The sequence below is a fragment of the Dipteris shenzhenensis genome, chromosome 11 (genome assembly GCF_047967505.1).
Source record: "Dipteris shenzhenensis isolate YYH24624 ecotype China chromosome 11, Dip_SZ_1.0, whole genome shotgun sequence".
NCBI classification, from domain to species: Eukaryota; Viridiplantae; Streptophyta; class Polypodiopsida; order Gleicheniales; family Dipteridaceae; genus Dipteris; species Dipteris shenzhenensis.
In genome coordinates this window covers 35383586-35671943 of record NC_141606.1, presented here as the reverse complement: position 1 = coordinate 35671943, position 288358 = coordinate 35383586, and the positions used below count along the sequence as shown (strand labels likewise).

General features: G+C 42.6%; 4 protein-coding genes and 1 pseudogene across 5 annotated transcripts; 2 read left to right on the top strand and 3 right to left on the bottom strand.

The window, feature by feature from the left end:
* Positions 1-28617: 28617 nt before the first annotated feature.
* On the bottom strand, positions 28618-32476 carry LOC147896961 (uncharacterized). The gene is made up of 2 exons (XM_087381057.1): positions 31106-32476; positions 28618-29938 (listed from the first exon to the last, which is right to left on the bottom strand). The coding sequence occupies exons 1-2, from the start codon at positions 32144-32146 to the stop codon at positions 28724-28726; spliced, it is 2256 nt and encodes a 751-aa protein (XP_087237183.1). The 5' UTR covers positions 32147-32476; the 3' UTR covers positions 28618-28723.
* Positions 32477-53937: 21461 nt separating this feature from the next.
* On the top strand, positions 53938-266213 carry LOC147896958 (ABC transporter C family member 8-like). Of its 2 annotated transcripts, XM_087381667.1 has the most exons (14): positions 53938-54226; positions 55550-55636; positions 55813-57836; positions 57983-58303; positions 58423-58509; positions 78610-79203; positions 79315-79479; positions 79601-79895; positions 80009-80223; positions 99501-99806; positions 99939-100002; positions 100092-100331; positions 100472-100609; positions 266124-266213. In XM_087381667.1, exons 2-14 carry the CDS (start codon positions 55612-55614, stop codon positions 266150-266152), a joined length of 4503 nt encoding a protein of 1500 aa, XP_087237793.1. In that variant the 5' UTR covers positions 53938-54226; positions 55550-55611; the 3' UTR covers positions 266153-266213. The 2 variants fall into 2 exon arrangements, with proteins under 2 accessions (XP_087237793.1, XP_087237794.1); XM_087381668.1 differs by lacking the exon at positions 266124-266213 and having other exon boundaries at positions 53939-54226; positions 100472-100833.
* LOC147896960 (uncharacterized) lies at positions 163336-164022 on the bottom strand. The gene has a single exon (XM_087382029.1). It carries the CDS (start codon positions 163932-163934, stop codon positions 163512-163514), a length of 423 nt encoding a protein of 140 aa, XP_087238155.1. The 5' UTR covers positions 163935-164022; the 3' UTR covers positions 163336-163511.
* On the bottom strand, positions 217783-265553 carry LOC147896959 (ABC transporter C family member 8-like; annotated as a pseudogene).
* A 14656-nt stretch (positions 266214-280869) lies between the features above and the next one.
* Positions 280870-282101, top strand: LOC147896957 (endochitinase B-like). The gene has a single exon (XM_087381536.1). It carries the CDS (start codon positions 280908-280910, stop codon positions 282066-282068), a length of 1161 nt encoding a protein of 386 aa, XP_087237662.1. The 5' UTR covers positions 280870-280907; the 3' UTR covers positions 282069-282101.
* The last annotated feature ends 6257 nt before the right edge of the window (positions 282102-288358 follow it).

The window sequence follows — 288358 nt, the reverse complement described above, 5'->3', positions numbered from 1 at the left end:
AGGATGCCCATCGGATACGATTGTGCATCGCACTAGTTGAGAAACATGGTTTGATGGGTGATCAACCGAGCAAACCATGTCTGATGGGAACGATACTTTGCACATGCCTCAAACAAGTTATTGATGCATGTGCAAAGCCATATGCCCATCGGATACGTGCCAGTTCTAATAACACACCTTGAGGTGGGATTTTTTACGATTATGCCCATCAGATATGTGCAGGTTTGAATAACACACCTGGAAGCATGATTTTTGATGATTGTGCCCGACACTAAGTGAAAAACATGGTTTAATGCATGATCCATCATGCAAACCACATCTGATGTGCACGATACTTTTCATGTGCCTCAACATAGGTGGGATTTCTATGTGAGCAAAGTAGGATACCCATTGGATATGTGTGCCTTTGAATAACACACCTTGGAGCATGTTTTTTTACAATTGTGCATGACACTTGGTGTGAAAAACATGGTTTGATGGGTGATCACCCATGTAAATGGACACGATACTATGCAGGTTCCTCAAAATATGTGGGATTGACATGTGTGCAAAGATGCATGCTCATCGGATATGTGCATGTGTGAATAACATGCCTGGAAGCAGGTTTTGTGATGATTGTGCAAGATACTAGGTCAAAAACATGGTTTAATGTATGATCAACCATGCAAACCACATCCTATGGGCATGATCATTTGAACCTATCTCAAAATAGGTGGGATTGACACATGTACAAAGGGGAATTCCCATTGGATATGTGCAAGTTCGAATAACACACCTCGAGGCATACTTTTTGATGATTGTGCATGACACTAGGTGAAAAGCTTGGTTTAAAGCATGATCGACCATGCGAACCACATCCAATCAATATAATACTTTGTATGTTCCTTAACATAGGTTATATTGACATGCATTCAAAGGGGTATGTCCATCAGATACATGCAAGTTCGAATAACACAACTGCAACAAGTGTGTTTTTAAACGATTATGCATGACACTAAGTGAAAAACATGGTTTAATGCATGATCGACCATACAAACCACATTCGATGGGCATGCTACTTTTCACTTTCCTCAAAATAGGTGGCATTGACACGTGTGCAAAGGGGGATGGCCATGGGATATGTGCCGATTTGAATAACACACCTCGAGGTGTGTTTTTTGATGATTGTGCCCGACACTAGGAGAAAAACATGCTTTAACGTGTGATCGACCATGCGAACCACATCCTATGGTCAAGATACTTTGAAAGTTCCTCTCAATAGAGCCTTTGAATAAAACGTCTCAGAGCATGTTTTTTTATGATTGTGCATGACACCCTACGGTGAAAAACATGGTTTGATGTGTGTGCAAAGCGGGGTCCTCATCAAATTCTCACATGTGCGAATAACACACCTGGAAGCAGGTTTTTTGACAATTGTATAGGACACTACGTGAAAAACATGGTTTCACACATGATCGACCATGAGAACCACATCCGCCGATGGGACCATACTTTTCATGTGCCTTAAAATATATGGGATTGATGCAAGTACAAAGTAGGATGCCCATAGGATACATTCGCCTTTGAATAACACACCTCGGAGCATGTTTTTTGACGATTGTGCATGACACCCTAAGGTCAAAAACATGGTTTGATTGGTGATCAATCATGCAAACCATATACAATGGGCACAACACTTTGCATGTTTCTTTACATAGGTGCAATTGATGTGCATGCAAAGCAGAGTGCTCATTGAATACATGTATGTGGTGCAAATTACATACCTGGAAGCAAGTTTTTGGATGATTGTGCATGACACTAGGTGAAAAACATGGTTTAATGCGTGATCGACCATGCTAACCACATCCGATGGTCATGATACTTTGTACATAACTCAACCTAGGTGGGAGTTCCCTATGTGCAAAGGGTGATCCCCATCGAATAGGTGCAGGTTTGAATAACATGCCTCGAGGCATGGTTTTTTGCAGATTGTGCATGATACTAGGTGAAAAACATGGTTTAATGTGTGATCGACCATATAAACCACATTTGATGTGCACAATGATTTGCACCTAACTCAACATAGGTGGTATTGTCATGTGTACAAAGGGAAATGCCCATCGGATACATGCAGGTTCGAATAACACGTTCGAATAACACACCTTAAAGCATGTTTTTTGACGATTGTGCCTGACACTAGATGGTTTAACGTGTGATCGACCATATCAACCACATCCAATGGGCACAATACTTTGCACGTGCCTCATAATTGGTGGGATTTATGTCCCTAAAAATAGATATGCCTGTCAAATACATGAGCCTTTGACTAACACACCTCAAAGCGTGTTTTTTGATGATTGTGCATCACACTCTAAGTTCAAAAACATGGTTGGATCGATGATCGACCATGTGAACCATATCCAATGGGCATGATAATTTTTACCTACCTCAACATAGGTGGTATTGATGGGCATGAAAAGGGGTATGCCCATCGGATACATGCAGAGTCAAATAACACCTCTCAAGGCGTGTTTTTTGATGCGATTATACATGACACTAGGTGAAAAACATGGTTTAATGCATGATCGATCGTACAAACCACATCCGATGGGCAACATAATTTTCACGTGCCATGACATAGTAGGGATTGACATGTGTGCAAATGGGATGCCCATCAAATAGATGTAGGTTTGAATAACACACCTTAGGCGTGTTTTTTCACGATAGTGCATAACACTAGGTGAAAAACATGGTTTAATGCATGATTGACCACCATGTGAAGCACATCCTCTGGACAAGAACCTTTCCACATGCCTCAACATATGTGGGATTGATACGAGTGCAAAGGGGCTTGTCCGCTGGATATGTGCAGGTTTGAATAACACACCTGCAAGCATGTTTTTTTATGATTATGCATGACACAGTGAAAAACATGGTTTAATGCATGATCCACCATACAAAACACATCCGATTGGCACAATACTTTGCACTTTCCTCAAAATAGGTTGTATTGATGTGTGTGCAAAGGGAGATGCCCATTAGATATGTACAGGATTGAATAACACACTCAAGGCATGTTTTTTAATGATTGTGCCCAACATTAGATGAAAAACATGGTTTAACTCGTGATCAACCATGCGAACCATATCCGATGGGCATAGTACTTTGCATGTGCCTCAACATAGTGTAGAATCCTGTAGGATAGAATAGATACATCTTGCAAGAGGTGTGAGAGCACAATGAAAGAAAGATGGAAGTTCTATATTATGGATTGTGAGAGAGATGACTCTCTCTTATAGAAAGGGGGAGAAGGTAATGCCTTCCCTACATAAGTGGCAATTAGCCCCTACATCAATGGGAATCAATCCCTACATCAGTGGGATTGCCTTTGCCTTACATCATCACTTAGGTCACACACTAGACACATCATAGCACTTGATGTGCCTTTACAACACACACACACACACATGTGACTCCCCTAGATGCACACATGCACCATAGAGCAAGCCCTTGATCATACTTATCCCAACATACCCCCCCTCAAGGGGTTGCCTCTTGCAGTGTCAAGGATACATCTAGTCTCATAGTTTCTCATGCCATCACATGGTGGTCAAGGATAAATCTATGACTAGGATCTCATGCTAGCAAGGGTTCCCAAGGGTGTGAGGTTCACAGAAATGGGATAGTTAAAACACATATCACATGGTCTACATCATATGGTGACCAAAGGTGATTTACATAACATATTCTTTTTGGGAGTACTACTCTAGGCAGAGAACCTCAAAATTTGACCAAGTGATGATAAACAAAAGAGTGCTTAAAAAGCATAGTCTTCATACGAGGCCTCATCTTGTGGAGGCACATCAAGTGAAAGTAGATTGGCAGTTTCTGACTTTGTAGTTGCTTCCTTTTTGGCTTTACAATACTTTTCATGGTGATTGTTTTTGCCACAATGTTTGCATGGATTGATCTTGAAGCAATCTTTTGAGAGGTGATTAGTCTTCCCAAAATGTTTGCAAGGTGAAAACTTGCCCTTTTGAATTTTTATGGCATAGGCTGTGTCATTGCCTCTCCGGAGTTCCATGTGCCTTTCTTCTTCTTGAAGAGCAGTAATAAGACCTTCAACAGTAGGATTAGGAAGATTTTTCAAAGTGGTAACAACATGATCATAATATTCAGGCATACTTTTGAGTAACACTGCCATTGCATCATCTGTAGTGATTGGAGAGTTGATAGAAGCAAGCTGAGTCATGAGACTTTGCATATGATTGACATGGGCAACCAAAGGAGTGCCACTAGCCATCTTCAATTCAACGAAAGCAATCTTAAGAGACAATTTTGAGATGTGAGAGCTAGCACCAAAAATAATGTCAAGCTTCTGCCAAGCTTCAGAAGGAGACTCTAAATCAGAAATGTGATGAATATAGTCATCTCCTAAGCCAAGAGTAATGATGCCATAGGCTTTCTCCTCTCTAGTAGGATCTCTTGACGGGCATGTCAGAGTTGAGGATTCTCTAGCATTAGAGGCTATTGAAGAAGAAGTTGAAGCAGGTTTGGCAAGCCCCCAGAGGATTTCCCTCATCAATGCAAACTTAACATGTGTGAAAGCCTTTACCATTGAACTTATCCATATTCAAGAAGGTGGCCATGAGAGGGTCTAACCCAAAATGGGTAGTGTCTACTCTCTTACAAGGCTAGAAAGAGTTGAAGAGCTTCAAAGTCTAAGCATTTAGAGTAGCAAAGACTTGTAACCAAATTCCATACTATAAATCATAATGAAAATGATGCTTCCACTTGCATGCTTCATAGAGGTGACTAAATGAAAGTTTTCCAGGCAAATCCAGGTATAGTAGCTTAAAGCAAAGTTGTAGCCACAGTTGTAATGATGCTATTCAACACTTTAAAACATCAAAAATGCTAAAGTAGCATCTAATGTAGCATCAAACTCACAACATTGTCAAAACTATCCAAAACAGAGACCAGAACTTGGAGGGTGCAATTCTCACAGCTCATAGCTCTATTCAAGGGGATTTTTATGCAGGAAGAAAGGCCTTATACCAAGAAGGTCCACCACCAAGGAAGGGTGCAATGTTGTGCCAGGTCGCCATAGCCAAGCTTGAGAAAACCGACTAGTTTTTTGTCTGTTTCGCCTCCATTTCTTGTCCAAACGAGCTCAGATTTCAACAGCAGGTTGCGCTTAGTGTAGTCCAGCTTGAGCTTAGAGGAATTTGTAGGTAGGTAAGTACAGAGGCGGCATTGTGCAAAAGTTCATCGAGGAGTCTTCATGTTGGCATTTTGCGTACAATCAAAATTTCCCTAAATGCTTGCAGCTGGAAGTTTGCCCATACATGAGGAGTCTGCAACTCAAAGGGTTTGAGTAATGGTCAGTTGTAGGCAGAGAATAGAGCTCTCAAAGATTTGGGGAAGAAGGAGGAAAATGGAGAAGATGAAGATGTTTTGAGAAACTAGTAGTTTATGCTAGAGAAAGCATCTAATGCTAGGCTAGGCTAGATCTAGAACCTAAAGCTCTAATACCAAGTGTAGAATCTCGTATGGTAGAATAGATGCATCTTGGAAGAGGTGTGAGAGCACAATGAAAGAAAGATGGTAGTTCTATATTATGGATTGTGAGAGAGATGACTCTCTCTTATAGAAAGGGGGAGAAGGTAATACCTTCCCTACATAAGTGGCAATTAGCCCCTACATTAGTGGGAATCAATCCCTACAGGATTTCCTTTGCCTTACATCATCACTTAGGTCACACACTAGACAATCATAGCACTTGATGTGCCTTTACAACACACACAAACACACATGTGACTCCCCTAGATGCACACATGCACCATAGAGCAAGCCCTTGATCATACTTATCCCAACACATAGGTGTGATTGATGCATGTGCAAATCTTGAATATGTGCACCTTTGAATAGCACACCTCGGCGCGTGTTTTTTTACCATTGTACATGACACTCAAAGGTGAAAAACATGGTTGGATGGGTGATCAACCATGCGAACCATATCTGATGGGCACGATACTTTGCATCTGCCTCAACATAGGTGGTATTGATGTGCATGCAAAGGGGATGCCCATTGCATACATGCAGGCTTTAATGACACACCTCGAAGCGGGTTTTTTGACGATGTGTCTGATACTAGGTGAAAAGCATTGTTTATCGTGTGATCGTTCATGCCAAGCACATCTGATGGGCATGATACTTTTCACATGCCTCAACATAGGTGGGATTGATGCACGTGCAAAGAACAATGCCCATCAAATATGTGCGCTTTCAAATAACACACCTTAGAGGGTATTTTTTTAAGACTGTGCATGACACCCTAATGTAAAAAACATGGTTTGATGGGTGATAGACCATGTGAACCATATCCAATGGGCATGACACTTTGCATGTGCCTCGACATAGGTGGGATTGACATGCGTGCAAAGCGAGGTGCTCATTCAGCAGATATGTGCATGTGTGCATAACACACCTGGAAGAGGGTTTTTTAATGATTGTGTGGAATTATAGGTGAAAAATATGTGCCTTCAAATAACACACCTCGGACTATGTTTTTTGACAATTGTGCTTGACACTAGGTGAAAACATGGTTTAATGCGTGATCGATTATACAAACCACATCCAATGGGCACAATACTTTGCACCAGCCTCAACATAGGTGGGATTGATGCACTTACAAAGGGGGATGCCCATAAGGATACGTGCGGGTTTGAATAACACACCCCAAGGTGTCGGAGCATGTTTTTAGACGATTGTGCATGATAGTAGGTGAAAAACATAGTTTGATGGTTGATCGACCATACAAACCATATCCGATGGGCAGGATACTTTGCACGTATCTTGACATCTATGGGATTGAGACACGTTCAAAGTGGACTACTCATCGGATACGCGCATGTGCGAATAGCACACCTGGAAGCAAGTTTTTTAATGATTGTGTAGGACAATAGGTGAAAACATTGTTTCACGCATGATCGACCATGCAAAACACATCCTATGGTCATGATACTTTACACATGACTTGGCATAGGTGGAATTTACTTGTGTGCAAAGATGGATGTCCATGGGTGCAAGTTCGAATAACACACCTCGAGGTGTGTCTTTTGAACATTGTGCATGACATTAGGTGAAGAACATGGTTTAATGCGTGATTGACCATACAAACCACATCTGATCGACACGATAATTTCCACCTACCTCCATATAGGTGGTATTGACGTGTGTGCAAAGGGGGATTCCCATCGCATATGTGCGCCTTTGAATAACATACCTCGGAGCATGTTTTTTCTCAATTGTGCTCGACACTAGGTGACAAACATGGTTTAACTCGTGATTGACCTTGCGAAACACATCCGATGAGCACAATACTTTGCACATGTCTCAACATAGTTGAGATCTATGCACGTTCATATCAGGGTGCCCATTGTATATGTGCGCCTTCCAATAACACACCTCAAAGCATGTTTTTGGACAATTGTGCATGATACTCTAAGGCGAAAAACATGGTTGGATGGGTGACCGATCATGCGAACCATATCTGATGGGCACGATACTTTGTATCTATCTCAACATAGGTAGTATTGATGCACGTGAAAGGGGGGATGCCCATCGAATAAATGCAGGTTCCAATAACACACCTCGAGGTGTGTTTTTTGATGATTATGCATGACACTAGGTGAAAAACATGGTTTAATGCATGATCAACCATACAAACCACATCTAATGGACATGATACTATGCACCTACCTCAACATAGGTGGTATTGACGTGTGCACAAAGGGGGATGCCCATTAGATACGTGTAGGTTCGAACAACACACCTCGAGGCATGGTTTTTGACAATTGTGCATGACACTAGGTGAAAAGCATGGTTTAATGCATGATCGACCATGCAAACCACATATGATGGGAAAATTGCTTTGCACATGCCTTAAAACAGGTGGTATTAACATGCATGAAATGGGGGATGTCCATCGGATATGTGCAAGTTTGAATAACACACGTGCAAGCGTGTTTTTTTACAATTATGCATGACACTATGTGAAAAACATGATTTAATGCGTGATTGAACCTAAAAGCCACATCCAATGGGAATGATACTTTGCACCTACCTTAATATAGGTGGTATTGACATGCGTGCAAAGTGGGAGGCCCATCAGATATGTGCAGGTTTGAATAGGTGGTATTGATATGTGTGCAAAGGGGGATACCCATCAAATAATAAAGCTCGAATAATACACATCGAGGTAGGTTTTTTGACAATTATGCCTGACACTAGGTGACAAACATGGTTTAACACGTGATCAACCATGCAAACCACATCTTATAGGCATGATAATTTGAACATGACTCTACATAGGGGGAATTGATGTGAGTGCAAATCAAGATGCCGATCGGATACTTGCACCTTTGAATAACACATCTCAAAGCGTTTTTTTTAATGATTATGCATGACACCCTAAGGTGAAAAACATGGTTTGATAGGTGATTGACCATGAAAACCATATTTGATGGACATGAAACTTTCACCTAGCTCAACATAGGTTGTATTAACACACATACAAAGTGGGGTGCTCATTGGATATGTGCATGTGCGAATAATACAACTAGAAGCAGATTTTTTGACGATTGTGTAGGACACTAAGTGAAAAACATGGTTTCATGCATGATCGACCATATGAACTACATCTGATGGACACAACACTTTTAACATGTCTCAACATAGGTGGAATTGAGGGATGATCATTGGATATGTGAACCTTTGAATAACACACCTCAGAGCGTGTTTTTGACGATTATGCATGACACTAGGTGAAAAACATGGTTTGATGGGGGTGATTGATAATGTGAACCATATCCAATGGGCATGACACTTTGCACATGACTTGAAATAGTTGCAATTGGCATGCTTGCAAAGAGGAGTACTCATTGAATACATGCATGTGTGACTAACACACTTGGAAGTGGGTTTTTCGACAATTGTGCATGACACTAGGTAAAAAACATGGTTTAATGCATAATTGACCATGTGAACCACATCCAATGGGCACGATACTTTGTACATTCCTCAAACTAGGTGGTTTTTTCCCTCATGAAAAGGGGTATGCCCATGGGATACATGTAGGTTCGAATAACACACCACGAGGCATGTTTTTCGTAGATTGTGCATGACGCTAGGTGAAAAACATGGTTTAATGTGTGATCGGCCATACAAACCACATCTGATGTGCACGATGCTTTGAACATGACTCTAAATAGGTGTTATTTACACGTGTGCAAAGGGGTATTCCCTTCAAATACATGCAGGTTCACATAACACACCTTGGAGCATGTTTTTTGATGATTGTGCCTGACACTACGTGAAAAACATGGTTTATCGCGTGATCGACCATGAAAACCACATCTGATGGACATTAATTTTCATATGCCTCAGAATATGTGGTGTTGATTTCCATACAAATTTGTATGCCCATCGGACATATGTGTCTTTGAATAACACACCTCAAAGCGTGTTTTTTCACGATAGTCCATCACACTCTAAGTTCAAAAACATGGTTGGATGGGTGATCGACCATGTGCAAACCATATCCGATGGGGATGATACATTGTACCTCCCTCAACATAGGTGGTATTGATGTGCATGAAAAGCGTTATGCCCATCGGATATGTGCAGATTCAAATAACACACCTTGAGGTGTGTTTTTTGATGATTGTGCATGACACTAGGTGAAAAAACATTGTTTAATGTGTGATCGACCATACATACCACATTCGATGGGTATGATACTTTTCATCTACCATGAAATAGGTGGGTTTCATGTGTGTACAAAGGGGGATGACAATTGGATATGTTCAGGTTCGAATAACATAACTCGAGGCGTGTTTTTTAATGATAGTGTATGACACTAGGTGAAAAACATGGTTTAATCAGTGATCGACCATGCGAACCACATCCTCTAGACACGATACTTTCCATGTACCTTAGCATAGGTGGGATTGACATGTGTGTAAAGTGGGCTGTCGATCAGATACATCCAAGTTTGAATAACACACTTGCAAGCTTGTTTTTTGACAATTATGTAGGACAGTAGGTAAAAAACATGGTTTAATGCATGATCAACCATTCAAACCACATCCGATTGGCACGATACTTTTCACTTGTAGATTTGAATAACACACCTTGAGGCATGATTTTTGACAATTGTTCCCGACACTAGGTGAATAACCCTGTTTAATGCGTGATTGACCATGCAAACCACATCTGATGGGCATGATACTTTGCACATCCCTGGACATAGGTGGGATTGACATGTGTGCTAAGCAGGATGCCCATCAAATACATGTGCATTCGAATAACACACCTCGGAGCCATGGATGATTTTTTCAAGTTAGTTTCATTAAGAAGCTAAACTTTTATATTGGTGTTAGAAGTTTTATGCCCTAATAAAAATAAATGTTTGAAACATTCTCCTTGATTTGAAACTTTTATGCAAAAAATTTTAAATTTTTGCGAGGATTTACATTTTTCCTTCAAAATTCAAAAGAAAAAATACTAAAAAGTACTGCATTATACTAATGTTGTGAATCTTTAAAAATGATCTTATAAATTTTCGCTAAGCATAGCTTCAATAAAAACATCCTTGCTCAGAGTGTGTTTTTTGACAATTGTGAATGACACCCTAAGGTGAAAAGCATGGTTTGATGGGTGATCGATCATGCGAACCATATCTGATGGGCATGACACATTGCACATGCCTCGACATAGGTGGTATTGACATGCGTGCAATGCGGGGTGCTCATCAGATACATGCATGTGTGAATATTATACCTACAAGAGGGTCTTTCACGATACTTTGCACCTGACTCAACATAGTTGGGATTTATGAATGTGTAATTCGGGATGCCCATCGAATACATGTTCCTTTGAATAACACACGTCAAAGTGTGTTTTTTGACGATTGTACATGACACTCTAAGGCAAAAAGCATGGTTGGATGGGTGATCGACAATGCGAGCTATATCAAATGGGCGTGACACTTTGTATCTATCTCAAAATAGGTGGTATTGATGCATGTGAAAAGGGTAATGCACATCGTATATGTGTAGGCTCGAATAACATACCTCAAGGCATGTTTTTTTATGATTATGCATGACACTTAGGTGAAAAACATGGTTTTATGCGTGATCGACCATACAAACCACATCTGATGGGCACGATAATTTGTACCTAGCTCAACATAGATGAAATTAGTGTGTGTGCATAGGGGGATGCCCATCGGGTACATGTAAGTTTGAACAACACATGTCTAGGTGTGTTTTCTAACGACTAGGCATGAAGCTAGGTGAAAAACATGGTTTAATGCGTGATCGACCATGCAAACTATGTGGGATTGATGCGTTTACAAAGGGGGATGCCCATCGAATAACACAGCTCAAATAACACACCTCGATGCGTGTTTTTTGATAATTATCCCCGACACTATGTGACAAACATGGTTTAACGCGTGATCGACCATGCGAACTATATATTATGGACACGATATCTTTTACACATGCCTGTATAAGTGAAATTGACTTGAGTGCAAAGCATATGCCCATCGGATATGTGTGCCTTTGAATAACACACCTCGGAGCATGTTTTTTGACGATTGTGCATGACAATCTACAATGAAAAACATGGTTTTATGGCTAGTGTACCATGCAAACCATATTTAATGGGCACGAAACTTTGCATATAACCCAACATAGTAGGTATTGATGCATGTGCAGAGTGAGGTGCTCATCGAATTCATGCATATGCAAATAACACAACTGGAAGCAAGTTTTTTGACGATTGTGTAGGACACTAGGTGAAAAACATGGTTTCATGCATGATCAACCATATGAACTACATCTGATGGACACAATACTTTTCATATGCCTTAACATAAGTGGTATTGATCCATGTGTAAGCAGTATTCCCATCGTATATATGAATCTTTGAATAACATACCTCGGAGCATGTTTTTTTATGATTGTGCATGACACTAGGTGAAAAAATATGGTTTGATGGGTGATCGACCATGCGAAACCCTATCTGATGGACATGATACTTTGCACATGCCTCAACATAGATAGTATTGACATGGGTGCAAAGGGAGATGCTTATCGGATATGTGCAGGTGCACATAACACACCTCGAGGCATGTTTTTTGAAGATTGTGCATGACACTTGGTGAAAAACATGGTGTAATGCATGATTGACCATACACACCACATCTAATGGATATGATACTTTGTACCTAGTTATAAATAGGTGGTATTGATGTGTGTGCAAAGGGGGATGCCAATCCAATATGTGCAGGTTCGAATAGCATACCTCGAGGCATGTTTCTTGATGATTATGCCTGACACTAGGTGAAAAACATGGTTTAATGTGTGATCGACCATGCAAACCACATCCGATGGGAATGATAATTTGCACATGCCTCAACATAGGTGGGATTGATGCACATGCAAATCGATATGCCCATTGAAATGTGCACCTTTGACTAGCACACCTTGGAGTGTGTGTTTTGATGATTGTGCATGACACTCTAAGGTGAGAAACATGGTTTGATGGGTGATCGACCATGCAAACCATATCTAATGGGCACAATACTTTGCACTTGTGTCAACATAGGTGGTATTGATGCTTTTGAAAAGGGGGATTCCCATCGGATATGTGCAAGTTTCAATAACACACCTCGACACATATGTTTTAACGATTATGCATGACACTAGTTGGAAAACAATTATGTTTTAATGATTATGCATGATGCTAGGTGAAAAACATGGTTTAATGTGTGATCGACCATAAAGACCACATCTGATGGCCATGATACTTTTGACCTCTCTCAACATAGGTGGGATTTATTCAAGTGCTAACGAGGATGCCCATCAAATACATGCAGATGTGAATAACACACCTCCAGGCGTGTTTTTTGATGATTGTGCATGACACTATGTGAAAAACATGGTTTAACGTGTGATCGACCATACGAACCACATTTGATGGGCATGATGCTTTGCATGTCCCTCAAATAGGTAGGATTGACATGCATGCAAAGGGAGATGTCCATCGGACACGTACAATTTTGAATAACACACTTGCAAGCGTGTTTTTTGATGATTATGCATGATATTAGGTGAAAAACATGGTTTAATGCGTGATTGACCATACAAAACACATCTAATGGGCATGATACTTTTCACTGGCTTCAACATAGGTGGGATTGATGTGCATGCAAATCAAGAGGACCATCGGATACGTGCACCTTTCAATGACACACCTCGGAGCATGTTTTGTGACAATTGTGCATGACACCCTAAGGTGAAAAACATGGTTTAATGCGTGCTCGAGCATACCAACCATATACTATGGGCGCAATACTTTGTAACATAGGCATGCTGAGCGGGATGCCTATCGCATTTTGTTTTATGATTGTGCATGACACTAGGTGGAAAACATGGTATGGTGTGTGATCGACCATGCGAGCCGTATCCGATGGGCACGATACTTTGCATGCACCTCAAGGTAGGTGAGTTTGATGTGCGTGCAAAGGGGGATGCCCGTTGCATACATGAAGATTCAAATAAGACACCTCGAGGCGTGTTTTTTTACTATTATGCAGAACACTAAGTGGAAAACATGGTTTAATGCATGATCGACCATGGGAACCATATCTGATGGGCATGATACTTTGCACATGCCTCAAGATAGATGGGATTGATGCATGTGCAAAGGAGGATTCTTGTCGTATACATGGAGGTTTGAATAACACACCTCAAGGCTTGTTTATTGATGATTGTACAGGACACTAGGTAGAAAACATAGTTTAATGTGTGATTGACCATGCGAACCATATAAGATGCCTCAACATCAGCAAGGGAGGCAAGAAGGGAAAAGCATAGATCAAGGAGGTTGTGACTCCTCCTAAAAGTACAAAAGTTTATGGTAGAGTGGATCCATGTAAATTGTCAATTAGTTTCCTCATCTATTGAATAAGGTTTTATTTGTTCATTGACTGTGTCTAAAAACACACCTCAAAGCATGTTTTTTGATGATTGTGCAAGACACTAGGGAAAATTTTGGTTTATTAAATTATAATTCTAATAATGGTGGTTTTTTAAATGATAAGTACTCTGAATTTTATTAAATAGTCTCGCATAGTGGTGAATTTTTAAATGCCCTTGCACGGGCATTGGAGGATGAGAATATTTGAATATTTTAAGTTCTTGAAATGGGAAGATAAGGATGTTTTAATATTGTAAGTTGTTTAAATGATGTGTACTATGATTTTTATTAATAGTTTTGCTTAATTTTATTAAATAGGATGAGGAGAGAGAATTTTTTGAATTTGAATAGTTTTTACATTGTATATATAATGGAGAATGGTGAATTTTAATAAACCTTGAAATAAAAAATGTGCTAAAATTTCTTTTAAGATGGAAACATAAGCTTCGAAAATTCAAATTTTGTGTGAAACATGAAATTTAAAAAGTGTGGGGAAGAGTGTCATGGTTAATGGTGAATGTAAAGGCCCTTAAATTCATCATCATCATCATCAGGGAAAATTTTTCCTGTAAGATAACTTTGAAAATTCAAATTTTGTGGGAAATTGAAATTAAAAAAGTACGAGAAATTTAGAAGATGTCGGAATTTAAAATTTTCATTCTACTTGTTATTTGAAAGACATTCAAAATTTAGAAGGCGTCAGAATTTTAAATTTTCATTCTTCAAATTCCAAAGACATTTGAAATTCTCTTCTTGTCATATCAAGGACGTTCTCCAACACATTCTCTACATTCTCAAGACTTTCCATGCTTATTAGGTACAACATGTAGTGAACATTCTCTTCTATTGAGTTTGTTCCTTCCTCTCTTCTCTATGCTTCCATCCTCAAAATTAGTGTGCCTCTTTCCTTCCCTCTCTTCTTCTTTTTTCTCTTCTTTCATTTATTCTTTTCTATCTTCTTCCATCGCTTCCCTTTACTTCCTTTGTATTATCTCAGTTACTATGCACTTCCTACCTTCTCTTCTTCCCTTCTCTCCTTTCATCCTTACATTCATAATGACAACTTTTTCGTCTCATCCTCCTCTCTTACTTTTCTTCTCTCTGTCCCTTCCCTTTCTTATCTTACTCCCATCCTTCTCCCTTCTTTCTCTCTCTCTTTTCTCCTTCTATTCTCACTATCCCTCTCTCTCTCTCTCTCTCTCTCTCTCTCTCTATATATATATATATATATATATATATATATTCTCACTTTCTTCTCTTTTTCTCTCTTTAACACTATTGTAGATGAAGTGAGAACTATTTCATAGAAATGAGAACTAGATGGAATATTGTTGGCACAAAGACAACATAATGTGTGTGTAGAGTATTGGGGGGCAAAGCTCCGCTTGTACTTGCATAAGGCTAGGAATAATCCCTCTTATGAATCTAACTTGCATGTTCTACATGCAAGTTCTACATACGATTCCTACATGCAACATGCCAGTTCTACATACAATTCCTACATGCAACATGCAAGTTCCACATGCCACTCCTACATGCAACATGCGAGTTCTACATGCAACACGCAACTCCCACATGCAACATGTGAGTTCTACATGCAACTTCTATATGCAAGTTCTACATCTAGAGAGAGAATGTCTTACAATTCCTACATGCAGAGAGATAAGCCCTCCAACTTGCATAAATACCCCATAATGGAATGAAGCCCACACTCTTTGGGGCATTGTGTGGAGTTCTACTTTGGTATTCCAAGCAATTGTCTCCAAGTGTCCATGCTTCCTTGCACTCCACGTCCAAAAGCATGTCCTAACCTTACAACTCCTCCCCTCTCCTCCAACCTTGCAACCCATCCTCTCCCTCTCCTCCTCTACCATCCTCCTCCTCCTCCTCCCTCCTCCTCCTGCTGCCAAATGTGACCTATGCCCCCCCCCCTCCATCCCCCCCCCACCCCCTCCATACCCAATGCTCCCTTCCCTTTTCCACCCCCCCTTTCACCCCCCCGCATGCCCCCCTATCCCTAACTAACTATAAGCCCTTGCTCCTACAAGGTAGCCACCCACTGCACTGCAATGCCCACCACAGCTGCGATGTGCCATTGATGGTCAGCCCTAGGCAAAACTAGCACCACAGTGCGACGATGCCTGCCACATAGGTGATACCTCCACTCCGCCAGTGCCCGCCTGTGCCCGCCTCTTGCACCCCCCTCTCCCCCTCCATTCCCCTAACTCCCCTCCGCTCCTTCCACCTCCCCCCATCCACACCCGCCTCCCCACTCCCTCAACTCCCACTTCCATCCCCCCTCTCAATCGCTCCACTGGCGACGGCCGCCACCCCCCCTCTTTTTCAACAAAAAAAGAAAAAAAAAGAAAATACAAAAAGAGGCGACCAAGGACCCTAATATTCCAATTCAATCAAGATGACTTCTTCAAAAGAAAACACACGTGCCTCTACCTTTGCGAAGCAATGAGCATCCAAGCTCATTCACATCAGCTCCTGAGCCTCAAATAAAAGAAGCTCCATACCCAAGTGCAGAAGTGGAGAAGGCTCGATTTCAGGCACTTCAACAATGGGTATAAAAAGTTGAGGCTAAGAAGCAAACACAAGATCCAATTCTTGACTTGGCCCCATTGAGTATTGATATTGTACTCGAGCCTTTGTTCCAACAACATAATGTACCGCCACGCCAACTTGAAGGAGCCACACTCTCTAGCATCCTAAGTTGCCATGTGTCAATTCCCATTGGAATCCTATTACACATCAAAGCCATCCCCCCACTAGAAGACCCTCTGATTCCACCCTTGCGTCCGGTATATTAATCAACCCATAAGATATCCTGCAACCAACATTTTTCAAGAATTAATAAAACATTATTTTTCAGGAATTAATAAGAATAAGGGTTTTTCACATATGAAAAATAATATGTTTAAAAAATCATATTTGAGAGGCCATTGAGACATCAACAACCATGTGCATCATTTTTATGCAAAAAAACCCCCCGCATGCCCTAAATCTGACATCGTACGACCAAAGCCCAGTTTCTACAGAGGGAGGCCACTGAGACGCTAGTAAGCATGTGCATCGTTTTTATGCAAAAAAAACCACCTGCAAACTATAAATTCGACGTTGTGCGACTAGAGCCCAGATTTAAAAACGATGCACATGCTTGCTAGTCTCAGTGGCCTCCCAAATATGATTTTTTTTAAAGATTATTTTTCTATATTACAAAACCGCAACCCTAATTGTTTCCACAAATGGAGTGGCAGGGGCAAGTGGCATTGGTAGGATGTCGTGGGTTTAAAATATAAAATTTTGTTGGGTTTTGTACTCTAAACCTTAAACCCTGTTTTTTATTCCCTAAAACTAATTGTCTTCCATGTGGCCTAAATAAACAACATAAACCTGTTATTTTCCCTATATTTCAAAACCATAACCCTAATGTTTTCCACAAATGGAGTGGCAGGGGCAAGTCAGTGGTAGGATGTCCTGGTTTTAAAATCATAAAATTTGGTTGGGCTTTGTACCCTTCACCCTATTTTTTTATTCCCTAAATCATATTTGGGAGGCCACTAAAACACCAGCAATCATGTGCATCATTTGTATGTAAAAAAACCCCTTGCAAATCCTAAATCCAACATCATGAGTGTTTTTTTGCATACAAATGATGCACATGGTTGCAAAAACTGGGCTTTGGTCACACGATGTTGGATTTACGGTTTGTAGGGGGTTTTTTTGCATAAAAATGATGCACATGGTTGCTAGGGTCTCAGTGGCCTCCCAAATATGTTTTTTTTCAAATATTACTTTTCTATATTACAAAACCATAACCCTAATTATTTCCACAAATGGAGTGGTAGGGGCAAGTGGCAGTGGTGGCAAGATGTCTTGGGTTTAAAATCATAAAATTTGATTGGGTTTTGTACTCTAAACCCTAAACCCTATTCTTCTATTCCCTACCAGTTGAAGAAAAAACAATGATTTTTGTTGCTAAAATGAAACCTAGAATTATACTGATGATTTTGAATCACATGAGAAAGCTAGCAAAGCTACATAACTTTTTTGCCTCATCGCAGAGTGTGTCAGCTCTACAGTGTCCAATTGGACTCCCTTTTGTGGTTGTTCTTGAACTTCATGTTGGCTTGAGGTGCCAGATTCTTCATCTCTCTCCCCGAACCATTCCCTCTGCAAATTCATGAAGTGCTCATCGCGGACATGTCATACTCTAGTGCGGCATCCTCGATTGCCTTTTGTGTTAGTTGGATTACCTTCTATGTTAGTTGGATTGCCTCGGTGAGGCTTGAGTCATCAAAGCGTGCAATCTTATCGATTGCTAGATTGGTTGGAGCATCAAAGTCAATGACATCATCAAAGGTGTGATTCGAGAGCCAACATAGCACCTCATCCTCTCGGAGATCGGTTTCTTCCATCACTTCCAATGAGCTTCCAATAGGGTAAGGTATTCCTCATCCTCAATCCTGATTGGATCAACCGAAGCAAGGTGTGGCTTGGTTGCTGCCTCATCTGGATTATAGGTAGAGGATGGATATGCACGAGTCGGATATGAATATAAGATGACCTCGCTTTCAACTTGCTCCTTATCTAGGTTAATAGTATACTCCTAAGGCTCCAGGTCTAGGTTTAGGTCATCTCCTCCACCACTTCTTGATGGACTTGCTCCACCACTTGTGGATACAGAACCCTCGGGCTGCTCGCCAACATCCTCATCAAACTTACTAGTCGAAAGAGAATGGTAAGGGCTGCATCTCTCTCGATCAAATGAATTGGGGAAGATGAATCATCCCCAATGGGAATAACATACTCATGGAGAGAGATAGGGACATTATCCATGGCCCTACCTAGTGTCTTCTTCAAGTTAGCACTCTGGTCAAAAGAGCTCAAAATATCCAATGAAACCCATTGGTGAGGGGAGTTAGCAATCGCGACATATTGTCCATGGATAAGTCTATCAAAAAACTGAAAAGAGGGATTATCATTATGAAGGAGAGCTCTCAAGTGTGATTCAAGATGGAATGTCTTGCAGAAGATAGGATAAACCTAATCTGTAGAGGCATGGGAATCAAGGGATGAAATCCATTGGTAAAATCCTCTCTAGGGGAAGCCATGAGTGTAGGAGGATGCTCAAGAAGACAAAAGAGGAGGCTGTGGAATACAAGGTTACTCAAGAGTCAAAAACTGAAAATGTGAAAATGACCTTATAAGTGTACTTTATAAAATGGGCACTTTATAAAATGGGCATTGCCCTTTAAAATTTTCTTAATTACAATATTTTCATATTTATTGTTTTTACTTTGGAAAGTCTCTCTCTCTCTCTCTCTCTCTCTCTCTCTCTCTCTCTCTCTCTCTCTCTCTCTCTCTCTCTCTCTAGACTCTCTTTCTCTCTCTCTCTCTCTCTCTCTCTCTCTCTCTCTCTCTCTCTCTCTTGTTTTTCTTAATTACAATATTTTCATATTTATTGTTTTTACTTTGGAAAGTCTCTCTCTCTCTCTCTCTCTCTCTCTCTCTCTCTCTCTCCCCTTAGCTATCTCCCTCTCCTCTCTCTCCCTCTCTCCCTCTCTCCCCCCCCCTCTCTCTCTCTCTCTTTCTCTCTCTCTCTCACATAGACCTGCAAGGTCTTCCAAAGATGTTAATATACCTTTCTTTCTTTCCCTCCCTTTGTGTCCCTCATTGCACTCTCTCTCTCTCTCTCTCTCTCTCTCTCTCTCTCTCTCTTTCTTTCTCTATCTATCTATCTCTATCTCTTTCCCTCCCTTTCTCTCTCTCTCTCTCTCTCTCTCTCTCTCTCTCTCTCTCTCCCCCCCCACCGATCATCGTGTTGCCTTGTTGGCCTTAGCTATCTACATCATGGACATTGATTTTACATATACTCTTTTTGTATTTTATTAGCGGCTTCACCCTTTGGATCAATTGTATCTAGGTTTTTTATCAATCTCATAGTCTCTCAAAGACCTTAATTAACTTTCTTATTTTTCTCTTTCTGAACTTAGAGGTGCAAATGAATAAATGCAATCTTATCTCTCTCTCTCTCTTCCCATTCTCTACCTCTCTCTCTCTCTATCCCACTCTCCATCTCCCTCTTTCTGTCCCTGTCTCCATCTCCATCTTTCCCTCCCCCTCCCTTTGTCTCTTTCCCTCCCTTTGTGTTCTTGACTGCTCTCTCTCTCTCTCTCTCTCTCTCTCTCTCTCTCTCTAAAATTTTCTTAATTACAATATTTTCATATTTATTGTTTTTACTTTGGAAAGTCTCTCTCTCTCTCTCTCTCTCTCTCCCCTTAGCTATCTCCCTCTCCTCTCTCTCCCTCTCTCCCTCTCTCCCCCCCCTCCTCTCTCTCTCTCTCTCTTTCTCTCTCTCTCTCACATAGACCTGCAAGGTCTTCCAAAGATGTTAATATACCTTTCTTTCTTTCCCTCCCTTTGTGTCCCTCATTGCATTCTCTCTCTCTCTCTCTCTCTCTCTCTCTCTCTCTCTCTCTCTCTCTCTCTTTCTTTCTCTATCTATCTATCTCTATCTCTTTCCCTCCCTTTCTCTCTCTCTCTCTCTCTCTCTCTCTCTCTCTCTCTCTCTCTCTCTCTCTCCCCCCCCATCGATCATCGTGTTGCCTTGTTGGCCTTAGCTATCTACATCATGGACATTGATTTTACATATACTCTTTTTGTATTTTATTAGCGGCTTCACCCTTTGGATCAATTGTATCTAGGTTTTTTATCAATCTCATAGTCTCTCAAAGACCTTAATTAACTTTCTTATTTTTCTCTTTCTGAACTTAGAGGTGCAAATGAATAAATGCAATCTTATCTCTCTCTCTCTCTTCCCATTCTCTACCTCTCTCTCTCTCTATCCCACTCTCCATCTCCCTCTTTCTGTCCCTGTCTCCATCTCCATCTTTCCCTCCCCCTCCCTTTGTCTCTTTCCCTCCCTTTGTGTTCTTGACTACTCTCTCTCTCTCTCTCTCTCTCTCTCTCTCTCTCTCTCTCTCTCTCTCTCTCTCTCTCTCGTAGTATATATCTCTCTCTATTCATACATCTAACAATGTCTCATGGCTAGGTGCATTATTTGTGTCCCCGACTACTCTCTCTCTCTCTCTCTGTTTCTCTGTCTCTCTCTCTCTCTCTCTCTTTCTCTCTCTCTCTCTCTCTCCGTTTCTCTGTCTCTGTCTCTCTCTCTCTCTTTCTCTCTCTCTCTCTATTCATACATCTAACTCTCTCTCATGACTAGGTGCATTATTTGTGTCGCTTATTGCACTCTCTCTCTCTCTCTCTCTCTCTCTCTCTCTCTCTTGCACACTATAATTGCTATCTATCTCTCTCACACTCTCTCTCTTGCACAATACAGATATACAAATATCCACATAGATTTAAAATTACAAATATTTATCACTTTATCATTCATATACCATAGAGAGACATCAATCTAGAGGTGCAAACTTAATAAACAAAATCTTAATAATAAATGAAACAACACTTTGTATTATTTATGATTTCTATTCATACATGTAACAATGCCTCATTGCCAAGTGCATTGTTGAAGCACTAAGGATCCAAGAAACTGGATATTATGAAACACCTGCCAGCATGTCTCTACTATCTCTAGAGTATTGAGAAGGCAACAATTCTTACAAAGGACACTTCTCTCATCCCTATATCTAACTTTGCAATTATCAAGTCTAAAATAATAGTCTTGGGGAGGGCTTGTTGTTGCCAACTGCAATTCTTCCCTAGTAAATCACATTGTCCACTCCTCTTCCAATTCCAACATTAGATCAAGATGTCCTTGCAGATAAATTGATACCTCAACAACAAGACTGTGAGTCCCATCATGCAGATCATCATCCATTGCTTCCCATTATAGGTTCTTCCATCTAAACCTTCTACATGTGAAAGTCATGCAGATATTTTGCCTTCTAATGAAATACCTGCAAAATTTAGGATCTGTTAATACATACTATCCTGATCATTTTTTATACAAACAAGAATAAGAAGATGTGCTCACCGAAATGTCACACCTAAAGTGTTCAATTGACATTGTACTAAATCTTCAGCATGACATGTTCTTGTTGTCCATCCATTGTCAAATAGCTCAGACGGCCAGTCCAATTCTAATCTCTTGCAAGTGTTAAGTAATCTTTGTTTTCCTTAATTGCCTACAACTTGCAGAGAAATCAACAAAGCATGGAAATGGAAGAAACTAGCTCAACCTAGCATTTCTTCCACGAGTAGTTGGCTTCATAGCATTTCTCACATCATTAAACATTCTATTTCTATATAATTCACTTATCTCCATGCTTGGAAATGGCCATTTGCACTATCAAAAGAGGGCAAGGGAAGAGATTCTAATCTACCATACTGTCCTTCTTCATTTGGCACAATGAACATTGAGTCATAGAAGAAGATCCCATCCTTTTTTTATTCTGATGGTGTGCGACCTTCATACTACTGAAGACTCCCAATCTCAACATGGAGGACATGCAACACCCTAGTTACACATGTTGCAAGCTCCCACTCTTTGTACATAGATGAATATAAATCTATAAAACAAATACAACTTACAAGGCATAAGATAGTTGTGTCAAAGTCCCCAAATAAATGCAAATACTCTAAAATGCAAATGAAGTACTAGTACACTTTGAAAAAGTTACACTTGGGCCTACGATATGGAAGTCTTGCATTTGGATGCACGTATATGTTTGCATGGGTAAAGACATGCTAAAAATATACATGTGTCAGTGTGTTACTGCTGCCAGGAGAAATTTCAAAATCTAAGATCCTTCCCTTCCAATGATTAGAGCTTGTTTAGAGATGTCCACTGCATCCTACTTTGTAGCACCCATGATTAGTGGGTTGCATTGTGATCCAAGAATATTTCTTGTAGAGCTGAGGAATCCATTCCCCATGCTCATCCTTAACATTCTTCAATACAACAGACTATAAACTACTTCTATATCTATCATTTTCTACTTCCATAGTTTCTGCCCCTATACCATATGATTAAAATTAGCTCTTTCTACCTCTTTCTACTTCCATAGACCCTTAAAATTTATGTCTTCTCTTCTCTCTTTCTCTATCCCTCTCTCTCTTTCTTTGCAAGTCTCTCTCTCTCTCTCTCTCTCTCTCTCTCTCTCTCTCTCTCTCTCTCTCTCTCTCTCTCCCCTTTAACTAAACCTCTCATAGAAATAAAAATATATATTATTTCAAAGTCCACATGGCATAATCTCCTTCGTGGATACCATATTCCCTTATCCAAGCCTCTAATATTTTAGTAATTCTCCAAAGGGCCCCTTTTTGAGTCCAAAATTTTTGTAATGACACTTCCTTATTGCGTGACAAGTAAGAATACAATATATAGTTTACTAAACTATTTTTAAAGCCCATTGTTATAATTTTTAGTTTATGTATGAATTTTGTATGTTTTGTGGTGTGGTTTAGCCATGCGTGCAGTATGAAATTATAGCTTGAATTGGTTCCACTGTGCCCAATCCATGTAGTGGCATATGTATTGCATCTCCTATGGCATGCTCAAGATCAACATGAAAATGAGGAGTTGGAGGAGGGGATGCAACAATACCTACAAAAGTGGATGGGTGGTGATGTGCAAATGCAACGAAGATTGGAGGATGATCTTTTGTTGTTCTAAAATCACAACCGCTCATTTGGTTGACCTATGACTAGGCTCAGAGAGATGCATTTGCATCCTATTTCGTAGTGCGAGAAATATGGCAGCTGTGCTCCTACTTTGGTAAGAGACAATTGAAACTTCACTGCTTGTAACTTACTTTTAAGCAATTTGAATTTGTATACATAACAAGTTATTGATACCTCTGTTTACTTGAATGGATTATTGAGTTCTCTCCCAAGACTGTAGTTTGGGTCCTTGTGAGAGGAACTGGAGCAGTTAGGCCCTCTTCCACACAAAGAAGAGAAATAGATTGAGCATATCTCGATTGGAACGATTGGGGTTCTGCCATTGCAACCTCTATCTCCTTGAGTTTGCCGCAACTCCCCCCGAACATCGCCAAGTGGACGTGGAGAAGACGAAGGCCACACTTGATATTCCATGAGAGGAGTTGAACATATATGCCATGTTGTACGAGGAGATGTGGGCACCAACACACCGCACACGATTGTAGCCAGCTAGAGATGGCACTAGCACTTCAGCTACACCCAATGATGCTACTTCTTCTTTAGACAATGACACCCATGACTCATTTGAGGATGAGGAGCTAGAGGATGACGAGTCGATGGATGACGCAGATGATAGAGATGAGACTAGTATTGTGCCTTTAGTTGCATAGTGCTAGCCTAGTACTAGTAGATTAGGTCCTAGGGACAATTCATATGCATCCTAGAGTCTCGTTTTATGATCATTGACATAGTACTGAGTTTACTTTGGTAGTTGTCTGCCTTTTTTTCTACATGATTCATGATCATGGATGCTAATATGGGTGCAGAGACCTTAGGCTACAAAACCTGGTCTCCTTGCAACACATGATGAGGATCTAGGTGACCTATAGACTATGCATTCATCAGGCAAACATGGGCATCGATTGCCATGGAGCAATGCTCCAACATGACTAGATCTCACATCATTCATAGCTTGCCAAGTCTATGTGTGTTTAGTATTTATGGAATCTTAGAAGATACTTGGATTTTTCACTTATGTAGTTGCAAATTGTAATCCATTTCAAATTGTTGTAGCTTGTTAATTCTTTAATCAGCATTCATGAATGATGTATCATAGAATTGTAGATGTTGATGCATCACGCACGCTGCATAAGTCATGACTTAATAATAGATGCTAAGTAGCATAATTTTTCACTTTAAGCACTATATTGATGTATAAAAATTTTATTTTTACACAAAAATTGTACCTATTGCTGTTCCTTGTTCTATCATTTCGGCCTGGGTTAGAAACTCTTTTTCTGGTGTTTTTACCATTTTTCGTTTCCCCCATTTTTGTTTTGGTGCTACAAATTTCTCTTTGCTCTTCTCTTAAGCTTCCTTTGTGCCTACAAAGTGTTCTAACTTGCAAACACAGGCACGATAACAAAAATGAAATTCCTAAAACTAAAAAATGAATTTATCAAACAACTCAAATTCTCTCCTACGATGAGGGTGAAGAAGTGAATGGAGGACGGTGGTGGGGATGGCAGTGGTGACCTGTGTCCCTTCTAATCTAGGCTTCCTCTCCCTCCTCTCAGACCCGAGTACAGAGCACTCCCTTCTAGCTTTTTGTCTCACTCAATTTCCACATTGCCGCATGCGACACTAAGAGAGAATCCATCATTTCTTTCGCATCATTTGATAGCATCCTCACCTCTTATTGCTCTACGCTCTACTTTCAATAAGGAACATAGGGCCCCTGACCTTGTAGATCTTGCATCCTTTCACTCGCTAGTGGACAACCCTCAAGCTCCACCTCAGCAACACGCTGGACACTCGCAAAGCAGAGAAAGCTGGACAGCTCCTACAGATTCCCAAGGAAGAACCTTCGAACGAGGAAGTTCCTTTGGCATCTCAGGTCGTGGAGGTTGCAGGTTGGGTAAGCCCACAACATGAAGTTCATGTTGCTTTTCACTCCGAAACAACAACTACTAGCCACACTCGACAAACTTCAGTATTCGGTGCCTTGTACGCAGGGGCTCTTCAACAGGGTAGAGGGGGCTTCATCTCAACTCCCTTCAGGCAAAGACAACTTTTTGGAAGCTCCCAGACAAGCAGGAATACAAGAGGAACACAGATCCCAGGCCCACCCTGGGAAGTCAGCCCAATAGAATGGCGCAGTGCCACCCAAGACTACCCACAAAGGAAACCCAGACTCCTCGAACCTTGATAGCCCAGCAGCTAGAGAATGAGAACCTGAACCTCCATAAGAGTCTCAAAATCCGATCCCAGAGCTTGCAGGAAAGAGGTCATCTTCTTGAACACGTAAATCAATTATCTCCCAAGTAGACGAGGGCCTTCTTGAAGAATTTGTTGAATGGTTAGAGTCTCATGCACTAGTCGGATTCCTACATGGCCCTCGTCCACTTGCTTCTTTCCTTGAGAACTAGTTTCGCACCAACTAGAATCACAGAGGGCTAATAGTTACCAATGTTCGTTTCCTTAGAGACGATGGTATTTTATCTTTCTATTCGAAAGAGCTAATTTTGCTTCGAGAGATCTGGAGAAGTCTTACAAAGGCTGTACACTTGGCTATGAATGATTATCTCTTTGGGATGGGGGCATCCAGTGGAAGGGGGGGTCAGTTCTAAATTACTCCTTAGAGTTTAGTTGGTTTCTCACACCTCATCTGCTTCTTGTGCCTACTACTTTTGAGGACATAGGTGGCATGATTCCTATCCTGAATGCTAGATGGAATACCTCCCTCGTCCACTTGCTTCTTTCCTTGAGAACTGGTTTCGCACCAACTAGAATCACAGAGGGCTAATAGTTACCAATGTTCGTTTCCTTAGAGACGATGGTATTTTATCTTTCTATTCGAAAGAGCTAATTTTGCTTCGAGAGATCTGGAGAAGTCTTACAAAGGCTATACACTTGGCTATGAATGATTATCTCTTTGGGATGGGGGCATCCAGTGGAAGGGGGGGTCAGTTCTAAATTACTCCTTAGAGTTTAGTTGGATTCTCACACCTCATCTGCTTCTTGTGCCTACTACTTTTGAGGACATAGGTGACATGATTCCTATCCTGAATGCTAGATGGAATACCTCCGACTCCTCTTAATGCTGGAAGATGAGATTTTTTTACACTTGGACAAAATCAATTCATGAGAATATGTCTACTCTACTCTAGCTTATCTTGCACACAGCGTTGTCATGGGATTCAAGCAGATATCTTCCATCTCTTCGTGTTGTGTCCATTTACGAAGAGTCTAGAAAATTGTTCAAATGCAGCTAGGAGAGCCAGTGAATTGGAAAGCCATACTATTTGGGGATGCAGCAAAAGTTAAACACTCTCACTAGGCACTTGTTCAAGCACACGCCTTGTGGTTTATTTGGATTTCCATAAACAATTTTCAATTCAATCAGAATGTTACTAATGCAGATCATCTTTTTGCTGACTGGTTAGCAGGCCTCTCGGATTTATGACTGTGTTCTACACCGATTCTTCTCGGAGATACATGATCATGAGCAAGAACATCCCAAAGTGTTAAATGCAGAATGCCAAATCAAAGGAAGCATCTACATCTACTACAAATCTGAGTCAGACTGAGAATGAAGTCTTCTATGTTTGCTACATAGCTTTTGTCAAGATCTGGAGAAGTCTTACAAAGGCTGTGCACTTGGCTATGAATGTATCTCTTTTGATCAATATATAATACCAAGCAAATAAAACATTCAAAGCTCTAGAATCAAGGAGTTGTCTCTAATACCAAATGAAACCAACCCTAAGCTAGGGATCCAAGATCTCCTCTATCTCTGTGCTAACCTGCAAGCATAGACCAATACAAGAATACAAACACAACACTTGTGGTATTGGCTAGTGCATCACCATCCAACCATATATCCCTGGGGATCACCCTTGCGCTAGATCATATAATCTTTGACCATGATGCATTCCAAGGGATACAGGTCCATACAACGCAGCCCCATCTACATGTCATTATGAAGACACAAGCTTGGATGTGCTCTCTATGTAGCTAGGTATTCTCAGGCCCATGTGAGCAATGGCTCTCACTTAAATAGATGTATGGTGTCTTAGGTGTGTCAAGCCTGAGACTCCCCTTTGTGTAACAATTTCCAAAGGTACCATGTGTCAAAACTGTCCCAAGGTTAGGACACAAGACCATAGGTTAACCTGACCTCCATAACACTAGCCTAGTTATGACCATGTGTGGACATAACAGCTTATCTCTTTCCCTCCCAAAGAAAATGATATATCAAAAAACTCCTCTCCTCTTTGCTCACTGTCCCAAAAGACTATACTAAACAGAAACACACCACTGAATACACCCTAAACAAAATTAAATAGATGCACAGAGTAGGAAGACAGCGCAGTGCACACACACATACAGTGTTGCAGAGCGGCACAAAAGCATAGCACTAAGTGGCTCGGAAGAGAGCAGCGAGGGAAGCAGTAGGGGGGAGGAGAAGAGGGTCACGTTGAGAGGCTCAGTCTAGTGGAGAAGGAAAGGAGAAGGGGAGGAGGAGAGGGTCGAGTTAGAGGCTAAGTTGAGGGAGAAGGAGAGGGAGGCAGTGCCCTGGCACCTTCACTTCACAAACAGAGTTTCTGTGAATACTTTCCGAGTCAACAATGCCTCAACACGACCAAAAAGATAAATATTCACAATACAAACTTTGTGAACAAACTCAATCTAATTCATAAACAAAGCACATGCAGCAGAGATTGTAAAACCTGAACGGACATGCACACAGCTCAGGCATAGATGCTCTTGGCCTTCATCTCTCCCCTCTTCTAAGAGAATAAGAGAGATCAAAGGTCAACATATGGAACACTGTTTGAATACTGGGCTATACAAATGAGAGTATTTGCATGTTGATGCTGGTCCACAAGCATGTGCTCATTACCAAGTTGAATGGATCAGTATCAAGCAGGCAGTCAGACTCATTGCTCATGAGGCAAACTACTTCAAAGAAGCTTCCTTCCTATTAAGACAAGAAATTTGTTCCTTTCTATTTACCATAGGTACTCTGAGCGCCACCAAATATTAGATGGCAAGGTTACACATTTACCTCATAGGCCAAACCAGCACTCTGTATTTCAGCTATGAGCTGTCCCTTATCCAAATGTGGAGAGCTCTCATAAACTCGTCTAAGGATAGTATAAGTCATTGCATCAGGCGTGAAGCCTTGTGATTTCATTTGCTCAAAAAGAGAGAGAACTGACTCTGCCAGACCAGCTTTGGCTAAGGCATGAAGGACATTGTTATATGTAAGGAAGGAAGGAGAACAACCTTTTTCTTTCATTTCATTGAAAACCTTTAGAGCTATATCTGGCTTCCCTGCTCTGCCAAGACATTCAATAAAACAATTGTAAGTGACTACATCAGGGGCTATTCCCTTATCCTGCATCAACTGCAAAAGCCTCCGTGCAGAATCTACATCACCCATTCGTGCAAAGCTATGAATTAATGAGTTGTATGATATCACATTTGGTATGCATCCAGACCCCTCCATTTCCGCAAGGATACTTTCTGCGAGCTCCAATTTCCCCGCCTTAGCCAAGCCAGCAATGAGACAATTATACGTAACTGTATCTGGAGGAGGACCCTTTGTCTTCATTTCTTTGAACAAGTCATAGGCAGACTCAAACTTGTTATTCTTGCGTAAGGCCGCAATTATCGAATTACACATGGTTGTAGGAGGCTGGCAGCCATTCTGCCTCATCTCTGTCATGTGCGTCAAAGCTGCATCCAGCTCAGCAGCCCTGCAGAAGGCATCTATCATACTGTGATACACACTTGCATTTGGCTTTACACCTTCATCCTTCATTCCCTGAAATAGCATGTGCAATTCCCGAATGTATCCCATTTTGCCCAGTATCTTGATGAAGCTCTCATATGCTTCTTTCCTTATAGCCTTTTCTTTGAGAAGCTTGAGCACCTCAAAAGCTCCACCCAACTGACGCCCCTTGCAAAGCAGCTTTAATATGGCCTGGTAAGTGACAAAATCAGGATCAACACCATCATTCAACATTTTCTTAAAAAGATTCATGCCTTCCTCCACCTTGTTTTGATTCACAAGTTCAGTAAGCACAGAATTGAACGTGTATCTATTTGGCTTAACCCCATTGGCTGCCATGTCCTCAAATAGCTCAAGAGCTTTGCCAAGTAACCCTGCATGCCCAAGTGTGCGAGCCATAATAGTGTACGTATAAACATCAGCTGCATTGCTATTCCGTTTCATGTCTTTGAAAATAGTCCATACTGATTCAACCTGTCCACTAGCATATCCAGCAGGTTAGAGAGATTTGCAGAACTTGCAGATGGGATCACTCCAAACCACCCGTCTTTCTGTGATATAAATCTATATATACATACATCTTACACACACACACATGCCCAAAGGTGGTTGCGAACCAGGCAATAATACATTTATAACAGAATGATGGGAATCATTCATAAGGCCTGCCCAAGATCGAAAAAGAAATGAATTGAATGCATAGCATGGAAAAGAGGGCTGAAAGCGGAGAGAGAGAGAGAGAGAGAGAGAGAGAGAGAGAGGAGGGGGGGGGGGAGGAGGGAGGAGATGAACTGGAGAGAGAGGGGGGGGAGGGGGAGAGAGAGAGAGAGAGAGAGAGAGAGAGAGACAGGGGGGAGAGATTCTAGGGGGGGTGAGAGAGAGAGAGAGAGAGAGAGAGAGAGAGAGAGAGAGAGGGTGATGGGGGAGAAGATGAATTGGGGGGAGAGAGAGAGAGAGAGAGAGAGAGGGTGAGGGGGGAGGGAGAGAGAGAGAGAGAGAGAGAGAGAGAGAGAGAGAGAGAGAGGGGGGGGGAGGAGGGAGGAGATGAACTGGAGAGAGAGGGGGGGGAGGGGGAGAGACTTTGGGGGGGGGAGAGAGAGAGAGAAAGAGAGAGAGAGAGAGAGAGAGGGGAGGAGAGATTCTAGGGGGGGTGAGAGAGAGAGAGAGAGAGAGAGAGAGAGAGAGAGAGAGAGGGTGAGGGGGGAGAGAGAGAGAGGGGGGGTGGGGGGCGGGGGAGAGATAGAGAGACAGAGATATTCTAGGGTAGAAAATAGAAAATGAAAGTTGGTGAATGTCATTCACTGGGCTTGCCCGAAATAGAAAGAAGAGAAAAACAGGGAGAAAATGGTGGAGATCACATGGTCCCAACCAATCACAAAAAAAGCAATGAAAATTTACGAAAAAATGAATTTTCCCTTTCTCAAGGGAGGGTGCCTTTACTAAGGCCTTCCCTAGAGGGCAGGCCAAAAAGGTCGTCTTGCTGAGTTTCTGTCAAGGCTCTGGAGTTCAAGAGCATATATAGAGAAATCAAATCCAACCGTTGTCTACATGTTACATACCCATGGTAGATAAGCGGTGCTCTTCGTGTATGTGGTTAGTGCAAAAGAATAGCTTCTTTTCTGGAAAACATATATGGTTTACCTGGCCATTTTTGGAAAGTACATCAAGTAACATGTTGTAGGAGATTATATCAAGCTGTTGACGCTTACCCTGCACTGTCATGTATATCTGCAAAGCTTTTGAGGGCTGGCCTGCTTTTGCAAACGCTTGCAACATGCATTTGTAAGTATATGCATTAGGCTGCAAGCCAAGCTGCCCTAACTTCATGTACGCCTGCTCCGCTTTGTCAACTTTTTCAGCTGCTCCGTAAATTCCGATTAACGAATTGATTGTTGGGATATCATACGGAACTCGTTGCCTCTCCATCTCAGCCAGTAATTCTTCCAGTATGTTATATTCAGAAGCCTTTCCTAGCAACTCTATCATGACAGCATAGCACGTAGAGTCGTGCTTGTAACCAGACCTGTTGGCAGCCCATTTGAAGAATTCCCACGCTTTCCTAAAATTTTTTTGTTGTATACGTAACACCCATGCGACTTCAGAAGGCTTCAGCTCTATCCCACGATTTCTCATATCCTTATCCAGCTCTAGCCAGCTCCTGCTATTAAGACGTTCCATCAAGAGACGGATAACCTCCGTACTTGTCATCCTTCTAATGCTTCCCCGTTCTGGTGCAGCTTGATTTCTCACCGCCTGAGTATCATCAGACAGCATTTGTGCCACGTACGTGGTGTTTTCAGAAGCATTTTTATCCTCTGCTTCCCCTTCACGGATTATCTCTTTGACAGCCTTCATACTCTCTTCCATAAAATCTTGCCTTCGTTTAGAGAGTCTTTTAAGAAGCTCCTTTCGCCGTGTTTCGAAAGCTGCCTTTGCGTGCTCGTCCGAAGACCCAAATGCTCTCTGTAGGATTTCTGCAATCGACCCTTCGTCTCTGGCTGCAACAGAACTTGAGCTGCAGAAGAAATGCAATCCAGCATTGGGAAGGATGTCCAAAGTACGCTGAGTTTTCAGTCTGATATCTTCCTGACCTGGTCCCAAATTGCAGGCTTGAAGGAGTTTTGGGTAGTGAAATGCAAGCCGTAAGCATACCTCACGTTGACTGTTGGCAGGGCCAGCCATAATTACGGTCTTGAGGCCTCCAGAAGCTCCTGTGCGGCTTGAGGTGCCCCTTGGAGGCACGCATCAAAACAATGAATTCAAGTGCAAAACGAGGAGCAACTCATCCTGGTCGTCCTCTTGTGCAGCAAGCCATGTGCGAACACTAGGTCAAGGGCGCATTCTAATGACCTTCACAATTATACTAAGCATTCCGACCACTGCAATTCCCTGAGTACGACACTTCTCTCTCTCTCTCTCTCTCTCGACTGCCACCAGTTCAAGGAGCTGCTCTATGCCAACATGCTCCTACCTTGTTAAGGTTGGACAAATGAACATTGATAAACTCCTTCGCATTAATGCAGATATTGCTCCTCCTCACCTTCACCAATGTATCCCGGGTGTATGAACTCCAAACAAAGGTTGTTTATCATACCCCTTGATGGTGCATTGAATGCATCCATCTCAATCTTACCCTTTTCTCATGCCCACTATAGACCAATTGTGTACACACCCTAAGGGTTCAAATCATCTCCAATTGTGTATACACCCTAAGGGTTCAAATCATCTCGATGCCACCCATCTCACAAGGGCACCCATTGGCATGGCGGGTCACTATTTGAGATGGAAGATGTTCGGAGGAAGTAGAGCCCCCCTCCCCACTCCCCTTCGCCCCAACACAAGTCACATGTGCTTGAACCAATTACAGGTTTCGTGTCTAAGAACCAACCAATACCAATCAAAAGGGACCCAACCTAGAGACATTTCTGTTGTCACTGTGTGCCTCGTCTTAACATCACACCCGAACAAACATCCTCCCTCTGAAATGAGTTCTTGTGAGGCAGGTGGCGCCCGATCTGAACCCAACCTAAGATAGCCTTCTACAAAACCAAATTCAACCCCACTTTCACTTATGGGAGGGAGGTATCTCAATGAGAACATCTCTAAGGGCCAACTCTCATGAGCTTAAGATGGATACTCTCACTTGGAGGCTATCAATAGCATGCACTTCAAGTTTGTCGAACTTACGAAAACATCTAAGCCAAAACATCTACGAGATATATATATGTATAAGTCCTCCCACCCATAGTCTCTTTGGACAAACAACATTTAAATTAGGGCATTCTTGGAATGTCTTAATTGTGTCTCGGACAAGCGCGCACCTTAGTAAGCTAAGTCATGACATCAAAAATAGAGCATTGACACTTATCTCTGAAGCTACAACTTGTAATCTTTCATATAGGGTCATCAATTTTATTGGGTATCCAATACATGATAAGACTCTCTCTCTCTCTCTCTCTCTCTCTCTCTCTCTCTCTCTCTCTCTCTCTCAATGATTCTTATGCTAATGAATAGGCTTAATTGGATCCGACACTATTATTACCTTTCAAATGACTTCCTTGTGATGCTCTGTCATCTTATTTAGCATATATCCCAAATCAAAAGTGAGATGCTCATGCATAAGAAAGTGCATGCCCGCAGTCACTCTTCGTCTCCATCTTCATCCTCCTTAAAGTCCTGGACCATCATGACTTATTATTATTATTATCCTCCATCATAATCGGTGGAGGATATTTTTCTTTTTTGCACTTGATTACACCTTAAAGTCCTAGACCATCATGACTTATTTACGTTTAGCATACATAGTTATCACATTCGTGAAAGCACGGTGTTCCTATTTGTAGCAATGATCATGCTCCCATCACCATCAATGGAATAGTAATCAGGGGCATCATCACATGTGGGGCATCATCATCACGTAGATGCTAGCTAGCAGTAGAGATAGAGAGGTGCTAGTATAGTGAGAATTGTCAAACCTCTCAAGCTCTTTTTTTTTATAAATAATAAAACTAGCCGATTTTTTAAAAATAAAACTAGTCGACTTTTATTAAAGAAAGAAAAATAAGGGGTCAAACCCCTAGCAAAAATTGGCCAAGAAAGGGAAATTGCCCATGGCCTACACAATATACCAGCTATAAGTCCTAAGGAGATAGCTTCTAACACCTTTTAGATAAGTCCCCACTAATTCATCATTCCTCATTAGCAAGCACCCCAAATCCTGTAGATTTACACACACCCTAGCTAAGATCTCACGCTCCATAGCCCCAACCCCACCTAACTAAGCAAACACTTTCTGATTGCGAACACTCCAGACTGCCATCCCTAGTACGGCCCACAAATATGACCAACAAGGGACCAACGTTGACAGGAGGCCCAAGGACTCCCCCATCAAGGTCATCTTCCACCTAGATTTGATATAGAACCAAAATATCACCTGAGGGCCTCACCATAGCCTCTATATTTAAGTAGACTCCAGAAAGATCAACACAAATGCTTGAGTACCTCAATCACTTGACCACACAATGGGCCGCTTAGGTTCAAAGCCACTCACTTCGACAGTTTCCCATGCACAAGTAGCCATAAATGGAAGATTTCCACGATAGAAAGCTGGCACAATTTCTTATGCATTAGGAGCCATAAATGCAAAGATTTCATACTAGAAAGCTGGCTAGGCCAATTTTATAACCCTTCCATATATCCCATAGTCTCACCGTCCACCACTTGGGGCCTCTCCATAACGTCCACTTCTGATTCAATTCATTAAATAGGGCAAGTAATCCAAACAATATTCTGTGCAACACCTTACAGGAAATTTTACTCATGTAGGTCTGCCCCAACAACCACTATTTAGTTAGCCAATAGCAAGAGCTTACCACATTAGCAGACCATACACCCTAGCCAATAGAGTCAATTCATGGAGATTTATGCAGGACTTCCAATGGCAAGCAACTTGGACTTCTGAGCATCCCATAAATGTAACATTGGATTCCCTTCCTGTGTAGCTCCCTACCATGAGGCAAGTCTAATAGCAGCAAAGCGAGAGATGGGTTCTCTAATTTAATAGCAAGCCCACCAAATGTTGACCTAGCCTCCATCACCCTTAAGCCCATTATGCCCTTTCCACAAAAGATGCCCACAGCAACTCTTCCAAGCATCAACTAAACTAGGAACTCCAAACCATGAACATTAAGGAGAAACCCAAAACGTTGATAGGTAGATTTTGAGGACCCCAATTTTGAACTAGTAGCGATAGGAACTAGGTGGAACTGATACTATTCTATATCTTAGGTCATGTTTTACATGCTATGACTAGCTATTTATTTGCATGAAGATAGGAACTGATTGTTTATTGTGGAACTAGTGGTAGATAGTGTTATAGATTAATGTACCCACCTATGAGCCCCCAATTTGTGAACACAAAGGGGAATCGAACCATAGGAACATATGAGGCTAAAGGACAGTAGCAGAGAAGGATGGAGAAGACCACAAAGGGTAGGAGCAGCAAGCTCTACTGGCCACAAAGTCCAAGATGGTGGAGGCACTTCCACCTATCGAAAGCATGGATAAAGTATACCAGGCTTGCTTGGAGGGTAAGCAACACTGAGAGCGATTCCTACAAGAGGCTACATCGAGGGCTAATGAACCACTGGATTCAGTCCTTTCTGACAATTCTAGACCAATGTCAACCAACTCATTTGCAAGGTCCAGGTAAATTATATTCTATTTGTGGATGACTTTAGTCAGATAACTTGGATATATTGCCAGGCCAAGAAGTCCTAGGCATTTTATAAATTCAAAGAATGGAAGGCCAAGGTAGAGAAGGAAATAGGGAAGGATGTCAAAGCATTCCACACTGATCCAAGGAGGGAGTTCACCTCCATAGAGTTTAACACTTTCTGCAAGAAGCATCGGCGGATGAAGCATCAGCTTACTTGAGGTCGCACATCTCATAAGAATGGGGTAGCTGAGCGAAAGCATTGAATGGTTATAGAGATGGGATTGACCATTATGACAGGGAGGGATCTCTTGAAAGCTTATTGCAAGATGAAGCAAGGCCCTTGAAGATATGATGCCGTATGAAGCATATCACGGTAAGAAGCATCTACTCTCATCTGAGGATTTTTTGTTCTGATGCATACGTACATGTGCATAAATATGGAAGGTCAAAGCTAGATTCCAAGAGTAAGAAGTGTGTCTTTGTTGGGTACTGTGAAGATCTAAGGCATACCACGTCTTTGACCCAATGAAGAAGCTGATATTGATCAGTAGGGACATGGTCTTTGAGGAAGTAACATCCCAAGTAGAAGAAGAGGTATCAAAGTTTCCAAAGTTCTGACAGCCAAGTTGACCATTACAAAGCTACTGATGGACAGAAGATCTCGCAAAACCAAAGGGAGATCCATATACACCAAAGCCACCCCTGAGGTTGACATCTGGTGATAAAAAATTATCGATGTGCTATCTAAAGACCTTGAATGACTCGTGGGTCACAAACATCCCCGAGTCGAGTTCTAGAGTTTGACAATTACGATGCAATGTGTCTACACCCTCAGCCAACTTTGCCTTGGTGGCTTAGCTCCATGAGGCACAAACCTTTGAGGAGGAAAAAGATATAATGAATTGGCAGGCTGAGATGGATGCCATTCTAAAAAATGACACGTGGGACTTGGAATAGGTACCAAGTGAGTGTACAGGCCAAGGTTCAAGTCTGATGGGAGCTTGGACAAATATAAAGCAATATTGGTGGAAAGTCTATGCTTAGTCCGAGGGATTGGACTTTGATGAGAACTTTCCCCCCATAGGGTAGATGGTCACTATACAGATGGTGATTGCTTTGGCTACCCATCCCAGATGGTCCATGTTCCAGATGGATGTGAAGTTAGAATTCTTGAAGAGACCCCTAGAGGAGGAGCTATATGTTGATCAACCACCTAGTTTTTAGGTTCCAAGGTTCACTTCAAAGGTACACAAACTAAAGAAGGCATTGTATGGGCTGAAACAAGCCCCAAGAGCATGGTACTAGTGCATCAATGTATTATTATCAAAGATAAGGTTGAATCGAATCCCATAGGATGCAAACAGAGGGGGGGTCAAAGGCTGGTTTTAATCCTATATGTGGAGACAATCTGATCCTTACTAGTGACCATACCAGGAAGATCTCTCAGGTCAAAAAGCTGCTCATGAAGGAGTTTGAAACTTGGAATCTCTCCACTATTTCCTTGGGATCAAGGTCAAGTAGAACAAGGATAGCTCGCAGGAGAAAAACTGTTGGGAGATATGGAAGTAGTTCAACATGGAAGACTGCAAAGATGTTGTGACATGGTATATGATTGCAGAAATTGAGCATTTATGACTCTTTAGACATGGTATATGTCAGTAGGTATCGGACAGTTGGTGGCCGATCTACCATCACCATGCCGAACACCTCCTTTGCCATTTGACCGTTGTGTCAATTTGCTACAAAACCCAAGGAGAATCAGGTAGGTCTATGGGTGCTAAGGTATCTAAAGGTTACTTGCACTTACGGGATTACATACATCATAGGAACTGAGCTAGGTAGATTTGTGATTCAGATTGGGCTCTCGAGGGTGTTTTGTGCTTGCATCAGGGGAAATTTCATGGTTGGCTAAGCAAGAAACAACCCTCAATTGCCCTTTCCTTTATAGAAGAGGAGTACCGAGCCACGTGCACTACAGCATGCAAGACATGGCTTAGATGGCATGAGGATATGGACATTATTCAAGAGGAGGGGAATGTGCTCAATGCGACAACTAGAGTTGCATGGTCATCGTGAAGAAATGCATGTTGCCCTTTGTCTTGCTACCTCACCACCATCTCTTCTTTTCATCACCCCTCTATTGCCCCTCCATGTCTCCCTTCTTCCTCCCTCTGTCTCCACTTCTATCTCCACTCTTCCTCCCTCTTCCCACCACCACTCTCTGCACTCCTCTCCGCACCTCTTCTTCCGCTCTTCCTCCGGCATCTCTCTCTATTCTTCCTGCCACCGCTCTCTAGTCTTCCTCATGTTGCTCTCCACTCTCTCTCTCTCTCTCTCTCTCTCTCTCTCTCTCTCTCTCTCTCTCTCTCTCTCTCTCTCTTCTTGCTATACTTCTTTGCTCTCCCATATCCCCTGCCTCCCCTCTATATAATTGCATGGGGGCTCACTCCAGGCAACCTGGAACGTTCCAGATCAAAAGTTCTGGAACATGAATTTCATAATTCTTCCTACATTACCTGAATCGCGCATCTCTTAATTTTTTTTGCCTACCTTAGCTTAATTATTTTGATCTCCTGGCTACGAATTAATGAATACTTTCTTTATCGACTAGGGGGGCTATTCACATGGATGAGGGAGAGTCGGTACATGGCCACTTGATGAAAGTCAAAGTGGTAAGAGATCAATTGGCATTGGTTGGTTAGAAGCTGGACTCTAGTTAGTTGGCACTGCTGACACATGATGTTACCATGCAGCTTCAAGGAATCATGATGCAATGTGTCTGCACCCTCAGCCAACCTCACCTTTGTGGCTCAGCTCCATGAGCCGTGGACCTTTGAGGAGGTGAAAGATATATGGGAGTGGCAGGCTACCATGAAGGTAGAGATGGGCGCCATTCTGCTCTCTGTTAAAGCATCCTCTATATCTAAGTGAATGTCACAATTTGATTTGCTTTTGATAGTTTCTGCTTTTGACTGCGGTCCAACAGTGCACTGCTCTGCAATAGTTGGCAATGGGTTCGATAGCTTTTCCTATTGACCTGAGTATGTATATTGATCCATAATTTTGATCACATCAATTTCAAAGATGGGGAACACACTAGGATTTATTTGAAGGAAGACCTCGTCTTCATCTTCATCAAGCTCTGTAATCATATTTATGCCTTCTGCTTGTAGTGGTTGTGTTTGTTTGGAAAATTTCTCTTTGAAGAGACTTTGATCTTGAACTTCTTCTTTCCTTTCCTAATTGTGATTTTTTCTACTCCCCAATCTTGTTCTACTTTGGTAGCTCTCAACCATGGTCTTCCCAAGAGCATGGAATATGCACGATCTTTTTCTTCCATTCTCAGTACCAGAAATGTCACTGCTGTGAATGTTAGTCCCAAAATGCTTATCTCTTGACCCCTATGAATTCCAAGTGGTTGAATTCTCCTTTAGTCAACCATTCTGACCTAAAATAGAGCTGGTGCAAGTTCATTGGAGCAAAACTTCTTAAATAAATCCTCAGATAGGATGTTCACTCTTCCTGAGCCTCCATCTATAAGCACTTTCTAGGATCCTTGGTATTTTATAATCCACATCTATTAGTAGGACTTGGTAATCCACATCCTCTATGGTGGAAGTATATATATCTGGTGTTTCCTCTTCATCTTCATCTTGTGGATGATTCTGTATGTGAGTATTCTTCTCAGAGTGTAAAATTAGGGGAGAAATGGGGTCTCAAAAGGGCCTCCAATTAGTGTTTCCTAATTTCAAGGGATTAGAGAGGAATTTGAGGTGTACCAATGAGAGCGCTCCTTTGTGTGGAGCAATGGTATGTTGAGGTGGAGGGATGGCAAGCTTACAGAGATCCCCTATTGGCTATTCCTCTTACATTGGGGACCACCCAAACCATCCTCCCCCCCTTAACCCATGCTTGACCACCCTCCCATGTGCACCCACTCCAGATCATCCCCAAATCTCATTTATGTCTTTGTGGGCCCTTGTGGGTGAATTTCTCTTCTCCTTAGGTGTGTTGCAGGTCTGCCCCCTCTTTCTCTGCTCGTCTGCTCTTGTCCAACTGCCCTCTCCATTGTGGGAACTTTTAGACGAATTTCGTTTTTCCTCTAGCCTACTACATGTCTGCCCCCTTTCTCTGCTCCTCTGCTCTGGTCCAATTGCCCTCTCCCTCCATTGTGGGACTTTTTGGACGAATTTCTTTTGTCCTCTAGCCTACTGTAGGTCTGTCTCCTTTCTCTACTCCTTTGCTCTGGTCCAACTTCCCTCTCCCTCCATTGTAGGACCTTTTGGACGAATTTTTTATGTCCTCTAGCCTACTACAGGCCTACCCCCTCTCTCTCTTATCCTTTGCTCTGGTCCAGCTACTCTCTCCCTCCATTTTTCAAAATTTGGGTTGCAGCACCTCCTACAGCTGGTCTTCTCTCTCCTGCTCTTCTCACTGTTTATGTGCCTCCTCTTGCTCTATCCCCTCATGCTCTACCTCTGCCTTCTCTTTCCTCTCTTGATCTGCCCTCTCTTGCTCTATGGCCTCTTGCTTAGCTGCCATATCCTACAGGTTCTCTTTCCCTTATGTAGGCACTTCTCCTTCTGGTATAGGTGCTCTTTTCCCTCCTACAAGCACTTTTCATTCTGCTACAGCAACTCTTTGCCCTCCTACAGGAGCTTTTTCCCTCTTTCTTTTCCTTCTCATATAGGATACAACTACTCTTTCCTCTCCTATAGCTACTGTTTTCCCAACATGCATGGTCTGGAACAGAGTGACACAAGGTGGTAATGTTGTGAGCTCTAGTGTGTTTTGGAGGCATGGTTAGGAAGAAAGTGACAAAAGCTGGCAATATTGTGAGCTCTAGGAACAAAGTGACCAAAGTGGCCAAAGATGGTAGTATTGTGAGCTCTAGTGTGTTCTAGAGGCATGGTCAGGAAGAAAGTGATAGAAGTTGACAATATTGTGAGCTCTAGTGTGTTCTAGAACATGAAAAATGCATTGGATCACTTGAACTTATAGTTTGACTGACTAGATAGTCATGGAAGGTTTTGCCAAGGGTCCACATAAGCTTCCCAAGAGGAAGGATGCATTTCTTAAACTATGTACCTTCCTTGTCTATCTTCTTTACAAGATCCTATTTTAACATAGGAGCGAGAAGTAGTGGAATCTTTGATATAACTGACAATGGACTATCTGTAAGTTATGTGCATGAATACCTCTTAGTCATGGAAAACAAAAATGTATAGTCCTTCAACTTTACTTGAAATGGTGAAATAGTAGGCAAGAATCTAGAGAAATGCATGAAAATGTCCATTTTATCCCTCGTGCAACATCAAACAATGTGTTTGACTAGTACAAGCTGTCCATAAATTGTAGGTTAGGCATTTTGGAATTTGCATAGGTTTTCTTCATGACTTGGAGGACATTAAAAGCATTGATGAAATTTATTTTGATGGTTTTATTGTGTGGTTTCGTGTCTAAAGTTTTCAGGTAATATGTATAAAGTTTTCATGGCTAAAGTTTTCATGTCTAAAGTTTACACTTTTCCTATTTGCCTTGCTTTCATCATTAAAGGAGACAATGCCATGCTAATGTAATGGTTGTTGAATTGATGCAGGAGGCATTTGAGATCACTCATTGGTGCACTATATCAGTTGAGTGAAGGATACGTTGTGGTCTTCCACATCCAATTTTTAGAATGGCCTACTTGACTACTGAAGTGCATCAAAGTATTGACAGCTTGATCATTGTGATCCACATCACATGGCTTCCCCTATTGCATTGTATCCCATTGGCAATGATGTAAAAAACTTTGTGCCTGGCTACCCTCAGAGGAGAGCCTTAATGGTATTAGTATTAGGATCTTACTTGGGGATTTCAAAAGACTCTTTTTTCTATGTATTAGAGGTAGCAAAGAGGAGGTACAGGCTATGAAGAGTCTTTGTATTTGAATGGAGAGATTATAATACAAAAATGTACATTTTATCACATTCTCTTCCTTGCAAGATACCATGTCATAAGCAATAATTTTGATTCAGTCATGGTTGAAATTTTGAATGTGTTGTTAATTCAATATAAGGTAATGTCGCTTTGAATTGTAGAGTATTGAATACACCACCTCCAAGTTTGTTGTGTAGAGAGGTGAACCTTTTAGATGCAAACTTGTCCTTTTTCCTTCATTTGTATCCAAAGTAATTACAAATTTATGACCCTCTTCTACATTGAATTTGAAGTATCATAGAGCTACTCATGCTCTCGATTTTGAACTAAAAAAATTTGCAATCGGAGTTATAGCACAAAAGTTATAGCTATATTGCTATTCTCTTCATATTCCATGCAATTAAGTTCTAATACTTGTATATATATTTTTGTAAAATTAATTTAGGAAAATATTATGAATATTCAAAGTCAAAATAATACTCTCGCGCACGAATTTGGCCATCTGGAGGGTGGTCAGGACATCATGGGGTGTCCAAAAATGCACAAACCCCATGATTTCGTGCCATGGTGGGTTTGTGCATTTTTCGACATCCCATGATGTCCTAACCAACTTTGCCTTCTACGCCGTGGTCGAATTCCTCCTTTATTTGCCAAAAATGGACATCAAAATGGCTGAAGTTGTCAAGCTCCTTCATCTACCCATTCAAAATCAATATTTCTTCATAGGAAATCATGAAGTGAATCAATCCTTTACAAGGTAATATAGTAGCCAACCTAAAAATTAAAATAAAAAATTCATGGACATAGCCAACCTCCATGACTAAGAAAACATAGAAAATGAAAATTTAAGATTCCTCTTCAAAATATATATTTTCTCATCATGTAATGCATCAATTATTTCAAGGTGATTTAGTGATATGAAATCAAATATTCATTGATGTAGCCAACCTAAAAGGTGGCTCCAAAGGAAAGATAAACAAAGAAAATGAAAATGTACAAGGTGATGTAGTGGAAGATCAAAGTCTTCTAGATTAAATAAAAAATTACATTGACATAGCCAACCTACAAGGTTCCCACCACGGTGCGAATTTGGCCATTTGGAGGGTGTCCAAATGGCAGAATTTGCGCCATGGTGGGTTTTGGAATTTTTGGACACCCCATGATGTATCAACCAACTTTGCCTTCTCCGCCGCGGTCAAATTCCTCCTACATTTTCCAAAATTTGACATTGAAATGGCCAAAGTTGTCAAATTTATTCATCTACCCCTTCAAAATCTATATTTCTTCATAGAAAATCATGAAACGCATCAATCCTTTACAAGGTGATGTACAAAAATCTCAAATTCACTCCATCTAATCAATGTGGTGCCATGGTCAAATCCCTTCTACATATGTATTGGAATGGCCAAACTTGGCAAACAACATTTTATTGACTTGTGAGTTACATCAAAATGTGATATAACTTTTATGTGCAAGCTGATATAAAAAAAGATGCAATATTAAAAACAACGGATAATTAAAATAGACATAACAAAAGATTCACCATTTGGCCATAGATACATGATTTTTTTTTGCTTTAGATAGAAGAATATTATTAGAAATAGGTGTTTGTATTTCAAATTGTATTACAAAGAGGCTTAATAGCCTGTTTCTCTTCTTCTTCAACTCTAATATACCAATAATAGGGTCTTTGAATCCTCGACTAAGTCCTTAGAAAGACTGCTATGCTATTTGGAATCTCACATTCAACTCGTAAGTTCCTATAATCTCATGTACAACACATTGGATTGGATCACATAGGTTGCCTTGGGTCAATACTATGAATTCTCCATGCCTTCTTATTCCAAATGGATCGATTCTCCATTCCTGCTTTGCAACTGCACACATGAAGAAACATCATTTTAGAAATTTAAATTTAAATAGATGTAATGCATCATGTGAATTCTTCTTCTTCAATAAACTTTTGAGCTTTAAGACTTACATTAGTAGCATCACAAGCTCTAAGCATCTCCTTTGCATCACCATTCCCTTCAAGTCCTGCATTACCTCCAAAATAACTTGCTCATGCATGACTTTGTGTCTTTCGATATGAAGAGTCCATATCATCCATGCCCACCATTCTCCTATCATCCTCCATGAAGTTCTAGAAAGAACAACTAAGGGAACCTTAGCAAAAGTAATGCACCACTGTGGATAATCCAAAGCAAGAAATTACATTGAAACACTACGAAATTAAAATCTTATCTCATATTCTCCTCTTCAGAGCACCTACTGAGGTTCAAGATGCTTCTTTTCTTGAAAAAAACAATCATGGATCACATATTGATCCTGCAACTGTACAGTCACATGGTAACATGGGAGATCTTCTCAAATTGTGCCACCATAAATAGTCGCCGAGTTTATAGAGACTGTGATAGGCCATGATAGAAGGTAGGTGATGTTTGAGGAGGGATGAGAAGGACCATGAATGATTACGAGAGAGGAGAAGCAAGCGGAGGACTAGGTGTGAGGATGAGGGCAGGTAAATACGCATGAGTAGGAGGAGTTGTCTATCAGTGTGTTTTGATTCCACTTTCTTCATTTGTTGTTTCTGTAATTAACAAGAATGAATTAAGTGTGTTTGAACACCGTGAATTGAGAATTTTGTTAGATAGTTTTAAGGACATATTCCCAGCTCAACTGCCGGAAGGTTTACCTCCAGAACGGGCAGTAGATCATCGCATAGACTTAGTCCCAGGGGCTCAACCTATCAGTGTACCACCTTATAGGATGAGCCAGGTAGAGGAGGATGAGTTAGCTAGCCAGCTGCAGGATTACCTGAATATGGGCTATATTCGCCCGAGTAGAAGCAACAGGAGCAAGCATGAGCATGAGAGGCAAGAAGAGCTTGCATGAGTAGGAGGAAGGAGGAGTAGGCATGAGCATGAGGGAAGATGAGAATGGATGAGCATGAGGGAGGAGGAGGAGCAGGAAAAAGCAACAGGGGGGGAGGAGAAGGACGCATGTGGGAGGAGGAAGGAGGAGGAAAAAGCAGTAGGGGGGGAGGAGGAGGATGCATGTGGTAGGAGAGAGGAGGAGGCATGTGGACAAAGGGACGAGAGGGGGGGAGGGAGAAGGGAGGCAGGGGGAAGGAGGAGGAGGAGGAGGAGGAATGGGACGTGTGGAAGAGGAGGAGGGAGGAGGGAGACAAGGAGGAGGATGGGGGGAGGAGGAGGGAATTCAAATTCAAAATTCAAAAGTTTGACTTTGGAGGATGGGGGGAGGAAAGAGAGAGAGGGAATTCAAAATTTTGACTTTGGGAAAAGTGCCCTCTCCTTGGTGTAAGAGGTGTAAGAGGTGGCCCCCTCCTAGGTATAAGAGGTGTAAGGGGTGGGATCAACTGGGCTTAACCCACCTAGGTAGGGGGGATAGGACTCCCTTGGACCCCACAAGAGGACTTGCATTAGGCCTAATCCATTTCTTAACCCATTCCTTATGAGACCCTTTTGAGACCCAAATTCTCCCCTAATGCTCTGACATATCTGCTTCTTAAAAGCTGGAACCAAATTCAAAAGATGATCCAATGTAATTTGGACCTTAGAGTCCAGGAGCTTTTTGAAGAGTGGTGTGGACTGCTGTTGTTGATCACTTGCATTCTATTGCATCTGACTTTTGTCATTCAATGTGTCATTTTGCATAGTAACCATTTGTTCCTCTTTAATCTTAGCTAACTGTGCTTTGCTACTACTGTCCTACTATTTAGTTGTTTTCGAGCTTGTTCTACCAGTGAGCTCAATTTCCTTTTTTGGAAGATATTTCTAGCTGGAGGAAGATTGCCCTGGTGCCTGTGCATCCATTGTACTTCTACTTGTTTGAGTAATATTGTTTTGTTGCACATTATTTCTTGCATGTTGTTTCGGACTGTTTCTAGTAGAGAACTATCAGACTGGGGGCTCCGACTTTGCCTCGGATCACCTTTACCCTTGCCTTTGTTATTATGGTGGGCTGTCTTTGCATGTTGTCTTACATTGTTGTCAAGTACTTGTTGTAGGGATTTGTTTCTGATTTGTGCCTAGTTGGGCCAATTCATGGGCTTTGTTGTATCTTTTGGGGCATCTCTGAGCTCGGGCAGTGACTTTGTACCTTTAGACCATGTCACAGCCAATGCCTCAATGTTTATCTGATTCCTGTGTCCTTGTATATTATAATCATCAGTAATTGGTGCCAAGTAAACCATGTTTACATGTGGTGGCGGCTGCTGCTCTTGGTTTTGATTAGCTCTTTCATTGTATTGAATGATAGGTATTCCTCTTTTTTCTCTATGCTTACACCACAATTTACATTGTGGTCCTTGTCTATGGCCATCCAAGCCACAGTTTGTGCATTCTTAATCTTGGTTTTGTCTTTGTTGGTTTTCCCAATTTTGTTGATTGGGTCTTCTTGGTGTTGCATTGTGGAATCTTTGTTGTCCTTGCCTACCTACTGCAACCTGATTAGCTACCATGTGGGTGGGGCCTTGCTTTTGGATCTATTGAATGTGTGGTGGGACTCGTCCTCTATAACTTGTATTGTACCAGCATCTCTCTTTTTCATAGTTGTCCTTCCCACAAAAGTCACAATGAACTTTGGGTGGGGCTAGGGGTGGCTTCAAACTCTGCAACTACGGTCCTTGATCATTTGCTCCAACTTGGAGTGTTGTCTTGATAGCTTGTCTGATTTCTTCTTAGTCTTTGACTTTTCTTTGCTTTTGTGACAAAACATGTGTGCCTCAGGATCTATGGAGCACTCTAAGGTGGATGGAACCTATGTGGAAACATGATGAAGAGAGTGCTCATGACATGTACCTCAAGTCAATTAGGTTCCAAGATAGATTAGCTTGGACTCATAAAGAGAATCTTGAGATAGTGCAAAGTGCTTGATTGATATTACTTCAAATGAACCTCCCTTTTATAGGTGAGGGTACTTACATCCATATTCTTGCTCACATGTGGGATATCTCCTCCATGCCATGTGGCAGCTTGCCCTTTACTTATACCTTTGCTCTACATGTGCTCATGGCACCACAACTCTCAACACCTCCCCTTGGTGCCATGATCCTTTGGCTACTGCAAGGTGGTCAGATGTGAGTTACAAGTTCAAATCCTCCCTTGGGTGCCGACATGGCTAGGTCAGGTTTAATTTACAAAATATAGGCAAGGTTTTTTGTTTCTCAATACATTCCAATGATGTTACCTTTTGGCTCATGGCTTGATGAGGATGCGTTTGCTTCTTTGCTTGGTGTAGCTTCATGCATGATGCTTTGTTCTTCCATGTGCCTTGATGCTTTATGTGTGGATGCCATGCTCTGTGCTATGGTCATCTCATGCACTTGTGCTTTTGGCATGCTTATGACAATGATGTGTGCATTCATGCTTTGATTTGTCATTTATTGCAAAGGTCTTACCAGTTGATTTCTTTCAATATTGGCAATGTCTAATTGCGTACAATGATTTTGACTTGATAGACACGTAGAGCTCGAAAAGACGATCACTTTTCCTTTTTGGAGCACGTGCAAATTCTTTCTGGATTGGAAGTTACGCTTTGTCGAAGCTTTTGTGAAGAAGAGAGGGCCTGATGATGTGTCACAGGGAATCATATGCTGAATTCCAAACTATGCTTACAAAGTGACTGTGCTTGGGTAGCACTATGGTGACCTTTTAACCCAACTTGGTTAACCCAAGGTTTACACAAATCTTACCATGGTTCAACTAACCCAGGTAGCTGAACCTAACTACAGTTAGCTTTGACCACCTTATCTGCCACTGACTACACCTTGGCTAACCAAGGTTGACTTCACTTAACCAAGGTAATGACTTATCCTGCCATGTGGCATTTTCCTAAGGTTTAACCTTAAGGAGAAAACAAAGAAAAGATTTGAAGCTTCTCTCAATGCCGATGACACGGACAGCGATGGAGGATCGAGGAGCCGTCACCTCATTTGGAGAACTGGAGTTGTCAATGAAGCAGAGGCATCACCTTGTGATGCGCATTGTTCATAGGGATCCGGTCTTGAAGCCTAGAGCTATAGAAGGGCTGTGTGTTGAGAAAGCCCGTCTTGGATATGAAGCCCGTGGTGGTTGCTCGAGAAGGTACTGTTGACTAGCAACTAGCAAATGGAAGAGCTGCGGAGTCGTGGGCTGTGTGAGGTCATGTATGCTGCATCTTTGTTGGTTGTGAGCCTGTAGAAGCTCGGCTCTGCTAGGGTGCGGTGAAGAGGCTGTGGCGTCACTGCTTCTGCCGATGGAGAGCTTATCTGCACCAGCTAATCATTGGTTGTGTAGGTCATCTGTAGGAAGGCTGAGGATGCAGTTTGTTGCCATTGTAGAGGAGCTTATTTGTAGAGCTTGGCTGAGGAGCTCGTTGCTTGCATTTTGGCCGAGGTTGCATGTAGGAAAAGCTTAGATGTGTGGGGTTTGGTAGAGCTTCGGGCTCTCTCTCCCTCTCTAAAGATTTTCTCTCAAATCTCTCTCAAACACAAGGATCTCTTAGCAAATCTCTAACATGAACAATCACTCAAGAGGCATGAACCTCGGGGGGGTCACTCAACATATGTAACCCTATCACGTGAGTTCAAAAGAAGGATATTTTTTATTCCTAAAATTTACAGAAATAAATATACATAAGGAACTATTTAAAATAGTTTTGGAAAAAATTTACAGATTTGTATTAAAAAGGGATACATTTTATTAATGAAAAATTTTACAAATAAGGGATTTTAAATATAGGCCTTGAACGCACGTGATATAGAGGGTTTATACATAGTGACCCCCCCGAGGCATGAACATGAATCTATCTCTCTCTCTCACACACAAGAACGAAAATATCTCAAATTTTCATGGAGGGAATTCTTTCAATCTAAAAAACTAAAAACTAAAACTAACCTAGGAGAAAACATGTTCTTCTAAGGCAAGCCTAGAAGTAATCTAGGAATGGGAGCAATCCTAGTGAACTACTAATGAGCTAAACTAGGAGAGCTAAACCTATGCTCTGATACCAGGACAAAACATGTATGTCTCAAGATCTATGGAGCACTCTAAGGTGGATGGAACCTATGTGGAAACATGATGAAGAGAGTGCTCATGACATGTACTCAAGTCAATTAGGTTCCAAGATAGATTAGCTTGGACTCATAAAGAGAATCTTGAGATAGTGCAAAGTGCTTGATTGATAATACTTCAAATGAACCTCCCTTTTATAGGTGAGGGTACTTACATCCATATGCTTGCTCACATGTGGGATATCTCCTCCATGCCATGTGGCAGCTTACCCTTTACTCATACCTTTGCTCTACTTGTGCTCACGGCACCACAACTCTCAACATTTTGGACTGCTTGTCCTTTTTCTTTTTCTTGGTGTGTTCTTCCTCTTCATTGAATAGCTCGGTTTAACAATTTTCTTTATGTATTTTGTTGGATTGACTATCTCTGGAGATTAGAGATCAATTTGAGTACCTCTTGTAATCAATCAGGCTTGAGTGACTTGTCATCTGGAGTTGTGCTAAGATGATTGATCAAGCTTGCTATTCGAGAAAAACATATTTGAATAGACTCATGTCCACTTGCTTAAAACCTAGATCGTAGACCCTAAACCCTAAACCCTAGACCCTAGACCTTAAACCCTAGATCGTAAATCCTAAACCCTAGACTCAACCTTAAACCCTACACCCTACACCCTAGACTTTAAACCCTAGACCCTGAACACTATACCCTTAACCCTTGCCCCTAGACCCTAAAACCTAGACCTTAAACCCTAGACCTTAAATCCTAAATCTTAGATCCTAAATCTTAAACCCTAGCAAAACTCGAAAATGCAAGCAATAATCTATAAAATGTCTTGATTTAAGCAACAAGTTGTGAGATAACCCTAAATTGTAAGCAATAATCTGTAAACTATCTTGATTTAAGTAATAGGTTGAGAAAATTTTCAATTTTCTCAACCAAGAGGTTGAGGTGCACACAACCTGTTGCTTGAGCAATAGACTGGGGGTGCACCTCACCTGTTGCTCAAATCAATATTTTATAGTGATTTGTGCAACAAGTTGGATGCACCCAACCCAAAATCACTAGAGAAGATGATTTGAGCGATAGGTTGGATCCACCCAAAAGGAAGTTTGATATTATTATTATTATTAAAAACAATCTTTCTATTTATATTTTTATTTAAAAATGTATATGAATAAATTATTATTATATATGTTTATATAATATTATTTATCATAGTAAAATATTATTATACTATATTATAATCTCAAACATTTTAATATTATAAATGATGTTATGCATTTTAAAATGATATAATATTATTTAGAATATTATTATTTCTTAGTATTAATATTTATTATATTATATAATAGTATTTCAATTATATTAATATCATTTTAATAATTTAATTTGAAAGTATTTTTTAATTTAATATAATTTGATTTTAGTTTGTTGTTGTACCAATAGGTTAGAAGAGAGTTGAGAAATTAAAATAAAAGCAAAAAGGGCAACATGTTGTAATAGATTAGAAGAGAGTTCAAATTTTAAAATAAAAGGAAGAAGGTAACATGTACGCAATAGGTTGGGAAGACATTCACCTGTTACGACATTTGGAAAATTTTGTGAATTTGAGCAACAGGTTGAAATGAAGAGAGAACAATGAAAAGTTGAGGAATGAGGAAAACTAATGAAGATTATCATACTTATACTTATCCTCAAAAAATACCTAAACGTGCCCTAACCCTAATTATCTCATATCTTGTTCTATATAATACTCCTCCTTCCTCGTTCTCTTCACTTTTTCAAATCTCCACACACAACCTCCTCCTCCTCCTTGGTAATCCCTCCCTCCCTCCTCTTCCCTCTCTCCCTCCCTTGCTCCTCTTCTCCTTCCTCCCCTCCTCCTCCCTTCTCTTTCCTTCTCTCCTCCCCCTCCTCCTTCAAGCCGTCGCCTACTCCACCCCTCTCTCCTCCTCTCCTCCCGTCTCCCCTCCTCCTCCCTCCTCCTCCTCCCTTTTGTCTGCCGCCCCTACTTCTGGCGGCACCCTCCTCCTTCTTCACTGCCCCTCCTTTACCGTCACTGTGAGCTGCCGCCGACTCCTCTCCTTTCTCCTCCTCCTCCTCCTCCTCTCCCTCCTCCTCATGTCCCTCCTTCTCCTCCTCCTCCTTTCCCTCTCCTCCTCCCTCCTTTCAGTGGTGGTAGGTGGAGCGGTACGACACAAGGAGCGATGTGACGGTGATAGGTGGAGTGGAGTGGCATGGGATGGGCGTCGTACGGTTGGTAAGGGGTACCCCCATTCCAACCTGCGACGTGCGCCACATGTTGGGAGGGGGGGTAAGATTAATTAACTTTAAAGCCCCCCCCCCTCGATTAACCTGCGGCATGTGCTGCAGGTTGGGGAGAGGGGGGGTAAGATGAATTAAGTTCAAGTTTAAAGCCCCCCCCTCCCAACTTGCGACGTGTGCCACAGGTTGGGACAGGGGGGATGAGATTAATTAAGTTTAAGTTTAAAGCCCCCCCCTTCCCAACCTACAGCGCGCGTAGCAGGTCGCGAGGGAGGGAAGATTCAGTTAATTAAAGACCCCTCCTAACATGCTAGCGTTAAAAATTTCCCCTTCCTCTATTTTATTTAAATAATAATAAACACATTAAAATTAAAAAATCTCTTAAAAAACATTATAATTTAACTTTAGTTAGTTTAAGCTTAGTTAAGTTAATTTTTTTATTAAAAAAAACTTCCTCTATTTTATTAAAAAAACAATAAATACATTTTAAAAAAAATTCTCTCTTTATTTCTTTTAAAGAAATTAACTTCACTTAAGTTACTTTTTTTTAATTTTTTTTTTAAATGAAAATAAAATCCAAAAAGAAAATTTAGAATAAAGTTTTTCAACTTTCATGTTAAAGCAAATATTAAAATAAAGAAAAAGGAAGAATGCTATGGATGACTGATGCTATCGACATAGAATTATTGCTAGGATAGTTGTTACACTTTGGTTAGTAGTACTAAGGAGGGATTTCTGACTTCAAAAGACTTAGGTAGTTAGACACACGTTTTTTAGATAGTTACACACTCGCTTTTTTACATCTCGATGCTCTTTTTTACATCTCCATGAAATAAGTTCTAATGTAAATAATATAAATTTGCAATGAATTCAGTTCTAATGTAAACAATATAAATTTGTAGGAAATCATGGCAAAGTCTCTAGCTCCAAAGGTCATTAACAAAGGAAATCATGCCACAATCTATGGCTCCCAAGGTTAGGGTCATTAATAGATTTATTGATCATGGCTGGTACTTCACGGCAAGGAGAAATGCACAGTGTTTTTTGTTGGTCATTGAGCAACATGTTTCAAGCCTAAAATAGAGTGCACCCTCCAAAAAGAAGACTGAAGCAAGTGATGACAATGATGCCTCAATCACCAAGCTTGATAAATTGAAACAAATGAGCTTCAGAGAGAAGCTGAGTCAGGAAGAGAGATGATTCAACAAGTGCTCCAAGAAAGGACACACAGAAGATGACTACAGTCCACAAAGTACAATGGGATTTGTTCTAAGCATGGGCATGATGAGTCCACCTTATGGTATGCTAAAAAGAAGATGCTAGAAGTGAATCAAGTTCATGAGTAAGGAAGCACAACCAATAAAACTTGAGCAAGGTAGCAGTAAAGGCAAAAATGAGAAAGACAAGAACCAAGGACCTTCACAAAGTCATTGTTAATTTTGCAATGGTAACTACACCAAGGCTAAGTGCCCATTGTGGTGGCAAGAACATTTAAAAATACTTCAAAGAAATAGGGAAGATGAGAAGTCAACATTGGGTGCCGAGCAATATTAGCAAAAATTAAAGGGGGGAAAGAAAGAGAAGAGGGGAAAGGAGGAGGTGGCAAAGGAAGAGAAGGGGTTGAGAATGCATGAAGGAGGCTGAAAGGAGAGCGAGAGAGGCTGAGAAAGAAGGAACAAGGCAAGGAAGGGGGGGGGGGGGGGGGGGGGGGCATGAGAGGAAGGGGCACGGGAGGAAGAAAAAGGGAGGCAGAGGGGTTGAGAAGGGGTGGAGAGAAGGGAGCAGGGTCGAGACTCGAGAGGATGGTTGTTGGGGGGGGGGGGTGAAGGGTGGGGAGGGAGCTGTAGGCATAAAATGGCGAGAGGGCGCCATTTTATGGGGGAAGAGGCGGACTTCCCCGTGGAGAGGGGGGGTCACATGTCATGAATTAATCTCCGGACTGCCCCCTGGAGAGGGGGGGCCACATGTCATGTTGGACGTTCCGGGGGGAGGAGGTCGAGCGTACCTTCCGAAATTTTGAAACCCTCGAATTGCAATGTGGGTGCCCGTGCCAAAAGAGATTCGCTGCGTTTGCGCTTTTTACATAATTTTCAAATGATAAAGACAGAATATTCTTGAATCGGATCTTGCGAGGATATTCAATCCACAAGCTCTCGAGATGCTCTTGAGTTCGTTTCTTTTAGGCTGGCAGCTTGTCATCCCCACATCTGTATGGTTTGCGATTCGCGATTCTGTAGCGGTAGCGACCAGCTCCATAGCGACACTAGTTTCTTTTGTTTTTGTGTCTTCTCTAAATTCTAATCGGTTTGGTTTGTCCGTTGCCCATCGTTCTTTGCAAACGTGCGCACCAGTAGATCATCGCGCACTGTCATGATTTGGACTTCTCATCGATCGCCGGCAGACCTGCAGCACCGCATGCAGTAGCAGAGGTGACTTTCAACTTCTGGATGCAGTAGATGATTTGACGGGGTGTCCAAATTCTACTCGAAACCCAAATTTGTTTTCCCATACAAGTTGATGGAAACGTTGGCATAGTACATCGCGGCTGCTTGCTACTTGATTGTGATTCACAACCAGAAGCAGCAGCACCGATATCTTCTATTCACTAGATCACTAGTATCTGCACAAACGAGAATCAATAGGTTTTTCAAGGATCAAATTCAATCATGTTCAGTTAATGGGTTGTACGCAGACAAGTTGCAGCGGACCACATAGCAGTGATCAGCATTGCATCCTCCGTATTTAGCAACGTATACAATGAAGCTTGCTGAGTAAAACAACTCCTCTCGAAGAATTTACAATTCGCTCCCTACAATTAACTTGTCATGATTCAGTATTCAGGCTATGCGATTAGCACCACTGAGAGACGTTGGAGAAATCGCTGTTCCTGGATTCCTCTAGTCGGATCACATTGAATTCAGTGTCTCTGAAAATGACCCACGTGCCTTCGTGAATGATATTTGTAAAGCGAGCTTCTGCGAAAAAGAAATTCTGATTGTGAAAGGTACCGAAACTTGCAGCACCCGCCATGTTCTCCAGCTTTCAGCCCTGCGATCAGCTGCTTCCCGCTCATTATCACCATCGAGAATCAGGAAGACCTGCCAGTCGCGTCGTTTATAGCCATATTGAGCTTAACTATGACTATAGAGCACAGTGAAAGCAAGAGCAAAGACTCTCTACTAAGATGAATTTGAAGCGTTTGATCCAGCTTAGAAAGTCACATTGGCAGAGGTTATACTCTGTCGACTACGTGCAATCCTCTTTGAGAAGCTCACATTGAATGGACAGAAAACTTTGCTGGAATCTGGAGCCTGGACTGTTTGAGCTGCCCATCCGGAGGTATGGATTCCCATTAATCCCGCGATTGCGAGGTTGATTTTGAGGATCGAGCTAGACACAACTTGATTGAGAACGAGGCCTCTTCAAAGCACGGCTAAGTCTTTTTCATTTCACGATTCTAGAGTCTCCGTTTAGTATGATAGTCCTCCATTTAGAAGCCTGTTAATCGTCGGCTTTGTCATTGCACCTCGCCTAGCGGAATGCGGCCTGTTCCTACCGGGACACCTGCAGCTAAGATGAAGTTTTGCGTTGCAAGCTCCTCGCCTTTCCACCATTTCACGGTTGATGGAGCCACTTGCCACGATCAGTTGATTCTGTTCAATGAAGTCCTATCGTCGGTTTAATGTTACTTCCATTTTGATGCTCCTTTTCAATCGATACAAATAACGACGGCCGCTCGTTATCTCAATAATCACTGCAATCTCAATTGACACGTGTGTCTAAACATCTAGTCCCCTCCATGCTGTAGACAACCTTCAAAGTAGGAGCGGTTGTCCTTTTCATTTTCACATGCTCGTAGGAATGACGATAGCCCAGTGTAAATAATGTTCTTTCTGATGAGGTGCACCAAGGTACAAAATATTACGTGTAGCTTGGTGTGAAGTGCATAAAACCTTCTGTGCAGATTCCCCTGCGCTCAATTTAAACCCTGCACCTTCGTGCACAATGGCTGAGGTTCAATCATCTACCACTACACTATGGAGCAACCGTCAAAAGTGCGTGCACATCTGTGCACGTTTATGCAAATCTGTATACAGTTATGTGCGTACGCCTGCACTCCGGCGACCAGGAAAGGTGCTGTGGTGGTAAGTGACATTCCATGTAAGAAACAGCCACAGATGATTGGCGACAGCTTTGCGTGCACTACAGCTAATCACAATTTTGGCTATTTCAGTACCACAATCAATAGAAGGTGGACAGCTGGTGCAGTGATAGAAGGTGGACAGTTGGTGTAGTGACTTGCAAGCAGAACATGGGACGCACAATGCATGTGTGTTAGGTGTGGGCCATGTGCATCACGCACATGAACTTGTATGTGACGGGGTGTGGCGAGAACTTGTATGTGCAGGAATACACAGGGTGTGTGCAAGTTTCTCTTTGTTTGTGCATGCGAGTGAGTGTGGTGTGCATTCACGCGCATGATAAGAGATGAAATTGGCATCTGATGCAAGCTAGTGAGCTTAGAGAGAGAGAGAGAGAGAGATCGACAAGTTTTGCGTTAGGTACTACTATAAAACATGAATATTCCATCAATGTTCAGAGATGATGGTTATTTTATGTGGCTTTCTGAAACAAAAGGACATGCATTATTGGTTATTGCAGTTTCTGCAGATGCTCCTGGTTCTGCAATTAGCTGATTGGATGCTTTTATCAATTAAAAAGCAATGGCAGCAGCCAACCTTTTGACAGGTGATTAACATTGAACATCATTAAACTTAATAGATCAACATTTTAACACTGTTCCTTGGTCCTGCCTTTTGGCCTTTTTGTAAGTTTATCTTATCGTCTTTCCTGCAAGTTAAATTTGTGGACTCCTTTGAAAGTACTAAGAAAACTCAGTATACAAAAGTTGGTCATTGATGCAGGGCCATTGATGCTGCTTTGTGGTCGGTATCCTTCGATACAAAATAAAACGTTTCCCAAGCAATGCAGTGAAATTGACAGCGATTCAATACTTAAAACATGTTTGCAACAAGGTGTTGCATGTATTCTATATATTGCTTTAATCCTTCTCCTTTCCCTTCTTGCACTATACCAGAAATTGAGATGGAAAAGGGCACAATTCCAGGAGAGTTCCTTCTTTTCTCGGTCAAAATTGAATACTCTCTCTTTTCTGCTTTCCACTCTTGCTTTATTTGGAAACTGGGGGATCGTCATGTGGTTACTCTATTCCAAGCTTATCAATCAAAACCAAGTCGCAAATCATGATGTACTATTCTATACGTTCCATGGATTGACATGGTTTGTTGCTGCAATCCTATTGAAAGAAAGAAAGAAAAGTGTGGCTGTTAAATTTTGCTGGATTGCCATTTTCTTAATCGGGACTCTGATGGCTTCTCTATCTTTCTGGGATCTTTTTCAAGGAAAATGTCTCACCCTTTATGGAGGAGTCATTCTGGCAAGTTGGCCAATATGTTTTCTCTTACTTGCATGTGCACTAGAACAATCACATTCATCGGATTTGGCAACAAGAGAATTTTTGGAGCCATTGTTATTAAAGTCTCCAGTTGAAGACAACTCGTATACGAGCATTACATTAGAGAAGAAAGCAGGCTTCATAAATCGTGTAACCTTCTCTTGGATGAATTCCCTCCTGGAACTTGGCTACTCAAGGCCTCTAGAATTTACAGATGTGCCTCTTATTGCCCCAGAAGACCAGTGTGAAACTAACTATCGTGCCTTTTCAGAATTATGGGAGTCACAGAAAAATAATTCAGCATCAAGCAGGCGATCAATTTTATGTCTCTTAGCCCAGTGCTACTCAAAAGAGCTGCTCTTTACAGGATTTTGTGCATTCAGCAGAACACTTTCTGTGACTGCTGCACCTCTTCTCGTCCGTTTCTTTGTAGATTATGCAGGTGGAAACAAGCTGTATAAGAATGAAGGATATGTGCTGGTAGGGGGACTTTTTATAGTCAAGTCAATTGAGTCATTGTCTCAGAGGCACTGGTATTTTGGAGCTCGGCGTTTGGGAATGAAAATTCGGTCCACATTGATCACCGCAGTTCATCAGAAAGAATTGTGCCTTTCTAGCCTTGGAAAGCGCAAGCACGGTACAGGCGAGATTGCCAATTACATAGGGACTGATGCATATCGTGTAGGCGATTTTTGCTGGTGGGTGCATTGGGCGTGGATTGTCCCTTTGCAGATGTCTATGGCTACAATAATTTTCTTTACCGCAGTCGGACTAGCCACTGTTCCAGGGTTATTAGCAATTTTCCTACTAATTCTCATTAGCTCTCCTCGAGCTAAGCTGCTGCAGACTTGTCAAAATCGATTGATGCAGGCACAGGATGAGAGAATGAGAGCAACAACAGAGGTCCTGAGTGGTATGAAAGTTATCAAGTTACAAGCATGGGAAGACAAATTCAAAGATCGTATCGATAAGCTCAGAGAAAAAGAGTTTCACTGGCTAGAAAAAGGTCAAAAAACAAGAGCTTATGGTGCAGTCATTTATTGGATGACGCCCATAATCGCAGGTTCAGTTATACTTTTTTCTTGTATCTTTCTAAAAAAGAACCTCACTGCCACCACTATATTTACTGTTCTTGCAACATTACGCATTATTCAAGAACCAGTGCGAATGGTTCCAGAAGTATTTGCAGCATTCATTCAAGCCAGAGTTTCCTTAAAGCGTATTGACAACTTTTTGCAAGCTGACGAATTGCAAACAGATGCTGTTGAAAGGATTGCAGAATCTGAATATGCCATAAAAATGGAAGACTGTATGCTGAGCTGGAACCCTGAGCTTGAAAACAAACCTACTTTGAAGGGAATTAACATACAAGTCGTATATAAGGAGAAAATTGCTGTGTGTGGGACCATAGGTTCCGGGAAGTCAACTCTTCTTCACTCCATTCTAGGAGAGGTCCCTAGATTATCTGGAACTGTGAGTCACTGGTGACTCTCAGAAGTACAGCGCTTTTGAATCATGGATATTAATTACACTGCAAAATGAATTACCAATTGCCACTTCTTTGTTAGAGTGTCAAAAGTGAGTTACTTATCACTTTTTTAAATGTCCGTTTATTGCAGGTTCGTGTATCTGGACGGATTGCTTATGTTGCCCAATCAGCTTGGATTCAATCCGGCACAGTCAGAGACAACATCTTATTTGGAAAGTCAATGGATGACGTACATTATAAGAAAACGATCCAATCCTGTGCCTTGGAAGAGGATATTGCAAACTTTCATCATGGTGATCTGACTGAAATTGGGGAAAGAGGCATGAATCTGAGTGGTGGTCAAAAACAGAGAATTCAGCTTGCCAGGGCAGTCTACAATGATGCAGACATCTATGTATTGGATGATCCATTCAGTGCAGTGGATGCACACACAGCTTCTATTCTGTTCCATGTAAGGCTTGCTTCAGTAGGTGCTTTTGAGAACTTGATAACAACGATCCATTCAACATCATGTTTATCTTTCAATATCTATTTTATACTGAACTTGAAAGTAATACATGTGGTATACAGGATTGCGTCTTGGGAGCACTGAGAGACAAGACTGTTGTTCTTGTAACTCACCAAGTAGAGTTTCTACCAGCTCTCGATCATATCCTGGTCAGCAACTGAGGAGATATTTTGTTTCCATTGTATTTCGTACAACTACATATGACCCATTTCCATTGTATTTTGTACAACTAGATATGACACATTCCCCCAAATTACAAATTTGTTTTTTGTTTGCATTGGCAGAGATAAATGTTGAAAGTTGCACAGTTTAACCTACAGTTTGAAACGCTAGAGCAGGCCTGCCTCATGTCTGAGGGCAATGGGATTCGGAAAGAAATATCCATATGAAGCACAAATAGACCTACTTCATTTTGGACCATCTGTAACAGGCAAGGGTGGGGGCTGATGGTGCCCTGATGGTGTTGAACCAGTTTCTGTGATTCACAGAACAAGATTAAAAGAATTGAGGTGCTCATATCACTCCTATTGGGTGACAAGGGTAACCATATTTGATAGGCTGCATGGAACATGATGGCTTTCATCATGTGTAATTATGTTCTTAAAATCTGGAAAACTTTGGAGACTTGGGAATGTGTTTAGGATACACACACAAATAGGTGGAACCTTCACCTAATTATGGGTCTTGCTCTGGAGCGCGACTATCAAATGACATTCTAGAGTTCTTGGTTTAAATTTTGTAAATGGAATCTCATACTTAAAACAATTAAGGAAGTTCCATTGCAGAATTTCTATATTAGACGCAAATCTTGACATCTTAATGGGAGTTGAAGTCATCTAGCTCATTCAATATTTATCTAGCCTCAAGGCTTCTTTCTGAACCACAGGGTTTACCTTTTGTTTAAGAGATGAAATATTGAAGACTCCGCAGAAACTTGGGAACACACTCATATTTGGCAATCCTCTTGGACTGTGACACAGTATGCAACACATTTATGACACCACATGGTCCAGGGAAAATCTCCATTTTGCTTTTGCTCATCAATCATTTTGCTGGCTTCGTATACATACATAGGGAGCACAACATGAACATGTCATGTGTAATGGGTGAGCATGATGGGATGTTCCTTGTCCATTCAATTACAGTTCTTGTTCCCATACCAATTTTTGGGATGCCTTTCCTGCCTCCGCCACTGTTCCTATGGATTGTGCCTCCCGGAAATATAAGTAGGAGAAGTTATGTTTATAGTACAAAAGATAGAAGTTTCAAGAGATCCCATGGACAAGTGCATAGAATCAATCTTTCTCTCATGCTTTCATCTGCTTTTCAGCTTAGTTTTCCTTCCCTAGTTGATGCTTGCAAGTGCTGATGGACTTCCAAAAGTTTTAAAGTCAACCTTCCACCCAATAATAGTGAATGGCTACCCATTCAGCCGATCCTTCTTCCGCGCCATTGGCCGTGAGAGCTTGCCCATTTTTCAAAGACGAGTTGCAACAGCTTCAAAAAGGTGTGGAACAAGAAAGTTCCACACCCTTGTCACAGGCATCCATGGATACCACCCTCGAGAAGTAACACCTATGATTGGATGCTTTTTACCTTACCTCCTGACCTCTCCAAGCATTTATCAGATGTTCAGCTCTTGGGTGGAAGTTTTTTCAGGCAATGTTTGATTCAGAAGATGTAGTAGCACAGGTGCTTCAGGCTAGCCCTCTAGGGCTTATGGCATGAGCGATTTGGTCACGTCAATTATGGAACTCTAGCCGAGATGTAGAAGTCCAAGATGGTGGATGGACTCCCACCGATTGTAGGCAATGATCGTGTTTGCAGGGCTCGCTTGGAGGGCAAGCAACAAAGGGACAAGTTGCCACAGGAGGCCTCATCACGGGCCAAGAAGCCGCTAGAGTTGGTTCACTCCAATATCTGCGGCCCGATGCCGACAAATTCATTTGTAGGTTCGTGTTATTCTCTTTTATTTGTGGATGATTTTAGTTGGATGACCTGGACATATTTCCTGGCCAAGAAGTTTCAGGCTTATGAGAAATTCAAGGAATGGAAGGCTCAGGTAGAAAAAGAGACCAGGGAGGCAGTCAAAGCCTTCCGCACAAACAAAGGGGGGGGGGAGTTCAATTCTATGGAGTTCAATGGATTCTTCAAGAAGCACAGACCAAGCGGTGACTTACTACAGCTTGCGCATAACTGAATGGGGATGCTGAGAAGAAGCATAAGACCGTCACAGAGACAGGTTCGACCATGTTGCGAGGGAGACGTCTTTCGAAAGCTTATTGGGGTCAACACGGCTGGTACTTATCCTATACGTGGACGACCTTATCCTTATCACCAAGTCTACTTTATCTCACCAACACCAAGCCAGATATTTCCTTTGTAGCAGGGATACTCTGCCAATTCTCTGCCAAAAACCCAGGAAGGCCCATTGGGAGGCAAGCATGATGTGCTGAGGTACTAGAAGGGTACATGCACCTATGACATTTCATATAGTAAAGGCATCGAGTTAGGTGGATTCTGTGATCGTGATTGGGCAGGTGATGGTGACACCAGAAGATCAACTACAACATATTGTCTCATACTTGCATCAAGGGCTATCTCATGGCTAAGCAATAAACAACCTTATGTTGCCCTTTCATTGACAGAGGCAGAGTACATGGCTGCATCCACAACAACATGCGAGACGTTGTGGCTCAGGTGGATTTGGACGTGACTCAGGAGGATGCGACAGTGATCATGTGCGACAACCAAAGTTGCATTGCTATCACCAAGAACCCTATGTTCCATGCACGGATGAAGCACATCAAGTCCGGTACCACTTCATACGAGAGCTTTATATTGATGATATCATGGAGCTGATGTATTGTCTGATAGCCGACAACATCTCACGCGTCTTCACGAAGATGCTCCCGAGGAAGTAGTTGGAGCACCTCATTCGAATCAAAGCTCCAACCTAGCTCTAGCCTCAAAACTGAGTTTCAATCCGTATCAAAGCTTTGTCCCGATTGTTGGTACCGACTCACAAATCGATTTACTACCTGAAACAAAGTATTGCCCGAATCATAAGTCATCTTTCATGAGAGATAAATTTCTTTTATGCCCCCTCCTGCTTCCTTTTAAATGTCTTTATCTTCCCCTCTCTTCCCTCCCCTCCCTTCCTGTGACTCTCTCTCTCTCTCTCTCTCTCTCTCTCTCTCTCTCTCTCTCTCTCTCTCTCTCTCAGCTCCAGCCCGAATCAAAGCTCCAACTCTAGCTGCGACCTAGCTCTAGCCTCAAAGCTCTAGCTCCAATCCATATCAAAGCTCTGTCCCAATTGTTGGTGCCGATCGACCTGCTACCTGAGACGAAGTGCTGCCCGAATCATGAGTCGCCTTTCATAAGAAAGCAAATTCTTTTATGCACCCTCTTGCCATAGCTTGCCAGCGAGCTATGTTAGGAGGTGTCTTTTTTTTAAATAAGTAAAATCCCCACCCCACCCCCTCACAACATAGCTCATCAAGGAGCTATGCTAGGAGGGGGCTTTTTTTCCATTGATTAGAGATGGTTTTGGAGCCACGTCTTTGTCATGTGGACCATGTCTTTCTTCAGTGGGATCAAGGCAAGTCAAAATGGATTGCAGCACTGGGGGGTAACTCTGTAGGGCCTTTCCCTCACTGATTTTATAGCAAGTAATGCTAGGAAGTTTCATATCATTGCCAAAGGTTGGAGAACTCCCAAAACTCATCATTGAAAGGGTTTTCAGGTTACCTTGAAGATTCAAGGGTCTTCTTGGAGGAGACTCTAAAGTTCCCTCAAGAATAGAAAAGTCAATCTCTTACTTTGGATTTTAATTCATTGAGGGATTGCACTGAATTAATGGAGAATCATTTTGGAGCTGATCCCAATTGTCATCCATACTCCTCGTTGAAATGTGCAATCATGAGTGCCTAAGTGGTAAAACGGAGAGGGATAATAGAACCTCACCCGTGATTGACAAATGGCTGTTAATGGCATAATCCCATAGACGAAATCCATTGCCTAACTCCAAGGTATATGGAGCCTTGGTGATAGCAATCTCCAATACCCCAGATCCATCTTTTGGGGAGAGGTCATTGGAGTGGCTAGGTGACTAAGGGTTGGGCCCCTCTATACACAGCTCCACCCCCCCCCCCACCAAAGAAAAGACTTCTAAGTAGATCTATTGTATCCTTGTAGGTCTATTGTATCCAATTTATTCCAACAAATGCAATTCAATCTATTAAGGGAGCTCTATGTAGATCTATTGTATCCTTTTGAATTTGTTGTCTTTGCTCTATACTCAACAAACACAATTCAACTTATTAGGGGAGCTCTATGTGGATCTATTGGATCTTTTTATATATGGCTTAGTTGGAGGCTTTAAGAATTTCTTATGTATCATTTATAGAGAAAGAGAGAGAGAGAGAGAGAGAGAGAGAGAGAGAGAGAGAGAGATGATGGTTTTGCTTCTCTATGAAAGACACTCCTAGAGCAAAGTTCAAGGGAGAAGTATAACATGCAAAGCATTAGAAAAAAAATACCCGAATAGGGCAAAATCAAAGTCTTGTAAGGGAGCTTGGGAAAATGCAAGCTTGACACTGAAAGTGCCACCCCGACCCTGTAGGAGACTCCGAGAAGAATGGTAAGCCTTTACAAACAAAACAGCCCTCTTGGTAGAGATTGCCCGTGAAGACCCTTGCATGCTTTCCTAAATTGCCACCGAGGTGTGTATAGGGTGGACCTGAGAACTATCTAAAGCCTCTACGCATATGCATATCCAAATATGCCATGTTGCTATGCTTGCCAGAATCACCCATGAAGTATCCACATAGGCATGTGCAGGTCTATATGGAGAGCCAAGAATGTCCTCTAATGAACATGACTCAACTAAATGTCGTCGAACCGAAAGAGACTAGGAAGAGTCATGTCTCTTGTAAAAAACTTAATGCTCGGACAAAGATAGACAAGCTATTGAGCCCCAGGTCATGAAGAAAGGAGAACGCATAAAGGTGCTTTATAATCTAGCAATCCCCTTCCAGATGATCCTCACCTATTGGCAGTCCCATAAGCAGTACAAGATAGACTCCTCAATAGAAAGGCAACGAGTATAAGTGGAATCTGTCCTGAACCTTGACCTCCACTCATTCATTGCAATCTCTCCATGCATAGAAAGCCAAAATATGAGCGATTTTTCTATTCCTGAGGGATTTTCAGAGTCTTTTTCAAAATGATTTATGAAAATCAGCAAAACCCTGAAAATTCTCCCAAGGTGGAGCTTTGGTAGGCCTCTAGCCTAAGAGGCTAATATGAAACTTCCTGGGATTACTGACCATGTATCAAAAGGAGGGAAGGCTCTTCTCTCGGTGCCCTACATCAATCCACTCCCACTCCCCAGGATCCCATTACAAGTACAATAATATGGAGACACCTCCATAGAAATTCTTGATGAACCTAAGGGAATGTGATCCGGGTTAAGGTCTTGGAACCAAGAAACATTGCTCCACATGACTTACAACCTTGACAGGTAGAAATGGAAAATGTATCAGTATACCTTCCATAGGCCTGGCCAGTGTGCTACCAGAATTGACATCGAAGACCAAGGCATCCCTGTCTGATCCTTGCAATTCTATGATTTGAAAGCGGAATCCCTGATGGGTATGGCTGCATCAATTTACTGGATTCTAACTGCACTCCCTATGAGGTAACTTACTACCTGAAGTTCGCGATCATCTGAAAGTCTTTTGAAGATCTTTTAAGGACCCACTAAGAAATCAAGACCTCTACAGAGAGTCTACCATGATCATCAAGTATACTATCATTCCACATGATAGGCTGTCTATCAATCTCTTCCTGAGAAGAAGGGGTAACTCTCCGAGGTACTCTTGAAACTAGCCCAAGCTTTCAAGATAGCAACAATAAAAGGGGAGGAGGGAACCCTGAGATGGGGGCGAATGTGAAGATCCACCTGGTACTATCCATCCAATCTACACTTGAGGAAGGAGAACATGATGAAGAGACATGGTAGCTAGCTAGGAACGGAATGGAAATATGGAAAGCATAATGAAAGGCAAAATGGAAAGGAAGGAAAGTACAAGTGCAAGGCAATAACCAAAATACTCACAATGTATTGATAGCTTGATGTTGACTGATATATTGGATAATAGACAAGTACAACAATATATAGTGTGCCACTAGACTCTAGAAAGCCACAATGTCTATGGGATATCTCCCAATATGACACGTGACATGTCTAGGACTCACTAGACTATAAAACCACTAGTATACTCATTTTTGACTCACTTTGGCTTCATATTCCAACACCCCCCCATGAAGGCAAGGTGAGAGACTACTGGAATGGAACCAAGAACAGAACATGACAATGACGGTCTAAGGTGAGGGACTATTGGAATGGAACCAAGAACAGAACATGACAATGACGGTCATCAAACTGTACACCCTATGTAACTCAGAGGCTAAAGTCTGAGCGTGTTCAGAGGTTGATCCAAGCACTCTCATGGCTTGAGACTCAACATGCTCAGAGGCTCAAAATATAGCATGGCTACATGACGAGCTCATAGGTCTAGGAATACACCAACATCCTGGAACTTGGCCAGGCCTGATAACGAGACCTATCAAAGCCAATACATGGCTCCCATAGTACATCCCCCCTTGGCTTCATAACAGGACATGTTAGGAAGCCACACACCAAAATAGGAAAACCAATACATCTTTTTAGGAGGACTATCCAAGGCGGAGGACCTTTAGACTAAATGAAAACCAAACACTAAATACATATCATTTTAGGGGGACTACCCAGGGCAGAGGACCCCAAAATACATCAAGCTGTAGTAATAACAAAATAGATCTCTTATGATAAGAGATTTCCTCCAAGTAGCCACTGCACACGTGTGCACATCCTTGCGAGACGATGACGATGTCGAAGAAGTGCTAGGCAAGAATGCCCTAAAAGATGTGTAGGTGAAGTCCATGGGGTAGCTAGATGGAGCACTTACATAATGACTCTCAAAATGGCTAAGGGAGAGTCACCGATATCGAAGTAGAGACCGAAGGTGTCACAAGCACTCGGAGAGTCGGTCAAAAGTGGAGCTCGGGCACCAAGGACAATCGGGCGGTAATCAGAGAAGTCAGAAAGTGTTTGGAGCTCACATCAAGCTCGGAGCAGCTCCAATAGAATGTCGGGCAGAAGGAGCAAATGGTGGGTTGGAGCAGAGGTCAACGATGAAGAGGATCAACAGCTCCACGTTGAGTTGGTTGCATCATGCTTGGGCTGTCAAATCATTGAGCTCCAGAACAAAATTCACGCGCAGAAACAAATTTCCTCACTTCTTGCAAGGGCTGTAACTTTTCACAGAAAACTCGGATTGCAATGATGTAAAAACGAAATTTGTAGTTCTCAAGGTCCTCTACAATTTTCCTGAAGACACAATGTCGTGATTCTACTTCCAGATCCAGATAGAAGCGTCACATCGTCCGCAGGTCACAGAGAGAGCAACAGAAACAGCACCACTTCAGGACGTCTTTGTAGCTGAAGGAAGGAGAAGAGCTCACCAAGGAAAGGGAAGACAGGTGGCAGAAGCTCAAGTTGGAGAAGACAACGTTGGAGGAGAATCCCAATGTTGATGAAGCCTTCAATGGAGAGGAGTAGGGAAGGGAGCTCCTCCAAGAGAAGAGAGGACAGCTTCTCTTTTCGACCACCCTCTACCTCATGGAGAAGCAAGGAGGAAGGGAAGAGCTAGGAAGGAAGGCTCGGATACCATATGAAGAGACATGGTAGCTAGCTAGGAACGGAATGGAAATATGGGAAAGCATAATGAAAGGCAAAATGGAAAGGAAGGAAAGTACAAGTGCAAGGCAATAACCAAAATACTCACAATGTATTGATAGCTTGATGTTGACTGATATATTGGATAATAGACAAGTACAACAATATATAGTGTGCCACTAGACTCTATAAAGTCACAATGTCTATGGGATATCTCCCAATATGACACGTGGCATGTCTAGGACTCACTAGACTATAAAACCACTAGTACACTTATTTTTGACTCACTTTGGCTTCATATTCCAACACATGATTGCATGCTTTGGATGAACAGATCCTTCCATGATTCCTGTCCTGGCAAAAGTTCTCTAACCACCACCTTGCACAATAAGTCTCTTCTTTGCAAGTCTAGATATATTATGTTGCGGCCTCCTTCCCTATTGGAGAGAATCAAAGTCTCCCAAACCACCTTGGCTCTGGTGTTTGCCAAACCATTTAGTCCACTCGAAAGAAAATTCCTTATCGGCCTTTTGAGCTGAGTGATGCAATTCCTAGAATGGCACCACCAAGAGCAAACAAACTTCCTGGTACTCTCCAACACCGTCGTGATGCCCACACCGACCTAGCAACTCAAGTGTCTGTAGACACCTCTCTGGATCCAATTGAAACCAAAATCTGCCCCCATGCTGAAGTGTCCTTGTCACTAAACCAATTATTGTGTGCACCTGCTGCAATACAAAAACAATACAAGGCTGCCCCAAAGGATGTGAGATTCTGTGTAGTGGCATCCATGAAAATAGCAGTATCATCAGCCAACTCACTATCCCAGAGCCCCTCACCTTGTTTGAGGGGAAGTCTCAGCCCAATAGTATCCGCTTGGGACCTCAAAATCTGCTCATTGCTTCAGCCACAAAGAAATACAAGAAGGGGGCAAAAGGGCATCCCTGGTGAACTGACCTGGAAAGCTAAAATCTCGCTTCCCTTCCACCTTTGATAAGGACCTGGCTGTGGACTGATCCATATAAGTAAGAAACCCCTCTAATCCATGTATTTGAGAAACCAAAGCATGCAAGGGTATCCTTCAAAAAAACTCCAATCTACTCTATCACAACTTTTCAAAATCCAAGAATGGAATGGCAAGACACTAGCCACTTTATATAGCCAGATTTGAAGCTTCCCAGAAAGAGAAAATATTATAAAAATGCTTCTACCATGCACGAAGCCTGTCCGCATATCGTGAATAAGATGTAGAAGAATGGGATGCAAATATAGACGGATAGCTATGGCCAAAATATTATAAAAGGTTCCCAACAGAGTGATGACTCTCCATTGGGAGTTGAAGTTTCTGCGACCTCTCTTTGGGGTAAGATGAATGAGACCCTCTATAAGTGAATTGGGCATAGTATCATAGTCCAAAACGCTGTGCATGGCTGAGGTAACATGGTCCCTAATTATGTCCCAAAAAAGAAATAAAAAAGGAAGGTGTCAGCCCATCTATTCCCGAGCATTTCCCCTTGTGAAGGGCCAGAAGTGCAGCCCTGAATTATGAATTGGTGAAAGGGACATCAACTGAATCTATCATGTGTGGTTTCACCAATACCAAAATACTCTCCAAACCCTACGTCTGGCATCATCTCTAGCGCAGGTGACTTAAGATGGCGTTGAAAGCACAGAGGCATAAAAATCTGTAGCAATCCACAAGACGGCATCAGGATCTCTCTGCAAAACCTTGTCAGAGTCAATAAGCTGAGAAACACTTTGTCAAACCAAGAGTAGAGAAAAAGTCTTTATTAACATCTAAATCCAAAAGGATTCCCATGCATGAAACACATAATTTTCTCTTTGATCTAACAAAATCTACATGAGTCCTTGTTGCAAATTCTAACAATGACCATAACTCTAGGTACCTAGAGGTGACAATCAGGTATGATGGCGCTCCTAAATCCAAGCATCTATAGGCCTTTTCTGCTCTTCCTTCTGTAGGGTTGGAAACTGTTGAGATGGATGCCCCTCTCCTACCTAAGAATTTCATGTTTCCTCGTGTTAGCAATAACACTAATACCAAATAGGGCTACTGCCATATGTGAGGGAGATGACACTCTCCCCTTGCAAATGAGAAATCCAAATCTACAAAACATCCTCTGTGAGACCCTCCTCTGCATACAATGCAATTGGAATCTTAATAATAGTAGAGCGGCGCCTCACATGCGGCTCAAAAATCATAAGAACCACCGGAACATGATTAGAGGTGGAAACCCTTGGTGAGATGCATATTGAGCCACCTCTATCTAAAGCCCAGTCATCAACATACGATGTACTAGCCCGTGCATGAATAGGCATTTGCAACCTCTTGTTCGACCATGAGAACATGAGCAAATGAGATAAAGTGTTAAAAGCATCATCTATCCAAGTATCTCTACCACTATACTAGAATAGAAAGACATCCCAAGCTTCTCTCTCCATAGAATGAATGGCCCCTTTACTTCCCTCCTTTTTTTCCGGAGGCAACTCCACCATGTTGAAGTCTCCTCCAATAATCCATGAGTCTACAATGGGGGCCTAGAAGAGAAGTTCCTTCTGAAAAAGGACTCGATCCCCTCTATTGTTGGGAGCGTAAAGGTTAAGAAGACCAACCTTACACCCACAATGCTCTAGAGGGTATTATGATACTGTGTCCAACCACAAGGGGAAGAAAGGAATCTGAAATTAAAGTGCATGTTCCCCACCTTGTGCCCAAAGCAGGTGACCAGAAAGCACGACTTGAAAGCAATTTGTATTCTTGAATGAAAAGAATGGTTGCCTGGTGGCGATGTGGGACACCACCCAAGCCTTCCATCAACGCAAGGAAGGGTGGAAAATGTTACCTGACCTGGTGATGGAACTAGCTCCCTCATGTATGGTAGATCTCTTGGAATACTACAAAAGAGGAAAATCTAGAGGAGAAAGAGTGCCCACTCCTGTACAGGACGACGGTCTATTGATAGGCACCACAAGTATTGCATCATTAATGTAGAGGCACAAACTCAATTGCTCCGAAATCAGCCGATTGAGGAAAAGAGTTCCTCTCATTTAAATATGGTGACAGAGTGTGTAACATCCTTGCCTGAAGAAGAGGTCACGAGATAGGAAATACCTCGTTCCCTCGATCTAGGGATGAAGATTAGGAAACTCAAGTAGTAGGGGACTGCTCATGCAGGTGATGAGGATCTAGAGAACAGTTTGCATGAAAAGCCTTAGTAGCCTCATCCAAAGTCATGCGTGGGGCATCTCTAGCTACAACTTGAGAAGGGTCGACGACTTCACTAGCCGCAACCAAGATTGGAATATCAATCATCCTAATAGGGGTGGGGTCAGAGGCAACAGAAGGATCCTCATGATGTAAAGGTGATGGAACTACGACTCTAATCGCCACCCAACAGGGGCAGTAGGTTCTGTACACGTTGATGGTCTTGGACGCACTGCTAGTGTTGGATGTGTTGCTAGTACTGGTTGAGTGGCACACACCGCTGATGTAGGATGAGCAAGAGGTGTTAAAGGAGAATTACGAGGAGGAGCCGCACCAAAAGACCTCTTGGGTCTTTTCTTCTTCTTTGGGCAATCTCTAGCAAAATTCCCAAAAGTCTACACATCCTGCATTAGTACTGCCTGCTTGCAATCTCTACTCTCTGGCAAAAGAAGTGAGCCATCCGGGCGCTACAACAATGATATGGCAAGTCAGAAACAATGACCCTAACTCTAGGTACCCCGTCATACTTGATCGCCTCCATTGCACAAGAGGGACACCCAGGAAGAGGGGGGGATCTCTGTGATAGTGCCAAATGTAGCTCCAATGGTAGCGAGAAGTCGATAAGTAATTTGTAGAAAACTGGGAAATCTAATAAAGAGAGAAGTGATCCAACGTGAAGGTGAAAAGAAAATTCTCCTGGAGCCAAGTGCCAAGGGTTAGACTTGAGCACGGTGCTCGTGGTCTCAAGAGAATCAAAAGCCACCTAGAAGAAGCCCCATCCCAATGATTGAACATCGGAAAGATTGGTAGCAAGGTATTTAGGTAAGGCCACAAGCATCCAGTTGATGTGATCTGGAAGGGTGGGACCCATGAATGCACGTGAAAAGAGTGGTCGAGCTTTCACGATCCACATCCTTTTTGAGATGCTGCAACTCGTCTTTTGAAAAAATAATGGTTCTTGCTGCCGGTGGAAGCGGTCAAGGATTGATTGAATGGGAATTCATATGTCCAGGGTTGAAGGCCAACTCAAAATACTAATATAGCTTCGTTCGTCAAAATTAGGGAAAGAAGGCTGAGAAGAGACAAGCTGAAGGGTGGGTGAGAGAGGTTGAGGGATTATAGGAGAAGGGAGAGGATAGAGGGAGAGCTCTTAGCAGCCAAGAGAGTGGGGGGGATGCTAGAAGGCTGAGAGGTTAGCTAGTAGTTGATGGGGGCTAGGAAGAGGTCGGGGGCACGGAAGGTGAGGGGGGCAGGGCTAGGAAGAGGGCTAGGTGAGGGGGGCAGGGCTAGGAAGAGGCTGGGGAAGCATCATGTGAGGCAGGCGAGGGCTAGGGCTAGGATAGGTTAGGGGAGCGTAATAGGAGGCTAGGGAGGCTAGGAGGAGGTCGGTGGGGGAGCTGAAGGAGAGGCGGGTAGAGCTGAAAGTGAGGCCGGGAGAGTAAAAGGTGAGACAGGGTATAGATAGCAAGGCAAGGGAGAAAAAATGATAGGCGGGGAAGAGGGAGACTAGGCAGAGGAGAGGGAAGGCTGGAGTGTAGAGAGAGGGGCAGGTGGGCTGAGGGGCCAGGCAGGGAGAGGAGGAGCTGTCGAGAGGCTGAGAGGAGAAGATGAAGGAAGGCGGACAGCAGGAGAGGGGAAGCAAGGGAAGGGAGAGAGGCCACTAGGGGGAGGGGAGGCGGGGAGGAGAAACAACTCTCCAATGACTTTTTGTGTGGCTCCATGACTTGAAATGCTATTGTTGACATGTTTTGTGGAAAAAAAAACAAGCTATTCTTTTCTTTTCTTTTCAAAAAGATTACTTCATTAAGTATGAATGAAAATCGCAAGAGCAAGCTCTAATGCGGGAATACATCATGCCATGCATGAAGAAAAACCAGCTCAAAACGAGCTAACAAAATCTAATGTGGAGGCTGAAAGTGCCACCTCAACCCTAAAGGAGCCTCAGAGAAGAAAGGAGATCCTCTCCAAACTCTGAAAAAAGTACCTCTCCTGGCTGTAGCTACTCTTGAGGATCTTTGCATGCTCTCCCAGATGGCCACCAATGTGTGTATAGTATCAGTCCATATACTGGCCATAGACTAGGAAGGGTGAACCTGGGAACCTTCCATCGCCTCCATACATCTGGCCCTCCAAATATCCCAAGCTGCAATGCTAGCCAAAATTTCCCATGATGTGTCCACCGAGGCATGAGCAGTTCTGAAAGGAGTGAAGGGAACATTCTGGAGAGAACAAGACTCCACAGAGTGTCGTCGTATATAATGAAGGCTCAGTCTGAGTCATGTCCCTTGAAAAACACCTAAGGGACAGTAAGAGATAACCATGCCACTGATCCCCAAGTCATGAAGAAGGGTGCTCTATGAAATATGCTAAAAATCCTAGCAACTCCCTTCCAGATTGTCCTCGCCTGTCTGCACTCCTAGAGGCAATGCTGAACTAACTCAATTGCTGCGCGGCATTGAGGACAAGTAGGGTCAGCCTCGAACCTAGATCTCCACAGGTTCACTACAATCCCTCCATGCATAGAAAGCCAAAAGAAGAAAGTGATCTTTCTATTCCTGAGGGATTTCCAGAGCCTCCTCCAAATAAAATTATGCACCTCTATAGAAATCTGAAAGCTATCCCAATGAGGAGCCCTGCAGGCCTCCAACCTCTACTGCTACACTGAAATCTCCTGGAATTTCTGACTGTGTAACGAAAGAAGGGGATGCTCTTCTCTCAGTGCCCTTTATCAATCCACTCCCACTCCCCTGGGTCCCACTGCAAGAACCTAATGGGATAACCACCATATAACCAAAGTCTCCAAGACCCAAGTGCGAGGAGAATAGGGTCAGGATCAAGATACCACTATGAGTCCTTTCCACACTCCATGTAACCTGCAATTTTAAGGCAACCTCCAAAAGAATATCATCTGAAGATCTAAGAAGTTTGCCTCCCGACTGAACATCAAAGTCAAGGGTCTCCTCAAGTACATCCCACAAGGCAATAACCTGTAAAGGAATACCCGTTCCCGTAAAAGCTCCCAACCAACCGGACTCTGTGATAGGCATGTCATCTGTATCTATCCACTCTGCTGGTATGGCTGCATCTATCTGCTACATCCTGACTGTACTCCCTCTGAGGTGGCCAACTAATTAGTGTCTTCGATCCTCTGCTACATCCTCTCCCATCTAGACCACTACATATAATATGACACTCCTAGTGATCTGCCATGCTCATCCAATATAGAGTCATTCCACATGACTGGCTGTCTGTGGAAGCAAGTCCCCTCTCCCATCTAGACCACTGCATATAATGTGACACTCCTAATGATTTGCCATGCTCATCCAATATAGAGTCATTCCACATGACTGGCTGCCTGTCTATTTCTTAACGAAAGGAGGGTGGAACTCTAAGAAGAGTGCCTCTGAAGTTGCCACAAGCTTTCAGATTGGCAGCCATGAGAGGGAAACAGGGAGATCTAAGATGGGCTAAAGTAAAAATCCATCTCGAGTTGTCCATCCAATCTTCCCCATGAGATGGTGTACAAGACTAAATGCTCTGTAAGAAAAAATCTTTCCAAGGCTCTTGTCCAAGCATCAATCTTCTCACTAAAAACTTGCAGAGCAAGGCCATACACTGCAAGTTCGGATCAATAATATTGAGACCTCCTTCCCCTATGGGGAGAATGAGGGTCTCCCAAGCCACCCTGGCTACAACATCTGAGGTGTCATCTAACCCGCTTCATAGGAAGTTCCTGATAGGTCTCATGAGTTGAGAGATACAACATCTAGATTTGTACCAACATGAGCAAACAAACCAAGCAGTAGCCGATAATAACTAGTTCACAACCACTACTCTGGATGCAAGGTCAAGTCTGGCAGAACTCCAAAAAATGAGTTTCCACCCCAAACTGTTGTGCTGGAGAGATGCCCACCACAACTTGGCATCCTAGGTACCTAATGGAAACAACCCTCTGGATCCAAGTGAATCCTATGTCATTCCCCCAGTCTGGAGTGTCCTCATCACTAATCCAAAAGACATTGGACTTGTTCCAATTAAAACGAGCCCCTGCTGCCGTGCGAAACAAACCAAGGTTGTCCTGAACGAGGTGACCGTTTGTGGTGTGGCGTCCAAAAAAACAACTGTGTTATCTGTCAACTCAGTATCCAAGAGCTCATTCTCTTGCCTCAACGGAAGCCTCAATCCTATAATATCAGCTTGAGCTCTAAGATAATAGCTCATAGCTTCGGCCACAAATAAAAAGAGAAAGGGGGCTAAAGGGCATCCCTGACGGACTGATCTGGTAGTTTAAAACCTGTCTCCCCTGACTCCACCAATAAGAACCGGGCTATGGGCTGATCTGTAGAGAGCTGACACCCCTATGAACCATGCATCTGTGAATCCAAAGTGAACAAGGGTACCCTCCAGAAAGCCCCAGTCTACTTTGTCATAAGCTTTCTCAAAGTCCAAGAGTAGAATGGCAAGCCTATGGCCATTATGCATGGCTCAGTCAGAAGCCTCTCAAAATGAGAAGATGTTATCGAAGATGCTCCTGCCATGCACAAAGCCCATCTGTGTATCATGTATAAAATCTGGAAGAAAGAGCTACAAATGAAGGCTGATTGCTTTTCCTAAAATTTTGTACAAAGTGCCCAATAGAGTGACCGGCCTCCACTGAGACACTAAATTCTTGCAACCCCCTTTTGGGAAAAGATGAATGAGGCCCTCCGTAAGTGAGTCTGGCATCTCACCCAAGTCCCAAATACCCTGCAGGGCTGAGGTAATGTGGTCCACAATCTGATCCCAAAATGAAATTAAAAAAAAGAAGGGATAAGCCCCATTTGAGCCAGGGCACTTGCGCTTATGAAGGGTAACCCTATGTTGGTGAAGGGTGCATCAAGTGATACTATCATATCTCTTGTCACCAACGTAGGTAAGTGCTGCCAAATAGCAACTCGAGCATCATCTCTGGCCTGTGTGTCCAAATTTGCTTTGAGAAAGGAGGCATAGAAATATGTGACCACCTATAAGACGGCATCTGAATTTGTTTGTAAAACTCCGTCTGAGTCAACAAGCTGTGAAACGCTCTCCTTACTATGTCTGGGGCCAAGAGTAAAGAAGAACTGTTTGTTAACTCTACCTCCCGTCTGAGTCCAAAATGACTCTCTGGCACGAAAGGCATACTCTGCTCTCTGATCTAACAATGACTGCTACTAAGCCCTTCGTGCAACAAGGTTCTCTTGAACCCAAGCATATGTAGGCCTCTTCTGCTCTTCCCTCTAAAGAGCAGCCAACTATTGACGGATACCTATCTCTCGCCTGAGGATCTCACCTCTCTTGATACAAGCAACTAAATGATAAAAGTCACTAATATTTGAGAAGGATCCAGCTATATCTGACGGGGAAAACTGTCCATTCTGCATGTGAGATACCCAAGTCCGCAACACTGCCTTTGTGAGACCCTCCTCTACGTAGAAGGCATCTAGAATCCTGATACTGACAGAGCGACTCCTCACATGAGGATTTGAAACAAACAGAACAACAAGAAAATAGTCTGAAGTGGACACCCCAGGTGTAATGCATATGATCCCACCTCTATCCAGAGCCCAATCATCCACATAAAATATGTCAATCCGTGCATGGATAGGCATGTGCAACCTCCTGCTCAACCAAGAAAACATGAGTGACTGTGGCTGAGTGTGGAAAGCATCATCATGCCAAGCATCTCTACCACTGTACCATAAAAGGAAGGCATCCCAGGCTGCTCTCTCTAGGGAATGGATACCACCTTTCCTACCTCCTCTTTTTCTGTGGGCATTTCAACCATGTTAAAATCACCCCCAATGATCCAAGGCTCTACAAAACTACTATAAACAAAATTTCCTCCTCCCCTTTCTGAAGGTGCATGGTGAAGAGGGAGAGAGAGAGGGTAGGCTAGGGAGAGAGATAATAATAATCAAAGAGAGACATAATGAAATGGAAATAAAATAGCAATGAACAAAATGAAAGTACTCATATGTAGAATAAAATAGCAATGAACAAAATGAAAGTATTCATATGTAGAACAAAGAGTTTGTAGGCTTGATACTTGATTGATTTGACACTAGACAAGTACATCTCGTATATAGAGCACACACACTTAACAACACCAATGCATATGGGATAACTCCCAATGTGATGCGTGGCATCCATAGGACACACTAGACTAGAACTCACTAGAACACACCAAACTGACTCATCTTGACTCCATTTCCTAACACCCCCTCATGGAGGAAAGGTGAGTGATGGTTTACCCATACTAACTCAAAGACAAGTGAGCATGGGTCAGAGGCTAGTGAGCATGGTATAGACTCAGAGGCTCACCTAGCATGGCTCAGAGGCTCATCATGCATGGATGCATGACCAACTCAAAGGTCTAGAAGAACAATGCATCAACATCCTAGAACTCACATGCCAGGGCTGATAAATAGGCCTATCAAAGCCAATACATGGCTCCCACAAAACATCACCCTCTTGGCTCCAGGGACTAATGAGGGACATGGAGCCACACACAAGAAAATAAACAAATGAATACATCATTTTAGGAGGACTATCCAAGGTAGAGAATCTGCATTCACTTTTGGGAAACATCCCAGGGCGGAGTACCCAAATAGAACATGCCTAGAAAATATATGGATCATCATCTCCATCGTCCGTTGGAGGGAAAGAGAGATGTCGGATTTCAGCAGTAAGAGCATGAACTTGTGTTGGAGGGTCGTCATCTTCATCGTCACTCGTGGCGGTTGCAACCCAATTGGCATGGTCCTTAGTTTGCTATTTGGCAAGCTTCTGGTAGCATCTATCCTCCATATGACCAAGCTTGTTACAAAAGGTGCACTTGAGAGGCTTGAATGGCTTTGTCTTTCCATGTGTTGGTGTAGGCCTGGGTTTCCATCTGCTGGTGGAGGCAAGAGCCTCTGTATTATCTGAAGAAGAGATCGGAGATTCTTTGTTCTGTCAATCTTTTTCGAGAAGAAGAGTCACCAGATCATCAAAGGTAGTCGTGGTAAGCCTAAGTATTTCAAGAGTATGCTTAAAACAAGTGATTCCTTCCATACTCTTCATGAGGACAGCCATTTCATCCTCGTCATCTGGGGAACACTTCAGACTGGAAAGTTGTTGCACAAGAGATTACATCTTTGCTAAATGTGCACTCAAGGTATCACTATCATCCATTTTCAATTTATAAAATTAACTTCAAGAAAACCTTGGAGTTTGTGATTTTGTTACCAAAAAGATTCTCGAGACGCGCCCATATTGCCTTGGTTGTTGATTTGAAATCGATGTGATGAATCAAAGTATCATCGAGGCAAAGTCCAATGATAGCAATAGCTTTTGAGTTGTGTTGCTTCCATATCTTGAGTCATCCTCAATAGCATCCCATACATTTTCTTTCATAAGAAGCAACTGAACCTTAGTTTGCTAAGTAGGGAATCCTTCCCCCTTGAACTTCTTCACGAGCAATGAGTTTGAAGAGAGAACTCATTGTGCACCTCGGGAAATTGCAACTTCAGTCTTCAGCACTTTGTTAGCGAGAAAAGAGATGAAACTGAGGGCTGGAACTGAAGGCAGAAGAGGCGGAGGATAGAGATGTCATCATGCGGAAGATGGAGTAGCAATATGTGGGCAAAATGAGGATAGTTCAGCTCATGTGGAGGAGAAGAGGCAATGAGCAGCAATGGCACGCGTAATGACGATGTAGCAGCAGCTCTCTTCAAGTAGGTCGTTTCTTCAAAAAAGGGCTCCAAATGAGGCCTTTTTTAGGGCGATTAGTAGTAGAAACATCTCCACAACAGTAAGCAACTATTTCCTTCACAAAAACGCCCCTAAAACAGCAAAAATGAGCTGTTTTTTAGCAAAAAATGAGCTGTCTTTTTCCTCTACGAAGATGCCCACTAATGCCTACAAGAATGGTGACCGAGTTGCTCCTTTGTGGGCAACAAACCAAGCTCCATAGCTTCCGAAGGTGAGGCTAAGGTAGGAGAAGAGAACAAGATGGGCAGAAAGGAGTGGAAGATAGTTCAATCATGGAGGAGAGGATGGCTTCCATTTGCAGGCTTCCCTCATCCTCTAGATTGAGCATGGAGAAGGGAAAGGTAGGAAAGGAGGCTCTGATACCACATGAAGGTGCATGGTGGAGAGGGAGAGAGAGAGAGAGTAGGCTAGGAACAGAGATAATAATACTCAAAGAGAGACATAATGAAATAGAAATGAAATAGCAAGCGCAATGAACAAACTTAAAGTACTCACATGTAGACCAAAGAGCTTGTAAGCTTGATACTTGATTGATTTGACACTTTTTTTTTTCCGCAAAAAGTAGTGCAATTTGACACTAGACAAGTACAACTCTTATATAGAGCACACACACACTTATGAACACCAATGCATATGGGATAACTCCCAATGTGACAAGTGGCATCCATAGGATACACTAGACTAGAACTCAATAGAACACACCAAACTGACTTATCTTGACTGCATTTCCTAAATACTTTCTTCACTACTCAAGGTTCTGTTGCTTGGCTTTCTCTTAATGGACCTCATATTTTCTATGGAATTCAGGACTCCTTGTGGGCTATCTCCAACACGACATGGTGCCGTTTTGTAGATTTTAGTATGTCCCCTTCTCTCATTACAAACTTGCACATGCTTCAATGGACACCTCCTGGGAGATCTTAGCGAGCATTGCTGCTTGGCATGTTTGGAGATTTAGATACATAGAGGCTAATGATGGCACCCAAGTCCACCCTAGCTCATACCTTGGCTAGCATTCAGAAAAATACCATACATACTTTGGTGGCTATTGGTTGAGGATGCAAGTTCCTCTAGGTCCACCTCGACCATGAGGATACTTTTTCTTAGAGAGTGGAGAGGTTGCCACTGGCGTGATGTGGCACTTCTGGTTAGTCGTAGTTTTCATCTAGTTTTCAACTGTTCATACTGTATAAGTCGTATTTTACCACAGGATTCTCATGCTCTGCATGATGTATTTATGCCCTGAGTTTTTTCTCTTGGCTCTTTCTTTCATACTTCTACTTCATGGAGGGAAATATTTTTCTTCTGTTGAGGGGACTTTTAAGAAACCACACATGAATAACAGAAAAGAATACCCATTTTAATTATGCTTCTAGGTTTTTTTCGAGAAAATTTCTGATGGTTTACTCTGCTTGTGTATTAACATGAAACCTTTCAATGGTTCTGATTTCGTGAGTCATTGCTCAGGTCATGCAAGAAGGTGAGATTAAACACTCGGGGACCTACGAGCAGCTTCTTAAAGAAAGCAATGCATTCAGAAAACTAGTCAATGCCCATCATGATGCACTTGTCTCTGTCAGCTATAAGAAAGAGATGGTAAAGAATGATGCCTTGAAGCTCCACAAGAGTCAGATTGTGACGAATGCCTCGGAAAGCAAGCAAGAAATCTCAGGCACTAAAAATCAGTTCATACAAGCTGAAGAGAGGGAGATAGGAGATACAGGATTCAAGCCATATTTTGACTATGTGCGCATATCGGGAGGATCAATAGTTCTTGCAGGCATGCTATTGGGACAGGCAGCATTTGTTTCATTTAATGTATCAAGTAGCATCTGGTTAGGCAAGAAAATTTCAGATCCTGCTGTTTCAGCGGTTCATCTAATAGGAGTCTACACAATACTTCTAGCTGTTGGTGGAGCATTTGTCTATTTGCGATCAATATTGACTGCAAAGTTCGGGTTGAAGGCATCAGCATCCTTTTATAGCAGACTGATGACTTCTATAATTAAAGCTCCCATGTTGTTCTTTGATTCTACGCCCACAGGCAGAATCCTAAGCAGAGTAATTCTCGGGCATAATGATCATTATTGTTCTTTGTTGTGCCAATTGAAAGGTCTTTCTTGAAATTTTTTCATAAGTAACCAATTGAGGAAGGTGACATGATTTATGCAGGCATCAGGGGACCTCAGCATTCTGGACCTAAATATACCCTTCTGCTTTGGAGCTGTCATCTCAGGTTCTATTGATCTGATTGGAATATTTGTTATAGTAGCATTTGTAACATGGCAGATCTTGATGGTTGCCATTCCAATGGCTTTATTTGTCCGTTGCATTCAGGTTTGTGTTTTGCATACGAAATCTGCAGTTTTGGAGTGATCAATTTCGTTTATGAAATGCTAATCTACTCAAGAATTAGGATCACAGAATTATTTCATTGACAAAATAATTATATGTGCAGTCCTTCTATTTGGCTTCGTGTCGGGAACTGATGAGGATGAACTCAAGTTCCAAGGCCCCAATTCTCAACAACTCCAGCGAGACTATGAATGGTGCAATGACGATTCGAGCTTTTCAGAAACTTGAAAATTTTAAACGAAAAAACATGCAGCTTGTAGACAGTGATGCAAGCATTTACTTCCACATTCAAGGAGCAGCAGAGTGGTTGTCAATACGCCTCGAAGCAGTTGGTAACCTTGTGTTACTTGTGGCTGCACTTCTCCTTCTTTCTCTACCTGAAGATAAACTATCTCCAGGTATGCCAACAAAAAATTCTGTTACCTTTTGTGCTTCATTTTCTTTCATCATAGAATAAGCTTACTGTCATGTCTTAAGGCATATAAAGATTGTAGCCCTTTGTGTAATGCAGGGTTTGCTGGATTGGCAGTATCATATGCAATTGGTATCAATTCTACTCAAAGTTTTCTTGTATGGTCGCAATGTTGTCTTGCCAACTACATTGTATCTGCAGAACGTATCCAGCAGTATATGCAATTACCTCGAGAAGCACCTGAATTTAATGAACACAAAGGACCTCCAGGAAACTGGCCAAGCAAAGGAAAAGTTATGTTGGATAATCTAAAGGTACTTAAGTGAGAGCCAATAGAGGCAAATTATTTTGACCACTTTTAAGAATGGTGTAAAAGTTTAAAGGAAAAAATATAGTAATGAAATCTGAAACTACCATTCTGTAGGATAGGTGAGATCTTGGATTTGAAATCTGAAATCATCATCAATAGCTATCAGGGCACTCTAAGCTTCCACAAATCCCTACATCTACTATCAGATTGTTGGAGGGCATACCATGTGGCCAAACCCAATTCTCATGAGGCAGATTTTGAGGAGATAGACATTGTTGGGTTGAATGGTTTGGGAGCTGGTATTGGCTCCATTATGCTGCATTTTCCAATAGCCTCTATGAATAGGGTCATACCAAGGTAAACTTGCCAATCGAATGCCATGTCTTGCAAAGCTTGACCTTCCAATCTATTTCATCACTTAATATTAGAGGGTCATGTTACATCCCTAGCTAACCCAGGTTAGCTAGTGACTCACCTTACGGGTCAAGGAGAGAACCTCAGGGGTGGAGTCAATGGGTCAGAAAAGGTACTCCTTGTTGGAATATGAAGCCAAAGTGAGTAAAAAATGGGTCTACTAGGTGTCTAGGGGGTGTTTTATAGTCTACTGAGTCCTAGACATGCCACGTGTCATATTGGGAGTTATCCCATATACACTATGGCTTTCTAGAGTCTAGTGTCACACTATATAGTGTTGTACTTGTCTTGAGTCTTTTGATATCAGTCAACATCAAGCTATCTACATGTGAGTATTTTGATAGGTCTATTTGTTTATCAGGCTTGGCTTGAGAGTTCCAGGATGTTGGTGCATTCGTCTCCTAGACCTCTGAGTTGGTCATGCATCCATGCATGATGAGCCTCTGAGCCATGCTAGATGAGATTTCTATGTTATGCTCACTAGCCTCTGAGCCATGCTTACTTGCCTCTGAGATTGTGTGGGAACCATGTCTAGTTCTAGACTGGCATGCATAGTTCTGATGACCGTCATTGTCATGTTCTGTTCTTGGTTCCATTCCAGTAGTCTCTCACCTTGCCTTCATGAGGGGGTGTTGGAATATGAAGCCAAAGTGAGTAAAAAATGAGTATACTAGGTGTCTAGGGGGTGTTTTATAGTCTAGTGAGTCCTAGACATGCCACGTGTCATATTGGGAGCTATCCCATATACACTATGGCTTTCTAGAGTCTAGTGTCACACTATATAGTGTTGTACTTGTCTTGAGTCTTTTGATATCAGTCAACATCAAGCTATCTACATGTGAGTATTTTGGTTATCATTGCCTAGCATTTGTTCTTTCATTTTCCTTTCCATTTTGCTTTTCATTATGCTTTCCACATTTCCATTCCATTCCTAGCTAGGTACTAGATCTCTTCACTCCTCACGAGAGTGTCATATGTAGACAAGAATATAGAAGGGATGGAGCTTGAATGCTAATTATACGAACAGATTATGGCTATATATCTTGGCATAGGGTGACGACAATGGCAAAGTACCTGGATAGATCATAGTGGATCCTACTAGAGGCATGGGTAGTAAGCTAGAGTGATGCATCCCTAGTGGATGGGACTCTTGTGGTATAGGACATGGACGTCTATAGATCTAGAGTCAGCAGGTCGTGTGTCTCTAGTGCTTGGAGGTGATAGCTTTATGATTGGGTGGTCTGTTCCAGATAGAATGTTATGAGATTTCAGCTGACATACATAAGAATTTTTGGAGGAGACAAGGAAATTTTACAGGAATAGAAAAATCACTCTATTCTTTTGGCTTTCTATTCATGGCGCCGTGAACCTTTGGAGGTTCAGATTTTGAGCTAACCCTACTTGCCTCTTTGCTATGGAGTCAGTTCAGCATTGCCTTTGGGATTGTAGATAGGACAGCATAATTTGGAAGGTGACAACCAAGATTATTAGTACCATTATTGTCGCCCCTTCTTCATGACTTGGGACTTAGTTGCTTGGCTCTCTCTTTCGGGGCCCCATGTCTTCTATGAGAGACATGACTCATCTTCGGCTTTATAGATTCATCGCCATTTAGTTGAGCCATGCTCCTTTGATGATGTTCGGCTTCAGCATTCAGAGTTGAGCATGCGTCTGTGAACTCTTCTTGGGAGATACTGGGGAGTATTACAGTGCAGCATAGTTGGAGAGCCGGATGCATAGAGGCTTTGGATGGATTCCTGGTCCACCCTTTTTATACCTTGGCCAATATATGGACAAACACTATACATACACTGTTGACCATCTAGGCAATCATGTAGGGGTCTTCACGTGTAGCCTCTACTAGGAGAGCTATATTTTTCAGAGAATGGGGGGACTACAGGGTTGAGATGGCATTTTCAACCTCAGCCTTGATTGTTTTCTACCTCCTTTTGAGGGGTGTTTTCTCATGCACCGCATGATGAATTGCCGCCTTGATTTTTTGCTCTCGTGGGTTTTAGTCATACTTAATAGAAGTTTTTTTTTTGGAAACAAAAAAAAAGGCAAGCTTTACCAGCCCACCAAATGGTGGGCAAGGCCCCCCACTTGTCCCCCTCTATCATGCCACTTGCCCCCTCCCATTGCTGAGTGGCTGGTGGGCCAGCTAATGCCAGCTCAGCCTTGGCCTGCCACATGGCAGCCTGAAACCCTAAAACTTTAGACTTGTGGAATTGGATTCTGACTTCATCGACGGGTTCCTAGCAAGCAGTCCTTGACATTGACCTATTCTAAACTCATTTTTGGGTTTGATTGACGTCAACTTATATGTTTATTCGTTTGTCGTCTTATCCTATATCTCCATGCCTCTTGGCATGTTTCCTAGCTCACAACCGAGGCCCTTAGAACATTCTCTTGGATGGTTGCTAGGTCGGGTCTACAATTTGTGCATTTGATTGGTCCCAGGAATGGGCACTCACGTGGGGTGTGTTTTTTAAATGTCCCTCTTAAGGAGAGGGCATCGCTCTTCTGGGTCACTAATGCCCATAACCCCAAGCAAGGGGGTCCACGCTCAAATGCTTGACCTAACACCCATGACCTAACTGAACAGTAAAAAAACATTTTCATTCTTTTGCAAGCAGGCTATCTTAAATATTTGGAAATAGAAATTTGAAAGAAAAATTACCAAGCAAGTGGAAACAAGTTGAAGATGAGTAACATCAACTTACTAGACCAGTTGGATCTAGCCGAGGATGTAGTCCTTGATAGAATGGGGCACTCGTGAACATGGTGAACGTGAGCCAGCTGCAAATGTCTCTGGCATGGTCACAGTCCACATGAAAATGGAAGAATAAAAAAGTCAATAGATTCTAGATCTCTAGTGTAATCAGCTAGGAGTTGTCCAATGCCAAGAAGGATAGCACATCAAGGGTGGACTTCAATCGGCCAAGCAAGCAAGCCAAACTAACCATAAAGGTTAATATCATCTTTTGTAATAGATGGTGGAACTATGTGAGTTGGGTTTGCTAGAGACTGAGAATATAGAAGGAGAACTAAATCAGAAGAGATAGTTAGAGACACAAGGAATGTGGCAGACATGGGTAAGGAAAATGAATAAGGAAAACTAAATGAAGAAGAGGCAAGACAAAGCGTAGCACATATGTCAAAACAAAGACTCTCCGTATTTAATGTCCAGAACTTGTTGCCCTAGGCCTGACCATGGCACACGTGTACACGGATTGGATTCCAAAGAAAGGGAGTGGAAAGAAGGAACCGTGACCTCAAGACAAATGAGAGAGAATGTATCATTGGAGTAGAAGAGAAAGGATGTGACCATGATGTAGGAAACAAAGACAATATGGCAATGGAGGAAGAATGATGAAATGAAAGGAGGTTAGAGGATATATTTTTTGATTGGTTGACGAAATGAAAGAAGGTTAGAGGATACATTTTTTGATTGGTTGATGAAAAATTTGGCCTTAAAATGGGTGCATGATGCCTTGACTAAAGTCATAGAGTAGCTCATGTATGAGTCTTAGAAAGAAATTTTTTCTAGTGCACCTTTTCCAATGGAAAATAAATGAGAAAATAAAGAAATTAAAAAAGCCTTCCATTCAAGCAGGCAGCCTGTCCTTCAATTGGATAGTCGGCTTAGTGCTTGCACAATTAGCACCACATTTCACTCAAATCAGATGGAAGCCAACATAGCTATCGCCATTGGAATGAACCCCAACTATGCAAAGCAGGAGATATTTGATTGTTCCTTGAGAGCCAGATCCATCTATGCAGTTGATGAAAACAACTAGTTGTTCCCTATCATGGTAGTGCCAAATAAAATGACAAGCTGAAAGTTTGTACGGATTATTCCAAGCTCAACATAACAATGTTCCAGGCCTGTCCCCCCTTCCCTTGACAGGTGGGATACATGCCATTAAGTTAAAGGGATGTGCTATCTACCTCCAAAGATTATGCAACATTTCCTCCCCAAGTTCTTTTTAGCACTGCCTTCCAGGCAGCGCTCTACTAACATTAAAAAAAAAAAAGAGTCCCACACCATTTCTTGCCAAGTGGCCCCCTTCTCTCTCTCTCTCTCTCTCTCTCTCTCTCTTACACACACACACTTTTTTTCCGATAGAACACACACACACACACACACACTTTTTTTTTTTTGTAAAACCAAGATACTTATATTATGATACATTCATTTACATCTGGGCAGAGCTCAAAAGAGAGCCAAAGCCCTATCCATCAAAAGCAGTAAAAGAAAAGCTGAATACAAGAAACATCTATATCTTCCTCATGTAAGGCATCATATAAAGGCTGCCGCAATGAGGCTCGGAAGAACTCATATGGCTGCTGAAGTGGAGAATTCAGATATGCTTGATTGTGCTGTAACCAGAGGGTCCATAAAGCCCAGTATCTGATCTAGTGGAAGAAAAGAGAATACTGTGATAAAGAAGCTGATAGTTTGCCATATATCCAGAAAAACCTGAACAACCTGTGAGCTGGGAATCTGAGAGATAAGAAATAGGAGATTCTGTCGAGAAGGTCTCTGGAATATGAACAAAACCACAGTAAATGCGGAATACTCTCAGATGTAAGATGACATCTTGGACAAAGGGGTGAAGCTATCCTTCTTTGAGCCAATTTCACCCCTACTGGAAGAATATCAACAATACATCGCCATAGAAAGAGTCGTTGCTTCAAAGGCATTTTCAATTTCCATATCAATTGCAATCTTCCTTTCCACCAGGCTAATGACTTGTTCAAATGCCATAGAGAATTAGCATGATGGGCAATCCAGGGAGGAGGTAATATCAAACGATAAGCCTGTATAGAAGTCAATAAATTCAAAGGCTTACAGGATATGCTTGTATTTGAAGAGCAAAGGTGCCAATCTTGAAGCCTGTCTCTGACATTCAATGTCGGAATTGGAATCAGAGGGAGTAAGAGATCAGCAATAGCTTTCCAAATGGGTCGATGATGCATCCCCAAATTGTATTGTCGACATGCTACTGGAAAAGTGAGAATATTTCCTTGCATATCCACTACGTCATCAATGAACCGTGTACCCATTTTCATAAGATTGTAAGCTCTGATGGGTTGTTGAACAGCAAGGGGAGAGGAAAAGACAGCACTCCAATGAATACTTTCCATTCTGAGTGAAGAAGCTAAAGAAGCAGGATGGGGAGACCATTTGATGTGAGAGAGTACTTGCTTCCAGTCCTGAATCAAGGAATTAGAAAATGGACAACGAGGGATTTTACCTTGCAATTTGCCAAGCACTACTTCCGATGGATCAACTAGCTAGTGTCCATAAGCATTAGTGCTCACATGAAATTTGATGTTGATTATATTCAAACCACCATGCATTCTTGGTGAGCAGAGCAAGTCCATTTTGAGCATCCGTAAAGCTTTTTTATGAAGCTTTGTTTTCCAAAAGATCTCCATGGCTTGAGACATAAAGGAAGTGAGATCTTGAGATGACCAATGTAATAGAGGAAGATAGAACTGGACATAAGCTAGAACAATAGACTGGACGAAGCCGTACATGCAGAGGCCAAGTGGAGATCTTCCAATATTCTAATTTGTTCTGAATTTTGTTTGCCACCCAGGACATTTGTTGCTTATTGCTGATTTTCCAGCCAATGGGATAGCCCAAATGTCTTACTATGTTTTCCGGATAAACAATCTGGCCTGGCCACAAGATAGCATGCCAGTCACAATGCTTGAGTGGCAAGAGTTTTGATTCTGAAAATTAATTTTAAGACCAGCTGCTAACCCAAATTCTGAAAGGGTATCCATCAAGAGGCGAATCTCCAAAGGACTATTCTTTGGCATGAAGAATGAATCATCTGCATAGGCCTGTGCAAGGAAGGGTCGTGAACCAGAAATCTGAAGCCCCTCTAGCTGTCCAGTATCAACCATGTGATCCATATAAAGTAGCAAAGGGTGTGAAGCAATGGCATAGAGCAAAGCACTGAGAGGGCATCCTTGTCGAACTGAGCGTTCGAGAGTCCAAGACTCAGACAAATGATTCCCAATAAAGCATTGTGCAGTGGAATCTGAGTAAAGCCAATATATGACATTAACTAGCTTTGGCCCAAAACCAAGTTTTAACATGATTTGAGAAACATAATCCCACTGTACTGTATCAAAAGCCTTAGCCACATCCACCTGCATGACCAACACATCTTGTTCTGAATATTTTGCATATTCCATTGCGATGATAGTGTTAGAGATATTGTCATGTATGTGCCGTCTAGGAACAAAACCATATTGCCTGGGATGAAGGCCTTCATGAAGGATATCTTTAACCGATGTACCAACATTTTGGCAATCAATTTGTATATAACCGGCATCAAAGTGATGGGTCTCCAGTCGTCCATAGTCTCACATAGAGGTTTTTTGGGCACAAGCTTAACCAGACCATGCTTCCAAGCTGAGGGAAGATGTTGAAGCTGCCAGGCTACATTTATAAACTGCAGAATTGGACCCTTCAGTTCAGGCCAAAAGGCTTCAAAAAATTCAACCATCAGACCATCACACACACACACACACACACACACACACACGGAGTTTGGAAACCTCTTTGCATTTGCAAGCGGTTGCGTTATAGCATTCCAACTCTCCAATGGTTGGTGCCCATCACAAGTGTTGCAAATTAGTCATCCATTCATCTTGTTTAGCGGAACCTAAGGCTGCAGGGAGGAGAAAGCAGCTGCAAGAGGAATGCAGATTCCAGGCGAGAAGAGGACAGGATGCGGGCGGAGAAATGCAGCCGGGGAGGAGGAGATAGGCAATGAGGCGCGGGGCAGCTGTGGGGTGGTGGCGAGACAGCTGCCAGGGGAGCCGGGGCAGGAGCAGTAGCAATGGGGAGGAGCAGAAATATGAATAATAATGGCAAGTTTTTTGTCTTGCATGCGGTTTGGATAGCACCATTTCTAGATTGAGGCACATTGTGAGATCAATGCCACACGATATCATTGAGATTTGAAATTGTGTACCTCTTTTTTAAGTCTATAAGAAAAGAGCTTTCTGTTAGAACTTGAAAAGACCTAGGTGATGCAACTTTTAAGAAGCAAAAATTTATATGTGGGCCCTAACTAGGTTCACATGGAGAGTCACAATGTCTCTAGAACATGTTCGGATCTACTGCTTGTTGGGTTTATCTAGGTCACCTTGTGTGGCTGTCTACCAGGGAAGCAGAGAGGCTAAGGATCATTTGGTAGCTGAGTATAACAGTCGGCAGATCACATACAGGGTGAAGAGAAGTACCCTTCACTGAGTGTTTACAGGTTCTCAAGTTGGCTGCAGGTCCTGAGCAACAAAAGCAGATCTGAGGTTCATTGAGAACTCATCTACAAGTCTGGATCAGGAAGAACAGCAGCAAGGAGTGTCCATTAGGCACCACTACACAACCCACTGAAGCTAGCACGCAGGCTGAGAGTGTTTTAAAGGCGCCACAAGGAGGTAGGTGTGAGAAGTGCAGCAAATCTGAACAGAAATGGAGAGAGAGAGAGAGAGAGAGAGAGAGAGAGAGAGAGAACCACACATGAACTGAACTGAAAAAGGAGAGAGAGAGAGAGAGACAAAGAGAAATGCAAGGGATCTTAGGATAAAACCCCCGAACTGCGGGGAAAACCTCTGATGTACATAGGCACTTCTCCACACTGAGATGCACTAACAAGTGAGGGAGGGGGCCTATATATAGGCAGCTCCCCCCTCCTCCAGTAGGCTGGTCTGTGGGCCGACCCCTGCAGTAGGTGGGCCGACCCCCTCACCTACCCATAGGGACTGCCCCACACAGCCCTATAAGGGGCCTCCCCTTCTGCCCTATGTTGGCCGACCAGGCCGCCTCAGCCTGCTACACATGAGGGCTGCACACAGCCTTATAAGGGGGCTGACTCCCCCTGCCTACAGGCCGACCCAAGGGCCTAGGTGGCTGACCTGCAGGCCGGCTTACCTCAGCTTCTAAAGGGCTGCTGGGCCCTCATAACCTGCCCCAAAGGGTGGCCGGCTTACCTCAGATTCTAAAAGGGCTGCTGGGCCCTCATAACCTGCCCCAGAGGGTGGCCCTACTGCCCCCCCATGCTGGCCTACACAGAGCACAGCACAGAGCTGCCAAAGTGGAGTCAAGCAGGCCCTTTGCAGGCCCAAAACAGCCGTGACCTGACCTACCCCCCCTTTGGGGGCATTCTCCTCTTGTGCGCCATCAAAGCGGCCTGCAAACAAGTCCAAGGAGGGCCTTGAACAATGTGTACCCCTCCTAGAACACCCTCAGCCTGCCATCATCCCTTGGTGCACCTACTCTAGCCTCACGGGGGGCGGGCACACCCACAACAAGGTCCTCACTCAGCCTACCCTAATCTCTCACTGGGCAGGAACACCCACAAGCAAGGCCCTCATCTCTATAATGTGACATCAGGAGATGTTGACTTCCAACACCCCCTCTCAGCTCTTGTATGGAACATGATCTCCAGGGAGTTGGGCGTGCCGCTGAAACAATTGGCGGATTCCGTCATGTGATGCTCCGTCTCGCTGAAGAACGCCACAGGTACTGTTGAAGAAGCCCCCTCGTGGCACGACTGTCTCAACACGATCATTGGAAACCCAGTACTGATTCTCCCAGACCACAAGGGCTAGGCATACTCCTTTGGTCCGGTACAATAAGCCATCTGGTACAACTGGTACAACAATATCTAACTGATATTGACACTCGCCAGCGGGTTGAGACGTAGATCAGTGTAGGGGACCTTCCTTCCATGCTCACCAAATCGTAGACACGGCCGATTGGTGTGACAGTGGCACTAATTCGTCGCAACACCATTGCTAGGAGACCATAGCGGACCACACGTACTGACAGCCGTCAACGTCCCATCATAGGTTCTATGCAACCACTACAGTCTCACACATCGCTGACCCCCTCCTAGGCTCGACTTCTCCATCATCCCTCCCTAGATGGTCATCAAAAGTCCTCTAGCCCTCATCCTCTCCATAAATTCAGAGATCTTTCTCTCTTTTTATATTGGTACTGCTATGATCAAGGTTTTTCTCTTATGTTTGTCTTGGGTGTCGATGCCTGTTTAGAGGCTCCACCCCTCAGTTTAGGTCTTTTTTAGTCTCATGGACCCTTTGGTCTTCTGAAGACTTTTAATAAACTCTCTCTCTCTCTCTCTCTCTCTCTCTCTCTCTCTCTCTCTCCCATGGGTCATTTTTGGCCCCCCGAGGACGCTAATAAACTCTCTCTCTCTCTCTCTCTCTCTCTCTCTCTCTCTCTCTGTGGACTCGTACACATTAAGGAAAGAAGTTGGATTTGAATTGGCATTGTGTGGTTCCTAGGCACATACACTTTTATTATCTTCGGCTACGGGGAGCGTGGGCTGTAGCCAGCAACCTCCATCTCTATTTTCTAGCATTGTTGGTGCCCTCAACTCCTCTTTGTAGGATTTACTCTTGGGTGATATGAGGCAGCTTGACATCGAGATGCTGCAACAATGATACCATCTAGAATGGGGCAGGTTCCTAGGGGGCCCATGTCTAGTCTCTTGTAGACCTGGTGTTTCTAAAGTACTCCTATACATTGCCATATAAAGTATATGTGTTTCATGAGTATTTTTTATCCATCCATATGCCAAACAATTGAAAAAAGAGTCCTCTCATGCTTTCACATGGGGGCTTTACTGGCCTGACAAACTTAAGATTTCTGAGTAACAAATTAGCCCAGTCTCTATCTGGATTGATGATTTCTTTAAGAATCCAAGTGGATTTTAATCACCCCTAGCCCCCCTTCACCCTTGGGTCTTGTGCAGAATGACCATCTGAATTTAGAGATTCTTCTCTTAGTGTCATTGCCCTCCCATAGGAAAGATCAGTCTGATAAATTTCTCCAATCCTAAGAGAAAGGGGCACCAACAAGAGGTAAAAAATAGATATAGGATAAATATTGTGGTTTAGAACTACCCTTCTCCCAGCTAGGTTAGCCTGAAGACCTCTCCATTTGTCAAGCTTCTCCTTAAATCTTTTTAGGAACCACTCCCGCTTGGCTTTCGTAGTGACTTTGAAACCCATGGGGATACCCAGTAGTCTGAAAATTTGTCCTTGAAGAATCTGTTTACAACGTTTTGCCTTAAGTTGCTCTTGGTGCCTGAGAGAATAGCATAGCCTACTTCACATGATTGAACTTTGACAAGGAAGCAGTGAAAAAGATGTCAACGCAATTTAAGGCATTATCTACAAACTGTGGGTCATTTCTGATTGTGAGATTAGTGTCATCTGCAAACTGCTGAGTAACCAACTGCTTTCCAGAAGGTAATTCAATTCCTCTTAACGTCCCTTGGTCAACTTGATCCCTAATCACCCAACCCAAAGAATTAACAGCAATGGCATACAATAAAGGTGCCAATGGGCATCCTTGCCTGATAGAGCGTTTTAAAGGAAAAGGTTGAGACATTTTCCCCTCTAAGCAAAGCTTTGTTGATGCATTGGTAAGCAGTAGCTTTACAAAAGAGGTGAACTTTAGGTCAATACCCAAATCTTGAATAGTCTGAATCAAGAAATCCCAGTTGAATCTATCATAAGCCTTACAAAATCAATTTTGATGAAGCAAACATCCTGACCTGTTTCTTCAACATGTGTACATCCTTCCCATAGGTTTATAATTTCCTCCAGTATGTGTCTACCTTTAATAAAACCCTTCTGTTCTGGGAGAATCCATTTGTCCATCTTATGCTTAAGTCTAAGGGCCAAAGCCTTAGCAAAAATCTTATAATTGCTATTCAACATGGTGAGTAGTTCTGTTTTTTGTCCTTCCTTTGGGATAAGCTTTATTACACCTCCATTCAAGTAGATTGGAAGGCTGCCCAGTTCAATGCATTCTTGCCAGAGCTTGAGAAGACATGGCCCAACAGTGTCCCAGAAGAATTTATAGAATTCAACAAGAAGTCCATCTTCACCCGGTGTCTTGCCTTCAGCCATTGCAAAGGCAGCCTCTTTTAGTTCTTGAAGAGAGAGGTCCATATCTAGTTGGGCTTGCTCAAATCTGGATACCATTTTATCTCTCATCATCCTACATAGCTGTCGTGCCTCTAAAACATATGCATTTGCACTATTAGTGGCGGTCAGCATTGCAGCAAAATGCTCATATATGAATTTCATATTTTCTTCTTCTGAGGAAACAAAAGAATTATGGTCCCTCCTAAGTAGAGGGATCTCCTCTTGCATTATTTTTTTCCATATTAATCTGAAGAATTCCCTTGAAGGTCTATCACATTTCCTAGCGCACCAATCTCTAAAGCACACTTTAACACTCTGTAGTCTGATCTGCTCTTGATTGCGAATTTCCTTTCTCTTGGCAATAAACTGCAACTGGGCTTGGGTGTCTAAGGTTTTGGTCCTCGTCTCTAGTTCCTCTAACTCTGCATTTAACTTGTCCATTGTTCGAGCTCTAATGGCTGCTCTGTGTTTCCTTGCTAATTTGAGCACTTTCTGAGTGTTGGTGACAGCATCAATCCAATCCTGTGAACAGGACTCAGCTGACAAAAAGAGAGAGTTCCAAATATTAATGATTGCCTACTACACAGAAGGTATCCTGAGAAGAGACGGATCAGCTGTGAACCAAGAGTTTCTTTTGTGTCCCAGTCCAAAGTCAAATCTCACAGGCTTGTGGTCTCACAAGTTCAAAGAGGAAAAAACCCTTCTTTGCTAATATAATAAGATCAAGAAAAGCTTGAGATATGTAGACCCTATCTAGTCTAGCTTCCCTTCTGAACTCACCCCATTGTCTATTAGTTCACGTGAAAGCACCAGTTTCACCAATGTCTATTAATTGAAGACTCTCTCTAAGTTCCTCCCAGCAGGACAGTTCTGAGCCCCTTAATATTGAGCCTTTCTAAAGCCATATGTCTTTACCATTTTCCACCATGTTGAAATCCCCTAATACCATACAGTTACAGTCAAGGTCTTGGAGGGATTGCCAAGTAAGCTTCCTAGACTGAACCCCTGTAGGAAACGGAAGCAACTATCAAAGCAATCTTGTTATTGCTGTAATCCACCAAAATCCATCTGTGATAGTCATCTTGTTTGAAGTTGGATATACTTGCTTGTTGGTAAGCAAGGACACCTAGAGCTATACCTCCCCTGCCTTCTTCATGATTAGAGTAAAACCACATTCTTCTTTTATCAATAATTTTCAATATGTTTTCTAACGTAGAGCTAAGAAGGTGGGGGAGAGAAGATTCTCTTTTAGCCACCGGCTTAGTTCCTAACTTCTTGTTAAGTCAGTAAGTCCACACACATTAAGTGTGAGGAAAGAGGTTGATTTACTTACCATTCTTGCTTTACCCCTTTTTAGCCTTGGGGGAGGGCTTTTTAAGGGACGGGGTCTCTGGACCTTGGGGGAGGGCTTTTAAGGGAGGGTCTGGACCTTTAACTTGAGAGATTCTTCTTTTATTATGCACGATGGCCTGAGGTTTGCCTTGGACTGTAAAGTACTTCTGTAGTTTTAGAGCTTCACCTGGGATTTCCTCCTTTGATTCCCCAGCCTTTGAATCACTCGTACTAGCATTGATTTATCTCATTCTCAAATTCTTTAGACCAGCCTGGTTTAAATTCATCCTCATCCATAGCATTGTCCTTAATCCATCTCTATGTTTTCTAATCCACCAGTGTCTCATAGGCATTGTTCACTGTAAGAGGGACTGAATTACCTGTGACCAAAGGGCCACTATTGGCTACCTGCAAGCTTTAGATTTCCTTTCCTTTAGCTGTCTTTGATGCATTGGCAGTAGGTTCATGTTTGTTAAGGCCCTTGGTCTCCTTTGGCACCCATTTGGGTTTAGCAGTCCGCTGTACTTTTTCTTGAGTTGGTTTGTTCGTGTTTCTCTTCAGTGGATAATTTTTCACACTGTGGGAGGAGAGACCACATAGGAAGCAGGAGTTTGGTAAATTTTTACAAACAAGAGGCTGTTCCCTGGAAATACCCCCATTTCTAGTCACAATGACCAAGTATCAGGCAGATCTTCTACTATATCTAGTTTAACACAAACCTGGGGATGACCCTTGGGCTTTAGCTTGATTTACTAAAGAAAAGGGAAGGTCTGGGAGCTCTACCCATACTGGGATGAAAGTGGCCCTGGGCTTATCTGGGTTGAAATCCTGAGACCAATACTCAAGATACAAAGGTTGGTTTCTAATGGTCCATAAACTATGATGTAAAGCATTGAAAGCCATTTCTTCCTTCTCAAAAAGGAAGATGTAGCAACCTTTCCTCACAAATCTCACCTAAGCCAATTTTCTAGGAAGGTTGCAGGTGGTCTAGGACCTAGAAGAAAACCTATGAGTGCATGCGTGGATAACCAATGAATGGATTTATCTAGTCTGTCCTCGTCGAGAAAAGCAGCTACCTTAACTTTTGCAAATGCACTTTCTTCATCCGAATCATCTTCACCCTCTTGTTGAAATTTGTGTGTATGTGCTTGTGGTCAAGGGCGACCCTAAAAGTCTGGGGAACCTCTTGGATTGGTACCGTTTCTGGTGTCGTCTCCTCTGCATCCTTCGGAGGCTCCAGAGGATTGCTCCCCATTTCCTGACGATTTGTTTCCTGTTCCAGTGGGGCTTCTTTTGGTATTGTTGGCAGAGGAGCCACGGGCCTGCTGCTCCACTCTCTTCCCTGCGAGATTTCAGACTTTGTTTGGGCTTTAGTAATCTTCTCAGCTACTCTCTTGCCTATGTCTCTTCTTGAATGCTCTGGCTTGTCGTTTCCTGGTCGCTCTTCGGAGGATCCTGCTCCAAAGGTGGAGAATTGGAAGTCTCTTCCAAACCTTTGGCTTCCACTGGCAATGCTAGGCTAGCTTAAAGAGGCCCCCTCTGAACTCCTGTACCACGCCCGAGTATGAGGGCGTGGAGTCTTGACTGCTGCGTTTCCTCCTTCCGGACTGTCTGCGCTTCTCGTTGGCAACCACTCTCCTCCAAATCTATGGCACTCAAATAGTTGCTCTTCTCCATCGTCGAAAGCTTTTTGTCCAAGGAGAGGTGGGAAGTTGAGATGAGAAAAGAGCTCTCTGCTCTACGTGAAGCTTGGAAAGCAAAACTTGCTTTCATCAGCTAATGATTCGGGTACAAAGATGATGGGACTATAGATGGCGTCACGAAGATCTTCATGCAAGTGACCAATCACATCAGTTAACATCAAGTTTGCTGAAATCGGAGTCTGGCTAGGTTTGTGGAGGGAAGCTCAGTCCCTCCAGAGTCCATCTCCATCTCTCCAACCGAACATGTATTTTTTGAAAAGACGAGTTGTAGTTGCAAAAAAATGTGGACTTGGGAGCTCCATGACCGTCTTCGCATGCATTCATGAGTCCCAACCCTCCAAATCATAGGCTAGGGACTTGATGCATGCGGCCTTACCTTCAAACCTCACCCCATGCCTTGCTGATATTCGCTTATTGGGACAAGGTTTCTTTTAGGTGGGCTTTGACACTCCTGAAGCCTCGCGCGAGCACAGTGCTCAAGGCTAGACCCTTAGCACTCAGTTCCAGAAGAAATGCTAGCCAACACCTGTACTTCCGTCATTGTGTGTGCTTTCATGCATTATTAAGCAAACCCTTTAGATATCTTGCCTTGTTGAATACTATACTGTCACTCACCTTACAACTACAGAATAAAAAAACATTGAAACATGGAGGATAGTGACCGAACAACATTAATTAGACCAATAGTCAGGTACACGAAAATGGTAATGAGAAAAGTCGCAACTTTTTCCTTTGATTTGCTTTTCTTCAAGTTTAAACATCAGAATATTATGCCCACCTTTTCAATAGGCAGACAAGATGAGAACCGTGATACAAAGCCTTCAATGTGTTTGCACACAGCACCATCATTCCAAACTCTCGGTGTTTCCCACTTGAAGGAAGAGGCAATGTACTTGAAAATGTGGCTTCAACATATTGTCTTGATGATAGTTGGTTGCTCAGACTAACTTAGATAAACATGAGAATGCACGTAACATGGCTTGTGAGAAAGATCAAGGACCGAAGGCACCAATCCCTCTAATACTTCAGAGGTGGTAGGTAAATTATCACAATCTAGATCATCTAATTATATGTGTCCTTACAAACATGCTTTTGATTTTGAAGTCCCTTGGATTATGCTTTTGTTGGAAGATTGGATTTCTCAATGCTTGTGCACCTAATAACAAGGGAGAGCACAACTTTTTTTGGAAATTAGTTACTCACATGGGCTCCTCACTTTTTTTGAAGTTGGTTACTCACATGGGCTCCTCATGCAGATTCATGGAACCTTGGTGAAGATTTCAACGTGGTGGAGTAGACCACAGATAAGAAAGGGGGAAAGGAAGGATTCATTCACCCTCTTGGGAGAGCCTCTTGGAATTCACTTATATTTGACCTTAGAGATAGGCATTACTAGCTTTATTATGATTTTCATGCCCAAGACCAGTCTCTCCTATTTATTGGTCAATTGGGAGACATACAGGGCCCATACATGCACAAATGGACATTTTTCATGTAGAAGTTTGGGTCCTGCACGAAGGAAAAATCCTTTGTTTTGTTCCAAATCTCTATCTCTGACCATTTTCTTACTCTTTTGAGCCTCATAAATCCTCATGCTTAGCCATTGTCAGAATCCTACAGAACTTTTATGTAGAGCAGGATCTGATGACCATGTTTCTCCTTTAAATTGTGATTCTTACAAGATGATGCCTATTCCCCCCCATGTTTTTACAAAAAATCATAATATATTCAGTTAAAAACATGTACCAAAGTAGAAGTTACAACAGAGGTGTGAGAGTGAATCTCCATCCCAAAACCTCCACAGAAAACACAAAGGTAGAGAGAAACTCTCAATCCACGAGCTCTCAAAACCCAATGTGTAAACACAATTAAACCTTTCCCCAAACCTTGCAAAAGGGAGTAAGTGTGAAGCATGAGCTGAAACACACATTGAACTCTAGCAGGACATACCAACTCCTGACTAACAAGCTCAACCATTCAGGGAGTGGACTGTAGCTTGAACCATCAAGGGAGCAAAATATGATAGGAGGCAAGGGGAAGGCAAAATCCTTGGCGTTTACCATGCAAGACCACAAATCAATCAGTGCCGCTGTGTCTTCACAAGTTAGAAATCAATCCCTGCTTGCAGTCTGTGTTTTCACAACACCCTAGCACCCGAACAACATCCTTTATTTCATTTTGAAGATGTAGAGCCTCCGATTACTATCTATGCAAATTGGCAATAGTTAAGGGAGACATGTTTGGAAGTGGCTCAGATCATGCAACACATTGTTGCTCAGATCATGCAACACATTGTTGCATATTGCGTACCCGCTTTTAATACATGAGTGTCGTGAACACAATAGGTACACAAGGAAGATCCAAGCGTTCTTTTATGAACTAATCGAGCTCATGGAGGAACATGAGAGGTGGACCAATGCCAAGCTCAACAAGCTCAAGAGAAATCTGCATGGGCATTCCACAAGAGAAGTAGATTGTTTCCAAACAAGCATCCAAAAGGCTTTGGCGAGACAAATCACTTTTCAAAGGCTTCTCTTTGTCCATTGTGCTTTCCCTTGCCTGTAGCGCAAGCTCTGCTTCTGCACCTCGCTTCATTCCGAAACCAACACTTGAACTGGCGTTGCACATAAGTTGACGTCTTCGAGAATGCCTCAGAGCACTTCCAATCCAAGACCTTTGCCTCGCTTGTAACAATTCTTGCGAGAGCTCTCTCCGTGGCTGGGTTTCTAGTGATCCAAGATAGTGCCGCGCTCACTGTGACAAAGAGTATCCACCGCTTGAAGTCCACCAATAAATCCATCAGCCCTCCATGCATGTCAGCCACGTGTAACCCACGAGCCACCCATGCTGAGGTTTGATATCAAACCGAATGCTGGGGGCGAAGACCATGAACTTTGAAAACAAAAAATTCCGTCATCACAGAGTTTCACAAAACAAAATTGCTTCCCTAAAACAAAAGATGGAATAAAACCGAACCAAAACAGACCCCCCTTGGTTAGAACAAATGAAGGAGAAGGCAAACTGGTCCGGGAAAACTTGCAGTCCATTGCCAAATATGAAGATATACAACCAAAGTTCCATACGTGCACTGACCGCTCCTAGCTCATCACAAATCCTTTCAACATGCTTCAAAGCTGTCTCCCCAGGGTTCATCTTAGCATTCACCAATTGCACTTTTGACTGAATTCTCCCAATTGCTCATAGATTGTGATTAGTTTGGTTCATATCTCTTGCGAGGTCTTGCAAGAGCCTATTTGCCTGGCTGGCCTGTCTTCTAAAGCGCGACACGTGCTGACATAGCCTCACTATCCTTGTCCAACAAGGATTGCTCTTCCTTGGTCAAGGTACATTGAGAAACAACATCCACTGCCGTTCATCATTGCTTTGCTCCTCTTGCACACGAGCTGGGAGCTTCACCTTCCTGTCAACAATCTTTCAGAGACTATTCGTGCGGGTGTATACATCTCCATGTGCCACTTCAACATCTGGTAGTCAATGCCATCAAAAGGGTTTCACCTTTTTGTGGTCCACGATGGTGGTAGTATTCATTGCAGTAGCAGCTAGAGTTGCCGCAATAGTAGCTATAGATATTGAGAAGCTTGTACTAGGATTTGTATTGGTCAAGTAATGAAAGACAAAAATAGCGAAACAGCAGAAAACACAAGAGTCGAAGCCCGAATACCATGAAGTGAAAACACAATTGGAAGCAAAGGAAGCACACACAACTGAGCAAACTGCAATTGCTTCTACTGTCTACATGTAATGAAAAACAAAGATCTTCAAGAGAATATAGAGTTTCCACACTGAACTCAACCATCATTCAGATCCTACATTACTTCCACTAAATTTTCAGAGATACCAAAAACATCCCGATTCCCTACATTCTCGCATTGACTTTTTGACAAGCGAAGTCAACTCATGTTTTTTTTGCCTGCTCATCTGCTGACGTCTGTACTGCTGGAGCTGTCCTGCTGCTGTGGGGTGCAGAGATGAAGTAGGTAGCCCTGCCATGGGCTGGAAATGCCCATGACTCTCACCCTGGGCACATGAGGAGAAATTCCTCCGATTGTGAGCCCTTCAGGCAAGCTCTAGCTGAGATGGCAAATGGAAGGCCACCGGAAGGCCAAACCTTGCTCGACCCTTGCAATCGGACTACACAGGCAAGGGTCTCAGCTAAGATCCGGCAACCAATGAAATGCTGCCCTCCACCTCACAGAAGACTCCCTGAGCATGTGCCCGTAAATCCGGCAAGGTCCGGCAAGGTCTTGAATATTTCAGGCAAGCATGTGCTCGTAAATCCGGCAGGCACCTTAAATCAGAAATGAAACTGAAGGCATACCATGTGCCCAAGCTATCTCACCTTCGGCACATGAGGAGAAATTCCTCCGATTGTGAGCCCTTCAGCTGAGGTGGCAAACGGAAGGCCACCCGAAGGCCAAACCTTGCCTGACCCTTGCAATCAGACTACACAGGAAGGTAAGGGTCAGCAAGGATTCGGCAACCAATGAAATGCTGTCCTCAACCTCACAGAACACTCCCTAGCAAGGATCCGGCAACCAATGAAATGCTGTCCTCAACCTCAGAGAACACTCCTTGAACATATGCCCGTAAATCCGGCAAGGTCCGGCAAGGTCCAGAATACTTCAGGCAAGCATGTGCCCATAAATCCGGCAAGCTATCCCGGTTTCCAATCTTCGTCTGTTAATCTCTTGACATGAATTTCGCCAATAGCCTTAGTTATGTTGCCTGTTTCTGCTTTCAAGCGTCTCCACGCATCACAGATACTCTGGTGATTTGATGTGTATTAAAGACTACCTTAAAGCTCTTTTCGATTGCCTCGCAGATCCGCTATAGCGTGAATTCTCCGATCGTGCTTAAAGGCGTGACATGCACGTTCGAGGGTGGTCACAAGGTTGGGGTGGTTGGTCGTACTGGGAGCGGGAAAACAACTCTCATAAGCGCTCTCTTTCGTCTTGTGGAACCAGCTGGAGGAAGAATTATGATTGACAACGTTGATATCTGCTCGATTGGCCTGCACGAGCTTCGACTGCGCTTGGGTATCATACCTCAGGACCCGATTTTGTTTCGAGGCACAGTTCGTTCCAATCTGGACCCTCTAGCTCAGTATGGTGATTTCGAAATCTGGGAGGTAACCTTTAACGAAAATCCTCGAAGTTTTTCACTTCTCTGTTTGGGGTACCATATGCGCTAATGAAAATCTGCTAGCAGAAGCTTTCTATTTTGCAGTGCAATTGATATTTAAAAGGCTTGATTGAATCAGACTCTCGATAAATGCCAGCTCGGGCACCTCATAAGGCAGTTGCCAAGGCAGCTCGACTCTATCGGTGAAGACTGTTTGCATGACAATCCTGTATATGGTTTCCTTCCTCGCACGAACAAGTGGTAAAACGTTCATAATCTTTGATGGATGCAGTCAGTGATGAGGGCGAAAACTGGAGTGGAGGACAACGGCAACTGTTTTGCCTTGGCCGCGTTCTGCTGAAACGAACCAAGATTCTGGTGCTCGACGAGGCAACGGCGTCGATCGACGCAGCCACGGATGCACTCCTCCAGACCGTGATAAGGACGGAGTTCTCCGAATGCACCGTTATCACGGTCGCCCACAGGGTGCCTACGGTGATAAACAGCGACATGGTCTTAGCTCTACGTGATGGTAATACTCTATAGATGATTTCTATAGATGATTCCTCCATCGGCAACCCGTCTTTTGTTTCATCACCATAATCAGTTGCAATCACCTCGCGAAATCCTGTTTTGTTTCATGATCATGATCATCATGGATTGCTGTGGCAGGATATGTGGCAGAGTTTGGACCGCCGCAGGAGCTGATGGAGCAGCAGGGGACGTCAATGTTTGCAAAGCTGGTGGGTGAGTACTGGGCACAGGCGAGCCATAGCTCCATGCATCAGAAACTGCAGCAGAGCATGGAAGGTACACTCGGAACCTCCACATAAAGTTACTATGTTTGGGGGAGTATCTTGTGGGGAGCAGCGGCAGCTCATGCGGTTTGGGCGTTTATCCCCTAAATCGGCGGATTTTCGCCCGGAGAAATTGAAACCGGCTTGGGGATAGGTCACTGTAGGCCACACACGATTAGTATGTGCACACGTCCGCAGAAGGCCCTCTGCTCATAACCTTGCACTTCTCATGCTCAGGCTAATAAATTTCCTGAATTCTACCCAGGCATTTGCCAACTTGAAGCACTTTGCAATTGCATTTATAATATCTTGTAAGGTTCAAATCTAATCTATCAGGAGTCTATCTCACTTGTAATGAGATTTGTATCCAGATTCCTTTGCACTAGCTCAGTAATTTTGTGCAAAGTTTGCCATTCAAGTCCACGGTTGAATATTTCCATTGATCAACCCTCTCTACTTAAACGTGATTACCATGCGACCACACTACAGTAAAATGACATATATGAATGGTGAAGTAGATTAGCACTTTGTTAATACTGGATACTTATAAGTAATGTAAAAAGTAAAGACACACAAGATAAGTAATGTGAAAAGATAAAGGCAGTATATTATGCTTATAGACCAAAGAATAGCCAATCCCATGCAAATTCTCTTTCCCTCTCTGTTACCTCCTCCTTTAGGCTCTCTCTTCTCGGCCTTTAGGAGAACACCTTCCAACCATTGTAGATAACTCTAGGAGATAAGGATGTCCCTTGTAGCTTTGCTTAAAAGCCCTCTTATCATCCTTCCGTTGTCTTTTTTCCTCTTCATACCATCTAATCCATTTCTCCACAATTGTACAAGAATGTCTTTACTTTTAAATTTAAGGACACATCCATCTTTCTTTGCATCCCCCTCCTTGATGCAATGTGTCCCTCCACTCTTCAATCATCTCTATTGTCCTAGCGTTGAAACATGGATGGATTCAGTTGCACTATTGCACTAAAATCTTAGTTGACCCTTGTACTAGCCATCCTTCCAGTGTGGCCTTTTTCCTCACATAACCTTTCAATACCTTCACATGAACATTTCCTGAAAATACATCCATTGACTATCATACTCCTTGCATAGACATACCACTTTGATAGCTTGGATCCTCATTGACTCAATGGAAGATTTTTAAATCTCTTTTGAGGATATCCACTTGCATATCAAAAAATTATATTAACTAATGCATTATACAGAGAGTGCTCTGCATGGATAATATTATACGCTAACATAACTACGACATTATACCACATAAAGGCCCTCAATTTATTGATGGCATTTTTTACATCTTCTATTCAATAGCCCTACAAAGTAATTTGAAGTACATCGCGTTATACATGATACTATAGATAATATCAACAGTTATGAGCAAATATGAAAGAAAATATTGAAACTTTGCAATAGCTTATATCAATCATGTGACTTGAGTTTCACTCATGAAATGCATATGCCCTTCAAAATCGGTGATAACATCTTTCACATATTTTTTTCTCTATTTCTATAAGAATCCATGGCACCTTTGGTAACATCATCTTGCTATGGGTTACTCTTGGCCACAAGCTCCTCTTCATTCTTATTTGACTCAAGTCTTCACAGGGTTTCATATCTCTACCTCACCAATCATATGCTTCCATAGGCTTTTAGCTACATCCTTGAATATATGTGCATATATTCAAGGATGTTGGAGGTACAGGGACGTCGCCATCCAAAGTCAACTAATCCCCAAATCTCATGATTGGAGGAATTTATAGAGAGCGATATTGTAGCTCACCACTACTGCTGGCCAAGTAGACCAAGAATATATAGATTGATGACCAAATGAATTCAACACTATCCACTACCAATCCAGATTGTAGATAATGTTCTTGCCCTTGAATTCTAGCCTCCATTTCTCCTCAATTTCCCATGCCTTTTTTATTAGCAAGAATCTTTAATGTTTCGTCCATAGAGCAAACTATTGTGAAGAAATGACTATGCCACCTTCATTGGTGATCCGTTATGTCCTAATCAGCCCCATAAAAATTTGCCAAAAAAGAACAATGTCAATGTAAATGTTGTTCATTTTAGATCATTAAAATATTGAAATAACTTATCAAAGTGTCCATAAAAACTTTGAAATAGCATGGAAATAACCATTTAAAGGCATGTGCATTTTTTTCCATAAAAATGTTGATAATTGTATTGAACCGATGAAGGAAACATTGAGATGAACATCCAAAAAAATGAAATTTGTAAATAGCAACATATGTTTTTATGTTTTTTTCAATGGTAATTTTGGTATATCTATATTGATGATTTTTATTGATATTATTTTGATGCTAATCCCAAAAGTGACAAAATAATATTTAAATACTTGTGCATTTAAAAAATATAAAAAACGGTGTGAATTTATATATTTGCAATGACCTACAGTAGATTCTTGAAGCAAGGTAGACGTGAAGTGGGCATTAGACAATCATAAGGTAGATAGAATGTAGGCATGACATTGGCACAACACAAGTTGTTAAAGAGAATGAGGGGGGGAAATGGCAAAGTAGAACAAAAGCACAAGCCTAGCCTGGGAAGTTCACTTCATAAAGTGTTAGTCTACCTCGCATGTTCAAAAGGAGGGGTTTTTTAATTCAACTTCAAGGAAAACGTTTAAGAGGATTACACTAACAAGAGGGGTTTTTAATTCCAACTTTAAAAGAAAACGGTTAATTCATAGGTAAAGAGCAACGGTTTTACTCAAGGGGGAAATGTTATGCTGAGGGATTTTTTTAATACCCCGTGGATGCACGTGATACATAGGGTTTCTTATTTGTGCACCCCTCAAGGTTATATCTCTCCTAATTACAAGGTGGATAAACTCATAGCTCAAGCTAGTTCTCTCCTCCTTCACACTCCCTCTCTCCCACAGCTGTGTCTCCTCTCTACCCTCTCTGTAATACGCCTTTCACAATCCCCCTTTCTTTCCCACTTCTCTCATCTTTTACCTTTGAGTCTCTATCCTTTTTGTTGATGGTGAACTCCTGTCATTGGGTGCATTGCTTCAAAATTCCCCATCGGATATGGAAATTGCTCCCTTTTCTCCATTTGTTCGCTTCTTTTTTCCCATCTCTATCTCAATTGATCCTTAGCTTGGATGTCTTATTGTTGGGTGCTTGAACATTTATCCCACTCCCATGTGATATGGCTTTGATATCCTCATGAGCTATGCCACCCATAGCTACTTCTCGTGTCACCCTTGGCTACTTTCATGGGCATGGAATCACAAAGCTATTGCAAGAGAATCATTGCCTAGGGTCATCTTTGGCCATGCTAGTGATGCTTACTCATGTGCTATTTGTTGCTTCACATGGTGCCTCCTTATCCTATTACCCAAAGCCACCTAGGATTTGCTCATAGATTGCTGATTGTTGTAATCCACCTCCATCTGAGCCCACACATGAACAACCTATTATCTACATAGGCCACCTATTGATAGCCCTATTGATAGCCCATGGGAGGCCTACTACTCACATGCAAGCTACTTGTATTTCAATTATTATGGGAGATTTGAACTCAAAAGGGCCTCATAACGAATGGATAAGGACTAATCATGCCTAGATGGGTTTGCATCATCCTCACCCCTGTATGGCTTGGGAGATCCCACTCTCTACCAAAAAAGTAAACCCCATCTCTTTGAGGAGGGACCCCCCCCCAAAAAGTGTCGTGCATACCACTCCTTCAAAAAAAGTCAAAATTCTTAAAAAGTACCCAAACGAGCCATAACCCATTTCAAACTACCCCCAAAGTATTCTTATGCATCTAAACCATTTTCAACTCTAAAATTATACATCTTGCATGCCCAAATACTTTTCCAACCATTACCCTTATTACTATGTATCTGTACTCGTCCTCAACTCCAACTTATCATGTCTTCAATAGACAATGTCATGCAAAATGGAGATTCATTCTATGCATTAAAGGGGTGCTTCTTTAAAAGCTCTTTTCCAAGCAGTTTGATAAAGATATATTCAACATTATCTTTGCTATCACAATGTTGCAATGTGATGTTACCAAGTAGCACTCTTTCTCTGATGAAGTGCTCTCTGACATCAATTTGCTTTGTCCAAGAGTGATATACTAGATTCTTGGCTAATGGTTGAGCCGGCTTATTATCACAGTATATTGTTGTTGGCTTTGTCTCATCAAAGTAGTTTGTAACTGACAATAGTCTCCTTAGCCATATAGCCTCATATGCACCTACTGTGCTCTATATTCTGCTTCAGTTGAAGACAAAGAAACAGTTGGATGTTTGTTTAAATACCATGAAATAGCAGCTAGACCAAGGAAAAATGTGTATCCTTGTGTGGATCTCCTGGTCTCATGATATCTTGCATAGTCATTATCACAATATCCATGCAACGTTGGATGATTTTCTCTATATTCAATTCCAAACTGTCTTGTATCACTCATGTAGCTCAATACTCTTTTGGCTACATTCCAATGACTCAACTATTTTGGATTTGCCATAAACTATGCAAGTGAACTTACTACATAAAAATATCTAGCCTTGTGACAGTCAGATATATAAGAGATCTGATGAGTTGCCGATAGTACACGTCATTGACAGGAGGATTTTTTGGATCTTTTGTAAGTTTCAAACTCTGTTCCATGGGAGTGGCTGCAATCTTGCAATCTGCCATATGAAACTTCTTCAGGAGACTATCAACGTATTTCTGTTGGCTCATGAAGGTGTTGTTTGAGTCTCTCTAGAACTCAATTCCAAGACAATTATAGTACATTAGTCAAGATCTTTCATGTCAAACTTTGCAAATAAGTCTTGTTTCAGCTTGTTGATGAAGCTATCATTGCTTGCTTTCACAATCATATCATCTACATACAAAAGTGTAATAGTAATGTCTTCCCCTTGAACTTTGTAGTAGAGAGTATGATCTGCATTGGACTTCATGTATCCCAGATTAGCAAAATTCTGTGTATCAACTTATGCGTTCTTGCTTTAAGTCGTAGAGATGGAAAACCTGATGCTCTTTCCCTAGTTCAACATACCTTGCTGGTTGCTACATGTAGACTTTCTCGTCTAGGTAACCACTGAGAAAAGCATTCTTGACCTAGCTGATACACATTCCATTTGCTAAGTGTCGCTACTGATATAAAAATTCTTATGGAGTCCATCTTTGCTACTAGAGCATAAGTCTCATCATAATCTTGACCATATTGCTGTGAGAATCTTGCAACTAGTCCGGCTTTGTATCTTTTAATGCTTCCATCTAGATTATACTTCACTTTCTAAACCCATTTGTTTGCTATGGCCTTCTTTCCTGGTGGAAGGTCATATAATTCCCAAGTATTTTTTTAAATACAAATATTACATTTCTTCATTCATAGTAGTTTGCCATTCTGGCCTGTCAATTGCATCTTCGAAGTACACTGGCTCTTCTGTAGCCATGATGGTGGTCATAAGAGCATAATTGGTTGTTTCAATCTAAATTGCTTTGCCTTTCTAAGCATATGCCAATCTTGTTGGTGGTCTTCTTTCTCTGGTAGACCATTTGAGTTGCGGCTCTTCCCAGGGTGTGTCTAGCAATTATTGCTCTTCTTCATCAACCTTTTCTCTAGGTGACTGAATAATCAATGTAATCATCTCTTGGGCATTTGATGTTTTCCATTATGATTCTTCATCAAATAGTACATCTCTGGATATTATGACCTTTCATTTGATGGGATCAGGGTCATTGTTTGCTTGGGTGTAGCCATTTTGGTGAGGTTCAAGGAATTTTCTGTATATAGATATCTTGCATGGCCCATAACTTATGAATTGCTCAACGGAATTCGATAAACTTTGTCTTCAAGTTGTAGTACACATTCCAAACTTGAACATGAAACCAAAAAATTATGGAATAAGGATTTGGAATGAAATTGTTAAAGCATTACAACTGCTATGTTGCATGTGAAGCGCATGCATCCTGAAAACTATAGGATATAGCAATTTATGCAAAAACATCAAAATTTTTTTATGTACATACATACAACCAAGTAATCATTCAAAATTACACTATGTGAGCTTTTGCTCAACCCAAGGACTGTTAAATTACACGACGTAGTGGAATAGAAACTGAACAAAGAATAGCAAAGAATAGAGAGTACACAACAAACTAAAGATAAACAAAATTTTCCTTCAATACTGATGTAGTACAGATGATGGCTCCATCTACCCGTGCGCTCCCACAATGGAGCTTAGATGGAGATCTAGACAGATACTAGGTGAAGAGCTACTAGCTAGAAGATCTGATATGATCTGATACAATGGACTGGGGAGGTCGCCTCTTTATAGCTATGAGGGCGGTAGTCGGATCAATGTAGTCTGTTAAACCGACCAGTCAACCTAGTCGGTGGAGCCGACCAGTCAACCTAGTCAGTGGAATTGACTAGTCGTCCATAGAATATCCAAGGATTATTCCTCATACCATCGCCTCGGGGGCTCTTACCCCTGAACCCCCACCAAGGGCGATTGCTGGCCCCCTTGGGACCCCCCAACTAGGGGCCAGCTGACCCCTAGACCCCAGCTAGAGCAAGGGGCTCCCACACAATCAAGAAAATGTGCCTCGTTGTGCTACCATCTTACCTACCCTGCCTAGTCCACAGACTAGACTCACATAGATCACCTTTCTACCATCAATAGTCTCATTGATAGACCTCATCTGACATGCAAGTCAGGATCCATCCAGTGTCTCGGGCTCACACATGGCTTCTCCTCATATGGGGGCCTTACAACTTGAGCACCTTGGACGACTGGCGGTTACCAAGACGGTGGGGCATTGAGCATATCTAACAAGGACACACCTAAATGATAAAAATAGGCATGGATTAATGGGCCTCCAATGTTGTGCTAAAGTGATGCACACCCATTTGAGGGCACGCTCCATTAATTTTTTTTAATTTGTTAAAAACCAAAATGTATTGAAAATTTGGAATCCAAACTTGTGGGACTACTTCATGGTGGTCTTAAAACATTGATAGTTGTTGGTATTGGTATCTACATTCACCCTAAAATGGAAGAAGTTGAAAATGTGCAATTAGTGCATGTGCAAATATCTTTTAATAAACCCAACACTATTTACAATTTTGAATTGTTTTTTTTTTCATGCACTTTCTTGCTATATGGCTCATAAGCATGCCAAAGGTCATTGCATTTCATAATACATAGCATCAAACCCGATAGCGTGCCCTTTGGCCTATTTGTGTTTTGAAGCATTTTATGCCACATTGCACTTGTTTGGGATAATATCCAATTCTGCTGACGTCTATCGCTAGAGGGGGAAAATTTGGCGGCTAAAAATTTTGCTTCTCCTATGAATTTTGAATTTTCACACCTCCCGCCCATCAAATCTTGGAAGATTAAGTACCTACAACCTACCCCTACCCTACAAACGCCCTACAACCCGCACGCACCTCGACGTGACCTTGTATAGACTTTGGTTTGGCATTGCCTTCTTTCGGATAAGTTGTCTTCTATTCTTTGCTTGCCTCACCAGTTAGCTTCTTTGGGTCTGATCGTGGCCATGGCATCAATGGCAACATGTAGCTCGCCATGGCTTGCAAGAGAAGCAAACAGAGGCATCGATACAGGAAAGTTGAAAAGCCTGGTCAAGGCACAAGGAGCAAATTGCGGATTGAGGAAAGAAATGGCACGATATAAAAATGGCAACGGAAGACACTTTTGCAACATTTGTGAAGGGAGAAACAACGAGAAGAAAGAAGACTCCTTGTAGAGCAGTGGTAGGAAGTGGTTGTAGATGCACGCATTCAATCATTGCCATCGGAGCAAAGAACACGAGCTGTGGTGTCACGATTGGTGGGAGCATTCGAGACAACAACATCAGGCCATTCAATTGAATACCAGTCTAGAGTCTTCACAAGCTTTAGCTTGCACCCTAACATTCGTAAGTAACAACCCTACCATTGCAAAGAGGGTGACATTAGCTATGTTGGTGTCCCCTGAAACAAAGGAGAAATGGCTTGGGCGCACAATGTCAAAGATGTTGTCAATTAGAAGGACCAACTTGGCTCCAGTGGTTGAGCCTACTAGAGCAAAATCAATGCACGATCATCCTGATCTGAGAAGTCTGTGGGCTTCATAAAACACAAGAAAAGGAGAGACAGCCTAAGTGCAAAAGTCATTGCTACAATGACGACATTTTGGCACGAAAATATGAGAGTCTCCAAATAGAAAGGACATCTATAAAAAGCAGATGGGATGCAAGGTGGTTGAGGAGCATATCGTACACATGCTTGATACAATGTAGGTCAGTGGTGCCTAAACCAACTCGATGGTTGTTTGTGATTGAGCCTTGGGATAGTTTACTTGTTTCATTTCTTAAACTAGGCTTAGACTAAATGTGGCTATCCTAAACCAGCCTGGTGGTTGGAATATCATGCAACTATAGGTTAGTTTAGCTCAATTGTCGGCTATATGATTGTCCTGAACTAGCGTGGTTGAACAAACATTAGTTATTGTCCAGCCTGGTGGTGTGGTTGAGCAAAAATTAACAGCGCTATATTTCGTAACAAAATAGGAATATATTATTATTTTACTAAACCAGCCCAATGGTTGGAACATCATGTAACTATGGCTGGTTTAGGTTAATCACCAGTTATGTGATTGTCCTGAACTAGCGTGGTTGAACATACATTAGTTGTAGACCAGTCTAGTGGCGTGGTTGAGCAAAACAATATATTGTTATTTTACTAAACCATCTTGGTGGTTGGAAAATCATGCAACTGTGGTGGCTGCTTCCTGATTGTCCTGAACCAACATGGTTGAACAGACATTAGTTGTTGACCAGCCTGGTGGTTGAAATTATTATGTTTCTTAGTACTTAAATTCATTAAATTTAATTTCCTGCTATTCGGGTCATATACCACTATTTCTAGACCGGGATGGCTTGGACTTAATGTGATCATCCTAAACCATCCCAATGCTGGTTCAAGGCAAACAATAGTTACCGTGACTGAAATTATGATTGAAATTGTGAAATTCAGAAATGAAAAAGCAATATATTGTTATTCTCATTGTGAAATGTTATTTTCTAATTATGAAATTCAGAAATGAAAAGCAATATACTTGTTATTGTCTAATATGTGAAGTTGAGACCGTTAGGCTAAACCAGCCCAGTGGTTGAAATTGTGACTATCCTAATTGTGTCCTAAACTAGCTTGGTGATTGAAATTGTAATTGTCCTAAACCAGCACGGTAGTTGAAATTATGACTATCCTAAACCAGCACGGTGGTTGAAAATTGTTTTGCTTCATTATATACTTTAATTAGACCACATTTTTGAGCGTACTGTGTTTTGTCTTGTTTTAGTAGTGCAAAAAGGGGGCTCACTATATGTTGTTCCATTTAAAGGGGGCTCACTGTTCTGTTGTTCCCGCATGTTGGGTCAGAGCATTGTAAGCCCTGGTATGTCAGAAAACTCAAACACATGTCTCTCATTACAGTCTTGCATCTATTACTTCACACAATCTAGTAGTCTAGCGTTCTCAAACCATCATCTTAGTGACATCTCAACCTCTCCCAATTCTTTATTCTAAATCTTTCATCTCACATTATGAGTTTGCAAGTCTATAAATCCCTCTCTAGTTCATCTTCTACATATCGCCCGTAGCTTTACTTTCAACACTTCTTCCACTTTGCTCTCATTACCTTCCTCCTCTCCTCAAGCTTACTCCTTCCATCTTGCATGTAGCCTTACTTTGAAACTCGAGTCTACCCATTACCATTCTTGCACTCATCTCATAGCCTTACTCTCAAAATCTTCTTGCATCTCGCCTTGAAGTCTACTCCCATTACCATTCTTGCACTCTTCTTTCATCTCACAATCTTACTCTTGAACTCTTCTTCCATCTCGCCTTACCCCTCCCTTTCTTTTGTTCCTCATTCCATATTCTCATAGCTTAAAGCTTCATGGATCTTTTTTAAGTCATCAATTCTATGGAGGAAGCCATTAGCACCAACAAAGATTGGATCAGAATGAGGTGAATAGAGAGCAAAGAAAGAGACAACGAGCTCCATTAACCCAAGATAAAAAGGAGGAGTTTGCTCTTCAGAAGACCTAGAAAAGGAGGAGAGGGAAAAAATAAGTAGGTCTACTAGCAAAATAGATAGATTACTTTCATATAGGAGAGAGCTAACAGACTTTCTAAGTGAGGTTACTTCGTGTAGCACACATTATGGGAGATTTCCACCACATGAAGTGCAAGCCATATGGAATCAATAAATTGCTATACATGTGCAAAATTTATAGTTCCTTACTTCTCTTATGTAGTTTTAACTACATTGATCATGATGAGATGGTCTCAGTAGAGGAATGGGTTGAATCTAGCATAGAAATGGCAAATATTAATGCCTTCCACTGAGAGGCTTATTGTAACTTTTGGTGTTTGTTAACACCATTATAAATATTGTGAGAGTTTGCTTAATATTGTAACTTTTGAAGGTGTTTGTTAACACCATTATAAAATATTACGAGAGTTTACAACTGTTGAATCTTATCTTTTGGTGTAACTTATTTGTGTCATGTTAAATTTTATAATTTTGATTTCATCTCCTTTAAAAATCTAAAAAATTGCTTGTTTTTATGTTTTCATTTGTGCTTTAAAGAGTGGGTTTTTTCTTAAACTTTATCCCAAAAAAAGTCCAAGAGCATCTGTGAAAATGAATCTATACAATGATAAGTCCAAAATTAATGAAATAAGTGTTTACTCTCATCTAGTAAGAGCTATTAAGTTCTAGATGCAACCTGTGCCATAATGAAAGAAGGGAAAGAGTGTCTTCAAGTTGGATTTAGACACGCATGAGCACTTCGTGGGGTGTCTTGGAGCCGTGCACAAGGATGACTAAGATAGTGGAAACAATATTCCACTTATCCTAAAAAATGGAAAATGTTTTTGAGACTACAATTCTTTTAGTAAATCCCAAACTAACCACCACACTTGTTTTTGTAAATCCCAAATGATAAATCCCATGCTTATTTTTTGTATATCTCAAACAACCACCGCACTGGTTTTATTAAATCCCATAATGAATCCACACATCCACAAATCCATTCATCTTGTAATAATAGAAGCAAATCACCATGCTGGTGGTTGTTAATCTCCAAGTGTGCAACCAACCACCATGCTGGTGACCAGTTATCTTGCACTACCGCCGTGCTATCCTAAAATTCATTGCACAGTGCTATACTAAAATAATCCCCTTTAGACTAGTTATCTTTAACTGTCATATTTCAACCACTGGGCTACTTAAAACATTTAAGTATTAACATGGAATGAGGTCGACACAAAATCAAGTATTATGAGCACCTAAGTTGCATTGATTCGCTCGAATTTTTTTTTGATTCGAAAAAACGCGAAAAATTGTGATTTTCTCGATTTGAAATGAATCCAACGAATTTTCCTAATTTATTCGTACGAATAACTTATTTGTACGAATACATTATGTAATTTTTTTGGATCATATATTGGGCCATTGAGTAGATAATAAAAAACCACACACTTTCCCTTTTTAGAGCTCCTCAATACGAGCTATGGATCTCAAGTTATGGCCATGGGGATCCCCATGGACCTAACATGTGATCTACAACTCGGATCAAGGAGTTGCAAAAGGATAAAGTGTGTAACTTCTTATTATCTATTCAATGAAGTTATTTTACTTTAACAAAATATTTGAATTTATATTAATATATTTTATATTATAATTACTATGGTATTTATTTAGTAATATATTTACTAAGGCATTTACTATAGACTTATACAAATGATGCACTGCCAAGTTATTGGCATTAATGGTTTATAATTTTATTTCATAGAATTTATTCATTAAAAAACTATTTACATAAGAATAAATTTTAATTTACTCACACAAGGAATAAATTTATTTCACAAAATGCATTTACGTAAACTTTTTTCACATAAGAAATAAACTAGTATTTATTCACATAAAAGAATTACAATTACAACCCAAAAAATTTGCTTATATATTTTTTCACGAAAGAAAGAACACAAACAATCACATTTCACACAAATAACTTAAACTAATATAAATAAATATACAATTTACAATTTACACAAGAGTTGAAGATCTCAAACAAGAGACTTTAAGAACGCTAACAAATAAAAACATAAAAATAATTTACACAAGAGGTTCTAAGAAATTTAACAAACAAAAACACAAAAGCAATTTACATAAGAGATCTTAAGAAATAAAAAACAAGAGATCCTAAGGACTCTAACAAACAAAAGCACAAAAACAATTTACACAAGAGATCCTAAGAACTCTAATGACAAAAACATAAAAACAATTTACACAAGAGATCTTAAGAACTTAAAAAAGAGATCCTAAGAACTCTAACAAGCAAAAACACAAAAAAATATCATAGAAGAGATCCTATGAACTCTAACAAACAAAACCACGAAAACAATTCACACAAGAGATCTTAAGAGTTTTAAGAAAAGCTCCTAAGAATTCACACATACAAAAACAAAAATTCCATCTTATTTTAGACCTTAGAGATTGCTTGAGCAATCTAAGAGGCCTTCCTTGTTTTCTTTTTCTTCTTTGATCTCTATTTGCTTAGCTCGAGAACCAAGCATGAGATGAGCAAAGTACAAACAACTGTTGGCCTATATAGGAGAAATTATTCATACTATTAGCTTTATTCGTATGAATAAGCTATTTGTACCAATACCTATTCGTATGAATACTTTTTATTCATACAAATATTGATGGATGATGTGGCGAATTGTGAAAAACGTGACGTGGCAGCGATTTTTTGCTCGCTTTTTTCCCCAAACGAATTATTCATCCGAATTTCCCAAATTTTTCGAATCACGAATTCGAATTTTTCTACTTAGATGAGCACTATACATCATGGATGATGGCAATCTGAGAAAGTCCACAAGTCCAAGAAATGCCGGCAAGATTTTTACTTTTTCAAAAATACAATGACATTTTGTGGCTCAACAAAATTCCAAACTCCCAACTATTTTATCAACCTCTCTATAGAAAGAATCTCCCAGCTCTTTAGGGCAGTATGATGAACTATCAGAGACCTCATTACACACTCGGACCACCAACTTCTTGCTTGCCTCTGTCGACTTGTACGCCCATAGTAACTTCTCCTTTTGCTTGATGTTCTCTTCATCCTAGTATTGGCGCTCTATACAACTTTGCACAGCTATCATGTCCTCCAAAAGAAACCTACATCACGAGCTTGACAAATACCTTAAAGGACCAGGAAAAATGATAGCCACGAAAATTAATATTCACCGTCTTTGCCGACTCTAAGTCAGTAGACTTCAGAGTTTTTAGAGGCATTGGCCAACTAATTAGTGGTGGGTAGATTGCACATTGTTTGATTTTTGTAATCACATGCCATTGTTGTAAAGCCTGTTGGCCATTTTTTGTCATTGTGCACACTATTTGAGATTTATAAGGCCTCTTGGCTATTTCTGACATCATTTGCCACAAGGCTTGAAACATATTGGATTATATATTGCAGTTCTATATTCACCAATGGAAGATCAGGTTTCAAGACATGTGATGATGTGAAACTGCATGTGAGTGCAGGGATTGACTCCGCGTAGGAACTATTTCGAAATTTTTGGGTAGGGCTTTGATTGGCTGCTTTGGAGTTCTCTCCTCTGAGGATGATCTAATCTACTCTAATCTAGATCTATACCAACAGTCAAGTGATGAAAAGCAGCAAATAATTCATTTTTTTTCTCAAAAAAGGGTGAAAATGATGATGTGCTAATCAGTATCACATGCAAAGCGTGTGCCTAGCAAGAGGTTACCTCTGGGGCACTGATGAGGTGTCAAGTGGGTGCACATGCAATGTGCAGAGTGTGCCTATGCCTAGCAGGAGGCTATGTCACATGGCATTGCTGAGGTGGCATGATGATGTGGCCTATCCACATGGATTGATGATGTGGCAATGGTGAGTCACTACTAATGTGGTAGTGATGATGTGGATGTTGATGTGGCATACTAATGTGTTAGTCAAGGCCAGCTGATGTGGCACTGTCCACTTGGATGATGAAGTGGCAAATAAGATGGTTGCTGATGTGTTCCTTTGGATAGGGTGCCATGTGGCTTGTTGTAGTGGTGTCATGTGTCAATAATTAGGCCATAATGTGATGCATATAATGGCAGAATCTTTTAGATTTCATCAAGGGCCAAAAACTTTTGTCATATCGCTCGCCTCTCTGTGTCAGATTTTCATGAGCTTGGTGTGTGGGTTTTTGAGTCGCCCATGTGGAGCTATTTTTGTGGTCTCATTACTATGCCTTGGAGTCACTACATTGTGTTTGATGAAGGCATCGAGCTGCTTGTGCATTGCTAGAGTTTGCATTGCTTTGTGTGGCTGTAGGTTGAGGGAGCCTTTTGCTTATTGCATGGACAAGTTGCTCATTTGAGTGTATTGTTTCCATTGCATTGGTCACTCTACTGTCGTTATAGGATGCCATTGCTAGTGTCAAAGACAGGAGGCCTTGGTTGATGTGGACTAGTATCTCATGGAGGCCATAGTAACTATTTCTGAAGCTAGAGATACTATTGTAGAAGGTCATTAGAGGCCGTGAGAGAGATGCTTGTTATAGCTGGCTCGTGAGCTCGCTGGAGCTTGGGTCTTCTAGCACGTAGATGTCACATCTTGGGCTTTGGTGGTGCTACAGGAGCTGTCGATCAGATTGTGTTGTTGTTTGCTAGCTTAGTGCTGTTGGCCTTCGGTGGAACTTTCTTTGCTTATAACTAAGTCACTGGTTGAGTTGCTTGTGGTCACCTTGGAGCTGCGACTTGGTAGGTTTTTTTTACTATGGATAGCGGGGATCAATCTTTGAAGGGCCGTCGGCCTCTTTGTTGTTGAGAATATTTGCAAGTAGATGTAGTTGTAGATGGTAGCCTAAAGGTGCTGGCTCAGACACTACCATGGAATCGCTTGCTAGTCGAGTCTACAAGCTTGCATGTATCTTCCTCCCCATAGAGGGATTCTTTCTCTCTCACAAAGCTAGAATCCAAAACTCGTTGGTAGCTTAAAGTCAATGGCTTAGAGGCTACCATGGAGTCGCCTACTAGTCGAGTCTACAAGCTTGCATGTACGTTCCTCCTCACAGAGGGATTCTCTCTCTCTCTCACAGAGGCAGAATCCAAAACTCTCAAGGAGAATGATAAAAGTTCTATGAAATGAATAAGATTTTCTTGCTCTCTCTCTCTCTCTCTTTCTCTCCCACACACACACAAAGTGCAAACTGAAATCTCTCACAAATGGAAATTTTATTCCAGTGCTCTCAAGAAGATGAAGAGAGTTCTTCCACAAAAATGAAGAACTCTCACTCTCTTTGATAACATCAATCTCTCAAGAGAATGGAAACATCTTTCAAAGAATGCAAGACTCTCTCATTCGAAACTGAATTTTCTCTCACAGAAGAGAAGAATTGAACGAACATCTCTTAATCTATCTCCCACACTTTCAAGGATCACAATGCCTCAATGGAAGGTGAGGGAGCTCTGATACCATGAACAAATATGGAGAGAGGCGAGGAGAAAAGTGGAGATGAAGAGAGAGGGCATAGCTAGAGAGCACACCACAAATGACTAACTTCCTTTTTAGCACTCTTTTGGGTTAGTCTATGCATAATATCGAACATGATGTTGAGATGATTATTCACCCCTAGCTTTTCTTTGTTAGAAATTTTGATATCTATCTTTCCACTTCATTAGAAGGCAATTAGTTTGGCAAATTGACAAAGCAATGATAACTAAAAATCCATTACACCATGCCCTTAGTAATAGATCAATTTCATTCTCGATAGTTGGGGTTCATTTGGTACTTTTGTTGTCTATTCAACGTTGCATCTCATATTAGGGGGATTTGATATTGAATTAAAGTGGATGATAAATATGTGTATTCCCATGAAAAAAATCCTTGCATTCCATTAAGAGTTCATAGGCTTGCACAATGAGCTCTTTAGTCAGGTCTTTCTTTATCTATATTAGCATTGGCTCTCCATTGACTTGCCTTCAAATCCTACATTAAGTTCTTTGATGGATTGCCTTTTGAATCAAGAAGCTGGGGTGACTCCTTCCTGCCACTTAGTTCTTAGGTCCTTACATAGATCCTGGATATTCTTGCGCATTGTCGCTGCCTCCTTGCTGCCTCAGTAATATTATTACCTAGTATCCTTTCTATGTCCCTTAGTACTTCGCATAATGATGCGGCAGCTATGGTATAGTAGGTTGGGGCAACTCACAAATCTAAGTAGCCATAAGGCATCCTTCAACCTTATAAATAATGTGCTAGTGAGTTACTCGATCCTGAACAAAAAAGATCAAAACTCTAGATGGTGCGATTGTAGATGGACACTTTCAAAGTGACATGTCTGAGTCCCCCGTCATGGAGAGGCTGTGGCAGGGCGAGCAGAAGAAATGGTAGTGTACCTCAATATGCTTTGTTCTAGCATGATATACAGGATTACTTGCCAACTGGACACTACTCATGTTATCATAGTAAAGTTTGACTGGTTTATCCACATGCAATCCCAAATCCTGCAACAACTTTTGAAGCCAAGCAATCTCACATGCAGCCAATGCTGCACCTCTATACTCAGCTTCTGTACTAGACAATGCCACTGTGGGTTGCTTTTTGCTACTTCAGCTAACCATAGCACTTCCAAGGCTGAATGCATAGCCACTAGTGGATCTCCTGTTATATGCACATCCTGCCCAATCTACATTTGTGTATCTAGCTAGCTCTATTTCCTTGCCATATGTATAAAAGAGCCATGTTCATATGTAGCCTTAACATACTGCATAATCCTCCTCACTGCATCCAAGTGAGGCTTCCATGGCTTCTGCATAAATTGACTAATGAGTCCCACAGCATATGCCAAATTAGGCCTAGTGATAGTCAAATATATCAAGCTGCGAACCATCTGCCTGTACATGGTAATGTCCTCAATCTCAGATCCAGAATTAGCCATAATCTTTAAGTTTTGCTCCAAAGGTGTATCCATAGGTTTGCATTCCTTCATGCCAAACCTCTCCAACATATTCAAGGCATGCCAAGAAAAAACTTGAAATCTCCCAAATCCTTCATGTCAAACTCCATTTTCAGCATTCTCTTAATTCCAGCAATCCCATCATCATCACTGCCAGCCAGAATCAAATCATCAACATATATAACAATCACAACATAACCGGCATCTGTCTTCTTCACAAACAATGAGTGATCAGCCTTGCCAACCATAAAACCAAGACTTTGCAAGTACTAGCCCATACAAGGCTTTCTTCCATCTACAAACATGTTGCAGAAAATTAGGATGGACATATCCTTCTAGCTGTGACATGTATACCTCTTCCTGCAAATCACCATTGAGAAAGGCATTCTCAACATCCATTTGCTGTAATTTCCATCCTTTTATAGCAGCTAAAGCAATTATTGTCCTCACAGTAGCCATCTTTGCAACTGGGCTAAAGGTTTCCTCATAATCCAAACCATACTTTTGTGCATAACCCTTTGCGACCAGCCTTGCCTTATACCTTTTTACTGATCCATCAGACTTGCATTTCACTTTGTATACCCATTTACATCCAATGGATGTCTTTCTTGCAGGAAGCTCAACCAAATCCCAAGTCTGATTCAAGGAAAGGGCATCCATTTCTTCATCCACGACTATCCCCGCCATTGCTCATCATGCACAGCATCATTGAATCTAGATGGTTCTATATGTCCCAAAACTTTTGCCATGTATGCACAGTGTTTTGCCACAAACCCACCAGTGTATGTCAACCTTTCAATAGGGTATCTTACCCTTTGAGATCTTCTCATAAACTTTCCAGACATTAACTTTTTAGCTTCTCCTCTTTCATGAGGAGGCACATACCTGCTGCTTTTCACACCTGGTGTGGAAATAGAAGGAATGCCCATTTCACTATCCAAACTGTCGTTACCAAAAGAATCATAACCTGAATTAGATGGTCCAGGGGGCATATCAACCTCAATCTCAGGCACTGAAACAATCTCATTCACCTTGTTCTTCCCTTTATCTCTCCCCCTCACTGACATAGAGGTGTCAGTGGTGAAAGAACACAACCTTCCTAACAAAGGACTCACAGTGGAATCACCACTGGCTGTAGGTCCTAACATAGTAGTATGTGGCTGATTTTTATCATTCTATATCACTATATCAAGTTTGCCATACTAAGATCCCATCTTGTCAAAAATAACATCACGGCGGCTGATCAAAGTCTTCCTAGTAGAGGGATTGTAACACTTATAGCCTTTCCAGTCTTGAGCATAGCCTATAAACACACATTTTTCAGCCTTTGGATCTAATTTTCTCCTCTTCTCATCCGGTATATGCATATATGCCAAGTTGCCAAACACTTTTAAATGACTGACATCAGGCTTCTGTCGTGATACAATTTCTCATATGGTGTGAGCATATGAATGCCAGTAGTAGGAGTGTGATTCAGCACATACATTGCAGTTGCAAGTGCTTTTGTCCAATAATAATCAGGTAAGTTCTTTTCATTCAACATGGCTCTACTAGACGAACCAATCACCCCATTCTTACATTCAGCTAGTCCATTCTGTTGTGGTGTATATGGGCATGTAAGCTCTGTCTAATCCCATGATAGGCCAAGAAGTCATCAAATTCATTTGACAGATATTCACCTCCATTATCTGATCTCAAGCATGTGATATATGACCCAAAATCATTTTCAACATGTTGCTTGAAATGCTTGAAGGCAGGCAGGATCTCATCCTTATGTTTCAAAAAAGACAGCCATGTATACCGGCTGAAGTCATCAATAAATGTGACATAATATGATGAACCTCCCATCGAGGTAGTCTGAGCTAGGACATCAGTGTGAATCAACTGAAAGGGTCTATTACTTTCCCACATATGCCTAGTAAATGGCAACCTGGGTTGCTTCCCAAATTGGCATGCAGAACATACATGCTCCAAACCATTATACTTAAACTTTGGTAGGCCAACAACAATGCCTTTATGCAGCATATTGTTCAGCTTCTGAATATTAATATGACCAATGCCTTTGTGCCAAATTTCCAAGTCCTGAATAACACCCGTACAGTGGGTGAACATGGCAGCCTTCAATTCCGGTATGCCTGCATCTAAAATGAACATTCTTCCTTGTCTTTTCCCTTTTGCAATAAGTTTATAGCCATTATCAAATTCTTCAATGAAACAGACATGCTTATTAGACCGCACTTGCAAGTTTTATGAAGCCATTTGCCCAACAGACAAGATAGAAGGCACATGCAACACATCAATCAATTTCTTAGTCTGGCCATCATGCATAGCCAAAGGTACAACACCTGTATGAGTAATGTCATGCTGAGTATCATCACCAGTGCAAACAGATCCATGCAGTTCAGGAGTCATCTGTTCAAACCACTCATCATGTGGTGTCATATGGTTAGATGCTCCTGAATCTATGTACCACACATCCTCAAAGCCACCATCAGTAGGCTTATGATCTTGTACATACGTCATAGCAAACAAGTGGTCTATGGGTGTGTCATGTGTAAGAATTGAAGAAGCAAAATGACCTTTTTTATTTACCCTCTCTCTCTGATTCGCTTGCTTCTTGAAGCAATCCCTAGCAATATGGCCAATCTTCCAACAGTAATGGCATACCTTATCCTTATTGGGCTGATCCACATGGTGAGGTGGTTGCCAAGCCCCTCTACCTCATGATCCAGATTCCCCCTGCCTCGGAGATATCCTCCTCCTCTATGAGGCTGATTTTGATTGCTCCAATAATGGGCTTGAGCCTTTGATGTATATCTAACATCACTTCTACCATGAGAGGCACTCTTGCCTCTACCACCTCTACCTCTTTGATTAGAGTAAAAAATAGCATCTCTATTTCTGGAGCTACTAGCACCAGTATTTAGCCTAAGCTTCACTTCTTCATGTATCAAAAGAGCAACCAGTTCATTGAAATCAGGCATATCTGGCCTCACCGAAATGGAAGTGTCAAAAGACATATTCAGTCCATTCAAAGTGACTGCAACCATGTCATCATCATCAACAGAAGCATCAATAGAAGCTAATTGATCAGCTATGGTTTTGATTTCAATCACGTACTCCTATATTGTTCTACCCCGTCTTGACATATTGTTGAACTTTTGCTTCAGCTGAATTTTCATGGCACTTGTAGTTGTGCCATAATAGCTTGTCAAGATATCCCATGCATTCTTGGGAGACTTGCAGTTCAGAATTTGCATAACCATGGCATTTGAAATAGATATTGAAAACTAGTGAAGCACCCTCCGTGCTCTTTCCAGCCAAGCTTTATGATTCTTAACTTGTTTGGCAGTAGCATTTCTTTCTCGCAAATTAGGCTCTTTCTGATCACCTGTTACCAAATCCTGACAGCCTTTTCCAATAAAAAAGTTCTCCATTCTAAATTTCCAAATAGGATAGTTATGGTAATCTAATTTCTCACAAACAATCTGGACGATATTATCAGACCCACTTGCATTTGTGATAATTACAAAAAAACAGATTCCTGCAACTTTTTACTATTTCGACTGTCTATATCTTTCACACCTTACCTTGGATGCAAATACAGTCGAAAGCAAAAATGTAGCTAGTGCATGGCTCTACAAACTTCCAATTCAGTGCAGATCCAAATTCCTTAAGGATTTTCTGATATCTACTGCTAAACACAACCACCTGCACACTTTTGACTACAGTCCAAGAATTTCTAGTTACCACTGCACAACTGATCAACTGGAATCAAAATGGCACTTTGCTCCTTTTAGTGGCAAGGCACGTGTCCACCATCGTCATTCCTCTGGAGCTTGGTTTTGGAATCACCTTGGAACTCCTTGTATACCTCCTGAGTGTCCTGGTTCTTGCATGACCACAGGATGCGGTACCTCCTCAAATTGGACTTTGTGGACTTTCATTGTTCTTGAAGTACCTATTGGCTTATCTTCCATTGGGGTCGTTTCCTAGACCCAATTGAGCATCTTCCATCATAATCCTCTTGCACATGTCATTGAAGTTATGCGAGCATCCTCTCGACTTTGATCTGCATCACTCTACCTGATTGAGTTACCACATTCACATCCAGTGCAAAGGCTGGGCCATCCTCCATGATTTGTACCATAGATGTGCTAGGCATCTTCCCCGCCATCTTCTCACATTCTTGCTTCTAGCGATTCCATTCTTGAGCTTCAGGACACTCATACTACTAGTGACCTTCACCTAGGTAGAAGAAGCATGCCTTTGCTCGCAGATCACCTTGTCCTCGTCCACGATTGCGACCCCCTCCACCACCACCTCTAGCTGGAGGTTGTTCGTGAACCTCCGCGGTACCAACTTGCTGCACATGCATTGCTGTGGACTATGTAACTAGTGGTTGCAGCCATTGAGGTTGGCCCTATGCACGTGAGCTACATCTGTTGTAGTTTTAGTGCTCCGTTGTGTGTGTATTAGTCCGACAAATCGCACAACATTGCTAATTCATCGTGCACTGCTTATAAAGTACCTTAAAGGAGTAGGAAAAATGATAGCCAAGGAAATTAATATTCACCATCTTCGCTGACTCCAAGTCATAGAGCCAATAGCAAAGCATGTCCTCCCTCTTCTTTGGGTTTGGTTCTACGAGGATGTCATTGTTATCAGATAGAATATGAGCATTCCAAAGTATTTTGAGTATTCCATGGATTTGCAGTAGGTGGATTGGTCTACAGAGTTTCGGGGTTGGATTTAGAATGGGCTCTCTGCACTATACTTAAATAGGGAGAGAGTTCATCGAGCCCGTCCTTCTCATTCTTCCTTCATATGACCTGAAATGTCCACCTCTCATCATTTGGCTAAGGTGGGTAGTCTTCTCTATTAGCGTGTTGGAACTCTATCCAAGATATGTAAAGATAATGTGCGTGCAATGCCTCCCATACATGGAAGTTACAAAAAGAATAAAAAATACATGGGGTGATGCCACAAGAATCTATGTGAACTCTAAAACGAATGAATTGTAAGCGAATCCTAAATTATAAATGAATGAATTGTATGACATTCATATTCATATTGTAATAATAGAAGCAAACCACCACGCTGGTGGTAGTTAATATCCTAGTGTGCAAGAGAGTTCATTGCGCCCGGCCTTCTCATTCTTCTTTCATATGACCTGACATGTCCATCTCTCATCATTTGGCACTTAAATAGAGAGAAACTTCATTGAGCCTGGCCTTCTCATTCTTCTTTCATACAACCTAACATGTCCACCTCTCATCAGTCGGTTGAGGTGGGTAGTCTTCTTTGTCAATGTGTTGGAACTCTAGCAAAGATATTCAAAGGTAATGTGCGAGCAACTTAGTTTAATCGAAATCTTTTGTCTCACATTATCGTCCTTGGTCTATCAAAGGACACTAAGGCTAGTCTCATAGCTGAGAAAACATCACTTCAATCACTTTGGAAATATTTTAATATTGCATATATATACATATACATATATAATTATATTTATATATATATATATATATATCTTAATAGCTACACTTACATTGAGAAATATGAAATCCCATAACTACTACACAAATCCTAAACTAATTAATTGTATGGCATTCATCTTGTAATAATAATAATAGAAGAAAACCATTGCGCTAGTGGCAGGTAATGTCCTAGTGTGCAACCAACCACCATACTGGTGGTATAGTTAAGTTAATATCCTAGTAATAATAGAAGCAAACCACTACACTAGTGATAGTTAATATCCTAGTGTGCAACCAACAACCAACCAGTGCTATACTAGAACAAATCACATTGCTGCAAAGTGTTATCCTAAAATGGATACATTGCCCAAGTAAACTTTGGATAATATTAATAATTCATCAGGTCACCTTTTTTAGCTCCTAGATTGTAGGCTTGGCCCTCCTTGCTCCTTTACCAAAGGGGGCTGGTTCCTCCCTTCAAGGGTTTTACACATTGCTTTGAGTAGGTCGCCTTTTTGGGCTCCCTAATTGAGGGACTACAAGTGAATATTATGCATCAATTGAGGGACCAATTGAGGGCTATGGAGGAATCATTATCACTTGATGCACCATCATTGCAAGTCTTTGTCACGCCCTGAACATGCCCATCTATAAGTGGCTTTTGTATGGATGGGAGGCATGATATTTGATTGGCTCTCATATGTGCATGGAGGCTTCGAGGTATAAGGTCTTAGGGACATATGTTGGAAGTTATTTTTATTTTGTGATGGTCTAGATATTTCAAGCATTGCTTGCTCATGAGAGTCAACTTTTGGCTGCTCACAAGATTGTAGGGTCCTTAGTCATGTCATGTCTTCTTGCAACACACAACAAAGACTGTTGGCATGAGTAAGAGGTGAGTCAGTCAAGTCATGATTAGATTTAATGAGTGATTTGGATCATCTTTTGGTCTAGCACTTGATTTCTGTATAGCTACAGTTCTGTCTCCATTGCATTTCCAAACAATCTTCTTTCTTTCTTATTTTATGAGTCTCTTTTTTGGTATACAAGATCAATTTAGAGTTGTGATGTTTCTCTATCATGTGCAACATGGGTAGCCAATAGCTACCATGTGGGCAACATATAAGTAGAGGAATAAAATACATGGGGCTACTAGAATATGGGCAGAACATAGGCTTCCAAGTGGGTAGCAATTAGGGTAAATACTAGAGAACCTCTAATGGAGAGGCATTGTATAGATCATAGACACAGTCATCAGGAGCTAGACTAGGGTAGCATAGAGTAAGTATACCAGCCTAGACCACCTTGGTATGTCACAATAATTAGATTTGGAACTGCTAGTCAACTAGAGCATTTGTACACGCTATTATAAGTAGCTATATAGAGGGTTAATATGTTGAAACTTATCAAGGATAAGTCTAGGAATCATACAGGACTATTGCAACTAAAAGGCCACTGTTGGAGAGAGCATATGGGTTAAAAACAACATGTCATAGACTAGGACTGGGACAAGGAAAGGCCTGACTACTCTGCCATGTGGCCACAAGCAGGGCCATGTAGGCCAAGCTAGCCTAGCCAAATCTAGAAAACCTAGGCTTCTGGTTGGTACAAAAACAACCAACTATCTCAATTGAGCTTTTATCTTAAAAAGCTACTTCAACATGATGAAATTATATGCAAAACACGTGTCAAAATATTTCAAGAAATTCTTTTTTGGGGATGTCTTGTGAAAAATAGCCAAAATGTAGTGGTGGTGAGAGACACCATGATTATGCATATCAATGATATGAACCACCCAATCCAACTTACCAATGTCCTTCAGAGTTTATTCAGCTCATGTGCCATGCAAGGAGTGAATGTAAGGTGATGGTACTTCTCTTCAAGAATCTTCCTTGCTGCCCTGTTGGAGTTATCACCATCAAAACCATAGTAAATAACATCATCTGGCCCCACATACTCAATGGAGTTCCATCCAAATGCTAGACAACCTCCAGGCTCACTTTCCCTCCTTTGAATATCAATAGCTTTAATAAATTTTTTTTCCCTCTGGACTATGCAATGATGCCATGAATAGAGAATCCTTGTGTCACTCCATCCATCCCCATCATTGTGACATCACATTTCAGTCTCTTGTCTTTGATGGGATCCAAAGCCTACTCTATAATGGTCTTCTCTATCACCAAAATTATGGTGTATAGGGCCTCACATGAGAAAGGAGTGTAACTTGGTCTAAAGGCTACAATATCCTTCATGATCTCAATAAAGTAAGGATTGTGGGTACATCTACTCCATAGGATAATTGGCCCATTTCTACATCTACCTGTGCCCTCCTCCAAATATGCCATGAGGCCACAAGGCTACCTTACATGGCTCTCAAGGCTAATGGAGTGGGAGGCTTGGAAGCCCTTGTATGTGCATATGAAGTTGCACTTCCAAGGAAGGAGGTCAAAATGGAAGCAGAAGGAGAAGCTATTGCATGCATTGGGGCTGGACTTGGAGGATCAAGAACCTACTCCCATGCTGCCTCAACATCCAATCTATTTGCAAGTGCCTAAAAAGGTGCAACCTCTAAATCTAGAACTAGAAGGAAATAGTCACTTTCAATAAACGATTCTATACTCGAAATCAAGTGCTAGACCAAAAGATGATCCAAATGACTCATTAAATTTAATCATCATCACTTGATTGACTCACCTCTTACTCATGCCGATGGCCTTTATTGCGTGTTGCAAGAAGACATGACATGACTAAGGACCCTACAATCTTATGAGCAGCCAAAAGTTGACTCATGAGCAAGCAATGCGCGAAATATCGAGACCATCACAAAACAAAAAGAACTTCCAACATTTGTCCCTAAGACCTTATACCTCAAAACCTCCATACACACATGAGAGCCAATCAAATATCATGCCTCCCATTCATACAAAAGCCACTTTTCATCACATAGCTTCCACAAATCAACCATTTCCAAGTAACAACATGTATCAACCTCCAAGCCACCACTTTCAACATGTAGATGCACAAATGCCTCCCCATGAGGGAGCACCAAGGCTAATAACCAAACATACCCCCCACTGACTGAATGGGGAGTCTACAAATATCAGTGACACTGAAAGAAGACTTGAGCACACATCTTGAACACTTAAAACATACACCCCTGGCTGAATGGGGCATCTACAAATATTAGTGATACCAAAAGAAGACTTGAGCACACACCTGTCAAAGTCCCCTATGTGCCACCTGGCTAAGCGAGGCCATGGAGGTTAGGTTGGATTAGTCAAATATAGCCAACCTAGACCAATTGGTATAGGCCATATTCAGCCCCCATAGACTATAGGTTCAACCAAATCTAGTTGGTCAATTAGGGGCCCTTTAGGGACTATAAAATAAAATCCTTTGAGGGCTCATAACTCACTCACTAGAGATCCAATTCAAGAGTAGATTGGAGCTACAAGAAGTCTACCTCAAGGATTGATTTGCCTACATAATAATTGGAGCCTAAATTGGGAGAATTCATTACTTTATTGATATATTCATTGCATCTCCAGTTATTTTGTCTTGCCCAAATGCAATCAATTGAACGATCATCTATATGTTTCCTGGGCTATATCCATCTATGTCTCTACTCTTTGAGAAGCTTCCATTATGAATATCCTCTGTTGTGATTTCCAACATGCCTTGATTGGAGATTTATTATCTAGCATTGCATCCACAATCAACAACCACTTTCTAGCTTCATGCAAATAAACGTCTAGTCCAAGCTTGTAAAACATGACCTAACATGTACAACAATATGGTGATTGTTTTTGCCACAATGTTTGCATGGATTGATCTTGAAGCAATCTTTTGAGAGGTGATTAGTCTTCCCACAATGTTTGCAAGGTGAAAACTTGCCCTTTTGAATTTTTATGGCATAGGCTATGTCATTGCCTTTCCGAAGTTCCATGTGCCTTTCTTCTTCTTAAAGAGCAGTAATAAGACCTTCAAGAGTAGGATTAGGAAGATTTTTCAAAGTGGTAACAACATGATCATAATCTTCAGGCATACTTTTGAGCAACACTGCCATTGCATCATCTATAGTGATTGGAGAGTTGATAGAAGCAAGTTGAGTCATGAGACTCCGCATATGATTGACATGGGCAGCCAAAGGAGTGCCACTAGCCATCTTTAATTCAAAGAAAGCAATCTTAAATGACAATTTTGAGATGTAAGAACTAGCACCAAAAATAATGTCAAGCTTCTGCCAAGCTTTAGAAGCAGGCTCTAAATCAGAAATGTGATGAATATAGTCATCTCCTAAGCCAAGAGCAATGATGCCATAGGCTTTCTCCTCTCTAGCAGGATCTCTTGCCGAGCGTGTCGGGAGCTGAGGATTCTCCAACATTAGAGGCTATTGAAGAAGAAGTTGAAGCAGGTTTGACAAGCCCCCAGAGGTTTTCCCTCATCAATGCAAACTTAATCTTCATCTGCCATGTGTGAAAGCCTTTACCATTGAACTTATCCATATTCAAGAAGGTAGCCATGAGAGGGTATAACCCAGAATGGGTAGTGTCTACTCTCTTACAAGGCTAGAAAGAGTTGAAAAACTTCAAAGTACAAGCATTTAGTGTGTCAAAGACTTGTAACCAAATTCCATACTATAAAACATAATGGAAATGATGCTTCCACTTGCATGCTTCATAGAGGTGGCTAAATGAAAGTATTCCAAGCAAATCTAGGTGTAGCAACTTAAACCAAAGCTGTAGCCATAGTTGTAATGAAGCTATTCAACACTTTAAAACATAAAAAATGCTAAAGTAGCATCTAATGTAGCATCAAACTCACAACCTTGTCAAAACTGTCCAAAACAGAGGCCTGAATTTAAAGGGCTTGTATCTCACTCTTCAAAGCAAAGAAAAGAGGGATTTCTAGATAGAAACAAAGCTGGTATACCAGAGAAGAGCCACTGAGGAGGAAAGGTGAAATGTCGCGTCACGTTGCCATAGCTAGCAGCTTGAAAGTCGACTGGTTTTTTTGCTGTTTCTCCCTCCCTGGTGGACCATTTACCTTCAAATCTGGACAGGAGATAGCTCATACTTTTGTGCAAGCTTGGCTTAGAGGAATTTTGGAATGGCTGCTCCAGCAAGTTGCATTGCAAGAAAAGGCATCAGGATGAAAACGACTGTTGCGCAGTTTCGTGGGCAGCATTCTCTAATTCCTCTGACATGGAAGTTTGCCCATATGAAGGGTCTCTCCAACCAGAAGGACCCTGGGAATGGTTGCTTGTAGGTGGTGAAATCAGCTCTCAAAGATTTGGGGAAGAAGGAGGAAAATGGAGAAGATGAGAAACTAGTAGTTTATGCTAGAGATAGCATCTAATGCTAGGCTAGGCTAGATCTAGAATCTAAAGCTCATACCATTTGTAGAATCCCGTAGGATAGAATAGATGCATCTTGCAAGAGGTGTGAGAGCACAATGAAAGAAAGATGGTAGATCTCTATTATGATTGTGAGAGAGAGGACTCTCTCTTACAGAAAGGGGGAGAAGGTAATACCTTCCCTACATAGTGGCAATCAGCCCCTACATCAGTGGGAATCAATCCCTACATTAGTGGGATTGCCTTTTTCTTACATCATCACTTAGGTCACACACTAGACACATCATAGCACTTGATGTGCCTTTACAACACACACAAACACACATGTGACTCCCCTAGATGCACACATGCACCATAGAGCAAGCCCTTGATCATACTTACCCCAACAACTTTTCCACTTGTAAGGTGTTCCCAAGTAAGGGTTCATTTGCTGCGCATACTCCTTTCAGTCCCTCAGGGGACCATTCAAGAGGTGGTGGATCTGATTTTGAGGGAGCTGGCTTTGCAAGATACGATTCAACGATCCTTGTTTAGATTCGTTTGAATTCATTGAAGTGTTTGGCCTTGGCTTTTCTCTGTGATTTCCTCCAGCTTTCTTGTGGGATCTTCTGCTGCTATTCAACTTTGGAGGTTCAACTTTTGGGAGTTCGACTGCCATTAGGGCATGCAGAATGGCTAAGTCATTATCAAAGATTTGATCTTCAATTTCAGCATTCTCAACCTCAATTTCAAGGTCTTAAGGAAAATCAGAGTCATCATTGGTATGGGTACTTTCTTCAGGTTCATTATCCCACTCGAGGTCAGCTGGCACCTCTAGATCGATTGGTTCTTCATGTGTGAGTGGAGGATCTACCTGTAGCACCCTAGCATCTATCTGCGAGAAGATGGGGTCTAATGAATGGTAGTTGTCGATGGTTGCCAATGTTTGTATCCAGTTATTGACATTGCTTTGTGAATCGCCCGCTATGGCATGCTGTTGCATGGGAGCTGATTTGCTTGAGATTGTCATTGAAGATGTGTCATCCAATGCTCTAGGCACAATTGGTTTTATAGCTCCTATCCCCACATTCACCCTGATTGCGGTGCCGCGATTCTGGATTGTCAGTCTATCAGTTCCCCAGTCATGGAGGACTAATGCTTCCCGTAACCAAGGACATCCTAGTAAGATTTGATAGGATTTTTTGGGGACATCCAAGATTGTGAATTGAAGGGAAAAACAGACTCCTGCGACCTTTGTGGACACGCCATTCACTATTCCCAAGAGTTTAGCCCATGAATCATCGACAAGGCGTATGTTGAAATCAGCCTTTTGCATTGGTGGGAGACCCCATTCATCATAGAGCTCCTTTGATAGGACATTTACACGTGCTCCACCAGCCACTATGGCTTGGACTTTAGTATATGCCTTGTGGATCAAAGGCACAGTAATGTTGCGTATGTCATCTCTCTCACCCATCCACATAGAGATATCTTCGATGTCATTCATAGGTGGAGGGCGATTTGCGAGTTCAATCCATCCTTTGAAACTCTCCCAGAGATTGGGACAATTTCGTAGGAGGATTCCGATGGGAATCGACAAAGGGCAACTCAGGATGCTAGAGAGTGCGGCTCCTTCAAGTTGATGTGGTGGTACATTATGTTGTGGAGTCTATTGTTGGAACAGAGGCTTGAGACCAGTATCAATACTTTGTGGGGCCAAGTCATGGATTGGGTCTTGAGCTTGTTTCTCATCCTCAAATCGAACTTGTTCCTTTTGTACCCATTGTTGAAGTGCCTGAAAACAAGCCTTCTCCACTTCTACATTTGGGTATGGAACTTCTTTTATTTGAGGCTCGAAAGTTGATGCGGATGAGCTTGGCTGCTCATTACTTGGCGGAGGTGGAGGCACTTGTTCTTTCTTTTTGAGAAGTCACTTTGGTTGGATTGGAATGTAAGGGTCCTTGGTGGCCTCTTTCTGTTGGTGTGTAATTACATTCACGGGTTGTGATATTATGCTTGTCGACCCTAGACTTTGATGGTCCACCCCAATGATGCTGATTGGGACATCAGGCTTAACCTTTGTTTGTTGTGGGACCTTATTTTTCATGGGACAATCCATTTAGGCATGTCCTATGCCACAATCTCTACAAAGTGGTTAGAAAGTAGTATGAATGGGTTTCAAATCTAATTAAGGGGTAGTAGCTGACCTAATTCAGTTGACCTAACTGGTCTAGTTACTCTAACTAAACTAATTGCCCTAATTGTCTAATTATTATAACTAAACAGTTACCTTAACAAACCTAACTACTTCCACTAACTAGAGTTAGTCTACTAACTAAAGGTCAATTAAGCTAACCTAGTTGTTCAGTTAGTCTAACTGACTAGAAGTTAGACTAACCTAACTATAACTTAACTAACCTAGGTTAAAGCTAACCTAACCTAAGTTAAACTACCTACCTAGGGTTAATCCTAGGATTAGATTAGTTTGTTTGTTTTTTTTTAAATTAATAAATTAGAAAATTAAAAAATTTTGGGAGGGCGGCATCGCTCAGTGGCGAGGGGCGGCGTCTGAGAGGGGGGAAGTTTTTCGAATGTCTGAGAGGGGGGGGGAGCTTTATGTAGGAGGTTTGAAGTGTGGAGGAGTATGGAAGGTGGATGATGGAGGGGAGGCCAGCGGAGAGGATCACAGGGTGGGTAGGAGGCGCCACAGGCACTGCTGGACAGGGAGGCAAGCGTCACGAGAGGGGGCAGGGCAGTCTTGGTGAGGCGGGGCGAGCGTCGCAGGCATGGAGGCAGAATTGGAAGGGTGGGGTGGAGTGTAGGCTACGCCACTGGTGCGGCGTTGCGGGTGACACTGCGTGTGCCACTGCTGGTTGTGCTGCTGTGGGCAGGTGTTGGCGAGCGGGCTACCTTGCCTTAAGGCAAGGCCTTACAGGCCCTTACTAAGGGCTTTAGACTTTAGGTATTAGGTAGGGGCTTTAGGAGGGTAGGGAGTGTGGAGCAATCGGCGAGGGGGGGTAGAGAGAGAGAGGGGGGAGGGAAGAGAGAGAGAGAGAGAGAGAGAGAGAGGGGGGGAGGGAGGGGGTAGAGAGAGAGAGAGAGAGAGAGCACGAGAGAGAGAGAAGAGGGAGGGGGGGGAGAGAGAGAGAGAGAAGCGGGAAGGGGGGGGGAAAGAGGGGGGTTGGAATGGAGGGGGGGGAGGGGGTGGAGGAGATGGAGGGGGGGGGGAGATGGAGGGGAGGGGGTGGTGGTGGAGAGGGGGGGGGGGAGGGGGGGGAAGGAGTGGTGGAGAGGGGGGTGTGGGGGTGGAGATGGAAGGGGGGGAGGAGGGTGGAGGGGGTGGTGGAGATGGAGGAGAGGGGGGGAGAAGGGGGGGTGGTGGAAATGGAGGGGGGGGGAGGGGGTGGTGGTGGAGGGGTGGGTAGAGGGGGAGATGGAGATGGAGGAGGGGGGGGGGGGGTGGAGGACACGGAAGGAGGGGAGTGGTGGAGGGTAGAGAGGGGATGGTGGAGATGGAGGAGCGGGGGGGGGGGGTGGGAATGGAGGGGATGGTGGTCGAGGGGAGAATGGTGGAGGGGGATGGGGAAAAAAGAAAAAAAGAAAAAAACTTGACGGACGGAAAACTTTGATGGAAATCCAAAGGGAGGAAGAGATGGTCACCTGAACACTCTCCAAGTCTTTCTCGATGTAACGGGATTGTTAAGGACGAATGGACGGTGGGTGGATGGCTAGGTTGCATAGGGCTCAGAATGGGGAAGAGGATGGAGGCAAGATGTGAAAGAAGAAGTATGAGAGGGATGGGTGCACTTTTATAGGGAACGAGGGGAAGCTGTGGATTTAGTCAAACACATGTGCACCTTTGAATTTGTCCACATTTGAGTAGTCAAATACATGTGTAGCTTTGAATTTGCCATGCTTGAGTAGGGAGATGCTTTCAATTTTTCTTTTGGGTTATGGCATTTAGAACCTTTAATCATTGATTGCCCATAACTTTTGGTGGTTGTGTCAGAATGTGCTTCTGTAAAAAGGAGAAATGTTCAAATTTTCAAGCTCTACACTTTGACAACCATCACATGGTCTGATTTATTCCTTAAGGTGCTATTTTTCTAGAAAACATGCATAACACCTATTTCATTAATTTTGGACTTTTTGTGTTGTTTTTGGACGAAGCCCAAAAATCCTTCCCAAATGAAAACTTTACTTTGTGAAAATATCCTTCCCAAATCAAAATTTTACTTTCTGAAAATATTCTTCCCAAATCAAAACTTCACTTTGTAGCACTATCATATTCACATAAAAATATTGTTTTTTCAATCTATACTTTTGCACCAACATGCAAGAATTTGAAATAATCCTATATTAGGAATTCTAGCTATATCTAAGTTATTTGTTAATTTAATTATTTTTAATATTTTTCCTTGACGTTTTTCCTTCCCAAATCAAAAGTTCACTTTGTGGCACTTTCATATTCACATAAAAATATTGTTTTTTCAATCTATACTTTTGCACCAACATGCAAGAATTTGAAATAATCCTATATTAGAAATTCTAGCTATATCTAAGTTATTTTTTAATTTAATTATTTTTAACATTTTTCCTTGACGTGATAAATTTATAAATCCATGAAAGGAGACTTAAATATTTCATGAAAATAACATTGTCACTTGCAATATGCACAAAATTTTTAAAACTTTTAATAAATAAAAAAAAGACATGATGCCATAAGACCCAAGTTTTGTATTGAACCAAAGAGGTATAATAGCAATTATAGCTATTATTATATGATTACATTGAGAGACGTTGCTCTCAGCTAAAGTCTTTATATCCAAAATGATATAGATTGAACATATGTTTACAATTTAAATTGTTGCTTTTAAAGAGCCTCAATTCATGCCATCTGCATAATTTGACTCCCCATTGTCTTATTGCTCAATGTCATGACAGTCCCTTGCCAGGTGCCATCTGCATAATTTGACTCCCACTTGTCTTGCCAAGCCTTGCCCCTTGGGTGCATTGACTCCCCATTGTCTTATTGCTCAATTCGATAGTCCCTTGCCAGGTGCCATCTGCATTAACTCCCTATTGTCTTGCCAAGCCTTGACCCTTGGGTGACATCCAGTGCAAAATATAGGTGCCATATGTATTAACTCCCACAAGTTATCTTGCCAAGCCTTGCCCCTTGGGTGCATTGACTCCCCATTGTCTTATTGCTCAATGTGATAGTCCCTTGCTAGGTGCCATCTGCATTAACTCCCTATTGTCTTGGCAAGCCTTGACCCTTGGGTGACATCCAGTGCATATTTTGACTCTCATTTGACATAGGAGGTGATGACTCTGATTATAATTGTCTTGGATTGGCTTCTTGCCTAGTACCCAAATAAAATCCTTCAATGGACTTCAATACAAAGCTTTAATCATGGACATTATTCATTTGCGCTGTCTCCTTCTACTTCCTCCATGGCGAGCATCCTTAAAAATTCATGTATATGCAAAATAGTTTGATGTGGTATTTTTATTTTTCCTTCTACCTCATATCCCATGCGCTTCTTTGATTTCTTTGCCCTTGAATGCCAAGACACTATGATTATCTCCATCGAAACTTGAGAGACCGCTTCATCATTTGGGACCCACTCCTTCATTATACAATTAGTATACAATGTGTTGTTATCCATATTCTCCTTCCTGCCCTTTGGCTCATACCATACCGCTGTAAATGTTGTAGCTCTCCCTTGGTCATCTCTTTGCACATCAACTACTTTTGCAACCCAAAACTTCACATTCTCATATTCATCATCCGATGGCCGAACCACAACAAAACAATCGACCTCTATATCTCCTTGTGGCATAAACTCTCTCTTCTTCGGTCCACAATATGGATGTGGGAGTAATGATACAAATTCATTTTCAAAGACTGGAGTTGTGGGTGCAAATCGTTATGAACATTTGGCCAAAACATATTGCATTCTTCCTTGACATCCTTTGAGCCTCGCATTCTCTCAAGGTCCTTTATTAAATTTTGTGTCTTGTTAATTACAGTGGTAGTGTGTTCTCTCTAAGTAGGCTTTGAATCAGGATATCTCCGGAGAATTTCCTCTTTGTATGTAATAAATGCTTTTAATCCTTCTATTTCACAATTAGACCTCTCATTGAATTCTTGTATAGGAGCCCATGTTGGATACCTTTCCTTGCTACTGGGAATTGAAGTTAAGAGACTGTAAGGTTCTTCAGGTTCCCATTTTGTATCATGAGAACACTGTTGCCATTACATTACGTGTTTTTCATCTTTAAAAAAAAAACGAAAGTAGTGTGGATTGGTATGACCTGTCAATGCATCACCACCCGTTTGTATGAAAGGTAGAATGAAGCTCTTCCAATCATACATTCTTTCGAGTCTCTCACATACTATACTTTTCTTACGACCACCAACTTACCTGCCACATCTTCTTACCAAGTCATCTATTGTCTCCACATCCTTGCATTTAAGCTCCCTTGAGACTGTGCTAAAAACCTGATTGATATCCTCATGTGTATGCCCAACATACAAAAATCCACATTCGACCTCATTGAAGATTCGATGAGCAACTAGCATGGAGCAGAATGCAAACATGAGTACATTCTTATTTTCTCACCAACAATTATCAGCTTGTATTCTCAAAGTCGGTGGTAGGCGACCTTTTTTTGCATGTACATTGCGAATTGCCTTCATAATGGATGTTACAACTTGATTGCTATCATGTAGATGCAAGGAATCAATCCATATATCTGCAAAGAACTTAATTCCATGCACTAACACTCCACATAGATGTGTCTTTAGAAAGTGCTTTCCTTATTATTTAGGTGGAGTGGCAACAAAACGAGGCAATGTTGTTGTATTCTAATCCATGCCATCTACAATAAGGCACATGTAGTCATCGGGATGCGAAATAGCTTGCTCCTTCCAAAATGCATATTTTTGTCTGGAATGTCGAATAAGGTCATGATGAGATTTTTGGTTTTTTTTGTATAATTCCCTTTGATTTGGACATGTTGCACTCTCAATCGCTCGCTTTAAATCATCACAGACATTGCACTTTGACATTTTTTGCCTCCTTGGGATTTTAACATATCCAAAGTTCTTCTTCCAAAGAGTATACAAAGTATGAGAAGAAGCTACGGCATCCCCTCTTTGCCTTTGCTTTTCTGCAATAGAGTCAAATACTTCGAGCTTTGTAAAGCCCATTGGAAGGTGCATTTCAGTGATCGCGTCACCGTTAGGGAGTTTGGTAGATATATGGGGTTGAGGTAAAGCATTTTCATGTATGAAGTCTTGCAAAATTGCTGCTGCCCTGATAGTTGAGATTCTTGATTTGGACCTTCCTCTATTACCGTGAATGCTAAATGTGTTGCCGCCCTTTGCCTTGGTGACTAAATCCCAATATGTACCATGGGATAATCCAGTAATATTGCGATATGCCTTATTGCAAATCCTTTTTCCATTTACGAGAGGTTTTACCTTTTGTCTTGAACGTAGCCTTTTATTGCCATTCTGAAGAAAGCAAGAGAGACTTGTGAGAAGGTATTCATTTCTTTCGCTTCCTCTTCTTTGCCACATGTGTCCTCTACATTCCCTGATGTCTGCAAGATCAATGAAGTGCATACATCTTCGCTTGCAACATAGATATCTCAATGCATTTAACATGTTCTCCTCTTTCATTACTCTCTTCCTCTTTGGTTGCTTTTGTGGATCTGCCTGGATTCGCTTTCTCTTCATGCATATGTATGACCGTTTTCGTTCCTCGTGCACATTGTTATCTGTATTTATGTACTTCTTCTCCTCACATTTGTTTGTAACCAAGCATCCATGATTGGTCGTTGCATCCTTGTCCATGATAGAGCTTGGCACATGGGCACGCTTTTTAGGTCCTTTGATATTGTAATATACCTTGTCTTTATCATTGAAAACCACGTGCCTCTTTCTCATGTTTAAAAATTGCATGCTCCATCTCATATTCTTGCCTACCTCATAGTAGGGATCACATAAGGATGTTATGTTATCAACCATACCATCATCAGTGACTTTTAGAATCCTCATCTGTGCAAATGACCATTGCTCCACTTGTTCAAATCCCAATACATCACCTTCTGCTACAGTCTTATTTGCAAATGATCTCATTTGTAAAATGTCCCCTATAGTAAAATCCAAGGTGGTGCACTTTGTATTCTTGATAATGTCTGTTGCATAAGTCTCATCTTTGTCCCATGCTATAAATGATTTGTTGGATGTATTGTAGGGCATAACATCTCCAAGTGTTTCCATATCTCCACATTTATACTTTAGCTCAACATGTGCGCTAAGAATCTTTGATATAGTAACTGCCACCTTATCTTCGCCAAGTCTTCGGAAGTGGCAAACTGAATTGGGATCACTATCATGGATTGTAGCAAATGCATCAATCGAGCATTAAATACTATTTTTGCTCTAGTGTCATGCACATCTGTAAAAAAAACATGCTGCTAGGTGTGTTATCCGATCAAGTACTTATGCGATGGGAATGCCACTTTGCATGTAAGTCCATTCCACTTGGTTGAAGGTGTGTGTAAAGTATTGTGCCCATCGAATACGCTTTGCATTGTGGATCAAGCATAAAACACCGTTTTTGCCTTAGTGTCATGCACAACCATGAAAAAACACGGTCCTAGGTGTGTTATTCAAACAAGTACTTATCGGATGGGGGCTCCACTTTGCACACAAGACCGTTTCAACTACGTTGAGGTGCCTGCAAACTATTGTCACCATCGGATATGCTTTGCATGGTCGATCACGCCTTATACACCATTTTTTCTCTAGTGATATGCACATCCGTAAAAAAACACGCCCTTAGGTGTGTTATCTGACCAAGTACTTATCGGATGGGTGTGCCTTTTTCAGAACATTTCAATACCACCTAGGTTGAGGCATATGAAAAGTGTTGTGCCCATCGGATATCCTTTGCATGATCGATCGAGCAATAAATACTATTTTTGCTCGTGTCATGCACATCCGTAAAAAAACACGATGCTAGGTATGTTATCTGATCAAGCACTTATGGGATGGGAGTGCCACTTTGCATGTAAGTCAAATCCAGCTAGTTGAAGGTGTGTGCAAAGTATTGTTTCCATCGGATATGCTTTGCATTGTCGATCAAGCATAAAACACCGTTTTTGCCTTGCAGATCCGCAAAAAAACATGCCCTTAGGTATGTTATCTGACCAAGTACTTATCGATGGGTGTGCCTCTTTGAGAACATTTCAATACCACCTAGGTTAAGGTGTAGGAAAAGTATTGTGCCCATTGGATATGCTTTGCATGGTCGATCGAGCATTAAATACCATTTTTACCTTAGTGTCATGCACATCCATAAAAAAACACGCTCCTAGGTGTGTTATCCGATCAAGTACTTATGCGATGGGAATGCCACTTTGCATGTAAGTCAATTCCACCTAGTTGAAGGTGTGTGCAATGTATTGTGCCCATCAGATATGCTTTGCATTGTCGATCAAGCATAAAACACCATTTTTGCCTTTGTATCATGCACAACAATATAAAAACAGGGCCGTAGGTGTGTTATTCACATAAGTACTTATTGGATGGGGGCTCCACTTTGCACACAAGTCTGTTTCAACTACATTGAGGTGCGTGCAAAGTATTGTCACCATCGGATATGCTTTGCATGGTCGATCACGCATTATACACCATTTTTTCCCTAGTGATATGGACATCCGCAAAAAAACATGCCATTAGGTGTGTTATCTGACCAAGTACTTATCCGATGGGTGTGCCTCTTTGAGAACATTTCAATACCACCTAGGTTGAGGTGTACGAAAAGTTTTGTGCCCATCGGATATCCTTTGCATGGTCGATCGAGCATTAAATACTATTTTTGCTCGTGTCAAGCACATCCATAAAAAAACACATTGCTAGGTATGTTATCCGATCAAGCACTTATGGGATGGGGATGCCACTTTGCATGTAAGTCAATTCCACCTATTTGAAGGTGTGTGCAAAGTATTGTGCCCATCGGATATGCTTTGCATTGTCGATCAAGCATAAAACACCGTTTTTGCCTTAGTGTCGTGCACAACCATGAAAAAACATAGTCCTAGGTGTGTTATTCAAACAAGTACTTATCGGATGGGGGCTCCACTTTTCATACAAGTCCGTTTAAACTACGTTGAGGTGTGTGTAAAGTATTGTCACCATCGGATATGATTTGCATGGTCGATCATTTATTATACACCGTTTCTTCCCTAGTGGTATGCACATCCGCAAAAAAACACGCCCTTAGGTGTGTTATCTGACCAAGTACTTATCAGATGGGTGTGCCTCTTTGAGAACATTTCAATACCACCTAGGTTGTGGTTTAGGAAAAGTATTGTGCCCATCGGATATCCTTTGCATGGTTGATCAAGCATGAAATACTATTTTTGCTCTAGTGTCATGCACATCCGTAAAAAAACACACTGCTAGGTATGTTATCTGATCAAGCACTTATGGGATGGGTGGGCCACTTTGTATATAATTGAATTCCACCTAGTTGAAGGTGTGTGCAAAGTATTGTGCCCATTGGATATGCTTTGCATTGAAGATCAAGCATAAAACACCGTTTTTGCCTTAGTGTCATGCACAACCATGAAAAGACACGGTCCTAAGTGTGTTAATCAAACAAGTACTTATCGGATGGGGGATCCAGTTTGCACGCAAGTCCGTTTCAACTAGCTTGAAATGCGTGCAAAGTATTTTCACCATCGGATATGCTCTGCGTGGTCGATTACGCATTATACAACGTTTTTCCCGTAGTGATATGCACATCTGCAAAAAAACATGCCCTTAGGTATGTTATCTGACTAAGTACTTATCAAATGGGTGTGCCTATTTGAGAACATTTCAATACCGCCTAGGTTGAGGTATAGGAAAATTATTGTGCCTATCGGATATGCTTTGCATGGTCGATCGAGCATTAAATACCATTTTTGCCGTAGTGTCATGCACATCCGTAAAAAAACACGCTGCTAGGTGTGTTATCTGATCAACCACTTATGCGATGGGAATGCCACTTTGCATGTAATTCAATTTCACCTAGTTGAAGGTGTGTGCAAAGTATTGTGCCCATCCGATATGCTTTGCATTGTCGATCAAGCATAAAACACCGTTTTTCCCTTAGTGTTATGCACAACCATATAAAAACATGGTCCTAGGTGTGTTATTCAAACTAGTACTTATCGGATGAAGGCTCCACTTTGCACGCAAGTCCGTTTCAACTACGTTGAGGAGCGTGCAAAGTATTGTCACCATCAGATATGCTTTGCATGGTTGATCACGCATTATACACCATTTTTTCCGTAGTGATATGCACATCCGCAAAAAAACACGCCCTTAGGTGTGTTATCTGACCAAGTACTTATCGGATGGGTATGCCTCTTTGAGAACATTTCAATACCACCTAGGTTGAGGCATACGAAAAGTGTTATACCCATTGGATATCCTTTGCATTGTCGATCGAGCATTAAATACTATTTTTGCTCTAGTGTCATGCACATCCGTAAAAAAACATGCTGCTAGGTATGTTATCCGATCAAGCACTTATGGGATGGGTGTGCCACTTTGCATGTAAGTCAATTCCACCTAGTTGAAGGTGTGTGAAAAGTATTGTGCCCATCGAATATGCTTTGCATTGTCGATCAAGCATAAAACACCATTTTTGCCTTAGTGTCATGCACAACCATGTAAAAACACGGTCCTAGGTATGTTATTCAAACAAGTACTTATCGGATGGGGGCTCCACTTTGCACCCAAGTCCGTTTCAGCTAAGTTGAGGTGTGTGCAAAGTATTGTCACCATTGGATATGATTTGCATGGTGGATCTGCATTATACACCATTTTTTCCCTAGTGGTATGCACATCCGCAAAAAAACACGCCCTTAGCATGGTTGATCGAGCATTAAATACTATTTTTGTTCTAGTGTCATGCACATCCATAAAAAAACACGCTGCTAGGTATATTATCCGATCCAGCACTTATGGGATGGGCGTGTAACTTTGGATGTAAGTGAATTCCACCTAGTTGAAGGTGTGTGCAAATTATTGTGCCCATCGGATATGATTTGCATTATCGATCAAGGATAAAACACCATTTTTGCCTTAGTGTCATGCACAACCATATAAAAACACGGCCGTAGGTGTGTTATTCAAATAAGTACTTATCAGATGGGGGATGTACTTTGAACGCAAGTTTGTTTCAACTACATTGAGGTGCGTGCAAAGTATTGTCACCATCGGATATGCTTTGCATGGTCGATCACGCATTATACACCATTTTTTCCCTAGTGATATGCACATCCGCAAGAAAACACGCCCTTAGGTGTGTTATCTGACCAAGTACTTATCGGATGGGTGTGCCTCTTTGAGAACATTTCAATACCACCTAGGTTGAGGTGTACGAAAATTGTTAAAATGCCCTTAGGTATGTTATCTAACCAAGTACTTATCGGATGGGTGTGCCTCTTTGATAACATTTCAATACTGCCTAGGTTGAGGTATAGGAAAAGTATTGTGCCCATCAGATATGCTTTGCATGGTCGATCGAGCATTAAATACCATTTTTGCCATAGTGTCATGCACATCCGTAAAAAAACACGCTGCTAGGTGTGTTATCCGATCAACCACTTATGCGATGGGAATGCCACTTTGCATGTAAGTCAATTACACCTAGTTGAAGGTGTCTGCAAAGTATTGTGCCCATCGGATATGCTTTGCATTGTCGATCGAGCATAAAACACCGTTTTTCCCTTAGTGTTATGCACAACCATATAAAAACATGGTCCTAGGTGTGTTATTCAAACTAGTACTTATCGGATGAAGGCTCCACTTTGCACGCAAGTCCGTTTCAACTACGTTGAGAAGCGTGCAAAGTATTGTCACCATCAGATATGCTTTGCATGGTCGATCACGCATTATACACCATTTTTTCCCTAGTGATATGCACATCCGCAAAAAAACACACCCTTAGGTGTGTTATCTGACCAAGTACTTATCGGATGGGTGTGCCTCTTTGAGAACATTTCAATACCACCTAGGTTGAGGCATACGGAAAGTGTTGTGCCCATCGGATATCCTTTGCATGGTCGATCGAGCATTAAATACTATTTTTGCTCTAGTGTCATGCACATCCGTAAAAAAACATGCTGCTAGGTATGTTATCCGATCAAGCACTTATGGATGGGCGTGCCACTTTGCATGTAAGTCAATTCCACCTAGTTGAAGGTGTGTGCAAAGTATTGTGCCCCATCGAATATGCTTTGCAGTGTCGATCAAGCATAAAACACCGTTTTTGCCTTAGTGTCATGCACAACCATGTAAAAACACGGACCTAGGTATGTTATTCAAACAAGTACTTATCGGATGGGGGCTCCACTTTGCACGCAAGTTCGTTTCAACTACGTTGAGGTGTGTGCACAGTATTGTCACCATCGGATATGATTTGCATGGTGGATCTGCATTATACACCGTTTTTTCCCTAGTGGTATGCAGATCCGCAAAAACACACACCCTTAGGTGTGTTATCTAACCAAGTACTTATCGGATGGGTGTGCCTCTTTGAGAACATTTCAATACCACCTAGATCGAGCATTAAATACTATTTTTGCTCTAGTGTCATGCACATCCGTTAAAAAACACGCTGCTAGGTATATTATCCGATCAAGCACTTATGGGATGGGTGTGCCACTTTGGATGTAAGTGAATTCCACCTAGTTGAAGGTGTGTGCAAATTATTGTGCCCATCGGATATGATTTGCATTGTCGATCAAGCATAAAACACCGTTTTTGCCTTAGTGTTATGCACAACCATATAAAAACAGGGCCGTAGGTGTGTTATTCAAACAAGTACTTATCGGATGGGGGCTCCACTTTGCACGCAAGTTTGTTTCAACTACGTTGAGGTGCGTGCAAAGTATTGTCACCATTGGATATGCTTTGCATGGTCGATCACGCATTATACACCATTTTTTCCCTAGTGATATGCACATTCGCAAAAAGACATGCCCTTAGGTGTGTTATCTGACCAAGTACTTATCGGATGGGTGTGCCTCTTTGAGAACATTTCAATACCACCTAGGTTGAGGCGTACGAAAAGTGTTGTGCCCATCGGATATCCTTTGCATGGTCAATCGAGCATTAAATACTATTTTTGCTCTAGTGTCATGCACATCCGTAAAAAAACACGCTGCTAGGTATGTTATCCGATCAAGCACTTATGGGATGGGCATGCCACTTTGCATGTAAGTCAATTCCACCTAATTGAAGGTGTGTGAAAAGTATTGTGCCCATTGGATATGCTTTGCATTGTCGATTAAGCATAAAATACCGTTTCTGCCTTAGTGTCATGCACAACCATGAAAAAACACGGTCCTAAGTGTGTTAATGAAACAAGTACTTATCGGATGGGGGCTCCAGTTTGCCCAAGTCCGTTTCAACTAGGTTGAGATGCGTGCAAAGTATTGTCATCATCGGATATGCTCTGCATGGTCGATTACGCATTATACAACGTTTTTCCCGTAGTGATATGCACATCCGCAAAAAAAATGCCCGTAGGTATGTTATCTGACCAAGTACTTATCGGATGGGTGTGCCTCTTTGAGAACATTTCAATACCACCTAGGTTGAGGTATAGGAAAAGTATTGTGCCCATCAGATATGCTTTGCATGGTCGATCGAGCATTAAATACCATTTTTGCCTTAGTGTCATGCACATTCGTAAAAAAACATGCTGCTAGGTGTGTTAGCCGATCAACCACTTATGCGATGGTAATGCCACTTTGCATGTAAGTCAATTCCACCTAGTTGAAGGTGTGTGCAAAGTATTGTGCCCATCAGATATGCTTTGCATTGCCGATCAAGCATAAAACATCGTTTTTACCTTAGTGTTATGCACAACCATATAAATTCACGGTCCTAGGTGTGTTATTCAAACTAGTACTTATCGGATGAAGGCTCCACTTTGCACGCCAGTCCGTTGCAACTACGTTGAGGAGTGTGCAAAGTATTGTCACCATCGGATATGCTTTGCATGGTCGATCACGCATTATACACCATTTTTTCCCTAGTGATATGCACATCTGCAAAAAAACACGCCCTTAGGTGTGTTATCTGACCAAGTACTTATCGAATGGGTGTACCTCTTTGAGAACATTTCAATACAACCTAGGTTGAGGCATACGGAAAGTGTTGTGCCCATCGGATATCCTTTGCATGGTCGATCGAGCATTAAATACTATTTTTGCTCTAGTGTCATGCACATCCGTAAAAAAACACGCTGCTAGGTATGTTATCCGATCAAGCACTTATGGGATGAGCGTGCCACTCTGCATGTAAGTCAATTCCACCTACTTGAAGGTGTGTGCAAAGTATTGTGCCCATCGGATATGCTTTGCATTTTTTATCAAGCATAAAACACCGTTTTTGCCTTAGTGTCATGCACAACCATGTAAAAACATGGTCCTAGGTGTGTTATTCAAATAAGTACTTATCGGATGGGGGCCGCACTTTTCACGCAAGTCTCTTTCAACTACATTGAGGTGTGTGCAAAGTATTGTCACCATCGGATATGATTTGCATGGTCGATCTGCATTATACACCGTTTTTTCCCTAGTGGTATGCACATCCGCAAAAAAACACGCCATTAGGTGTGTTATCTGACCAACTACTTATCAGATGGGTGTGCCTCTTTGAGAACATTTCAATACCACCTAGGTTGAGGTGTACAAAAAGTATTGTGCCCATCGGATATCCTTTGCATGGTTGATCAAGCATTAAATACTATTTTTCCTCGTGTCATGCACATTCGTAAAAAAACACGCTGCTAGGTATGTTATCCGATCAAGCACTTATGGGATGGGCGTGCCACTTTGCATGTAAGTCAATTCCACCTAGTTGAAGGTGTGTGCAAATTATTGTGCCCATCGGATATGCTTTGCATTGTCGATCAAGCATAAAACACCGTTTTTGCCTTAGTGTCATGCACAACCATATAAAAACACGGCCGTAGGTGTGTTATTCAAATAAGTACTTATCCGATGGGGGCTCCACTTTGCACGCAAGTCCGTTTCAACTACATTGACATGCGTGCAAAGTATTGTCACCATCGGATATGCTTTGCATGGTCGATCACGCATTATACACCAATTTTTCCCTAGTGATATGCACATCCGCAAAAAAACATGCCCTTAGGTGTGTTTTCTGACAAAGTACTTATCGAATGGGTGTGCCTCTTTGAAAACATTTCAATATTACCTAGGTTGAGGCGTACAAAAAGTGTTGTGCCCATCGGATATCCTTTGCATGGTCGATTGTGCATGAAATACTATTTTTACTCGTGTCATGCACATCCGTAAAAAAACACGCTACTAGGCATGTTATCTAATCAAGCACTTATGGGATGGGCATGCCACTTTGCATGTAAGTCAATTCCACCTAGTTGAAGGTGTGTGCAATGTATTGTGCTCATCGGATATGCTTTGCATTGTCGATCAAGCATAAAACTCCGTTTTTGCCTTAGTGTCATGCACAACCATGAAAAAACACGGTCCTAAGTGTGTTAATGAAACAGGTACTTATCGGATGGCGGTTCCAGTTTGCACGCAAGTTTGTTTCAACTAGGTTGAGATGCGTGCAAAGCATTGTCACCATCAGATATGCTCTGCATGGTCGATTACGCATTATACAATGTTTTTCCCGTAGTGATATGCACATCCGCAAAAAAACATGCCCTTAGGTATGTTATCTGACCAAGTACTTATCGGATGGGTGTGCCTCTTTGAGAACATTTCAATACCACCTAGGTTAAGGTGTAGGAAAAGTATTGTGCCCATCTGATATGCTTTGCATGGTGGATCAAGCATTAAATACCATTTTTGCCTTAGTGTGATGCACATCCGTAATAAAAACACCCTGCTAGGTGTGTTATCCGATCAAGTACTTATGCGATGGGAATGCCACTTTGCATGTAAGTCAATTCCACCTAGTTGAAGGTGTGTGCAAAGTATTGTGCCCATCGGATATGCTTTGCATTGTCGATCAAGCATAAAACACCGTTTTTTCCGTTGTGTCATGCACAAGCATATAAAAACACGGCCGTAGGTGTGTTATTCAAATAAGTACTTATCGGATGGGGGCTCCACTTTTCACACAAGTCCGTTTCAACCACATTGAGGTGTGTGCAAAGTATTGTCACCATCGGATATGCTTTGCATGGTCGATCACGCATTATACACCATTTTTTCCCTAGTGATATGGACATCCGCAAAAAAACATGCCATTAGGTGTGTTATCTGACCAAGTACTTATCGGATGGGTGTGCCTCTTTGAGAACATTTCAATACCACCTAGGTTGAGGTGTACGAAAAGTGTTGTGCCCATCGGATATCCTTTGCATGGTCGATCGAGCATTAAATACTATTATTGCTCGTGTCATGCACATCCGTAAAGAAACACACTGCTAGGTATGTTATTCGATCAAGCACTTATGGGATGGGCGTGCGACTTTCCATGTAAGTCAATTCCACCGAGTTCAAGGTGTGTGTAAAGTATTGTGCCCATCGGATAGCTTTGCATTGTCGATCAAGCATAAAACACTGTTTTTGCCTTAGTGTCATGCACAACCATGAAGAAACACAGTCCTAGGTGTGTTATTCAAACCTGTACTTATTGGATGGGGGCTCCACTTTGCACGCAAGTCCTTTTCAACTAAGTTGAGGTGTGTGCAAAGTATTGTCACCATCGGATATGATTTGCATGGTCGATCACGTATTATACACCGTTTTTCCCCTAGTGGTATGCACATCCACAAAAAAACACGTCCTTAGGTGTGTTATCTGACCAAGTACTTATCGGATGGGTGTGTCTCTTTGACAAAATTTCAATACCACCTAGGTTGAGGTGTACGAAAAGTGTTGTGCCCATCGGATATCCTTTGCATGGTCGATCGAGCATTAAATACTATTTTTGCTCTAGTGTCATACACATTCGTAAAAAAACACGCTGCTAGGTATGTTATCCGATCAAGCACTTATGGGATGGGCGTGCCACCTTGCATCATTGCATGTGAGTCAATTCCACCTAGTTGAAGGTTTGTGCAAAGTATTGTGCCCATCGGATATGCTTTGCATTGTCGATCAAGCATAAAACACCGTTTTTTCCTTAGTGTCTTGCACAACCATATAAAAACACGACTGTAGGTGTGTTATTCAAACAAGTACTTATCGGATGGGGGATCCACTTTGCACTCTAGTCCGTTTCATCTACGTTGAGGTGCGTGCAAAGTATTGTCACCATCGGATATGCTTTGCATGGTCGATCACGCATTATACAGCATTTTTTCCCTAGTGATATGGACATCCGCAAAAAAACATGCCATTAGGTGTGTTATCTGACCAAGTACTTATCGGATGGGTGTGCCTCTTTGAGAACATTTCAATACCACCTAGGTTGAGGTGTACGAAAAGTGTTGTGCCCATCGGATATCCTTTGCATGGTCGATCGAGCATTAAATACTATTATTGCTCGTGTCATGCACATCCGTAAAGAAACACACTGCTAGGTATGTTATTCGATCAAGCACTTATGGGATGGGCGTGCGACTTTCCATGTAAGTCAATTCCACCGAGTTCAAGGTGTGTGTAAAGTATTGTGCCCATCGGATAGCTTTGCATTGTCGATCAAGCATAAAACACTGTTTTTGCCTTAGTGTCATGCACAACCATGAAGAAACACAGTCCTAGGTGTGTTATTCAAACCTGTACTTATTGGATGGGGGCTCCACTTTGCACGCAAGTCCTTTTCAACTAAGTTGAGGTGTGTGCAAAGTATTGTCACCATCGGATATGATTTGCATGGTCGATCACGTATTATACACCGTTTTTCCCCTAGTGGTATGCACATCCACAAAAAAACACGTCCTTAGGTGTGTTATCTGACCAAGTACTTATCGGATGGGTGTGTCTCTTTGACAAAATTTCAATACCACCTAGGTTGAGGTGTACGAAAAGTGTTGTGCCCATCGGATATCCTTTGCATGGTCGATCGAGCATTAAATACTATTTTTGCTCTAGTGTCATACACATTCGTAAAAAAACACGCTGCTAGGTATGTTATCCGATCAAGCACTTATGGGATGGGCGTGCCACCTTGCATCATTGCATGTGAGTCAATTCCACCTAGTTGAAGGTTTGTGCAAAGTATTGTGCCCATCGGATATGCTTTGCATTGTCGATCAAGCATAAAACACCGTTTTTTCCTTAGTGTCTTGCACAACCATATAAAAACACGACTGTAGGTGTGTTATTCAAACAAGTACTTATCGGATGGGGGCTCCACTTTGCACTCTAGTCCGTTTCATCTACGTTGAGGTGCGTGCAAAGTATTGTCACCATCGGATATGCTTTGCATGGTCGATCACGCATTATACAGCATTTTTTCCCTAATGATATGCACATCCGTAAAAAACACGACCTTAGGTGTGTTATCTGATCAAGTACTTATCGAATGGGTGTGCCTCTTTGAGAGCATTTTAATATCACCTAGTGGGAGGCGTACGAAAAGTGTTGTGCCCATCGGATATCCTTTGCATGGTCGATCGAGCATTAAATACTATTTTTGCTCTAGTGTCATGCACATCCGTAAAAAAACACGCTGCTAGGTATGTTATCCGATCAAGCACTTATGGGATGGGCATGCCACTTTGCATGTAAGTCTATTTCACCTAGTTGAAGGTGTGTGCAAAGTATTGTGCCCATCGGATATGCTTTGCACTATCGATCAAGCATAAAACACCGTTTTTGCCTTGGTGTCATGCACAACCATGAAAAAACACGGTCCTAAGTGTGTTAATGAAACAAGTACTTATCGGATGGGGGCTCCAGTTTGCACGCAAGTCTGTTTCAACTAGGTTGAGATGCGTGCAAAGTATTGTCACCATCGGATAGGCTTTGCATGGTCGATTATGTATTATACAACGTTTTTCCTGTAGTGATATGCACATCCGCAAAAAAACATGCCCTTAGTTATGTTATCTGACCAAGTACTTATCGGATGGGTGTGCCTCTTTGAGAACATTTCAATACCACCTAGGTTAAGGTGTAGGAAAAGAATTGTGCCCATCGGATATGCTTTGCATGGTCGATCGAGCATTAAATATGATTTTTGCCTTAGTGTCATGCACATCCATACCAAAACACGCTGCTAGGTGTGTTATCCGATCAAGTACTTATGCGATGGGAATGCCACTTTGCATGTAAGTCAATTCCACCTAGTTGAATGTGTGTGCAAAGTCTTGTGCCCATCGGATATGTTTTGCATTGTCGATCAAGCATAAAACGCCATTTTTTCCTTTGTATCATGCACAACCATATAAAAACATGGCCGTAGGTGTGTTATTCAAATAAGTACTTATCGGATGGGTGCTCCACTTTGCACACAAGTCCATTTCAACTACATTGACGTGCATGCAAAGTATTGTCACCATCGGATATGCTTTGCATGGTCGATCACACATTATACACCATTTTTTCCCTAGTGATATGCACATCCGCAAAAAAACACGCCATTAGGTGTGTTATCTGACCAAGTACTTATCGGCTGGGTGTGCCTCTGTGAGAACATTCCAATACCACCTAGGTTGAGGTGTAGGAAAAGTGTTGTGCCCATTGGATATCCTTTGCATGATCGATCGAGCAATAAATATAATTTTTGTGCTAGTGTCATGCACATCCGTAAAAGAACACGCTGCTAGGCATGTTATCCGATCAAGCACTTATGGGATGGGAGTTCCACTTTGCATGTAAGTCAATTCCACCTAGTTGAAGGTGTGTGCAAAGTATATTGCACCTATCGGATATGCTTTGCATTGTCGATCAAGCATAAAACACCGTTTTTGCCTTAGTGTCATGCACAACCATGAAAAAACACGATCCTGAGTGTGTTAATTAAACAAGTACTTATTGGATGGGGGCTCCACTTTGCACGCAAGTCCGTTTCAACTACATTGAGGTGTGTGCAAAGTATTGTCACCATCGGATATGATTTGCATGGTCGATCAGGTATTATACACCGTTTTTTCCCTAGTGGTATGCACATCCACAAAAAAACACGCCCTTACGTGTGTTATCTGACCAAGTACTTATCGGATGGGTGTGCCTCTTTGAGAACATTTCAATACCACCTAGGTTGAGGTGTACGAAAAGTGTTGTGCCCATTGGATATCCTTTGCATGGTCGATCGAGCATTAAATACTATTTTTGCTCTAGTGTGATGCACATTCGTAAAAAAATACGCTGCTAGGTATGTTATCCAATCAAGCACTTATGGGATGGGCGTGCACCTTGCATGTAAGTCAATTCCACCTAGTTGAAGGTGTGTGCAAAGTATTGTGCCCATCGGATATGCTTTGCATTGTCGATCAACCATAAAATACCGTTTTTGCCTTAGTGTCTTGCACAACCATATAAAAACACGACCGTAGGTGTGTTATTCAAATAAGTACTTATCGGATGGGGGCTCCACTTTGCACACAAGTCCATTTAAACTACATTGAGGTGCGTGCAAAGTATTGTCACCATCGGATATGCTTTGCATGGTCGATCACGCATTATACAGCATTTTTTCCCTAGTGATATGCACATCTGTAAAAAATACGCCCTTAGGTATGTTATCTGATCAAGTACTTATCGAATGGGTGTGCCTCTTTAAGAGCATTTCAATATCACCTAGGTTGAAGCGTACGAAAAGTGTTGTGCCCATCGGATATCCTTTGCATGGTCGATCGAGCATTAAATACTATTTTTGCTCTAGTGTCATGCACATCCGTAAAAAAACATGCTGCTAGGTATGTTATCCGATCAAGCACTTATGGGATGGGCATGCCACTTTGCATGCAAGTCAATTCCACCTAGTTGAAGGTGTGTGCAAATTATTGTGTCCATTGGATATGCTTTGCACTATCGATCAAGCATAAAACACCGTTTTTGCCTTAGTGTCATGCACAACCATGAAAAAACACGGTCCTAAGTGTGTTCATGAAACAAGTACTTATGAGATGGGGGCTCGAGTTTGCACGCAAGTCCGTTTCAACTAGGTTGAGATGCGTGCAAAGTATTGTCAGCATCAGATATGCTCTCCATGGTTGATTACGCATTATACAACGTTTTTCCTGTAGTGATATGCACATCTGCAAAAAAAATGCCCTTAGGTATGTTATCTAACCAAGTACTTATCGGATGGGTGTGCCTCTTTGAGAACATTTCAATACCACCTAGGTTAAGGTGTAGGAAAAGTATTGTGCCCATCGGATATGCTTTGCATGGTCGATTGAGCATTAAATACCAATTTTGCCTTAGTGTCATGCACATCCGTATAAAAACATGCTGCTGGGTGTATTATCCGGTCAAGTACTTATGTGATGGGAATGCCACTTTGCATGTAAGTCAATTCCACCTAGTTAAAGGTGTGTGCAAAGTATTGTGTCCATTGGATATGCTTTGCATTGTCGATCAAGCATAAAACACCATTTTTTCCTTTGTGTCATGCACAACCATATAAAAACACGGCCGTAGGTGTGTTATTCAAATAAGTACTTATCGAATAGGGCCTCCACTTTGCATGCAAATCCGTTTCAACTACCTTGAGCTGAGTGCAAAGTATTGTCACCATCCGATATGCTTTGCATGGTCGATTACGTATTATACACCATTTTTTCCCTAGTGATATGGACATCCGCAAAAAAACACGCCATTAGGTGTGTTATCTGACCAAGTACTTATCGGATGGGTGTGCCTCATAGAAAACATTTCAATACTACCTAGGTTGAGGTGTACGAAAAGTGTTGTGCCCATCGGATATCCTTTGCATGGTCGATGGAGCATTAAACACTATTTTTGCTCTAGTTTCATGCACATCCGTAAAAAAACATGCTGCTAGGTATGTTATCCGATCCAGCACTTATGGGATGGGCATTCCACTTTGCATGTAAGTTAATTCCACCTAGTTGAAGGTGTGTGCAAAGTATTGTGCTCATTGGATATGCTTTGCATTGTCGATCAAGCATAAAACTCCGTTTTTGCCTTAGTGTCATGCACAACCATGAAAAAACACGGTCCTAAGTGTGTTATTGAAACAGGTACTTATCGGATGGGGGCTCCAATTTGCATGCAAGTTTGTTTCAACTAGGTTGAGATGCGTGCAAAGTATTTTCACCATCAGATATGCTCTGCATGGTCGATTAAGCATTATACAATGTTTTTCCCATAGTGATATGCACACCGCAAAAAAACATGCCCTTAGCTATGTTATCTGACCAAGTACTTATCGGATGGGTGTGCCTCTTTGAGAACATTTCAATACCACCTAGGTTAAGGTGTAAGAAAAGAATTGTGCCCATCGGATATGCTTTGCATTGTCGATCGAGCATTAAATACCATTTTTGCCTTAGTGTCATGCACATCCGTACAAAAAACACTGCTAGGTGTGTTATCTGATCAAGTACTTCTGCGATGGGAATGCCACTTTGCATGTAAGTCAATTCCACCTAGTTTAAGGTGTGCACAAAGTATTGTGCCCATTGCATATGCTTTGCATTATCGATCAAGCATAAAACACCGTTTTTTCCTTTGTGTCATGCACAACCATATAAAAACACGGCCGTAGGTGTGTTATTCAAATAAGTACTTATCAGATGGGGGCTACGCTTTGCACGCAAGTCCTTTTTAACTATGTTGAGGTGCATGCAAAGTATTGTCACCATCGGATATGCTTTGCATGGTCGATCACGCATTATACACCTTTTTTTCCCTAGTGATATGGACATCCACAAAAAAACATGCCATTAGGTGTGTTATCTGACCAAGTACTTATCGGATGGGTGTGCGTCATTGAGAACATTTCAATACCGCCTAGGTTGAGGTGTACGAAAAGTGTTGTGCCCATCGGATATCCTTTGCATGGTCGATCGAGCATTAAATACTATTTTTGTTCTAGTCTCATGCACATCCGTAAAAAAACACGCTGCTAGGTATGTTATCTGATCAAGCACTTATGGTATGGGTGTGCCACTTTGCGTGTAAGTTGATTCCACCTAGTTGAAGGTGTGTGCAAAGTATTGTGCTCATCGGATATGTTTTGCATTGACGATCAAGCATAAAACACCATTTTTGCCTTAGTGTCATGCACAACCATGAAAAAACACGATCCTAGGTGTTTTATTCAAACAACTACTTATCGGATGGGGGCTCCAGTTTGCACGAAAGTCCATTTCAACTAGGTTGAGATGCGTGCAAAGGATTGTCACCATCGGATATGCTTTGCATGGTCGATCACGCATTATACACCATTTTTTCCCTAGTGATATGCACATCCGCAAAAAAACACGCCATTAGGTGTATTATCTGACCAAGTACTTATCGGCTGGGTGTGCCTCATTGAGAACATTTCAATACCACCTAGGTTGAGGTGCACAAAAAGTGTTGTGCCCATCCGATATCCTTTGCATGATAGATCGAGCATTAAATACTATTTTTGCTCTAGTGTCATGCACATCCGTAAAAAAACACGCTGCTAGGTATGTTATCCGATCAAGCACTTATGGGATGGGAGTGTCACTTTGCATGTAAGTCAATTCCACCTAGTTGAAGGTGTGTACAAAGTATTGTGCCCATCGGATATGCTTTGCATTGTCGATCAAGCCTAAAACACCGTTTCTGCCTTAGTGTCATGCACAACCATGAAAAAACACGGTCCTAAGTGTGTTATTCAAACAAGTACTTATCGGATGGGGGCTCCACTTTGCACTCTAGTCCATTTCATCTATGTTGAGGTTCGTGCAAAGTATTGTCACCATCGGATATGATTTGCATGGTCGATCACGCATTATACACCGTTTTTGGCCTTGGTGTCATGTACAACCGTCAAAAAACACGGCCGTAGGTGTGTTATTCAAATAAGTACTTATCAGATGGGGGCTCCACTTTGCACGCAAGTCTTTTTCAACTATGTTGAGGTGCGTGCAAAGTATTGTCACCATCGGATATGCTTTGCATGGTCGATCACGCATTATACACCGTTTTTGGCCTTGGTGTCATGTACAACCGTCAAAAAACACGGCCGTAGGTGTGTTATTCAAATAAGTACTTATCAGATGGGGGCTCCACTTTGCACGCAAGTCTGTTTCAACTATGTTGAGGTGCGTGCAAAGTATTGTCACCATCGGATATGCTTTGCATGGTCGATCACGCATTATACACCATGAATATTATGGTTGACATTTATTTGTTGCAATGTATGAATCATGATGTAGTTTTTGTTGATTATACACCAATTTTTGACTTATTACTTAAGTGGCATTTAGTCATGATATATATATATTTATTTCATGCACACAATTTTATGATATGAATGTGTGATGATGTGATTATTAGGAAATATAACCTTCTGTGATGAGAATTTTGATATGAATATGTGATGATGTAATATTTGTAATATATTTCATGGCAAAGTATCAATTCCCAATGCTCCACTCACTTAAAGTACAGCATTCCTAATGCTCTGCAAAATTTTATTCAGTTGGACAATCTCCACTCACTTAAAGTAGAGCATTTCCAATGCTTCTCTCACTTTATTCCAACCCTTATCCTTATCGTAGCGAACACATCGTGCCTTAGTGCACTTGTAATCTTCCATCATAGTCCTTCCACAAACACTCTCTTATTTCTTACATCCTAGTCCTTCTGATTAACTTGTATTCATATTTCACTTTACGTCTTCCCTCACTTTCTATCACTCTTGAAGGAGGGGCAGCTCACTGTGCATCCCTCACTATTGCTCCCTCACTCTCCTTCTCCCACTTTCCCTCTAAGACAATGACTACTTACTACCCGACTTCATTTACTGAACTCAAATTCTGTCTTAGATCTCTTTTGTATGGACCAATGAAGGGAAAATCATTCGAGGAGGATATGTTATGCACATGGCTGCTTGATTTGAATTCAGCAGAAGAGGTGAATATCCTTAGCTTTCTTTTTTGCTAAGTCTTTTAATCACGTACTTCTTATGCGAACGAGTTAAATTTTCGTACAGAAAATGGCGGTGGCTAGAAGCTGTATTGAAAAAAATGGTGAAGATGAGGAAAGCCAAGAGAGAAAAGAAGAGTTATTGAATGCTTACAAGTCGACGGAAGATTCGAAACAAGTTGTGAGGAGAGTCTGTGAGGAGATTTGTGATGCCAGCCCTAGTTACGCATGGCTTGCAAGTTTAAAGTCTGCTTGTTTTCATGAAGCCAATGCCATAGTAGGCACTTTCGAGGACATATGCTCTCTCTAATGACTTAATAATCAAGTGATGGAAATTTAATTCCATAGAAATTTAAAGTAACTGTGAAATTATAGACTTATGTGTTTTCTAAAGTAACTGTAAGAGACAAAGATGACATCTTCTAGGCTGAGCTAATGGAAGGTGTTTTTTAACACCATATGGCTTTGAGTTATACGATCTACTTCTTGTACAAATGTGTCATGCTTTTTTTAAAATGTACTATAGTTTTTTAAATGTACTCTAGTTTTTTTTCTAATTTGATTTTTTAAAATCTTACTTTTTGTCTCTTTTAACAACATGAAGTCCTCTTTTTTTAATGTACTCTAGTTTTAATAACATGTCACGTCAATTTTTCTAATTTGCTTTTTTAAAATCTTACTTTTTGACTCAAAGTTTTGTTTTATAAGAGCCTCTTTTTTTGAAATGCTTTATCCAAAATTATCTCACAAAACGAATTTGGACAGTGCACTAGTCCAAAATTAATGAAATAGGTGTTGCATTTTCCTAAACCGATAACGAAGAGTTTTAGCTAGGAATTTTTTTACTAGAGTTGGAAAAATTTTAGCTCTCCTAGCCCTTGAGTGATTTGAAGTAATAGTCTATGTTTGCTCTTTCCCATGGCTTCTGCAAGAAGAGCAGGGTATTCTCAGTATGCAGGGTTTCGAGGCTTTTTGTCACCTACAGATATATCGGGGTTGTCGTTTGTAGCACACGTGTAGCTTAGGACCTCGAGTTGTATTCCAATGAGAGACATAGGCTTAAGTGTGGTAAGCAAACATAGTACATGCATGTGTAAAAGGAACGTGTATCATCATGGTTGATGTACTGAAAGCTTTCGCCTTCATTGGAGGTTGCAGGGTTTAGAAGGAGGTTTCAGGGTTTAGAAGGCAGTTCCAGAGTTTAGAAGGAGGTTCCAGAGTTTAAAAGAGGTTCCAGAGTTTAGAAAAGGTTTAAGGGTTAGAAGGAGGATCCAAGGTTCAGGGTAGTGTACATGGTGGAAAACTCATCTCCCTCGTAGATCATGGAGGTCAAGGGTTGAGGAAGTAAGGGTTTAGGGGGAGCATAGGAGTGGGAGAGGAAGAAGGTGCAAGAGCATGGGGGAAAGAAGAGAGAGGAGGAAGGAGGAGGAGGGAGGAGGAGTAGGGAGGAGGAGGGAGGAGGAGGAGGAGAAGGGAGGAGGAGGAGAGTAAGAGGAGAGGAGAAGGAGAGGAAGAGGGAGGAGGGAGGAGGAGGAGGGGAGAAGGAGAGAAAGAGGATGGGTTGCAAGGTTGGAGGAGAGGGGAGGAGGAGTTGCAAGGTTAGGACATGCTTTTGGACGTGGAGTGCAAAGGAGCATGGACACTTGAGACAATTGCTTAGAATACCAAAGTAGAACTCAACACAATGCCCCAAAGAGTATATGGGGTATATAAGTTGGAAATCTTCTCTCACTAAATGTAATAATTGTAAGATATTCTCTCTCTACATGTAGAACTTGCATATAGAAGTTGCATGTAGGAGTTGCATGTAGAACTCGCATGTTGCATGTTGCATGTAGGAGTTGCATGTAGAACTCGCATGTAGAACTTGCATGTAGGAGTTGCATGTAGAACTTGCATGTAGAACATGCATGTAGGAGTTGCATGTAGAACTTGCATGTAGAACTCGCATGTAGAACATGCATGTAGGAGTTGCATGTAGAACTTGCATGTAGAACATGCATGTAGGAGTTGCATATAGAACTTGCATGTAGAACATGCATGTAGGAGTTGCATGTAGAACTCGCATGTAGAACATGCATATAGGAATCACATGTAGGACTTGCATGTAGGAGTTGCAAATAGAAGTTGCAAGTAGAACATGCATGTAGGAATTGCATATAGAACTTGCACGTTGGAATCGCAAGTAGAACTTGCATGTTGAGGTTTCCTAAGAGAGATTTATTCCTAGCCTTATGCAAGTATAAGTGGATCTTTGCCACTACTCTACACATACATTCTCTACTACCTAAGTCCTTGTTGGCACATAGATAACATACAAATGTTTGCTCTTTCCCACGGCTTCCGTAGGAAGAGTAGGGTATACTCAGTATGCAGGGTTTCGAGGCTTTTTGTCACCTACAGATATATCGGGGTTGTTGTTTGTAGTATACATGTAGCTTAGGACCTCGAGTCGTATTCCGGTGAGAGACGTAGGCTTAAGTGTGGTAAGCAAACATAGTGCATGCATGTGTGAAAGGAAGACGCATCATCATGATTGTGGTAATGAAGGCTTTCGCCTTCATTGGGGGTTGCAGGGTTTAGGAGGAGTCTAAGGGTTAGAGGGAGATTCAGGGTTTAGAAGGAGGTTCCAAGGTTCAGAAAGAGGTTCCAGAGTTTAGAAGAGGTTCAAGGGTTAGAAGGAGGATCCAAGGTTCTAGCTAGAGTACATGGTGGAGAACGCGTCTCCCTTGTAGATCATGGAGGTTAAGGGTTGAAGAAGTAAGGGTTTAGGGGGAGCATAGGAGTGGGAGAGGAAGAAGGTGTAAGAGCACGGGGGAAAGAAGAGAGAGGAGACAGGAGGAGGAGGAGGAGGGAGGAGGAGAAAGGAGGAGGAGGGAGGAGGAGGAGGAGAGGGAGAGGATGGGTCGCAAGGTTAGAGGAGAGGGGAGGAGGAGTTGCAAGGTTAGGACATGGTTTTGGACGTGGAGTGCAAGGAAGCATGGACACTTGAGACAATTGCTTGGAATACCAAAGTAGAACTCAACACAATGCCCCAAAGAGTATGGGCTTCATTCCATTATGGGGTATTTATAGAAGTTGGAGAGCTTCTCTCTCTGCATGTAGGAATTGTAAGACATTCTCTCTCTACATGTAGAATTTGCATATAGAAGTTGCATGTAGGAGTTGCATGTTGCATGTAGGAGTTGCATGTAAAACTTGCATGTAGAACATGCATGTAGGAATCGCATGTAGGACTTGCATATAGGAGTTGCAAGTAGAAGTTGCAAGTAGAACATGCGAGGAACATGCATGTAGGAATTGCATGTAGAACTTGCATGTTGGATCGCAAATAGAACTTGCATGTTGAGGTATCCTAAGAGAGATTATTCCTAGCCTTATGCAAGTACAAGCGGAGCTTTGCTCTGCTACTCTATACACACATTTTGTACTACCTAAGTCCATGTTGGCACAAAGACAACATTTGAGCTCCCTGGTTGCAGGCTCGGCCCTTCTTGCTCCTTTCCTAAAGAGGGCTAGTTTCTCCCTTCAGGCTCCTTTTCTTCACAGTCAAGCTCGGGCTTGGCCTTCTTCAATTCAGGCTCCTTGTCTTTTGCAAGCTTTTCCCAAATGACAAATTGTGCTGCAACATCTACTTTCTCATTGTACATTGCTGTAGTAGCAAGCAAGTACATTTGATATGTCCATGACCTAGGCAATGGCAAATGAAATACTCTGATCTTGCATGCACAAACACTCCAAAGCAAAAAATATGCATAGGGTGGTAGCATGCAAGTCATCAGATCATGCAATCATCTATGGTGGGGGTATGGCAGACCATGGATTTCGGACCATGTTGCATAACAGGATAGGCATCCGATTTAACTATTGTGGCTGTCAATACCATAGTCTGGCTCTGCACATGAAGAAGTTGCTTCTTGATTCCTTCCTCCCTCATTCTAAGGCTACAGATGTTCTCCTTCTTCCACTCTTTGCTCACTCCTTGCAATAGCTTCGTGTGATTCTCTCTTGAAGCTGCTTAAGTTGCTCAATAGCACCAACATGGGCCGTTTCCAAGATTTCCACTCTAGTTTGGAAATCTCTCATGATGACAGACTGCTTTTCAAAACTTTCGAAAGCCATTGCAAGCTCATGCACAACCCTATCGTAATCTTGTTGCAGGGTCTTGTAGCTTAATTTTTGAACTTGCAAAAGTGTTTCTAGATAGAAACCCCCATTGTGGCTGCTACAACTTGCTCCATTGTGGCTGATCTCTACATATTCCTGGCTTGGAGAGTTGCCTCATTGTCTTCTCCATCGTGGCTACTCTTTGCCTCATCCTTCCTAGCCTTGAAAAACTCTCGCAGCTCTTGCATCACCACTCTGGTTTCTGCATTCTCCCTTTTTCAGCTCCTCCATCATCTGTTCTTTTTCAATGTTCAATACACTCTGCATGTTGCAGAGCCATTCATAAAGAGCCTCCTTTTTGGCTCTCTGATCTTGAAGATGCTTTCGCATCGTTGCTAGCTCCTTCTCCGCGATGTCCCCATCCATTTTGATGCCTTCAAGCCTATCCTAGAGCTCCTTGATGCACTTCTTTGCTTCTTCTCTTCTATGCCTTTCTATGTCGACCATTTTTGCAGTGGCCTCAGCTTGCTCTTGTGCCTGCAAGGCCCTTGCTTCTTCCTCCTCTACCTTGGCTTCTACACCCTCCCTGAGAATTTTCTCAAGTTGTGCTACCTTTGCTGCATCGGTGGCTTTCTCTTGTAGAAAATTGCCTTTCTGAGATATCTTCTTATCGTATTGCTCAAAAATCCCTTTGAGGGTAGATGTCATCAGGTGCCTTGCAACTCCAGCGGATGGAGCTAATAATTTGGATTTGCCATCCATGCAATTCTTCAAGTTGGTTATCACGCTTTTGGAGATCGCCCTTATTGTTGCTTGAACCTGCCAAAACTTCACGGTTCCTCTTGTATCAAGAAAGAAGTGCACTGTCTTCTTCAGCACATCCTAGAGGTATGTTGGCAAGCTAGAAAGCTTGACTCCACCATCCCAATTTAAAATAAGAGATCTTCTCTATGCTCTTGGGTCAACGATTGCTTGGGATGTGTGAATTCCACACCTATTGCATTAATCCCCAAAAAGGAATTGTACGCTGAATATAGTCCACCAACTTTGAAATTACTCCATTGTTGCCCCTCTTCTTCCCTCTGAGGGGGGTAAAAGAAACCATCTCCTATCTCGATAAACTTATGGCAACTGCCACGATAATTTTTCCCCACCTACATTTAATTCTTAAAAAGCTAGAGAATCTAGTCTAATATTCATTTTTATAAGCCATCACTGTAGAAGACCGATTTCACATCATTTGTACGACCCTACACATTCAAGATTAGGAAGTAAAAGAGGTTTTATTATTGTCTTTCATAAAATCAACCTTCTTTTTTTCTTTTTTTGACCTATACTAGACTTTTGTAGTGGAGATATCACAAATCCCCTTGATAGTCCTCTCTTCTCCCATGCCACTAGCTTTGTGACCTCTTTTAAGTGAACCCTATAAGGTTGAGAGTCCTTTCTCCCTTTTGCCTTAGTAAAATTAGTAAAAGGAGGTTATTTATTTTCCATGTTTACTTTATCTTCTACTAATAGTTGATCCTAGTATTTGTAACTACCTCCTCCTCCTCCTCCTCATCATTTGTACCTATATCTTGGTCCCGTAGGACATCGACACTATATACACCTTTACCCTAAAACTTCTACTAATCTCTAAAAACCCCTTCTCAAAACGGAGATCCACCCCTCAGTTCACTTCTTGAACATCTTAGATATATTTTTGATGTTGTGAACTACTTTGCATTCTAGTTTTCTTCCCCCTCCTTTGTGAGTTTTTGCGACCTACTCGCTGTGGGTGATCCTAGATAAACTAGCCATTGATGCCACAAATAAAGCATGAATTGGGGTAATTCTTAAAATAGACTTTTTGAATCATCTCCTTGTTAGGTCCATCCTCAATCCTTATGGCACTTGGGGGTTCAATAGCAAGGTTCATCATGATACAAGCTTGGGATTCCCAAGCCCAGGAATTGACCTAGAGGTGCACATAACATTTCTAATTGAGGGGAAAAGGCTAAACGTAAATGAAGGAATTTGACCCATTTGGAAGCTACTGATGATAGGGGCATCATATGAGAATGTTGGGTCCCAAAGCTAAACAAGGGCATCATATGAGAATGTTGGGTCCCAAAGCTAAATAGGGGCATCATATGAGAATGTTGGGTCCCAAATCTAAATAGAGAAGGATTGGTCCTTGATAGTCCAGGTTTCATTTTTATGATCATTGTGGCCATCCAGCTTTCTCAAAATACAAGATTAGATAGCCATTTTGAAGAAATCAAATATTCAAGATCTGCAATCCCTTCTTTGCCCATGGATTCCTCTCCCACCCTTCTACCATCACTATGGGTGACCTAGGCCTGTGTACATACCCCACTATAATGTTTGAACTCAACCATTTGGTGGTATCACGAAGTAATCCTATGTGCACCTTGACCAAAGGGAACTTACTTGATAGTTTTTATCTAGCTGCTCAATATTTCTTGCATTTTGAGTTTGAAAACCACTTTCAAGAGCTGGCGAGGAGGACTTCTCTTGCCATTGTGTTTTGGCTTGCAAGGCCCTTGGAGTAATGCCCACTCCTCCTTGGACTTCCCTAGCATAAGCGGTGCGGCCATGCAGGTCACACATGGGACCCTTTCATGTAGTGTTCTTTGCTTTCTATTGCATTTCGCTTCCTCCCTGTGCGTGTCCATGCCCATGTGTTGACTCTTGCTTGCCCCATGCCTCACTACCTTTCAAGATAAGTTCTGCTTGTCACTGATTTCATCCTTTTGCCTCATTTTTTAAAGTCCTCCTCCTCAAGGTGCAGGGTGAACCCAAGAAGGAGATGTACACAAGAATAGTTGGCTTCATGTCTTTAATTAGGATTACAAAAACTATAAGGTATTAAAACTAGCATGACCATGCCCATTTTGCTGAATTGTTCATATAAAACACTTCTACGCCTTCTAGTGGTTCAAAGCTTCAAGAGGGCTTGCTTAAAATAATTTCACATATTTTGCACATAAAAAACATTATGAAACTCGTGCTATAAATTGTATTTGCATTACTTCAACTAAATAAAAAACAATGCTCACAAATGGTAAATTTACATAGAGAATGAACTTAAGTATAACCTTCTTTGATGCAAGTTAGATGTACTAGATCATAATAGAAGCTTGAGATTTTCAAACAAGGGTGGAGATGCGTGATGGGGACAGGTGACTCCCCTTTAAAAAAACACCCTTACAACAAGATAAAGTGGCCAAACACATGGGCTAATTGCCCGAGGCCTACACAATTATGCAAAACTATCACTTGATGATAAACTTAGCTAGATCCTTGAGGCACCCAATGACTACCTCGTCCTTTTCCGCTAGCAGGATTCCCATATCCACAAGAAGGGTCGCGGTAGTCGAATCTTTTGTAATGAGATGATGGGTTAATTGCAAGTTTATGTCCTAGTTTGATCATTGCCATTTATGGCCTCTTTTGTGTGGTTTCATGCGCAAAGCCTGGTCCCCTTTCTGATTTATTCTTTTCTTCGGTGGTTGCCATCTAGCAATAAAAAGCTCCAAAGTGTAGACCACCTCGCCCTTTCGTGGGAGAAAGAAAAAGTTGGTCTTTAAAACTTACACGTACAAACACAAAAGAATGTAACAAGATGAATGCTCATAAAGCATTCATAAGGCCTGCCTCATATGGGCAGCTTGGAAGAGAGAGAGAGAGAGAGAGAGAGAGAGAGAGGACTTGGATGTGCATTAAGGAGAAGAGAGGAGAGAGAGAGGGGGGGAGGGGGCTTGCCTTGAAATAGAAAGAGAGAAAGAGGGAACGTGGAAATTAGATAAGGGCACAAAAAATGGACTAGAAATTACATTCACTTATGCAAGTTGGGCCGCCATCAATTAGGCTTCCACGCCAAACATGGCGAGCCAAAAACAATTTCGTGAATACTAGCATCTTCCTTGAGAATTTGTAGGATTGTAGCAAACCATTGTTGACATCCATGAGACCAAATGTTTTTGAGTAAAAGCTTCCGCCTGATGACAATTGTGGCATGAACTTGGAATTTATTACTTAACCTTTGCATTTCTCCTACTTAAACTTTCTTGGATCCGGTCTGCCGTCGCTCTGCTTTCACAAACAGTCCAAGCAGTAGCCACGTAGGCCATGTTTTGCTTAAAGCTTACTTGCATCCATACAAAACAAGTGCGTACAAGTACTCGTGAGCACTGGCTTCAAGTTGATTCTGACGTCAAAGGAAAACAATTGCAACTAGAATGCTTGGCCAACTGCTAAGTATATTGTAAGTAGCTAACGGCTTAGAATGTGCCACACAGCTTCGTAGGATTTTAGAGTTTTATAAAACGCTGTAGTGCTGGTCAAGTAAAGATGAATAAATGATTAATTTGCAACACATGTGATGGAAGCTGTGTATATGAAAGTTTGAATGATTTGCAAACTGTGTGTGTGTACACTTTCTTTTTTTAAGATCTCTCTCTCACACACCATGGGGGCAACAAAGTGTGTGGGACACTTTTTTAACAAAAGTGTACCTAGACCGCTGCCCGAAGGCAGTGCTAATAATTCGTTCGAATTACTACTCTACAAAAGAGAGATCAAACACAAACCGAAACGCGAGACCGTACTGGCCAACAAATGATTCTGCCATTGTAACAAGACAGTACAATCGTTTAACGATGAGGTAATGCCGTGTGTAAAACTAAGCAAAAGCCTCGAACAATATCAAGGGATACGAAACATTAGCATCCATAATCGAAGCACTTGACATCCTTGTTGGGAAGAAAAAGGATGGCAAAATGTTGTGCAACGTTCTCAGGTTGAATTCAAACAGAGCAACCGAGTATCGAATGTTCTCCGGAATGTTTACCTTAGCTCAGTACCGACAGCCGCGGAAGGGCTGGCGGATTGTAGGCAGAAGCCCGGGGCGATTTGCACGGGAAATCTTGTACACGATTTCCGCGTTCATCGTACAAGATAAGGCCGGAGAATTCAGGGGGTTCGCAGCGCTCGCCCATCAAGATTGCGCGCTGCCAGATAGGGGAATCGAGACCCCCGGGTTCCTGAACAAATTCGAGATCATAAGCTGCGACCAGGTCACGGTCGGCTGGGGTAGCTCGTTTGGCCTTGTTGAGGGAGAGTAATCGCTTGCCGCTGAGGCTGAACCACTTCTTGCGCGAGCGGGAGGGGGGAGGATCGGAAGAGGCGGAATCTGTGATGTGGAGGTGGCGGCTATCTTTGAGAGGGATGGGGAGGAGGAAGGAACGGAGTAAGATGGCAACCCAGCGAGCCATGGCGATGGATGAGAACTCAAGGCAGCAGGAAAAGATGCAAGAGAAGGAGAAGGAGCATGTTGAAATGAAGAGTACCTGATCAAGCAAAGTGTCTTGCTACTACTACACACATTCAAGTTTAGTAGCCTTGTTGACTAGTATGAGGGCGGCTCCCAGGAATGGACGCCACGACGCCCCATTCTCGTGCCCAATCCAGTTGCCCATTACCCCACCCTCGGGAATCGATGCCACCACGCCCCATTCTCGTGCCCAATCCAATTGACCATTACCCCCTCCTCATTCAATCTTTGCTCCCCTGCTTCCCTTGGATACTAGGTGCTCTGTTTTCCTCAGTCAACCAAGACCAACTTTTGCTCACACTTCTTTTTTTTTTGGCAAGGAAAAAACAAGGAATTTTATTTAAAAAATTACAGGCAAAAAAGTGAAGAAGACTAGCTTCAATAGCTGAAATTACCCTCAAAAACTTTTGCTCACACTTCCATTTGTAGCAAAGAACAAATTTTCTAACGTTGTCATGTAAAGCTTACTCTTACACATAAGTGGTTTTTATAGGTCAAAATGTTATCACAATATGTAATTTGTTTCCAATGCCTAAAATGTGGTCCTTAAAATAAATGCTTGGCAAAACTCCGTCATAATATTGGTTTAAGTGTAGTGGGCACACATCCCGTCAAAATATGTAGTTGCTAGACATCATGCGAGTATTTTGCATGACCCATAACTTATGAATTGCTCACCGAAATTCGACAAACTTTGTCGTACACATCTCTAAAAAAGAAAGATAATTTGGTGGTTTTTGTAGACTATAAAGCCTAACGTTTAGTCCTTCAAATAAAGGCGAGGAAAAATTTGAAACTTTTTTTGTAATTATGAAATACATTAAATGTTGATTTTCGTAAGCACTGCTTGGTTCAAAGATTTTATTTCATTGACCCAAACCTCGCCTCTTTGGTAAGCATCCATGGCAAGTCCACCCAATTATATGAGCCCCGTAAGGCCCATCCCACACCTTGCAATTAGCTTGTTTAGAGCCGTGATGTTGTTTTGATTTTTGCAAGCTTGCAAATTCCCACTGTCCTTGGGTCGTGTCTTCTCAGTCACTACCTACAGCTGGGATGCATTAAAAGATGCTTGTCTCATGGTTTACAACTTGCTCTGCAAGCTGTTTGGTGAAGGTAGGCTACATCGAATCTCACTATTGTAGGTTTGACGTTCACAAAAATTTCAAAGTGCCACTTTTCTGGTATGTGATCCATGCGAGTCAAGCGATGGTGACATTTTCATCAGTTGCAATTGAAGTTGGGCACATCCAAAGACTTGGAGTGCAAACGAGAGCCACATGGGCTCTTGTTGGTCAACCCTAGGCTAACCGATTGTTGACTTTGACAAGGAATGAGTGACCGACCCAATCCTTCCAAAGCAACAATGCTGACGTGGCTCGCTAAATGGCGTGTTCACTTCCATCACGAGTGGCGAAAGCCCATGCTGAATCGTGATGGCCTTTCTCATATTTATGCAAGTTCATTCGGGGGATCTAGAATCCAGAAGCTACGGCACGATAAAGGATGGAACCATGATTTGGCTTAATGAAATCCATGAGCTTTCACGATCTTTCGGCCGGAAACATAAAGTTCGTGACGTTTCTTCCGATACCGTGACTCGACCTGTCGTGGGTCTATCACCGGCACAGCGATCTTGTTTTGCGTCAGTTACCGCCTTCTTGTTGTGATATAATTACATTTAAACAACCACACTGCAAATTCCTCTTCCGCCGCCGGCCGAAATTTGCCACAGTGTTGACGCGAAAAACGATGTGAAAATTCCACGAATGTATGAGGTCGCTGACCACACATTCTTCATGAACCCAGTTCCAGAATCCATCCCATCACCGGCACAGCGATCTTGTTCAACGCCGTTTTGCGTGACGTCCGCTCAAACCTTACGTATAACTACTACAGTTCTGGTCCGCCGCTGGCCCAAATTAGCTGAACAGTTACGCACACAACGAACGTCATGGATGACGTGACCTATGACATTTCAAACTGCATATGAAGTGGGTTTTTGGCATGCCTTGGGAGTACCCTTAGAGGACATTCCCGCGTGAGAAAGGAGAGGAGAGAGCAAATCAAGGCGACATTGTAGCAAGTGTGCGCGAGAACAAGGAAAAAAAAGTTGAATGTCTTCCATCTCCGGTTCTCAAGTTGCTCTGAGGCAGAGTTTGGCTGAAAGGCTATTTCCCCATTGGCTAAAAACCTCCGAGAAGTTCGTATTCCCTATTCTCACGGCTAACTCCACCCAATTTCACGATTTTGATGGGTATTCCTAAGGCTATGGCGAATTTGAGGGAGACCTCCCAAAATGGATTCTTCCATGAAAATAGCTAGTGAAACCGAGAGCGTGGGAATGCTCTCTTAGCGACGGTCCAGAATTGTGAAAGCTAAAATGCAAAATTTCTTTTTTTTGGCATCATGGTGTGTGTATTTATTGATTCGTCATTGGTCCCGTTGTCAGGCATGAATACTCTTGATAACGGCCGTCTCTATTTGTTCGTTGGCGTCCACGTGAATGGTTTTGCTTTGTTTAATGGATGCTTTAGTGGTTGGTCTGACTCTGCATCCATGCACGGCCAAGAGGAGAGGAAGGTAGTCCAGACTCAAGCTGACGGGAGGAGGGCTTTTCATTAGCAGAAGGGACAAAGCAGCAGGCTCAAGCAGATGATACAGTAGGCTCAAGCAGACGATGAAGGAATGATGCAGCTCACAGAACGTCTTATGTGATTCCTTTCAGAGCAGCGGGCCTTTTTCGGTGCAATTATCTACACCCTCAAAGATTATCAGATTCGGCGCTGCCATCGTTAATGCATGGGAGTGCGAATGCACCGCTCTGTGGTCATCTTTTATGGAGGAAGCATGATTAGGGGAGGAGATGTCCTCATTAGTGGAGGAGAGTACTGCGTGCTTGGATCTTCGTCGATGATTGATGCCCAAAATCCAAACGTTGCCAGCAAATCAGGTGTGCCAGGCATGTATTTGATTTGTGCAATGAATTTCATTCACCATTCTCAGATGAGTAGCCTACTTTAGTGACTAAGTCCAAGGCTATCATGCTAGAAAACATAATTGGTGGAAAAGCCTATGAATTAGAATTTACGATGGCAACTAAGTACTCTTAATATTTTTGGCGCTTTGTAACGTGGATTCATAAGAATTTTTCAATGCATTGGTTTGAGACTGTGAATTCATTAAGTGCGATTATTACTCGATTATTACGAGGTGATTTGTTAGGAGGTGCACAGATTTCGAATCACGTACACATGTTACGAATCTGTAGCCTATAAATTCACAAGTCGTGAACGTATGATGTAATGCATTCCTGTTGTTCTTGGTGCAACTCTTTCAATGGAGGTGTCCACAGATATGATGGACACCAATAGTGGCGCATTCACCAAAGGTCCTATGTTCCATTTCCATTCATCTTGACTTCATTTTTTTCGCCCTTCTTTTACGAATATCTTTAACGTATCTGAGTTCTCGTGATTATAGGCCTTGTGAAAGTCTGTCTCGATGGAGTTTCGAGCCTTGTTACGCCAACATCTGGAAAACTCATGCCAAAGGACGACATGATTGATGAGAGTGGTGAAAGCAAACAGACTCTTGGTACTGAAGTGAATACTTTCATTGCGTGATGTTTTTCCCTTCTCAAAGTTCTGTTTTCGGTTAATTCATTCTCTTAAATACCGTTCGCTGTTCCACTCTAAAACCGAGCCATCTGACGATCTCTGTTGCTGTGCCACGGCAGTCCTGGACCCAGTACGTACCTTTTTCTTGTTGACTGGAAGTCCCCCGCTGAGTCCCCTTTGGAAATCTCACTGCTTGTAATAGACTTGTGTAGTACGCCTTCCTTTGTTGATGTTCCTTTCTTACCGCAATAGTAGCGCAATGCTCCAGTGTGTGAACATCGCCACTTAGAATCTACAAAGTCCAGTGCAACAGTATCACTTGCCTTGGTTTGCTCCTACTAACCTTCCTAGAAAATACTGAGTACGTGTGCATTTGTACATCGCTGTTGCATCCTCGCCTTACTTTATATTAACATTTTCGTTACTCTATGATTGTTTTGACATTAATACTTTTGTTGTACACCCAAGGACTAACGATTTCTAAGTGACTTAATTTTTCCTTTGTAATGACTGTAATTCATTTTTCGTTGTTTGTTCTTTCTACTTTCTTAAGTGATTATTAAACCAAAATGTCTTCTTTAACTTTAATGACTTTAAATACAATTAAAATGTGATGAAATATTTGTAGTAGGAGCTACAATTTCTGCATGTTCTCACATGCAAAACAGTACATCTCCACCTAGTCCCAAACGCGCATTTGTAGTTGCTTCACCAAGCAAGCCTCCTAAAGAGAATTTGCTGAAAAATTCTCAAGAAACTGACTTGTCGCATCTTGAAAAATTCTTTCAAGGAGGTTGCAGAGGAGGCTTACACCCAAGGTGTGTTTTCGCTGTACGTTATTCTAGTCAAAAGGCAACTTCCCGTTTTATTTATTTCATGTTAGTTTTGTTTTTTGTTTTGTATTCAGCAAAGAAGCTCATACGGGAATATCCGGAGTATGTAAACTTTAAATCCACAATCACTACAAACATTCAACGTTCAAGTAAATCAACCCATGCACATGGTACAAGTGCAAAAAAAACCTTGCCTAAAGGAGATGTTCTAGACATAATTAATATTGGCTCAGACTAGGCCAATTATTGGTTCAAAGCTATTGTCTTAGTGAAGATGGATTTAAGCATAGGGGTGTATTCCAAGCCTAAGTAAAACCTAAATTTTAACTTTGGAAGATGATGTGACTTATTTGAATATGAAGTATTACCATTGCAATTTTCTTTCATTTTGTAATCAAAGAAACCAAGTACTTTCTTATTATGTGATTGAGTTGTTTTTCATAAGTTTTTGGTACAATGAATTCTATGTTTTTGTTTCCATTTACACATTAAAATATTACAACGATGTCAACTCATATATGGAATACATACTCTTATCTCTTACATAATTGAAGTACTTTGAAATAGATTTTTCCAATACATTTTAATTATTAGAAATTGTGGAATCTTAGTTTGCTTGAAATTTGTCTTTGCAACAAGCAAGCAACATGCACCCATCGAAGCCAACGATGAAGTAAACTCTTACAATGGCCCAAATGACGTAAAGAGTTTCCAACCATCTCCCCATAATTATCCCTCCATTGCTAATTCCTTCAAAAGAACATCTTGTAGGCGGGAGGAATTCATTAGTATTGTTAAGCATTACACAACTATCTGATTGCACTCCTCATAGATTTGTTTTCGAGGGGAAATTTCTTTGCAAGTATGGTACATATAAAGTTGCAAATCCCAAGTACCCAAACTTTTTGAAAGGTGACTTCACGGACAAGTTTTGTTCCCACACAGTGACCTTACTCGTTCCTCGGCATATATTCATCAATTTGTGAATTTCTTGCAAATTGGTGAGTTTTGTAGAGTTGAGGGAGCAACTATGGTTCCAAGGGGGATAACCGAGGGTGGAACTTCAAAGTTTTCTCTACTTGTTGATGCAACAACATGCATCATTCGAGGAGAACCTTTTGAAGGAAACCTTCGCTTGTTGCCTGACCATCCAATTTGGAAGTATGTTCCTTGGGTAGCAGAGATGATAGACTTTGGAAAATTAAATGTTCCAAATGTCATGGGGACAATTGCAATAGTGATAATCAAAGTACCATGCAATGAAGGTATGGTGGATCAGATCACTGTAGCGGATGGACCACACGATGAAGATAGAGCTGTGGTAAATGTATTTTTGACTTCACTATTCTTGTGGAGGTGCCTGACGGACCAACAAAAGATGAATTGAAACAAGCTTTCACGGCGCAAGTCTCTCGCCTAGGCTATGGAACAAAGGTAATTATAATGACACCAAATTTTTTGTTGTTGCTTTAACAAAACACTAACCTTCATTAAATGTGATTGTAGGTAATTGGCATTTTGCATTTTACCCATGTCAATGCTGACTTGCAAGAGCACATTTGCGAGATGTGTGGAGGGTTTCAAGTTAGCCGCGATCTGTTGCGTCCATACTATTATTCTTGCAAAGGTCCTTAGCCTATTGCACAAGTCCCTTGCTTGACTAGAGACATTGTGCAACGTGGTGGAGAAGCTGTTCCTATTCATGTTAGAGGCCCTTATATGGACATTGTACTTTCTTTTGAAGTTCTATTCCTCCAATTATATGAGGAAGATCTTATGGTAGCAGGTAGTAGGCTCAAAACTTGCAAACCTAGCAGAAGCTTCACCATTGATAGCTCCGGGTTTGTGATTGCATTTGAGCCAAATATGTAATCTTATTCCTCAATTTGTAAGCATCTACTTTTCTTCATATTGCTACAAAATACTTGCTCTCTGTTCCATTTTGATCTATTATAAGTCACTCATTCTATAAGTTCGAAGAAATACCTAACTACAATGAATATTCTTGAACTTCTAAAAAGTAGACATTTATAATTGAACAAACACTTTATCACTGAAAACCCATCAAATAGAAATATTATTGTTTGTCTTCAAGAGTTCTTTCCAAGCTTGTCTTATCAACGACTTCTAGAGACCACATTTATGGATATAACAAGTACAAGCGTAAATCAAAACAATCCTTGGAACTTGTTAGCTTCAACTAGTGCAAAAAAAACACTATCTATACAAGATGTTCATAACCTAGCTAAAACATCCTCAACATCTTGTGCATTGATTGTAGATATTCTTCAATGTTTCTATTCAATATTTGGATCTTCTTTTTGCCTTGGTTTGCTACGATGGCTTTAAGGTGTCACCAAAAATCACAATAGGTGAAAGAAAGGGGAAAATTATTAATACTTTGTTTTTGTAAGAATCGACTAACTATCTAACAATAACATCATTAATACATTTACAAGGAAAGTGCACATACCAAGCATGGTCTATGATAGATGAAGCTAAATTAGAAGAACTACTTCAAAACAATCCAACCTTAATAGCAAAAGAGGTAGCTTTCTTTTCTTTAATTGAGCTTTGGAACTTTCATACACAATAACCAAGATTTTAAACAAAATATACAAAATAAGAAGAACTACAACAGTAACAAATGACAACCTTCGTACGTTGTTTGAACATATAGAAACACCAACTTTAGAAAATAAGGTTTCCTCAAAAAAAAAGAAAAAAACATGTTCTTCATTCAAAGAAATATACCCCAAAAAAATATTGGATACTCCAATCTTTCCTTGTATTTGTTGTGGATCGTCAAAGTTCTTCTCAAAGATTAGAAAATTAAAGGAGAACATGGCAATATTTTTTCATACAAATGGTGTTAACATTATGACCTCAAAGACAAAAACAAGTTACTTGTTCAATTTGCTATAAAGATGTTAAAATTAATAACGTACCAACAATATGCTCAAAAAATATGAAAATGGCAAGAAAAACAAATTACACAAGTCAACTCAATGACACTGAAGCACGCTTGATATCCATTAGAATTTCCTTTGCACAAATTCGTGAATTGTCAACATATGAAGGTCAATATGGCATTCACAAAAGTGTAGTTAATGTACTCGCGGAAGTTAGTAAAGCACAACGAGTACTTCCACGCTTCTTGGGAGAAGGTGTTGAGAGTTCACGCTCAACATCATGTGATCATGTGTGCATAGCACCATCACGTGATCATATGTGCATAGCACTAACCTTATAGAGTGCTATAAAGGAAAGGGTTAGATCCCCTAACCCTAACCCTAAAAGGGTTTGTATATATTCTATTTTTTTCAACTAAATCTAGTGTACAGTTAGTCATTTGTGGTGTGCTCTCTAGCTGTGCCCTCTCTCCTCATCTCCACTCTTCTCCTCTCCCCTCTTCATATTTTGTCACGGTATCAGAGCATGGTTCTGCCTTCCGCTGAGGCATTGCAATTCTTGAGAGTGTGAGAGAGATTTAGAGTTCTCTTGAGTGATTGTGAGATCCTTCACTTCCGTTGAGAGAATTTCTGTTCATGTGAAAATTTCCGTCCATGAGAGATTTCCGTTAATCTCCTTCCATTCTATTCATTGTTTCTTGAGAGATTTATTGTGAGAGGGAGTGCTCTTCTTCCTTTGTAAATTTGAGTGATAGGGAAAAGGTAGAGACCATTGAGAGATTGGGAAAGAGAGATTTCGAGAGAGACTAAATCTTTGAGTTGTGTGAAAGGTGGGATTTGGCTCTATCTTCACGGTTGCAGTGACCTACTAGGCAGCTAGCCATAAGCTCTATTCCAATTGTGAGAGGAGGAATTCTACTCCAAGTGCAAGAGGCTCCTTCGACTTCAGCAACTGCATCTTCAATCAACCTTCAACTGCATCTCCTCTGCTGTGGCGCAATCATTTGTGGAGAGGCACCTCGGCCTCGTTAAAGGCTACGACAAAGATAGCTCCTCTTTGGTGGCCGTACAGACCTGCAGCTTGGCCTCACTCCAATAGCAGTTGCAGCGATGGCACCTCTAGCAATGGCCCTCTCTACTATGACTTCTGCACGACCATCTCTCAAACCGGCAGCCTCGAAGCCCTCACGGCACCTCCAACTTCAAAGGCTCTTGGAGAACCTTCATTAGCGAGCTCCTACGCTAGCAATGGCCGACCTCCAAAGCCTCCACAGTGCCAGTTCGCAGCTCCAGTGTCAACCTCTCCATCCACCAGCCAACCGTGGCTCTAGGGCTCCAAGGCTCCCCATCCCAAGTGCACGATCTCGACACACAGCCTACAAAGGCTCTCATAGCAAAAGCCAATAGACAAGCTCCATAGCTAGTCGCTTCAACAGAATGAGGACGCCTCCATGTTGCAAATGAGTACACGCAATGCGAGCTCCAAAGTCCAAAAGATACCCATGCATGCTAGTGAGCAGGCGGCTCTGGGCATGGTTGATGGTGCGGGAAAGGCCAAAGTCAGACACCTTGGCATGGAAGGCAGCATCAAGAAGGAAGTTCTGAGGCTTGACATCGAGGTGTAGGATAGTCTCGCGGCACTCTTCATGAAGGTAAGCGAGGGCACGGGCGGTCTCGAGGCGGTCTCGAGGGCGATGCGAAAGCAGATGGTCCAAGAGAGGCAAGGAGGAGCTAACACTACAACACCGACGGAAATCCACAGGTGGACTGAATCTTCTTAGATTCTGTCAGACTCTTCAAGATTTGGGTAGGCCTTCCACTCGACACGTGGCATCTTCCCAGCGCTTATCCTCCACGTGGCACCCTTATCTCCAACTGCCACATCATCTCATCTACCACATCACCCTGCCAGCTCAGCTGCCACATCACTTGTGCCACATCAACATAGACACATCATCCAGGCCATGTCACCACTACCATGTCATCAGCTTATCTTAGTGCCATGTCATCGACCACATAAGCAGTCCACATCAGCACTGCCACATCATCACCGATAGCCACATAAGCAGTCCACATTAGCACTGCCACATCATCACCGATAGCCACGTCACTTGTGCCACATCAGGAGACACGTCATCCTACCACATCATCACTGCCACATCACTAGGCCACATCATCAAGCCATGTCATCACTGCCATGTCACCTCTGCCACATCAGCAGTGCCACCTCAGCATTGACCCCTGCAGGCACAGTCCCTTGTCAGGCACACTGTGCACACACTACATGTGCACACTCCTACCACCTCAGCACAGAGCTTCACAGGCACACCTCTTGCTAAGTATAGTGCCACATCATCATTGCATGTGACTCACAGTGACACATCATCATTGAGCACCATTTGCACTCCTTTTGCCCCTCCACCTAGATCAAGTCATATCTCTTGATCCAGGAAGAATTTGAGGGCGCTCCAAAAAGGAAAGTCGCTCATTTTTTCATGCTCTACGTGCTCGTTACATCACATGCACATTTTAGTGCAAGTTACACTCACATTTGAGCCTCGCTGACAAAACCACTTCCTTCACGCACATTTGCATCTACATCGACGCATCTGACCCAGCAGTTAAAAAGAACAAAAGAAAAGGAATTATTTGCTGTTCTTTCTTTGATCGACGGTTGGTTTAGATCTAGATCAGAGTAGACTAGATCTCCATAGAGGGGATGCTTTGAATTCCCCAAGTTGCCAATCTAAGCCATGCCCGAAATTCCCGACTAGTACCTACTCAGAGTCAGTCCGTACGCTCACATACAGTTTCACATCATTACATTACCTGAAACCTTACATTCATCGGTTCACTGAGCAGACTTCAGAGTTCAAAGGCATTGCCGATTGATTCAGTGGGCAGATAGCACTTGATTTCACACACACATGACACCATTGTAAAACCTATTCGGCTATCTCACGGCATCGTGCACATCATTTTCAGCCTTGTAAAGCCTCTTGGCTATTCCCGACATCATTGCCACAAGCCTTGTAATATAGATCAGATTTTATATATTGCAGTTCTATCTTCACCGACTGTACAGAGATTTCACTTGGCATCTTCAGTGTATTTGCAGTTGATTCCTATAGAGATTTTCATGACACTTTTGAGTACATTTCTTGCACCATGTCGACTAGCAACCTCAATCTAGAGGCATCTGCTAAGTTAGACAACTCCAATTATGGTACATGGAAATATCGAATGGAGACCATTCTTGTGCTTCAAGACAAATGGGAGTATGTTGATGGGTCTACACCTAGACCATTGGTTGATCCAGCCACTAGTAGCTCTACTCCATCTGTTGTCACTGCACCAGCAACGGAATCTACATCGGGATCTACATCTACACTAACAGTTTCTGCACCAGTAGCAGATCCTGCCATTGCCTGAGCTCAAGCAGAATGGGATAAGAAAGACAAGTATGCCTATCACCTGATCAAGCAGAATGTGCAAGATGTCATGCTAGGACAACTCAACACGGTCAAGACATCAAAAGAAGCATGGGATATGTTCGCCGCTCTCTACGAGTCCAAGAACACATCCAGGATTCTCACCTTGAGAAACCAGATCAACCAGAGTTTCCGTAACAGCAGTGAAACCGGTCATGCTTATGTACTCCGCATTAAAGACTACAACAATCAACTTGTACCAATAGGAGAGACTATGAATCCCACAGAAATGGTTCAAGTAATCCTAAATGAACTAGGAGAAGGATATGCGAATCTAGTCCATGCCATCCAACGGCAAATTCTGACACTGGAAGAACTTCAGTTAGTCCTACTTGGTGAAGAACTCAGGACTCAGGCCATTCTAAAGATTAGGCATTCACAGCTTCAGACAGAAGCAGAGGCAAAGGCAGAAACAGAGGTAGATCATAACAGAAAAGTGGTCATCATCAACAAAATCAAAGTCAAAATCAGCATCAGCATCAGCAACATCAAAATCAGCAAAGAGGAAATCATTCCAATCGAGGAAGATTCCAAGGACGAGGGAATGCATCCACCAATGTGTCAAACATTCAGTGCAACTATTGTCACAAGTTTGGACACTATGAAAGAGATTGCCGCAAGAAGTAGTACGACCAAGGCAAAAAATCCAGTAGTAATCAAGGGAATTCTCGAGAAAGAGGAAATCATCGTGGTGGACATTCTACTCACAGTCATTTTGCAAACGAACATGGAAATATGTTTCTTGCAAGTGAGGAATTGCATCAGACTGATACAATGCACCTAGACACTGATTTCAATCCCAAAGAGGATTTCAGCTATCAAGTCGACCAAGTGGAATAGGATCCTTGGTACATCGACAGCGATGCATCATCTCATATGACAAATCATCAGGAATGGTTCATAGAGATGAAACCATTAGAAGGTCAGAAGAATGTCATCTACACAGTAGACAATACACCCGAATTCAGTTCAAGGGATAGGTGTTATCCCTATGAACAATTTCACTGGTACAAAAGGATTAGTCAAAGATGTGCTCTATGTTTCGAAGCTCAGTAAGAACCTTTTGTCAGTAGGTCAAATGACGGAACACAATTACAAAGTCATCTTCGACGGTGATGAATGCACAATCAGAGACAAATCTAAAAGATGTCAGCTAGTCGCAAAAGGTGTCAAGGAAGGATGCTTATATAGAATGCTAGCTATAGTACTAGATAAGCATGCCATGTCAGCTCAAATGCAACAAATGCCACTATCTGCAAAATGGCACAAGAGATATGGTCATGTCAACTTCAAGTACTTATTAGATCTAAGAAATCAGAATATTGCAATTGGGATTTCGAAGCTACAGTTTCTTGGAAAGGTTTGTGAAGCATGCTGCTTCAGCAAACAAAAGTGAACCAACTTTGTCAGAAGTACCTCTCGTGCATGAGGTATTCTTGATTTGATACATATAGATGTATGGGGTTATGCCCAGACCCGCAGCATCAATGGCTCACTTTATTACTTGACCTTCATTGATGGCTACAGAAGGGCCAGTGTACTTTGAAGACGCAGTAGACAAGCCAGAATGGCAAACTTCTATGAATGAAGAAATGGATGCTTTGTATAAGAACAATACTTGGGAATTATGCGACCTTCCACCACGAAAGAAGGCCATAGTAAACAAATGGGTAAACAAAGTGAAGTACAATCCAGATGGCAGTATTCAGAGATACAAAGCCAGATTAGTTGCAAAAGGATTTGAAAAACAAGATGGTCAAGACTATGATGAGACTTATGCTCCAGTAGCAAAGATGGATTCCATACGGTTCTTCTTGATATCACTAGCAACACACAGCAAATGGAATGTGTATCAGCTCGATGTCAAGAATGCATTTCTCAATGGTTATCTAGATGAAGAAGTCTACATGCAACAACCAGCAGGTTATGTTGAACCAGGAAAGGAGAATAAGGTTTGCCATCTCAAGAAAAGTCTCTACAACTTAAAGCAAGAACCCAAAAGTTGGCACAACAGAATTGACAAGTATTTTGTTGATCTAGGGTACATGAAGTCCAATGCAGATCATACTCTCTACTACAAAGTTCAAGGGGAAGACATTACTATTGCACTTTTGTACGTAGATGATCTAATTGTGACAGGAAGCAAGGATAGCTTCATCAGAAAATTGAAACAAGACTTATTTGCTGAGTTCAACATGAAAGATCTTGGACTTATGCACTATTGTCTTGGAATTGAGTTCTAGAGAGATTCAGATAGCACATTCATGAGTCAACTCAAGTATGTTGATAGTCTCCTGAAGAAGTTTCATATGGCAGATTGCAAGACTGCAGCCACTCCCATGGAACAGAGTTTGAAACTTACTAAAGATTCAGAAAAGCCTACAGTCAATGACAGATACTACAGGTAACTATCGGATCTCTTATATATTTGACAATCACATGGCCAGATATTTGTTATGCAGTAATCTCACTAGCACAGTTATGGCAAATCCAAAACAGTCTCAAGGTATCAACATTGATCAGCAAATCCGACACCATCATCAATTATCTAGAAAACCCCAAAACATCAAACATCTACACAGATTTCTGGGCATGATATAGTTCTCAACAAAATTCATTCCATACTATGCAGAAGTCATAGTGCCCTTTTGGATCCTGCTTCAAAAGAGTCAACCATTCAAATGGGACATCCATTGTGTACAAACATACAAAGAACTGAAAAACTTGGTAGCAAATGCAATAACTCTATGACATCTTGACTTCTCCAAACCGTTCTTGGTCTAAACAGATGCATCTAAAAATTGTATAGGCACAGTACTATTCCAACAGGACACCAATAGTCAAGACTAGTAGGTACCAGTCAACTTCATTGACTGCCGCAGCCTCTCTAGGGCACAACGCAACTACTCAACAACTGAACATGAGCTTCTTTCCATCGTTTGGTCGTGCACAAAACTACACCCATACCTACATTTTAGCATAGTAACCATAGAAAGTGATAGTAAATCTCTAATTCCTCTTCTAAAAAAACGTCACACAAACCCTATATTGCTTAGCTAGATGTTAGCTTTACAAGAATACACTTTCACACTCAAATATTACCCCACCAAAGAAAATATTATAGCCGACACACTATCCCGAAGCACTCAAGTCCAAAATACACAGTCGACCTTCATAATCTCCCACCCACAACCCATCAATCTATCTATTCTCCCAACTTTGCAAAACCAAGACCCAATTCTTAAGTCCATTATCTTGTCCATCAAACAACCAACAGTCAGCCCACACCATGCTAGATTCATAATCAAGGACAATCTTTTATACTTCTGCATAACTCATTCTAACCCTCATTTATGCATTCCCCATAATCTAGCCAACCAATACATAGACTATTACCATGCACATCCCCTCTTTTTGTTCATTTAGGTCTACACAGGGTCTTAGACGCACTCAGACAAAGTTTCTATTGGCTAAACATGCATCATGACATTGCCAATCGACTACATCAGTGTGCCTGACGCCAACACTGCAAAGATCCAATCAAAAAACCTCAAGGAAAATTGGAAAGCATAGTCGTCTCTCATAGGCCCATTCCCACAGCTAGTCAATGGAAACATTTATGTGGTAGTCTTCACCAAATTTGTCGTTTTTTATGACTTGGTGTTATAACCCATTAAAATCTAACCACATTGTCAAATGCAAAAATCTAGTACTACAAGAGCCACACTTCCAAGCATTGGGAAATGTTGTCATCCCTCCACAAGGAAATAACAAGGGACCATTGAAGACAAGTAGAAGAGAAAGATCAGGTTCTGAAAGAAGAGCAAGGTATATTCAAATTAATGAAAACCTAGAATGTTCCTCTTAATGAGGCAATCACATAGGATGGTTTTGGATATATTTGGGGACAAAAAGCATTTTCACCAATAGCAGGACTCTTGATATATCATATGTTGCATAAATATTCAAGGCTTTGGTAGCAAGAATCTTGGTATATCATATAACAAGAATGTGATATATCATATGTGTAAGAAAATAATACAATGTTTGTGCTCAACAGATAATAGGATCTCGTATGCAAGAGAGAAAACAAGATAGTATGGAGAATAAAAAATTTGATTACTGTAGAACTGATACAATAGATGGCGCTGCCTCCTGTTTCAGCCTAGAAAGTGCCTTCTTTAGTTTGCAAGCTTTACCTTCTAAACCGAGGATCTCAAAGCCTGGTGGTTGTTCCATGTATACCTCCTCCTTGAGATCTCCATTTAGAAAGGCAGATTTCACATCCATCTGAAACACGAGCCAACTTCCCTGGGCAGCTAAAGCCAAAACACTACAAATTATGGTTAGTCAAGCTGTGGGAGCAAAAGTATCTTGATAATCAAAACCATGTACCTATGCAAATCCTTTTGCCATGAGCCAAGCATTGTACTTATCCAACATGCCGTCGGACTTGTACTTGATCTTGTACACCCACTTGGTTCCGATTACCTTGCGCTTTGGTGGTCAATCCACAAGGTCCCAAGTGTTGTTCTTCATTATGGAGCCATACTCCGACTGCATAGCCTCCATCCACCTATCATCCCCTTGTGCCTCTTCAAGACACTTGGGTTCATCAGCATGGATCACTTCTGTCATCAAAGCATAGTTGACCAAGTGTTCCTGTGCCCTTCTTTGCTCCTCTAATCTCTTAGACCGATGGTGTTTGGATGGTTCCTCCTCAATGGCTGGAGGTTCTCTGCCATCCAAAAGCTACTTTACCCACTTTGGGAATGGCCATTCCGGTTGTGGTTCTGCAGGCTCTTCTTCATCTTCTCTGTCTTGAATCCTCCCAAGCACCGTTGGGGGAGTTCGGTCTACTGTTGGTGGCAATACTGGATGGATATCCTGGTCCTGGTTGTTTGGGAAGGAAGCATCCTCCTCCAATTGATGCGGTTGTTCTGAGAAGACCACATCACGACTTACAATTACCTCTTCACTGTAGCCCAAGAAAATACACTTCCAGCTCTTCGGTTCCCATTTGGTCCTGGTAGCATTAGGGACATGCACAAAACAGTCACATCCAAAAACTCTGAAATGTGCAGCTAAAGGTTTCTTACCAGAAAAGCTTGCAATGGAGTCATCTCATTCACAGCCTTCGTGTAGCTACGATTGAGGATGTAAACTGCAGTGTTACATGCTTCAGTCTAGAAAGTCTTTGGCAAATCTTTCCCTTTCATCATACTCCGGCCCATTTCGCAGATAATTGGCATCTTGCATTCTGCTACTCCATTTTGCTGTGATGTATGTGGCGGGGGTTTCTGCCTTTTGATTCTGTGACTTTTGTAGTAACTTTCAAATTTAGTTGATGCGAACTCTCCACCTTTGTCTGATCTCAACTTCTTCACCTTCCTCCCCGATTCTTTCTCGACCATTACATGCCATTCCTTGAACCTATTGAAAGCCTCGTCTTTCATCTTCGAGAAGTATATCCATATCCTTCTACTGTAGTCGTCGATCAGCATCATGAAGTAGAAGGAACCACCCAAAGCTTCCATCTCCATCTTTCCAAAGAGGTCTGTGTGAACGAGCTCTAGAGGAGCCTTTGCTCTGCTGGCCTCTTTAGGAAATGGCTGCCGATGCTGCTTGCCCATCATGCAAGCTTCACATACATCAGGCAGATCTGAAATTTCTGGTAGGTCTGCAATCATTCCACTTTTATGCATCTCCTTCAAAGAACTAAGGTTTAGATGACCAAACCTCTCATGCCATAGCTTAGTGTTCTTCACATCCGCTTGAGCACTGAAAGCTGAGAGTTTATAAATGTTGGTGTGCTCTGTACCTTTACCAATGACCTTTCCTTGTGAAGATCCAGGATCTGTGCACCATTCTTATCGAATTGAACTTTGAGGTCCCGATCCGTGATCGCAGAAACGAACAACAAGTTCCTCTTGATATCTGGCACATAAAGAACATCGGACAATTTTTTTACAACTCCATCTAACTTGAGAGCAATCGTACCTTTTCCTTTTGCTGGACATTTTGCATCATTGCCGACTGCTACCATGATGTCATTCCCTACCGGCTGTAGAGAGGTATACCAATCCTTCTGACTGGTCATGTGGCATGATGCACCACTGTCAATGATCCAAGGTTCATCTGTAGGTACATGAACTGCCTTGGTCCAAATCTCCTCAATTGTGACAAACAGCTCTATGGGCACTGCCTGTGCATTGTTGCTGGACTATTTCTTCACTCCGTTCTTCTCATCTGCAATCTTCTTGCGGCACTCATTCTGCTTGCGCCCTGCCTTATTGCAATAGAAGCTCTTGATCTTCTTCTTTCCCTTTTTATCATCAGAAGAAGATGGGTTACTAGAGTCCTTACCCTTACCCTTCTTTGATCCGGTCCAGAAAGCCGAATCTTCTCTAGTCCTCGTCTTTTGACGCATCTCCTCCTCTAAAAGCATCGCACTAAAATCCTCAAAGTTGAGGGGTAATTTTCTGTTCTGCATATTCAGCGCCGTAACAAGACCGTCGTACTTTGGTGGGAGAATCTGTATGCACCTTCGTGCTAGATTCTCGCTAGTGATGGTGATGCCAATCATAGTCATCTGATCGCACAGATTCTTCACCTTGGTGATGAACTTCTCTACCGCTTCAGACTAAGAAAACTTTTCATTCGCAAGTTGAGTCTCCAGATTCTGAATCCGTGTCTAATTCGTGGTCCCATACTGATCTCCACTTTATTTGCTATATTGAATGTGTCATGATGAGAATATTATAATTATTTCAATCTCATTCCCATTCACGTTATTTTAAATCTTTTACATATGCATGAAAGAAATTACTTTGTCTCATCCTCTTCTCCTCGGACTGAGGAGGAGGATTGTAGTTGTGCAAGTAAGGACCCATTTCCAAAACCATTAGTCAAACAATATTGCCATCATGGGCTACGCACTACCTCTCTGTATGAGAGGAATCACATTTCTAAATAGGGAAAGAGAGGAGAGCAATGGAATATGGAATCTTACCCTATAAAACATCCCCACACATGCCCTAGATGTTGTGCAGGTTTGTAGACCTTCTTGCTGCCTTCTATCCTGGAATAAACATCCCTGCTTTGCTGCCTTTGTAGCTCCCAACATCCTGTGGATGTGGTAGTCTACTTGTAGACCTCTGACATGAACCTGACAGCTTTGCATTGATGTCTTTCATCGCCACAAGGTACTCCTATAATGTTGCATTCATCTGCTAGTCTTTTGAGTAGTCCCTGGTGCCCACAAGGAAGCTAGCATGTTACCCATGTTGCATCCCTACCAATGCTGTCAGTTTTTCCCCCATGCATGGCCACGTGGCATTCAGACCCTCTGCTGGAGGGCCTACCCCGTACTCTTCTCATTTGGGGACTCGCAAATGGGGAGCTGACATTTAAAACTCCAACCTCAAGAAATCTTCAATCTATCTATGGGAGCATGAGTATGTCTTGTTCATATATCATGTCTACTCCTCAATGTATGTGACAAAGCTAATCTGATATTGCCCATCCATTATATGTATTTGACAAGGGTTTCTAGTTTGTATCTTCTTAAGCACCTCCTTTGCAACCTTGGACCACTCATGATTCCCCACATACTTGCCAAAATTAAATTTCGTATCCTTCACCCAATGGATCTCATCATACAAGATTTCAAGAGAACAAAAGCATTCATTCCTCACAAGCCCAATCTTAAGGTGCCCGTCTAACCTAGGTGTGGGAAAGCTCCTCCTCATTCCTAGCTCCTCTTCTCCAAGCTTGAAACCATGCGAAGTTTATGCACCATATAGCTCGGTTCACATATACCTAGAACAAGGACCACCCAAGATGTTGATATAGCATGTTCGCCATTTTAACACTAATATAGAAATGAAAATAGCTATATACTAAATGCAAAGTTCTATATCCCAAACTCAAATTGCTACATGCTATATACAAAATACTATGCAAAATACAAAATCATACATTCCTAAATGCAAAGTACCATGTGCAAAATGCAAAGTGCTATGTTCTATATCCCAAACTCAAATTGTTCATGCTATATGCAAAATACTAAGTGCAAAATGCAAAATGATATGAACCCAAGGAAGGGCACGTTCCTTGGTCTTATAATTTTTGGAGAGGAAATGTGCCAACTCTCCCCCCACATGAATGTGTGGTTAAGTTTATTTGTTCATGTGTTGGATGCTACGTGCTAAATGCAAAAATACTAGTTAGTCAATTCTATGTGCTATATGCAAAATACTATGTACAAAAATACAAAATCATACATTTCTAAAAAAAAAGTACCATGTGCAAAATGCAAAATGCTATGTTCTATATCCCAAACTCAAATCACTACATGCTATATGCAACATACTATGTGCAAAATGCAAAATGATATGAACCCAAGGAAGGGCACGTTCCTTGATCTTATAATTTTTGGAGAGGAAATGTGCCGACTCTCCCCCCACACGAATGTGTGGTTAATTTTATTTGTTTTTGTGTTGGATACAAAGCTCTATATGCTAAATGCAAAAATGCTAGTTGCTCAATGATAAGTGCTAATCCTAAATGCAAAATGCTATGTACAAAATTCAGAGTGCTATATCTTAAATTCAAATTGCTACCATATATATAAAAAGTGATAAATGAAAATGTTATATCCCAAATTCAAATAGCTACCAAAAATATGCAAAAAAATATATGCTAAACACAAACTCCTATGTGCAAAAAGAAAGAGCTATTTACCATGTTCTATATTCGAAATGCTATATACTACATTCAAATTCCTATATGCTTTGAATTGGTGAATTTCAAGTCATGTTTAACGCTCTAATCTACAACGGGAAAATAAAGTAGGTGCTTCGACTTTAACATATACTTTACTTTAAAAATATGAAAAGGTCACTTATTGAAAGGAGAGAACGTGCTTCCTACATTAGCATAAAAAACAAGAAAAGATGATTACAACCGAGTTTCTCTTCATGGCTATTCAATCGATAAATTTCTAAAAGAATGGAACCGAATTACTTCTCAATATATTTCGAAGATACAATATTGTGTATTTTGTGGTAGAAGAGAATTTAGCACAGGTTCTTTTACAAAGTTAAAATCAGTAATATCACTATTAGAATCAAGTATAACACCATATGACTTATCCAATATGTTCATAAGTTTGCATGTAGAAAATGGCCTAGGACATAGATAAAAAATGGCTTGTAAAGCATGCATAGATAGTCCATTTAGAAAGTTGTACTCGGTTCCTATGATCTAGACTACTTATAGAATGTATTAGGTGCAGATATATTTCAAATGCAAATGCTTTCTATAATCGATATATCCCTAAACATTTCTTAAGGTATTACATCTTTAGCAACAGGTATACTACAAAGAAGGTCGATGTTGGATAATCCACCAATATGTTGGAATTGCCAACAAAGATTTTGTAGTAACTCAACAAACTTACTATCAACAATGAAACACGTTCTAGCGTTTAACTCTAGAACAAATCCCATATTTAAAAAATACTTGACAATGTATGAACAACCGCATCCAAAACTAAGAGTAAGTATTCTTTCTTCAGAAGTTATTTCTGATATTCTTGAAAGACACTTTGCTGACTTACCATTTGATCTTATGAAAATTGCACATGAGGACAAGTATTTGTCATTACTAGAACAAATCAACATGCTACCTATTACAACTCATCAATTCAAAAAAAATACGTCACAAGAAGTCAGCACAATTGTACTTCGTGATTCAACAAGAATTATTGAGCATTAGCTCATAACATCTATGGAAGGTCTGTCACAATGTGACAAATTAACACTTGAGTATGTGTTTGAGGGGAGGGTTTCCTATCCTTTCGGAGGTGTTACCAGAGGCCAAAGGCCACTGGCATGAGAAGCATGAGTGTTGCAATGCTCTAATGCAATGGATCACAGAGAGCACATTGTGTAGTGGTGTGCGAGTGTTGTATGCTATACTATAGTGAACAACAACGTACGAGTACACTATGCTAAATGAAAATCACCGGTGACTCTCCACAACATAAGCAGAATAAGAAAATCACGTCTGACACTGGTGAACAATCCCCATATCGGGAAGAGACAAGAGAGATGAGAAAGTGACCAAGTTGGCCAAAGTACACATCATTGGACTAGTGTCCCTAGATCACAAGTTGCAAGACACAAGAATACATAGGTCTATCCCCATAGTAGACAGAGGGTACACACAAGTCTCTCCACACTCTCTCCTTGGCGAGCTCATAGCTCTAGCCTCTATCTCTCCTCACTCTCCTCTCTTTCACTCCAGTGCCAAATGCTGAATGAATTTCCCTCTCTTCACCTTCTCCTTCATCCTCATCCCCCACCTTGGAGGGTCCCTTCTTCGTTGAGAATCCCCCCTCTTTCTTCCCATTGCTTCCTCTTATCTCCTTAGCTATTGAGGATAGTCGTTGCACTGCTGGCTCTCTTGATGGCTATGGCGACTTCCTGACTCCCTGACTTGCCAACCTGATGGTGTAAATTCTCCATGTGCAGGTGAGCTGGATCACCGCACCACTGCACCACTGTATCACTGAACCACTGTGTAAATGTAAATACTCCTGACTGCTCCATGTGCTAAGCTCACTCTCTGTGTGTGCAGCTCTTGATGAGATCACTTTGGACATGATACTCCTGGTTGACCTGTGGTTGACATGTGTCGACCTGTGGTTAACATGTGTCATTACATGATTGCCTCAGATAGTACTCCTGGATGAACCCGTGTGATCGTGTGGCTAAGTTGTGTTGACACATGGTCAACATGTGGTCAACAAATATCATCATGTGGCCAACGCCTGTCGACAGGTGGTCGTCGTGTGATAAGGAAACAGTTTCCCTTGCCATGATCATTCACCATCCTGGTGAATAGAAATGGAGGATGAATCCATCAAAGAAAAAATAAAAATGAACCTACAAATCATTGATATGGTGATGGAGTAGGAAAAGGAAATGGTACAGACCATGTGGTTGGCCGTGGTAGTAATCCAAGATTTGTATTAAGTTGAAACATGAAAAATAAACTGCTGCATGATAAGGGACAGCATGGAAAATTGCAAAAAAAAACTGAGTACAGCTTGAGGTAAAACACTGATATTTACAATAAGGGCCAAGTAGCTTGGCAAAAATATAACAGTGCAAAAAAAAACCCCAAACACCCATGTATCAACCCTTGTATGAGATTACTAAGGGTGGTAATCAGCAGCCTATTCCTTTGCCTTCTCCTCTTTTGCCTTCATATTTGGCTCTATGGCCTTTTGCTCATCCCTTTGCTCTAGCTTAGTCATATGTATCTGTGGATGGGGTGCTTCCTCCTCACACTCAAGCGTGTCCATCACATTTCTCATATTTTCATACTTGGCTTTATATCGGTGGTATCGCCGGTAGTAATGATTATTTTGCCCTTGCAAGGTGGACTGGGAAGTCTGGAGGGTGGCCAACTGCGTCTGAAGATCTGTGAATTCTTCCTCCATGGATGAATGCTTCTTTTCCAATTCAGCCACTCTGGATTCTGATTTTTCCTTGGCAATCTTGGAGGAAGACAACGACTGTTTTAACTGTGTAATCTCCTGGTGAAATCTGGTCACCTTTGTGACATGCTGGCTTTGCAAAGTTGCTAGAGCTGCTGCATGTTGGCTACATAGTGTTGTCATTTCTGCTTCCCATTCCTACCTGTGATTATGGAGGTGATCCTCAAGGGCAGCCTGCTGAATGTTCCAAGCGATGTCACGCTCATGTATTGCTGAGTCCTTCTCTTTCTACCACCTTTCCTCCTGTTGTCGACTCGAGGGGGTCACTCATTATATGTAACCCTATCACGTGAGTTCAACAAAAGGATGTTTTTAATATCTAAATTTAACAAAAGTTAATTTACATAAGGGAGTATTTAAAACAATTTTCAAAAAAATTTATAGATTTGTATAGAAAAAGGGTACATTTTATTAATGAAAAATTTACGATAAGGGATTTTAGAAATATGCCTTGAATGCACGTGATATAGAGGGTTTATATATAGTGACCTCCCTGAGATTGTCGAATTATCACTTCTATGGTGCGCTGTTGGGCTGCCTGTGCTTTCTCGAATGCTAACTTCAAATGTTGCTATTGAGAGAGGAGCTTATGAGCATAACCTATGGAATTGAAGACTGCTATCCCAAGTTGCATCAAGGTGTCATCCATGATACACTGAGCAAGATGCAGGGACCTTTTTATCCACGCATATCTATCACTGTAATTCATCTTTCTGCCAAATTAATCACATCCCCCAATTCCTCAAACATGTCAGGGAGAGCTCCCTCTTCCTCGGTTGACAGGTTTCCTATAGGTGCCAATTTGTCCAAGTGCACAAAACATGTTGGGGCCCTGGAGATCTTTTTGTTCTATGCAAGGCAGTCCTGCAAGGGAATGGTGAAGATTTGATTGAGATCCTCCTCTTCCCCACACACTGGTGAGTGTTTTTTGTGAAGGACAAATAGTAGTTGGTTGTAATCTTCATTCTGTTTTTCCACCACGGAAATATTTGAAAGAGGTGGGCTTGATGAAGTAGCTATGTAAGCTGTGAACATATCATTCTCATGAAGGGGTGGGCAATCCACAAATTGGGGCACAATCCCTCCCTCAAATACCTCCTCTGATGCTGAAGTGGCCGATGGAGGATCTCCTCGAGAGGGGCTCCCACTCCAGTCTTTGCTCCTGTCTCTGCCCTGTGGTGGTCATGGTGGGAAGGCCGAAATGTGAAGTACTCCGTCGGATGACATCCCCTAAGAAAGCCAGTGGGAGTCAAGGCCCAGGCTAAGATTCAGGTCCAACACCTGGTCCAACACATGGTCAGAGGTTGCCTGAACTGTGGTGATGACTGCATCGATGAAAGTGGTAGGGGGGAAGATGAAACAGCTACAGTCCTTCATAACAATAGACCTTTCAAGGAAGTCCCTGGTACAATAGTCATTGTCACTGGTACAACAGTTGTCATCACTAGTACAACAGGGGGTGTACCTGGTGCAATCCCTCCCACTGAAAGTCTGGAGATCCCTAGAGAAGCTTGGACAAGTGTGACTAATGGAGAGGCAAGTCCTGGCACGACTGATGGAGATACAAGACATGTCTCTGATGGGAAACCTGTGGCATAGGTAACAGAATATACTGAAGAAGCTCCGACGCAGACTTCATGAGGTGGTGCTCACCGAGGTGTCCTCCTGATCGAAAGAGGAGAGGAAGTAGTTCCGGGGGAAGGAACACTGGAAGTGACAGTGAAAGAGATGGAAGAGGGGGTGACAGGAGGGGAGAGAGATGATGAAGGGAGGTGACCTGTGACAATGGAAGGAGGGTTGGCCTTCCACTAATGAAGTAAGAAGGTGAGGTGGGGCCCACAAGTACAGATATATGTTCCCTGACGCTTGCAAAGTATGTTATGGAAGGCAGAGCAGAAGAGTGAGGCGAAATCGTAGGGAGTGACCAAGAGAATGGAGTCTAAGGCAGAATGGATCGCTTTGGTGATGAAGAAGTGGCCTGGGGCAGAGTAGAAGTGCATGAACAAATACCTCGCTAGAAGTGCCTCTCGGCTGTTTCCCTCGAGAACCTTCTTGCACTCATGTCCTCTGTGATGAGTTTTACACGTAGACAAGAAGGACATGAATGTGGGTGAGTCGGTGTGAGCTAGCAAAAAGGGAAGTGTGGGAAGATGGAGATATGTGGATAGAGACTAGGAGTGAACATGTGACGGGAATTCAGGAATCCAAATGTGTCTGTTGCAAAGTCATAAGACGAATGAACGTAGTACACATTTGGACATTGTGACACCAAAAATTGATATTTTTAATTTGGCATTGGTATTGTTTTTCTCTATGTTTGATAAGAGTTTGAGTATCAAGTGATAGCCTAGCGGCTCTCACTTATTTCTATTTTCTATGATATTGTATGGGATTGAGAGGATGAGTGGAATGGCTCATTATAAATACCATAGGTATGAATTATAAATACCTTGGTATGGGGTGAGAGATATTTGTGTATGGGATATTATGAGTTTTTTAAAAAATAGGAAGAGTGAGTCATATAAAGAGGTGGGCTCATGTCCATGTGTTCCAATAATATAAGAGAGGCCACATGCCAAGCGTATGGAAGGCATGTGGAGGAGTGTGAAGTCAAGAGGAATCCTTCTAGAACTCCTATGTGGAATAAGAAGGATGTGGACATGTGGAAAAGAGAGGGTCCCTATGGGCTCCATATGAGGAGACTCTTGACTTTCTCAATATTTTAAGAGTCTTGAGCATCTTTTGATGGGACACATGGCAAGAGTAGCCAAAAAGGACATGGATGGTGACATACGTGCTTATGTGATTGATGGGGAAAGGAATCTACAGGCAGCAATTGTAAATGGGTGAAGGAGGGTAACAAAGTCTCTATAAAAGGAGCCCTCCTCTCCCTTGTTCATCAATCTCTTCCACCCTTGGGCCTTATGTTGCTGTAGTTCTAGTCTCCCCAAGCCTCTTCCATGAACCTTCTCTTCCTCTTGTAGATATTCTCTTATGTAGACTCTTGAGTCCTTCTCTCTCTAGTGTATTCTCTCTCTATGAGTAGTCTTGGAGCTTCCACTCCCTCATGTATGTATGAAACCTCTTCGTCTCCCTGGTGATTATAGTGTTGAGATGTATTCTCACTCTATTTGTAATGAAGGTCACTTTAGGTTCTCTCTCTCTCTCTTGAGTGTCTCTTCCCTTTTCTTTCTTTCAAAGCCTTAAAAGTTCTTTCTATTCGGCTGCTCACTGTGCACACATGGTCCATTTGTTTCCCGAGCCACTATGCAAACTTCTTCCCCTCTTCTAGGCAAAATCTATGAGGGGTGGATCGTTGATGAAGGTGGAGTCTTGAGGGAGCATCCTGCTCAGGCGAAATTAGCCTGGCTGGAGGGTAGTTTTCATGACAGTTTGACCCCCTGTTAGTGTTTTGCTCATAACTTTCTGCTCGATAGTTCGATTGTAATGAAATTTATATCAGCGCGAAGCTCTCTTCAAGGCGCATGTTTCTATGTGATCAGATCTTGAATCAGATACTATTGCAAAAAGTTATGAGTCTCTGTGTTTGACAGTCTGTTTTCATGACAGTTTTTACACCCTTCCAGTAAACTATCCATATCTCTTCAACCGTCTGTCTCTTTTCAATGAAATTTATATCAGCACATAGCTCTCTTCAAGGGCATGTTACTATGTGATCAGATCTTGAATCAGACACTGCTGCAAAAAGTTATGAGTCTCTGTGTTTGACAGTCTGTTTTCATGATAGTTTTTACCCCCTTCCTGTAAACTGTCCATATCTCTTCAACCATCTGTCTGTTTTCAATGAAACTTATATCAGCGTGAAGCCCATCTCAAGGCGCATCTCTTTATGTACTTGAATCTTTGATATCATGTCTCTACTGAAAGTTATAGGCCTCTGTGTCTAATGACAGTTTGTAGAGTGTTTTGAGCTAAGTATAAAGGTGTCTATGAAGGAGGTGCAATGTTTCCTTAGAATCTACCCATCCGACCTAATCAGCCCCTTCAAAATCCTCGATATATATCAGTTCATGTCATGTTGAGCCGCAAGATCTTCTTTCAACAACGTATCGCTCTTCTCTCTGGTGCAGACCGGCTCGCTGAGATTATGGCCTCTGCTGATCCTTTCCTTCTCCCTATGCTTGACTACAACATCACTTGGGATGTTACCATCTTCATTCTCATCTAAGGGAGGAAAGTATGGTGTGGTATCTTGGCATAAAAGCTTCTTTCTAATGTCTCATTCTCAATGATAAGTATCTTTGGCAGTCAGTTCGAATGCTGCAGGAAGTGAAGAGGTGCGTGAAGTTTATTACCCCCAACTTCATGTCACATCTTTTGGTGGAGACGCCGGGTACGTTTGGTATTGGATTCATCCCACCTTACTAAACGGTCTCGGGTATACTTGGTTGCATGTTATGCCTCAAATAGGCATGTGTTTTGATGAGATAAAGAAGATGCCTGGAAGAACTCCGTTAGAAGAGATTGCAGTGTGTTTAAGAGAACTTGAAGATTGTGAAGGTGATGCTCAAGCTATTCGCACAGTCACCATGATCATATCCTTTATGTTTGCACTGTTGAATATGTTAGTGAATCGACAACGCTGGCAGTAGGCACAATGATAAATTGAGGATTGTTCCATGCACTGGCAGCTTGGTGTGAAGAAGAGTTGAGTCTTTGGGTAGTTTTCGACCATAACAGTGGAGTGGTGATTCTTAATGCTTTCAACTTCTTTTGCTATGCAAATGATGAAGATTACAATATCTTGAAGCTTTTATGTGCACTTCCTATTGTGAGAAGGGTGATCCTAGAATGCATGTATACACAATGTTTTCATGGTGTTGGTTGGTCACTTATTTTTGAAGATTTTGTGAGGATCACATTGTGGAAGGTTTTCAACTAGTGGTTATGCATAATAAGTTGGTCTTGGTATACTAAGGCTCTGTGGGATCTTGTTCGGATCTTGTTTGGGATATTATTTGGATCTTGGTGTTTCTTTTTTGTGTTTCATCATGGTGAAGATTCCAGTGTTTCGAGGGACCCAAGGGGAAGACCCGGAGTCTTATCTTCGGGATTTTGTTCGAGGATGCCGGCTTTCTGGATGGTCCATGAAGGATCGAGTGGAGATTTTGCCTGATTTTCTTGAAGGTGTAGCCTTGAGTTGGCATGAGACCTTGCCGGACTCTACCAAAGAGGACTGGGACCAAGTGGTGGCAGCAATGAAGCAGAGATTTGGGGCAGTGGAGTCGCCAAATGCTTTGATGTTGCAGTTGGACCGGTTCTGTCAAGGAGAGGGTGAGTTGGTCTCTGCATTGGCAATCCGATATGAAACTTTATGGACAAAGTATGAAAGGGCAGCTTTGCGAGCTGTGGCATTGGCATCATCGGCCCCTCAAAGTCTCTCAGGGATGGAGCACTTAAAGATGAGCAAATTTGTTATGGCTTTGGAGCCTCGTCTTCGCTCAAAAGTAATGAGTAAAGATCCAACAACATACGTGGAGGCGCTTCGCATTGCAACCAAGAAAGAAGCTTCTCTAAAGATCGAATCCTCTTTTGTGTCTTCAACAGCTTCAACTTCTAAGGTGGAGGTAATGGGCGCTCCTTAGGTACCAAAGTCCTCTGAGTTAGATCATAATATCTCCCAATTGATGGCAGAGTTTGCTGATTTGAAATTGCATTTGGTTAATGCACGACAACCTAGAGCACCAAAGAGTGAAGATAGGCCTCGAGATAGGAGTGGGGTCACTTGCTATGAATGTAATGAAAAAGGTCACTATCGCCCCGAGTGTCCTAGATTGAGAAAGAAAGAAGAAAAACAAGTATCCTTGTTAGAAGCTTCTTTAGGGGATGAGGAAAGAGAGGTAATGATGGCTAAACGGGGGCGTGGTAAACCAAAAGAAGAAGAAGAAAGCAAGGAAGAAGTAGATGAGGAACATCAGAAAGAGGAACACCGTAGTAAGAAAAAGAAGGCATCTAGAAGGAGAATTAGCCAGTTAGACTTTCCTTTAGGACAAGGAATTGGAAGCTATGACTTGTTGTCCGACCTTAAAGAAAAGGAAGCTCATATCACCTTTGGTCAATTACTTGCTTTGTCTCCAAAACTACAAAAGGAATGGGGAAAACTAGTAAGCACAAGGGTGTCAAAGAAGAAAAAGAAGAAAAGTGCCAATCCTGTTGTTCAAAAGGTAGATATAGATGTTGGTGATGATGTACCTGTGGTTGATGTGATCATTGATGGTCAAGTGATTTCTAATGTGTACATTGATGGAGGTGCATCGATTAATGTCATGAGTGAGAAGACCATGATAGATGCTGATTTAAAATACTCTAGTACTACCTCTCCTTATTGCATCAAATTGGCTGACAACACTAGGGTTAAGACCTTGGGAGTTGTGAAGAATCTAGAAGTGGATGTATGTGGAATTTCTGTGCCGACTACTTTTCAGGTGATCCCTACCAAGCCAGATGCACGTGCCTATCCATTGATTTTGGGAAGGCCTTGGCTATGCAAGGTGAAGGCTGTTCAAAAGTGGGATACTGGAGAATTGATTTTGCAGGGAAATGATAAGAAGGTGTGCTACAACATCAGAAGCCGCAAAAAGGAAGTTGTCAAGGAGGAGTCTTCAACATCAAAGAGTTCAAGCTCTGACTTAACCGATGAAGAAGAAGAGACAGGGTGTAGCTCCGGGGAGTCCAACTCAGAGGGTGAGGTGGAAGGATTGGCCTTTGGTCTTTGTCTTGGTGCTGATCGGGATGAGTCAGGAAGGAACAAGGCGGTGGTGCAAGAAGATCCTGTAGAGACACTTCATGTGGAGGATGTGGAGCACATTAAACGACGCCAATGCAATGAAGAGCTTCTTGGTGATTCTCTATCAGGTAGTGAGAAGCTCCAGTACTTAGATATGCTAGATGATTTTCCATGTCTCTTTGCAACAAGCTATTCACAGGTTCGGCCAGTCTCTCTTGTGGACCACAAGATTGAGTTGAAGCTAGAAAGCAAGCCAGTTGTGCAACGCTTAAGGCGATTGGGGGTGATCCAAGTTGAGGCACTAAAGAAAGAGGTAACACAACTGCTTGGGGTGGGATTCATCTTTCCTGTTGATGATTCAGAATGGATATCTCCTGTAGTTGTCACACCAAAGAAAGGAAATAAGTGGCGAGTTTGTGTGGACTTTCATCCTTTGAATGCATGCACTAAGAGGGATCATTTTCCTTTGCCATTCCAAGATGAAATACTAGACCAAGTAGCAGGGCATGAAATGTATTCTGTATGTGATGGGTATTCTGGGTACTTTCAAATTCGTATTCGGGAGGAAGATCAAAAGAAAACATCATTTGTCACACCTTGGGGAGTTTTTGCTTACAGAGTGATGCCTTTTGGGTTGACCAATGCACCAGCTACATTTCAAAGGTTCATGAGTCAAGTCCTGGAGCCTTACTTGGGAAAGTTCATACGGGTGTTTTTGGATGATTTTTGCATTTATTCTCAGCGCATAGATCACATGGAAAAGTTAAAGATGGCCTTAGCTAGGATTGATGAAGCAAAAGGGTGTCTAAATCCTAGCAAGTGTCATTTGGCTCAAACAAAAGTAGTCTTGTTGGGGCATATTGTGTCTCAAGAAGGCCTGCAAATGGATCCTGACAAGGTTCAAGCAATCATGGCATTGCCAAGTCCTGAGAGTGTCACTGGTGTTCGCAGAATTCTAGGAAAGAGCAAGTATTATCAACGCTTTTGTGATGATTTCACAAAGATAGTGCATCCCATGAACTTGTTGACAAGAAAAGGAGTTTCTTTCCAATGGGGTGTGGAGCAACAAAAGTCTTTCCAGCAACTTAAGGAGGCCATGAGTAAGGGCCCATTGAAGCCCCTGATTGGTGGTCTCAAGACTTTTATGTAAATCCAAGTGTATCTTTGCATTCAGTTGGTGCTGTATTGCTACAAAAAGGAGAGGCAGGTAGAATACAACCCATCTATTATGCCAGCCGACAGCTTACAAATGTGGAAACAAGGTATGAAGAAATGGAGCAGCAAGCTCTCTCTTTGGTGTTTTCTGTCAGAAAGTTTCGCTCCTATTTATTACCTCAACCATTTTTCTTCCTTACCTCTCAGTCTATATTAGCATATCTAGTTCACAAGCCGAATCCTGGGGGGAGATTTGCAAAATGGTTGTCAGAGCTTCAAGAGTTCTCTTTCTCTTTTGTCACTGAAAATACCACTAGGTCCACTATGGCAGATTTGCTCACAGGACGGGAGGATCTAGGAGAAGAAAAAATATGTAAGGAGAACATTAAAGATGAAAGGGATACACCACCGATAGCTTTTGTTTTGTATTTTGATGGGGCTTTTAGTCCTTCATGCCAACAAGGAGCCGGGGGGATAGTCTTGATGAATCCTAAAGGTCAAGAGGTATGGGCAAGAGGACAAGAGCTTCCAGGTATCACAACTAACAATGCAGTTGAGTATAATGCTTTGATTCTTGGTTTGAGGGTTGTCTTCAAAGTCAAGTTAAAGAATTGGAAGTAAGAGGAGATTCTCAGCTTATTATAAAGCAAATGCAAGGGCATTACCAGACAAGAAGTCCTCATTTGAAGGAGCTTAATCAAAAGGCTATGGCACTATGTAGTCAGTTTGATTTTTGCAAGTTTGTTCATATAAACAGAAAAGAAAATCAAAGGGCAGATGAGTTAGCTACTCAAGCCATTGTAGTACAAGACCGGGGGGTGGTTTCTTTGGTAGACACTAGATGGCCAGAACTATAAGATGTTCAGCAATATGTGGAAGAAGGCATGTTTCCTCAAGGGTTAACTCCACAACAGAAGCAGAGATTGGTAAGGAAGGCTTGTCCCTATACTATTATTGATGACATTCTTTATAAATTGGGAAAAGATAAGGTGCTCCGTCAGGTGGTCCATCCCATGGAGACTAGGAGAATCCTAGAAATGTGTCATGAATGCTCTGGTCATTTTGCTTCAGCAAGCACAGCTAGGAGAATTCTTAATGCAGGATACTTTTGGCCACGCCTTCATAAGGATGTATATGAATGGTGTCGAAGTTGTAAAGTATGCCAAAAGTTTGGAAGGCGACAGTTGATTCTTGGGCCCTTGAAGCCTATTCCAGCATATGGACCATTTGAGAGGTGGGGGTTGGACTTTGTGGGACCACTCCCTCGCTCATCTCAGGGCAAGCATTATTTATTGGTGGCCACAGATTATGCGACTCGATGGGCAGAGGCCAAGGCCACAGTCAATAGCAAGGTAAGCACAGTTGCAAAATTTCTCTTTGATCAAATTTGTTCACACTTTGGTTGTCCTTTGGAAATTCTCACTGATGGAGGAACCTCTTTTAGAAATGAACTAATTGAAGATGTGGTGCATAAGCTAAAGATAAATCATAGCATGTCCACGCCATACTATCCTCAATGTAATGGCTTGGTTGAGAAAACAAATGGATTGTTGTGCAATTCAATGGGAAAGCTTGTTGACACCAAGAAAAGGCATTGGGATAGGCACTTGGCAGAAGTTTTATGGGCTTACAGAACCACACACAAGCTAGCTATTGGGTTTACACCATTCCAACTAGTGTATGGAATAGAAGCCATTTTACCCATTGAATTGGAGATACATAGTCTTCGCACAGCTGTTGCAAGAATAGAAGGACAGGAGGATGCCTATGCTCAACGCTTGGTACAGCTAGAAGCCTTGGATGAATGCAGATTATAGGCCTTACAAAACTTGGAATCTTCTCAAAGAAGGCGCAAGGCCCGTTTTGACACCAAATTATGCAAGAAGAAAGATATTGCAGAAGGAGATTTGGTAATGAGATTTGATAGCCGTCTAGACAAGCGGCTAGATAAAAAGTTTATCGACCGATGGGAGGGACCATATCGAGTCAAAAACAAGTTCACGAATGGAACCTTTCAGCTTGAGGATGTTGATGGCATGGTGATACCCGGACGCACCAATGAGTATCGCCTTAAATTCTTCTATGCTCGACCACCTTGAGGGCCAGCAGACCCTCTCTGTACTAGAGAGGATCTGCTGGGGGGGGAAAGATGTGACGCCAAAAATTGATATTTTTAATTTGGCATTGGTATTGTTTTTCTCTATGTTTGATAAGAGTTTGAGTATCAAGTGATAGCCTAGCGGGTCTCACTTATTTCTATTTTCTATGATATTGTATGGGATTGAGAGGATGAGTGGAATGGCTCATTATAAATACCATAGGTATGAATTATAAATACCTTGGTATGGGGTGAGAGTTATTTGTGTATGGGATATTATGAGTTTTTTAGAAAATAGGAAGAGTGAGACATATAAAGAGGTGGGCTCATGTCCATGTGTTCCAATAATATAAGAGAGGCCACATGCCAAGCGTATGGAAGGCATGTGGAGGAGTGTGAAGTCAAGAGGAATCCTTCTAGAACTCCTATGTGGAATAAGAAGGATGTGGACATGTGGAAAAGAGAGGGTCCCTATGGGCTCCATATGAGGAGACTCTTGACTTTCTCAATATTTTAAGAGTCTTGAGCATCTTTTGATGGGACACATGGCAAGAGTAGCCAAAAAGGACATGGATGGTGACATACGTGCTTATGTGATTGATGGGGAAAGGAATCTACAGGCAGCAATTGTAAATGGGTGAAGGAGGGTAACAAAGTCTCTATAAAAGGAGCCCTCCTCTCCCTTGTTCATCAATCTCTTCCACCCTTGGGCCTTATGTTACTGTAGTTCTAGTCTCCCCAAGCCTCTTCCATGAACCTTCTCTTCCTCTTGTAGATATTCTCTTATATAGACTCTTGAGTCCTCTCTCTAGTGTATTCTCTCTCTATGAGTAGTCTTGGAGCTTCCGCTCCCTCTTGTATGCATGAAACCTCTTCTTCTCCCTGGTGTTTGTAGTGTTGAGATGTATTCTCACTCTATTTGTAATGAAGGTCACTTCAGGTTCTCTCTCTCTCTCTCTTGAGTGTCTCTTCTCTTTTCTTTCTTTCAAAGCCTTAAAAGTTCTTTCTATTCGACTGCTCACTGTGCACACATGGTCCATTTGTTTCCCAAGCCACTATGCAAACTTCTTCCCCTCTTCTAGGCGAAATCTATGAGGGGTGGATCGTTGATGAAGGTGGAGTCTTGAGGGAGCATCCTGCTCAGGCGAAATTAGCCTAGCTGGAGGGTAGTTTTCATGACAGTTTGACCCCATGTTAGTGTTTTGCTCATAACTTTCTGCTCGATAGTCCGATTGTAATGAAATTTATATCAGCACGATGCTCTCTTCAAGGCGCATGTTTCTATGTGATCAGATCTTGAATCAGATACTGCTGCAAAAAGTTATGAGTCTCTGTGTTTGACAGTCTGTTTTCATGATAGTTTTTACCCCCTTCCAGTAAACTATCCATATCTCTTCAACCGTCTATCTGTTTTCAATGAAATTTATATCAGCGCGTAGCTCTCTTCAAGGCGCATATTATTATGTGATCAAATCTTGAATCAAACACTGCTACAAAAAGTTATGAGTCTCTGTGTTTGACAGTCTGTTTTCATGATAGTTTTTACCCCCTTCCAGTAAACTATCCATATCTCTTCAACCGTCTGTCTGTTTTCAATGAAACTTATATCAGCGCAAAGCCATCTCAAGGCGCATCTCTTTGTGTACTTGAATCTTTGATATCATGTCTCTACTGAAAGTTATAGGCCTCTGTGTCTAATGACAGTTTGTAGAGTGTTTTGAGCTAAGTATAAAGGTGTCTATGAAGGAGGTGCAATGTTACCTCGGAATCTACCCATCCGACCTAATCAGCCCCTTCAAACTCCTCGATATATATCAGTTCATGTCATGTTGAGCCGCAAGATTTTCTTTCAACAATGTGTCGCTCTTCTCTTTGGTGCAGACCGGCTTGCTGAGATTATGGCGTCTGCTGATCCTTTCCTTCTCCCTATGCTTGACTACAACATCACTTGGGATGTTACCATCTTCATTCTCATCTAAGGGAGGAAAGTATGGTGTGGTATCTTGGCATAAAAGCTTCTTTCTAATGTCTCATTCTCAATGATAAGTATCTTTGGCAGTCAGTTCGAATGCTGCAGGAAGTGAAGAGGTGCGTGAAGTTTATTACCCCCAACTTCATGTCACAGACGTCCACCTGGGGAAGTGTGACATCATCAAACTCCATCAGAGACATGCAGGCTATCTCATCAGGTGACAAGATGCTAGACAGCTTGAGTGTGGGATCGAGGAAAGGTTTGAAAACCACCTGAATGATCGAGGAGGATGAAGCAGAGGGTGGAAGATCACAAGCTGTACTTTGTGGGGCCAAATCACCGCCACCGGTACTGTGACCACTGTGCCCACTGGATGCCTTGGATGGTGTTTTGATTGTACCTGTGGAGGGCAGATAGTCAGAGCCTCCATGATCTAAATCAGAGGAACTTGAAAAGGGGGATAGCTCCTCATCTAATATGATAGTGATCCTGTTGGAGGGAGGTGAATCTGCAGCTACTCGAGGTTGTTTGGAAGTGCTCTGTGGTGTAGACCTGGCACCCAGGTCATTAATGGTGCGTTTGCCAAGTGATCCCATGGAAGATGGTCCTATTTTGTGGCCTACCCGAGCCTGATGGAAGTCAATGAATAAAGTATCACGGGGTAATCTAGGTTTGTACTTGTGGCGAGGGCCATGGGTAGGCATGAACGATGGGGTCGTATGGAGAGGAAAAGAGTGTGGAGGGGGTATCGATGTCGAGGTCTAGAGAGGCAAGGAGGGAGGAGGAGGTGTTGATGTCGAGGTTAACAAGAAAGGAGCCCAGAATTTGCTACGAGAGAATTCCTTAGTAGAGCCACCAATGCAGGCCCATGCTTCGTATGGAGAGGGAAAGAGTGAGGAAGGGGTGTCAGTGGAGAGGTAGAGTAAGAGGACGGATGTAGACTGATAGGGAAGGAGGGGTGATGAGGGGGGGGGGGGGGGGGGGGGCAGGAACAAGGAGGGGAGAGGGGGTGATGTAAAGGGTGTAGGGAGGAGAAGGGGGGAGAGTTGCACAAGAGAGGGGGACGTAGGCAGGTAGAGGGAGAGGGGAGAGAGGGGGTTGCACTAGAGAGGGGGGAGGCAGGTAGAGGGAGAGGGGGGGAGGTGCTACGTAGGAGAGAGGGGGAGGGGCAGGGTGGCAGGTAGAGGGAGAGAGGGGGGACTATTGCGCAGAGGGAGAGGAGGGAAGGGCTATGCAGGAGAGAGGGGGAGAGGTAGGGTGGCGAGTAGAGGGAGAGAGGGGGGGCTGTTGTGCAGGAGAGGGGGGAGGGCAGGTAGAGGGACAGCAGGGAGGGGCTACGTAGGAGAGAGGGGGAGTAGAGGGAGAGAGGGGGGGGCTGTTGTGCAGGAGAGGGGGGAGGGTAGGTAGAGGGAGAGCAGGGAGGGGCTGCACAGGAGAGAGGGGGAGAGGCAGGGTGGCGAGTAGAGGGAGAGAGGGGGGGCTGTTGCGCAGGAGAGGGGGGAGGGCAGGTAGAGGGAGAGCAGGAGGGGCTATGCAGGAGAGAGGGGGAGAGGCAGGGTGGCGAGTAGAGGGAGAGAAGGGGAGGAGAGGGAGCTGCGTGGAGAGGGAGAGAGCTGGTTGCCAAGGACAGGAGAGCTGGGAGGAGCTGGTTGCCAAGGAGGAGGGAGAGAGCCGCCAAACTAGCGCGCTTTTGAGTGCGGTGTGTAAAGGGTGGAGAGAACCAATGGAGGGGAGAGAGAGCCAAAAAGCAAATCCACGAAACTTAACCGTATCCACCAAAAATAGCATATCCACTAAATTTAGCATATTCATCAAATTTAGCTTATTTACCAAATTTAGCATATTCACCACATTTAGCTAAGTGCCAAAAATAGGTTGAACGTGCATCGCCAGGATGATGGAAGATGGAAGCAAAAGAGATGAGTGTGACAAAGGGTGGAGAGAGAAAGTATTGGTAGGAGAGATGTGGGGGAATGACATAGGGTGGAGAGAGAAGGTGTTTGTAAGAGGGAGGCAAAGGTGGAAAGGGTGGAGAGGGAATGAGTTTGTAAGAGAGAGTGGGGCTTGGATAGAGGATGGAAAGAGAAGGGATTTGTAAGAGAGAGGTAGGGGGTTTGGACATAGGGTGGAAAGAGAAGGTGTTTCTAAGAGAGAGGTAGGGAGTTGAACATAGGGTGGAAAGAGAAGGTTTTTGTAAGAGGGAGGTAGGGAGTTGGACAAAGAGAAGGTTTTTGTAGAGAGAGGTAGAAGTTGGACAAAGGGTGGAAAGAAAAGTTTTTGTAAGAGGGAGGTGGAACTTGGACAGAGGGTGGAAAGAGAAGGTTTTTGTAAGAGAGAGGTAGAAGTTGGAGAGAGGGTGGAAAGAGAAGGTTTTTGTAAGAGGGAGGTGGAACTTGGAAAGAGGGTAGAAAGAGAAGGTTTTTGTAAGAGGGAGGTAGAAATTGGACAAAGGGTGGAAAGAGAAGGTTTTTGTAAGAGGGAGGTGGAACTTAGACAGAGGGTGGAAAGAGAAGGTTTTTGTAAGAGAGAGGTAGAAGTTGGACAGAGGGTGGAAAGAGAAGGTTTTTGTAAGAGGGAGGTTGAACTTGGAAAGAGGGTAGAAAGAGAAGGTTTTTGTAAGAGGGAGGTAGAAGTTGGACAGAGGGTGGAAAGAGAAGCTTTTTGTAAGAGGGAGGTGGAACTTGGACAGAGGTGGAAAGAGAAAGTTTTTGTAAGAGAGAGGTAGAAGTTGGACAAAGGGTGGAAAGAGAAGGTTTTTGTAAGAGGGAGGTGGAACTTGGAAAGAGGGTAGAACGAGAAGGTTTTTTTAAGAGGGAGGTGGGGAGTTGGACAAAGGGTGGAAAGAGAAGGGTTTTGTAAGAGAGAGGTAGAACTTGGACAGGGGGTGGAAAGAGAAAGTTTTTGTAAGAGAGAGGTAGAAGTTGGACAGAGGGTGGAAAGAGAAGGTTTTTGTAAGAGGGAGGTGGAACTTGGACAGAGGGTGGAAAGAGAAGGTTTTTGTAAGAGGGAGGTGGGGAGTTGGACAGAGGGTGGAAATAGAAGGGTTTTTGTAAGAGAGAGGTAGAAGTTGGATAAAGGGTGGAAAGAGAAGGTTTTTGTAAGAGGGAGGTGGAACTTGGACAGAGGGTGGAAAGAGAAGGTTTTTGTAAGAGGGAGGTGGGGAGTTGGACAGAGGGTGGAAACAAAAGGGTTTTGTAAGAGAGAGGTAGAAGTTGGATAAAGGGTGGAAAGAGAAGGTTTTTGTAAGAGGGAGGTGGAACTTGGACAAAGGGTGGAAAGAGAAGGTTTTTGTAAGAGGGAGGTGGCACTTGGACAGAGGGTGGAAAGAGAAGGTTTTTGTAAGAGAGAGGTAGAAGTTGGAGAGAAGGTAGAAGGAGAAGGAGTTTGTAAAACAGGATGAAAAGGGGAGGCCGTAGTTAGAGAGAGAAAGTGACACAGAGTGAACAAGGGAGGTCGCATGTAAAGGGTGGTCATTTAGAGAGAGAAAGTGGCATGGGATGAAAAAAGGTCACACTTAGAGAGAGAAATTGGCTCGGGGTGAAAAATGGAGGGCTCGCTTAGAGAGAGAAAGTGACACTCGGGTGGAAAGAGGACCCATGTAGAGAGAGAAAGTGGCATCAAGGGGAGAGAGGAGGAGCCATGTAGAGAGAGAAAGTGGCTCTAGGGGTAGAGAGGAGGACCCTTGTAGAAAGAGAAAGTGGCCCTAAGGGGTAGAGAGGAGGACCATTGTAGAAAGAGAAAGTGGCCCTCAAAGGGAGAAGATGTCAACCAGGAAGGAGAAGGACTAGGAGGGTGTTTTCTCATTGATCATGGTACCTCTTGATGCATGACCCATTCACGGGTGCAAGTAGGAGTCTGCCTTCCAAAGTGGCCAAGCAGACTCCGCCACTTGGGATAAGCTTCGCAATGAAAAATGGACCTGTCCAACCACTTACAAACTTAGGTTTATGTTTGAGAAACTTACTGGAATACAAGAGTACTAAATCTCTGACTTTGAAATTTCTTTTTCTAAGGTTTTGATCATGCCAAGCTTTTTGTCGCTTCTGCCACACTTCTTGAGCGAAAACTGCTTCACGTCAATGCTTTGCCAGTGCTTCCAAATCCCACAAGTGTTCCATCATGCAAACTTCAAAGTTGTCATTTTTGTTTGGAAGAATCCTGTGGGTGTCAAGATGAAACTCATAAGGCGTAACGGCCTCCAGATTATAAACCAGCTCGAAGGGTGAATACCCAGTACTCACCTTGTAAGCAGTTCGATAGGCGAATAAAGCAGTTGGAAGTATGTCATCCCAATCGGCTAAAGAATTTAGGCAAAGTCGATGCACGATCCTGCACATTGTGCAATTTGAGCTCTCAGCTAGACCATTGGCACGTGGGTAATAGGGAGATGAAAATTTGTGAACTATTTGTAACAGGTAAACTAGTGCAGCAATGGTGTCATTTAGGAAGTGAGACCCTCTATCACTCATCAACTCAACAGGACAACCAAACCAAGAGATGATCTCGTCATATAGAAATGTGGATACTACCTGGGCTGTATAGTTCTTGACTACCTTGGCTTCGACCCATTTGGTTCCATAGTTAGTGGCAAGCAGAGCATACTTGTTCCCTCGGCGTGTGGTAGGAGAGATGGGTCCAATGAAATCTAATTCCTAGCGATAGAAGGGAGGCACCGGAGTGAATGGTTTGAGAGGGAGGTACTCACGCCTTGTAGGCTTAGGGCCCGCTCCTTGAAGACAAGAGGTGTACTATGTTGGCATACCATGGTGGGAAGCAGTCCACTGCAAACAGGCATTCATTAGGTAGTGTCGTCATTCTGAACAAGCCCGCATCGGATTCATCGGTGATACCACTGGCTGGTTCCTCGAAATGTAACCTGGACAAATGGTCTACAGGTTGATGCAGTCTCCCAGCCCTCACCACAATGTCGAATTCAAATTCTTAAAAAAGAAGAATCCATCTGCTTATCTAGCCACCAAGAGTAGGCTTATTCAATAAATACTTAAGAGCTTGATGATCAGTGATGATCACAAACTTGTTGCCCAAGAGGTAGTGATGATATTTGGTCATGGCATAAACCATGCTGAGGCCCTCCCTTTCTCTGGTACTGTAATTACGTTCTACTCCATTGAGTTGTCAACTCGCAAAGTAGATCAGCAAATCAATCTTGGTATCCTGGTTAGGTTGAGCCGATATAGCACCTACTGCCCACCCTCTAGCATCCACATGGACATGAAAAATTACATCCCAATCGGGCTGCCTAAGGATGGGGGCCTTCACGAGGTAATTCTTCAGATCATCAAAGGCTAGTTGTTGTGGGGTGGCCCAAACAAAAGATCGGTCTTGATGTAGGAGTTCTGTCAATGCAATAGCAATGTTGGCATAGAAACGTATGAACCTTCGGTAATATCCTACATGCCCTAAGAAGGACTTCACCTCTTTGGGTGTATGAGGGATGGGCAATGATATGATCACCTCTACCTTTGCGGGGTCCATGGTAATGCCCTCAGCAGAAATAATATGACCAAGGAGAACACCTCAGAGTGCGAGAAAGAAACATTTATCAGGGTTCAAACACAAGCACACTTCTCTGCACTTATCAAAGACCCATCTCAACTTATGTAGATGATCATTTTGTATGGCTGGATCAAGATGGCAGGCCGATTTACCATTAAAAACAGAGAAGTCATCTAGAAATACCTCAAGAAACTTGCCGATATTCTCTTGAAAGAGTTTGGTTACAAGTCATTGAAACGTTGCTGGGGCATTACATAGTCCAAAGGGCATCATTCAGTAGGCCTATGTTCCCCGTTGAGTGACAAAGGTAGTCTTGGGCTGATCCTATTCTTTCACTTGGACTTGGTTGTACCCGCTATATCCATCCATGAATGAGTATAAAGCATGTCTTGTCACTGTCTCCAACACTCTATCTATGAAGGGAAGGGGGAACCTATCATGTCATGTTGCAGCATTCAAACTCCGATAGTCAACACATATTCTACGTTTGTCGGTCACTCTTTTGGGTACAATGACAATTCCGCTAACCCAATCGGAGTAATCCACTGGGTAGATTAATCATGATTGATCCATTTGCTATATATCTATTTGGACTGCCTTGCCATAGTTGGGATTCATGCAATATGGACCTTTAATCACAGGGTCTGCATTTGGATATAAGTCGATGCTATGCTCCATGAAATCAGCGGGCACCCCCTTTAAATCCTTGTAGGACCAAGCAAAGACATCCACAAATTCTTTAAAAAGGTCAGTGACTATAGCTAGAAGATAGTCATGTTCCCAGACCCAAGTGGCTAACTTCAAATGCCTGGGTTGGTCCTCATTTCCAATGTTGAGATATCACCAGTTCCATGCCTCATCAACAGGGTCAATGCATTGGGATGTTGAGGTACTTGGTTCACCCATTCTCAGTCCTGTATGTGCTGGAGTATCTTCAAGGGGAAAGTCCCCCTCCACTTCTCTCAACCAAGATGGGGGGTAAGTAACTGGGGGGTTCTCAGGCATTGACTGAGATGTAGAATCAGTAGATGTTGCAGATGTTGTATGCCTTCGATGCCTCCGTGACTATTTCAGCATGCCCCGGTAAGGTAAGCCTTCCACCTCATAAGTGGTTTTCGGAAGGTCTTGAATTGAGGGGTGGTCGGCTTCTGGTAAGAAAAGGTCAAGCAAAGTGAGATCAGCCATGTCCTCACCTTTGTACCCGATATGCACCCTAGGTCCCCCCAAGACCTCAAGCTATTGGTGGTGATTCTCCTCAAGTTTAGCAATGTCTATGTCACTTTCTTCTAAATCACTATCACCATCAGTCTCGTCTTCATTAGTGTTACTGTCTTCTGTATGACCATCATTGCACTCAGCAGTACCATGGTTGTACACCGTAGTACCATGGTTGTGCACTGTAATACCATGATTGTACTCTAGAGCACCATTGGTGGGTTGTGCAGTACCAGCCTCATCTACAGTAGATCCTTCATTGTATCCTATAGTATTGTCAGCATAATTTTGACCAATGTCCTCCATGTCAGCCACTAGATGATCCTCAATGTTTATTGTAGTACCATCATTGTCCTCAGTACGATCAGTGGTGCCCACTATAGTACCCCTAGTGACCATTCTCTTATACATGTGTGGACTATTGCAAAGTCCAAAGGGCATCCTTTCATAAACTAGTTCAGCCAGACCTTGTCGTTCTAGGTGGATTTCTGATACTGCAAGTAGGTGTTCTTGATCTTCTTGTTGGCATAGTTCCACCATGTTGACCGCTAAGGAGCCCAAGGCTCCCATCCAATCCAAAATGACAGCTTCCTCATCTTCTTGATCAGCCCGATCCAACAAGTAGGTCAAACTTTCAAATCCTTCTAGGGTTGTCTCCTCATTGATATCTTGGTCACCACCCATGGGCCAGTCCCCATAGGCCCAATGCTCCTCTTCGGCTCTAGCTTGTTCTTCAAAATCCTCCTCTCCTAGTTCTATTGGTATGTGCCTTGCCTGCCCTATGACCATATCTATTTCGAGGGATGTGGATCCCAGGGGCAATCGAACTTCATCAGTTGACCAATCCTGAATGGCTTTTGAAGACCGCAACCATGGCCTACCAAGAAGTAGAGGGTAAGTTTGTTCATTTTCGGTCATATCAAGGACAACAAATTTGGAGAGAAAAGTTACTCCGCCAATCTTCATGTGAACACCTTTGACTGCACCCATTGGTTTTACTCTGCATTGATTAGCCATGCGTACCTGAAAGTGAACATCACTTGTCAACTTCAACCCTAGTTTTTGGAGTGTACCTTTCGACATAATGTTCACAGCCACCCCACCATCAAGGAAGACGTCCTTCAGCTCCACTCCATGGATCTCCATGGTGAGCTTGGGACTTTGTTCACAAGTGAGGGTAGTAGTAGAGAAGTGGTTCGGTGTAGACCCATGCTGAGCTGGTAACGTCTCTGGTGTTGGCTCACTCGGACTAGATCCCTTATGTCGACCTCCTGGGAGGCAATTCAAGAATGTAATAGTCTGATGCTTGATTTGGGGGGACAATAGACAAAGTTGTCGTAGAGTGAGGTTGGGTTTGAAACTCATAAGGTCTTCAAACAGGGAGTAGTGGTGGATAGTAGCATTAGCCTTCTGAAACCTCATCCTCCTAGCCTCTGGCCAAGGGTCAAAGCTTACACGCGGATGTGGATGTAGGTCTGAACTGTGAGTCATTGTCTCCAGTGGTTTCTTTTCCATCACTCCTTTCCCTTTTTCCTGGGTAGGACAAGGTCTTGTCCCCATAGCCCCTTCTCTGCTGAGTGCTATTGGGGACAAAGTGGTGGGAGGTCCTACTCGTGCCTCATTATCCCGGTGCTGTCCGAGGGTTGTCACTCCTGTTGCAAACCGTGACAGTTCTGGACTTGCGGGATGGAAGGTGAGGTGTGCTACCTTCATCTTCAGAACTTATTTGAAGATCTCTCGTGACACCCTTTACCACCTCCTGATACCTCAAAGGCATAGAGTGATCACCCGAGGATGAGGCACTTCCAGAGTTAGTGGTTGACCTTAATGGCCGTGTGCCCTTCGAGTTTGTTTCTGAATCACTATCAGAAGCCACCATGGGTGGTTTGTTCCTAGGCATACTATGTACCTTGGAGGAGGAGAATGACCTCGGTGGGGGAACACTTGTCAAACTCATTGGTGATGAGGTCTCCGATGCTGACTCTGAGTCACCCTTACATTTGTCATATTTTATATGTGACCGTGTCATAGCGCCCAACATTGCGCCAATCAAATGGGGGTTGTTGCCCTCCCCCGCCACTACTACATCAACCATATTCAGTTGGGATGTGGGTTCCACTCTTCTATTGGGACAATCTCTAGTGTAGTGGTCGTTTGTGTTGCCTGTGTACAAGAGGGTCCCCCGAACAGTTGTGTACAATCATCTTGGTAGTGGCCGTACTCGCCACATCTGTAACACATGATGGGTCTTCTAAAGTTTGTACCTTTGCCTACACCTCCACATCCACCTCAAAGACCACCCCTTCGACTGCATTGATAAGAGGGTCCATAGCCACCTCCTGACATAGGTGGTTGGTACAGTGCATAGTATGGCTGAGGATAGAAATAAGGGGAACCAATTGAATTGGGGGTAGGAGCTTGGAGCAAAGGGGGAGTCGGAAGCAATGGAGGTGGCATGACAGGAGGAGGAGGTGGCTCAGATGCTCGTGCAAGAGGGGGAGCAGGAGATACTTGTGCTGGGCCAGAATTTATGGGTACTGTTTTGTTGACTGTAGCAACTAGAGGTTCCCCCGAGGTATACTCTGGAAGAAGCTTCCTTAATCCTTTGAGGTACCTATAGTCAGAGGCATCATGTCCATGGATCTCACAAAATGTACAAAATGAGGTAGAAGTAGGTACCTTTCGCTTGGAGGGGCACTCCTAGTAACCATGGTTAGAACCCTTGCATTCTATGCACCAAAGGCCACTTCGAATTTGGATCATGCATCTACTTTGTTCACCCGTGCGATAGTTTTCTGGGCTGCTGCATCTTTTGGTCGTGGATAGTTTTCTCACTTCGCGCATCTACTGTGCTCACCCACGCGATAGTTTTTGGGCTGCTACATCTTGTGGTCATGGACAGTTCTTCCGAATTTCTGTAAAACTGTAACAGCAGATCCCGCACCCCCCTCTCTCTTCTCTTCTTCATCTTCTCCTTCTCTTTCTCTTCTCCTCCTCTCCTCTCATATCTTTTTATTAAAGAGTAGGATTTGAACCCAAGACCTCCCCCTTCACAACTTATCATTGGGCCAACAAGTTGGAAGTGATGAAAATGTAATGATTTTTTTTTTTATATTGAAATCTCAGGAACTGTAACTCTCTAACCGTGGGGAGTTTGCTCTTCCTATAAAAAGAAAAAGTACTTCATTTCATGTGCTCTATTCACATCTCCTGCTAGATCGCCAATTCAGAACTTCTCTAGTTCACTTCACGGATGCACGCCACACGAGAAGGGTGGATATTTATGTCACTTCTCGATGCATTTAAGGATTTGGTGCTTGGTCCTCTATGCCTTATGGCTACCAATGCACGAGATCTCTTCCTTGATCTTCATGTCGACCTTCAACGGCTGATTGTCCAGTGCATTGTTCAAGGAGATGATGGGTGGAATGATACACCATGGATGATTCATGGTGAAGAAATACTGATACGTTGGGAGAACTTTGATTTTACTTCTACTCATTATGTGGTGATCGAACTACTTGCTGCTTCAGAGGTAATTAAAACGATGTCCTTCATTGAAGGGTGGGATGCTCCCCAAGCTTGGGGGGAGTTCTGGTGCATCTGCTTGTTAATTCCTGTGGATAAGCTCATCTTGAATGGTTTATTCTCAATCTCACTACAAAGGTTTCTAGGCCTCGACTATGGTTGGTAATGTTTCAACCAAGGAATCCATTTGTACCTAATCAACCTTTTGTGCCTCATTTCGAGCTTCAAATTGTCATTCTTTTTGGTCTAAAGATAAATTATCAACAAAGGATTGCAAGTTTATTTGGTGTTGAACGTTTGGCTCAAGTGTTGAATTCTCCCCACCCTCTCCTCCTACCTATCTTGGACTACCGAGAAACTTGGGATGTCTGAATTTTAGTTTTGCTATGATGACATCTTGGATCCTTCAATTTGATGGAGCTTACAAACCTTCGACCAAGGCTACTGGCGTGGGTGAGAAGCTCACTTCACCGGGCGGTGAGAAGTATTGGTATAGCAAGTCTGCACCTGCAAGTAAGCTGAGTACTCGGCGCTCATTTTTGGGCCACAAAAGGCACAAGAGCATCATGCCAAGCAACTTGAAGTGCAAGGAGATTCTCAACTAGTGTGTGAACAAGTTAGTGGAAGGTGGAAGGTGCGGAGCAAAGGCTTGGTTCCACGACATCAATAAGCATTGGAACTTTGCAACCAATTTGAAGAGGTAAAAATTCAGCATACCCCTCGAGCTCGAAATCTAGTTGCTGATTTCTTGGCACGTGAAGCTTTTACTTCAATCACGCATGACACGAGTGGAAGCACCACCCCAATAAAGCCGCAAGCCATGAGGGAGGGTGATCATTTGTAAGGAATGCAAAGGTTGTGGTCATCATGAAACTAAGTGTTGGGCATACTTGATACGAGTTCACCGACTTCGGAAGATCATCAGGAAGGTCCTCAAGGACATTGCTCAAAAGAAGGATGCCAGACCGTATGCCGCTTGAAGAAATAGCATGGCGACTACAAGAATTGGAAGAAGCTAAAGGTGATGTGCAAGCTCTCCAACTGTTGACATTTGTCATGGCATTCTTGTTTGCCTTGATAAACAACCGCATGCAGCGCCACATCTCTAACACTCTCTTGTAAAGATGGATGTGATATCATGAGGGTTGTCCTTTTAATATTGTCTATGTGCTATTCAATGCTCAAGATTCTTCCCGTGTAGTATTTCACAACACACCAATCACACCCTACCTTGCCTATGTGTGCTTTGTTGATGTATCTTCACTCGATTTTCAGTTCAAGCTTCCTCTTTCTATTGTTTGTCCATAGATAAGCCTCATCTTGCCACTCTCTTTTCCATCTTCCAAGCATGGCTGACATTCCCGTATTTTGTGGACGAGTGGAAGAAAATCCAAATGAGTATCTTGTGGCCTTCAAGCACCGTTGTGTTTCTCTCAACTTTCTTACTAAAGATAGATGGATGTTGGTTCTTCCCACATTTCTAGAGGGTTTGGCTCAAGTGTGGTATGAGAAGCAGGGCGAAGACATTCGCCAAAGCTAGCCAAGGTTGACAGCAGCAATGATTGAGTATTTCGGTAAAGAAGAGGAGTCGGAGAATGTGTACCTGCAGGTGGCAAACTTGAAGCAGTCAGAAGGTGAGACGGTGCATCGATATGTGGATCGAGCGGTCGTTCTCCTGGATCGTTTAATTGCCACACAGGAAAACAATGCCGGATTTCGAGCTGGAATGACTCAGCATGTGCTGGGCTACCTTGTAGCAGGAGCAAGTGATGAATTCCGCCTCAAGCTTAAATGGGAGAATCCAGAAACTATGGTGCTAGCACATGAGATTGCTCAAAAGTTTAATAAAGTTCAGTCTGACCCTGCTTCAAAGAAGACGATTGTCCCTCCGCAACCCCCTCAATTCCTGCAACAACAACCTGGGGGGTCTAACTCAGGGGCATACCCCCACCCCTCATCAAGGATGTATCCACCGCCTCCACCTCAAATGTATGGTCCTCCCTTAGATGCTTACCCTCAACAAGGTGTATACTCTCACCCTCGCCTCAAAGGTTTCCCCAGCCTTGCCCACGAGCCCCCCTCCTCTCTACTTCCTCGTCCCCTCTAGCTAAAGAGGCCCCCCCTGCAACAGAACTCGGAGTCAATGACCTAGCCAAGGCCCTGAATGATCTTCGGCTTGAGATGGTGGGCATCAGAAATCAAGCCAACCGCCCTCCAAGAGACCGTGCTAATGTTGTATGCTATGAGAGCCACCAGAAGGGTCATTATCGCATGGAATGCCCCAATATTCCAAGAGTGAATCTTCTAAGTGAATCTAGCACTTAGGATTCTGATGTAGAGATCCTTGACCTCGGGAAAAGAAGTCGTACCACCTGGAACCCCTCTCCAAACCGTGGACCAGGCCACCCTAGGAAGAAGGTGTCCTTCTCAGAGCCCTCAAATGCTGAGATGGCAGACCCACCAACAGAGAGGACTAAAAGATCTCGCAGGAGTAAGTGGTTGCCCTCGGATTTTTCCATCAGCTCAAGGCAAGAGGAATATTCGGTCATTCAGGACCTTGATCATCGATCTTTAAGCATCACGCTCCCTCAACTTATAGCATTAAGCCCTAAGGTGAGACGTGAGCTGCAGCAAGGTCTCTCAACAAGGAAGAGCAAGAAAAAGGGAAAGGTACGAGAGGTATCTTCTATCTGTGAAGAAATTGATCGGCACCGACATACAATAGATGTCATCATAGATAATTGTCGTGTCAAAAATGTATGTGTTGATGGGGGAGCTGCATGTAATATCATGGTGCCCCGAATCATGAAGAAATTGAGTTTGAAATGTACAAGGCATTCCTCCACTCGAATCAAGGTAGCAGATGGTCGACGACTCACCACCCTAGGAGTCATTGAGGATTTGCCCATCATTGTCGATGGGTTGACCACCACTATCAATTTCTATGTAGTGGCATTGAAGATACAGGCAAGAGTTACCCAACCATAGTCGGGAGACCATGGTTGAGAAAGAGTGATGCAGTCAGCTATTGGAAGACAAGACACATGTCTTTCGGTGCTTCTAAGGAGAAGATCCCGGTGCAAACCGGTGCCATGGAACTAGAAGAAGAAGAGGAGCAAGACAGTGATACTCTCTCATCCTCAGTGTCTGAATTAATGGAAGAATCAGACGGGGGGGAGGAATTCTCAGAGGAGGAAGTTTACATGATGGGGGTGTCTATGACCCCGCCATCTATAGAAAGGTAACAGCTAGTCCTCAATAGCTTGAGTCTATGCTTTCCCCAGACCTCACTCCAAGTGAGAAAGATGAGTTCCTAGAAATGTTCAAAGATTTCCCTGACCTCTTTGCAACTAGCTACCACCACCTTTGCCATTGACTGCCATAGAGCACAAGATAAAGCTGAAACCTGATGCAAAGCTTGTGGCTCAGAAGTATCAGAGATTAGGGCCCCTGCAGACGGATGCTTTGCACTCAGAGTTACAGAAGCTTGTAGAGGCTGGGTTTATTGTTCCAGTTCACAATACTGAATGGGTTTCACCAGTGGTAGTCACCCCAAAGAAAAACAACAAGTGGCAGGTCTGCATCGACTATAAGAAACTCAATGCAGCCACCAAGAGGGATCATCATCCTCTACCCTTTCAAGACCTCATTCGTGAGAAGGTAAGTGGTCATGAGATGTATACTTTCTGTGATGGTTACTCTAGGTTTTACCAAATCAGAATTACCGAAGAAGATGTGCTTAAAACCACATTTGCCACACCCTAGGGGACATTTGCATTCAAAGTAATGCCATTTGGCCTCACCAATGCTCCTGCTATCTTTCAAAGATTTATGCACATGGTGTTTGCTCCTTATTTGGGGGATTTCTTGGAGGTGTTTTTAGATGATTTCTGTATATTCTCGTCACGTAAGGAGCATGTCATGAAGGTTAGATTGGCCTTCCAAAGGGTCAATGATGCAAATGGCAGTCTCAACCCTGAGAAATGCACCATTGGAGCCACTCAAGGGAGGTTATTGGGACATATTTCTCATCCGAGTGCATCAAGCCTGACCCCGAGAAGGTAGAAGCTATCCTCAAGCTCTCCCCACCAACAACCAAACGTCAGGTATGCTCATTTGTCAATCTAGCAGGACACTATTGCTGCTTCAATGATCAATATGTTGCTTTGACACGACCCATGACTATGCTATTAAAAGATGGGGTTGATTTCTCTTGGGATGAGGATTGTGATCATGGGTTTGCACAAATCAAGAATGCTCTAGCTTTAGAACCCATTCTACGCAATCCAGATTGGTCAAATACTTTCTATATCAATCCTGGGTTTGGTGAGCACACTCTAGTAGGTATTCTTCTCCAGCAAGGGGAGGATAGGTTCATGTATCCCGTTCGATTTGCTTCTCGACAATTGCTCGACATTGAGCGATGCTATTCAGAGGCTGACAAGCATGCCTTGTCTTTGGTGTTTTGCATTGAGAAATTTAAGCATTATGTGGCTAGAAAGTCCTTCATTATACTCACTAGCACTGGTCTTGCAAAGCAGGTTCTTCAATCACCAGATCCCATGGGCCAGTTGGCCAAATGGTTGGCAGTTCTACAAGAATATGATTTTTCTTTCAAAATTGTAAAAGGGGGATGTTCCAACTTGAAGAATGCTTTGATTGATTTAGAGGTGCCTTGATGTAACCCTTGTAGCAGCCATAGAAGTTGGGGATCCATGGTATGGTGGTATTTATAGGTTTCTGACTACTTTCTCCTTTCCTCCAAAAAGTACTAGCTATGAGAGAAAGAAGATCCATAGAGATAGTAGGCACTACACCCTCCTTGATGGGGTGTTGTACTGTCAAGGCATGGATGGGGTACTAAGACGGGCCATTGATGCAGATGAAGTGCCTAAGGTATTGAAGCATTATCATGATGGATTTTGTGGAGGCCACTATACCAGTGACTATACAGCTAAGAAGATTTTACATGCTGGATACTATTGGCCGACCTTGTTCAAGGATGTCACTTTGTATTGCAAAACCTGTGAACCATGCCAATTCTTTGGTAGGAAGGATTTGTGTCCTGGGCAACATCACCCAGTGATCTGTTTCAGAAGTGGGGAATAGATTTTATCGGGCCCTTGCCCATGACTGCTCGCAAAAAGAAGTATCTTTTGGTAGCCACTCAGTATGTCACTAAGTGGGCTGAAGCTATTGCCCTCCCCACTGCAAATGGTAAGGCAGTTTCAAATTTCATATTTGAACATATCTGCACAAGGTTTGGGACACATGGAGATTGTCTCTGACCATGGGAGTCCATTCTTAAATGAAGCAGTGGAGTTACTCATGGATCGCATGGGTATTGATCATCACACTTCTAGTATCTATTATCTGGCATCCATGGGTCAAACAGAGCGGACCAATGGCCTCCTTTATAAAACCATGGGAAAAATGGCCACAAGGAATAGGAGCCAGTGGGATCAAAAGGTCACTGAAGCCGTGTGGGCTTACAACATCACTCATAAAACATCTATAGGTCACACTCCTTTTGAGTTGGTGTATGGTACTGAGGCCATTTTACCACTAGAGATAGAGATTCCAGCTTTGAGATTGGCACAAGAATAGAGGATGACAGAAGATGAACATGTAGAGGCCAAATTGGTACAATTTGAGAAGTTAGATGAAACCCGACGCCTTGCACTACACCAAACAGAGATCCAAAAGAATCAACAAAAGGCCCGCTTGGATGCTAAGATTCGCAAGGGATGGGAAAGACACGTTGCTGAGGGGGATGCTGTGCTATGCTTTGATAATAGATTGGACCACCAAATGGATAAGAAGTTTCTGCCATTGTGGACTAGTCCATACAAAGATATCAAGGAACGTAGCAATGGGTCTGTACAAGTTTAGGAGCTGCATGAACCATATGGCAAGAAGGTGATCAACAAGTGTTACCTCAAGCCTTTCTTTGTGCGTGATGGACCAGGCATGGAAGTGCTATGCATTCCCTGCCGGGGGGGGGGGGACTGTTATGGATAAAATTGTCTAAGGAAAAAGGCATTAATATGTGTGTGTGTTTGTATATGTGGCAATAGTATAATAAAATATGGTGTGCATAGGGCCCAGGGTTGAGGTGGCAGGGCATGACCATGTGCTACCCTTCCATGTAAGAGGACTCATAAGGTGTGTTGTACATAATCCATGGTAGTAATATTATAAAATGTAAGGTGGCATGGCTCCTCCATGTGCCACCCCTCCACCTAGGCTACATTTAGTGAGTTATGGCTCAAAGTCCATGGGAGAAGTAATATAAAATAGGTGGAGATGGATATTATATTGGGTTATTCCCTCCATATAGGATAGGCCCATGTGGGGGAGGTATAGAAGGTCCAAGAGAGCAAGTTAAATAATGGAGAAAGTAGGATGAGGTGGCAAGATTCCTTGTGCCAACCCTCCACTTGTCCTCCTAGAGGTTTGAACATATTATAAAATTGGGAAGAGACCAAGGGAGTATGATAGACTTGAGATATGGGGCTTGATTTATGTGGAAAATTGAGGCAAAGGGTTGTCGCACACAATTGAGAGTGCATAACCGCCTAGCCCCCATGGGAGACTTTTCCACACACACCATGCATGTGGGAGGATGCATTAATTGGGAGAGACCCCCTCTTTTGGCTATAAAAGGAGGGGGCTATTCCTTGATGAAAGGTAGCATGTTGGAAGGATGGCTAGTACAAGAGTCAATGTTTTATGCTAATAGCTTTTAGTGCAATAGTGCAATTGAATCCATCCATGCTTCAACTGTAGGATAATAGAGATGATTGAAGGATGGAGGGAGAGATTGCATTAGGAAAGGGGAAGCAAAGAAAGACGAATGTGTCCTTACTTAGAATGAATAGTCAAAACCTTCTATTTGTACAATTGCATATAAATGAATTGGAAGGTATGGCAAAAAGACAATAAAGGAAGATAGGAGGGCACTCAGGCAAAGCAGCCAAGGATGTCCTTATCTGGATTAGAATTATCTACAATGGTTGAAAGATGCTCTTATGGAGGATGCCCTTATCTCCTAGAGTTCTCTACAATGTCCTTATCTTCTAGAGTTATCTACAATACTCTCATGAAGGCCAAGCAAATGGAGCCTTAAGGAGGAAGTAACAAAGAGGGAAAGAGAATTTGAATGGGGTTGTGATCTTTAGCTCTATAAGCATAATAATATAGTACTTTTATGTGTTTTCCTTTTGCATCTTTTTTGAAAACATCACTTTAAGTATCCAGTATTGACACAGTGCTAATTTGCTTCATCATTAATATATATTCATTCTATGCAATGTGGTCCCATGGTAATCACTTTTGAGTAGAGAAGATTGATCTAAATTGTAATATATTCGGTCATGGAGTTGAATGGCAAACTTTTCACAAGATAGCCGAGTTAGTGCCAAGTATACGCATCTGATTACAATCGAGACAAATTCATTCTCTAAGTGAATTTTAGAGAAATTTTTGATGTCGAATGGTTCAAGATTGTCTATAGAGGGGCTAATAAATAGTGAAGCAAAATTTGGATGATGTTTTTTGCCATCGACTCAATCAAGTCTTGGTGGTCTTACACACACATTCATTCTACTTGTGCATTGTGAGTAAGCAAGCCCTTTCTCTAATATGGATGCATTTGTTCTATGCATGCATTGTGAATTGTGAACTTATGATGGATTGTCCTCTTTTTGACTCTTATGTTCCTTGCCCAATTTCATTGACGATAAGTGGTAGCATGTGGTTCAAGTTGCACCTTGAATGTGACATGTATTTGAAGGTGTGGAAGTGGAAAACTAGTAGGAAGAACCAATAGAGGACATGGAAGTCAACACTTCTAATACATGTCCTACACATGTTCTCAAGAATGAGGATAGTTTGAGCTCTTCTGAGGATTTCTCGAATGACTTTGCCATGCCAGGAGGTTTGAGCTCTTCCGAGGATTTCTTGGATGACTTTGCCTTGCCATGACGTTTGCATTTGCATTCATAAGATGCCCACGACTTGGCTACAAAGATCAAGATGATGAACACTAAGGTTAAGAGTACTCAGGATGTATGTTAAGTATTGTTTGGCACTTTATTGGACTCAATGGTGAAGGCCCACGAGGGACAAAGGGGTGTTGGAGAAGTTGGTGTATATGCAAATATTTTCAAATGATCCATATTATATACCTGAATCACAATGTGTCCGCTGAAAAATCATAACTATTAGTTGCACCCCTATTTTGACTCTTTTACCAATGACGTTTGTATGAACACTATCATTATATTCAAGCCTTTGCTTCCCCCTTTATTTTCACGTTAATATTAATTCTGATGTTCATAGTTATTGCCGCTTTTTATCACCTATTTTAATCTTAAATTTTCACACGTTGTACTTCGATGTAATTTGTGATACTTATATTGATGCTTTTCATATCAAGAATGTTGACCTTTATTTCGGCACCCATCAATTTTGTGGAATGTTTTGAAGTTTTTGCAATTTAAAAGTGAGAAATGCTTGAGGCAACGTGCACAAGAAGCATGAGAGTGACTTGTAGAGAAGTGCAATGAAAGCAAGGGAAGTAGAATTGTTGCGAGAGAATGGTAATGTGGATCATTAAGGAGGGGAGATACAAAAAGATCTTGAATGCATGTAGGGAGCTAGCACCTGAAGGTGAGTTTCTTCAAATCGTCAAGTAGTTATTCAAATCTTCAATGATTTACTACCGCACTGGCAAGTGCGTCACATTGACAAATCCCTTAAGCCACTTTACTCAAATAAAATTTTTTGGGAATCGTGAACATTGGGCATGTGACGTAAGTGGATGCTATCAAGAGAGCCTTCTATGGTTTGCAGATATTGGTTTTTTTTCTCTCACAACAAACGGCCAACTACGAGCGGCATGTGGCCTACGCTGACAGGCAACAAGTTGAGGAAATTGAACATGGGAATCCGGACAAGTGCCGAAACCGCATGAGCTATCGCTCCTCCGCACACATACTAACTTCCTGAGGAAAACCGCCTGAGCTACCGCTGCTCCTCACACATACTAACCTCCCATCACGCTTGCTGGATTGCTACATTTCAGCTGCTCCACGTCGCTTTCTCCCCTCGAGTGTACCTTCCATGTTCTACTGCAGTTTCTGCTGCATGGAGCTATCGCTCGACTTTGCCCAGTACTCACCCACCAGCTTTGCAAACATTGACGTCCCCTCCTGCTCCATCACTTCCTGCGGCGTCCCAAACTCTGCCACATATCCTGCCCATGATGATAATGATCATAAACCAAAACAGGATTTGGCGAGGTGATTGCAATTGATGATGGTGATGAAACAAAAGAGGGGTTGGCGATGGAGGAGACGGTGATAAACAAAAGAGGAGTTGGCGATGGAGGAGACGGTGATCGAGGAGGATAACTCTACGAACGATCATACACTCAAACCACGCAATTTTCAGCGTTCCCGGCGATAGAAATCATCTATAGAGTATTACCATCACTTAGAGCTAAGACCATGTCGCTGTTGATCACCGTAGGCACGCTGTGGGCGACCGTGATAGCGGTGCATTCGGAGAACTCCTTCCTTATCACAGTCTGGAGCAGTGCGTCCGTGGTGGCGTCGATCGATGCCGTCGCCTCGTCCAACACAAGAATTTTCGTACGTTTGAGCAGAACGCGGCCAAGGCAAAACAGCTGCCGTTGTCCTCCACTCCAGTTTTCGCGGGCCTCATCGCTGACTGCATCCGTCAAAGTTTATGAACATTTTACCACTTGTTCGTGCGAGGAAGAAAACCACATACGAGATTTACATGCAAACAGGCTTTACCAATAGAGTCGAGCTGCCTTGGCAACTGCCTGATGAGGTGCCCCAGCTGGCATTTATCCAGAGTCTGATTCAATCAGATTTATTGTCAATTACACTGCAAAAAATCAAGCTCAGCAAAGCTTTTGCTAGCACATCTTCAATCGTGCATAGAGAAGTGAAAAACTTTGAGGATTTTCGTTATATGTTACCTCCCAGATTTCGAAATCACCATACTGAGTTAGAGGGTCCAGATTGGAACGAACTGTGCCTCGAAACAAAATCGGGTCCTGAGGTATGATACCCAAGCGCAGCCGAAGCTCGTGCAGGCTAATCGAGCAGATGTCAACGTTGTCAATCAAAATACTTCCTCCAGCTGGTTCCACAAGACGAAACAGAGCGCTTATGAGCGTTGTTTTCCCGCTTCCAGTGCGACCAACCACCCCAACCTTGTGACCCCCCTCAAACGTGCACGTCACACCTTTAAGCACCATCGGAGAATTCACTCTACAGCGGATCTGCGACCAGGCAATCGAAAAGAGCTTAAAGGTAGTCTTTTATACATGTCAACTAGTCTACGTATGGAATCGTTTGAAAGCATGAACAAGCAACATAATTATAACGCTATTGGCGGCTATTGGCCTGTTTCAACGTCTTTATGGTTGCAAAATTCACGACACCAGTACCTCCTGAGATGAAAAGGACGTAGATTTGGAGACCACTTAAAGTTCGAGGAAGTAGAGTCCCTGGAAAGTTAAGACCTGGGAAGCTCTAAAGCACGGTCATAGGGGGGTATCTGCAGCCCATGGCATGGGTACCTACGTGGCAGTTTGCATCTCTGTACCCCAGAGCAGCAGGACAGCTCCAGCAGTACAAAAGTCAGCAGATGACACAGCAGGTCAAAAAATGCAGAGTAAAAGTCAACGTGTAGAGGTAAGGATGTTTTTGGTATCTGGGGGTAATGTAGGATCTGAATGATGGTAGAGTTCGGTGTGGGATTTCTATACATTCTTAGACCTTTGTTATGAAGAGGATCACGTCTCAGCCTTATTAAATAGCCTGACAGATTTGAGACATTGGCGGCCATTTTGGGGAGTTTACAAAGAACGATGTAACCTCCCGACTATAAGAAGAATTGAGAAAGAACAAACAAAAGGATCATGATGTATCGGCCTAAACAACAAAAGACCAATATCGGGGAGAAGGCATCACTCAAGAATCAAGAAGCCGACATTAGCACTGTGAGGTGGTTTAAATGTTGGGAACTTGCGTACTATGCTTGGATTGTGACAATAAGCAAGTAGACTTAGTTGACTGAGTTTGACATAGCCCTGATGAAGGCAAAGGATCAAGTAATGACAGCCTTTGGTCCATCTTTGGGACAATACATAATACTGTTTCTACTCTCTCTTGAGCATTGTTCCATTGTTGTTTGCTTTCTCTCTCTCCTAGCCTATTGGGCACGCAACAATTTTTCAAAAAAAAAAAAAATCTATTATAAATTTCTCTCTCAACCTCAAAACCACTCAAACCTCCCTACCTACGACTCTAGGCCAGCTTCTATTTTGCACTATAGAGGTCATGCAATCCTTACACTGAAGTCAAAAGATATGCGGATCAAGCTTCTTCGACAATCTTACAAGCTGAAGGGCACCAAAGTATGGATGGCAGAGGAGCTTACACAAACTCAACTCAAGATTAAGGCAACTGAATTACCTAAAGTCAGGGCTGCCAAAAAGGATGGAAAATGGGCAGTTTACCAGGAAGGCGTAGCACTAATCAGCTCAGCCCTATGTACAGCAAGCTTTGGCTGTCTCTTTTTCTTCTCCCAGTGACTTATGGCATGCAAGGTTTGGCCATGTTCATCATAGGGCATTGGCCTACTTGTACAACAATAAAGTGGTTCATGGAATAATGAAGTCTATGAAGGGTGCACTCTTGGCAAATTGCACCGTCTTCCTTTCAAGAAGGATGGCTCAAGTTTAGTGAAAGCCACTAGAGTTTCGTAGATTATACACAGTGATGTATGTGGTCCCATGAATGTGACAACCCATAGAGGGGCAAGGTATTTTGTTACCTTCATTGATGACTATTCTAGATTCACATGGCTCTTCCTCATGAAGACTAAATCTGAGGTGTTTTATTGGTTCAAAGAGTTCAAGGCCTTAACCAATTCAAGGATACAAATATTTTGTTCAGACAATGGGGGAGAGTACACATAAATGCCTTTGAAGGGTATTTGAAGGAAATGATCAAACATCACAAGACCGTGCCATACACACCGTAGCACAATTATCTTATTTCAGAGAGGAAGAATAGGATACTTATGGAAATGATATGATGCACGCTGAAATGCAAAAAGTGTCAAAGGCATTTCGGGGAGGCCATTACTACAGCCTCATACATACATAATAGATGCCCTACAAAAGCATTGGTGAATGTGACACCTTTTGGAAAGTTTTATGTCTTAAAGCCAAAGGTTCATCATTTTAGAGTGTTTGGCTCAGTTGCTTATGCTTTCATTCCATCTCACTTTAGATCAAAGCTTGATGACAAAAGCATCAAATGCATTTTTGTTGGATATAGTACAGAAAGTAAAGGCTTCAGGCTCTATGATCCAGCAACCAAGATGATAATAATCAGCAGAGATGTTGCATTTGCTGAAAATGAATCCATGCAGCCCACTAGTGTGGATTTTTCCCCTTATGATGATGTTCCTTTGGATATAATTCAGTTTGAGGATGATGCAATGGGTTCTCCAGAGGATACTCCTTCCTTCTCTCCTCCTCTAGCTAGTTTGCCACATGTTGAGGGTGCTTCTCCTTCAAATGTTCCAGATGTGCAACTAGCTAGTGAGGAAGGACAGCCCAATGTTTGCAAACACTACCACCGTCGTGGAGCTAGTCAATCAAAGGATGCCACTCCAAGTGGTACAGCACGTGGTACAGCCAGTGGTACAATTGATAAACCCATTCCAGAATGGGCAAGGCTGACCATTCAGGATGCTAAGGATCAGCCTACTTTGGAGAGAACCAGGGCAAGCACAAAAAGTTCTCATGGATAGGTCAATTTTGCATTGATGACCTCGTTATGGAAGCTGAAATTGAGCCTCAAAGGTTTGAGGATGCTCAGGGACATCCATCATGGCAGAAGGCCATGGAATCTGAAATTAGATCCATTGAAAAGAATGCCACATGGGATTTGGTTGATGCACCCATTGGTAAAAATTATTGTGGACACCAAATGGATCTATAAGGTCAAGTATCATTCTTATGGTATTGTGGAAAAATACAAGGCCCGTCTTGTTGCCAAGGGGTATGCTCAAGAAGAGGGAATCGACTTGAGGAGACTTTTGCTCCGATAGCCAAAATGACTACCATTTGTTGTATCATTTCTCTTACTGCAAATTATGGTTAGTCAGTCTATCAGATGGATGTTAAGACTGCCTTTTTGGAGATCTCAAAGAGAGGTCTATGTGTAATAACCCCAAGGATTTGTGGTAAAGGGACAAGAGCACAAGGTGTGCAAGCTTAGGAAAGCTTTATATGGGCTCAAACAAGTACCCGGTGCATGGTATCACAAGATACATCATTTTCTACTATCCCAAGGCTTTGTCAATACACATACACAACCTAATCTTTATGTTTTGTAAGAAAACACAGATTTGGTTATTCTAGTGCTTTATGTGGATGACATACTACTCACAAGGAGTAATACACAACAAATTGCAATAGTGCAGTCCGCTTTATGTCAAACATTTGACATGACAGAGCTGGGTTTATTGCATTATTGTCTTGGCATTGAGTTTTGGCAGACCCAAGAGGGAATATGATGTCACAGACAAAGTATGCCAAAGATCTGTTGCAGAAATTTAAGATGGAAGAAAGCAAACCTGTGGCTACTCCGCTGGAAAAAGGACTCAAAACTTACTAAGCATGATGAGGCTGAAAATTTTGATGGCACACTTTACAGGCAACTGGTTGGTAGTCTCATTTATTTATGCTCCACTAGGCCAGACATTGCCTGTTTGAGTCAGTTTATGCATTGTCCTACTGTCACACATTGAAATGCAGCCAAAAGAGTTCTCGGATATATGCATGGCACTCTCTCTTATGGTTTGCATTATGCTTCAGCTTGTGACATTTCTCTGAGTGGTTTCGCAGACTCATATTGGTCAGGGCACATTGATCATAGAAGATCCACTTCCGGCTATTGCTTCTCATTGGGTTCAGCTTGTATCTCTTGGCTCAGTAAGAAGCAAGACCGAGTCTCTCTTTCCTCTATGGAAGCAGAGTATAAAGCAGCAAATGCAGCCACTATGGAGTGCATGTGGTTAAGAAAGCTTTTGCATGACTTGCATCATGCCCACAGGATGGTGAGGCAACCTCTCTCCTTTATGACAGCCAGAGTTGCATTACCATTGGCAACAATCCTGTCTTTCATGCTCGCATGAAACACATTGAAAATCATCATCACTACATACGGGATTGTATTTCAAATGGCTTCATTGACCTTATCTATTGTTCCAATGAGAACAATGTGGCAGATATCTTCACCAAAAGCCTGTCAACACCTCTTTTCACACATCATTGACATGGCTTGGGGATCAAAGACATTAAAACAATGTCAAGGGGGGTTGTAAAATGATATTGTTCTTTTGTACTCCCATAGGTTTCTATATCCACACATGGATGAATTTGTGCAATGGTACTTTAGGTATAACAGGTACTTCTGAGATCATTCCAGAGTACTTCAGCCATATCATTGAGGGGGGATTTTTAGACACATACAACGATATGGTGGTATAGGATAGACTAGGACTTGGTCTATTTTGGTATATAGTACTTGGGTACTATATATAACAAGTACTTGTACTTCATTTTCATTGAGCATTCTATTAGAGTTTCTGTGTGACCACTTCTTGCTCACTTGTGTTCACAACCTTTCTCCATTTGTTCCTTCACAAATTAGATAAGGCTCAACGAAAGATCGTATTCTCCAAAGCCAAGGTCTCCGTCAAATACAAGTATGGCCATTTCCCCAAGGCCTATCCACAACCCATCATATGTGGGGTAAGTCCTATGCCATATGACACTCTCCTCCTCTATCTCCAATTTAGCCTCTCCTACTCCATTCTCCACAAGGCCTACAATTACTTTCCCTTGTACTAATTTATTCACTACCGTTGGTAAATGCAAAACAATAAGATGAGGAAACAAACCTCTATGTATATAGCATATATTCATAAGAATCCATATAGCAATAAGATGAGGGAAAAATCCTCTCTCTATATAGCATATATCCATAAAGAAAGTGTTCAGAGATGCCCCCAATGAAGGATATTCCTACCTCAAACCAACCTCCCCATGACAATCACATATACAAATTGATCATGAGTGTTTTTTATCCATCCATATGCCAACCACTGAAAAAGAGTCCTCTCATGCTTTCATGGAGGATTTAGGTCTCCTTTCCCATCCAAAGTGCACATGCGCACAATTTTTCTCTCTTTTTTTGGGTGAAATCCATGTATGTTTATATTACAAGAAGCAGTCCCCAAAAAGGGGACATGCAACTACAATATGAAAATATTTCTATGTAAGACAAATCTATCTGACGAACACAGAGACAACACACAGAGACAACCACAAAAAGATTGCCCGAGTGACATTCAAAAGTAGTGAAACTTGGAAAAAGTAGGATCTCCAAAGACTCTGTAATTTCTGTCTTTCCATAGAGTCAAGAGTCCCCAGTAATAAACCTGAGTGAAAAAAGATCAAACTCCTGCCTTTGTGGGAAAATCCCGAAAAGCCAAAACTCCTGCCTTCATGGGAAAATCCCGAAAAGCCAAAAAAGCTTGCCAAAGCAAGCAGGAGGAAACCGGGCTCGGAGATGCTAGTGTAGAAAAAGCAGAAGTCACGAGTCATAGGGCAATGCCATAAAGGTGGAGCAAGGATTCCCTTGGAGCTAGACATCTATGACAAACTATACGAGCAAATGTGTCTACATGCTAGGAGTTGGCAAGAACAAAGCCTGGGCGTTTCTACGATCAAACTTCTGCTCCTCCTCCAAAAGTGTTGGAGATGTAGTGGCGGTAAGAGTAGTAGAAGTAGTGGCAGAAGTGTAGAACCTGTGGTAGGAACAATAGAAGTGATGGTAGAGGATGAGCTAGTGCTAGATGCCACAGGCCTAGTCTCATCACCACTCACAATATGCCATAAGTTCTTGCCAACCAAAATGTTCTTGAGCGTGAATGACCACAAGGCATAGTTGGATCCTTCCAACTTATCACCCTCGGTCATCATAATAAAGCTCTCATTCTGAGACATCTTGACTGCATACCTGCAAAGAAGAATACAATTGAGCGGGAAGTGCTTCTGCTGCCTCTTTGCAATCAGTGCACGTATGGCATCAAACACTGCAAATTGGAACTAACTACTCTACAATCAACTAACAGAATGCACCTCAAGTGCAAATGTGTGCCTGTGGCTCACCAAAAAATCCCCCAATGCACCTGTACGCTAGAAGCCAGAAAAGCTGTACGCCAAAGAAAAGCTGTACACCAAAGAAAAAGTTGTACGCAAAAGAAAAGCTGTACGCAAAAGAAACCCATACGTTGGAAAAGTGCACGGGCTGGAGCAATACACAAACAGAGTGGAACAGAATGCACGAGCCGGAGCAAAGTGCACGGGCCAGAGAGCGGGATGGAGCAAGTGCGAGCTATACAGCGACTCAAAGAGCCCACGAAAGTGCTCCCATGAAATTTCTCCCACGAAGGTGCTCTAAATTCCACGAGCTGGCTGAGGTGATAGGAGCAACACACTGATGCCAGAGAACTTGCTTGGTGATGGGAAGCAAGACAAGAACCGAGTGAGTGTAGCTCTGATACCACATGAAGGAGAAAGGTTGTAAACACAACTGAGGAAGAAGTGGTCACACAGAAACTCCAATAGAATGCTCAATCAAAAATGAAGTACAAGTGCTTGGCATATATAGTATCCAAGTACTACACACCAAAATAGAATAAGTTCCTAGTCTATTCTACACCACCATATCATTGTATGTGTTTACATAATGTGCACATGAGAGTTAATATTCCATCTTAAGGAAGCCTTGGATATAAGGTGCATTTGTTGGGACCCTTTGGGTTGCTCATAGGTGACAATTGGCTTGAGGACCCTTTGGCATGCTTGGAGACCTAGTGTTATGCAGCATTGGGTCCTTCATACAATCAATCTTACGTGATAGAGCATCATCAGGATGAAATCTGGTTCAATAGCCTCAATCTTCAATCTCTTGGTCAAGATAGGGATATAACTTGGCTGACCAGTATGCGTGACTTACCTAGGTTGACAAGATTCTTCTCAGCATGGTTAGTTTACCTAGGTGCTTATTTGTATTAATTAGACATAGTACATTGAAAAGAACTTGGGGAGAAAATGCTTTATAATCTTTGGAGGTAGATAGCACATGCCATTACCTTGCGTGACACGTCCCAGCACTCCTGAAACCCCTGATCTGCAAGCAAACCACACACAACGTCAGATCTGAGCAGGCTGCTCACCACCCAACCATGACATCTACGGGATGTGATCCCGAATCAGAAGATGTCCCCTCTGAGCCACGAGCTGAGCTACTGGCACGAACTCCCAATCAGATCCAAACCAGCCTGGTGTCCCATACCACCAGGTGGCGCTGTGAAGCCCTGGATCTGCCACTGGGCCTTGGGCTACGCTAAGATGCAGGCGCGCGTCCGCGACTCAAATCCAGGATCAGACCTGGCACCTGGGAACAAGACTTGCTCCCAACTGCATACTGAGAATTGAACCCCCTGGGCCCCTTTTATAGACTCGGGCCCCGGCGCCAAAAATAGCGAAGACCTATAAATAGTTCGTACCCTTGCCACTCAACCCGAGAATCAAGCCTGCCTAGCTCTAAGCCTCCCCAGGCTAACCTGAGCTAGTCCTGTGTACCTAGTACACGTCAGATACCAATCCGTGCACATGACATACTCCCCCTCCTCTAAGAACTCACTCCTAAGTTCGCTAAAAAATCTGGAAATGTTCTTTGGAGGTTTTGTAATGTCTCCCATGTTGCATCCTCCTCAACACGATCCTTCCACTTGATCTTGTATTCCGTGATGGTACGATTACGAATCTGTCTTTCACGAAATTCAAGAATACACTCAGGTTCGTGAGGAATAAAAGTCAAATCTGTAACTTCTATAATCTCATGAGGAGAAACAAGTTGATCATCTGCACCCAAGACTTCTTTCAGTCTACTGACATGAAAGACTGGATGTACTTTAACATCAGGAGGCAATTCTAGTCGATATGCAACTGGTCCAATTCTTTTAACGACCTTGAATGGACCACAGTATCTGGGGGGGATAATTTCGGAACCAAACCAGTACTTAGGCTCTTGGATTCCTTAGGAATTCGCAAATACACCATCGTTCCTTCAGAGAAGTCTCTGGGTGAACGATGTCTATTAGCATAAAATCTGTCCCGATCTTGTGCACTTCTAATAGACTCCTTGGCAAACTGCAACATTTCCTGCATATCTAGCAAGAAGTTCTTAGCAGCATCATTTTGAATCCCTTTTAACCCAACCATAACTGGTGACTTAGGTTGAAACCCGTACATAAGCATAAAAGGACTGTAACCAGTACTAGAATGCTTTGCACTGTTGTAAGCAAATTCTATCATAGGTAGATAATCTTTCCATGAAGACTTTCTCTTAGATACATATGCTCGAAGCATGTCTTCAACCAACTGGTTGACCTTTTCTGTACTGCCATCGGATTGTGCATGATCCGAGGAACTCATACTTAGAGTAGTTTCTAACTTCTCAAATACAAGTGTCCAAAAGTTACTTGTAAACTTTGAGTCCCTGTCACTAACTATGTCAGATGGCAAACCATACAGCTTAAACAAGTGGTCCACAAACTCGTGAGCCAGCTGAACAGCTGAAATAGTTGTTCTAGTAGGTAAGAACCTAGCCATTTTTGTTAAACGGTCGACTATGACCCAAATGGAGTCATGACCCTTGCGCGTTCGAGGCAAACCAGTAATAAAATCCATGGAAATACTTTCCCATTTATTACCTGGAATTTGTAATGGCTGTAATAAGCCCGTGCTTCTAAGGCGTTCTGCCTTAGTAACCTGACAAACCCGGCAACCTACTACATAGTTCTCTATAAATGCACGCATCTTAGGCCAATAAAAGATATGCTTCACAAGAGACAGAGTCCTATGTATACCCGGATGTCCAGCACTAGGAGCATCATGACACTCCCAGAGAATCTTGGATTTAAGGTCCAGAACATCAGGCACACAAATCTTTTCATTCCGGAACAGCAAGCCGTTCCTAATCATCCACTGACCTCCCGCCGCCTGTACCATAGGTGGCACAATCCCTGAGTCCTGGTTAACCATGGAGCTCCCATCCTGGACTCTCTGCCAATAAGAACTGAAATGACTATCAGTTGCGTATAGCCCTCTCAAGCATTGAAATAGGTCTGAGGATATTTCCGTAAATGACAAAGCATTTACAAACTTAACTTGACTTAAGGCATCCGCCACACTATTCAGGGAACCCTTACGATAACGTATTTCAAAATCAAAATCTTGCATTAATTCTGCCCATCTAGCTTTCCTTCCCCTCAACTCAGATCCATCACACACATACTTAATTGACTGATGATCAGTCAATACAAGGAACTTTGAACCATACAAGTAGTGTCGCCAAACCTTAAGAGCATAAACTACAGCATAAAGTTCCTTCTCGAGTGTGGGCCAACGATATTGAGTGTTGTCTAGCTTCTTACTCTCGAAAGCTACAGGTCTGCCCTCTTGGAATAGAGCTGCCCCAATCGTAGAATCACTCGCATCAGCCTCTAAAACATAAGGCCGGGTAATGCAAGAACGGGTGCTTCCTTGATAGAAAGTTTCAAGGTTTCAAAAGCCTTGTTCATTGCATCATTCCAAGGGATCGGCTGAGTAGACCTGCGTCCACGACCTTTCAATATGTTAGTCAGGGGTGCCGTGATATGTGAATAATCACGCACAGACTTCCGAAGAAATACCGTAAATCCTAGGAAAGAATGAAGTTGTTTCACAGTTTGAGGGATAGGCCATTCTAAAACCTTCTGGATACGATCCAGATTAATGCTAATACCTTCAGAAGAAATCTTGTGTCCTAAGTAAATGATCTCCTTCATAAAGAAGTCACATTTACTCATCTTGGCATAAAGCTTATGCTGTCTTAGAACAACTAAGACAACCCGGAGGTGTCCTATGTGATCCTCAAGCGTTCGACTATATACCAAGATGTCATCTAAGAACACTACAACAAATTTGCCCAGAAAATCCCTGAACAAATCGTTCATCATCTACTGAAAAGTAGCAGGAGCATTGGTCAAACCAAAAGGTAATACGAGGAACTCGTAATGACCATACCTAGTCCGGAATGCGGTCCTATCCTTCGCTCCGGCCAAACGGTCTATCAAATCATCGGAACGAGGTAAAGGATAGCGGTTCTTAATTGTCACTTTATTTAATCGTTTATAATCTATACACATTCTCCAAGAAGAATCTTTCTTCTTTCTTAAGAGGACAGGTGCACCCCAAGGTGATTTACTTGGGCGAATATAGCCCATATTCAGGTAATCCTGCAGCTGGCTAGCTAACTCATCCTCCTCTACCTGGCTCATCCTATAAGGTGGTACACTGATAGGTTGAGCCCCTGGGACTAAGTCTATGCGATGATCTACTGCCCGTTCTGGAGGTAAACCTTCCGGCAGTTGAGCTGGGAATATGTCCTTAAAACTATCTAACAAAATTCTCAATTCACGGTGTTCAAACACACTTAATTCATTCTTGTTAATTATAGAAACAACAAATGAAGAAAGTGGAATCAAAACACACTGATAGACATCATAATGAGAATTGTTTAATATATTTTGAAGCTGCATCGCAGATACAATAGGTCCCTGAGAAGAGGGAATTTTATCACACTGAATACAAAATTGGGTGTCCTTATCTACAAAAGAAAGCGTATGCTCCGTCCATCCGATTTGAATATTGTGGGTTTTAAACCACTCTATTCCGATCAACAAGTCTACATGCTCCAGATGCATAACATAACATATAAGAGCTCCCGTGTAGGCTTGAATCCGGATAGGAAGCGCTTCAACCTTGCGATCCCAAAATTGCTTCCCTGCTGAAAGCTGCACCTCATAGGTGTGGTCGCTAGGTACTGTGGACAGCCCCATCTTCTGCACAAATTTGTAATTAACAAAATTGTGAGAGCTGCCCGGATCAAAGAGAATGTGAACCTGTTGGCCCATAACTTCTCCATAAACTCGAAAAAGATCCTGGGAACCAAACAACGAAGTATTGAAAGTACAATTATAAGAGAGTGGGCAGGTAATGACATTTACTGAAATACCTGTCATCGCAACTTGGTTCGCTCCCTTGGCTGCGGTACGTGGACCCGCCTGGAGCTTCGGTCCAAGCACCAACTTTTGGTTCTTACGCTTGGGACACTCATTCTTTGTGTGGCCCCGCTCCTTGCAATAGAAGCATCATCCTTTTTCTTGAGCCTCAGAGTGCGAAGGAAACGGGCTTTACCATTCTTTGCTGGAGTCAAGTTTTTCTTGGAGGCGTTGTCCGTAGACTTTGTCTCCCCAGTACCAGTCGTATGCTGAAAGAACTTGCGTTTGTTCTTTCCACTCGTGTCGGAAACTGTGGTTGCTTTGGCACCGGCCATGGTATCATCGTATATGCGCACATAAGTCATGGCCTCCTGCAACGTTGTGCATTTGTTGTTCTTTATCTGCAACTTATATGAATCTGGCAAACCATCCACGAAGAAACCTAACAAGGTCACTGGATCCATCTTAGTGGCCCTGGTTTGCAGATCCCGAAATCTTTGAAGATAAACTTCAAAGGTCAAGTTTAATTTTGACATATCGAGGGCTTTGAGCTTGCCAACGATATCGTAATCATCCTCCTTCTTCAAGAACTCCTCCCTGAAGACCCCTTCAAAATCTGTCCATGTATCGGGCTTAGGCTGGAGTTCCTTCCACCATAGCAATGCTTTACTTGACATGAACCCCGCTGCAAGCTGGATCTTCTTCTCGTCTGGGTATGGGTGGAACTGAAAGTGTACCTGCCACTTGTGTAACCAAGTGTCAACTACTTCCTTCGTTCTAGACTTTTGGTCACCCGAAAAAGGGTCTGGAGTTATATTCGGGCCTAGCACTGAAGCCATGGCATCCACATGCGTGAGTGCCTGTACAGTGCTAGCCAGAAGGGTGAGAGTTGCTTGAATCCCCTGGAGTTGCTGTGTCAACCCCGTTTGATTAGCATTGACCTGCTCGAATTTGCCATCTAGAGCAGTCGTAAATTCACTGAAGGCCTTTTTTGTTATCAGGTCTCATAGAGACCCTGATCCTCCTCTCCCACAGGAGTGTAATCCAAATCCTGCTCTCCCATGGTGAACTCGGGATTTGCAGAATCAGACATAACTGAAATCTGATTTGAATATAAACTGAGAGAAATAACTGACTGAACCGAAGCAAAAAGGAGAATGGAGCAGAGGAAAACCGTCCCAAGAGATGCTGTCGGACGGAGATGCTGGAAACGCGAACCGAAAGCCCACGAATCCCCAAATTTCACTGATCCCGCCACCGGATACACGTGCGAAATCCTGCGGTGAACAGCTGCTGACGTGGCTGTACGGTCTGCTGACGTAGGCCGTACGGTCTGCTGACATGGCTGTACGGCTGTTGACGCAGGCCGTACAGGTGCTGACGGAGGCCGCACAGTTGCTGATGTGGTTGTACAGCGTCTGTACAGTCTGCAAGTACAGGTGCGATGCAGGAGGAGCTGACGCAGGCAGGGTTCGCAACAGCTGACGTAGGGCTGGCGCAGTTGTACGACGCTGTTGCAGGGCTGGCGCAGGCACGAAACAGGCTGGGGTAGGGCTGGAGCAGGCTGGCTGACGCAGGTCCGTACAGATGGCTCACGCAAGTACGGACAGGCTGAGGCTAATGCAGGCACGCAACTCGATGCAGCTGCTAGACTCTTTGCGAGGCTGTGGGTGGGCTGGTACCCTGCCCCCCCCTCTATATAGGGAGCAGGGCAGCCTAATTGGGAAGCCCTGCTTCCAAAAAAGGCCAACCTCCCCCAGCTTTGGAGGGGGTGCTTTTTTCGAAAAACGCACCCTCCACGCAAGCTGATCGCAGCCTGTTCGCTGCCCTATTGTGCCTCTTCCTGCACCCGCCTGATTCCGTACAGTCTAGACGTCACCTCTCCACCTCCCTCGCAGCCTTTTCGCCTCTCTCTCCTACTTCTCTGCTCTCTCTCCAGCTTCCTACAGCCTTCTCTCAAAGGCTCCTTCAGGAATCTCGAAATCTCTCCCTCCTTTCTTCTACCTTTTCCCTAACATCTGTCCACCCCTGCTAACTCAAGTACCCAGCAGAAAACGCAGCAATAGATTTCGAATTTTAGGCATACCTGGAGGAAAAATTCGTCAAAAATTCCCGCATCAGAAGTTCCTACCTCAGGAGTTGGCTCTAATACCAACTGCCACGTCCCAGCACTCCTTAAACCCCTGATCTGCAAGCAAACCACACACAACATCAGATCTGAGCAGGCTGCTCACCACCCAACCATGACATCTACGGGATGTGATCCCGAATCAGAAGATGTCCCCTCCGAGCCACGAGCTGAGCTACTGGCACGAACTCCCAATCAGATCCAAACCAACCTGGTGTCCCATACCACCAGGTGGCGCTGTGAAGCCCTGGATCTGCCACTGGGCCTTGGGCTACGCTAAGATGCAGGCGCGCGTCCGCGACTCAATCCAGGATCAGACCTGGCACCTGGGAACAAGACTTGCTCCCAACTGCACACTGAGAACTGAACCCCCTGGGCCCCTTTTATAGACTCGGGCCCTGGCGCCAAAAATAGCGAAGACCTATAAATAGTTCGTACCCTTGCCACTCAACCCGAGAATCAAGCCTGCCTAGCTCTAAGCCTCCCCAGGCTAACCTGAGCTAGTCTTGTGTACCTAGTACACGTCAGATACCAATCTGTGCACATGACATTGCGGCATGTATATGGTTAAGGTTGTCTTCTTCTAGTCTTTAAGAGTAATCAAAATTTTGATTACTCTTGTTAATGATACATCTTGTGCCCTAAAACCTGGTCTGTATCCTGCAAATAAAGGGAATAGGGGTCTAGGCCTGTAACATTGTTATGTTGAGCTTGGGATAATTTGTACAAACTTTCAGCTTGCCATTTTATTTGGCACTACCATGATAGGGGACAACTAGTTGTTTTGATCAACTGCATAGATGGATCCTGCTCTCAAGGAACGATCAGATTTCTCTTTCTTTGCATAGTTGGGGTTCACGCTTTATTGCTATAGCTACGTTGGTTACCACCTGATTTGTGTGAAATGTGGTGGTAATTGTGTAGAACTAAGCGACGCACCCAATTGAAGGATATGCTGCCTGCTTGACTAGCAGGCTTTTTTTATTTCTTTTGGTCAAGGCATCATGCACCCATTTAAAGGCAAAAAATCCTATCAACCAATCAAAAAATGTATACTCTAACCTCTTTCACTTCGTCTACAACATTCATGCCTCCATAGTTGTATAAAGGCGTGTTGGGCTAGGCTCGTGAGGAAAACAGGGGCTGAGGGGTTGCTCCTTGAATTTCAAAAACCAATGATTCGCTCTTAGGGAGGATGCCTCCTTGCTTGCTAGTGTGGCACCCTTTCCTCACCATGCTCTCTCACCCAGCAATACACCCCCTCCATCTAGCTCCTCTTGCCACACGGCAAAGCTATGGCCTCATGCATAATCTTTCCTAGTATGCTAAAGACATTTCATCTTCATGAAAGATGATGCAAGTATACTCTAAAAGCTCATCGTCTTTCTTCCTTGCATCATGGTCACATCCTTTCTCTTCTACTCTAATGACACATTCTCTCTCATTTGTCTTGAGGTCACATTTCCTTCTTTCCCCTTGTTTCTTCACAATCCAATCCTTGTACACATGTGTCATGATTAGACCTAGTGCAATGACACGACCATGATTGCTCTTGGAAATACGGACCTGCACACAAGCACAAACAACCGATCATAGAACCACAAAGAGAGGTGCAGGCATGCTCACCACCCAATCCTGATGCTCATGGGTCCAAGACCCGTAGAATCCAAGCATCCCCCAAGCCACAGGCTGGGCTGCTGGCATGAACATCTATATCCAACCAGTCCACAACCTCCTGGCATCCCACACCACCAGAAGGCGCCCATAGTGCCTTAGGACTCTGTTGGGAATCCAGGCTACACAGGAAAGCAGGTGCGCGTCTGCAACACGATCCAAGATCTAGACCAGCAAGGAAGAGCTGACTTGCGTGAATGAAAACTGAACCCCTGAGCCCCTTATATAGGCTCTAGCCCAGTGCCACTAAAAATAGCTAGAACCCTAACTCGTCCGTTTCCCTTGCAACCCAACCTGAGAATCACCTGCCTAGCCACTAGCCTCCCCAGGCTATCAAAGCTAGTCCTGTGTGCCTAAGCACACGTCAGATACAATCCGTGCACATGACATACTCCTCTTCCTCTAAGAACTCACTCCTGAGATCAAAGAAACTCTAGTCAATGTCTCCCATGTGGAGTCCTCCTCGACATGATCCTTCCACTTAATCTTGTATTCCGTGATCGTCTTATTTCTAACTTGACTTTCACGAAAGCCAAGAATACTCTCAAGCTTGTGCGGTATAAAGGTTAAATCTTCAACCTCTATAAGTTCCCGAGGAGTAACTACCTGATCTTCAGCACCATTGACTTACGGACTGGCTACCACCAGATTCGTATTTATGTCAAACATGTTGAAAGGACAGCCTTTTGGACTAGGTATGATCATTATGAGTTGCTCGTATTGCCTTTTGGATTGACTAATGCTCCCGCGACCTTCCAACAAAAAGCTTGATGATACTCAATATTGTCGGCCTACCATGGAAAAGGAACTTTATGTAGTTGTTTACGCTCTCAATTTCTGGAGGCATTACCTCTATGGTTCTAGATTTGTCGTGTTGACTGATCATCATTCGATCCGCTATGTATGTGAAGGGGATGATTTGAGGAGCAGGAAGGCTTGATGGGCTGAGTTGATTTAGGATTTTGATTTTGAGATTCGGTCTAGGAAAGGTTCTTTGAATAGTGTTGTTGATGCCCTAAGTCGGATTAAGATGGTGAATGCTTTGTCATTTACCGAGATATCCTTTGACCTTTTTCAATCCTTGAGAGGGATTTGCGCGATTGATAGACCTTTCAGTCATTATTGGCAGAGAGTCCAAGATGGTACCGGTATGATTGACCAGAACTCAGGGATTGTGCCACCTATGGTTCAGACAGCGGAGGTTAGTGGATGATTCGGAATGGCTTCTTGTTCCTAAATGAAAAATTTTGTGTACCAGATATGTCGGATCTTCGATCCAGGATTCTTCGAGAGTGTCACGACGCACCTAGTGCAGGACATCCTAGAGTACACAGGACTTTGTCTCTTGTGAAACATAGATTTTACTGACCTAAGATGAGATAATTTGTTTAGGACTATGTTGTAGGTTGCCGTACTTGTCAAGTGACCAAGTCAAAACGCCTTAGAACCGCAGGGTTGCTACAGCCCCCTTGGACATTCCTGGTAATAAGTGGGAAAGTATTTCCATGGATTTTATTACAGGATTGCCACAGCGCTCAAGGGTCATGACTCCGTATGGGTTATCGTGGAACGCTTGATAAAGATGGCTACATTTATACCTACTAGATACACGGTCACAGCGACTCAGTTGGCTCAACTGTTCGTTGACCAACTGTTTTGTCTGTATGGGTTACCGGCTGACATAGTTAGTGATAGGGACTATAAGGTTACGAGTGAATTCTGGACACTTGTCTTTGACAAGTTGGATACCACTCTTAGTTTGTGTTCCTCTGAACATGTCCCGTCTGATGGTCAGAGGAAAGTTGTGGACCAACGTCTGGAGGATATGCTTCGTGCATATGTTTCCAAGAGATAGTCATCATGGGAAGACTATTTACCCATGGTTGAATTTGCTTATAACAGTGCAAAGCATTCTAGTACTGGTTTCAGTCCTTTTATGCTTATGTACGGGTTTCAACCTATATCTCCATTAATGGTCGGATTCAGGGGAATCAAGAATGATGCTGCGAATTTTTTTTTGCAAGACATGCAAGAGATGTTGCGGTTTGCCAAGGAGTCTTTTAGAAGTGCCCAAGATAGGGACATATTTTATGCTAATAGACATCGTTCGCCTAGAGAGTTCTCTATTAGGATGATGGTATACTTGCGTACTCCCAAGAAATCCAAGAGTCTGAGTATTGGAGAGGTTAGAAAGTTATCGCCCAAATATTATGGTCCATTCAAGGTTATCCGAAGAATTGGCCAGGTTGCATATGAACTGGATTTGCCTCCTAATGTAAGGATTCATCCAGTATTCAGTAGACTGGTTCACTCCAGCCAATCTATCTATTAAGTCATGAGTGTAACAGTAAGCACTTATTTCGTTCACAAAAACCCCCCAAAACAGCAAAAAACGAGCTGTTTTTAAAGCAAAAAATGGGCTGTTTTTGAGCAAAAACGAGTTTTCTTTTTCCTCTATTAAGACGCCCACTAATGCCCACAAGAATAGTGACCGAGTTGCTCCTTTGTGGGCAGGAAACCAATCTCCATAGCTTCCGAAGGTGAGGCTAAGGTAGGAGAAGAGAACAAGATGGGGAGAAAGGAATGTAAGGGAGCTCAATCATGGAGGAGAGGATGGCTTCCATTTGTGGGCTTCTCTCATTCTCTAGATTGAACATGAAGAAGAGAAAGGTAGGAAAGGAGGCTCAGATACCACATGAAGCTGCATGGTGGAGAGGGCGAGAAAGAGGGTAGACTAGGGAGAGAGATAATAATACTCAAAGAGAGACATAATGAAATGGAAATGAAATAGCAAGAGCAATGAGCAAAATGAAAGTACTCACATGTAGACCAAAGAGCTTGTAGGCTTGATACTTGATTGATTTGACACTAGACAAGTACAGCACTTATATAGAGCACACACACACATATGAACACCAATGCATATGGGATAACTCCCAATGTGACACGTGGCATCCATAGGACACACTAGACGAGAACTCAAACTAGAACTCACTAGAACACATCAAACTGACTCATCTTGACTCCATTTCCTAACAGCTAAGCTAACTCATCCTCCTTAACTGCCTCGTCCTATAAGGTGGTATACTTATAGGCTGAGAACCAAGGACTAAATCTGTGCGATGGTCTACTGCCCATTCTAGAGGCAAGCTTACTAGCACTTGTTTAAAAAATACATCACTAAAATTATTCAACAACTTCTTTAATTCAATATGTTCAACCACAATCAATCATTTGCATCAGAAACAGATACAACAAATGAAGAAAATAGAATCAAACACATTGAAACACATCATAAGAAGTTGTTTGTAATATATTTTGAACTTCAATCGCATTTACAAGATGTCCCTCGGAGGGATGTATTTCATCACACTGCATCAAAATTCGGGTGTCCCCGTACAAAAGGGAAAGGGTATTGGCTTCCTTACAAATCGGACATGATGGTTTTAAGCCATTTAATGCCCAACAATAAGTCTACATGATCCAAGTGCATAACATAGCACTCCAAAATATCTGCATAGGCTTGAATCCGGGAATGTCATAGTCATTTTCCTTCTTTAGAAACTCAGTTCTAAATGCTTCCTTGAACTCTGCGCAGGTGGATGGCTCATGCCTCAATTTCTTCCACCAGAGTAGAGCCTTCCCAGCTAGATATCCAACTGCTAACCATACACGCTTGTCCTACAGATAGGGGTGAAAATTGAAGCGGACCTGCCATTTATGCAGCCAAGTATCCACAACCTCTTTCTTCCGATCTTTTTGTTCCCCTGAAAATTGTGATGGGGTAAAATTGGAGCCGAGAACAGAAGCCATCGCATCCATGTGGGTCAAGGTTTGAAGCTAGGACTGCATGGGAGCGATTTGCTGGAACAACTGGTCATGGTTTGAATTTAGGAGCGCAAACTTTTATCCAATCCCGTAAGGAATTGGTTGAAAGCCTCCTTTGTAACCAAATCCTCATAGACATCATAGTTGTCCCCTTCAATATCCCGTTCAGACATGGGGAAGGGCTGATTGGAATTAGTTATAATCTGATCCGCCTCAGGGGGTTACTTGCATCAGCCATTAAAGAAACGAACAAGGAAATACCCAACCAAACAAGGCTGTAAACTGCAAGACCTGGCACAAACTTCAATTAGGGAGGACTTATCTGGCGCACGAACTGAAGGTAGGCTGCTCAGCAACAACAAAGCTGTTCGAATCCTTGGCAATAGAGCTGAGATGAATGCGCAAATGTTCAGGCCCTACTGACGAACCAGCTTATGATGAAGGAGCGGTGGGGTGGCAGGAGACAGGGAGGAACGATGCAAGCTGGAATTCAGATGTAGAAGGGGAGTTGCAAATCAAGAGTTCGCTGCCAACAGAATAAAGGTGCCCCTTTTTAAGCATCAATCCACTCCCACTCTCCAGGGTCCCACTGCAAATACCTAATGGGAACTCCCCCGTAGAGCCAAAGCCTCCAAGATCCGGTGGAGAGAAGCCAGGGGTCTGGCTCGAGGAACCACTCTGAATCTGAGATCCCTGCACCAAAAGACCTACAACCTTGATAGGTTGAAAAGCAGACTCAAGTAAGATGTCCTCTGTGGACCTGAGCAATGTGCCACCATCATGCACACTAAAAACCAAAGCATCCTCATGTGCATCTCGAAAGGCCAAAACCTAAAGAGAAACACCACCTCTCGTAAAAGTACCTGCCCAAGTGGAGCAAGTGAGTGGCATATCATCTGTGTCTACCCAATCCGCTAGAAGGGCTGCCTCAATCTGCAAGATCCTCCCTGCACTCCCTCTGAGACGTCCTGCCAACTGAGATTTGGTCTCCTCTGAAAGCCTGCGGAAAGCTTTCCAAGACCCCAATGATGAGGCAGGTCTCCTCTCCCACCTGGACCACTACATGTAGAGTGAGGCACCAAGTGGTCTGCCATGATCATCCAATATACTATCATTCCACATGAGCGGTTGCCTATCAATCTCTTCACGAGAGGAAGGAGGAATCCTCCGAAGAGTGCTCTTGAAACTGGCCCATGCTTTCAGTATGATAACCATGAGAGGGGACGAAGGTGATCTAAGGTGAGCTATGATGAAAATCCACCTAATATTGCTCATCCAGTCTCCTCCTGAAGAAGGTGTGCACGTCTGTATGCTGCTAATAAAAAAGGCCTTCCACAGCTCCTGCCCTGGCATAAGTCCCCGCACCACCATCTTGCAGAGTAAAGCTATGCACTATAAATATGGATCAATAATATTGAGACCCCCTTCTTGTGTAGGGAGGATGAGGGTCTCCCAAGCCACCCTGGCTAACGCATCTGCTATGCCATCAAGCCCACTCCAAAGAAAATTTCTGATCGGTCTCCTGAGCTAAGTGATGCAGTCCCTAGAATGGCACCAGCATGAACAAACAAACCAGGCTGTGGCCAAGAGGACCTGGTTGACCACCACAACTCTAGAGGCAAGATCCAGCTTGGCTGAGCTCCAAAAAACGAGCTTCCTCCTGATGCTCTCCAACACGGGAGCAAACTACTAAGTGGAAGAAATATCCAAGCCGACCTGGTAGCCCAAATACCTGACTGGCACACCCCTCTGAACCCAAGTGAATCCTATGTCAAGCCCCCAAACTGGAGTATCCTCATCACTGATTGGATTTATGCCAATTTATCTGCGCCCCGCCACCAAGCAAAATAAATCTAATGCTGTCTTGAAAGAAGTGAGCGTCTGTGGTGTGGCATCCAAGTAAACTGCTGTGTCATCTACCAACTCAATGTCAAGTAGCTCCTCTTCCCTTCTGATGGGAAGTATCAGCCAAAGATGTCAGCTTGAGATCTAACATAGATACTCATAGCTTCAGCCACGAACAAAAAAAGAAAAGGAGCAAGGGGGCATCCCTGACGGACTGATCTGGGAATCTGAAATCTCTCGCCCCTTACCCCACCAGTAAGTACCTGGCTGTGGGCTGATCTGTACAAAGAGGAAACACCTCTTATCCAAGCATTAGTAAAGCCAAAACGTAGAAGGGTGCCCTCCACAAAACCCCAATCTACTCTGTCATAAGCTTTCTCAAAATCCAAGAGTAGAATGGCTAGATTCTGGCCGCTATGCATGGCCCACTCTGAAGCTTCCCAAAAAGAGAAAATGTTATCAAAAATGCTTCTGCCATGCACAAATCTTGTCTGAGTGTCATGAATAAGATCTGGGAGAAGGGGATGCAATCGGAGGATGATTGCTTTGGCCAGAATCTTGTAACATGTCCCCAGAAGTGTGATAGGCCTCCACTGGGACACTAAATTTCTGCAACCTCCTTTCGGGATAAGGTGGATGAGACCCTCTGTGAGTGACCCGGGCATCTCGCTAGAGTACCAAATGCCCTGCAGGGCTGAAGCAATGTAGTCTCCAATCATATCCCAAAATGCAATGAAAAAAGAAGGGGTGAGGCCAGCGGAGCTTGGGCACTTGCCCTTGTGAAGGCTTGAAAGTGCAGTCCTGAACTCTGTGTTGGTGAACGGTGCATCAAGAAAAACATGCATATCCGGTTTCACCAACAAAGGGATGCTCTGCCAAATAACCTGTCTAGCATCCTCTCTATCCCGTGTGTCAGGATCTGCGGTAAGAAGGGCGGCATAAAAATATGAAACTATGCGCATGACATCATCTGGATCTGTCTGTAAAACCCCATGTGAGTCAATAAGTTGGGATACACTCTCTCTACTATGTCTAGGGCCGAGAGTAGAGAAAGTGTTTATTGACTCTGCCACCCATCTAAACCCAAACTCCCGTGCATGAAAGGCATACTCTGCTCTCTAATCAAGCAATATCTGCTAATGAGCCCTTGCTGCAGCAAGGCGCTCTTGAATCCAAGCATCTGAAGGCCGTTTTTGCTCTTCCCTCTGCAAAGCTACCAACTGCTGGCGAACACCAATCTCACGTCTGAGAATATCTCGTATCCTGGTACAAGCAACTGAGTGGTAGAAGTCGCTAATACTAGAAAGGGCAGCAGCTACATGTGATGGATATGGCTGCCCACCCTGGACATGAGAAACCTTTATCTGCAAGGCTACCTCTGTAAGGTCCTCCTCTGTGTACAAGGTATCTGGAATCCTGATGCTGGCAGACCGGCCTCTCAAGTGAGGCTCTAAGATAGCCAACATAACAGGAAAGTGGTATGAAGTGGAAACTCCAGCAGCAACGCATACCGATCCACCTCTGTCTAGTGCCCAATCATCTACATAGAATCTATCAGTGCATGCATGAATAGGCATCTGCTGCCTCTTGTTCGACCAAGAGAACAGGAGGGACTGTGGCTGAATAAGAAAGGCATCGTCTAACCAAGTATCTCAGCCACAGTAGTGAAAAAGGAAGGCATCCCAAGCTGCTCTCTCCAAAGAGTGAAGTCCTCCTTCTCTACCCCCTTTTTTGTCTGACGGTAACTCAACCATGTTAAAGTCATCTCCAATAACCCATGAATCCGCAATGGGTGCCCAGGAGAGTAAATCCTTCCACATAATGGCACGTCCCCCTCTAATGTTGGAGGCACACAGGTTAAGGAAACCAACCTTACGCCCCCCAATCAAGAGACTAATCCACTAAGCCCTAGAGGGAATAATGACTCCGTGTCCAACAACTAAGGGGAGAACCGACTGCGAAATTGAAATAGAAGTGCCCCCCCTAGTGCCCAAGGCAGGTGACCAAAATGTATGGCCCAACTTGCCTGACTTGGCACAATCTCTAGAATCATGTTTGTGCTCTTGAATAAATAAGATATCAATGGAACCCCTAGAAACACCTGGATGAAGCTGATCTCGGATCAGTTGTCTATGGCGGCGATGTGGGACGCCACCTAGACCCTGTATGTTCCAGCTAATAATCCTCATTGACAAGAGGATGTAGAGTGGAACACCTTACCCGACCTAGTGGTGGGAACAAACCCCTCAAAAGGGGAAGACGTCCTGCTCGAGGAGCAAGGAATGGAACTGAGTGGCGGAAAATCAACAGAGGAAAGAACCCTGCCACCTGACGAAGAAGCCCTGTCAACAGGAAACCCAATCACTGGCTCACCAAAAGTAGAGGGCACAAACTCCTCCTCTGGGAAATCTGAAGCATCTGTTAGAGCTGAAAATGAGTTCCTGTGAATTAGGGCAGACACCGGAGTGCGAAGGATCCCTTCTGAAGGAAGAGGATCAATAGTGTAAACCATCCCCTTCCCCCTATCTAAGGGAGGAAGTGAGGACTGCTGCTCTCGATCCTGTGTCTGCCCAGCTACGGAGACCTCTACTGCCTCAAGGAGAGTGTCTGGCACCGCTAGTTCTAGGGGAGAAGCTGCAACCGGGGAGGAGGTCGAAGCTGAAGCGTCTCGGACTGTGTGAGGTGAGACTGGAGGGACAACCCGAGGTGAAGCAGAGTCCACTAGTGTATCCTCGTGAACTGAAGGAGGAATCTGCACACAAACCAAAACCCACTGGTATGCATCGGGTGCCCCTGAGGTAGAAGGTCGTGAGGCACCGGAGGTAGAAGGTGGCAGTATCAAAGGAGCACTCAGTAGAGGAGCTTTCTGGCGAGTAGGAGCTATACCACCATCTTGAGGAGGACCTGTACTGTGGGAGCCATGTGTTTTGGCTTTTGATAGGTCTATTTGTTAGTGCATTGGTCTCCTAGACTTCTGAGTTGATAATGCATCCATGCATGATGAGCCTCTGAGCCATGCTAGATGGGATTTCTATGTTATGCTCGCTAGCCTTTGAGCCATGCTCACTTGCCTCTGAGATTGTGTGGGAGCCATGTCTAGTTCTAGACCGGCATGCACAGTTTTGATGACCATCATTATCATGTTCTATTCTTGGTTCCATTCCATTAGTCCCTCACCTTTCCTCCATGGGGGGGTGTTAGGAAATGGAGTCAATTTGAGTGACTTTTGGTGTGTTCTAGAGTAGTACTATACTACTTTATATCCTAGAGTGCCATGTGTCACTATGGGACTTATCCCATATACATTTGACACAGTGTGTGCCTATCCTATAAAGGAATTGTACTTTCATTGTCATTTTCATCAAGCCTCATGCCTTTCTTGATCATGTAAGTACTTTGCTTAGTTGTATATTTCTTTCTCGCATTATTTCATTTCCATTATGCTTTCCTAGTCTTGCTTTTCCTTTCCATTCCATTCCATGTCTTGCATCTTCATATGGTATCAGAGCTAGACTATCTTCCAAGAGGTTGAGGTAAGAGATTGAGGACATTGAAGCCTCTCTACCTCATTCCCCTTGGAGGAATGGCTTCTCCAATTCCATGTAGAGCTCTCTTCTCCACGCCATGATCTGCCACCTCTCTTCTCCTTCGTTCAGCTACATCTTTCTGTGACCTGCGGACGATGTGACGCTTCTATCAGTATCTAGAAGCAAAATCACGGCTTTGTGTCTTCAACATAGTTGTAGAGGACCTTGAGTACTACAAATTTCGTTTTTACATCATTGCAATCTGAGTATTTATGAAAAGTTACAGCCCTTGCAAGAAGTGACGAAATTTATTTTTGCGTGCGAATTTGTTCTGGAGCTCAATGATTTGATAGCCCAGGCATGATGCAGCCAGCTCAATGTGGAGCTGTCCATCCTCTTCATCGTTGACCTCTGCTCTAGCCTGCCATTTGCTCCTTCTGCCTGACATTCTCTTGGTGCTGCTACCCGTCGCAAATTGGTGCCCGTATTCTGCCCGCCATTTCTTCCTCTCCTACATCTCCATTGTGCCCGCCATTTTTTTTCCCTTTTGCCGCCCTCTATTTCTCCCTCAGCTCGCTTGTGCCCTTCATGCTATGCCATCGAAGATGATGAAGCACTTGAGGCATCAACGGAGCTTCGAACACGAAAGATTTGGAAGCAACACAATTCGAGGGCCATCACAATCATCGGGCTTTGCCTGGATGATTCATTGATTCATCACATCGACTTCAAGTCCAAGGCAAAGGAGATTTGGGCACACCTCGAGAATATATTTGGTAACAAGATCACCAAAGGTATTTCTGAAAATGCAATTTTATAAGCTGAAAATGAAAGAGTCTGATACTTTGAGTGCGCATATAGCAAAAATTCAATCTTTAGTTCAACAACTCTCCAATTTGAAGTGTTGTCCGAATGACGAGGACAAAATGGCTGTCCTGATGACAAGTATGGAAGGGATTTCTCACTTTGAGAATGCCCTTGAAGTACTTCGCATTGCATCGACTACATTCGAAGATATGGTGTCTCTTTTGCTTGAAAAGGATCGCCGCAACAAAGAATCTCCATCCTATTCAGCGGATACTACATAGGCACTTGCCTCCACCAGCAAATGGAGACCTAGGCCATCGACTCCACCAGCACGAGGAAAGACATTCAAGCCATTCAAGTGCACTTGCTACAACAAGCTCGGTCATACGGAGGACAGGTGTTACCATAAGCTTGCTAAACAACAATCGAAGAATCATCCCAGCTGGGTGGCATCCGCCACTAGTGATAATGCAGACGAAGATACCCGCCGACACAGGATCATGCTCTTACAATCTGTCTCCCGCATCTAGAGGATGATGGAGATCATGATTTTGCTTTCTAAAGCAAAATATATTTGGGTACTCTGCCCTGGGGGTGTTTCCAAAAAATGAATGCAATAAATCATGTGTGTTGAGTCAATAAAGGTCCTCTACCTTGGATAGTCCTCCTAAAATGATGTATTTCTTTTATATTTTTGGTGTGTGGCTCCATGTTCCTCATTAGTCTTTGGAGCCAGGTGGGGATGTACTATGGGAGCCATGTGTTTTTGGCTTTGATAGGTCTATTTGTTGGTGCATTGGTCTCCTAGACTTTTGAGCTGATCATGCATCCATGCATGATGTGCCTCTGAGCCATGCTGGATGAGATTTCTATGTTATGCTCACTAGCCTCTGAGCCATGCTCACTTGCCTCTGAGATTGTGTGGGATCCATGTCTAGTTCTAGACCGGCATGCACAGTTTTGATGACCATCATTGTCATGTTCTGTTCTTGGTTCCATTCCAGTAGTCCCTCACCTTTTGTCCATGGGGGGTGTTAGGAAATGGAGTCAATTTGAGTGACTTTTAGTGTGTTCTATAGTAGTACTATACTACTTTATATCCTAGAGTATCATGTGTCACTATGGGACTTATCCCATATACATTTGACACTTAGAGTGTGTGTGCCTATGCTATAAAGGCATTGTACTTTCATTGTCATTTTCTGTAATCTCTACTCTCTCGCGAAAAAAGGAACCATCCGGGCGCTTTATCATAACATGGTCCATCGTGAGGTTTGGATCCTTACAGAGGACCCTAACTCTAGGTACCCCATCAGCCTTGGTTTCCTTTGCTGCAGTCAATGGCAACCCAGGGAGGGGTGGGATCTCAGCAACTGTGCCGAAATGCTCCCCAATAATAGAAAGAAGTCGATGGTGAACCTGGGGAAGCCCGGTAAATATGATGAAGAGCGAGAAGATTTTCTTATCTACCTCCACTAGGTTGAAACCAATATCAAAGGCGTCAAAGAATATCTTCCTATGGGTTTGAGTACAAGATCAAAGTGATGGCGGGTTGGAGCAGCATCGGACTTCAATGGAGAGGCTAAGGAAAGGGGAGGGCGGCTCTACCTTGGAGGGAGAGGGTAGCTTCCATTTGCGGGCCTCCCTCATCCTCTAGGTTGAGCTAGGTGAAGGGAAGACGAAAGGTAGGAGAGGTGGCTCTGATACCACATGAAGGAACATGGTGGAGAGAGGGAGATAGAGAGGGTAGGCTATGGAGAGAGGAAGTGACACTCAAAAGGAGACATAATGAAATGGAAATGAAATGACGAGCAATGAACAAAAATGAGAGTACTCACATGTAGACCAAAGAGCTTGTACCTTGATACTTGATTCATTTAACACTAGACAAGTACAGCTCTTATATAAGAGCACACACACACATATGAACACCTATGCATATGGGATAACTCCCAATGTGACACATGGCATCCATAGGACATACTAGGCTAGAACTCATACTAGAACACACCAAACTGACTCAACTTGGCTTCATATTCTAACAAGGGGAAGTATGAGAACTTAAGGAATATCATGGACACCATTGAGGAGGAGAAGCAGGACAATACACGATCGGGAGGATCGGCAGCTCCTTGAGGCTCCCTTGGTGTGCGGCTTGATCTCCCTTTTGGAGCGCTCCCACTTTTGTATATAGCAGTTTTTGATTTAATGTTTCCTTGGATCGAGCTCTTACTTTGGTACATAGCAGTTTTGGTCTACTGCTCTCATGATCCAGCAAGTTGTTGCTCCTGGACATGTCTTTCTTCTTCAGAGATGTATGGTCTTTTTCTCGGTGATGTACATGGACCTTACTACTACATGGCATGATTAGCATGGTGTCATCTTTTGATCTTGGGTTGTTTTCATCCACTGTAAGGCCATGATATACTCTGCATTCTCTTTTATTTCAGCTAATGTTTCCTCTATCAGGCTGTGAAACATTGTTTTATTCTGTTTGATGCTATGGAGCCACAAGCTCTTGTAATTGAAAAAATAAATGAATAAATAAAATTGCAACATTGTACTCTCCTTCACTTTTGGAACAGCCTTATACTACTACTCTTCCGAAAAAGCTTGGCCTCTGCATAATCCATTCACCCCCATTCACCGGGACAGTGAATGATAGTGGCAAGGGAACTGTTACAGATATTCAAGTTCAAGCATTCAAATTCAAGCCGAGCTGACCAGGTGACAACTATGTCAGGAAGTTGTCCAGATGACAACCATGTCACCGGTCTGACCAGGTGACAACTATGTCAGGGAGCTGCCCAGATGACAACCATGTCACCATGTGACAATTATATCAGTGACCAGGGTGACAACTATGTTAGACAGCTGACCAGATGACAACCATGTCACTGAACTGGCCAAGTAACGACTATGTCAGCGAGCTGGCCAGATGACAACTATGGTGACCGCAATGTCACCATGTCAAACAAGTGACAACTATGTCAACTAGAGATAGAAATAACCGTGGTCACTTGCGTACTCCGGCGAGATCTCTCGTGAGCCTACCTGTCAGAACTATGCCAATGGTGGTGCAATGGTGGTGCAGGGGCAGCCAGCCCAAGAGCTCACATGGAGAAGATAAATGTACACCAGCAGTCAAAGGGCTAAGCGGCAGACAGAGAGGTGCACATGGGGTAATCATATCACCAATTGGGAGGAGGCTGGCAAGTCAGAAGTGGTTGAAGCCATGAAGAATCCTAGGGGTGGAATGGCTAAGAGACCGAGAGCCACCACCAATGGGATGGAGGAAATGAGATTTTCAGCGAGAGAGAGGGACCCTCCACGAGAGCGGAGGGGATGAAGGGGATGGGGAAAGGAGGGAGAGGGGCATTCTATGATTGTAAGGGGAACAAGAGAGTGACACGGAGGTCTTGGGTGAGCTCTCCTAGTGTAACGTTGTGGTGTCCTACTGATGTACTTCTCTTCTACTCTGAATACTATGCTTCTCCCCCTCTCTGTTCGCAACTGTAGCTCCCCTTCATCTCGTGTATTCCCTTCTTCATCTCCCTTCACTTGGTATAACGGTCCCTATGTTATGTGGCTTGAGTTCTCTTGTGCTCATGTTGAAGGATGGCTCTTGTAACTTCGTTTCGCTAAGCTTGCCTCACTCTTACACTAGCTCGCACCTTCGGTGACACCATTGTTCTCATGCCTTTCATCGTTGACAACATCGTTCTCCATGCACCATCAATGACACCAGTGGCCCTCGCTTTCTTGCTCCTCACACCAGTGGCCCTAGGCCTCTGGTTACACTTCCAGAAGTGTTAGGAACCCCCCCCCTAAGACAATGAATGACATTGATTTCAAGATTTCAGACTTCAAAGCCAAGATCTCACCTATTCTACAGAATGGTAGTTTTGGATTTCATGTACTATATATTGTCCTTGTAACTTTTACACCATTAATAAAAGTAATCAAAATATTTTGCCTCTATTGGCTCTGACTTAAGTACCTTTAGATTATCCAACATAACTTTTCCTTTGCTTGGCCAGTCTCCTAGAGGTCCTTTGTGTTCAATAAATTCAGATGCTTCTCGAGGTAATTGCATATACTTTTGGATACGTTCTGCAGATACAATGTAGTTGGCAAGACAACATTGCCACCATACAAGACCAATTTGACAAGAATTGATACCAATTGCATATGATACTGCCATTCCAGCAAATCCTGCACTACAAAGGGCTACAATATTATATGTCTTAAGGCATGACAGTGTGCTTTTCTATGATGAAAGAAAATTAAGGGAAAAAGGCAACAAAAAAATGCAAGATAAGATTATTGGCATACCTGGAGAAAGTTTATCTTCAGGTAGAGAAACAAGGAGAAGAGCAGCCACAAGTAAGACAAGGTTACCAACTGCTTCGAGGCGTATTGACAACCACTCTGCTGCTCCTTGAATGTGGAAGAAAATGCTTGCATCATTGTCTACAAGCTGCATATTTTTTCGTTTGAAATTTTCAAGTTTCTGAAAAGCTCGAATGGTTATTGCACCATTCATAGTCTCGCTGGAATTGTTGAGAATTGGGGCCTTGGAACTTGAGTTCATCCTCATCAGTTCCCGACAGGAAGCCAAATAGAAGGACTGTGGATATAATTATTTTGTCAATGAAATAATTATGTGAAGCTGAATCTTGAATAGATTAGCATTTCATCAACAAAATTGATCGCTCCAAAAGTCCTGATTTTGCAAGCAAAGGATAAACCTGTATGCAATGGACGATTAAAGCCATTGGAATGGTAACAATCAAGATCTGCCATGTTACAAGTGCTACTACAACAAACGTTCCAATCAGATCAATAGAACCTGAGATGACAGCTTCAAAGCAGAAGGGTATATTTAGGTCTAGAATGCTGAGGTCCCCTGACGCCTGCATAAACCATGTCACCTTCCTCAATTGTTTACCTGTTAAACAAACTTCAAGAAATTGAACCAACAAAAAATAAAAATGATCATTATGCCCAAGAACATCAGGGATTACTCTGCTTAGGATTCTTCCTGTGGGCGTAGAATCAAAGAATGACATGGGAGCTTTAATAATAGAATTCATCAGTCTGCTATAAGGCCTTCAACCCGAATTTTGCAGTCAATATTGATCGCAGATAGACAAACGCTCCACCAACAGCTAGAAGTATTGTGTAGACTCCTATTAGATGAACTGCTGACACAGTAGGATCTGAAGTTTTCTTGCCTAACCAGATGCTGCTTGATACATTAGATGAAACAAATGCCGCCTGTCCCAATACCATGCCTGCAAGAACTATTGATCCTCCTGATATGCGCACATAGTCAAAATATGGCTTGCAGCCTGTGTCTCCTATTCCCTCTCCTCAGCTTGTATGAACTGAATTTTAGTGGCTGAGATATCTTGCTTGCTTTCCCAGGCATTCGTCACATTCTGACTCTTACGGAGCTTTGAGGCATCATACTTTCCTATCTCTTTCTTATAGCTGACAGAGACAAGTGCTTCATGATGGGCATTGACTAGTTTTCTGAATGTATTGCTTTCTTTAAGAAGCTGCTCATAGGTTCCCGAGTGTTTTATCTCACCTTCTTGCATGACCTGAGAAATCACTCACAACATCAGAACCAATTCTGATTTCTTTAAGAAGCTTCTCATAGGTTCCCGAGTGTTTTATCTCACCTTCTTGCATGACCTGAGAAATCACTCACGACATCAGAACCAAGAGAAAGGTTTCATGTTAATACAAAGAACAATCAGAAAGTTTCTAGAGTAAAGCCTAAAAGCATAATGAAATTGGGTATTACTTTTTGTACTGAAAGCCTCTGAATTTATTTGCTGATTTGCTCATGCTTAGCTATAGGATGCACACAAGGGTGAAGGATGGAGAGAGAACAAAAAACGAAACACAGAACCTGTCCTTTTATTCTATTCACAAGAACCTCTCATAACCAGTGTTTTATCTCACCTTCTTGCATGACCTGAGAAATCACTCACAACATCAGAACCAAGAGAAAGGTTTCATGTTAATACAAAGAACAATCAGAATGCTTTCTTTAAGAAGCTTCTCATAGGTTCCCGAGTGTTTTATCTCACCTTCTTGCATGATCTGAGAAATCACTCACGACATCAGAACCAAGAGAAAGGTTTCATGTTAATACAAAGAACAATCAGAAAGTTTCTAGAGTAAAGCCTAAAAGCATAATGAAATTGGGTATTACTTTTTGTACTGAAAGCCTCTGAATTTATTTGCTGATTTGCTCATGCTTAGCTATAGGATGCACACAAGGGTGAAGGATGGAGAGAGAACAAAAAACGAAACACAGAACCTGTCCTTTTATTCTATTCACAAGAACCTCTCATAACCAAATCTCTAAAACTGTCCATCCTTCTCTCTCCTCGATCCCGTACTTACAAAGTTACATATATGGAAAGCCATCCAGACACTTCCTGTACACCTATTCACACTAAGTCTCACACTCCGTAATCAAAACTCTCTAACCCTTTCAGAGGGCTGCTGCTCCTCCCCGCATGAGCTGCTCCTCTCTCCTCTCAGCCTAGCCTCTCCCTCAGCCCCCTCAGCCCCTCCCTCAGCCCCCTCAGCCCCTCCCTCTCCTCCCTCTCAGCCCCGTCTCTCCCTCCCGCCCTCTCCTCCCTCTCTTCCGTCTAAGGAACTTGAAGATGATCTGTTTATCAAGTAACAGTTGTAGTCATTGCTTTAGTCCAAAGCTATAAGGGCAAAAGACGAGTTGCAGCAGCTCAGAAAAGATACAGAGCAAGAGAGCTCGACATCGCTCTTTGCTCGCATTCATGGATCCCATCCTTCCAAATTACAGGCCAAGGACTGGATGCTCGCTGCTTTACCTAGATATCTCGCAAGGCACCTCACAAATGCTCGTCTGTTTGGTCGAGGTTTCTTTCAGGTTGTTTTTTATTCCCCGGATGCAGCAGGTACAGTGCTTCAGGCCAACCTTTGGCACTGAGCTCCAGGAGGATCTTCTTGACACCTTTCTTATTGGGCTTTGACCCTATAGAGGAGGATGGCCGGACATTTTCACTCTTCCTCAGATTCCATGGCCTCCCTCAGGTGCACCATTGACTCTTAGCTTCCATTGGAGCCGCTTTTGGGGTGATCACCGAGATCCCCCCCCCTTCCTGGGATGCCTTCTTCAGCACTAGAGGCAGTCAGATCGGATGGGTGCCACGTGTTAGGGTAGTCGTCTTTGACCCTAACCTTATGGATGACCACATCATGCTCCAGCATCAAGATGGCTCCTTCTTCAGGCAGACTCTTCAGGCAGACAGTAGAGATCAATGGGAGACAGGGTCAGTGTAGGATTTACAGGACCCTTGGGCACTTTGCCAGAGATTGCCCAAGGAAGAAAAAAAGAAAAGGCCTAAAAGATCCACGGGTGTTGTGCCTCCTAGAACCACCTCGGCTAGACCTAATTCATGTTCTACCGCACATCCTACCACTTCTTGCTTTGCTGGACCTTCCACCTCTCGCTCAAGATAGTTGGCTATAGCCTCTCGTCCTGGACCTTCGTTTACAGCACACATGGGACCTTCAGGACGTCCTGTTCCAGTCATCCCTCATTGGGTGCCAGTCAGAGTTGTTGAGCCAGCTCCACATCTGGAGGCTACTGCTGGTGCTGAAGGTGCTTTCTCCTAGGGAGCAAGCCTTTGCTGAAGCTCGTGCTGTACTCAAGGCTAATGCGACTATTTTGGCCAAGATCCGGCCAAGATCCATCATCAGCAGCAGCCCCCTTTTCCTCTTGTTCCTTCTTCACCTCTTGATAGAGGCAAGGGGATTATTGCTTCTACTCCTTCATCCGCAGGGATCCTCCGCACACCTATGCCAGGAGCATCATTCAGGAACTCTTTTTTCTAGCAGACATGGCAGAGTTTGATTTAGAGGAGGAGTTTGTACCCTCTACCCTTGGGGAGCACCTTGTTGAGAGCACCATGGATAGAGCTTCCCCCTCTGTAGGTGTGGGAGTACTTTCCCCAGTTGATTTCCCTCCTCTTGATGGGAGGAATGTTTCCCAGGAGCGGGATATCTCCGCTACCAAGCCGGCGGGTAGAGTTTTTCATCCAGCCTTCTCTTCTCGTCAATGAGGATTGTCAGTTGGAACGTTCAGGACCTTGGAGGTGTACCTCACCGCCGCCGTAGGTAGCTGATTCGTAACCAACTTCATTCAGGAGTTACTTGGGGCCCCATTGATGTCCTCATGATTCAAGAACACAAACTGGATGTCAGGGATTGTGCCAAGTCGGGCAAGCTTCTTTCAGGGCATACTTTTTGGTCACCCGCCTTGGGCACCAGGGGAGGTACTTGTATTTCTGTTTCTTCTTCTATGCTACCCTTGGTGATTGGACATGGGATCATAGTTCCCTCTAGAGCTCATTGGGTCATTCTTTTGATTGGTGGGCGTAAGGTTGGTTTCTTAAATCTTTATGCCTTTAATTCAAGAGGGGACCATGTCCTTTTCTGGAAGGAGCTTCTTTCTTGGTCTTGCATTCAAGAGTCTTGGATCATTGGGGGTGATTTCAACATGGTTGAAATGCCCACAGACAAAAGAGGTGGTAGGGAAGGTGGCTTACACTCCCTAGAGAGAGCAGCCTGGGATGCCTTCCTTTTTCAGTACAGTGGTGGCAGAGATGCTTGGCATGATGATGCTTTTCACACTCAACCGCAATCACTTCTGTTTTCTTGGTCGAACAGGAGGTTATAGATGCCTATCCATGCATGGATTAAGCAGAAGAGGCCTACAAATGCTTGGGTTCAGGAGCGCCTTGCTACAACAAGGGATCAGCAGCAGCAGTCATTGTTGAATTAGAGAGCAGAGTATGCCTTTCATGCCAGGGAGTCATTTTGGACCCAGATGGGAGGCACGGTCAACAAGAAGTTCTTCTCTACTCTTGGCCCCAGACATAGTAGGGAGAGTGTTTCACATCTTGTTGACTCAGACGGAGTTTTACAGACACATCCAGATACCATCTTGTAGGTAGCTACAGATTTCTATGCCTCCCTTCTTACAGCAAATCTTGACACTCAAGCCAAAGATGATGCTCGAGCTATTATTTGGCAGCACTTACCTATGTTGGTGACTGGAGATATGATAGTTTCACTTGATGCACCATTCACCAACATGCTCTCTTTGCCCTTCACAAGGGCAAGTGTCCTGGTTCAGATGGCCTTACACACTCTTTCTTTATCTCATTTGGGATCAGATTGGGGATCCCATTACCTCAGCCCTGCAGGGCATTTGGGGCTCGAGTGAGATGCCAGGCTCACTTACTGAGGTCCTCATTCATCTTATCCCTTAAGGGGGTTGCAGGAATTTAGTGTCGCAGTGGAGACCGATCACTTTGTACAAAATCCTAGCAAAAGCAATCAGCCTACGTCTGCAGCCCTTTCTTCTAGATCTTATACATGACATGCAGACTGGTTCTGTACATGGCAAGAGCATCTTCGATAATATTTTCTCATTCTGGGAGGCTTCTGAATGGGCCATACATAATGGCCATAGGCTTGCCATTCTTCTCCTGGACTTTGAGAAAGCTTATGATAGAGTAGACTGGGGATTTCTACAGGATACCCTCTCTCGCTTTGGATTCATAGATGCATGGATTAGAGGGGTGTCATCTCTCTATACATCAGCAGGTTCTCACTGGTGGAGTCCGGGGAGATAGATTTCAGATTACTAGATCGGTCCGTTAGGGATGCCCTTTAGTCCCCTTTCTCTTTTTATTTGTGGCTGAAGCTATGAGCTACTACCTTAGAGCTCAAGCTGATATTATAGGGCTGAGTCATCGAGGCAGGAGAATGAGCTTTTGGATAGTGACTTGGCAGATGATACAACTGTTTTTTTTTATGCCACACCACATACACTCACCTCTTTTAGAACAGCCTTGGATTTGTTTTGCACTGCAGCAGGGGCCCATATTAATTGGAACAAATCCAATGGCTTTTGGAGTAGTGATGAGGACACTCCAGATTGGGGGATTGACATAGGATTCACTTGGATTCAGAGGGGTGTCTCCATCAGGTACTTAGGATGCCAGGTTGAGGTGGGCATTTCTCCAGCACACTAGTTTGCTCCCGTGTTGGAGAGCATCAGGAGGAAACTCATTTTTTGGAGTTCTACCAGACTTCCTTGCATCCAAAGTAGTGGTTGTGAACCATGTATTATTGCCTACTGCCTGGTTTGTTTGCTTTTGTTGGTGCAGATCTAGAGGTTGTATATCTCAGCTCATGAGACCTGTCAGGAACTTTCTTTGAAGTGGGTAGATGGCACCTCAGATGTTGTAGCTAGGGTGGCTTGGGAGATCCTCATTCTCCCCACTGGGGAAGGAGGTCTCAATATTATTGATCTGAATTTGCAGTGTATGGCCTTGCTCTGCAAATTTGTAGTGAGAGGGCTGATGCCTGGACAAGAGCCTTGGAAGGATTTCTTCCTACGCAACATTCAGTCTTGTACACCTTCTCACGGGGGAGATTGGATGGACAGCTCCAGATGGATTTTTACTTCAGCCCATCTTAGATCTCCCTCTTCCCCTCTCATGGCTTCCATTCTGAAATCTTGGGACAACCTCAGAGACACTCTTCGGAGAGTTACACCCTCCTCTCACGAAGAAATAGACAGGCAGCCAGTTATGTGGAATGAATCCCATTTGGATGAGCATGGCAGATCACTAGGTGTGTCACATTATATGCAATGGTCTAGATGGGAGAGGGGACCTGCTTCCACCATAGGTACCTAGAAGGCTTTTAGGCAGCTTCCAGAAGATCAGAGACTATTATCAGTTGGCCACATCAGAGGGAGTGCAGCCAGGATGCAGCAGATAGAGGCAGCCATACCAGCAGAGTGGATAGATACAGATGACTTATCTATCACAGAGTCCACTTAGTTGGGAGCCTTTACAGGGATGGGTGTTCGATTACAGTTATTGCCTTGCAGGATGCACATTAGGAGACCCTTGTCTTTGATGTTCAGTCGGCGGGAGGCAGACTTCTCAGATCTTCAAATGATATTCTTTTGGAGGTTGCCTTTCAGCCTGTTAGGATTGCAGGTTACATGGAGTGCGGCACGGACTCACATTGGTATCTTAATCCTGACCCCATTCTTCTGGCACTTGGGTCTTGGAGACTCTGGTTATATGGTGGCTCTCCCATCTGGTTCTTGCAGTGGGAGGCAGTGGGAGTGGATAGATGAAGGGCACCGAGAGAAGAGCATCCCCTTCTTTCGCTACACAGTTAGAAATTCCAGGAGAGTTAGTAGAGGTTGGAGGCCCTCCAGAGCTCCTCATTGGGATAGTTTTCATATTTTTGTAGAGGTGCATAAACTTTTTTAGAGGAGGATCTGGAAATCCCTCAGAAATAGAAAGATCACTCTTTTCTTTTGGCTTTCTATTCATGAAGGGATTGCAGTGAACCTATGGAGATCCAGGTTCGGGGCTGACCCTACTTGTCCTTGATGCCACGCAACAATTGAGTAAGTTCAGCATTGCCTTTGGGAGTGCAGACATGCGAGGATGATATGGAAGGGTGTTGTCAGGATCCAAGTATGGCATTCACCTCCACTGTGCCTCTGTTTTGCTGCCTAGTGTAGGAACAAGAATGGAGAAGAGTTGTGAACACAAGAGAACAAGAAGTGAATAAAAGTGAGCTCCGATTGAAATGTTCAAATGAAACAATACAAGTACTTGGTATATATAGTACCCAAGTATTGGTCAACCATATAGTGGACGTATGGCCTACAACACCATATCATTGTACATATCTCTACAAATGACTGTGGGACAATGCATGAACTGGCTAAGAATCCCTCTGGCATAGGCAATGTCTGGCCGTGTGGAGCATAACTAGATCAAACTGCCCACCAACTGAAAAGTTTGATGGCACATTGTACAGGCAGTTGGTGGGTAGTTTGATCTACTTATGCTCCATACGGGGGCTTCTTAGCCAGTTCATGCATTGTCCCACAGTCATTTGTAGAGATATCTACAATGATATGGTGTTGTAGGCCATAAGTCAACTATATGATTGACCAGTACTTGGGTACTATGTATACCAAGTACTTGTATTGTTTCATTTGAACATTTCAGTTGGAGCTCACTTGTGTTCACTTCTTGTTCTCTTGTGTTCACAACTCTTCTCCATTCTTGTTCCTACATGTGGTATCAGAGCATCCGTAGCTAGAGTCCATTCCCGGGCTTGCTTTCAGACTCCCACAAGCTTGGTGCTCTAGTTTTGTTCTTGGTTGCCCACATTCTGTTCCGTTTCAGATCCCATAGCTCACATTCGACCCCGATAGCCCACATTTTACTCCAGTTCAGTCCAGTTCCTCGTTTCATCGCCTGAAAAAATCCAATGGCTGTTTTTTGACGTTTTGAGGTCTGATTTTGACGTTTTTTGAAATTTCATAGGTAATGTCTGGCCTAGTGGATCATAAATAAGTTAGACTACCAATCGATTCCTGTAAAGTGTGCCATCAACCTCATCATGCTTAGTAAGTTTGAGTCCTTTTTCCAATGGAGTAGCCACAGGTTTGCTTTCTTCCATCTTAATTCCAAGTGCGCAACAAGGGACCTGACCAACCTACCTTCAGCCTTCACGCTAAAGACGAAAGTACCCTCTCCACTACCTTATAAGAGACCCATGACTTGGAGAGAGACTCCTGTGTCTAAGAAAGCACCCATCCATCTAATACGACCATGTTGGCTCCCATCTGCCGAGGTCCACTCCAAAGGGAGAGTTCCATCTATCTGAGCAATCTTGATATGATTCCCTTTGAGGTGACTAATCAATTGATGTCTTTGATCATCAAGTCTCAAGAAGATCCTTGACAACCTTTTAGGAACTCAAAGAAAAAATATGACCTCTCTCCTATATCCCGAGGCACCAAGATGTCTACGACTCTCATCTAGATAGTCATTCCACAACACTAGCTCCCCATCAATTTCACGCTACAAAATGGGAGAGACTCCAGCAGTGACACCATAAGAGGTGAAGGAGGCATCTGATGTCTACAGAAGCAACAATGCACCAAGTGTTGTCCATCCAATTGCCACTGAAGAGGGAGTTCAAGACCCAATATACAAGAGAGAGAATTCTTTCTAGGGCACCTGACCCAGGATGAATCCCTTGACCACTAGCTTGTAGAGCAAAACTCTACATTGGAAATCACTCAAAAAAATCAAAGTCACCAAGCCGCTTTGGCCCTCGTATTTGAGGACGCATCCAATGCACTCTGAAGAATGTCTTGATATGCCTCTTAAGATGAGAGATGCAGACACTAGAGTGGCGCCAACATGACAAAACAAACAAAGTAGTGGCCAATAAACTTGGTTGACAGCTCAACCTTGGTTGAACTCCAAAAAAGAAGTTTCCTCTTAAGCTGAGAGATGCAGCCACTAGAGTGGCACCAACATGAGCAAACAAACCAAGCAGTGCCAATAAAACTTGGTTGAAAATTACTACTTTAGAGGTTGAATCCAACTTGATGGAGCTCCAAGAAAGAAGTTTCCTCATGATACTATCCGTCTCCTGGGATCAGACTATTGCGAACAAGAGATGTCTATGCCAACATGACAGCCCACATATCTAACTGATAAACCCCTCTAAATCCAAGTGAAGGAAAAATTCACCCCAAGTGATAGATTCATCATTACTAATCTAGAAACCATTGGATTTATGTCGATTGTTCTGTTGCCCTACTACGTCCTGAAAGTAGTAAGGATCTGAGGATAGACATCCAAGTAGATTGTTGTGTCATCAATAGGCTCACTATCTAGAAGGTTCTCATTTCTTCATAGGGGGAGTCTCAAACCAAGAATGTCCGGTGCACAACAGGGGTCGGGGACTATGCGAGTAAGGGAGAATCCTTGATGGACTAATCTAGAAATCTCAAATCTCTCTCCTCTAGTACATCTAATAAGAACTTGGCTATGAGAGAATCTGTAAGGATAGGAAACATCTCTGATCCATGGGTCAGAAAAATGAAAATGCCAAAAGGTACTTTGTGATAAATCCCAATCTACTTTGTTGTAAGCTTTCTCGAAATCCAAAAGTACAATAGCAAGGACCTTGCCATTCTGCATGGACCACTCCAAAGCCTCCAAAATGAGAAAATATTATCAATGATACTACATCCATACAAAACGCTAATATGAGTGTCATGTATCAAGTCAAGAAGTAGAGATTGTAAAGGAAGATTTATTGCCTTTACTAGAATTTATATGCATTTTGCAATAGTATGATTGATCGTCACTTATGAAGTTCTTGCACCCGTTCTTAAGGATAAAGCCCTCAGTAAGTGAAGAAGGCATAAAACTAAAGTCCCAAATGATCTGCAGGGCAGAAGTGATCTGATCACCAATGTCTTTCTAGAAAATGGTGAAGAAAGAAGGGGTCAAACCATATGAACCTAGGCAAGTACCCTTATGAAGGGCAAGTAAAACAGTCCAAAATTCCAAGTTCATGAAAGGTGCATCAAGAGGGATCCTCATACCCTATTTCACCAACAATGGAACAATATGCTAGACTCTCAAACTAGCACTATCTATTTCACTTGCGTTCAGATCTATAGTGAAGAGGACACATAATAATTGAGGCAATTTGCATGATAGTATTTGGGTCTAGCTATAATACCCCATCAGAGTCAATCAGCTGAGAAATTCTTTATGTGCCATGGGTAGGGTCAAGAGTAGAGAAAAAATGTTTATTGACTTGTCTTCCCATCTCAACCGGAAAAGTCTCTCGAGCATGATAAGAAAACTCAACTTGTAAGAGTGGAGTGCAGTGCAGGAGCATGTATGTGAGAGAGAGAGAGAGAGAGAGAGAGAGAGTATCTACGAGATAGAGGCAATTGAAACTATATAAAGTCAAGGGAGGAGTAGAATGCTCCACAAAAGATGCCGAGAACAAGGGGAGGGCAAGTCTATACATAGCCTGCCACATGGGCCAGCCAAGTGGCGGACCCCAGGGTCAATCAACCAACCAGGCTGGTCGGTTGACCCTACCTCACACTCTGCTAAGCCCGACTAGGGTCAAGGTCCTATATAGCCTAGCCACCCATTCCTAGAACCTCAGCCAAAAGGCGCCCAAATGGCCTTGAGAAGGCCTCCAAATACAACCTATCCTCATCTAAACAAGCATCCCAGGATAATTATGCATGGTCCACATTAGAATGCCTTTCACTCGAAAATGACGTTGACCCAAAGGCTTTGAAATGTCATAAACTTGCATGCCATTCCATAATATTTGCAACTCGTCCACAAAAGGGGCTAGATACACATCCAATTTTTTCATCTTGTGCTTGCTCGACAAAATGAGTTCCAAAATCGAATGCCCCTTCTTTATGGTCATCCAAGGAGGAATATTATATATTGTGACTAATATTGGCCCGTGGACCACGATGTGGACTAATGTCCAAGGTAGGCACACCCACATAAAATCCCTCACTCACTATGAGATGCATACAACTCCAACACAGCTACACTCTCCATAAGAGTTTACTAGTAAGCAATTGTTGTAGCAAGATGCTCAAGAACCTAGGCATTGAATTTCTGTCCCCCCCTTTATAAGGCTGCCAACCATTGATGAATGAAAACCTCCAGCCTATAGATATCATGTCTCCTACGCCTAGGTATGGAGAGATAAGATCTACTACTATCACAGAGAGCTGTTGCCAAAGCAGGATGAGAGCACAAACCATCCAGCAACAAGGAACCCCAAATTTGCAAAACCACCCCTGACAGATTCTACTCTGAATTAAACCATCTGGAATCCTAACAGTAGCAAAGCAAGCATGTGAGTGAGGCTCAAAAACTGAAATGAGAGCTGGATAGTTGTTAAAAGTAGATACCCAAAAGGCAATGCAAATAGTACTGCTTTTATTTGATGTCCAATCATCCACATAGAATCTATCAATCCATGCATGGATGGGACTCAGTTGCCTCCTATTTGACCAGGGTAATAAAGTGACTATGTCAAGGCATGGAAAGCATCATAAACCCAACAATATTTGCCTTTGAAAATGCATCCCAAGAAGGTCTCTGAAGAGAGGGAATGCCACCTTTGTTTACCCTCTTTTTTCTATGGGCAACTCCTCCATGTTGAAGTCACATCCAAGTATCCAAGGTAGCAATTGGGGCTCAAGAAAGCAGCTCTCTTCCAAAAACAACTCTTCTCCTTTATTATTGGGAGCATAAAGATTGAGAAAGTCCTCTTACATCCATCTATTAATAAAATAATCCACTGGGACCTAGATGGAACAATGTTACCATGGCCAACCCTTTGTCAGCCACCTGGGGGAGAAAGCAGGCTAAAACTCAGATGCAAGTCCCCTCCCTTGGTGCCAAGTGCAATGGACTTGAAAGCATGACCTCAAAGAAACTTTACCAGACTAATTGTCTTAAAATCTAAGTTCGTGCTCATGAAGAAAAAGAATATCAATGGGTCCCCTGAGACCCCATGATGCAATTGATTACGAATGAGTTGTCTTCGATTTGGTGATGAGAAATACCACCAAGAACCTAAATGTTGCAGTTAACACTCCTCATCCGCAAGAAAAAGAAAACTTCGAAGTGCTTTCTAGATCTAATGAAGGAAGAATCTTCCCTCTTTTGACCTCTTGTAGCATAGGTGAAGGGAGGAAAGTCCTCTAGAGAAAGGATGGTACCATGTTGTCTCATGCCCATGGGAGTCAATGCCCTCTCCAAATGAGCTGGAGTATCAACCAAGGTGTAGGGAACAAACTCTAAAAGATCTTCACAATTAGTCAAAGAAAAGTAAAGGGATTTCTCTAGATGAACTGAAAGGGCTACAGCCTCAAAATCCCACCCTATCCTAGGGCAGACAAAGAAGAGAAGAGGCCTCCACTTTGGTAGCATTGTCTGGTGATTTGACAATAGTAGTTCCAATCAAACAAGTCCCCATCAGGTGGAAGAACCTACTAAGCTGAGGGACTAAGCTAAATAGGCAAAGGAGGTGCAAGAGCAGAGGTCTCTGGAACTGAGGGAGCATGGATGTCAAACTTACCACCTGTAAACTACCCTCCATCTCTAACGAGAAGGAGCAGGGACTAAAGAAGGATAAGGAGGAGCAAACTTCCTTTTCTTCTTTGGGCTATTCATGACAAAATCTTGAATGAATATGTAAATATGGCATTGGTCTTGACGATCTGTAATCTTAATCCTGTACCAAAAGAGAGAGCTATCTGGTCTTTGAAGCATAATGTGATCATCAAAGATGTTAGGGTAAAAAATAATGACCCTAATGCTATTCTAATATGAGGGACCCATCGGATGCGATTGCCTCTGCTGCTAAAGAAGCCATATCAGGGAGAGAGGGAACCTCCGTGATCACCCCAAAACTAGATCTGATGGTGGGGAGGAAAACAAAGATCTGATCTACCTATCCTGCTATATAGGGTCAAAACCCAAAGTGAAAGGAGAAATGAATACCATATTTGAGGATAGGGCTATAAGCTAGCTTGAAGAGCCTGTGCTACTACATCTACAAAATCAAACATCACCTGAAAATAAACTCTACCCAAGAGCCGAATATCTGCTAAATGTTTGGAGACATTAGCAGATAAGGTAGAAAGCATCCAATTCCAAGACTGACTTCTTGACGGGCGGGATCCATGGATGCGCGCGAAAAGGGGTGGTGGAATTTCCTGTTCCACATCTTTTTGAAGCTGTTGCAACTCGTATTGTGAAAATAGGCAAGTTCTCATGGCCAATGGGGTGGAGAAAGGCTCGGATGAATGGGTGTCCATTCATTAATGTAAGTGAAGGGGTCACCAATAGTGGGTGGAACGTTGACTTGGAAACTTTTGGAAGTCCATCGGCACTTGCAAGCATCACTAGGGAAGCAAAAAGAAGCTGAAAAGAAGGTGAAAGCATGAGAGAGAGATTATGAATCGAAATCAAATATTTTATGCAATTGTCCATGGGATCTCTCGAAACACTTATATTTGTATCATAAACAAAGCTTCTCCTGCTTAAAATAGGAACAGGAACAAGAGCTGTAATTGAATGGGCAAGTGAAACACTTAATCACGCTCACTTATTTCAAATGCCATGTTCACATTATGTTCCCTATGTATGTATACAAAGCTAGTAAAATGATTAAATGGACATTTCCTTGCACCATGTGGTGTCATAAATGTCTTGCATAGTGTGTCACTGTCCAAGAAGATTGCCAAGTATGATGCATTCCCAAGTTTTTGCGGGTCTTGGACATTTCATTCCTTAAACAAAAGGTAATTCCTGTGGTTCAGAAAGAAGCCTTAAGGCCTTGAATGAGCTAGATGACTACAACTCCCATTAAGATGCCAAGATCTCCATCTGATATAGAAAATTTCCTTAAGTGTTTTAAGTATGAGATTCCATTTATAGAACTTAAGCCAAGAACTCTAAAATGTAATTTGATAGTTGTGCTTCAGAGCAAGACCCATACTAGAATTATTCATGATGAATGCCATCACGTTCCATGCAGCCTGTCAAATATGGTTATCCTTCTCACTCAACTAGAGTACTATGAGCATCTCAATTATTTTTAATGAACAAATAGAAAATTTATTCTGTGAATCATAGAAACTGGTTCAACACCATCAGCCCCGTCTTCCCTGTTAGAGATGGTCCAAAACGAAATAGGTCTATTGGCGCTTCATATGGACCTTTATTGATTCATTTTCTTTCCAAATTCCATTTCGCTCAGCCATGAGGCCTGCTCTGATAAGAAAGTATCATTTCAGACTGTAGGTTAAACCGTGCAATTTTCAACATATATCTCTGCCAAAGAAAAAAAAAATGAATTTGTAATTTGGGAAATGGGTCATATGTATTTGTACGAAATACAATGGAAACAAAAGATCTTTTCAGTTGCTGACCAGGATATGATCGAGAGCTGGTAGAAACTCTACTTGGTGAGTTACAAGCACAACGGTCTTATCTCTCAGTGCTCCCAAGACGCAATCCTGTATAGCACACGTACTAGTCTAGAGTTCAGTATAAAATAGATATTGAAAGAAAAACATGATGTTGAATGGATCGTTGTTATCGAGTTCTCAAAAGCTCCTACTGAAGCAAGTCTTACATGGAACAGAGTAGAAGCTGTGTGTGCATCCACTGCACTGAATGGATCATCCAATACATAGATGTCTGCATCATTGTACACTGCCCTGGCAAGCTGAATTCTCTGCTTTTGACCACCACTCATATTCATTCCTCTTTCCCCAATTTCAGTCAGATCACCATGATGAAAGTTTGCAATATCCTCTTCCAAAGCACAGGATTGGACCGTTTTCTTATAACGTACTTCATCCATCGACTTTCCAAATAAGATGTTGTCTCTAACTGTGCCAGATTGAATCCAAGCTGACTGGGCAACATAAGCAACACGACCAGATAGACGAACCTGCCACAAAAGAATTAAAAAAAAAGCGGTGAGTCAACCATTCTAGACAGCTAACAAAGAATTGGTAAGTGGTAAGTGGTAAGTGGTATTTGTTTTGCAGTCTAATTAATGTCCATCAAAAGCGCTGTATTCTTGAGGATGAGTCACCAGTGACGCACAGTTCCAGATAATCTAGGGACCTCTCCTAGAATGGAGTGAAGGAGAGTTGACTTTCCAGAACCTATGGTCCCACACACAGCAATTTTCTCTCTGTGTATGACTTGTATGTTAATTCCCTTCAAAGTAGGTTTGCTTTCCAGGTCAGGGTTCCAGCTCAGCATACAATCTTCCATTTTGATGGCATATTCAGATTCTGCAATCCTTTCAACAGCATCTATTCAGCTTGCAAAAAGTTGTCGATACGCTTTAATGAAACTCTGGCTTGAATGACTGCTGCAAATATTTCTGGAACCATTCGCACTGGTTCTTGAATAATGCGTAATGTTGCGAGCACAGTAAATATAGTGGTTGCAGTAAGGGTTATTTTGAGAAAGATACAAGAATAAAGTATAACTGAACCTGCAATTATGGGCGTCATCCAAAAAATGATGCTACCATAAGCTCTCGTTTTCTGACCTTTTTCTAGTCATTGAAACTCTTTTTCTCTGAGCTTATCAATAAGGGCTTTGAATCTGTCTTCCCATGCTTGTAACTTGATAACTTTCATGCCACTCAGGACTTCTGTTGTTGCCCTCATTCTCTCATCCTGTGCCTCCATCAATCGATTTTGACAAGTCTGCAGCAGCTTAGCTCGAGGAGAGCTAATGAGAATCAGTAGAAAAATTGCTAATAACCCTGGAACAGTGGCTAGTCCAACTGTGGTAAAGAAAATTATTGTAGCCATAGAGATCTGCAAAGGGACAATCCATGCCCAATGCACCCACCAGGGAAACTCGCCTACACGATATGCATCAGTGCCTATGTAATGAACCGCTGTGATCAATGCTGACCAGATTTTCATTCCTAACCGCCGAGCTCCAAAATACCAGTGCCTCTGAGACAACGACTCAATTGACTTGACTATAAAAAGTCCCTCTACCAGCACATATCGTTCATGCTTAAACAGCTTGTTTCCACCTGCATAATCTACAAAACAACGGACAAGGAGAGGTGCAGCAGTCACACAAACTGTTCTGCTGAATGCACAAAAGCCTGTAAAGAGCAGGTCTTTTGAGTAGCATTGGGCTAAGAGACATAAAATTGATCTCCTGCTTGATGATGAATTATTTTTCTGTAACTCCCATAATTCTGAAAAGGCACAATAGTTTGCTTCACACTGGTCCTCTGGGGCAATCGAAGGCACATCTGTAAATTCTAGAGGCCTTGAGTAGCCGAGTTCCAGGAGAGAATTCATCCAAGAGAAGGTTGCTCGACTTAAGAAGCCTGCTTTCTTCTTTAGTGTACTGCTCGTATACCAGTTGTCTTCAGCTGGAGACTTCAATAACAATGGCTCCAAAAACTCTCCTTGAGATCACCCCAAAATGCACGGAAAAATTCCACAGTCAATCCATCCCAACCAGGAGAGCTGCCTTTACGTAAATGACTCAAAGCATCATCTAGTTCGTTAAGCATAAATGGCTACTCCAATGCATGAGCCTGTTCCCGAGACAATATAGGCTGAACATGCATAAGAAATTGAGACCTAGCTGCATTCACTTGCATCGAATAATCAGGCTGAGGAGAAAAGAGATGCTGGAAATGACTAGAGCATTGCGATTCCAATTCTGATTTGGAGGTGGTCCAGGTGCCATCATCCTGCCTGATCCTGCAAATATCCTCCTTTCGCCTATCCGCATGCAGGCTTTTAAAGAAGGCCTTGGAGGAGCAGCCCTTATCCAAAAGGGGTTTCATGCGAGCTTGGATTTGCCACTTCTTTAATTTGCGAAGATCATTTTGATGGATGATATGAACCGCATAAGTGCAAGAATCCTGTTCAGAGGAGGTGAGCTGCCTATAAGAGCTGATTACATCCATTTGTTGCTTGTGAGATTGAGTCCATTTCAGCTTAAGCCTGAGGTTTTCCATGTGACTCCGTCCATAATCTTGAATAACAGCCTACAAGCGATGGGCAAGACTGATCCAAGCAAAATCCATGTCCTCCTGAGCATGTAAGAGGAGGGGGCGGACAGCCACTCTTACCATGTTCTGAAATTGTTGATGAAGCAAATAAGCACTATTAACATGGAGTAGGCGACGACCAAAAAAAGGCATATCATCTGTCAAACGTGCTATAGATAATGTCAAGCATACTGGAAAGTGATCAGATAGCAAGAGGGAATGATCAACCCATAATGCACATGTGAAACTAGCATACTGCTGAGCATGCAACAAATATCATCTGTCAAGCTACCCCAGTATCTTCAGAGGAAGCCTCCATCCCATGTTAGGGTTCAACACTCTACTATCCACATTTGAGCTCTTGTCGCAGAAGTTTGAGAGGCATAAACCGATGCTATTTCATAAAGATCGGCATGACAGATGCATCTGATTACCATCCATCGACCCTGGGGGTCATTGTGAGCAACCGTGGGCTGCATATCATGTTTCACCATGTAAGAAAATTACATCGGGGTGCATTCTATGTACATAGTGCCAAAAAAGCCTCCACTTATTGACATTGCAAAGACCTTGAACATTGTATGTAATGCAAGTAATTGAAGCAGACATAGAAGATATGTACAGTCGAACCAAGAAACATAGTAAAGGTAGAAGCTGTCAGGCCTCAGCCATGACATCAACGTCCACCTGGCCTCCTGGATCAATAGCTCTATCGTCCTCATTATTGTCACATACAGGAATGCCCTTCTTGAGCACATCAACCCACAGTCGAGAAGTCAGGCTATCAGCAGGGGTAGGGGCCTGACCAGGGGTGCAAGTAGAGGCATCCCAATGCCGAGATTGTAACGGTCGTGGCTTAAGCGCAAATACCTTTTTGGGTTGCTGCCAGGCACCCTGGGGAGAGGCATTAGATTCTGAAATTTTGCCCTTTCCCTTATCCTTTTGCTTGGCTGAAACCTGGACCACACTTTCTTTGGGAAGAACAGATTTAGATGCAACATCACCCAACTTGCTAGACGTAGCCTTAGGCCCTGGACCATAAGTTGGAGGGGTAGTATTTTTTGGAGCAATAGCTGTAGGTGGGAGCTGATGCAGTATTGCAGGACACTGTGAAGCTAGATGGCCAAATTTATGACAAGTAAAACAAGCACCTACAAATACTCCCCATTTCAAGTCAAAATATTTTTCGCCCAAGGGAACATCTTCCACCTCTACCGCAATGGAAGGAGGGGTTGGGTGATCTGTATCCCAAAGAACACAAAACCGATTTCGATTACCCGAAGGATGGGGTGGGCATACAACTTGCCCCAAAGTAGCTGCTAGACTTGGTAGCTCAGCCCTCATATAATCCGGAAAATCCACTACCTCAACCCATACAGGGCAGTGATGTCGAATGAGACCATGATAATCCTTAGTTGGCGACCATGGCATGACATGCACCATTTGTCTGCCATAGAATAGAGGAGACATCTCCAATATCTGCTGACGATATGAGGCATCCAAAAAGTGCACTTCATAAAAACCTCGAGAAGCAAAGTATACTCCTTCAACAAAGCAACCTCCCAACAAAGCCTGAACCCACTGAGCCACATCATTTGCAGAAGGTAACTTCCTAGGGAAGAAAATGATAACTGCTTGCTGAGAGAACTTCCAGAGAGGAGTAACCAATGAGGGCAGCTTCAGCTTATACTTAAGGGCCGGGGGAGGTTTGGCCCACTCCTTCCGGCTGTGGTGGAATTCATCCTTGAGCATGTCGAAAACATAGTGAGCATCTTTAGAGGCTGAGGTAGAGAATTCGACTTGCTGTCTTTTGGGGTCCCGGGACAAGTCCTTCCGAGAATAGCTTTTAATATGGTCCTCCATGGAGGTGAGCAGGGCAGAGTTGATGAAGCGAAAGAGGGCAGTAGGGATTATGCACAGTTATGGACGGGTGATACACAACAACGGGGAGGAAAGCAGATGGCAAGAAGGGGTGGACGGCAGCAGCTAAAGCAGGCGAGCAAGAGCGGGCCGACGTAACTGAGGGGAGCTTCTGAAGGTCGCATGGGCAGAGCGGGCAGGCTTGGTGGGCGCAGGCAAATGTGCAGAAGGTAGATGCACACGGGCAGATGCACGCAGGGAAACAGCAGGCGGACGCGCACGGAAACACACACACACCAACAAGCATGTACCACACACACACACAATCACACACCACACACACACACACACACACAATATTGGTAAAGGAGGGAACAAACTAGTAGTATGCTATTTTGCACCACCACAATTACCCGCCTACAAAAATAACAGTTACATATACCGAGAAGAGACCTCATGCATTTAGGGGAGGGTATAGCCAGGTTCTCTAAAGAGAATGCAATTATTCTTGCAGGGGCATTTAATGCACGAATAGGATCAATACAAGGCATCATCACAATGGACAGGAGAGACCCCATATGGGTGGAAGAAATGAAAGAGGACAATGAAGAAATAAAATAACATTAAAAGATGGCGGGAAAATCACCCATATTAAAAGTCAACCCGAAGTCAACACCTCACACTATGCGGATGCTTTGGGCTGCAAATTTGCAATGGCATCTCGTATTTTTAAAATAAATGAGGCTATACATGGAAACCACTCAAGGATCAAGTGTAGTTTATTATATGATCACAAACCCGCATGTACGACACATGATTGAATATATCAAGATTGAGGAGTCCCTTGAGTCCGACCATAGGGCAATGTCTCTATGCATTATGGAGACAAGTATTGCCTTGAAAATAGAAAATTACCACACCTTCCAGGTTAAGAATGGACTATAAAAAGGCTCATATTTATGAGAGGGAAATAGAGAGAGCAATAGCACAAGGTCAGATGCATGCTACATCATACATGCCACGAAATGAACAAATACATAACAGATATGTTACTGTTAACAGCCCAAAAGTGCTTCACTTAAAGCAAGGGGAGATGCCCGACCAGTGGATGCTTTGGGCTTTTTCTCTAATGTCTTTAACCCCATCTAGATTGTACCAGCCGTCTATCAATAGCTTGGGGTGGCCATGTAATCATTGGTATGACTAGGATTGTAAGGATGCAAATAGAGACTCGAAAACAACAGAAACAGTTGAGCAAGAGGACAAAGTGCATGCATATAAACAGGTGGTAAGGAAAAAGATGACAAAACACGAGCATATAAACAAATGATAAGGGGAAAAAAATGATATTTCTCAAGGGCAAACAGATTGAGAGATTTGAGAAATAATAAAATAATATTTCTCAAGAGCTTTGAGGAGTTGAAGCAAAATCCCAAAATTTTTTTTCAGGAACTACGTGGAACAAGATGAGGAAAGCACAATAGGAAGACATGATAGGTTTGTCAAAAGCCTCTACAAAAGAGATGGGGAAGAGAAAGTCAATACTATCAAGGCAACAAACGGCATCATAATTGAGGAAGACATGGGTAAAGGCTTGAAAAAGCTAGCCAATGGGAAGGCTCCAGACACAGAAGGATTGGTAGAGAAATGTTAACATGGAAGGAGAAAAGACAGAAAATGCTTACCAGGCTTATGAATATGGCTCTAGAGAAAAGGTTCCCCTCAGAATGGCAGCTTTAGTAGGATTCTACTGATCCACAAGGGGGGAGAGAGAGATGGAAAATAATTATTGGACAATCATGGTGAGCAGCCTAATGGCAAAGCTCTATGGTACTATCCTTCAGCAAAAAATCAGCAACTGGGCAGAGAAGCAGGGAGTCAAGTCACTTTCCCAAGCAGGATTTTTTCCCAAAAACTCAACGGTAAATCATTTGGTTGCCATAAGGGCTGCGACAGAGGGAGTTAACGAGCATAAGAGAGAGGCTGCGACAGAGAGAATTGAGGAGAAGAGGGGTTATCCTACTATTGCTTTGTGGATTTCAAGAAAGCCTTCGATACAGTTCCATTTAAGAAGTTGTGAAAAATATATGAAAAGATTAAAAGTCCTTGAAGAACTTACAGAGGCCACATACCAGCTCTATGAGATAGAGTTAGCATAGCTACTAGTGGTTGGATTGTGCTCCAAGGGGAAAGTTGCCATAAGCAGCGACATAGGAGTCAAGCAAGGTTGTCCCCTATGGCCAACTCTTTTCAGCCTCTTTATCAATGATTTGGAAGTGTGGATGAGAATACACAGTAAGGAGGGTGTCCGGATTGGAAAATATGCTTTGCCACTACTTAACTTAGCAAATGATGTATTACTCGCAAAGAGCAAGGAGAACTTGCAAGCACATTGGATATACTGAGAGAATTTTGCAGATACGTAGGAATTCAAGTCAATATAGATAAGAAAAAAGTAATGGTGATTGGGACAAGAAAATAAGATTGATGTCACCTTTATAGGAGAGTCCTTGGAAACAATCAATTGGCATATAAATATCTAGGACTGGAACTAACTACAAATGGAAAGCATGTGTGGAGAGGAAGAGATTAGGAGGTTTGAAAGCTTTATATAGCTTCCAAAATAAATGTAGGAAGGCATATCTTTAAAATTGGGAAATGAGAAAATTTCCATGGCACTATACTTATGCAGGCAAAAATCCTTTATGGATGCCTGGCTTGGGGGCCCGGACTCTCTACTAGGTTCTACTCGGAAAGAATAGAAACTTTATGTAAACATTTCCTAATGGGAGAGTTAGGGATTAAGGCACAGATACCCTACCCCATCCTACTACCTAAAACAGATATGATACCTCTAGAAGGGGAGGCATTATGTGAATTCATGGCTTATCTTAACCTAGATACAAGTAGGATACCACACAAGGAAATGGAAGCTAGACAAATCACGGGATGGCACAGAGAGGGCATGAAGTGGATGGAATCATGGAGTACATGTTAGAATATGAAGTCAGAGTGAGTGTATTTGTGTGTCCTAGGTCCCTAGGACTTATTTTATAGTCTAGTGAGTCCTAGACAGTGCCACATGTCATATGGGAGATTATCCCATATGCATTGTGACTTACTAGAGTCTAGAGTCTCACACTATATAGTGTTGTACTTGTCTTGAGTCTTTTCGTGTCAATCAACATCAAGCTATCTACATGTGAGTATTTTGATTCATTGCTATTGCCTACTTCCATTTGAGTTCATTTCCATTATGCTTGCAATCTTTTCTTTCCATTCCTAGAGATAGCTTGCTACATGTTCCTTTATGTGGTATCAGAGCCATGTTCCTAGCCCTGCTCTCTCTTTCCCTTTTCCTTCCAAGAGGTTGAGGTGAGGGAGGCCAATGAAGCTACTCTCCCTCCTTGGAAGGCTGCCCTCTTCTCTCCTTCCTTGAGCTCTCTTCTCCTCCTACCCAAGCCTCATCAACGGGAGCTGACTTGGAGCTGATTTACCTCACCAGCAACTACCCCTTCTTCAACCCGAAATGCATCGCCAAGGGTCACTTCTTTTGAATCACCATCAACCGCCTTAGTAGCCTCGCCTCCAACTGCTCCAGTCCGCTGCAAACAAGCCGTATGGATTGTACGGGGCCGTACAGCTTGTCATACAATTCGTACATGTATGGACTGTTCCAGCCTGTTTGTACTAATGTGACATGCCCGTCACTTGCTTCTTCTACCTGACATTCTCTTGGAGCTGCTGCCCGCAAGTTGGTGCCCGTATTTTGCCCGTCATTCTCTTGGAGCTTCTGTTGCCAGTTATTCTCTTGGAGCTGCTGCTGATTTTACAGTTCTGTCCTTCTACTTCTGCCATGAAGAAGCTCCATACCTGCTCCAGCTCATAAAGAACTTACAAGGTGATCTTTCCATAAGTTACACTTGCATTTCTACTCTTTTCTAGCCATGGATTCTTCCAAATCAACTACTATTTTGTTCGAGAAGTTTTCTGGTAAGAACTTCCCTACATGGCAAACAAAGATGCATCTTGTACTTATGAAAGATGGAGTGTGGCATGTTGTTAGTGGCAAGGAGAAAAAGTCACCATCAGATGAAAAGAAAATTGCACATTGAGAGAATTTGAATGACAAAGCTCTTTCTCTCATTGGTTTAGGGTTGGGTGATAAAGTTATTCATCATTTTGATTTTGATTCCACTGCTCACGACTTATGGGCTAAGTTTGAAGGATTGTTCGGCAACAAAGTCATCAATTCAAAGGTATTCCTAAGACAGGAATTCTTCAAGCTGCAAATGAAGCATGAAGACTCTCTTCTTGCTCACTTGAATCATATGGGATCCCTTGTCACTCAGCTTGCTAGTCTGAAGGCCCCTGTAGGGGAAGAGGATCAAGTTGTTGTGCTCCTCTCGAGCATTGAGGATATTTCTAAGTATCGGGAGATCATACCAGCATTGCGTGTCACACAAATTAAATGGGTTATGAGCCTATGGATAAAGGTTCTCAGCTCTGGAAAGTCCTCCTCAAATGATGTTTTATTTCCTTTATAAGTGGTGTGTGGCTTCCTACCAAGTCCTGTTATGAAGCCAGGGGGGAATGTATTATGGGAGCCTTTCTATTGGCTTTGATGGGTCTCTCTATTAGGCTTGGCCGAGTTCTAGGATGTTGGTGCATTCCCTAGACCGATGTGTTGGTCAGGTAGCCATGCTTCATTTGAGCCTTTGAGCTACTTGGGGTGCACAGAGTAGTAGACTCCATCATTGTCATGTTTTGTTCTTGGCTTCATGCCAGTAGTCCCTCGCCTTTCCTTCATGGGGGATGTTAGAATATGAAGTCAAAGTGAGTGTATTTGTGTGTCCTAGGTCCCTAGGACTTATTTTATAGCCTAGTGAGTCCTAGACAATGCCACGTGTCATATGGGAGATTATCCCATATGCATTGTGACTTTCTAGAGTCTAGAGTCTCACACTATATAGTGTTGTACTCGTCTTGAGTCTTTTCATGTCAATCAACATCAAGCTATCTACATGTGAGTATTTTGGTTCATTGCTATTGCCTACTTCCATTTGAGTTCATTTCCATTATGCTTGCAATCTTTTCTTTCCATTCCTAGAGATAGCTTGCTACATGTTCCTTCAGTACAACAGCCATTGATATACTAGAAGATGCATGTGAAATTAGGGAGGGTGTAATGCAAAAAATGCTACGAAAACTATGGCAAAACTTGAGGATCAAAATGTAGGTCTACAAACAGGAAATTAACTCAATGGACAGCTCTCAAGACAGCTATGGAATGCAAAAATACCTTGAAGAAGACCTATCAATCTTTAAAAGGTATCTAATCTGTGAAATCAGAACCAAATCATATGATCTAGGGGTAGAAGGAGCAGCTGGGCAAGAACCAAAATCCCAAGCGAAGGAAGGACCTGCAAAATCTGCCTCATGGGGAGGTAGAAAATGAGCAGCACGTACTCCTAAGATGTAGAGCCTATGTACACACATCAAAGAAAGCTATGGGGACAAGAGAGACAATTTGAAAAATCTGTTGGAGCAGCCAGCCAAAAAACTAGGAAGCTACGTAAAAGAGGTTTTGGAACAACGCAACAAGGTTCTTAGACTAGGACTAGCACACAAGCTAGAACAAGTACTCACTACATAGCAAGTTTGTAATTTTTATTTCTGAATCAAGGGATCAGTATTGTTAATAGTGATAGCGAGTCCCATAGATCTTTGAAGGGTCTTTAATACAATTATATCATCTCTCTCTCTCTCTCTCTCTCCCCCCCTCTCTCTCTCTCCCCCCCTCTCTCCCATGTCAATTTTTTTCTCAACAATAGCTCTCTAGCTTCTTGCATCAGATGCCAATTTCATCTCTATAAACACATGCATGCGCATGTGCACACACACATCACACACTCTCACACGCACAAACAAACAGAGACATGCACTACTCCACGCCATGCATGCATGCATAGGGTGTGCACATACAAGTTCATACGTGATGCACATGGTCCACACGTAACACACAGTGTCCGTGTCATGTTTCTGCTTGCGAGTCACTGATGGCAGTGCATGCAAAGCTGCACCAATGATCTGTGGCTTTCGCTTACATGGAGTGCCACCTACCACCGGAGCACCTTTCCTGGTCACTGGAGCGCAGGCGTAGATATAACTGTATGCAGATTTGCATGAACGTGCACAGAAGTGCACACGCTTTTGACAGGTGCACCATACTACATAGTGTAGTGGCAGATGATTGAACCTCAGACACCGTGCACGAAGGTGCAGGGTTTAAATTGAGCGCAGGGGAATCTGCACAGAAGGCTTTATGCACTTCACACCACGTTGCACGTAATATTTTGGACCTTGGTGCACCTCATCGAACATTTATTACACTGGGCTGTCTGTGTTTATAAGCTTAAACTATTAATCCAAAGGAACGTAACATATCGTAATCCCTATGAGCATGATGTTTTAGACACAGGTGTCAATTGAGATTCAATGATTACTGAGATAACGAGCGGCAGTCCTACTTGTGTCGATTGAATCACTTCTGTCTGTGTTTATAAAGGAATCGGAAACTTGAGACCTCTCCCGTCGCCTACTAGCTTGCGGCGCCAGGGCTGCTGAATATAGATGCTAACTTGAAAACCTCTCATAACGGGGTTTTAATAAGAGCAGCAAAATGGAAGTAACATTAAACCGACGATAGTATAACGTCCTTGAACACAATCTACAGCTTGTGCCCAGCGGCTCCATCAGCCGTGAAATGGTGGAAAGGCGAGGAGCGCTTGCAATGCAAAATTATCGTAGCTGCTGTGTTCCGGGCATTCTAGGTGAGGTGCATGACAAAGCCGTAGACGATTAACAGGCTTGTAAATGGAGGACTATCATACCGAACGGGGACTGTATAATCGTGGAATGGGAAAAACGTAGCCGTGCTTTGAAGACGCCTCGTTCTCAATGAAGTTGTGTCTAGCTCGATCCTCAAAATCAACCTTGCAACTGTTTGGATTAATGGGAATCGATACCTCCGGATGGGCTGCTCGAACAGACCAAGCTCCAGATTCCAGCAAAGTTTTCTGTGCATTCAATGTAAGCTTCTAAAGCAGCATTGCAGATAGTATAACCTCTGCAGAGATGACTTTCGACGGTTTGATCAAACGGTTCAAATTCATCTTAGGAGAGAGTCTGTGTCTATTATGTTAGTCAGGCTCAATATGACCATGAACAACGCAGCTGGCAGGTCGTCCTGATTCTCGAGGTTGATAGTGAGCGCAAGCAGATCGCTGGGCTGGAAAGTTGGAGGACATGGCAGATGCTGCAAGTTTCTGTACCGTTCACAATTAGATTTTCTTTTTCACAGAAGCCCGGGCCCCGCTTGACAAATATCGTGTACGACGGCACGTGGCCCTTAATCAACAAATTTTGTTGCTTCAACAGATTTTGTCTCCATCGAAACGTTGTCTGAGAACACTGAATTCAATGTCCGACTAGTGGAATCCAGGAACAGCAATTGACACCTCCGAAGTCCGGACTCCGAAGATCTCCAACGTCTTGGTGGCACAGCATGAATTCAAGCACGACAGGTTAATTGTACGGCGCGAGTTGTAAATAGTTCGAGACAAGGTGTTTTAATCAGCAAGCTTCATCGTATACGTTGCTAATTATCCCGAGCATGCAATGCTGATGGCTTTGGCCCGGTGCTGTGATAAGTCCGCTGCTGCACGCGCAAAAGATTAACTAAGAGGGTTGAATTGGAACCTCTCGTTTGTCTAGCTGGTGCTTGCTGCTGCTTCTGGTTCCGAATCACAATCATTTATCAATCAGCCACGGTCATCACTTGAACTTCTTATCGATCGCCAGCAGAGTCAAGATCACCTACAATCACTGGCTACCCAATTGACAACTTCCTTGCCTGTAATCACGTGTAGCCGCACATGGTGAGCTCATGCTGTTGGACAAGGTTTCAGATGTAGCGCGCAGTGCATGATTCGACGGGTGAACAAGCTTGAGAATTAAAATTCAAACTCAGATTGATGGGATATGTGTGGCAATATAATAGATCGTTCCCGATTATCTACAGGTGTGCACGTTTGATACTTTTCGACAACGGACAAACCAAACCAATAAGGCATACCAAAAACTAGTGGTGCCATGCAGCTGGCCACTACCACTGCACAATCGCGAACGATACAGATGTTTGAGCGACAAGCTGTGGAAGTTTGCTATCTTTGGATTTGTACTTTCTCGTATCCCAAAAACGCATGATTTGGGTATCAGTGTTACGTTTGTGTGTCGGGCGCATGTCCTTTTCTACTTTTTAGAAAAGTCCGTCTATGGGAGCGCTTCTATAAGCGCGTCTCAGAGCGTGTCTAAAATCGTGTCTACAGGCGCGTATAGACGCGCGTCTAGCCTATTTGCAGACACAAACAGCCGTGTCTATAGACGCGCTGTTATACGCAAAAATAGATGCGCTAATTAGACGCGTCTATAGACGCGCTCAGACAGTAATCCTCTCTTCCCTTCCCCTTTCTTCTTAGCTCATCAATAATCGTCTTTTTTTCTTTTTTCTAGTTCATCATGTGGCCAGGAAGCGCTTCGGGCTCACCTGAACCCCGGGAGTCTATTTTTAGGGACTTATATAACCTTTTAGGGCACCCTCCTAGTCCTGCGGAGTTATACGGGTATATGACGGGTACTCTAAACACCCCCCAGGAGTCGGCACTACAGACTCCAAACCACCCCACACCAGCTGAGATCACCCCAGCGGAGTCAGCACAGCCCAGCCGGCTACACAGCGTAGGCCCATCAAATTGGTTGCGAAGTTCCAATGCTTGTTGATGTCGTGGAACCAAGCCTTTGCTCCGCACCTTCCACCTTCCACTAACTTGTTCACACACTAGTTGAGAATCTCCTTGCATTTCAAGTTGCTTGACGTGATGTTCTTGTGCCTTTTGTAGCCCAAAAACGAGTGCCGAGTACTCAGATTGATTGCAAGTACTTGTAGGTGCAGACTTACTATAACAATAATCCTCACCACTCGGTGAAGTGAGCTTCACACCCACGCTAGCAGCCTTGGTCGAAGGTTTGTAAGCTCCATCAAATTAAAGGATCCAAGATGTCATCACACCAAGACTAAAATCCGGACATCCCAAGTTTCTCGATAGTCCAAGATAGGTAGAAGGAGAGGGTGGGGAGAATTCAATACTTGAGCCAAATGTTCAGTACCAAATAAACTAGCAATCCTTTGTTGATAGTTTATCTTTAGACCAAAAAGAATTACAACTTGAAGCTCAAAATGAGGCACAAAGGGTTGATTAAGTACAAATGGATTCCTTGGTTGAAACATTACCAACCATAGCCAAGGCCTAGAAACCTTTGTAGTGAGATTGAGAATAAACCATTCAAGACGAGCTTATCCACAGGAATTAATAAGCAGATGCACCAAATCTCCCCCCAAGCTTGGGGAGCATCCCACTCTTCGATGAAGGACACCCTTTTAATTACCTCCGAAGCAGCAAGTAGCTCGATCATCGCACAATGAGTAGAATTAAAATCAAAGTTCTCCCAGCGTATCAATAGTTCTTCACCTTGAATCAACCATGGTGTATCATCCCACCCGTTGTCTCCTTGAACAATGCACTGGACAATCAGCCGTTGAAGGTCGACATGAAGATCAAGAAAGAGATCTCGCCAATTGGTAGCCGTAATGAGCGAAGGACCAGGCACCAAATCCTTAAACTCGTCGAGAAGTGACATAAATATCCACCCTCCTTGTGTGGCGTGCGTGCGTGAATTAGACTTGGAAAAGTTTCAAATCGGTGATCTAGTAGGAGATGTGAATAGAGCACATGAAATGAAGTACTTTTGCTTTTTACAGCAAGAGTAAACTCCCCACGGTTAGAGAGTTACAGTTCCCGAGATTTCAATATATAAGTAAAAATCATTACAAATACTTCCAACTTGTTTGCCCAATGATAAGTCTCCCTTTTGTGAAGGGGGAGGTCTTGGGTTCAAATCCTACTCTTTAATAAAAAGAGAGGAGAGGAGAAGGAGAAGAGAAAGAGAAGAAGAAGAAGAGAAGAGAGAGAGGGGGGCGCGGGATCTGTTACAGTTTTGCAGAAACTCTGAAAACTGTCCGCGACCAAAAGACACAGGAGCCAAGTAAACTGTCGCGCGGGTGAACACAGTAGACGCACGAACCCAGAAAAATTGTCTACAACTAAAGGATGCGGGAGCTCAGAAAACTATCGCACGGGTGAACACAATAGATGCGCGAAGCGAATGCGTGCACAGGAACTCAGAAGGAGCACAGATGTTACAGTTCTGCAAATGCGACCGGTATGAGCAGAAGATTCGCTGGCCAGAATACACATAGGAACCGTGAGCAGAAAGTAGGCAGACTGAAAGTGCAGAAGCAGGGAGGTTTTATAGCCATAGAGACAGGGAAGGCACACAGTTTGGAGGCGCTAAAGAAGAGAACTACGCACAGAAGAGGCCGCAGTGCCGCACCCAGTCGTATGAGTAACAGATTTTATACCACTAGCCGTGGAGATTTCGATCCTAGTAGCCACACCATTTCTATTAGCCGGAAAAGAAATTAGGACCAGAGGCTAGAGACTAAGCATGGCGACGCTCGAGGGCCATAGAGGAAAGGAGAATGTGAGGGCGAAACGTTATCATGGGAGGGGAAAAGGAATTAGAAGGGGAGGGAATGAAGAGGGAGACTATGACACAAGGGGAAAGGGAGAGGGGGAAGAGAAGCGTGTACATGATGGGAGGAGGAATGTAAAGGTGGAGACATCAAGGGAAGAGGACCATGCTCTATTTGCCAAGAGAGGGGGTCTCTCCCAATAAATGCATCCTCCCACATGCATGGTGTGTGTGGAAAGGTCTCCCATGTGGGCTAGGCAGTTATGCACTCGCAATTGTGTGCGACAACCCTTTGCCTCATTTTTCCACATAAATCAAGCCCCATATCTCAAGTCTATGATACTCCCTTAGTCTATTCCCAATTTTATAATATGTTCTAACCTCTAGGAGGACAAGTGGAGGGTTGGCACAAGGAATCTTGCCACCTCATCCTACTTTCTCCATTATTTAACTTGCTCTCTTGGACCTTCTATACCTCCCCCACATGGGCCTATCCTATATGGAGGGAATAACCCAATATAATATCTATCTCCATCTATTTTATATTACTTCTCCCATAGACTTTGGGCCATATCTCACTAAATGCAGCCTAGGTGGAGGGGTGGCACATGGAGGAGCCATTCCACCTTACATTTTATAATATTACTACCATGGATTATGTATAACACTCCTTATGGGTCCTCTTACGTGGAAGGGTGGCACATGGTCATGCCCTGCCACCTCAACCCTGGGCCCTATGCACACCATATTTTATTATACTATTGCCACACATACAAACACACACACATATTAATGCCTTTTTCCTTAGACAAATTCTCGACAAATTTATCCATAACAACACACACAGACACACTATGTGCATGCTCGCGAGTGCGTGCATGCGTGTGTACATGTATGCATGCATGCATATGTGTGTGTGTGTGTACACGTGCGCTAGTGTCTGTGTTATATGTATATAACAACAACATAGTTATAATTGAGAGTGTCTTAAGTGGTGATGTAGGACCATGTTGCAAAATATCTAAACATGTATAGTCATCTAAATGTATAGACTTAGATATGTACTAGGCATCTAGGGTCCTAAATTCTTTTGAAAATAGTTATTATTTTTCAGTGCCTTTATTCTTGGATTTTCAATTACTCTTACATGCAAAAAAAAAATTATCAATTTACTAATTTATTTTGAACTATGTAGCTCCCTTAAATCCTTCTCTTCTTATGTTAGTCCTCCTCAAGCCCCCCTTCTTTTAGTATTTAAGTAATATAATTTGGGTCTAAAAAGACTTTAGACACTTGTAGCTTTTCCTAAAGCAAATGATTAAAACTTATTCATGACTTTTCAGTTCCTTTATTCCCTCTTTTAATTCATTTTCTTTTTGGAATTTATTGTTAAAATACGAACTTTTTTGTTTATTTAATACCTTTTAGTTCCCTTAAATCCTTCTTGTCTTGTATCAATTAATTTCACCTTCCTCAACCCTTTTTTTAAATTATTTCATTAGTTAATTAATGTAATATTCATTTTTTCCATTGTTAGTCTTAAGGGTGTAAATTACTCATCCTAATTGTTGTGTCCTAAATAAAGTTGGACTTTTTTGCTCATTACAACCTTCTCCTTCCCCTTTTATCATCTCTAACTATGTGTGTGTGTGTGTGTGTGTGCGTGTTATATGTATACAACAAGGAGACAACAACATAGTTATAATTGAGAGTGTCTTAAGTGGTGATGTAGGACCATGTTGCAAAATATCTAAACATGTACCTTTATTCCCTCATTTAATTCATTTTCTTTTTGGAATTGATTGTTAAAATACAAACTTTTTTGTTTATTTTATACCTTTTAGTTCCCTTAAATCCTTCTTGTCATGTTACATCAGTTAATTTCACCTTCCTTAACCCTTTTTTTAAATTATTTCATTAGTTAATTAATGTAATATTCATTTTTTCCATTGTTAGTCTTAAGGGTGTGTCCTAAAAAAAGTTTGTCTTTTTTGCTCATTACAACCTTCTCCTTCCCCTTTAATCATCTCTAACTCTGTGTGTGTTATATGTATACAACAACAACATAGTTATAATTGAGAGTGACTTTAGTGGTGATGTAGGACCATGTTGCAAAATATCTAAACATGTACATAGAGTGCAATGGTTTTTTGACCCCACTATTTCCAATCGCATTTGTCTCATCATGCATCATCTTGTGATTAGTTTGCTAGCCTAACCCCACATACCATCATAGAATACATGACTTAGTTGTCTGGGGCCCTAAGTCCTAAGAAGAAGACTTTGCTAAACTCAAGCAACATCCGAGTTCACTTAAGGTTAGTTGCCTTTTGAGTTGTGGAACCATGTCGAGCCTCCAATGATTGAATTTGCATCTTGGTTTTGCAAGTAATGGTTTCTAAACTTCTTATTTGGGTGATTATCTTTGAATTTTCAAATTATGTCATTAATTTGAAATCTTTCATGTGGAAGGTTTCCTTATTTGTTGTAAAAAAGGTTTTTGAGAAGCCAATTCTCTCGAAGTGGTCGGGGAAAAAGGTTTCTTGAGCTCTTAGTTTGGCAATCCGAAACCTTAAACCGGATTTGATCAGCTACGAAGATTTTGAAACTGAGAGTGTGCCCACGAGGCCAAAAATGCACATTTGGTGCGATTTCGGAGCTTCAATGAGTTTGTACGCGTGAACAAAGGAGGGAAAGTATTGAATGCATGCTGACTACCTGGAGAGAGCTGCACTCTTGCAGAGCTGACGAACCTCCAGCATTTTTATTGGCTGGGCAGAGGCTCTGTACTCGTGGAGGAGCATTGCTCATAGCCAAGTGGCAATCCGGGATTGGTTGGACGCGAAATTAATGCTCAAATCCACAACCTCCAAAATGGACGTAGGCCACGGAGCACCCGCAGGCCAGTCACCAGGCCACACGAAAGCTGGATAGATTCCCTTGGGTACACACGTGAAAGGCATTCTACTTAGTTTTTCGAACCACACGGCGGCTCGGCGGTCTCGTCCTCGTCCTCGTCGTCCTCATCTACTAAGTATTAAACTCCTCATCTACTAAGTATTAAACTATCTATTGTGCTTCTATAAATAAGCTAGCTCTTCGTGAAGGTGAGCATCCATATTACTTTACGAGCTTGTAGTGTTACTAGTGAATTGCTGCAATGGCCACCCCTTACATTTCCACTCCCACTGGCAAGAGAGCTATCTACTATCACACAGAGTGGTCTGTCTACGCTCGCAATTACTTTGTGAAGGATCTCCCCATCGACAACCTAGTCGACTTAGCCTTTTCCTTTGTCGATGTGCGCTCCTCTGGGGAGGTATACATCGCCGATCCCTGGGCCTCCATTCAGAACCCCTTCATTGGCAATGGTGTTGATCCTCAAAACACCTGGAACTCTCCTGCTGAAGATCTGGGCATATTCGGCCAATTCAAGAAGCTCCTCAAAGATCAAGGGAAGCAGTTCAATCTCTCCCTTGCTATAGGAGGCTGGACCTACTCCAAGTACTTCTCTGACGCCTTCTCTACTGCTGAGACTCGCACGACCTTCGTCAATTCCGTGATCAAGATCCTCAACGATTATCCCATCTTCAACGGCATCAGCATCGATTGGGAGTATGTTAGCGACGACGGTGTGAACTACGGTCTGGAAGGCAATGTTGTGAGGAAGGAAGACGGGGAGAACTTCATTCTTGTGCTGCAGCAGCTGCGCGACGCACTCCCTTCTGGTTATATAATCGCGTCATGCTGCAACGCTGCACCCGAGAAGTCGAACTGGCCCATCGAGAGGACCATTCCCCTGCTGGACGAGCTCCATGTGATGACGTACGACTTCCACGACGGGAGTTGGGGCGAGACCACCTCTGCTCATCACGCCAACTTGTATCCCAGCTCCCACGGTAAGTGGTCTGCCGAAGAAGCCGTCAAGTTCTACCTTTCTCGAGGGGTTCCTGCTTCCAAGATCTTCATCGGGGGTGCACTCTACTCTCGTGGTTTCAACAATACCGATGGCATTGGCAAGCCTGCCCAAGGAGGATCTCCCCACATGTCCTGGGAGGCCGGAGTTGTGGATTACAAGGCGCTGCCCGTCTCTGGAGCCGAGGAGATGTGGGATGACGAGGCCAAGGCAGCATATGCTTATCACCCCACTGAGAAGGTGGTCGACACCTACGACAACGTCAGGTCTATCATCGAGAAGGCCGACTTCGTCAAGGCCAACGACTTGGGGGGTATCATCTTGTGGGAGACCTCCGGAGATTTCCCATACACCCACGAGCGCTCCATCATGAAAGCTCTCCACGACCACCTCACCCATGGCTGACATGAACTAAAAAGTGCTGGCCTACTACGAGTGCATATCATAGATCCGCAATAATCTTCTAGGCAGCCGCACTTCAAAATGAAATGCCTGTTTACGAGTGCATATTATAGATCTGCAATAATATTCAGCTAGCTGCTGCTAGTACGTCTGCATGCATGCAGTTCTCAGTCAGTTGGAGTTGTGCTCTTTCCAATACAAGCTATGAATTCTGATATGAAAATTTCAACACAGTTTCATGTCTCGATCTGGGCGACAAAGTATCCTATTTCAAATTGTCAAACAATTCTACCAAGAAATTTTCCAACAGATTTAGCATTTGCGTTGTAAGCGTCATGCTCCAGATTGTGACCGGATTGTTTGTGACTCACAGCGTAACTCCTAGCATGCATTCTACCGTTACTTTTATTCCTTGAAGGGGGATAATCAAATTGGGAAGTTTAGAAGGGGGCGAAAGGAGGGGAGAAAGGGGCGGGGGGGCAGGGGGAAAAGGGATGAGATAGAAGGGGAGAGGGGAAAGGAAGGAGGGGGGAAGATGAGAAACTAGGAGATTTATAAGGGGGATGGGAAAAAATGGGAAGTTTAGAAGGGGAGAAAGAAAGAGGGGAGGAAGGGGGGAGAAAGACGAGGAAAAAGTGATATGCTGGACATATAGAAGGGGATGGGGGGAAATGGAAATTTTAGAAAGACGAGTTAGAATAAGAGAGGAAAAAAGAGGGGGAAATGGTAAATTTAGAAGAAGTATGGAGGAAAATGGCCTAGGGCCCTGATTTAGCAATGGCTAATGTGTGATTTACATGAGTTGCTCCTCTAGCCCCTAATGGAAAAATGTGAGAAGAGGGGGATAAAGGGAAGATAAAGAGAGAGAAAACGACATGAAGGACATTTAAAAGATAGACAAGGGCAAATAGAAAACTTAGAAGTGGAAGAGAGGATGACAGAAAGAAGGGGGAGAGCAAGCAAAGAGAGGGGAAGGGGAGGAAGGGGGAGAGCAAGGATGAGAAGGAGGGGGGAAAGAAGGAGAGGAGAAATGAGGGAGAAATAAGGAGAGGAGAAAGATGCAAAGGAAGAGGGAGGAGAACGAGGGGAGAAAGGAGAAGGACAAAGGACAAGGGGAGAAAGGAGAAGGACAAAGGACGAAAGAGGAAGGAAGAGGAGAGAGGAGGGGTAGATAGAAGGATAGATCTCAGAGGAAGGTGAGCCAAGCTTGTAGGCAGAAGGTTGGTGCTGCATGTATCCTATCTCCATTTTCTACTTGTCTTGCTTGGTCTCCTGCAAGAATTATGTAGTTTTTCTAGAAAATCAGTGAGATGAAAACATGCCTGCATAGCAGAACATGACATTCATTGATCATCTTTGTGATGTGTCTCTAAATTGAATGACATCATACAAAACAAAATTGAATGGCACCAGGAAACCTTCCCTTAGTAGAAGGTACTCTCTTTCATCACATGTAATGACCACAATGAGAAGCCTTCCTATGCTAAGTACTAGTAAGTTTTTTATCACTGCAATCATGCCCCTCTCATCCTCAAATGTTGTCACATGCAACGCTACCCTGCTTAACAGACCTCTCTTTAATTGTAGGTTTTTCCCTTTTTCATCACATGTAATGACCACATGTAAGAGGCAGAGAAGAGGCATTACTATGCTTAAACCTCAAAGCACTAGTAGCTATTTTTACTCCTGGGATGATGCCCCTCTCATCATCAAATCATGTCATATGCAAGGCTACCTTGCGTCGCCCTTCATTTATTGCTCTTGAATTGTTAATTGAATAGCAAATGAATAAGTACGATCTAAATAACCAACTAGCATTACATATATCCAATCCACGCTACCCAATGTCTTTATCCAAGATGCTCAGACATCTAATGTATTTCCCACATTCAAGAAGGAAAACTTTCAGTGAGCAAAGTTTTCGAAGCAAAAACATTGTTGTGTGAATTTTCCCACTCTAAACACCAAAAACAACTGTAGAACTCTTAAAACTTGAAAGATATTGTCTCTTGAAAGAAGATTGAATTGCATCTAGAACTTAAGAAACTGACCTCTAATCCACGAACAGATTGTGCATTCATAGTCTCCCTTGTGTTTATCCTTGAACTGTCGTTGTAGAGTTCTAAAAATGGTGAAAATATATGACCAATTACTGAAGTAACTATTCCCTCCCATATTGTGAAGATAATAGAAGAAGGAGAAGAAGAAGACAAGTGATGATTTTTATGAAGAGAAGCTTGAGAGGAATTCAAGGTGAGGCTGCCTCCATACGGTTCTATTGGAGGCAAGAGATCTTCTGGCTCTACTTCTATTGGAATCCCTAACAAAGTCATAGATTTTGTCTTTGTCCATTTTGTGCAGCTGCTCTTCTTCTTCTTCTTATTATTATTATTCTTCTTCTTCTTCTAATTCTCCCATAATATCCAATTGCTGCTTTGAATGATTCAGCTCATGAACCTGTAGGCATGAGGATCCATGAAGGTCTTGTTGGAAACATTGAAGAGCGTTATTTGTGTATGTTTATCTGCTTCTATGCCCTTCCCATAAGCTTCTTTGAACGGTCTTCAATTAGGGATTTCACCACGCCAAGAAATTCTCGTGATAAGGGCATGCTCGATGGTAATCTTCTTCTTTTCTTTTCTTCAGTTCATCATGTGGCCAAGAAGCTCTTTAGCCTCACCTTATCTTCGGGATGCCATCTTTCGAGAGTTATATAATCTTTTGGGTCACCCTCCCACTCCTGGGGAGTTATATACATATAGGACCAGTACTCTAAACACCACCCAGGAGTTGGCAGTAGAGACTCCAAACCACTATAACCCCACACCAGCTGAGATTACCCCAGTGGAGTTGAGACAGCCTAGCTGGCTATAAAGCCGAGTGCCTTTTCCCCCCCTACAATCAGGAGGCCCTTCTGCCTCGCAAAGTTGCCCACGTACTCTCGTGCAATCGAGAGTAGCTTCTCCAGCTACGAGTGGCCAATGTACTCCCGCATAGTCGAGAGTCGCTTCTCAAGCTACTACGAATGGCCAGTGTACTAGCTCGACATGACAAGGCAGTAGGTGTAGTAGCAGGGAGAGCAGTTGGGGATGCATGGCACAATGCTTTGGGAGGGGTAGTGGTGTGGACAGGGATGATTTAGATGATGCAGATGTGCCAAAGGGTGATGGTACGATCTTCTATGACATCACTCAGACAAGAGGCATCTTGATGGATGCATGGAGGAAGGACATCATGGCCTTCATGTGCTCTATAATTACTAACAACTACAAAGATTGCTTTATTTACTACAAAGACCAACCAAAAAAGTTGGTTGATGAGACCATTGCTCTGTTCGCTCTAAGTGTCCCAATCCCCCCAATGTTCAGTTCACAGATAAATGGGCCAAGTCAAAGATTGTTATGATACTTGGCAATAAAAGATCTTCACTTAAGAGGTAGGCACTAGCCGAGATTACCAGGCTCCAAGGAGGTCAACCACCAAGGGGCCAGCCCACACCTGTCACAAGCATGAGTGGAAGAAAGCAATGAAGGCAGCGAAGGTGGCGGGCCCCAGTTTACTGCACGTGAGGCATGAAGGATCCAAATGGAGCAATATGGAAGCGTGCATTTTGAACCAGGGGTGGTTGAATCATGGGAGGCCTAATTTCTAAGTATCAATCTCAAATTATATTGTTTAGGTAGTTTATTAGGATGTTGTTTCTTTGTACTAACTCCTCCGTAAATTGTGTCATCTTGCAGCTTGATATCGTGTTGGGTAGGTATCCTACTCCTATCAAGATAGCCTACCACCACGACCATCGTAGACAAGATACATGGAGGCACTTCTATGATGACGGGTTGATTATTGAGGAGCAGTATATCCAAGCTACTAGAGCACCCCCCATGTATTTAAAAGGAATTAAATAATGTCAATATTGTGAAGATAGTGGGAGAGAAGGAAGGAGTCTCACTTGCAGCTTTCTCACATACACAATGGGGGAATACACACAAAGGTGGAGGCTGAAAATAGTTTTCCTCTTCTTAGTTGTGAAAGCCAAAAGAACTCTAGTATAAAGAAATAGAAGAACCCTATATGTGGGTCTCAAACCAAACTCAGCTAACTAAGGTGGCATACTAACTGAGCCACGAACTAGAGTACATAAGGATAGCTGTCATCCAGCTATTATTCATGAGCAGTGTGCCGACCGGATCTACAGCTAACAAGTTGGTGACATAAATGCACAACGGTCACCCTGGCATATCACGAGTGGATCTCGATATCTCAACACTCCCCCTCAAGCTCAATCCCAATTCATGCACACCAAGTAGGTCTCTAAACTTGCGCAGCTTCTCTGCACCCAATGCCTTCGTGAATATGTCAACTACCTGATCCTCTGTGTTGACATAAACTAGATCAATAAGACCTAGTAAAACCTTCTCCCGCACATAGTGATAATGCACCTCAATGTGCTTTGTTCTAGCATGATAGACTGGGTTATTTGCCAAGTGTATACTGCTCATGTTGTCACAATAAATGACAACTGGCCCATCTGTAGACTGATGCATATCATAAAGTAGCTTATGCAACCAAGCTACCTCACATGTAGCCATTGCTACACCCTTGTACTCAGCCTCTGTGCTCGACAAGGCAACTGTAGGTTGTTTCTTGCTGCTCCAAGTGCAGCACTCCCAAAACAGAACACATATCTAGTGGTACATCTTCTATCAGAAATACTACCAGCCCAATCAGCATCAGTGTATTGTATCTGAACCCTAGCCTCATAAAATATTCCATACTGCAATGTGGACTTCACATACCTGAGTATGCGTCCAGTCGTATCCAAATGCGGTTTCCTTGGAGCCTGCATAAACTGACTTACCAATCCAACAGCATAGCTCAAATCTGGCCTGGTAATAGTCATATAAATCAAACTTCCTACTATGCGTCTGTACATAGTAGGGTCTTCCAAAAGCTCACCTGCATCTGCGCTTAGCTTCACATTCTGCTCCAAAGGAACTGAAATAGGCTTATAGCCTATCATCCCATATTTGGACAGCATGTCCAATCCATACTGCCTCTACAAGAGCCATATCCCACTTGGTGATCTAATCACCTCAATGCCCAAGAAATAACGCAGCTCTCCCAAATCCTTCATCTCAAACTTCTGCTTCAATAGCATTTTCACATGAAGGACATCTTCATCACTATCACCTATGATGATCAAATCATCAACATAAATGACAAGCAGCATAATACCTTTCTCTGTTTTTTGCACATAAAGTGAGAAATCTGCCTTGGAAATCTGAAAGCCAATAGTGACAAGATATTGTCCTATCTTGTCAGACCATGCTCTAGGTGCTTGCTTCAAGCCATACAAGGTTTTCTTCAACTTGCAAACAAACTCAAGATGAACAACATGAACATAACCAGCTGGTGATTGCTCCATAAAGACCTCTTCTTGCAAATCACCATGCAAGAAGGCATTCTTTACATCTATCTGATGTAAAGACCATCCCTTTGATGCAGCCATAGCAATGACTGCTCTTATGGTTGCCATCCTTGCAACCAGGCTGAATGTTTCTTCATAATGAATGCCATATGTCTGTGCATACCCCTTGACAACTAATCTTGCCTTGTATCTGTCCACAGAACCATCTGCATTGTGCTTCACCTTATAAACCCACTTACAGCCAATTGCATTCTTGTCTTTAGGCAAAGGCACCAATTCCCATGTAGCATTTGCTTCCAAGGCATCCATTTCTTCATCCAAGTTCATCCATGGCTTTCTCCGATTTTTCTTTTCCCATGGCTTGCTCAAAAAAAGTGGGTTCTGGTTCCTTCATCACTTTGACCATACAGGCATAGTGAATGGCTATAAATCCATCATATTTTAGCCTATCCACGGGATACCTAGGTCTGGTAGACCTGCGCAAAATAGGCTCACTTCTAGGTGCTCTCAAAACATCCCTGGTCTTCCTTACTCTAGGTGTAACAACAGAAGGAATACCCAACTCATCATCAATGGTCTATTCTGAGCCACTCGATTCACCATCCATATAGGACTGACCTGCATTCACATCAAACATGGGCTGATCTACCTTCTCTTTTCCTTTTTGTGATACCTGCATACCACTATCTGCATTGCTTTGAGGAGATTCTCCTGATCTCAATCTGCTTGTCCATGGCAAAGTATGTGAGCCATTGCTAGAGGACACTGTAGGTCCACTAATATTTTGTGACTGCTATTGTGAATTCTGTGCAGTATTACCATTTTGTGCATCTACATCATCAATCACATTTACTGGTTTATA

Bases quoted from the DNA above. Each gene is read 5' to 3' on its own strand.
- LOC147896961 (XM_087381057.1), bottom strand. From the start codon at position 32,146: ATGGCTGGCCCTGCCAACAGTCAACGTGAGGTATGCTTACGGCTTGCA. The intron at 29,939-31,105 runs GTAAACCATATA...GCTAGTGGACAG, and splicing joins TACTTTCCAAAAATGGCCAG to GTTGAATCAGTATGGACTAT.
- LOC147896958 (XM_087381667.1), top strand. From the start codon at position 55,612: ATGGCAGCAGCCAACCTTTTGACAG. The intron at 57,837-57,982 runs GTGAGTCACTGG...CGTTTATTGCAG, and splicing joins TCCCTAGATTATCTGGAACT to GTTCGTGTATCTGGACGGAT. The intron at 79,204-79,314 runs GTAATTCTCGGG...TGATTTATGCAG, and splicing joins CAGGCAGAATCCTAAGCAGA to GCATCAGGGGACCTCAGCAT.
- LOC147896960 (XM_087382029.1), bottom strand. From the start codon at position 163,934: ATGGCTCGCTGGGTTGCCATCTTACTCCGTTCCTTCCTCCTCCCCATC.
- LOC147896957 (XM_087381536.1), top strand. From the start codon at position 280,908: ATGGCCACCCCTTACATTTCCACTCCCACTGGCAAGAGAGCTATCTAC.